This window comes from Acomys minous (genome assembly GCF_964271855.1).
Source record: "Acomys minous genome assembly, chromosome: 4".
Classification (NCBI taxonomy): Eukaryota; Metazoa; Chordata; class Mammalia; order Rodentia; family Muridae; genus Acomys; species Acomys minous.
Window position 1 is genome coordinate 112,881,527 of NC_140486.1, and position 288,358 is coordinate 113,169,884.

Sequence of the window (288,358 nt, forward strand, 5' to 3'; positions counted from 1 at the left end):
CACTTACGACAGCACGCATGCGCATGTGCCAGGAAGATTACTGCGTGTTCAGACTGGAAACCTGCTGCGCAATGCGTGGGGGGGGGGCGGGGGGGGGCGGTGTTCAGACTCACAACCCGTGCCCGCTTGTGCTGATGCTGTAGCGCCCTCTACCGAGATGCCCGAGAAATAGGCGTAGGCCTTTGCAGAGGAAAAGACCCGAGCACGTTTACTGAGGGCTTGAAGGGACGCATCCTCCTTTCCCTCGCTGCCAGTGGAATTATCAGTACTCCCACGACATACTGGCTAAGCTTAGAGAGCCAAGATGGCAGGGGTGCCCGTGTTTGGGCTCAGAGCTTGGGGAATACCTGCCAGGGCCCCTGCAGCTTGTGGAGAACAGGAGTGTACGGTGTTGGGAGAGGGTCCCAGGAGCCTGGGAAGGAATGAAGGGGTTTTGCTCAGAAGCTGTGTTTTGGGGTTCGCCGGAGGGGGGCGGCGGGAGGGATAAGGAACTGATGGGAAGGGATTGGAAACCAGCATCCAGGAAGCCTGTGATAAGGTTAGAGATAAGAAGAAGCCAGTGGCTGGACCTGACTCAGCACAGGCGAGAGCAATGGGGATGCACCGAGGACAGGACATGGGGCAAGGCAGCTGAATGGCAAGACGGGACCCGCAGCAGCCCCGGTAGAGCCAAGGCCTTGATTAAGAGCAATCCCTGTAAGTCTGAGGGATCAGTGCCCTCACCACTGCACAGTCGTCTGTTTCCATACTGAGTGAAATGCCAACTCCAGGCGACTACAAGATACACAAAGGATACACAAGACTGGGCAGGAGGCTAAGCAGAAATAAACAATCTCCTATGCCTGAGGCTTTGGTTTCATTCAAGCGTAGTAAAAGCGGAGAATAAAAAGGATCTGCCGTTCAATTATCCATTCAAGTTCATGATTTTTAATAAAAATGCCTTTTTCAAAGTCAGTGTTTTTTATTTTCAATTTGCTGGGCCATGGGACTGACACAATTCAGCTTCCTGTGTTCCTACCAATTACTGCTGCTTGGGGGCTGGTACTCTTGTGTGCTGATTTTGGTAAAAAGAAAAACAGCTGAATATGCCCCCCCCCCCCCCATCTTGCCACTAGATAGGAAAACTCAGAAGCCGTTATTTATCAGTACCATTTTCATTTTTAAAAGACAAACTGGCTCTATGTTTCTAAGGCCAGCTGTACCTCCTGGCTCAACTTCCAGAGTTCCAGGATTACAGGTGTGTGCCACCACATCCTATTTTTAAATATATTCCTTATTTAAGATTAAAGCAAAAACAAAACAACCAACCAACCAACAAACAAAAAACCCATAAACCTTCTCCTAAGCCTTCAGTGTTATCTACTAAATGGATTTTGATAAGGACTTCAAGACTCTAGCTTGAGAAGTCAGGACTCAGGGCTAATGATATGGTGTGTTCTCATGGGAACCACATCCTTTGAACTGAAGGAAGGCAGGCTTAGTGTGGAACAGTTGTTTCTATGTGTTTAATAAAACAATTACCTTAATTAAATTCCTACTCCAATAATGCCAAGGGGGAGGTGGAGGGACAAAACAACCACCACCACAAAAAAAAAAAAAAAAGTAATAAAATCCAGTGATTAGAGAGCCACACCACGAACTGAAAACTATCAGATGGAAAACTTGGCTGGCCCTTCCCTCTTCCCCAGGTGAACTGAGATGCCTTTTATTTTCATTTAATTAAACCCTTCTTGGCTGGACCCAGGAGACACAGAACAATTGTGCTCTATGAAGGCCTATCAGCTCTCCTAGCTGCTGCCAGCCCTCCCCAGGTCTAATGTGTGGTCACTCAGGATAGCTCTTCCTCTGGAAACAACAGCCGTCTTTGTACGCAGCCATCCTCTGGTGGACGTGGCACAGGCATCTGAATAGAGGCCTTTGGCGCATTGCTGCTTGGCATAGTAGTGATGGCCACTTGAGATTATTATTTCCTTCTTATGAGTTACTGGAGTTGTGTAACCTAATATTTTCCCCATCCATCACTGAAAATGCCTTTTACTCTATTGCTCCTGCTCACCCTACCCCACCCCGCCAACCTTCTGAAACTATTTGCCCAAAGCCACTGGTGACCAAAGGAAAAACCTAAAGAGTTGTTGGCTCCCTTCTTACTCAGTCTCCTCAAGTGACATTCTACCTACAAAATTCTTCTCTAAGAAACCAACTGGCCTGGTGACTGTCTCTCCTTCTCCACAGGACACTACCAAGATGCAGGACTGACTCAAGCCCAAGATGGCAGAGATGCTTACAGTTTCAAGTTGCACCACCCACAGGACCTCCATACACATGCCTGTGAAGCCTCAGATCATGATTGTAACCTGTATTCTTGGCCACCAGTCCACAGAATGTGAGGGTCCCCAAGCCTTATTTCTGCACGTGCTCTTTTTCTCTCTTCTCTCAGCATTAGTGTGCTCTGAGTTTCTTACTATCAAAAGCCAGAAGTCGGGTGTGGCGGCAGCTGCCTACAATCCTTGTACTTGAGAGGCAGAGACAGGAGAAGTAGGAGTTCAAGGCTGGCCACGGCCACATAAAATGATCTTATCTCGACAAAACAAGGCTTGGTATTGCTGTGCTCACCTCCTATGGGCAAAACTTTGGATTCGATTCCCAGATCAGGAGAAGAGACCATCGAAAGATCTCAACATGGAGTACTGAACACAGAACCCTACATAGATGACTCTCTGCCAGCTTAGCAAGCCAGCATCAGACCTTGTGTAGCTTTAGCGCTTTTTTCATGTCTCTTTGACATCTTCAGATGTCAGATGACTCAAAGGGCTCCTGAAACAAAGGCGCTGGGTGTTCTTCAGTTGAACCTGCCCGCCTTGTTTTAAGCCTCTGGGAGATGTGGTGCATAGTTCTGCTCTTGTATAAGTATGGGCGCCACATCTCTCTGCCTGGAGATGGGGAAGAGGTAGCTGATGGATGGAATTACCCTGGTGATGAATTACCATGAATTAGCATGGCAATTCATTGGAGTTAACCTGGTAATGAATTACAGTGAATTAACACGGTAAGGAATTGGAGCCTTCCACTGATGGTGCTCAGTGCCCTCTGACATCCTGGGGGCAGCTGAGTTCCCTGGAGCAGCCTTCTGGTCAGGGGCAGAGAAGGCAGGCCTGGCTGAGATCTCAGCCTCAGCTGCTTTCTTCCATACAGCCCTTACCACACACAGCATTCTAGAAAAAGACAGAGTGGTGGGGGGTGGGGTGGGGGAGTGTGGTCATCCGTACTTGCTCAGTTTCAGAAAGCATGCCCATGCCCAGTCCATGCAGGGAGGTGCTAAGTGGAGGAATCTCTACTTCCCAGCATGGCCCAGATGAGCTTAGTCAAACTGACTCTTTGGGCCCATGGTTGCTAGGCAACAGTAGAACAAACAGGAGAGAAGCAACCCACAAAGAAGCAAGAAGATAAAAAGATATTTACAACAAAAGTAAAAGGATACAGCAGGGACTCTTAGCATCCCCTTTTCATGGTCCTCTTTAAAAAAAATTTTTTTTAAGATTTATTTACTTATTATGTAAACAGTGTTTCACCTGCATGTCAGAAGAGGGCACCAGATTGCGAGCCACCATGTGGTTGCTGGGAATTGAACTCAGGATCTTTGGAAGAGCAGCCAGTGCTCTTAACCTCTGAGCCATCTCTCCAGCCCCCTACGTTCCTCTTTTTTACTTCTGGCATTTTCATTCTAGCCAAAGATATAATTTTTTAAGAGGCTGTGGCCCCTAGATTGCTCACAGCCCAGTGAACTTGGAGGAATTGATACTCAAGTGATCCAAAGAATGAAAGATTGACTTGTTTTTGAGCATTTTTGATGGGGTAAAACATTTACATAGTATAATTTCTAAAGGGTACAAGAACCTGTCCAATAGAAGTCTCTATTTCCCAACAAGGCTTCACTCCTTACATGTGACAATTGTGAAGGGTTCCTGTGTCCTTCAGACATTTAACCATTCGTTTTTAGGGAGTGTTCTGCTCTGGGTCTAAAATTCCCCCCAAAGCCTTTGTTGTAAAACTCTAGGAAGGGGATCTATAGAAGAGTCCTGTACGGCAGGAGGAGGCTACCTCCTCCTCTACCCTTCTCGACTTCCCAGAGATCATGAGGTGAGCAGCTGTGATCCGCCAGGCCCTCCCAACAGTGAAGCCTCACTAAACACTTAGCAATGACGGGACAAAGTGACCCTGAGCTGAGACCTCTGAAACTGTGAGGTGACCCTAACCTTTCCTTCTTCCAAGTAGTTTGTCAGGTTGTTGTCATAGCAGTAGAAAGCTGATTAACAGAGACAGCTAGACCCTCACACCTCTCTAGAACCCTAGACAGAGGAAGCCAAGGGAAAGGGTATACATTAAGTTGGCAGTATAGGGTTTCCTGGCTGAACTAAAGTAGGGCTAGGAAACCCCAATACAAAATATCCCAGAGATAAATGACAAACTTCTCTGAGGAAAGAAGAAGCTACTAGACTTTCTTGCTGTGGTCATTGAAGCCTTCACTTGACAGCCCAGCCCTGCCAGACACTGAGGTCAGGAGACCCTCCTGGGACCTGGTTCACTCTGTGATAGAAGCCCTGTGTGCATTTCTTGACCTTCGATCCTTGAACTGCAGCATCACACAGCATCACTGCTGTGACAGTGTAGACAGAAGGCTGGACCAATGCTTCCTTCTCTACCGAGTTCTCCTGGGTGTTAGCCCTGACCACCTTCTGCTGCTGTGCTTACAGCTGCCGGCCAGTGCTTTGTTGACCCACATGAACCCAAGTTCGGAGAAAAGAATGCACAGGTGCACAGATTTCAGAGCCCTGCATTGTGTACTTACTACCTTGTAGAAAGTGGAACAAATACATATAGCAGGTGTCCAGAGAGTGAACTCCCATGCTGGCAAATGTCGAATATCCATAAATAAGCAATTGCACTGAGCTGCTTGAGACAGGTGAAAGTAGCCTTTGAGCATGACGGAGACTCAGGCTGGAGAAATCAGGTCAACTGCAGAAAGCATCGTTTTCCTTTAGAGCTGCCCATCTGCTGTCTCGAGGTCAGGCTGACACAGTTAAAGGCAATGGTAACATTCCTAGGTCCTTCTCTCTGAGGTAAAGGGCAGCAGGAGCTTCTAAACCTTTTGGCCTTTGGTGGTGGTAGGTGCCAGCCTCCTGGGTTCTTCTCTAGTTTTTGAATGACTGTGCAGGGCTGACCCAAAGATAACAGCCACGGACGGAAACATACCTGTGAGGCTGGAGACATTTTGTACGATTGCTTTGAAATTTTACATTCTCCTTTCTGCTGTGAGTGAATGCAAATTGTCTTTGACGATGACATTTAATCTACATATCATTAACACCCCGTGGCATGGGAGTGTTGGAAAGGAGCTTGCTAGTTGAGGTTTTGGAGGGAGTGGAGAGCTGCCTTCACAGCAGGTTTGTTCATAAATTCCGTATTCGTCTGAGCCAAGCTGAGTACAGCCATCTTTGAAGAGCAAGGAAGGAGGAAAAACTGGCGTGCTTACCTTTGGCGTGGGGCTCGTGAGTACCTGCCTACAGCAGTCCCAGTGTAAAGAGGACACTTTTGATTTCAAAAGCCCAACAATGTGAGGTCAGCCAGCAGGTGAGTCATGTGAGGGAGCCTCTAGGTTCACAAGCTGCTCTTTGATGCTTACACAGAGTGAATTAGAAATGATGCAGTTCTCAGAAGGCGTGGCAGAGGAAGGCATGGCTGGATGCTAGATGCATCCATCTGTATCAGTGCCAAACGGAAGTTCCTCTCCTTTACTAACCATACATACTAGCTCCAAAAACCTTCTCTCTTCCCATCTCAGTGTTGTGGATTGAAATGACACGTTCCTGAGAAATCCTTCATCTAGACCGTGTAGCGTTTTAAGTGACTGCTTACAGATGACACCGTGTGGTGAACTGAAATGTGTAGACTATGGCGCTGTCGTTCAAAGAGCCGCTGAATGAGGGAAGGTGACCAGGTGCACCATTGTGACGAGTACCGATCTTATTTTCTCAGGCTGCCATTGACCTTTGCACCTTCCATAATCATTTCAGTGAACGTGTTGCCCCTGTAGCCTCCCCCCCGCCCCCCCCCCCACCAGGGCTCTATGAGCCAAAGAATGCTGTCAGCAGGTGTGATTTAGACAAGGTCTGAACACGGAGACATTTGCTTACTCTCCTCACTCTAGAAACTTCCATTGCTATCACCCATACTTGAGACTTAAAAATATCTGAAGATTCTCTGAGTAACCGTGTAGGAAAATGTGTGTACTGTGTCTATCCAAGACATAATTGTTCTTCTATAGTGTATTTTGGCTTATGGTTCCAGAGGGATAACAGCCGCCATGGCAGGACAGTGGCAGGGAAGCAAGCAGAAAGGTGTGGTGGCAGGGACAGGAGACTGCGTGCACTCACATCTTGAACCCTAGGCACAAAGCCGAGTGAACTGAGAGTGAGGCAAAGCTTGTAATCTCCAAGTCACCCTTAGTGGCACCCTTCTTCCAGCAAGACTACACACCATCTAAACCTCCATGAGTAGCATGAGTAGTAGAACCTATGGGAGACCAGATGTCCAAATGGTTGACACTATAGAGGAGATTTCTCAGGCTTTGTTTTGGATTAGACCTTGGAAGACACAGCCCATCCTGGTGGGGAAGGCATGGTGACAGGAGTGTGAGGCAACTGGCTGCATTGTCCCTGTAGCCAGAAAGCTGGTACTCAATGCCGTCTCCTTTTTATTCAGTTCAGGACTCCACCCCAATGCATGGTGTCACCCACATTTAGAGTGAATTTTACCACCTCAATGAACTGAACCTTTGAACTCCCTTGCAGATGCACCTAGAGGTTCGTTTCCATGGTGATTCTAAATCCCATCCTGATTATGCTGCCCTGGAGTCACAGGCCTATCATAAAATCAACCTGAACACTGGAGAAGAGGCACAGTTTGTCTGGTTTTGTTGTTGTTGTTTTAACCCTGTTAGTGGAGTGAAGTTTAAACCTTTGCAGTCAGCACTCCACATGGGTAAACGAATTCCAGGGACATTGATGCTGTGATCGACATTTGTAACACCTCCACAGCCATGCTCTGATGGCAGGAAATAGCAGTAGCAATAGTGTTATTGTATAATTCTGAACATGCATGCAGAGACAGAGCACGAACAAGCATATATACACATGGGCACGTATGGGCACACATGTGTAAGCTAGTCACAGAGTAGTCGAAAGCCAGGACTTTGGAATCAGATGGACCTGAGTGGGAGTCTTGGATGTTCTGTCTGTTGGCTCTGCAATTATGGAGACTTGCCTAACTGCTCTCAGCCTTATTTTTCTTCTCGTCTATAAAAAGTCCAGGGCTATGCCAGCATTTCGTGGGTGCTCTGAGGACTCAAAGAACGAAATAAGAAGGAGGCACTAGCCATGGGAGGTAGGCGGTGGTGTGCTACTAAGCATCCTTAAAAAAGACACTGAGTAACTTGGTGAATGTAGGCTGGCGCCTTCTATTTGCGTTGAAGACTTGCTGCCCTGGAGGGCTGGGCTCCTTACCTTCTCTGTGCTTCAGCTTTTCAAGCCGCAGGGTCAATATAGCCATAAAGTCTACTGCATAGGGACCTCTAGAGAATCACATAAGTCAATCCATGTGGAGAACTCAGAAGAGTCTCAGCACTCCAGAGATGGTCACTAGTACTAGTACTATTACCCAACATACCTCAGAGACATCTTTTTCTAACATCTTGCTTTGCAAAACTTCTTGCATCCAATCTGTTTCTTTCTGATTTAACAGATTGTAATTTTTTTCCAAAAAAAAAAAGAGACTATTATTCTAGCAAGGACAGGGGATAAAGGAGAATCCACATGATATAAGACCAAGGAAGTGATATTATCTAGAGAGATCAGGGGGTGTCAACAGATGGGCAATAAAATAGACACAGAGAAGAGCAACTGGGCCAGACTCAAGATGCTTAGACAATAGGAGGGCTGATGTTAGAAACAATCCTTCACTGAGATCTTGGTAGAGTTACACACTCAGATGGAAACTGAGGAAAGAAAACTGAAGAGGGCGTGCCACTCTTCAAAATCAGAACCCTCATAAAAATAATTGATACCCAACATACACCAGAGAGTCTGGTTTGTGGAACACTCAAAGAAGACAAGATGGCGGGTGGTCTAGGTCCTCCACCTCTATCTCCAGGCAATGGAAGGCAGGCCCTGATCAGTTTGATTGGTAAAATAGTATAGGCATTGAACATCAGATGAGAGCAAAGCCATTCAAATAGTTTTAGAAGTAGTGAGCTTAGTCCAAAGACCAGGAAAAGACGGGCCCCCAACAACCCTTCTCCATGTTCACTGTGAATGTAGACCACCTGGGAAGATTATTAAACGTGTGGATTTTTGGCACCGATCACTAAGGATTCTGATTTAATGTGGGATTGAGAGCATGCAAGCTTTAACCAGTACTTCAGGGAGCTCTGACACGCATCATTTATCCCAGTACACACTGAGAAGACCCAGCCTTTGGTGGCTCATAAGTAGACATCTTCATGGTTCTGTGACCCCTGAGATGGAATGGAAATTCAAGTTCACGTGTTTGTTTTCCCAGAGATTCCATATTTTCTTCTGGATTCTCAAAGAGGTCTGATCGAAGGGCATTTTCGGAATGTAGGGAAGAGACCCTGTGACTGGAGCCTACAGCTGTTAAGCTAAGGAAACCTGACCAAGAAGAATTATGTCAATTAAGATGGTCATTTCTTCTCAAGAACAGGAAGATGTAAGTTCTGATTCTAAACTAAACTGAACTACTGGGTAACAGTGGAGAAAAGAAGATGTGCTATAGTTGTCCCAGGGCACCGGCATCCGCCATCTCCAGGATGCACAATCTGTCTCCAGATGTGAGGTGCTGATGACAGGGAAAGAGTGTGCAGCAGCTTGCTGGGGCTTCCTTATAGTGCTTGGCCTCCAAGTAAAGAGTCCATAAGGTCCAAGGGTGCAGGAGTGACTATTGTTATGGGGACAGAGGGAGGCCTTTCTGGCTTCCAGGCGCCTTTTCTACTTCTCTGATGTTCTCAAGCACTACAGGAAGGTTTAATAATTGAAGATGGCAAAATTAAATGAGAGCTGAGATGTAAAGATCAGGAAAGGGAAATAGGAAGAGAAAAGGCGGAGTAGGGAGGGGGTTTCCTAGAAACTGTTTTCTCATGCCAATGTCCTGCCATCTCTTTGTGATCAGACACTACAGATGTTGGTATGAGGTTGCCTTGCATTCGTGAACTGTGTGGGACCCTCTGACCTTTCCAGAGGAGAACCACATGAAAGATGATTGGATGAGCACAGACAGGCTTCTTCCCTTTCCCTGACAGATTCCCGTCCTTTCTCCTTCCCTCCCTCCCTCCCTCCCTTCTTCCCTCCCTCCCTCCCTTCCTCTCTCCTGCCTCTCTTCCCTCCTCCTCTCTGGCTGCTTTGGTTGTGCTATGCATTTTCTTTTCTTGCTTCCTCACCCACAAAGAGGGACTAGCTGCTTACTACCAGCCTGTCCCTTACCTATTTGAGATGCTAATGGATAAACCAGCTTTGCCTTCCCCTCAACATTATTATTTCCAATTCTCCTGTCTGAAGGGGTCTGTGAGCTTAGATGAGAAAGTGTTGAGGGGCCTTCAGAGTGGAAAGTTGAAGTGAGAACTCCCAGAATTGCTATCTTCTTCTCTAGGGCCAGCCTTCCAAGTGCTCACCTTCTGCCATTACCGTGAGGAGCATGTCAGGGATTCTACAAAGAGGGGAAAGTCACCCAGTGAGCATCTTGTGAGCCAACAGGTAAGGAAGGGGCTTCTGCCAGCAGACAAGAAGGGGCTGATGTCAGGAGCTGGGGTAAATGAGGCCACCAGGAACAGGGGAGCATCATCATGATATGGGGCTACAGTGCAGGCTTTGGGGAGGAGTGTGCTATGGAGGAGCCAGGTAGGCAGGGAAGGGCAGAGTGGCATTAATCCTTCATCGGTGGCTTCCTGCCAAATCCAATGAGAAGCAAGAAAGGAAGCCTGGCAGCCCGCTGAGCCACCAAACTAAGGGAAGAGTGGTGTGCGTATCAGAAATGAACACTGACCAGCAGGAACCAGAGGTCATGAGCTGGCTGCCTGCACAGCACAGGACCCTAAACAGAACTCTAAGGCCTGGAGAAAAAAATCTCCTCACCTGCACCTGGGTTTCAAGGCATTCCATGAAAGACTGATTGTGTCTCCTCAAATTGTGTCCTGAAATCCTAACTCGAATATGACTGTATATGGAAGGAGGAAAATTAATATGTGTTGGCCCCAAATCTGCCAGTAGAGACTGCAGGGACCTCCCTGTCCCTACTTCTGCAGGGAAAGCCCTCTCCCTCCACCTCCTCCCATCTCAGTGTAGGTACAGTGCTCTGCTCTCTGCTCTTCGCAAATGTGGGGAAAGTAAGTCATCTGCTTCCTCCTTTAGCCAGAAGGCTCTCCAGAGAGGCTCCAGGAGGATCTGTATCCAAAGCCCCAGCCCATTAGTCATGACCCCATGCCTGGAGACCTGAAACTACTCTCTGGTCTCTGCCATGTCTGCAGAGCATTGTCAGTCTTTTTAAAAGATGCCTCTTCAAATTACTGGCTAGCAGGCACCCCTGGGTGTTATGGGCTTGATATTCATGTTGACAAGCTTCAGCTTCTTTTTCTCTTATCTGTCTTTTGTTATAGTCTCAGGCAAAAGCTCAGAATGGGGTTTTTTCCTCCTCTGTAGATGATTGAGCCTTTGGTGGGTAATTAAGGTTTGCTACAGTTAGAGTGTTTGAACCCTTCCAAAGTACCAGCAGCATCCTAACACTTGATTTGCTAATAGGGAGAGACATGGACCTTTGAAAGGCAATTAAGCCTTGAGGGCTCTGCTGTTGTGATGGGTTGATGCCTGTGATGGTCTGTCTTCATAGACAATTTGATTAGGGTCTTAGTTACTGTTTCCGGTACTGCGATAAAATACTATGCCAAAAGCAACTTGGAAGGAAAGGGTTTATTTCAACCTCAGGACCACCAGTCCAGGGGAGGCACCACCCACAATGGGCTGGGCCTTCCCACATCAATCACTAACTAAGAAAACACCCACAGGCTTGCCTGCAGGCCAATCTTATGGAGGCATTTTCTCAATTAAGTTTTCCAAGATAACCCTTGTGCCAAGTTGAGAAAAGACTTAGCATGACAATTGGATTAAGAACACCTATATGTTCATAAACATGTTAACATGAATAAGAGAGAAAAGGACTGGGACATCACCACTCATATGTCTTCTTCCTGGTTGTGAATGAGATGACACCAGCTTCCTTACACCTCCATAATCACAACTGGAACCACTACTGATAGCACACTTCCCTAGTCATGATGGGCTGTGTACCGTCAAACTGTGATCCGTAACAGACCTTTCCTTCTTTACGTTGCTTTGTTTACAGGCATTTTGTTGCAGCAATGGGAAAAGTAACTATGATGAAAAAAGTTTGGAGATCTGCCTGGTGCTTCCTTCCACACCTCCTATCAAGTGAGGACACAGATTTTTTTTTTTACCTTTAGTGGATGGGAGGCAGCAACAGGAAGAAGAGAATAACCTTTGCCAGATGCTGAATCTGCTGGAGCCTTGGCCTGGGACTTTCCATCCTCCAGACGGTGAGCAATGAATTCCTGTTCTTTATAAACAACAGGGATCATTGTCTTCTGGTATAGCTACAGAACGGCCCAAGACAAAAATAAAATGATATCATGATAAGATGATCATGATAACATGAGTGATCTTATACCAAGGACACCGTGATGCCTTTCACTGTCAACTTGACCCAAATTAGAATCACCTGGAAAGAGAGTCTTAATAAGGGGTCATCTACATAGAGTTGGCCTGTTGGCTTGTCTACTGGGGATTGTCTTAGCTAGTTGATATGGGAAGACCCTGTCCACTGTGGGTGGCACCATTACTTAGTAGGGGGGAATACTACTACATGAATGGAGAAAGTAAACTGAGTACAAGCAGATGACCGAGGATGCACGCATCTATTTTTCTCTGTTCTTGACTGTAGATGTCATGTGACTAACTGAATTGCTGCCTTGATTTCTCATAACCTGGAACTATGAACTAAAACAAATCCATCCTTCTCCAACTTGCTTTCCATTCTGGTATTTTATCACAGCAACAGAAGTGTTACTAGAATAGAAAGCAAAGATGCATTCTCCCCTCCCCCTTCTGGTAGATTAAAGGCTGTGGAGTACATGATGACAAGGTGGCCTACAACCGGGTAAAGCCCTTCTGTAGGTACCAATCCTGAACATCTTGAATTTCTAACCTCAAGGTTGTGAGGAAATAAACACCCACTGGTTAAGCCTTCCAGGCTGTGGCATTTTGTGGTGTCAGCTTGAGTCAACTGAGGTAGCTGGAAATGCCCAAATGGAAGGCTCAGAAGTGTGGGTAGCAACTAGACATTGTCTAATGGCAAAGTGAAAGAAAATGAAGGGTCTTGCTGCCAAGTCTTTTAGTTAATTTTTTTTTCTGGGAATCCAAAATCTTTCATTTTTAAAAGGAGATCTATAAATAACTTTCAGCTTGGCAAAGCAAAAAGAGTGTCTTCTTTGATCGTTGGTGAAGAGCATGAAGTAGGCAGAAGTCAGCAATGATGAAAAGGATGGGATTCAGGACAGGAAGACCCAGCAGTTAGCAGGCCAGAAAAGAGCTCTATGCTGGTTAGTTTTGAATGCCAACCCAAGGCAAGCTAGAACCATCTGGAAAGAGAGTCTTAATGAGGAGTTATGTAGATAATGTTGGCTTGTGGGTGTGTCTCTCAGTGGTTGTCTAGATTGTTAGCTGATGTAGGAAGACCCAACCCACGGTGGATAGTACAGTCCCTAGGCAGGGGGTTCTGAGTGTATAAGAGAAGAGAAACAGAGCTGACAGCATACAAGTGAGGTTCCATGTGTTTATTTTTCTCTTTGTCCCTTGATGATGGCTGTGGTGCTTTGACTATTCCCCTTGATGTCCCCCAAATAATGGACTGTAACCATGAATTGTAGGCTAAAAACAAGCAACAAACTAACAAATCTCTCTCTTCTAGGTTGGCTTTGGACAGTGTATTTTATTACACCAACACAGTCTCTGGGAGAGAGGTAACTAATTTCTATACTAGCCCTTAACTGAGCCACCTACTTCACCATTGCCCCAGCTTCTGTGGCCGCCATGCGACAGCCAAGGCGGCCTTCCCCAGACATCAGTTGTCTCCAGCCTGCTGTGTTTTCCAGTGCCAGCTTCTGTGTAGGTATGCTCTGGCAACATAGATGACAGCTTGCCCAGCAGCAGGATCTCATATCCTGAGAACTGTCAAAGCTTTCTTGATGAGGGAGAGACCCAGGTTGCCCAGGGAGAGGTTGTCTGGAAAGCTAATTGGTGCTTGGACATGGGGATCTCCTTGCAAATCATTTATTTGGGGCTTATCTTCAAAACCGTCCATTTGAACTGAACATGGCATTTGGACAGCAGAACAGACTGCTTCCGGCCTGTAGACACTTGGTCCTCTTATTTCCCCCTCAGCTTCAGGGAAGAGAGCCATCCCCTTGTGGGACCTCAGGCAGCTTAGAGTAAAGCACACATGTGATCATGGCCAGGTTTTCCGACACACCCCTCCAAGCTTAGCATAAAACCAAAATTATGACTGTTCACATGATGCCAAGACCAAAGGACACCACTAACTTTATCTGTGATCATTCCCTGTGGTGAAATTCCCAGAGTTAATGTTAACTCTGGTTGGTTTAGACATGCATGTGATTGTCTTATTATTCTATTTTTAACTTTTTTACTAGGAGTTTTTGGTACATTCTTATACCCACTTTTCAATGGGTTTAAACTTAATTTGGTGTGTTTTACTGGGATTTGTCATAGTTGCTTGAATCCATTTTTGCTATTCTGGAGGGTTTCTTTTTTTCTTCTTATTCTTCTCCATATTGTTTCATTGGGATGTATCTTTAGTTTTTTCCAAGAAAAGTGGTTCTATTCGAGGGTTTGAGGACTATATGTATAAATGTGATGAGTGTAGTTTCTTTATGCATTGTCTTAGTAAGCATTCAGTGCATGAATTATGCTAGCTTTGTAAAACTGACTGACCTACATGAAGAAAACTACAAAACTGTACTGGGAGATATAAAAGAAGGCTTAAACTAAAGTAAACTGAAGTATCCAATACTGGAGGGGAAGTGTGTGTGTGTGTGTGTGTGTGTGTGTGTGTGTGTGTGTATGTGTGTGTGTGTATGTGTGTGTGTATGTGTGTGTGTGTGTGTGTGTGTGTGTGTGTGTGTGTGTGTGTGTGGAGAGAGAGAGACAGTGAGAGAGAGAGACAGACAGAGACAGAGACAGAGACAGATAGACAGACAGACAGGACAGACAGAAGAGACAGACAGAGATAGAGAGACAGACAGACAGACAAAGACACACACACACACACACACACACACACACACACAGAGAGAGAGAGAGAGAGAGAGAGAGAGAGAGAGAGAGAGAGAGAGAGAGGTGTAGGCTTAATGACCAAAAGAGAATAATTTTTTAAACTATTTTAAGTTTATTTAATTTATTCACATTACATCCTGGTAATAGCCCCTCCCTCCTCTACTCCCACTATTACCCTCCATTCCCCCTCTCCCTCCTCTATTCCTCAGAAAAGAGAAGGCCCTCTACCCACCCACTCCAGTTCATTCAGTCACTTCAGGGCTGAGCATGTCCTCTTCCCCTGTGGCCTGGTAGGCAATCCTGCCAGGGGAAGTGATCAAAAGCAGGCAACATAGGCCATGTAAAAGACAGTCCCCCATCCCCTTACTAAGTGACCCACATGAAGCCTGAGCTGCCCATCAGACATATCTTTGTAGAGGACCTAGGTCTAGTCCATAGACGGTCCTTGGTACTCTTGGTCCTTGGTACTTGCTTCAGGCTCACAGGCCCCTCTGGGCCCTGGTTAGTTGGCTCTATTGGTCTCCTTGTGGAGCTCTTGTCACCTTTAGGTCCTTTTATTCTTCCCCCCACTTTCCACTAGACTACATAGGCTTTGCCAATGTTTGGCTATGAATCTCAGTATTTGTTTTGAACCGCTGTTGGGTGGAGCCCCTCAGAGGACAACTCTGACTGGCTCCTGTATGTAAGCCTAGCAGTGTATCACTAATAGTGTCAGAGGTTGGCTCTCTTCCATGGGGTGGGTCTTGCGTTGGCCCAAGCATTAGTTGGACAGTCCCTCAATCTCTGCTTTATCTGCTCTATCTTTATCCCTGCACATCTTGTAGGCAGGGTAAGTTTTGGATCAAAGTTTTCGTGGGTAGGTTGGTGCTCTCCTCCCTCCACTAGGAGTCTTGTCTAGTTAGAGGGTGTTCTCTTCTGTCTCCATGGCCTCTGCTACTAGGCGGTAGGAGAAGGAACATAGAAATAAGGATGGAGATCAGACCCAGAGAGACAGGGGTGGGGTGGGGGGATGGAGGGGTGGGGTGGGGTGGTGGGCGGGGGGTGGGGGTGGGGGGGAGTGTTGAGGAAGGACAGAAGCCTTCAGAGAAAAGAGAAACTGTGGGTAGGCATATCTCTGACAATCTGGACACCTAAGTCAGAATAGGCCTCTGAGAGGATATGAAGGGGACTTTAGCTGAGATTCCACCTAATTTTTTTGAGGCAGGGTCTCACACTGAACCTACAGCTAGGTTAGCAGCCAGCAAGCTCCAGTGATGCCTCTGTCTTCATGTTCATAGTGCTGTGGTTAAAGCCACAGACCTTTTCATTTGGGTCCTGAGAATCCCAACTCCAGTCTTCACGCTTGTTCAGCAAATATTCTTACCCACTGAGCCATCGCCCTAGTCCTGGTGTGTGTGTGTGTGTGTGTGTGTGTGTGTGTAGAGACAGGAAGATCTGGGAGCTCATTGGCCAGTCATCCTAGCTGAAATGTCAAGTGTCTGGTTCAGTGAGAGACCCTGCCTCAAAGCAACAAGGTGGAGAGCAATGGAGAACACTGGCATCCCACTGTTCTGGTCTCTGCAAGCACACATTCACATGCATGCACCACACACCACATCACACACACACACACACACACACACACACACACACACACACACACAAATTGTTTTTCTTTGAAAGCTGCCCTAGTCTTTTTGTATGTTCTTTCTGCTTGTTCTATCGTGGTATGACTGCCAGGCAAAAGCCCTTCTACATAAACTGGTCCCCGTCATGCCTAGCAGTGCCTTTCAATGCTTTGCACTCAACTTAATTAGACCTAATGACCTCATGGCTGGAGCCCTTCTTTAAATGAGGGATCTTTTAGTATCGTGAAATTATGTCTTCTGACCCATTTAATGCCTTTCTCCCCTTCCCTCATTGCTTCATTCTGAACAATTTTTTCCTTTTCATTTATCTATGCCAAATATATCTTTGTCTCATTTTTTTTATATTTAACCTCTCTGAGTCATTTTATATTTAGATGTGCCTCATAAGCAGAATGTCTTCAGACATTCTGAAAAATATAATCCAAGTTTTCCCTCTTGAGAGGAATTTGATCCACATGCAATTACTAGACTAAGAAATCAATTTAGTATATGTGTTATTTTTTTTACTTTTGTTCTAAAACATTAGCACTAGCTTTTACAAAATTAATTATATTTCTTTAGTGTGTGTGTGTGTGTGTGTGTGTGTGTGTGTGTGTGTGTATGCCATGGCATATGTAGGAAGTCTATCATGTGAAGGCTGGGCATGAAACTCAGGTTATCAGGATAGGGAGCAGGTGCTCCTATCTGCTGAGCTGTCTCCCACACCCTGGTCTTAGTTTCAAATCCCTTTTGCAGTTAAACAATGTTTTGCTTGCTTTCATGGTCTTTCACAGTTTAAAGATTAGCATTCTCATGCTCATTTCCCCAGACACAGCAAGTGTCAATTAGCCACAAATAATTTTATTTCTCTTCTAGCCCATCTATTTGATCCTTTTTATTTTCATAGTGCTCCTTTGGGCCTTAGCTGGTAAGCTCCTTTTAGGTGTGCAGCAGTTTTTATATTTTCATCCAAATATGAAAAGTTACCACTAGCACCTGCCACATGCACCTCCAAACTCCCAAGCTCCCCCATCTCATACTAGGCAACGGCTCCACTTTGCATCAGGAAGCACAACCACAGTTACTGACCAGTGCCAGCACACATCTGTCTCCCTTTCCAGCTGTTTACCTTCCTATATTGTTCCACGGTTGGCCCCTGAGCCTAGACAGGGTATGCTCATGATTGTCATGGCAGCGGGGAGCTCTGTTAAGTGATGTAAGAGCAGGCAAACCTCTCTTCTCTCTTAAGAAGCCACAGAACATCTGTCTGACTCTGCCACAGAGCCACCTGTTCAAGGTGACTAGTCCTCATGGCACCTCAGAGAACTCCTACAGGTGAAATGCCGAGTATGGCAGCATGGTCTCCGAGCTGTTCGATAAGAGACACTATAGGAGGCTGAGCAACTATGGCTTCCCAGATAGCAAGGAGAAACAAATATATATTACAAGTTAGGAACGTGTCTACTTTGAGAACACAAGGAATAAACACGAATTTACACACACTTGGAGAGCAGCCAGTCGTGTGCCCAAACAGTTCTCTTGGGAGGAAGAGGAGAGGAAGAAGAAGGCTGTGCCACGGGTTAGGTGGAGGAGAAGCACGTGGCTGGTGTGGATGGAGGATTTGGCCCAGATGATGATAATTAGCAAGTATTTGGGATCATGAATGGGAGGTAGTTTGATAGAAATTATTAGAAGCAGATGGCATAGGATTGGGACAGGTATCCCATACCTGCCCCACTATGGGAAGTAGTTTAGGGGATTAGTATCTGCCCTGTCCCAGGTTAACTAAGGCTGTTTTAAAATATAGCAGGTGTCTGTGTCTTGATTGATTGCTAGCGGGTTAGAAAATACCACCTTAGCAATAATTACAGGCCTAATAATAAACATTATTAGGCCATATTGGTAAAATAAATTAACCACAACACAGTTCCATCCCAGCACTGTGTGTACTGCTCTGGAGGAGACCAGGCCTAGATATGATGTGAGGCTAGGATCGGAATGGAGAGAAGTTGTAGGCTCGATTAACTTAACAGTTATACTTTATTATGAATGTATTAAATGACTGTACTTCCCCTATAACCCGACTGGCCTAAGTAAGAGGAAAAGGAGATTAAGGAAAACAAGAACAAAACCTGGATATCAGTTCTTAGGAACAATTCTCCTGGTGTACTCAGGAGGATGTCAGCAGACCAGCAAGTCCATCAAAGTTGCTGCTGGAACCTGGAGCAACTGGAACCTGAAGCCTCAGGTGGAGTCCAAAGCCTTGAAGCCTTCCCTGGAGCAGTTCTCTTTAGGAACATCTCAAAGTGCAGGGATGAACAGCCAAAAGCCCAGTCCCAACAAAAAGCCCGGCCTCCTGTTTTGGGCTCATATATATATATATATATCCTCTCAGTCTGTTCAAGGATGTTTTTCAGCTGGCAACAACCAAGCCCCCCTACAAAGTGGTTCAACTTCTAAGTGGACAAACATCTTGCTCTCTCACATCTAAGTGGTAAACATCCTGCTCTCTTCCCCATCCCACACTTGTGATCAAAACAAATGACCAACTGGGGTGATGGAGCCCCATTAGAGGGAACAGTAAATGCAATGGCCCAAGGGCAACTTGGAGTTTAGTCATCCACACGCTAGGGACCAATCAGAGTCTTGGTACCTACTACAGCAAAGGATGACTGGACACTCAGGGGGGACAAGGTTCCAGTAAGGCCAAAGGGGCTGTGAGGCTCTGGCCAGGCCTGAGAGCTCAGCACAGGGACAGCCTGGGGAGGGAGATATGACCCTCATTGTCAGGCCTGAGGCTATGCTATGGGTATACCACTGTACCCTTCCGGCCACCAACCGGACCACATCTTATCATGGGCTCCTAAATTTGACCGTATATGTATTTACTCCAGAATCAAATACTTGCATCTGCACCCCACTTTCCGTGCCTTGTGGGTTGACACAGAATGCCTCTCTCTTGTTAGGGGTAAGGCACGTTAGATGATTACATAGGCTGCATGGGCTGAAGAGAAGGCTGGGACAGGACGTCTGCTTGACCAAGCCCAGGTTGTAGGCTCATGTGTGGATCTTCGGCGAATAAGGACAATAAGCATCCAAATATGTAAGATTTCACAGGGAGGGGAAGCAGGAATTTCCCCATGATCATGCAGTTGGGAAGGGGGGTCCCTAAAAGAAAAGTGTTTACTCATCAGCCAAGTATCAGAGAAATGATTGATGGCCAAGCAGTAGGAGAGCGGACAGGGAGGCACCGTGGGTGACAGAGTAGATGGGAAGGAGCTTGCTCTTTCGAACCCATGAGAAATACAATGACCCTTATGTGGTCACAGGGGACGGTGACCTTGAACTAGACAGAGAGATGATGCAGCCCAGCTGACACTTCTGTTCTTTACCCAGGAGTCACAACACAACATGATTCCTGGCAAGGACTGTCAAAGGCTTTTCTACCTGCCTCTTTATAGCTGTCCTCTAGGGCTACCTGTCCCAGAAGTGACCCAGAGCCGCCTATCCTGGTCTATTTGTGAACTCTGTGGACCTTCTCCCTAGCATTAATGGGCTAGACGTTGTTATGTGTGGACAGAGATCTGTGGGAGCACCCTACCATTTCTTTGCCTCACAGCAGGGCATTGCACATGAACGTGTGAAATCCACCCCTTGTGTGTCCCCCTAAACAGAAAGGAGCTACATGACACAGTGCCCAGAGACGAAGCCTCCACAGCCAGAATGGAATGGTTCCAGGAACAATGATGATTGACAAGTGGTCCCCCAGGTTGACCCTTGACCCGGACCAGGATCACAATGGCAAGTGGGCTGCTGGCTGTACCTCACAGGCCCACATGGCTTCAGCTTTAGACTCCATCCTCACTGTTGGAGATAACATAGCCACGTAGGAGGTGAGATGGGGGTCAAGGCCACACACCATGGTTCTTGTCACTTGGGCCACGGCAGTCCAGTTAGTGTGCTTTAGAGTTTGAGATCAATTCTGTGCTCACCACATGAGTGTCTTGATTGTAATTTTGTGTTGAAAGTGTTCATGGGCTGTGGAGAGGGTTCAGTGGGTAAAGCTTAGCATGAAAGTATGTATCAGAACCTGAGTTCGGGCACCCAGAACCCCCAGAAAACCAGATGCGGTATCGCACATCTGTAATCACAGAGCTTTTATCTACTGTGAGATGGGGGAACGGAGACAGTAGAGTTCCTGGAAGCTAGAGCCAGCTCTCCTGGAGTAGGCTGCTATGGTCAGGTGACCCTGTCTCAAGACTGACCCTGACCACACACCCCTCCCCCAACAGGTATGCTGTTTCTTAGATGCTGCCACCTTGATTTTTGCTTTCACATGGGGCCAGGCTGCCGGTCAGTGAGCTTGAAACCACCTGGTCTACCTCCCTATTGCTGAGGCTGAGACTCCACAGGATCATCACATGCCTGTCTTTTTTTTTTTTAAAACATGGCTTTCACATATAGGTCCCCATGCCTGCATGGCGAGCATTTTACTGACTAAGCTAGCACGCCAGGCACCTGTACCCCACAAAGAATATCTTTGTTCTGTGAACACAGAGGCCTTGTGAAATGATGTTCTACCAGACATCTTGGCCCTGGTGGTATCTCTGGTTTCCTTCCGAAGCCACCATCAGCTGATGAAAGAGCACTGGGGGGGGGGGGGGGGGACCCAAGGCTCAGCATCCTATGACAAGAAGAACTGCAGACCAGCCTCATGTGGTTCTGCAGAGTAGGTCATGGTGGGGGCTGTTCCTGAATACCAGCTATAGCAGGCCAGAATACTATTTAATCCAGGGGGAGCTTAGGTTTGAGACCCGCCCCCCCCCCCCCCCCGCCCCGGTTGGGCTGTCCTGTGCTGGATGGAGGCCGCCTGCAGCAATTTTGTCTTCTCAGCCTTCATTTATACTTGAAAATCCATCGTGACCATTCCATCACTTCCATCCCCCTGCGGCTTCGGGCCTCCTAGGATGTATCGATAGCAGGGATGTCTTGGGGCCAGGAGTTAATTCCACAGGTTATGGACAAGAGATACAAAATCAATCGGTGCCAATTCATTGTGTTCAGCACATTTTCGTTTCCACTGCTGATCCAGCAGGACTCATCGCAGTCGGCGGCGGGGGGTGGGGGGTGGGGTGGGGAGCTCAGCACGTGGCGCGTTGATTATTGGGGAACTGCTGAGTTCTGCTGACTATGCGGCACCCACACATCACTGTCACTAGGACAGAAAGACCAATGTCTTTGGACACATATGCCCCACCCCCACCATCCAAGCCTGTCACTGTTGAGCTCTTTAGAAATCCCTGGGGCAGCTCCAAATAAACCCCATGGGAAGGGTATAAGGACGCATGCGCATGCACAAATCATACAGCGAGAAGCTGTGTTCGTAGCCCCCCCCCCCCCGCAGGAAAACTTGATATTGGATACACAATGCAGTGCATCTGTGAGGTGTTAGGTCACAAAAGGCTGTTTTGGAGGAAAATCATTTCCTGTCTTGGGCCCTCCTACGTGTTGGGAAGTGCTGCTCTAGAGCCAACTGCAAGTTTTGTAGGGCAAGTTTAGTTGCTTACAGGTTAATGGGGAGGCGGCTCCCACACCGGGGAAACAAATCACAGCTGCTCCTCTTTAAGCCAACACCCCAACACCGCGTTCTAAAGGGCATCTACATGATGGCTCCCCATCTGCTCTCTTCACACTGGAACGGAACTCTCTAACAGGCTGAGACACGGTTGAGTTTTTGGAGCCCTCTAATAGTGCCGAGTACCCACAAACACTGTCTCTCCCCCACTCCCACAGCCCAGCACCGTGAAAACCTGGTGTGGTGCCAAAAACCTGAAATCCCATCACTCAGGAGGTGGAGAAAGGGAAGATCAAAAGTTCAAGGCCAGCCTTTGCCACATAGCAAGTTAGAGGCTGCCTAACGCCTTGTCTAAAAAAAAAATGTGTATTTCAAAATTATTAAGAACAGTCTTTTAACATTCTCAATGAACAGAAGCTGAGGAGCTAGGTTTGCTAATTGGCTTAATTTTTATGCAGTGTATACATAGATCTAAATGTTACATTGTGCTCCATGAATATACAAAATCATTAAAACGAACTAATTGAAAAGTTAAAAATAGCCGGGGTTGGGGGCAGAGGAGAGAAAGGTTAAACAGGGCAATTACCCCAGAAACTGAAGTACTCCTTAGGGTAACCCTTACTCCCACTGAAGTGACCACACCAGGCTGTTTCCTCCTGACTCCTCCTCCCAAAAGGGGCTGCAGAGCCAGAGGTGGGATCCCAGCCCCAGCATGATGGATGTCTGTTCAAGGCCAGCTTCCTTCAACGCCCTCTAAAGAGAAGGCGTGGCTTCTCAGGGCTGTGTCCAGAGCATTCAGGCTTAGATAGGGCATGAGTGGCTAGTCACGTGACACCTACACAAGCAATGTCCAGAAGACAGGTGAGAAAGTGCTAGAGGTTTAGGGAACAGCAAGGAGCAGAGGAAGGTGACCTGACCAGTGGAGAGAGTGGAGGGAGGATGAGGTCATCTGCATGGGCAGGGTCTGATGGATCAGGTAGAGGGCTTTGTGCGACATGATGCCTGCTTTGCTTGCAGTGTGAAAGATGATAATTCACTTTCTAAGATGCCGGTGTGCTAAATCCTCCAACTAAGCTGCTCTACACTGTTATAATGCCCTGCCCGCATTTCCTGACTCACCACGCCCTCAGAGCAGGGCTTCTACAGACCAAAGTAACACTTACATGCATTGATCTGGACAGTGCCTACCTAGGGTGGGGCCTTCACACACACACACACACACACACACACACACACACACACACACACACACAAAACTACACAGCTAAGGGAATGCATGAATGAGAGCCTCCGCATCGCCTGGCTGCTCCTGTAGGATTTCAGTTTCTAGGTATGGTGTTTTGATTTGAAATGAAACGACAAACTAAACAAAGACAGCGACTCAAGGATTCCTTAGGTGGAAGCAAGATGCTCAAATCCACAGAGACAGGGGAGACTCTCATCTGGTTGAGAGACCTGCCCCCTAGTGGTGAGGAGAGAAACGACAAGTGAGCCAGGCTCTAAAGCTCACCGCCCTGCAATTGCCAGTAGGTCTTGCCTTAGCTCTGTTTTTCTTGTACCAGCAGAGGGTGCTCTTGGTTGTAGACACATTTAACTACGACTAACGAAAAACTGGGAACACAAACGGATCTTGTAATCCGTGGTATTCACTGATTTTGGTTTACATGCTATCTTGCTTCCAACGTCACCACACACATAGCCACCTGAGCACACTTGGAGAGAAGGAACTGAGGGGGCGATCATGACCAGAACCTGAATCAGACCGCTAACTCTCATCTGAACAGATCCGATTGCCCTGGAGCAGAGGGATTGCTCTCACCACTGGGCCAGACAACGGCTGATGGGGTGACCGGTAATCCCTCCAGTAAGCAGAAATTCTCAGAGTGCCTGAGTCTCAGTGAATTAAGCCATTTTAAAGGATGATGAGAAAATATATGTTTAAATGTGTATAACTATTTATTTCTAATGCAATATTTTAAAATTAATTCTCTGAGCATTTTGGACATGCATACAATATATTTTGGTCATATTCCAGCTCCACCCCTACCCCCTACCCCTCCCAACCTGGTGTCTTTTGCCTTTTTTTTTTTTAAACCAAGTCCAAGTTGCTTTGCCTGTATACTCCTAAGTGTAGGATCATCCCCGGAACACAGTCAACCAGCCAAAAGGAAACTGACAACTGCTCCCCAAGCTATCAACTGTCAATTGCCCATCATCTGAGGGCTGCCGGGTCCTGTCCTGTCCAGAGGATACTGTTTTGCTCTGGCTTCCCCTGACCTCTGACTCTTTCAAAAATCTCTACTCCCTCTTTGCAGAAGCTTTGTGAGCCTCGCGAGGGGAGGGGTCAGGATATAGCTGCCCCATTCATGGCTGGGCACTCTGCAGTTGACCAGTTGTAGGTTTCTGCCTTGGTCACTGTCTACTGCACAAAGAAGCCTCTCTGATAAGGACTGCGTGGTGCACTAATGTAAGGGCACAGAGCTGTGCTGTCAGAGGGCGGTTTGGGGCCGTTTACTTGGTAAAACAGTAGTAGCTTTGCCCTTGGGGCCTATGAGTTCTCCAGATAAAAATACATTTTTTCCCCTACTGCCCTAATAAAATATATTTCAAGTCACAATGTTTCAGGACATTTCTGGCTCCTGGTTCCTGATTTGCCACCAGATGTCTTTAATGAAGCTCACCCAGGGGCAGACTCCAGCTAGTCAGTAAACATGGCAGGTTTGAAATAATATTGTGTTTTTACTTACATGTGTGTATGTGTAGGCATTTGTTCACATGCACGTGTGTCATGGAGCATGTGTGGAGATCTGAGGACAATTAGCAGGCTCTGCCCTAGTGAGCTCTTATCATCAGGCTTGCCACCAACTGCCTTTACCAGCCCAGCCATCTCACTGGCCCACGTAGGATGGTTTGCTTATCTGTTTGTTTGTTTGGTTTGGTTTTTTTTTCCCTACCATTTTGCCTGTGTGTGTTTTTGTGCAGTGAGCATGCTCGTGTTAGCAACTGCACAGCACATGGAAGAAATGTTCCCTCCCACATCACCCACTTTGTTTCTTTGTGGAAAGGGTCTCCACTTGCCTGGAAATTGCCCACAGGGCTGGGCTGGCTCACCAGTCGGCCCACCTGTCTCTGCTTTATCCAGCGCCGGGGTTCTAAGTGTATGCCCCAATGCCTGCCTTCTCAAGGGAGGGTTCTGAGGATCAAATTCAGCTCTTCCTCCTTCTAAGACAAGCAGCCCACTTAAGCTGAGCCATCTCCTCGGCCCAAAACAGTTTCCCAATAAATCTATTTGTGTCTTTGTACTCATCCTGCTTTTAGGGGCCAGCTCCTACCTTCCACCTTGTTTCTGAGGCAGCGTCGGCCTTGTCTCTGCCGCCACACTGCACTGTGTAGTCCAGCTAGAAGGTTCAGGAGCTTGCAGCAAATTCTCCTGTCTGCCTCCCACATCGACAGAAATTCAGGGTTATGGATTCTTGCCACCACAGGGTCCAGCTCTTTACGTGGACCCTGAGATCAAACAGGCTTGCACAGTGTTAGAAACAAACAAGTAACGATCTTGGTGTCACACAAAGGAACACAGAAACAAAGCTAGCCCAGCAAAGCGATTCTTTTTTTTTTTTTTTTTTTTTTTTTTGGTAAAAAATAAAATAAAATAAAAATAAAGGGCTTGCTATGATGATCCAAGCCAGGCTAAGGAGCACTTTGGGCCAAGAAGGCTTCTTCAGTCTTTTATCCCTGACATAGGCGGGATATCGAATCCCATTGGTGGGTGCTCCACTTAACTTTCTGACCTGGCCAATCAGCGCAAAGGGGAAACAGGTGGGCGTTAAGGAACCGTGACCCACTGCCAGGCTAGCTACCTTAGGTTAAAATAAAACACAACAGTAGACACTTTGGTTCACCCGAACCATCATCTCTCCAGCTCCTTTCCAAATATTTCTTTCTCCCCAGTTGTTTGTACTGGTAGATGTGGGATCACTGTGCTTTCCCAGCCTGGCTCAAAGGGATGCATTTCCTACCACCGCTCCAGGTAGAAGAGAGACATTTAAATACGCCCACTTAACACTGTGTCTCCTCACACATCATCACACAAGACACGGAGCGTTTTAACCTAAACTGCCCGTTCTTGGCACTCACTGGGCTACCATCGCGTTCTCCGAGGCTTCAGACAGAAACACACTGGCCCAGTCCAGCCCAGAAGCAGGAGTCTCATTCCAATTTAACCACAGATTTGAAACCCGTCCGTGTTAAAGTCCTGTAATCTTTGCAAAGAGACGCTCTCCATATCTTTGGGTTTTTAAAAGACAGTTAGTGAACCGGTGAATTCCAATTCACTTCTCAGCTTTCGTATATCTGAGCAAATCACACAAATGATGTATATTTTAATAGGACCGTGAGGCTGAATCACAGGAGAGTGTAAGAAATTCATGTTGGAAGACGAGAGAGTAATATCCTTGGAAAGATAAATGTCGTTAATATGGAAAGGGAAGGGGAAATTAATGGAGTTTTTAAGGTCAAAAATATATGCAGGCCTGTGAAACCCTCAAATCTTCTCCCGCGAGACTCTGTTCTAACAAATTCCTGGACCGTGACATTCGCTGAGGTGGTGGTGTTTTCTCTAGAATGTCAAAGTAGGCAGTCTGTGAACTGTGCCGATCACCGGGGCGTGAGAACTAAGGGCCCATAGAAAGCCTGTACGCGACTGTTCTCATTGTGGTACTACTCAATTCTGCCACTAGAGGGAGCACATGGCACACATCATAAATGTAACTAAATGGATAAGAAAGTAGGAAGGCCCGGCAGAGATTGCAAGTGATCACAAAGGGAAAATTTAAATGCATGGTGCTCAAACAATACAGTCTAGTCCACAGTCAGTCTGAGTAACACCCCCATACGCTGGTGGCACCCTGCATACCCGACAGACTTCTCTGGTGCATAATCAATCTTTTCCCACGAAGCCTCTGTGGGCATCACTGTGTCACAAAGGAACAAGTGAGGCTCCCCAAAGGAAGTAACCTGTGAGTCTAAAACCCAAACGAAGCTGACAGAAGTTGTACATGCCTATAACCTCAGCCTATCACTTGAAGGCTGAGGCAGGAGTATTGCTTGAATCCAGGAGTTCACAGTCGGCTGAGCAGCACAATGGACCTAATTCCCAACTAAAACAATAATCGCTTAAAATTAAAAAAAAATTTTTTTTAAGGAAATGAGTGCCCCAGATCCCAAAGGACGTGCCTTTTCCAGGGTCCAGGAAGGAGTGGGCCTCGGGCAGGATGCCCCGAGAAACTTAGAGTTTTATGACCTCCCTAGGAAAACAATACCCTGCTTCTGAAGTCAGTGTTCAGACAATCCAGTTGTTCCTGGCATGTTGTCCTTCTGTGACGTCACAGAAGGAAGACTGGAAAGAAGGAGCCTCCCGACCTGCGATAACAGTGGCCCTATAAAGTAGAAGGGAAGTGGCTGAAAAGCATAGGGAACACTGTAAACCCTGCGCTGTCCTGAATGCAAAGGCTTCCGCCAGCTTTTGCAAAAGAATTTCCCCAAAATAAAGGAAAAGTGATTTTTTTCTATGACCTTCTGGGTCTCCCTTTGTTTAACAAAGATCAGGGTCCTTCCACGGGCATGTTGGAGGTAAAAGCTACTATTAATTTCTTACTTTTAATTATGACGTGTAGCTTTATAAAGCTATGTGGAAAAGCAGATTGAGTTGAGAACAGAATGTCTCTTCTTTCAAAGACGAGGGACAGGTAACAGATATGTTAAGTGTGCGGGTAACTTTATTTTTTTGTCTTGTTTTGTGTTTTTGGTTTTTTGCTTTGTTTTGTTTTGTTTTTTTTTCGAGACAGGGTTTCTCTGTGTAGCCTTGGCTGCCCTAGACTCACTTTGTAGACCAGGCTGGCCTCGAATTCACATCTATCCGCCTGCCTCTGCCTCCCGAGTGCTGGGATTAAAAGCGTGCACCACCGTGCCCAGTGGGTAACTTTAAAAGACCGACAAGGCTATGACTCCCAGTGTGAGATGTGGGAAGCCAGAGGCTGATGTTGGGTGTCTTCTGCAGTCACTCTCAAACCTTGTTTTCTGAGTCTCTCATTGAGTCCAGAGTTCAGGGGTTTACTTTGCTTGATTGACAGGCTAGGCAGCCCCAGGATCCTCCTGTCTCCTCCTCTCCAGCACTGGGATTACAGGCCCATGCCAGGACATCTGGCTTTTTTGTTTGTCTGATTTGTTGGGTTTTTGTTTTGTTTTGTTTTGTTTTTGTTCGTTTGTTTGTTTTTTGAGACAGGTTTTCTCTGTTTAGCCTTGGCTGTCCTGGACTCACTTTGTAGACCAGGTTGGCCTCGAACTCACAGCGATCCGCCTGCCTCTGCCTCCCAAGTGCTGGGATTAAATGTGAGCGCCACCATGCCCGGCTGATCCCTGGCTTTTATGTGTGTGTGTGGGGGGGGGGTACCAAAGACCAAACTCAAGTCCTCATATTTGCACAGCAAGCTATTTACCAACCGAACCGCCTCCCCCAAAGACCTAACGACCTTCTTGGCATGGCCGCCCAGCCACCTGCCTGTCTCATGAAAACTTAGACTCAGGCCCCAGCCCCCACCACCCCAGGAAGCCGGCTTCCTCCAGACACTTCCTATTTAGCCAACACGCACACACAGGTGAATAAACTTCAAACCTCCACCTGGAATCGCCTGGTCTCCCTCAGCAGTGTTTGCTTTCTCTCTGCTCATCCCCACTGTTCACCACGCTAACCCCACCCCTTGACTAAGGGACTACAGATAATTTTTTTTCTCACAGTCCTCTTTTAAGGCCCCTAATACAGAGGTGGGCTTCTCTGTAAGTGCACTCACCAAGGCTCCTCTCTGTGGCACAGCTCCTCACCGCCCCCCCCACCACCACCAAGGGACACACACATGTTGACACACTTGGCTCCCTCTTACCCTTTCTTAGCAGCCCAGCACAAATGACACTGGAACAAGCCACCCTACCCCGCCAGCCATGCCACATTCTCGCCTGTAAAGCAGCTCCCAGCCCATGTTTGTAGAGAGTGCTACCCACTTCCTTCTTGGGAGCCCTGTGGTATGGGGTTGTGCATGTAAGCATATGCGTATAGTTCGTACCTCTGTACAGTTTGTAACTGCAGGAGTGTGAGTGAGGAGTTTAAGGCCTGTGTGAGCAAGAATGGCCCCTGTAGGCCATAGGGAGTTGCACTCTTAGGAGGTGTGGCCTTGTAGGAGGAGGTGTGGCCTTGTAGGAGGAGGTGTGGCCTTGTTGGAGGAAGTGTGTCACTGGGGGCGGGCTTTGAGGTCTCGGATGTTCAAACCAGGCTCAGCGTCATGCGCTCTTCCTGCTGCCTGCCGATCCAGTTGTAGGACTCTCGGCTCCCTCTCCAGCACCGTGTCTGTCTTGTGCTGCCCTGCTTCCCGTCATGATGATAATGGACCAAACCTCTGAAACTGTAAGCCAGCCCTAATTAAATGTTTTCCTTTATAAGAGTGGCCGTATTCATAGTGTCTCTTCACAGCAATGGAAACCCTAACTAAGCCTGTGTGTGTGTGCGTTGCTCAGTGAATCACCTGTGCCAACTGAGGTGCCAGGTACAGAGTGGGCATCATCTGCTGCCCATGGAATTAACAAACTTAAAAGTCCAAACAGAGGCAACTATCCAAGCTGCATTTCTGAACCGATCACTCCCGACAGACCTACAGGTGACCCCAGTACCATTTTATAGAAAGTAACCTAGAGCCGAGTGGCTGGGACCTCTGAGCTCTCCTTCGGGAACTAGGAAGCATTTCACTTGTTGGCCTTCTGATGTTTCCGGTCCTGTGCTATGACATAGCCAGAGAGCTAGGACCCCACTTTTTGGGGATCCCACCTGCTCAGAGAGCCAGTGCTGTTCATCTAGATGGTAGAAGTCACTGCATAAATATGAGGCCAGCACCAGGCAGGACAGCAGGCTGTGCCTCCACCATGCAGCTGACCCAGACACCCTTCACCTCAACGGGGGCCCACTTCCCTCCTGGCCTAACTCACACAGACAAGAGGGAAGGCCGGTCTGGGGGGGCAATGCTGAGCCATCCTGGGTGCTCTGCTGTCATGGTTATTAAGGGAGTCACCGACACAGCAGATGGAGAAAAGAACAGCTGAAGTGACCCGACTTCCTGTATCTGCAAAGGTCACCTGGGAAACGGAGGAAGCGATGGCAGCCTCAGTGAACCCAAACCCCTGCCTCAGATGGCTCCAGCACTCACTATGTAAGGGAGCTGAGTGCCAGCTGAAGTGAGGGAGCCAGGCATAGAAAGTGCTAGATAGCAGACAGGGGCCTGGTGGGCAGGAGATGGGTTCCTGTGAGCAGGCCTTTCTGAACTCAGTATCTGGCTTGTTTGGCTGAGTCGTACTGCATGTAACACAGAAGACTGAGGTGATTCGTAGGAGCACTAGGGGCAGGGATGGTGGCTCGGCCAGTAATGGCGCCTACAGCCAGACCTAATGGCCTGAGCTCGGGCCCGGCCCACGCGGTACCAGGACAGAATCGAAGCAGGCAAAAGGCAAATTGTCCTCTGATACGCATATTCATTCTCTTACACACACACACACACACACACACACACACACACACACACACCATTTACAAACTTGTAAAGCATCACAGGAAATAAGTCTGCCCTCTCATGATGACTTCTAGTGGCCGTCCCACCCTGGGCCAGGGGTGTCATCTTACATCTCCAAGTGACACAGCCCTTTTTTCATGATGAGGTAAGAAGCCTGTTTTCTGGGAGCAAATTTAATCTTGGTGCCTCCTAGAATGCTCCAAACCCTTGTTCCTGATGAGAGTTCTGATACAAAGAAAATCCATGAACATTTTGTAATCCCATGTGACACCCTGTTGCACAGCCTTCCATCAGGTTACCCTTTCACCTGTGCCGTGGGCTGCTTTCCGTGGGCTGCTTTGATGAAACCTTGGTCTCCAGTACAGCAACACGGGGGTGGGGGTGTGGGGGATGGTACTTAAGGAGGCAGTGCCTAGTGAGAGGACTTCTGGTATGTGGTGTGTGTGTGTGTGTGTGTGTGTGTGTGTGTGTGTGTGTGTGTGTGTTAGAATGGAGTAGGGGCCCACACTCCCCTCTGTTTCCTGTTTTGTTTGGTAATGTAATCTTCTCTTGGTCACACCAAACCAGTGTGTGTTTTTTAGAATTTCACATAAATAACTCTCAGCGGCCTTTTTTGGTGTATTTTAGACAACCATTTGAGAAGCCTCCGCATCATCACGTTATCTGGAATGTTCTGTCTCATGGCTGGCCGGCCTCTGTGAGTTCCTGCCAAGTTTGGGGGTCTCATAGAGAGTCTGGGTGAATTCTGAGTGTGGGCCTTCGCACAGACAGGAGCTTGGGTAAATACCTAGGGTAGAACGATTGGGTCAGATGCCATGTAAAGAAACAGCCAACAACTGAGGAGATGGCTAGTGCGTAAAGTATTTGCTGTACTTGGGTCCCCAGAATTTGGGTCCCCAGAAGCCCAAAGCCGGGCAGGTGTAGTGGCCATCTGTTATTGGGAGGCAGAGACCGGGGCACCCCAGGTAAGTTGGATCATACAGAATCAGTGTTCTCTGAGTTCAGTAAGTGACCTTCCTCAGTGAATAAAATGGAGATTAATCCATGAAGAAATCTAGTTTCCACTTTAGGCTTCCATATGTGTTCACACCACACACACACTCACACACGCACACCACACATACATATGCCAATGAGGAAGAAGTGGCTAAATTGTCTTAAACATGGTGGTGCATGCCTGTAATCCCAGCACTCAGGAAGGCAAGCGCAGATAGATTGCTGTGAGTTCAAGGCCAGCATGGTCTTCAAAGTGAGTCCAGGACAGCCAGGGCTACACTGAGAAACTCTGTCTCAAAAAACAAAACGAAACAAAACAAAACAACAACAACAAAAAGTCTTCCACTTGTCTGTCCCATTTTTCCAGCTTCCTGTGTCTCCACACCCGACATTACTTTTAAGAATTTATTTATTTTTAATGTGCATTGATGTTTTGCCTGCATGTGAATCTGTGTGAAGGTTTCAGAGCTCCAGCAGGCTTACAGACAGTGGTGAGCAAGCCATGTGGGTGCTGGGAATTGAACCTGGGTCCTCTGGAAGAGCAGGCAGTACTCTTAATGACCAAGCCATCTCTCCAGGCTCTGACGATACTTTTTAATCCCAGCCATCCTGGTGAGAGGCACCGTGTCTGATGGCTTTGCTCTGCAGTACCCAGGAGCCACGCTCCTACCCAGCCTTGGGGTGGTGGTTTGAGCGACAAACATCCTCCACAGGCTCAGACATTTGAACACTTGGTTCCCAGTCAGTGGTGCTGCCTGGGGAGGTTCAGGAAGTGCAGCCTTGCTGGAGGAAGCTCATCACTGGAGGCGGGCTTTGAGGGGTTAAAGACTCGAATCACTTCCTGGTCACTCTGTGTGCTTCATGATGTCACCTCAAGACGGGAGCTTCCTGCTGCGGCCTCGTGCCCACTGCTCTGGAACCATAAGCCCTAATAAATGCTTTCTTCCAGAGGTTGCTTTGCTCATGGTGCCTTGTCACAGTAACAGAAGAGTAACCAATACACTGTCCCCAGAATCTTCACAGGAGTCCCTGGCTGCACAGGGGGTTCCGCAGGGAATGAAGTAGGGCCACATCCACTCCCTCAGCCTCTCCCGGGTGTGATAGAGTCTTAGTAGCAGCTTCTTTGGAGAAAGAACCTGTTTCCCCGGTTTTTATCGGATTGAAGCAAGACACTACAACTGCCCTAGACAGCAGAGTGGATGAGCAGCTGCAGCATGGATACCTGCAAACCCCAGGACACCAGTGTGCACACACTTGCTTCCTTGTAGCTGTTTCTGCTCCGGGCCAAAGGCACGCATTCAGGGAAACGCAGGCTGTGTCGTTCCTTGTTGTGCTTTACTACAATGGCAGACAGTGGTAGGCTTTCCTCCAGCTCAGAACTAGCAGGAGGGTTTAACCCCTAAAGCAGGGACGTGGCACACAGAGGCACCTGCAAGAGGGCTGGTACCACCTGAAAAGGGAGAGCTGAGGATGTGTTGGAGAGTCATGAGGGAAAGGCAGATTTCCCAGGAAGGGAGCAGGGTGGGGCAGTGGGACATTCTTGTGTGCAGAGTCAGGGGCCAGTGTGAGCAGAGGGGACAGAAGCACCAAGGATCCTATAGGGTTTGGGGGGCGGTGACAGCTTATTACAGGGACCCCACGGGCCATGTTCATCATCATCATCATCATCATCATCATCATCATCATCATTATTTTATAGCCTGAAGAGATCTTCTTTTCCCCTTTGGGAATTCTGGCCATACTTAGGGACACAGGCATGGTAGCAGGAGGCAGGGACAGAGGCAGGGATGAGTTCCTGGCTGCACAGACTAACCCCTGAGAGTGTTCAGAGTACCAAATGGCTGCAGGTTGCCCTAGTGCAGAATGCTACAGGCAGGAAGGGAGGGAAGAGAGCTGGTCAAGTTCCAAGAAAGAGATGATTGGGTCTTGGTGAGTGATCCGATGAGAAGGCCCATGGATGACTAGGCACCCACCAACGTGTGACAGGAAGAGCTCCAGGGAGGATATCTGTGCAGAAGGGCCAACAAGCCTGGGCTTGGGGAGCAAAGACTGGAAGGCTCTGGACAGAGGGCGGGACCTATAAAAAGTCGTGTGAAAACTGCGGCTCGGGAGAGCAGAGGGACTGTGGGGAATCCCAGGGCACGTGGGCACCGTGAGGCCATGAGTACTGATGAGTGTGTCAGGGACTGAGCAGCAAAACCTTCACAGATGCCAAGGAAGAAGCACAGCGGCCCCTCGATATCCTGTGATGGTTTGCTTCCAAGGTACCACAGCCTATGGATGCTCAAGCCGCTTATAAAGCATGCAGCTATTGCTTATGTCAGATGTGTAACATCTTATATACTTTAAGCAAGCCATCAATCGATCGCTTATATTGCTTATGACCAACACCAGTGCTGATTATCTGAACAAGATGGCCAGTTGACTGGCTAGCATCATACATGAGAAGGGATAGTTTGGAGGGAAATGTAAAGTTCCTGATATTTGATATAAACAGGTTACAGTTTACAAAAACAGCAGCAACAGCAGCAACAACAACCAAAAAAAGCCACCGTTTTTCTTTTTCTTTTAGAAAAGATTTTTTTTTAACTTATCTGGTGAATTTGATTGGATTTAGAGAGCATGGCTTTGGGAAAACTCACTTCATTGAGCATAACCTCTCCCAAGACCCTCTCCAATAATGTAACCCCTCCTTCTGGAAGGCTCCCACATACACCCGGTTCCCCTGAGCCTCCCCTCCCGTTTACAGTGCACAGAACCATCTGTAATTTGCCCTTGCTTCTGATGGTGCCTCCTTCTGGCCTGTCATCAACTCATTTTGCACATGGCGGACAGATATACAGCTAAAGTGCTTGTCTCGAAAGACCGAGCTCCACCAGCGTGGGCACAAAGCAGACATAAGAGCCTGTGTTCCGTATTCTGGCTTACTGAACAGCAGATTACAGTAGTTAAGAGTGTCCACAGGAGGGCTCTCCCATCGTTCTAAATGCAGAGGGGCCCACAGTAATTGGTGGGCGGAGGGGAAGCAAGCTGAACTTCCACAGGGTAAACAACATTTCAATAAATCGCAGGAGTCGGTGGAGTAGTGCATCTGGCTGGTTCGTACCAGATCTTTGAGGCCATCGGCATCCATGGGAGGTGGATGGACACGGAAGGACTGATGTTTCTGTTTAGAAGCAAATGAGACTGATTTTAACAAGAGGGCTAGGCATCCTGGGTTTTTCTTTTAATAACTTGTTTTATTCTGCAAATTAAAACATAATTACAAAATTTCTCTCTCCTTTTCGCTCCCTCAGCTGTCCTCATTCTGCCCTCTCAAATTCATAGCCCTTTCTTGGACCAAGGGTGAGAGCTACACTTATCTGTGGGTATAAAGATATTAGGAATTATACCACTTTAGTGCTTTATTCCTCAATTCTGCTTTAACTTAAGTTGTCTAACAACAGCCAAAATCATTTGAGAAATCCCCCTCTCTTCCCTCCCCGCCACCCCCACACCCCTCGGTCATGACTCATGACTGCCAATAACAAACACCATTATTACATCTCAAGGGTTTTACCAATGACAGATGTCAGATTACTGGGAACAATAAAAAAAAAAAAAAAAGTCAACAGGTGAGTTAAGCATGCCCAGCTGCTTCTCAGGTGTCCTTTCTTTTCACAGAGCATGGCTCCCACAAGGCCAAGCTTGCCCAGGAGGGATCAGCCTTCAACCATCAGAGGAATGCTGGGGAGATAGATGACTTAGTGGGAAAGTACTTTCCTTGGTGTTCCTCGAGCTCACACAAAAGGCAGTGTGGTGGCCTGTGCTTGTGATTCTAGCACTAGGGAGGCAGAGACCGGCCAATCCCTGGTGCTCACTGGACAGCAAGCCTAGCATAGTTGGTGGGTTCCAAGCCACTGAGAGACTCTGTCTGACAAATATGATGAATGGTGCCTGAGGAATGACACCCAAGGCTGACCTCTGACCTTCACATGAATGTCACACAGCTACACAGGCTTGCATGTGTGCACATGCATGTGCATACACACATACACACACACACACACACACACACACACACACACACACACACACACTGGGTGGGGTAGGGGGGTGCAAAGACAGCCCTTACAAAAACAAAATTGAGATCAGAAAGTAAATATGTCCTTGATTACAATTGATCATGCATCACAGAACCTGAGAGGTGTCCTTCAGGGCCATCAAGAGTAAGGTTCTCCCCAAAATATCCTAGTGGCCCTTTAAGACGTGACTGAAACATGAGATTAACCTAGCAGCCTCCGGAAGCTCACATTTGAGTCATGTGATGGACTGACAGCTAAACCTCCTTCCTACAGCTTCTTGAGGACCTCCAAACCCAGCTGAAGAGAGATGACCTTCTGGAGACAGGTGCTTGGTCTGGAGCAAAAATCCCCAGATGCCACAAAGTCTGTGAGCCAAGGGTGTGTACCACTTGAGCTAAGGGAGCCAGTCTGAGGGAGGAGGGAGTAAACCTGCAGCCACGTTTTCATTTTTCTGTTCTCCCAGGTCTCACTATCTGTCCTCCTCTGGAAATTTGTCTTATCTCTTTTTCCTAAGTAATCTATAAGAAGTGGTAAAAAAAATTTAAAAACCAATTGCATAGCGGGCAATCATAGCGGGCTTCCCAATCCAGCCTGTTTTAAAATCAGTTTTCCCTGGATCCCCATGGGTGCAATTTGTGGGCAGAGATTTGACACCGAACACAAAGGGCCAGCATGTTTACCCCAACGATAAACTTATATCTCAGGAAGGGCGGGGGAGGGGGCCTTACATGGCCAAAGAGTTACATAACATTTAATTATCAACTTCCTTGTAATTAAGCGAGGAGCTGGAAAAAAGAGAGCTACCAGCCAATGAGGGTGACAGCTATTGGCTCAGGGGAGAGTAACTGCCGAGCCAAACATTGTTTTCAATTTGCCCTTTCGATGGGCACCGTGGGTAAAATATGGTTCTCAGTAGCTGTGGGAGAGGCTCCAGCTCAGTCTAGTATCTTCGGTGAGGAATAAAGACCAACCTGTGCCCAGGGCACACTTAACAGAAAGCAGAACTCTCTCTCCGCCATCTTCTCTGTCCACCTGGAGAGGGGACATGGTAGAGCAGGGCTGTGGGGATTTCAGGGCCAGGCCACATTCTAGCCATCTGGCCACGTGATACGTTTGCCTGGCGGGGTGTGTGGAAGCCAAAGCAGCAGAACAAGAAGACTTCTTAGGCAAGAGGGAGATGCTTTGGAGGGTCCAGACCCACTTCTCTCTGCTTCAGACACAGACGTTCTTGGTTGCTTCTGCTGTTTTGCCCAAAATGATACATGGACGTATGTAAGTGCCTTAATTCTCGGAAAATCAAGCAGTTGGTTGCTGAAGTCACATGACCAACTCTTCTCTCATACAAATCTAAATTTCCTTCATCCCAGGAATTCTGACCCACGACATTGTCATATCTGCTGGGACCACAAGGGGGTGCTGTGGAAGCCAGACTGGAGTAGGTCCATTCACTTCCACGCAGGAGCCAGAGCCATACACTGCTGGAAGAGTCCTCTTACAAGGGTGACATTTTAGTCACCTTGGCACTACTCAGCAACCTTTCCAACCACTCCGAGGACACAAATACTCCACCCGCAGGGTGTAAGCCTCAGGGATCCTCTGAGCAATACAAATTGCCTCAGAAGGAGCATGAGAGCCAAACATGTGTTTCTAATGGGCACACCAGGAGTGACAATGGACTCTGCTCCCAACGCTATGATAATCCTGCTCTCAGGCTTGGGGGGCTGGGCCTGCCCATCAGTCCATCAACCCCATATAGTTCACTACAACCCCATGGGGCACTAATAAAAAGAAATCTCTATGCTTTTCTTGGAAGGAAATGTCAAGGCACATTGGTTACATTGCTCTTCACTGAGTTGTATGGGGCTAAGGCAGACTCTCTAAGCCAAGGCCCACTGTGGGAGAGCGTGCTCCACTTCCTGAAGAGTGGGATGTGTTTGGCTGCGGTCTCTGGTGGCTTCCAGAATCCTGCTTAACCATCCGTTTTCATTACAAACCCCCTCCTTTGAGTCAGAGAAATTACAGCTCACACACTTGGGGTAATTTGCATGCTTCCCAATTATATACCTTGACGCAAACACCAGAATCCGAGCATTTAGTACCAACAATGGCTGAAGTCTGGAATAAACTGAGCCCCCTTAATCATCATCAGAGGGATTCTGTCTTGTAGGCTGACACAAACAAAAGAGGACATCCAGGCTGGGCGGTGGAGCTGGAAGTATTTGAGATATATTTCTTTTTCCTTTCTCTCTCTTTCCCACATGCTTGGAGCCAGAAGAGGCATACCAAACAAAGCCAAAATCCTAGCAGTCAAATGCTGTTCTGACTGCTCACTGGAAATTTTAAATGCTCCTCAGAGAGGGTCCCCCACCCCCAACCCTGCCGCCGCCGCCCCTTCTTGTTAGTTTCTCCGTTCCCAGCCCTTTAGGAAGATTCTGGAATCAGAAGGCAAAGGGATGTTTTGCTGGTTTGGCATGATATTTTACAGGGCCTGAAGAGAGATTGTGATTGACAAAACAAACACCCACCGTCCTCCCTCCCGCCTTCCCTCTCTCCTTCCCCTCCGCCCTCTCCCACCCAACCCAGGCCAGCTGTATCCAATCTGGGAAACTGCAGTGGGTTGGCCCCCCTCTCTTCAGGCAGACAGCCTTGAGGCTCACATCCCTCTTAAATCCGGACCCCTGACCTCACTCTCATCTTGGGACTGCACGGCTCACGGTCGTGCCCTCCTCCTTAGGCCCTGTTAGCCTTCCATCTCCAACCATCTGCATTCCCAACACTGCTGTCCACTCTGCACCGCTGACATGAAATTACATGTCACCAAGGCCAGTCACTCCCACAGAGATGCCAGATTTCCTGTCCCAGCTGGACTGTCACTGCTGCTTGCTGATCTTGTCTCATTTTCTCCTCATCTCTCTTTTCATTCTCTGCCACAGATCTGTTAAATAGGCCTGTGCTGATGATGGGTTGATGTCCCGTAAGCCCATCCTAAGTTGAAAGTGACAAGTTGAAAATTCATTCAAGATTTCTAGTGAGTGTAGCACTTGGGAGCCTGTGCCCTGCCCTGAGTGACTCTACTTTATAAATCCAAAATTGCTTCACCTGAATGTAGGTGCAAAGGCAGGGTGACTCCTGCTCTTCTGGCATTGATACCACCACGTATGTAGGAAAACTATGAGACACAGGCTGAAAAAAACAACTTATTCCTGCAAGCCAAAAGCTATCACTGATAAACTATCCAAATGGGCTGCGAACACACGGTCATACATGCATATTAAAATGGTCAGAAAAAACAGGCCTGAGAACTTACTGCATACGCCAGATCGAGTGACAAGTGGGACACCATCATCTGGACCTGATAAAGAGAAAGACAGGGTAATGCATCAAGCACAGCCATGCTGGCCTGTCATCCAACCACCCAGTGCATATATCAAAGGACTGAGAGATAATCTGCCACTGTCCACTATTTGATGTATACCTCTTGAAGTGCCATCCATCCATCCATTTGTCCCTTTGTCTGTCCACCGTCCATCAGTACACAGGTTCTACACCTTTTTCTTCAACAGTCCACTTCCTCAGTGGCTTGGCCAGACTTTAGGGCTCCAGATATCTCTGTATGCCCTCAGCAGCTCTGCGTGCCACCCACGCTCTCCAAATGGTTTCCTTACTATTAATCACACCTGCTGTGTTTCTCTTTGCACTTGTATCAAGTCTCTGCCTCCACTGAGGCCTTTTGCAGCCATTCTGTAGCAAGCACACACACACACACACACACACACACACACACACACACACACACTACTGTACGAGGCTGAATGTGCAATTTGAGAGTATTAGTAATTAAGATAGGACTAAAACCTACAGAATATGGCATTAAAAGACGTTTATATTGTTTCAATGATTCTTTGACAATGAGACAGGTTAACACCTGGCAATACCCAGCCTACTTCAAATAAAATGAAGCTCCTTTTACGGAGATGGCTTCATATATAACAAACAAACCACTGGGCAAAATGTCCTCATTTCGACCACTGACAGAATTCTGCACATCTTTTGAAGATTATCTTTCAATGTTAATTGAGATTGAAAGATGTGTACACTGTGGGTGGCATCATTCCTTAGGAAGAGGATCCTGGACCGTGTTAGAGTGGAAAAAGCCAGCCGAGCACTAACACGCATTGATGTTATCAACTCACTGCTCTCTGCTCTTGACTGTAGATGTTGGATGACTGGCTGCTTGATCCCTTCCTCCCCTGCAGTGATGGACTGTGCCTCTTCCTTAAGCGGCTTTTGCAAGGTTGTGTTTCATCTTAGCAACAGAAACAAAGCGAACACACCATGCAAGCATGTTGCAGCCTCCGCTGCAGCAGATACAGAGACAGGGACTCACAGCCTCTGAGGCAGGCCTTTGCATTGCTAAACTGCTCTGGCTGCGAGGAAGCTCACCATTCCTCCTCAGTCACGCCAACAAACACCAGGCAACCCAAGGCACTTCCTTGTTACTGCTAATTACTGTCCTTACCCATCACCACCCTCACTGGGCACCAGGCTTCTTTTCAGTTGGCCTGACATCCGGTTTATCATGTTCACAGCACATCTGTCAGTGGACCCCTATTGAGATCCAGGCAGCTGAACTTGTGGCTTCTGCTCATGTGTTTAGGGATGCTGTGCATTACCTAGTTCAAGAGCTTGTGTTACCTGTGCTGGATTTCCTCACCATGGGTTCAGATTCCTAATTAGTAGCTGGTAATTACGATCAGGTCCCAGAATCATCGTTAGGGCCTTCCCAAAGCACAGGTGTCTGATTGTCTCCTCAGAATGACTGCAGAATGCTCATGGGAAAGTGGGACATTTTCCTCCATTTATCAGGCCTTGGAGCCCAGCCTATCGGCCTGAAAAGAAGTTTGGGTTCTGTGAACAGATGGCTGTGCATGCAGGGGCAGGTGGGTTCAAGACACGCGGTATTGTTGATGTTTATATATCCTTGGCCCGATGCACCCCTGAAGCATGAGTTATTAAAACAGAAGAGAAGATAATAAATCACCGGAGGGGGAAGATCATGTTTCAGGGTGATGTTCACACGCAGCAATACAAACAGTAGGATGGGCTCAGTAGCACAGACCTGTTGCTTCCCAAGAGGCAAGTTCAAGGCTAGCTGAGAGTTCAAAGCCAATCTGACAGACTTAGTGAAACTTTGTCTCAAAATTAAAAGTAAAAAGAGTGTGGATGTGCCTCGGTAGTAGAGCACTCTCCTGGCATGTGCCAGGCACCAGGCTCTATCTTCAGAACCAGGAAAGAGGAAGGAAAAGGAGAGACAATGGAAGGCGCAGGAGCAAGGACGCCGTTACTAACAAGGAGAAACGCAGAAGGAATAGGCGATGGAAACATGGTCACGCTGTGTCTTGTGACCAAATGAAAGAAAAACGAGATCCTGAAGTGGTTCTCAGCTCCTTTGTTTATTTCTTTCTTCACTTAGAGTTGCTGCTCAGTGCCCTCTGAAACTGAAGGAAGCAGGTGCTTACATGCTTTTCTGAAAATAGACTCCCACTAGCTTTCTTTTTTTGATGTTTCGGGGTTTTTTTTTTTTTTGATTGTTTGGTTTTTTGTTTTTGTTTTTGTTTTTTTTGAGACAAGGTTTCTCTGTGTAGCCCTGGCTGTCCTGAACTCGCTTTGTAAACCAGGTTGGTCTGGAACTCACAGAGATCTGCCTGCCTCTGCCTCCCTGAGTGCTGGGACCACAGGTGTGTGTCACGCCCAGCTTTACTTCTGTGACTCTGTAATGAACAATGTTCTGAAAGTTATTTAAGATATTTAATTGCCAATTTACACTGGGAGACGGTTTCCATGAGGGATTGCGGAGAGCAGGTTGACCTGTGGTTGATCTTTGGGAGACTGTTCTGGGTATGTTAGATGGTGAGGGAAGACCCAGCCTAAAAGTGGGCAGCACTCTGCCCCGGGCTTGTGTGGGAGCTGAGCAGTGAGCACGCATGCGTGGATTCTTTGTACTCTTGGCTGTGCAGGGCTTCAAGGTCCTGCCTTCTCAATGTCAGTAATGTTCAGTCTTTTTGATGAGAATGCGAATAATCTAAATGCTCAGCAATAGAGGACTTGCTAATAGATCCACAGTTGACCCAAGAGAGATCCTTCTGACCCCATTCCCCCAGAAGTGCCATCAGGGTCGGTGTTTTGGATCAAAACCTCACTGTTCTGTAGTCACATTCCATTCTGGGCGCCTAGCTCTGCAGTCCATCTTCTCATCTTCGAATCGCTTGTGGCAAGGACACTTTTCAATTATCTCCGTCACCAGCTCATTGCAGAACCTGCAGTAGATAAATGAGTAAGAGAGGTGTGTGTGTGTGTGTGTGTGTGTGTGTGTGTGTGTGTGTGTGTGTGTGATTGTATGTAAGTCTGTACTGTGTAATATGTATATGTGTGAGTGTGTACATGTGTACGTGTGTGGTTGTGTGTCTGTTTGAGTGTGTGTATATGTGTGTAAGTGTGTGATTGTATGAGTGTGTGTATGTGTGTGAGTGTGTGTATGTGTGTGAGTGTGTGTGATTGTGTGTGATTGTGTGTATGTGTGTGAGTATGTGTATGTGTGTGAGTGTGTATATGTGTGTGAGTGTGTATATGTCTGAGTGTGTGATTGTGTGTGAGTTTGTGTATGTGTGTGTGAGTGTGTGTATGAGTGTTTAATTGTCTTGATTACTTGTTATGACAACTGGGTACCTGACAAAGTGGGCTGGGCAGATGTCGCTGGGAGAAAAGACATCTGTGACCAAGCTTGACAACCCGCACTGGCTCATCAGCGACAGGAGAGGAATGACTCATCCTAGTTTCTGTTGCTGTGATAAAACACTCGACAACGGCAACTTTAAGGTAGAAAGAGGGTATTTTGGCTCACAAGCCCAGGTTTCAGCCCAGGGAAGTCAAGGCAGGAACGTGCAGGAGGGCATCACAGTACAGCCATGGTGAAGAGCAGGGAGAATCAGAGACAAATGTACGGGTACCACTCAGCTCACTCCCTCTGTTCTTATGCAGTTCAGCATCCAAATCAGGATAGGCATTCTTAGCTCAGCCAATTCAGTCTAGAAACTCCCTACAAACATGTCTGCTGCCCTGTTTCCTTGATAATTCTAGATGCAGTCAAATTATTAATCAATATTAGCCATCACAGACATTGTGAGGCTCAGTCAAAAAAGCAGAGTCTGGTGAGGTGGTACCCAGGCTGCCTGGCCCAGATGTGAGTCTTCTAAATACTGTTCTGAACTGCTTGTGGTGTAAACACAGTCAAAAATGAAGTCGCCAAAAAAAAAAAAAATCACACTATAAAATATCCTACCAGGCTGAGGTATAGTAGAGTGATAGACACTTGCCTAGCATGTCTGGGGCTCTGGAATCCACACACAGTACCACCAAAACAGTTGGCCTATTAGAGAATAATTCTTTATTATTAACTTTTCCATATTGATTCTGTATGACATTCATGATGGAACATAATTAACCATTCTTAAAAAAAAATCAATGACAATCAAGTGGACATGAATTTGCAAAGCACAAATCTGGCTTAGAATGCATCCCCGTGTCTTGCTTGCCGAACTCAATGGAGAACTGCAGCCAGGCTGGTGCCCCACACATGGAGGCCACCAGTTGAAATGATGGCAGAAATGAGGGGAAACTCCCTTCACAATTCACCCAGGACTCAGGAGTCTAGAAAGGACTGACCCAGACATCAGAAGGCCTTCATTATAGCAGCCCCCGTGACCATGATGTGGTAGTTAGGAATCTCATGGACATGAGTTCAGGGTCACAGGTGGATGTGTACAGCCATGAACAGAATCTTCACTTCCATGCTAGAGTCCTCAGCATCTCTGGGGACCACAGACCCCACTCCGCAGGGTCACTAGGGGATAAGTGTATTGCTATACTGTTAGATGTTGCTTTTCTTTTCATTCCACATGGCATGCAAGGCTTCTCTGTGTTGGGAAGAAGTGTGTGAACCACAGAGTGGGTCACAAATAGATTCACAGCAAGCTGGATGCTGGTATAGCTCCAGACCGTCAATACAGGCTCAGAAGGTTCAAAAGGGTCCTGCCAAGCATTCAAGCCAGCCAATCGGATTTCTCTTTACTGATGTTGACTGGGAAGTTGAGACTTGCCGTTTGAAGTTTAGCGTGCCAAGCGGGTGGGGTTAGGGCCAGCAGGGTGGGGATGACAGGCTCCGGGTAGCCAGGGGTTAGCGGTCTCCTTGGCATCTCACTGTAATTTGGCATTAATTTCAAGCTGACATCAATGAAATGACACTGAGTGGGATAATGGCTTCAGGCCCCATGCTGGTTGCAGCTGACATATTTCTCTTTCTCTCTAGGGCACTGATCTCCTGGCCAGGGGTCAATTGCAAAGGCTGTTCAGAGAATTATGACTAATTTAAGATACTTTGTGAAAACACAGTTGAGTTTTATGGCAGTGTACTTACTGCAAAGTGTTCTTTGCTAAACATTGAGAACTCTCAGATGACAAGAAAACATGTTGTTTATTTTTTTAAAAAAATAGGGCTAATTGAAAGCCATTTCCTGAGCTTTCCCCATCGCTTCAGTCCTGTTGTGATTCCAGAAGGGGGGGTCCCCCATTTGGTTTGTGGCTTTGATTATAGAGCTACAAGAAGAAGCCGGTGTTAATGATGGGACATTATAAGACGCAATTACAAATATCTAGATCTTTCCTAGAAGGACAGTAAACAATAGTGGGTAGGTAAGAGGGAGGGTTTGATAATTATTCGTCTTTGTCAGACCTCATCAAAAAGTGTGATGTCAGTTTGCACTCTGGTGTTCTCTAAGATTAATACTTAAAAACCTTTTCCAGGCACCTTCCACACTGCTGCTTTTCCATAACTACATGATCACTCTCCCACTACACACCACCGTCCCTTCCAAGCTCTGTGGAAGGGCACAAAGGCACAGGGCTCACTGCTTCTCTACGCAGCTTATGGCCCCACAGACAGCACAGAAGTTTTGTGTCTGGCCACACCACACAACTCCTGACCCTCTTTCCCCAGCATGTGCTTCTGGCAAGCTGGCCCAGGATGCTTTAAATTTACCTTACAAATATTTGTATGCCCATGGCAATTTTTTAAAAATGGTATTTAAATGTGATTGCAGGGGAAAAAAATCCTGTCTCTTTCAAAGGGCTTAGTCAGGGCATTAGAGTGACATCAGAGCTCACTGCTCGGCCCCAGTTTTAAACTCCAAAACAGTTGTCATCTCTGGGCCAGTCAGAAGCCAAGTTTTGTTTTGGTTTTGTGGTGTCAGGAATGGACTCCAGGCCATGTGTTTGCTCTGCCGGAACTCTAACTTGGAGCTCTTCCTCCTTCCCTTGACTTTTTTTCTGAGTACATTCATCCTAAGTATTTGCTGTTGGCCCCCTTCCCATTTCTTTGTTTGTTTGTTTGTTTTGTTTTTTGTTTTCCTGCCTTTTTCTTTCCTCATATTATTGAGATATCATTGAGAAATAAGCCAGAGGTCTACTGTAGTGTATGACTTAATACTTGACTCCATGTGCGCATTGTAGAACAGTCCCAAGATCGGACTAAGTCATTTTAGTAGTCTGTGCCAGGTGTCTTTCATTGTACAAGCTTGTGGAATGATGTCCTGCTGAAAAGAAAATAACTGATCTGTGTATGGGAAGCCAAGGTGAATGTTACCAGCCCTGATTGTTGTTGGGCACACAAGGTAATTAAGCAAGAAATTTAGACCAACCAGCCTACCATGTGGATGTGCCTGACCTACTAAGCTGTGGAGCCATATTCCCAGGCTCTGTGCCTGTCTGGGTTAAGCTCTGCTCCAGACTACAGCTCGGAGAATGTTCTCTTGCCCTTGAGACTCCTGCCTCGAGTTTTCTGCAAACACGAAAGCTTTCCTGAAGCCAGATGACTAGTCTTTCCTTCCTGGGGTGGGGGTTGTATTTAAATCCGTAAACACGCCGATGATAGACAAGCTAAGAACATAAGCGATAAATGTATTAATATGCAGAAACCTGGGAGCCAAACACAAACCATCAGGCTTAAATGAGGATGAGGCAGGGGAAACTGACACATAAGGAAGCTCAGGGAAGTTGCTGAGAGGGCGATCACAGCGAGGGGACTGCCCTGTGAGGCAGACAAGTCTCCCAGCTAGCAGCTGCCCATGAGCCTCCTCTGTCAGATACTAGACCCCCAGTTGCCTCTTAGCATTTTCTAGAAAAAAAAAAAAGGGAGCTATCAGCGAGGCAAACCCACTGATACACAGGGCCTAACTCAGGGCCTTCATTAAGGCAGACAGGTGTGAATTTCATCCTTCAAAGGGGCAAAAGGGCAAGCTCTAGCCATGATTCCAGCTTTAGTTTTCCCTGGAAAGCCCTTTCAAAGATCAAAGAAATCTTTCTCTAGGTGGCCTGTTCTGGGTCTCACCTAAGCAAGCTAGTGGACGTTAGATCACAAACTGGCCATTGAAGAGTTTGGCCACTCTAAGAAGCCAGATCCCATGGCCTGAAGAAATCAGGCCACCCCTCCCTGCAGCTTCCATCCTGATAGAGTTAAGGAGTTCTATGTGTGTGTTGTTATGGCCACCCCTCAATCAGTCTTGGGATCCTCCACGTTCTTTGTCAGGCACGCGATGTTGAACTAAGTTATGTGTTGTGGGACTCCTCACCACACCGTGAAAGAATATAAATCTCACATTTGTTGGTCCTGTTCAGGGAATCCTTCTGAAAGCTTCTTTGGCCTCCCCACCACTGTCCGCTCATGATGGCCATCTCTGTAACTCTTACTGAAGTTAACCCTCCTAAGGAGATGCTTCTCTAGGTCTTAAAGGGCAGACCTTCCTCCCTACTAAGGCCCTGTTATGTTTTTAACACAATTGTACTGCTCACTTCCAACACTTTCCTCCCCAAGGCCCAAATAGTGGCCTCCAGACACCCTCTCCTAATAAAGCTAATTCCTGAGGGGTAATAATATGTCAGCTCTTCTTCCTGAACCAAAACTCCCCCCCCCCACTTTTAAAATTTTAATTTATTGTAATGTTTTTAAAGTTTTCTTTGTCTTTTCTTTTTTAGATTTATTTATTATGTATACAGTGCTCTGCCTGCATTACACCTTCAGACCAGAAGAGGGCGTCATATCACATTATAGATGGTTATGAGCCACCATATGGTTGCTGGGAATTGAACTCTGGACCTCTGGAAGAGCAGTCAGTGCTTTTAACCTCTGACATCTTTCCAGCCCCCTCCCCTCCATTCTTATAGCTTGTAGGCAGAGACCAGAGAAACAGGGGCAGGAGTGGGGGTGTCAGTGGGTGTGTTATAGGCACATATGGGAAAAGTATAGGATGTAGCTAATAGAGTGCCCTATATACACAAAATCCTGGGGTTCAATACCCCAACACCCACAGACTGGGCCCAGTAGTGTACAACTGCAATCTTAACACTCAGGCATTGGAGACAGGGGGATCAGAACTCATCCTCCGCTACATAGTGAGTTCAAAGTCAGCCTGGGCTTCATGAGGTCCTATCGAAAGAGAGAAGGGGAGAATCTTCATGGCCACTGTCTGGGCCTTAGGGACCCTTTCTATGGGTCATTTACAAACTATGTGCTTTATCTCTGCATATTCCCTTTCGTAGAGCGTAGCCCTGCTCTGAGTTTTCCAGTCTTTCCCATTTGCTAATGCTTCGGTTAAGATTTCTATTACTGTGATAAAAACCATGACCAAACCAACTTGGGAGAGGAAGGGGTTTGCTTCATCTCACAGCTTGTAGTACATCACAAAGGGAAGTCAGGACAGAAACTCAAGGCAGGAACTGATGCAGAGGCCCTGGAGGAGTGAGGCTTATTGGCTTGCTCCCTAGGGCTTGCTCAGTCTCTTTCTTATAGCACACAGGACCACCATCTCAGGTTGGATCTACCCACAGAGAGGTGAATCCTCTCCCATCAATGATTGATCAAAAAAAAAAATGCCCCCCACACCAATCTGGTGTGGGCAATTTCTCAACGGAGATTTCTTCTTCCCAAATGACTATAGCTTAGTGGTTCTTAAGCTACTAATGCTGTGACCCTTTAATACAGTTCTTCATGTGGTGACCCCAACCATAGAATTATTGCTGCTGCTATTTCATAACTATAGTTTTGATATTGTTATGAGTTGTAATGTAAATATTTATATTTTAACCTCTGTGAAAGGGTCCTTCGACCTCTAAAGGGGTCAGGACCCATAGAGTCTAGGTGGTGTCAAATTGACATAAGAAGAGACAGCAAAGCTGGCTTCTTTCATATACTAATTTCCATATCTCTCAGATCTGCTCTCATCTTGTTGCTGCAGGTTCTGACCTGTCTGCTGAGTTCTGAGGACACTGAGTGTGTGTTGTTGAGAGACAGTCCAAGGTGGCCCTGAGACCTCAGATTCTGGGTTTAACCTTCAGGCTAACTGAGGTCCTCACTTACAACTGCTATACAGAACTCACACAGCAGTCCTGTCTACAGCTTGCAGAGAAAAAATGTCCTCTGGATCAGTCAAGAAAATACAAATGTCCGATTTAGAAAAGTAGAAAACCGGGACTTCTTTCAGAGGCCATACTGCAGCTTTCATGGAGCGACCAGTTACCACAGGGGCATGCCTTCGTGAAAGACTCCATATTTCAAAAGCCCCAGTGTGGGGACAAGATGACCGTAAGGAGCAAAGACATGGGTGCCATTAAAGATGTGATCCTGTTTGTTCCTTTTGCTTGGGTTTTCAAAGATAAGATGGGACGGGAGCGTGCCTGAAAACAGGAAACTCAGAGAAAAGCAACTTCAGCCCCAGGAGTCTAAATAAGACTACAGGCCAAACTTGGTAGCACTGTCCATGCTACCTGATAAAGCCATTATTATCACTATTTCTTTATCCCATTGACTGCCACGAAGGAAGAATATCCTGGCAGAAGGGTTGGCTTAGCTGAAGCTCTGATTTCCTGAGAGGGGACAGAGACCACATTGACTCAGACATCGGGGGGGGGGGGGGGAGGGGTGTCTATTATGAGAGGGAGTTCCAGTTTGCATGTTAGCACTTCGCACTTTCCCCAAGAACTGGTTCCTGTCTCCCTGAGGCCAGTCCACATGACAGTTGCTGCCAACGTGGGCTTTCACCCGGACCCCAGCATTCTTGGAGACTGACAGCTCTTCACCATTCCAAAGGAGGCCATGGAAACAAGTCAAGTCCCTGACTAGAGAACAACACAAGTCCTTCACACCAGGAGTGAACAGGAGGCCAAACCTATCCTGGGGGACCTGTCATGCCTAGGGTAACATTTTCCTTCTTTACCTGGCCAGGGGGTGGGGTGGGGCAGGGGGGCACTACTACCAGGGGTCTTAGAAAGGGTGGGGATCAGGAAAAGGGGAAAAAACAAATTTGTCCTCAGGGACCCCAAAAACAATTCTTGAAAAGTTTCAGTCATCCTGTGTTTAAAGTTAGATTAGACACTGAGCTCGGCGTCACCATTTTCCTCTAGCTAAGCGCTCTGCATCAGCCGCTGTCAGCCTCAGGGGCAATCCTAGGGTTGCAGGCTATTGTCTCATGGAAATATAAGAGATGCCCCTGTGGCTGAGGGGACAGTGGACAGTCATATGAGGCAGGACCAAGAGAGTCTGCCATTTGTGACAGGCATAACGGTCTTCATTCTCCCTGTATTCAGTCTTGTGGGTCTACCTCTGTCACTGTCACAGTGTGGCCCTGACTGAGGCCAGGCTCTGAGAAGTCCTCTGTGCTCTGTAAGAGGCTGTTTCAGGCTGTTTCCCAATGCTAGGGCTGCCTTTCTCCTCCGACATCAGCACTAAATGGACAGTTTTACAAAACTGGCTCGGCACGGACAAGCCTATCAGTGTCGTCCACAGCCGTTTCCTGACCACTCACTTCTAAGGAAGAAAATGGAAGCCCCTGAGGTAAGGAATCTGAGCCAGGTATTGACTGTGCCCTTAGTCATCAGCATTTGGTGGTTATGATTTGTCAAAAGAGCCACTCAGACGCGGGCAACACCACAAGCCACAGAAATTCAGACCAGAGCAAAACACACTTAAACGAAATCCAAGTGTGGGGTTGAGGAGACAGCCCAGTGGGTGTGTCACTGTCTAGGGAGTCTGGATCTGGTTCATTTTCTCTGCCAGTTAGGGAATTAAAAGGTGGGGGAAATCTCGAGAGTAACAGACAACAGCAGTGGGAATCTCAGACTCGGCAGCAAAATCAACACTGAAGAAAGGCTTTCACTAAAGCTGAAGAGACACGCAGTGAGGAGGCCCCTCTGGGAAGCCCGAGCCTGAGCTCCCCTTTTAAGGCTCATTCAGAAGTTTTTCCTTTCCTAATTTAGAACTGGTCAGTTTGAACAAAGACAGAGAGGCTAATAGGTTCCAAACTCTGGGTAAACACATCCCTGACCGGCCTTGGACTTGGACCTGTCCACCAGGAGAGGGGCCTGCTGGTAGGAGAAAGGCATGAGTGGGGGGTTGGTGCTGGGGAGATGGCTCAGAGTTTAAAAGCACTGGCTGTTCTTCCAAAGGTCCTGAGTTCAATTCCCAGCAACCACATGGTGATTTATAACCATCTATAAAGAGATCTGATGCCCTCTTCTGGCCTGCTGGCTCACATGCAGACAGGACACTGTATAAATAATAAGTAGGGGTGAGGGGGTGGGAAAGAAAAGAAAAGAAAAAGAAAAAGGCCTCCCAGGCCTTTGTCTTGGGTCTTTGACCTGATATTTGCAGGTCACTGCAAGACGCCTGTTGTCTGCAGTTTTATTATCCATCTGTATCTGCCTTGCATGCGGGGATCTGTCTCACTCCTAGGCCCCCTGGTAAGGTGCTCGCTGCTCAAATACTGGAAATGAGTTTAGATCCCCAACACCCATGTGACAGCAGACTATGATGGTGGATACCTGTCACCACAGCCCTGGGAAGGGCAAGGACAGTTGTAGCTTTTACTGTAGTAATTTTAGTTAGGCAATTCCTGCAGTTGGATTCATCATAGTTTGAAACAGTGGATGTCAAAGTGTTCTATGCTCAGGGCTAAAAGTCACCCATCTCATTAAAAAAGGCTTCAAACATAAAAAATGGAAACATCAGCAATATTTATTCTTAAAAATTTAAACACCTTCGTTTGTTTGTTTGAGACAGGGTCTCAGGTAGCCCAGGCTAGCTTCAAACTCATTATCTGACTAAGGATGATCTTTTGGTTCCTGGTTCTTCCTCTGCCTTGCCAGCTCTGAGATGATTGGTATTCAATACCATTCCCATCTTTAAATAATTCATGTGTATACTTATAGGAAGACATTAAAACATCAACGAAAATGGACACACAATCAAATATACTTAAACTATGATATGCAAATGAGTGATAAAGATTTGGACAGGTGCCCTGCTTTCTACTATAATTAAAGAGAAAATAATTCGGACAACCACAGTGCCCCATCGCAGTCACCACACACAGTGATAATGTTTGAGTCCATGCACTGAGCCACAGAAGGGTTTAAAAACTGAAAGCGCCACACACCCACCATGCTTGTCACAGCTAATGGACTCAGCCCCAACTGCAAAGGCCTGTAAAGAAAATCATCTGTCACTAGACACGCCTGTGCCTTCCAGAATCCTTATTTTATTAATTCTTCCAGAAGATTGATCTGAAAAGGAATTTCAAGATGCGACGCTTGTGTGCAAAACGGCCTTGGTCAGAATATTTATAGTGGAGGCAAAAACTGAAAATAACTGGAACGGCAGAGGAGATTGTGGTCTTATAAAACATAACACCACAAGTCACACTCCACAGAGTTCATGATCGCCTGGGGGACTCTCTCTTTAGAATGTATTTGCTCCACTAAAAAAAAAAAAATACAATGATGTGTGACTGTGGCTGTCTGGCCTTTTCCATAATATGGGTTTTTACAGCAAGATTAATATTTTTTATCATGACAGTGATTAATTTTTTATTTGCTCACGGCTATGAGGAATATCTGTGGATTTAAAGAACACTGGGGCTGGGACGGTGGCTCAGGTGGTAAAGAGCCTGTCCTATAAGTCTGATAACCTGAGTTCAAATGCCTGCTATCACGTAAAAGATGGACAGGGCAATCTCACTGCAAGTCAGGCACAGAAACAGGAGAATCTACAGAGGGTCACTGCCAACTAGCCTAGTCAGTGCAACAGTGAACGAAGAGAGGCTCGTCCTCAGATAAATGAGTGATAGGCAGACATTTGAGGTTTTCCTTCACTCCCATGCAAACGCGCGCGCGCGCGCGTACACACACACACACACACACACACACACACACACACACACACACTCACACAAGTTTTATTTTTGAATAGTTTTTTTTTTGTCACTGCTTAAGATAAATTTCAGCAACTACATTCTCTATCCAGATTTTTGAGCATATTTAGAACATTTTTAAAAAATCATTACAGATGACTCTGTACTATGCAGCTTGTGGTTTTTTTTTTAATTCTGACATATGTGTAAATACTTTTTAGGGTGGGGGAATGATCTGCCTTTTATTATTCCAACAAAGAGTAGGAGTCTGTCGTGAATGAAAATGTCAGGGCCTCTTCACTCAGAGTACACCTCTCAGTATTTATGAAGAATTATTTATTCATGGAGCCCAGCTGCATTAATGAGGCCTTGCCTCCCGTCCTGGCCTCCGCTCTGCATTATTTATTAAAGCTCCCTGTTTACAGGAGTCACACACAGCAGAAGCTGGGCTGTGTGAAACTGTGGTGGGTTTCAGAGTTTTATTCTGTTCATTCAGAACGCTTTGGAAAATGGTCATTCAACCGCATTATTATGGTAAACACCACCACGCATTTACGGGATGTTGTAGAAACAATGACGCAAAAGCAGGTGACTAGTGAGTCAGAAGAGCAGGTGTTTGAGAATTGTCGGTGAGACACACATGAGGGAGGGAAGGGGGGGAGGAGGGAGAGAAGGAGGGAGGGATGACTCCAGGGAGGCCCTTGAAAGCTGACAGAGGCCTCCTGTTCCATCAGAGCTTGCTACTTTCAGACCCTCCCCACCGGGTACTGCTCAGGCCAGCCCCGTTGCCTCTGTGCCCCCGTAGCTCTGCTCTCGCTCTACTACACCTGTAAGTGGATTATTCTCATCCTCCTGGCTTCCTAGAACCTTCTCCAAGGAATCTGGCAGTTGGAACTTGGAGGCCAGTACCCTGCAGTGCAGGGTTGTTAAAGTCATGGCCTCCTGTGAGTCTTCAGTAAGTTAACCAGGATGGCCACACAGCCCAGCAATCCCATCCGCCATGAGTGTGTGTTCACAGCACCACTGTCTTCCATCATGAATCTTTCTCCCCACAGCCATGAGTGACCAATGGATAAAGCAAAAGGGGCTTATTCACGCAATGGGATATTATTTGCCACTCAAAAGCCTTGAAGTACTGATATACAACACGGAGCTGATTAGCCTAAAGACACCACGCTAAGGGAAAGGAGCCAGTCACAAAGGAGGGATCCCATTCCTGTGATATCCCAAAGAGGTGACTCCACAGACAGACAGACAGAAGACTGGGGATGGCTAGGTCAGGAGGAATTGCTGAGACTTGCTGCTTCATGGATGTGAGATTTGCTTTTGAGAAGACAGATGTGTTTGGGAATTTTAAAGACCTTATGACTTTGGTAATTTGTTACACCTTGAATGCTGTAAAATATCTGATTTGGTGCTATGCTGATGTCACTTAAATGGCAAGAAATTCACATAACGTTTGTGCTTGGTGTTGGCACCTCAGCTTTGCAAAGGCAGGTGTAAGGTGAAGTTAAGTCACAGCAGCAACTGTGGAGCCTTCCAGAGAGGACAACACTGTAGGCGCTGGCCAGGGAAGCAGAAGAAGGCAAAAATACAAGGGTGCCAGTGGGGTGATGACAGGAGACCAATCAGCAATGGTTGGCAGCATTCCAGCGTTGACAGACAGTTGGGTTCTCCAAAAGTCTTCAGGGAATTCTTTTTGGTCTCAACTGGAGTGGCTCTTTGCCTCCTACTGTAGGTATAATCCCTTTCATACTGTATGGATTCTTCACCTGTCAATAAACAGCTGATTGGCCTATAGCTGAAGCAGGAAACAGATCTGGAAGAAAGAGTGAATGCTGGGATAGAGTGAAACACTCAGGAAATTCACCCCAGGGCACAGAGGAGGACAGATGCATGAAGCCTGAGCAGAGGTAACCAGCCACGTCGCAGAACTTGGAATAGTATATATGGGATATTAGTTATGAGCAAGTCAGGGTTCATGCCTAGCTATATTGGCCTAGGTTTTTGTAAATGTATTTAAGTCCTAGAGTGGTTATTTTTGGTAACAAAGGTTTGGGTGAAGAAGACAGGGTACAGAAAACCCCCTGTCAACATCCTACTGTCCAACAGCTTCCATCTAAGCAACCTCTTTCTATAAAAAGAAAAAAATGCAGATATGTGTCTTATCAATAGCACAAGACCTAATATATGTATGAGACCTATCATCATTACTCTTTGGCTGAAGGCCAATGGGTAGCAAGGTGCTTCCACCTAGAGGAGACAGCAGGCAGATCTGCCCTGCATTTATGTTTTCAAGTGTTACACTAACCACAGGGTTTTCTCACTGTGCCTGGAGCTGTAGATTGCATCCAGTGTGCTCACTGCCAGGGTAGTCTACGTCCCTAGACTGGTGTTCAGGCTTAACTGTGTCCTCCAGGCCCAACCACTTGCAAGACAATGTTGAATCAAAACCATCTGTGGTTTGTGGTTTATTGAGTGAGTGCTCTAGATGGACTTTGTCATGTGTCAGATACAGTAGGTTCTGAGCTGAAAGGACATTCCTATCCCTCTCAGGGGTTTTTAACCCTGTGAGCTCAGGAAGACCTAAGGCCAGACCCATCTGGCAGGGCGTGAATGCTGGCTGGAGAAAGGGAGAGGCTTGCCCCGCATTTTGTCGCCAGTGCAGAGCTGGTGCCAAGGCAGAGCAGGCACTCAGTGCCTGGTTTCTGCCTACTCCCACCTAGAGACTGCGCATGAGGATGAACAGTTGGATCACCAGGAGAAAGAAGGTACAACGGAACAGTTCATAGGAAGATTAAGTAGCACAAAATGGAGCCTTTGTAGGGATGGGCAGGAGTAGCCATGACAGCAATCCCAGCTGCTCTTCTCTCAGCCCCTGGGAACCTGGCACAAGAAACCTGAATATGTTATGTGGCCCTTTCATCTTTTTCCTTCCTGGAGACTACAGTCAGCTTCTAGGCCAAATGTTCCCATAGGTCATGGCCTTAGGGAAGGTGGCAGAATCAGGTCTAAACCTTTCTTTGTCCCATGAGCAGGAAGGAGCTCCTCACCCAGAGTCCTGTTCTTCTAGGGTCAAAATAGAAATGACCATGAGCAATGAGCAGACTTAGCCCCTTCTGCAAGCAAGCCCACCTCCCCTTTCAGTAGCAGGGAAATTTGTCGGCTACTGTTTTTGAAGTGATACTTTTAAAAGGTGTTTAACTAGTTGCCTGGGGCAATGGCTCAGCAGTTAAGAACAGCTGCTCTTGCCCGAGGGCCAGAGTTTGATTCCTTGCACCCACATGGCTGCTCACAACCATCAGTAACAACTCAAGTCCTGGAGTATCTGGCACCCTCTTCTGGCTCCCACAGGCACTGCAGGCACATGGTGCTCACGCAACCTTTTAAGAGGCAGTACTTATAGTGGGTGATACTAAAGACTCACCACGTCCTCACCTCAAAGGGATGATTCAAAGCCATCAGTAAAACTCTCCAAAAACACACACAGGGGATCAAATGCACAAAATTAGCCTTGTTTAAAACTGTGACTTTGCTGTTGTTAAACAAATTCAGGTCAGAGTGTTCAGCTCACTTGGAATCCCCAGGGTCAAGGCAGATCCCTGTTCTAAGTACAAATCAGGATGGCTGTGTCCTCTCTTGCCGTAGTAGGTCCCACACACCAGCGGACCAAATCCTGAAGGATTAATTCCTGACTCCCAGGGACAGGCTATGGCTAAGGAGGACCTGCTCACTCAGTCAAGTTGTGTGCCCTGGGGCAGCTGCAGGACGCGTGCTGCTTCCATTCTGTTCTCCTGTCTCAGCCTTGACAAAGTGCTGGGGCTCTGTGGACAAGTGATAAGAGTCACAAGGCTGAGCCCTAAGGAGGGCCCCACGGTCAGAGACTCTGAGATCCCCCGGGGTAACCGGAAGCCAGAAAGGAACTCCCATCTTGGACCTCCATTCCACAGCTGGCAGGGGTGGGGGTGTAGGGGGTTTAGGAGGCTGGGAAGGGGAGGGAGTCTGGCTGAGGTGGTTTCTCAGCTTCTTGGGGGCCTCCTGTACCCCACAGCCTTCCTGCCCCTACTTCCCTGTCCCAAAGCCCTCAAGGCATCGTAAGCTGAGACTGAAGGGCAGGGAAGAAGGTCACACCCTGCCTGGCTCTATTCTCAGCCATTTTCCTCATCCTTCCTCTACCTCCTAATTACTTTGGTATTCTCCAGGGCCATACTTGGTCCCTCTTTATATCCACAGTCTCCCCGGGCAATTTACCTCCTCTTCGGGCTTTAATTAACACGCATTTGCTGATGGTAATTAAAGATTGCACTGGCCCGGAACTCTAACCTGAGCTCTGAAACCCACAGAGTTCACATGGGCTGGACCGCCAGCACTCATGGGCAACGAAGATGGTGGACTGTAGACAGCACCTCCTCGCTCCTCTACAAGCCTATTCCTCACCTTTTCCACACCCCAGTGAGACATCTGGGTCATAGCCGGTCTTCCCCAGTTATTACTGGCATAGATCAGCCTCTCCTCTATCTGCCTGGGCTACGACTCAGGCAAAGGCATTCCCTGTCTAAGACTGTCTTCAAGCCCAGTGCTCTAAGAGCTACCCTGTAAGAGCACACGTTTAATGTTCTGCTTGATACAATCTGGCATTTTAATAAGTCTGCAGAACTAGTCCAAACCATTACCGTGTGTTCACTGCTCCCCTCCCCCCCACCCCACCCCCCTTCACCAGCCCCTTCCACCCCCTCCTCATTTGAACTGTTGCCTCCTGGGATTTTCTTCTGCAAACTGTCAGCTCACTGGGGCACCTAGGAGCAGCAGGGCAGGCCTGCTCTCCTCAGCAGCACCACACCCAGCCAGTGTTTCCAGGCCTTCATTAGAGAGACGGGAGAGGCTCCGGAGAGTTCAGGAGTGAACACAACTTAGAAAGATCACAAGGCTGCAAGACATTCAAGCCTCTCCCCAAGGTTATGGAAGCACAAACAATTGCTGGGGCTAGGGAGCATCCTCTTTGGTCAAGCTGTTGGCAAGCCGGACAACGACATTAAGGATGAAGTTTGCGGGAGTCATTGCCTGTGCCTGGCTGGGCTTTGGGTAACCTATGCTCGTATAAATAGACCTAAAGCCTCACTGGTTCGTGAGCTGTGACTTGAGGGGTGTCTCTTGCCAGAGTTCTGACTGAAATGAACAGACATTTGTTCACATCTCTCTGGGAAAAGTCACACAACAACTTGGCTAGTCCCGCTACCTTGGTCCGTGTCATCCCTTCCTCATCCACGGAGGCACACCCATTCCTTTTTTTAAAGCCTTAAACAGGACTCTAGGGCCACATTTCCAGGCAAGCTTCTAGAAGCAAGTGTCATGTGCTGGCTGCACAGGGCATGTGGAGGCCTCTATCAAGGCCTGTCCCCACAGATCTGCGGCTTCCCTGTAAGGAGGATGTGACTCATGGTTCCTGAGTGCCAACAAGGGCAAGCTGGGTAAGTATCCTGTCCCTCTGGCTCAGACAACCCCTATTTTCAGCATCAGTTTCCTAACATTCTAGGACATCCCTCATCCCTAACATTCAAAGATGGATGCTTTGTCTTTACACACCAAGACCCCAGAAGAAAAGCCATTAGTGCTAGGGACAGAGGGGGTGTATGATAGAGGATGAGCTGTGTGAAGTGCCAGCCACCCAGAGAGACCCTGGGTAGCAGCCAGGCGCAGAGCTTTCCGAAACAACTCTGACCCTTACCCACCACTGCTGGCATCTAAAAATGAGGGATCTCCCCCACCCCCCGAGACCTCGTAGATCCCACACTTAACACAGAGCATAGCGCCTGGATTTTGAGACTTTTTAGCTTGCCTGTCTGTTTTCTGTTTCTGTTTTTTTAAAAAAGTGATTCTTCCATGAATGTCCTCATATCTGAGGTGGCTGCACAGTCCTCTGGGTGTCAGCACACAGCAGGGAGGTGACAAACATGGAGGAAGTGACAGTTAGACGGTGCCTTCTGTTCTCAAAGCTCACCCTTTGAGTATCCACAGGAGGAAGCTGGTGAGAAAAGTTGATGTGAAACTATTTTTACGTGGCAGACAGGGAGCATGTGAATCCCAGGGGGTGGTGTCTGTTTCTGAGGCATCTGAGGCACAATGGGCAGGCTGTCAGGACACACCTTTAGCTAACAGACCGAGGGGGCATTCTAGTATGGCCTCTAAGTTCTGCACAATGGCAGCTGGGAGACCATGTTGGTCTCGTTCACTGACTCTGACCTTGAAAGGATGCTGGTACTGGGTGGGCATGCTTATCTATACTCTGGGGATCTGCTTAAGTAGAGCATCACTGCTCCAGGTTTGGTGTGAGACCACCCACTATGGCTGCTGGAATATGCTGAACCCATGATTGAATGAATCTCCTTGTGTGATGGACCCTTTAAAAGGACTTGGTCATCCCAAGATGATGACCTCTGATGGCTGTCCAAACTCATAAGAACGGAGGCTTCTTGCCACCCAAGCAGTACTTCCTCAGCATTGGAAGTCTGTGGAGGAGTTCCTTGTCCCAGAGCCTTCCTGGATACTACTACGTATTGCCATCAGGCAATTGACTCCTTCAACCCTGTGTAGAGAATTTTCTCACATGCCAGCATGACACGGCTTATATGCCAGTCTCCGGACTAGAGAGGCCAGTTAGAGGTCCTTAAGATAAGAGAAACTGGACATTGCAGAGCCATGGTCCTTCAGTGTGTGCCTGCCTGAGTACACATCCTGAGTACCTAGCCCTGAGTACCTAGAAACCTGATGAAACATTCCTTTATCTGACCTAGGCACCAAAACCACGTTGACACCCTCATGCCTAAGTAGAGACCCCTACGACAGTTGGTGCAAGCCTGGCAGGAGAAAGCATCAAGGTGTTTTCACATGGATGTCACAGTGACACACGGATCCCAAGGAAGATGACATCCCAACCCAGTAGCTGTGTCCTTTTGTCCATGTGGAGATCTAAGGAGATGGGAATCCGGTAAAATATGTTGCATATGACAAGGAAACAAGGCCACCCAGTGGTCCTTGAGAAGATCCATCCATTTTCTTAGGCATCCTTAAAGACACCCCTTAGACGTATGAACATGCTGAGCACTGGACACCATCCTCAACCCAACACGCAGAGCTAGAAAACAGCAGCAAACATGTCTAAGCGTGGGCCCTTGCGTGTGGACAGAGGATGTGAACTCAGTGCCAGTTCTCTGTGGGTGCCCACGAGTGTGTACTACACCACACCACTCCACACCACTCCACACGTCACAGCAGGCTCTCCATCTATGCTAGAGCCAGGTGCCTCATCCGATGGCATCTCCTTGATTTGTTCATTCACCTCTGCCCTGGCTGGGGAAATGGCTTAGCTTTACAGGAAACGGTAGGATATTAACATTTTGTTCACCGAGGCGAGAGGATAAATAATATTCTCATTGTTTAGATTTTCGATTCTGTACACTCAAAGGGAAAGGCTCTGGGGAAAGAAAAAGAGAAAAGACTGGATTAAACATACCCTCCCACAGTACGAGGCAGGCTTATTTTTCAGCCTCTTAGGGATCTCCCCGTAAAGGTCTTTTCTAATGAACATAATTAAGTTGACAATTTCTTTCTAGCCCAAAGGTACTCAGACCTGAGTTTGCTTCCAGATCAGCTGGGGACTCATTTGTTTTATACACACAATTCCAGGCAAGGTGCCAGCTCCCAGGAAGAACATTTGCATGCATCACAAATACCACCCCCAAGTGTCTCGTCCTCTGTCTTCTGATTGATGGACCCCTGAAAGAGAGGACATAGTGGGTAAGCCACTATGGCTTTCAGGGTATTCCTGCCGCCCTGGCCAGGTACCTTTGCTCAGTGTGCAGACTTCCCCCATTGTATACAGCTGCCCAGTTCTTGGGGTTCTAGAGTTCTGATATGAAGGCTCTAGACAGTGGCTCCTAATACTGCCACCCTTTAATACGTTACCTCATGTGTGGTGTCCCCAGACATAAAATTGTCTTTGTTGCAACTTCATAACTGTTCATTTTGCTACTCTTATGACTCATAATGTAAATATCTGTGTTTTCCGATGATCTTAGGTGACCCCTGTGAAAGGGTCTCAACCCACAGGTTGAGAACGGCTGTTTAGAGCAAGTCAGTCATAGCTTACCTTGTGCGTTCATGACTCCTGAGGTGTTCATGGGGACAAGGGACAGGTGGGATTCTAGGTGGAAGACAGTATCTACTCAACCTCTGGAATCAGTGTTGCATACAGGAGTGCCACCGTGGGTGTGGTTGCAACGAGGCTCCGATGAGAGCCCAGCAGGCTCGTCAAAGGACTTGGCCTCATCATTACGCCTGCTGAGGTCCAGGCACGTGGGACCCAGGCAGGAGCCCTTCTCCACCTCACCGGGCATACTTTATTCAGTGCCCCATTTTGTAGCTGTCTCTGTACCATTGGATACCTACATAGTTGGGATGTGGTCTCCTAAGTCTGGCAGGTGAGCAGACATCCATTGGATAGACACCATCATGCCTCTCTGCCTTGATGGTGGCTGTCCTTTGGAGAAAATTGCATAGTATTCAAGTGGTCTGCTCTGCTACAGAGTGCCACCTCCACCGTTGCCCCCCTTCCTATCTAGAACTGCAGTGTGGAGCTCAGCCTCGATGGACTTACTGGCACTCAGCAGGGTTGGAGATGCTGAGGCTCTGCCTGTGGCAGGTGAGGATGGGGCCAATGCTACAGAGGGAAGGGAGGCCTGGGCAAGCTTTGCTGTCCTGTAGAGCCTGAGGTGCATTCCTAGAGAGTGTGAAGAAGGTAGAAAGAAGCCCTGTGCCTTCTGATGCCTGGGCACTCTCTCTCTCTCTCTCTCTCTCTCTCTCTCTCTCTCTCTCTCTCTCTCTCTCTCCCTCCCTCCCTCCTCCTCCCTCCTTTCCTTTTCTTCTCCCTCTCTCTCCTCCCTCTCCCTCTTCTTCTCCTCTCCCACCACCCCACGCACCACACAAACAGGCACCCACGCACCCACGCAAGCACGCACACATGTAGCATGCACACTCATGCTGCCTTCATAGTGGAGGTCGAGGGCGGTGTCCTAGCTATTGTCAATATTCACAACAGCCTGAGAAATATGACGAGCTCATGAGGACTAACATTATCTATAGAGTATTAATAATCACTCGCTGTGCCTCATCTATAAGAATGGGCTGACAGTCTCCTTCTCCCTCCCTCCCTCTCTTTCTCCATCCCTCCGTCCCTTCCTCCCTCCCTCCCTCCCTCCCTCCCTCCCTCCCTCCCATGTCTGGTACTGGGGAACCTAACTTAGGGCCTTGTACCCACTAGGTAAACACTGCACTACTGAGCCACATCACAGCTCTGCAAATCTCCCGTGTGCGTTTATTAGACCAAGTACCCAGCTCCCCCCATCCCTCTTTGGGTGTCTGTTCCCTGACTTCCCAGTACTTTAAACCGTGCCTCCCTCCCACACCTGCCCTGACTCCCAGCTCCCTACGCCAGTGCCTTCTTACTACACTCTTCTCTGGAGCCGAGGAGGGTTCCTAGAAGGAGCCACCAAACCTGCGCACGCACAGGGCCAGCCTGCCAGTCCACGGTGTCTTTCATTTCTCTCAAAGGTAATGGCAACGGAGTGTGACTGAACTGTTCTCAGTGATTCTCACTAGGCATTCAAAGTAAAGATAAATGGTATTTTATAGCAACACAGCTAACACAGAGCAGTTCCCAAATGCTGATGTCTCCAGCTTGCTGATGAGTGTCACAGGTGAAGAAGAGACACGAGTCTTTTAAAACCTAAGACAAAATACAAAGCTATGATTGGATGCCGTTGTCAGTGCTAATCACAGTCTAAGGACAGGCTATGAGATGTGGCCGAGCAGTGTGCATAGACTTCAGACCTGGGTTTCAAATGCCTGTCTCTAACCAAAGAGCCAAGGATCCACGACAAGGTGGCCAACTCCAAGACGGGGCCCTCTTCTGGCATACAGGTGTACACATAGGCAGAACACTACACATAATAATAAATCTTAAAAAAAAAATAAGCACACAGAATCACATAAAATCATAAGAACGTTCACACAAAATAATAAGTAGTATACTTTACATATGAACAGAATAACAGCCTTGATGACAGACAAGCTAGACTCGACGGTAGACAGCACCATGAGGGATGATGGCAGGCACTGCCTGATGCTAAAACAGCAACCCAGCAGGGAGATGGTCCATCTCTCCACCCTTGACAGATTGTCTCAAAATGTGCAAAGTTTACTGAGGATTTATTTTCCCAAAACAGGATTTAACTATATATAAGACTATATTCCAATGCAGGATCCTCCTATTTCAGCCCCCGCTAAGTGCAGAGATAAGTTTTTAGGAGAGAACTTGACCCATACACATTAGAAACTGATGCATCAAGTACTTAAGATCTAAAAGGTAGATGGGCCGGGCGGTGGTGGCGCACGCCTTTAATCCCAGCACTCGGGAGGCAGAGGCAGGTGGATCGTGTGAGTTCGAGGCCAGCCTGGTCTACAAAGCGAGTCCAGGACAGCCAAGGCTACACAGAGAAACCCTGTCTCGAAAAACTAAAAATAAATAAATAAATAAATAAAAGGTAGATGGCATCTGAGGATTAACAACAAAGGGATTCTCTCTCCCTCCCTCTCTCTCTCTCTCTCTCTCTCCCTCCCTCCCTCTCTCCCCCCCCTCATACACACACATACACCCTGAGTACACATGTATGTAGAATCTCCTGTTATCCTCCAAATATAAAAGAGACATTGTTTTCAGAAAGAAATAAACATGTATTAAGCCACAAAAGTCTAATATTTCAAAAGTTAATAATAAAATATAGATTATACTAGCTAGCCAACATGCAATTAAATGGAAATCAACTTGAACAATCTCTTAGCAAATAATACCTACCCTTCTCTGATAAGAAGCAGTTTAAGCTACATTTATTAATAACTCAGATTAAGTAAAATTCACAATAAAAATTACAGAGCATCTCAAATGAGCAGTATTAAAATACTACATTCTTCAGATCTTGAAAGATGTAGAGAAATTACTACTTGGGGTTTAAATTATACCTTTAATGCATGTATTAAAACAATTTTTAAGTAAATGAGTTTGTTCAAGTCATAAAATGGAAAAAAAACCCACTCAAGTCTAAAAAAAAAAAAAAGAACAAAAAGAAAAATAAGACGTTAAAGGCGATATTAATAAAATGAAAATGAAACAGTAATGAAGGAACAAAGCCAAAGAGCACTTTAATAAGATGTCAGTAAAACAGCATAAGCCATTAAATCAGAAAAGGAACATAGATGTGAGATTAGGAACAAGAGTGATCACCATTTAAAAACTGTGAGCGACGTATGAGAGCTAGTTCATAGCAACAGATTTGAAAAACTTAGCAGAAATACAAACATTTCTAAAGGGCACAATTAAAATGAGGGCTCATGATACATTTCACAACATCCTAAAATAATGTAATTTAGAATCCCTAAAAAAAAGTAAAATTCAAGGGAAAATCAACAATAAAACAGGGAGGCAGCCTCAAAAACGCCAGTGTCTTGTCCTGTCTGTATCAAGCTTGGGTCTTTGTCTTTCTTATTTGAGTTGGAGCCATTTTGTTGTCTGTCACTGTGTATCCCAGGCTAGCCCAGGCTACCTCCATTTAACTGTAGGAACACTGGGCTTACTCAATACACTGTTTAAGGGCTGGAGAGATGGCTCAACGGTTCAGAACCCTTGCTGCTCTTCTAGAGAACCCGAGTTTGGGTCCAGCACCCACACCAGGAGGCTCACAACCAACTGCCCATACCTCCAGTTCCAGGGCGTCCAGTGCCCTCTCCTGCAGGCAACAACCCTCACATAGGCTTACATAATACACATAAATAAAAACAAAGTAATTCAAAAATATAGATCTTCAGACTGCAGGAATTGGGGGTACAGAGTTTTTGGAGTTCTTTATCTGAGCATTGGCTGTCTCTACTCACCGGTCCTTTTTATATTTGATTATATCTTTCTGTTCCTCAGGTTTTGAAGCCCTTTAGTATACCTAATCCTCTTTCATATCTTGAAAATTGCTTCCATAGCCTTTGCAACACGGTTGTTTACTTCTCCGTGCATCTTTCATCTCCTTTATAGCCACTTTAGACTTATTTCCATTTTTATCTTCCCCTTCCAACCACTGCCTCTCAGTGTGTTGACAGTGCCTGTGACATCACTGGGGGATGGCCTCAACCACTGCCTCTCAGTGTCTTGACAGTGCTCGTGTTATCACTGGGGTATGGCCTTTCCCATCCTCATCTGGCTAACCCAGCTGTTTGTAAATCTTTGCCTCTTCTGAATTGTTGTTTTTTGTTTTTTGGTTTTTTTTTTTAATCTGAGACAACACCATTGGCTTGGCTTATACCCAGTAAGAAGTTGGTGCCTATTATGACCACAAGTCTAGAGCTGATCTTGGCTGCCTGTGCCTGCCTTTGCCCCATCAGAATCCAAGGCTAGACTGAACTACAAAGTGAGTTCAAGCCCAGCCTGTCTTTAAAAGGAAAAAAAAAGTAGATCTAAAAAAAAAGAGGAGGAGGAGGAAGAGGAGGATGAGGAAGAGGAAGAGGAAGAGGGGGAGGAGGAGGAGAATGAAGCCAAAAGCAGGAGTAGGCACTGAGGCAGCCTTCTGTGTCCTGAGAACAGGACAGATCATATGTGTGCGATACATGCATGCTTTCAAACATGAATAGTTCTGATCATGAAAGCCGTGAACATTTCTTAAGAGTTTATATGAAGCACATGCCTCACTGACTCACATGCAGTGCACTGAGCTTCGCCTGTCTGTCATGAGGCCAGTGCCCTGTGTGGACCGTTCTCAGCATCGCTGGCTGCATCCTTTAGCAAAGCCAGTGGTGGTGGTGGGGAAGCCTCCCCACTCACAGGCAGATGGGTGGGCGGTATGGACACCCCTAAACATGCTGGCTCCCTTCATGGCATCTGGGAAAGCCTTTCCTACTCACACCTGACTCAGCCTGACCACACCTGACCACAGAACTTCCTGGAAAGTTCTACCCTGCAGGAGAAGGCTTTCCTGCAAAGTCTTAGCTGTAAACCAGAGCTGGGCCCAGAGTTTCAGTTAGAAAGCATTTTGTGTTTGGGTCTTTAAGTCATCCTAGCATTCAAAAGCTCAATCTTGTCATCTGGATGTTGGGGTTCCCAGCTCCTGTGGACAACCCTGATGTGTAGCTCAGACTACCCTTCCACCCAGTGACTCTCTCATCACACACACCTGCTTAGCCCTAAAAGTCTCCATTTCTGACTTTGGACCTAAGCTCCCTGCCCTCAGGAAAAGGACTTCCTGTGTAACAGGCATGCTCTGTATGTCTTGACCTATGTCAGAAATGCAGACGCGCTTACGTCTTTCTATAACATTAGGACTGACAGCACTACATTTAGCAGCTGTACTGGTGGCATTGTCTGAGGTTTACCGAGGAGTTGACTTCCCTTGACAGCTGTCAGTCAGTCAGCAGCTCTTCTCTATCAATTCTAGCTACTAATATTAACTCCCCACATCACACATTACGTGCCACAGTAATTATGAACATTTCTAGCTGTAGACGGAGGCCACATTAGTGATTACAAAAGGGTTGGGGAGGCCCCAAAGAGTTCTACAAGGCCTCATTAGGAGTAGCGGCAGAAGGCTGGTAGACACAAAGATCTCTGGGGCTTTGGGTGGGGAATAGGTGACAAACCCTGCTGGAGAGCTGCCAGCAGCTCTGATCCTTTGGATCACAGGCACGAGCCCGTGCTTAAGTTAAAGCCAAGCGACAGGCTGTGGAAGGCATAAAGACAAAGGTCAAGACAAAGTCTTGATGAGCGAACGGTCTGACAGATGGATGGCAATATGAGTACAGGTATCAGTAGTGGGAATGGGGCCAAGCTGAAGCCACTGGGATAGTCAGGAGTTTTCTGTCTGTTTGGGCCACTTGAGGGGTCATTATGGTGTTAGGTGTTTCCATCTTTATGGGGTCCAGGTGAAGATGCTGCCCTGTTCTTCTTGGTCTGGTGTATTGTCTAAGTTCTTGGGTCTGTTTTGCTAGACAGAGTGTGTGTGTGTGTGTGTGTGTGTGTGTGCACCTGCTCGCGCGTGCACATGCAGGAGTGTTTTTGCCTGCATGCATACATGTATGCAGTGCCTCCAGAAGCCAGAAGAGGGTGGTGGAATCCTGGGACTGGGGTTACAGCTGTGAGTCCCCATTAGTCTTGTGGGAATCACACCCGAGTCCTCTGCAAGAGGAACAGATGGTGTTGCTTACATGCACCCCATAAGATGCAGAATGATGCTGTCTGTGTTTGAACTCAAAATGGAGTCAAATGATGCCCGTGAATTGAGCCGCTCAGGGCTAGGTGCTTTCCGGAAAGCCACTATTGAATATAATATGAAGTAACTCAGGGCAGGGAACAGCCTGATCGTAGCATCATGAAAAGGACAGTCTGGAAGGACATGTGTGTGTGGCCAAGGTGGCACGGCTCTTGCTTAGCTCTCCACCATGGGCTAGCACAGAGGGAGGGCCGTCCCAGCAATGAGCTTGCTGACAGAAGCCAAAGTGTGAGCAGATATTAAACCCATACAGGAAGGAGAGATGTCAGGCTCAGAGTGGGAGGAAATGAAATCAGTGAAGCCAGAGATGAACCTCAGTGACCTTATCAGATCACAGAGGAAATGAGTAAAGAGATTAAAAAGATGAGAAAAATAAAATATAATAACAGAAGCACGTGGCCGACCATGGAAATCCAATCAATGAATCAGACCTGTTCCTGACAAAGAATACTCAGATATAATATAGGATACAAGAAAAAAAAAAAGTACCAAGAAATCCTGCAGACCCACGAGTGACCTCATCTTCCAGTGAAGATGTCCCCAGAACAGAGATGGGCTCCAGAAACAAGATGAGAAGTTCTTATATTTTCAGATGCAACAAAAAATGCCATTGAGCTAACCCTAAAGAAATGAATGGTCTAAAATATCTCCGTGGTCAAGAGGCCACAAAGAACTACAGGCAGAGCAAAGGCATAGAGTAATGGAGAGCGGATCACAGGCCGTGAATACACACAGCAACTTCCCCTCCTATCAGTCTGTCTGTGTTGGGGCGAGGATGCTCACAGGCACTCACATGGGAATGCCTCCTCCTGTCTTAATGCTGCAGTACTACTCCATATATGAGGCTCTGAGTCCTGATCAAAGACAGGTCTGTAGCATTCACTACCAAGTGGCCTGTTTCTTGTTCTGAGGCTTCTAGGGTCTGATGCACTAACCTCAGTTTAGGACAGTCCATTTGATGGGACACTCACTGACATGGGTGCTGCATAGAACAGCAAAGTCCAGCCTCTAACCAGAGAACACACTTACAGTCAAGGAGGTACTACAGAAATGGAGAATGCTCCTTGCTAGTTCACTTATTCATGCTTAGCATATATATATGTGTGTGTACATATATATGTATATATGTGTATGTATATGTCTTTATATATGAATACACACACACACACACACACACACACACACACACACACACACACGGACCGTCTGCCCTGGGGAATGGTGCCTTCCACATTGGGCTCGGTTGTCTGCATCAGTTGACTGGAAAGAGAATCACCCACGGACATGACCACATGCCATTATGATCTAGGCAGTCTCTTGATTGAGGCTCCCTACTCAGGTGACTCTAGACATCTGCCAGGGATTCTGCAGAACGTGCACTGTTTTCCACACTCCAGCCTCCATCTCATGGAAGCTCCTATCTTCTGCTTGCCCCTCCCTGACTATAGGAGCAAGTCATTTGATGGCTGTGCTTGGACGAACCTGAGTTTCTTTGGCTCTGTCCATGATGCAAAACCTCGGTGGTTAGCCACGGAGTTGAGGCACCTCCCATCTCTCCATCATCCTAGTACGGGCCCAGGCTTGATCTGTCTTTTGGGCTGACTGTACCTGTTTATTAACCTGCCTTCAGAAGGGCTTCTTCGTGGGGATGTTGCCAACCTTGCTTTTCCAACTTACAGCTGGCTTCTTTTCAGCCTGCGCTCCTGCGTGATTCTTTTTCTAATCAGCATGTTTCACCTGTAAGGTTTATTTTGGAGGTAGGAAATGCAACCCAGAATTCAGCGTAATTAAGCAATGGCCCATTGATTTACCCACCACTGTAAACATGCTTCTGACCCTCATTCACTATGTTAGCTCTTAATGAGTTTATCCTTAAATAAACCTTCTTGGTGTCTTGACAGCAGTGGTTCCAAAGTGCCCAGGGGCTCATTCATATTTAGCCAAATGGAGCTAGTTATCTTATTCATAGTGAGGGCTGACTTGGGTGCCATGTTTTTTTGATGGCATTCAAGATGTTTTACAACATCTATGTACTTATTTGGGGTATGTGTGCCATGCGACATGTGCGGAGATCAGAGAGTAACTGGGGTGTGTGTGTGGGGGGGGGGAGTCAGGTCTTTTGCAATGTGGGTTCCTGGCATTGAACTCATGTCCCAGGCTTGTCAGAAAGCACCTTTACTATCTGAGGCATCTTGCTGACCCATTAGCCTGAGAAGACAATCAAGCTATTGTTCCCCCCCCCCCCCCCCCCGCAATGCCTGTGGCATGCCTCTTCCTAAAATAATCAGCCAGGCTCCGAGTTAAACTCAGCCCCGAGAAGTGGCTCATTTTCAGCGAGAAACCTGCTGCTCTTCTGTTTCAAGCCAAAATGGTGGTGAGGGGCACAGTTGTCTCCCAGAAATAGAAGGAGGAAACAGTAATTGTGAAGCAGTTCACATGGCAACAGCTTGATGTGTGCAACTGAGGGAGGGTAACTGGCAACTGGGGACAATGGGCCTCTCACTCATTCTCCTCCGCTGCTGTCAAAAGAGAGCTGGAGCTTTGGGGGAGGCAGTCTGACTTCTCTGTGTCTGTCAAGTTGCCTTTCAAAGTCTCTCATTATAGACCCCGCCCCTCCCCACTGTTGGCTGGATCCAGCCTGGGGCAGAGAGGCTGGAGAGAGAGTCTAGGATAGCTCCACCTCCACCCACTCCTGCCAGCTGGCCCACACACCACAGTGGCCATCAGCTGTGAAACTTTCTTCCCTGCCAGGGCTGCTCAGAGCCTTAGTCCAGTAGATGGTGCAATCTTACACCTCAAGGCCAAGGATGTGGGCTCTGGGGGAGGAGGCGCAGGTGAGGTGGGGAGTGGATGGGTGAGGGGGTGCCATAGCCAGGCTCCCAAGACCCTCCCTCACATTAGGTGACTGCTGAAGGTGTCTGTCCACCACATGTACCTCTCTGAGCGTTAGTGTTGGACTGCTTCCTCCTCCAGGTGATCACCTCTGCTTCCGAAATCACAGCTGACACTGACTGGGCCCCACTGCTCCTGAAGGAACCCAATTGCACTTCCTGTGTCCTGGCATTACTGCTTGGTTAACCAACTCCTGTCATTTCCCCCTGACTTCTTCTCTGGTTTCTAGACTATTTAGAAGCAATCTGGCTGCATTCCCAGGAGTTGGAAGCTTCCAGCTATGTTCCTGATTGATTCTGTTTGGGATCTGTAACAGAACCAGGAAGGGGCCACAGATGATGCTTCATGACTGGGTCCCAGAGGCTAATATCTGCAAACCAGGCTGACCACCAGGATGGTGTCCTCACCATCCGCCATATCAGATTCCGATAAAGTGTAGGGTCCACAGAGAGCAGCTAGCAGGAGTGAACTCCTCAGGTCCTGCACCTGCGGCTCTCTGGAGCTCTGCACACCATGTTAGCACTTGGCATGAAATTTTACCCTTCTTATTTGGCTTCCTGGGTAAACAAGAGCTTGGGTCCTATCTCTGCTTCTAGGCTCTGTTCATGCCATGCTTTCAGGGAAATAAAATCCACACATAAGATTATTGACTTTAAAGTGGACAGTTCTGTGGTATTTGGGTTCTTTCACAGCGTGTGTGATCTTGATATCTACACGATTCCAAATATTTTCATCATCCCCAAAGTACACCCTGTGTCTTTAAGAAATTACTTCCTAGCTGAGCACAGTGGCACACACTTGTAATCCCAGCACTCGGGGAGGCAGAGGCAGGTGGATCTCTGTGAGTTTGAGGCCAGCCTGGCCTTCAAAGCAAGTCCAGGAAAGCCGAGGCTATATAGAGAAACCCTGTCTTAAAAAAACAAAAATAACAATGAAGAAGAAGAAGAAGAAGAAGAAGAAGAAGAAGAAGAAGAAGAAGAAGAAGAAGAAGAAGAAGAAGAAGGAGAAAGAGAAGTTACTTCTTACTTATTCTGAAAATAGTTAGCTCCTTCTCCATGGGTTTGCCCACTCTGGAAATTTCATGAATGCAAGTCACCTCACACAATTGGAGACCCTCATATCTGATCATTGCTTGACCTGCATCTCCTCATGGCTAAGAACACTGACCTTGCAGGCATCAGTTGCAGCAGCCTGTCTACCCTCCTGTGTCACAGGCTGGAGATGAGCTAACCAACTCTCCCTTGCAGTCTTCTTCAGAGTCTCCTCCTAAGTCACACACCAGCGTGTTTACTACAAACAGCCTCAGTACAAACTCAAGCTTTGTTGACATGGTCGTCCTAGCAGTGAGAGGTAGAAGAGAAGTCATAGTCTCTTACCTAGAATAGTTCTTCATTTTCATCAAACCACAGCCAAGGGCAGCATCCGACATGTGTCTTCTATACCTAAAGGTGGAAAAGTACATTTGATGAGTTTCACGTAGACTTTAGTGTCAAGAGATTGTCTTCTTCCAAAAAAACATGTTGGTTTTGCCTTATCTTATAATGAGACAGGCAGAACTTGTCACAGGCCACTTATTTTCCTTGACTGCCAAGAGATTAAATTTAGCTTTTAGTTGGATGACCTATGCAGCTGCATGCTTTGAGAATACTGATTTCTCCCTTGCTGCTGAAGGATTCCTGAGTTTTACATTGTAAACTTATGTCTTTATTTTCTTTTTAAGTGTGTGTGTGTGTGTGTGTGTGTGTGTGTGTGTGTGTGTGTGTGTGTGTGTGTAGGTATGTGCACACAAATGTGGGTGCCCACAAAGGCCAGAAGAGGGTATAGGATCTGGAGTTATAGATGATTATAAACTCCTAGATATGGGTGCTGTGGAGGCTTAGGTCTTTCTGAAACCTACTTCATTTAGGGTTCCTAAACAGTTCTACCTCCCTTCTAACCCATCGACCAGAGGTAGAGGAGAAAGAAGGCTAAAGGCTAATAGAAAAAGGGGGTTGTGAACCAGTTTAGACATGGTTCCTTGGGCCAGTTCCACTCTACTTTGTCAGGACACCAGAAGTCTATTTCAATAGCAAACACCAAACAGCAACACGACTCAGGAGTGGCAGCACAATCCAGCAGGAACATAAAGGCTCCACTGAAATGGCACCAGTCAGTGGAAGAGGCTAGACTCAGCTCGAGTACCACAAGAAGTTCCCTAGTATGCTTCTCTCTACGAAGTGAAGATGATGAGCAAAGACCAGCGAAGCGTTGCCCAGCATAGCAATGCAAAAGTGTCTTCTCACTGCCTGTGGAGCTCTATTTATATTCTTTCTAAACACCACGTGCCCCCCTCTCATGCCTGTTTTCAGCAAAAGATCACATGCCCTCTCACGAGGCAGTTTCCAGAAAAACATCACATGATACAACTGAGTTTTTAAAGGAACCAGAAACTTCCACTTCAGTACTAAGAAGAGAACTCGGATCTTCTTGGAAGGGCATCATGTATTTTTGAAACCACTGAGCTAGCTATCCATCCAGATTCTGAAACTTATTTCTTGAGAAGAAAGAAAACTACCCTCTGATCACAAATATATTTATTATGATGTCAAGAGTTTATGTTTAAAAAACCCTACATATGTAAACTGAAAAAATGTATTTAAAAACATGATATTAAAATTATCTAGAGCTATCATGGCTGTTCTCACATACTAATGAATTTGAAAGAAGACCTGATTATTAATCTTTGTAAAAAAGCTTATACTAATTACTTAGTGGCAAGGAGGTTCCCCATAGATCCTCCAGGCTGCTGCAGGACAGGCCTTGGGTCTATGCACTGTGTCCTGTCCCTTCCCCGTACCCATCCTGGACCTCTCCTCTATTCTTTTTTAAAATAATTTATTTATTTTTTATTTTATGTGCATTGTATGTAAGTGGGTGTCAAGTTTTGGTGTTACAGACAGTTATGAGCTGCCATGCAGGTGCTGGGAATTGAACCCGGGTCCTCCAGAAGAACAGTCAGTGCTCCCAACCACTGAGTCATCTCTCCAGCCCCCTCTCCTCTATTCTAAGCAGGAGAGAGTCTCAGGAAGGAAGCCACACTCACACCCCCTCCTTGATGACTGGGCTTTTAAAAAGTCTTTGAAGCGTCTTCCTCCCCTCCTTTAAGGTTGGGCAGTTTGAGGAAAGAAGATGGTTTATTGATTGGCTCACAACTGTGCATAAACATGTCCTAATCTAGCCTGGAGATGATTGATCCAGTCCATCAGTGGGGGCCCTCTTAGCAGGAGAAGCCAACAAGGCCTTTGTTTTAGCTTCCAGGTTTCTGTTTCAGGTCAGGAGAGCGACGAAGAAGCCAGCCATCTTGGAAGTTCACCATCTTTTCCAGCTGCGACCCCTTTCCCTATCAGTCTGCCTATCAGAGAATCACACTCCTATTCCCTTACTGACACACTTGGAGAAACTTGACTCTGTGCTCCCAGGCCATGGTCACTCACATTTGGTTCTAGAACACACTATCACTTTTCCTCTTGAGGTAAGAGGAATATATCTGCATTAACAAGAGAGACATCAGGAAGGTTTTGTGATAAACAACAAAGCAATGGACATATGCAGGTAGATTAAAGTGACACACAGAGTAGAGCACAGTGCTAACAAAAGGATGCTAAAGTCATCAGCACTCATATCACACCCTCACCCTTTGCTTAAAAGGATGCCCTTTCCTGAAGGATGCCTTCCATCACTGACAGATGCTGGTGGGCATAGCCTTGCTCCCTGATGGCCAGCACCCATGCAGAATTCACCATGAACTCAGTGGAGAGAACTGGGCAGAAGAAACCTGGAGACATGTCCCAGTCTAACACAGCTGGCCTGATTCTCACTCTATTCGTTAACTTCAGAATGCTCTCAGGCCCCCAGTTCAACAGATCAACGTCAAAACAAATTAAACACAGGAGGCCTCTTGTAAACTATGCCTCTGGCCGGGATGAGCCTGGGTTTTCATTCCGTTATGTAAATTCCATTAACAAAGTCTTCTCAAAGGAGAAGTCATGGTGAGGGTTTTTAAAGATGAATGATGCTTTCAAAGGCAGGTCAGAGAGATCTAAATTCCTAAAGACATGACCATCTCCACTATGCCCCTCGCCCAAGACCCACCAGGAACCCTCCCTTTGGTGGCCTCTCTGAGTTCCTGTTAGCTTCAGTGCCTTTTAATGATTTGGCTTTTGAAAAGGCAATGAACCAAAATAAAATAAGAAAAACAACAACGAAATCTAACTAAGGAGCTACTAAGCTACACAGAATAGGACCCAGCTGAAGGAGCGCTAAATAGGAGCTAGCTAAGCTTCTCAGAAACTATGGGGGGAAACTGTGCCTCTGATATAAACTGAGATTACACTTGATGAGAATATTTTTTCTGTTAATATTTGTTGGCTAAGCTTGCTCCCAATTAGGTCCTATTCCCAGAACTAAAGGGGACATCCCTGACTCACAGCTCATCAGATCCCATTTCCATATGCCTTTGCCTGGCAGTTCCCAAGGAGTGGAGCAGTTGCACTTACTCTGGGTAAGGACAACCTGCAAACAATACTACTGGCTTATTTCAAAAGTAACCGTAACAGTCTCCTTGCTGTGAAAAATCTCCAACTTGTTCAAATGGCCAGACTTGCATTCTTCTGTCTCTGCTTAATTGTTTAAAGTGTAACTTGGGGTCAGCACCTAAAAGACATTTGATGATGACAGGGGTGAGGTGGGGTGTCTTAACAGGCTGTCCCCCTGAGCGCTCCCATAGTTGACACTCACAAACCATCACAAGGTTTCAGTCTGGAGCACACTGTTAGTTGTCCAGAGATACAGCTGGGCTTTGTGTTGTAAAGGAGGTATATTCAGAGGTTTGAACCAGCATTTGTGGTTACACATAGTTCAGAGGTGCCTGGCTGGCACTCCTGGGATTGCTGAAGATAAGATACTTGGGTTTGAAAGTTTGAAAGCCATTTCGAGGCAAAATTTTGTAATGAGGAAAGGGGACATTTCCTCCCCCCACCCCCTCCTACACACACACAGAGGGCATTGGGGTTCCTGGATGGAAAGTCTGCAGGCACCTGCAGTTCTTTATAGGGCTGAAAAAATTCAGGTGACTTCAAGAACAGTGCTACCCACCAAGAATGGTATTTCTAAGTTATCTAAGAATTCGAGACAGGAGATTCTCTGCTTTGTAAATGTGCATAGTGTACCCTGCCTAAGGCAAAGGGTGTACTTTATAATTTTACTTAAAAAAAAATCTCATGAATAAACAATGGGTTTAATGCAAGCGCCCCAGGCTAGAGATTGGGATTCAGAGCCAGCCCCACCCCCTCCTCTGCACACTGCCGAAGAGGCCACTACCGTGTTGAAGTTCAGTGCCCTTCAGCTGGGATGCTTCCCTTGGCCTCAGAGGCAAGGCTGTGGTGAAATCTGGTGAGGAGAAGGAAGACACAGGAGTTGTCCTTAGGTAACAATGCAAAATCATAGCAAACGTGACTTCTCCAAGCTCTGCTTTATTCCCACGGTTGGGTTTAAACAGCAGCATTGACAGCCGGCAGGCCGCCCTGGCGTTGTCCGGAATCCCAAGACACCTCAAGTCTGGAGGACTAAGCTGGGTTCCAGTTCTAGGATTCCACGAAGCAACTCTCGAATTTTGCTCGCCTCTTCTTTGGAAAGCCGTGTGTGCATTTGGCGCCCTTGGGAAGGATTCTGAAAGTGGAGGGGGCTGGGTTCTAACTGAGAGACCTGCTTTCCTTGGTGAGCAGTTGCTTCTCCTAGTGCTTTCTCAGGGGGGAATAATGAAAACATCCAAAAGACCCCAGCATTCATTCAGGTTTAGAACTTAGAGCTACAATACCTGTCAAAGTAGAATCTTATAACATATTCATTAACTTTTAAAAATTTCTCACTGGGCAATTTGAGGTAAAGTTTCTGCTATAACTGTTTGTTATGCCCAGATCATAAGAGCCCCCCAAAGGCCACTATGAGTCCGAGGTAGTATGTAAAAGCAAAGAGCCTTTATTCTGGCATGCTGGGGTTCATTGCTGAAACAAAATGGCGATGGCCCCAAGGGGACCATGCAGGCCTCTTTTAAACTCACTCCCCAGAAAGGGGACTTTCTACTTGGCCAGTGCCCAAGGAAGGGGCTAGGGTGACTCTCGCGTCAGAGTGCCCAAGAAGGCTAACATGACTCTGGTGAGGAGTTAGGGGCGTTTTTCAAACCCGTAGCTAAGCAACCTTATCTTCTCTAGGGGCCAGGTGTCCTGAAAAGTCCTGACTGACTGTCCGTTGCTAGGGGTGATGGTTAAACATTACCAGAGCTGAGTTGATCGAAGTAGGTTCTTGTGGGCCTTTTGAAACTGGAGTTCATGCCCAGGTCATTTTCCCTTAAAAATGGAGTTCCTTTTCAGAAATGGGGTTACATAGGCCTCACGTGTTTTATTTTCCTAAGCTGACCTCCTGAGTGCTCAGTGAGCATTCTCCTACCAGGCTGCACCCCGATCCCCCACATTTAATGAACTGTGCGGACAAGTCAGTTCTAATTCTACTCCATCCTCATACTAGAATGAAACGTACTAGCCAGCATATCCTCAAAGTCTTCATCAACGAAATCAAGAAGTCCCAAGACTTGAGCCTACGGCTTAAGTCACAACGATTCATTCCAGCATTGGTGGCCCGGGAGCCTGTCAGACCAGCACCCAGCAAGTAGCTCAGGAGATGAATTTGTCAACTTCCTGGGGATCTGGCAGGCTGTTGGTTAAATATAGCCATCATTATGATGACACAAACATAAAAATTAGATTATACTGAAAGCCGATGTAACTACTCCAAACCCGTCCCTAAGTGTTTTAATTCAGACGTGCTCTGCTTCAAGGCTATTTACATCTGTTTTGCCTGCATGATGGAATCTGTGTCTCACAGTTAAATATTACACAACATAGAGCATACTCATGTCCTTTCTTTTTTTTGTAAAACATTTATTGGACTGTTTTAAATTAGGTGCCTGTGTGTGGGTTTGGGCACATGCGTGCACATGCACAGCCTCTTCACAAAGGCTGGAAGAGGGCTCGAATCACCTGGAGCTGGCGTTACAGTCAGTTGTTGGCTGCCCTACAGTGGTATTGGGAACCAACTTAGGGCCCCTTGCAAGAGCTGCAAGAGCAGCTAACTACTAACCCATATCCACAGCCCAGTGCTTTAGCCCAGGCTGACTTCAAAGTGGTAATCCCCCTGCCTCTACTTCTTCAGCATAGCATAGTGGCTTGAGCTACTATAACTACCACTCTCATCTTTGCATTTGGTGATCTTGGTCAAAGACTATTAACACTAGAAGAGTCATCTAAGGCTGCAAACCAAGGCTACTCCACTACCCAAAATCTGATGGCCAACAGTCCCCATTCTTTAGCCAGAATATCACAGCACAGGTTTTATATTCTGTGTTCTGAGACCAGGTCTCCACGCTCAGAGACTGAACTCCCTGCTGGTAGGATTCCTGCTTCCTGGCAGTCAACTGTACCCTCCCTCCACTTCTAACCTGCAGCGTTGTGATCTGTGATCCCCACAGCCCCTATGACAGACCGATACCTCTGTAACTGTGAGAAAAATAATTTCTCTCTTAAGGTCTTCCTGTCAAGTGTTCGGTCACTAGAAAGTAATGAATACAACTAGGTTAACAAGCCCTTTCCAAGAGAAGGCTGAGGCAGAGGTGCAAAGTCTGACAAAGGGGGAGGGCTGGAGTCCAGTGGCTCTGCAGGGTACCTAGCCATGCAGCATGGAAACCTGGCAGAGATAAAGAGCAAGTGCTGGTCACCAGCGATGGCACGGTGCACACGGCAGCCATGCTTCCGCACATTACATCAACTGCCTAGCTTCTTTTCGCAGTGGTATGATTCATTTGACAGCCTGAGGGAGGGGCATCCCAAATGAGGATCTGTTTCAGAAAAAAAGAATCTTGTGGAATGACTTTTATGTACAAGGGAAGCAGTGCACTTCTCACTTGGACAAGAGGAAGAAGGCTTTGCCCCGTTACCTGGTGTCCTCCATTGCAAAGGAGCCAACAGAAACCAGGAGAAACCCTGGGCTTGTGTAAAGTGTAAGTGTTTTTGTTGAGATGTGTAGCCAGGGCCTTCGCAAGGAAAATCCAGTCCCCTAGCCACCCGAATAATTTCAGTCAGATGAAAACACGGTCTTGCCTTCAGGATGCCTAAGAGTAACCTAAGACTCTGGCAAGGGTCAACATACCACGGAGTGGAGAGAGGCTGACCACAGGTCTATTTTTTAGACAGGAGATGGCCACAGAAGTGTGGAGGGAACTTGAAAGCTCTAGAATGCTTTTGAGAGTCATCTTAAAGGCCATATCCTTAGCTTGTGAGTTCCATGGCTTCTCGGAGCTATAACAACCTCTAATCTAATACCACGAATGCTTCAAGATGAGCCCCAGTCTACACTGCTTTCGTAATTACCATGTGTGCATAATTCATGACTTGCATTTCCCACCAGTTCTGAAGCATTCCAGTGCAGAGGAGCAACCAGGGCCCAATGTCTTGCAGATGTGTTTATTTCTTGGACTCTCCCTAGGCTTCATGTACCAAGTCTACATATGTTCCTTCATGAGCCGTCAGTGCTCCAGTGATGCTCAAGACTCTGATAAACATGTCAGCACCGTGGGCCTGGATGCCCCTTTCCCACCGTCCAACCAGATGCCCTGAATTCATGTCCCATTGTCACTATTGTTGGCACCAGCTTTCAATGGGACAAAGAATGGGCTTGGCACAGTGTTTAAGGTGCCCATTATAAATTCCAAAAGAAACCCTCTAGTTTCAAATATCTTCCTTTTGTGGATTAGAGCATGCTGTATCACTGTACACTGTCTTTTCTAATAAAAACCACTCAATTCCATTTTTTTGTTTTTTGTTTTTGTTTTTGTTTTTGTTTTTAAGAGGAAAGCTCTTTGCTTCTAGCCCTATTTTCAGCACATGGTATTTGCCCTAAAATTAGATTTTTGAGAAATTAGAAAGTTTCCTTAGGACTCCAGTCCCAGGATAAAGTCTCCAAGACTCTGATCTAATAAAAGGAGACTGAACCACGCAGCTGAGCTTTGCACTGGCCTCACCGGTTACAAGGACATCCTTTTATATCCAGTCGGCTCCTTTTCTCATGATACTTGCTCCTGGCCTAAGGTTCAAGTTATGTACTGGAGTGTTACAGACAGAACTGTTAGGCCTTTAATGTCTTCCACAAACAAACACATTGATTCCAATTTAAGTAGAATCTTGAACTTTAAAAACGTTTACCTATGAACTTAAAAAACTTCCCCCTGGGAATGGAAATACACAGGCATGGGGAATCAAAACAAAGGCAAGCGATTCGTCTCCTCCCAGGCACCCCAGACTGCTCACTTTTTTCACTGTTAGTGAAATCTCTGAGCAAATCTCTTCCTAGGAGGCCACTTCTGGAGACTCACAACCTTCCCGTCAACAGAGAGACACACTGACTTCTTTTTCCACCACAGTTCTGACTCTTGTAGAGAAGACAGACACATCAGAGCCCTAGGCATGCCCAGGGGTAAATACAGGACCCTGTCTACATCTTGGCCATGACCATCAATTCCGTGAGAAGCAATGAGAGGAATGTGGAGTCTCACAGCCAATGAGGTCTATCCCACAAGTGTGCATCAAGGTGAGTGTAAGGAAGAGGCTGTGGTGGAATTGCTGTGACAGCATCTGGGCCAGCTAGGCATCCTGGTGGGGTCAAGTGTGAGACAGAAGGACTGGGCAACTCTCTGGCAATTTTCTGACTTGGTGTCAAGTCAGGTTGTGGGAAACGTAAAATCCTGATTAAGCATTCAAACTGAAAATGGGAACACTTGTCTGTCAGAGCTACTTCTAAAAATCTCTTCTTTTGAATTCTTGCTTTAAAGTAAACATTTGGGGGCTGGAGTGAGGGATGGATACAAAACATATCTCTCAGGCATGGTAGCAAAGAGTCTTGAGGCATAATCAAGTTCTAGAAAATGGATAAATGTGGTGTTCTAGTCATGTTTCTATCACTATAGCAAAATACCTGAGGTAGTCAGTTTATATAGAAAAAGGAATACTTGGGGCTCACAATTTTAAAGTTCTAGTCTGTAGTAGGTTTCTTCACTGCTTCAACCAATGTGGGAGTCAACATACTATGCAAGTGCACATGGTTAGAAAGGGGTCAGGTGGGAACGGAATAGCACTACATAGAATGAGCTGAGTCAATGAGAGACCTAGTCACAGCTATGCATTGGATGACTGAAAATAGTTTGGATTAGGGACATCCATGTAAAGGTGACTTTTGAAGAACGTAAAGAAAAAGAAGAGAAAGAACATGGCCAACTCAAAACAAATGAACAAACAAACAAAAACATGTTGGTTTTCTTTATGTTGTAAAGGAATATTGTTGCGTGAGGCATACTACCTCCTGGGTCCACATCTGCTGATGCTCCTGTTTAAAACCCTATTTTATTCGGAGTATTGAAGCCTCTACCTCTTTTCCACAAACCCCTTAACCCTGGGGATGAGAGAGAATGTTAGTGGAGAGAGGGGTGAGACCCCTCTACTTCTCCAGGCTGTTCAATTGGGTTCTTTTGGGGGTAAAACCAATCTCTTTCAACAGATAATACAGCAAGCAGTCTCCTCCAGGCTGCTGCATTGAAATATTTCTCTCTATCTACCACACCATCTGTTTCTGGTCTCTCCAAACTGCTACTCCCCACACACCACCACCAGATGTCACACCATCTCTCCCCAGGCTCTCCTATTTATCCCCTCAGAGTCCTAGACCACATCCCTCTCTGTGCTGCATGAGGAAGGCTGTTACCAGCTAGCAAAGACCACTGCCCACCAGAGGCAATTATCAGCTGTGGACACACTGAAGCCCAAACTAAAATCCCACACTTGGGATTAAAAACAAAAACATTTACATGATATAACTGAGTTTACAAAGAAACCAAAACTTCTATTACACACAGCCTCGCCCTGTTTTGCTCTGCTTGGTGGTACTAGATGAAGACTGTATGTTCCTTCCCAGTTGCAACGCTAGGCTGCCTCAACAGAGAGTGTGCTAAAGTGGCCCCGATGTCACCTTGACTCCAAGTGTCACGGTTGGACCGCATTTTTCTTCATGGAGAAGTTTCTTCTCACAATTACTTCCACCAGTGGCGACTGTTTCTAGAGACCAGCATCAGCAACATGCTCCCAACCCCCACCCAGGTCTCTTCCACCCCACAGGTTGTGCACTCCTATAGCAGTGGTACCCTTGTCTGTGGGGTCTAATTTTCAGCCTCTGTGTTAAGTTGGGGTTCTCCTAGAAAGCACCATGAAGGAATGAAAGTGTCCTGAAGAAACACTCGTGCCATGCCTTTAGGCTACCAGACTATTGAAACAATGACCACCACCCCATTCCTACCCTATCCTGCTCCCCCAAATCAGAATTCCCCTGATACTTTCATGTTGGAAGAAGAAAACAACTAGGAGCCAGGTTTGACAATGGTGGTGAGTGGAAACACACCTTGACCGCAACTGCTTAGGACTGCATACCTCTTGCTCTTTCTATAAACCTAAACCTCCTTTCAGGTCCCTGAAGATGGACTCGCAGGCATCCACTGCAGCTTATTATTTATTCTTCCCCGGGTGATCACATTGAACAAATCTCCTTTATTTATTTACCAGCACTATTTGACTTTTTAATTGATGTAGTGAGGATGTCCCTAGCTTTTTAGGAGTGCCAAGCCCAGGCCAGTTCTGACCTCCACAGCTCCAGAGTCATTCCGTATTCACCCTTAGTAGAAAGCTACTCCTTTGCACTTGCCTTCTGTGGACTCGTTGGGGGCACTGTATTACAGTTTAAGCAAAGAACCACCTTCTATTTTCCTGTTCAAATGGATGCTGTTGTCTGCTTCTAGCTTGTGGAAGGGAGCTTTTTATACTGCTACAACTTCTAAGCAGAAAGAACAGAATAGGAATATAGAGTGCCCGGAGGTCAGCACTACAAAGGTTAGAACAGACAGCATTGAATGGAAAGGGTTTGCTCACCAATGCCACACGGCTCTCTTTGCAGGAATGCTACAGAAGGACTGAAGCCACTAATGAGAGGTTGGGCGGGATGACAATGCAGGTCACCTCCAACAGAGCATGCCTGAGATGCTAAAAATCACTCCTGCTCTCCCTCTTGTCCCTCAGCAATAATTGACTTTCCCAGTCTCCCGCAGCCCCATGAAGAAATACCAGTGCTTTGATGTTATGTACAAAGGCGTGAACTCAATGCGAGAGAGGTGAAAACAATTACTTTTGAATTAAAGTTTTCCCAGGGAATTTTTTTTTTCTTCTGGTGACCTTGTGACATTCCTCATTAGTATCATTGCCTGGGTAACAATACACCCAGCTTCATAAGCATTTACCATTGGGATTTCTAAAAACACTCTAACCTCCAACAGTGTAATGTTTGGAGAGCTTAATGGCCAATAGGTGGGGTGGCCTTTGAGCAGTCTTCAGTCGCCCACTCTGTTTTGGTCCATATAGTTTACTGTGGAAGACAGGTCAGAGAAGCTGTGCTAGGCAATGTATTTGGGTCTCAGGGGCTCCTGCTGATGGCTATAGGTCCTTGTATCCTAAGATAAAGGATTGTACCAGGAGCACAAACCTGAATAGAAATAGAGACAGTTTATTAAGAAAAGCGGAAGCACTTCTGGAAACAGGAGTGGGCTAGTGACTGGGGATGGAAGGGTAGCCATGTGGAAGCACTGGGCCAGGAGTTCTATGATCAACCCTTTGTAAGTCTACCACACAGCACACGCCGTCTCTCATGTGTGTGTACTGTGTGGGCTTTTCTCGGTGTGAGTTTCCAGTCCTCTGCCATCTGGCTAATTCCACATGCTAATCTTTTAAAAATCAATTTTAATATTATTGGGTGCCTGTGTGCTCAGGATGCGTGTGAGGTGCCTATGTGGCATGGCGTGCATCCGTGGAGATCAGAGGACAATTCTGTGGAGTCGGTTCTCTCCTTCCACGTTTACGCGGGTCCCATGGGGTTGACAGGTCACCCAGTTTGACAGACAAGTCAACCTTTATTCACCAAGCCAACCCAAGGGCCCTAGGGCTGTCTCCAGCCTCTACTGTCCCATCACACAACCAAGTAGGCTTTGAGCAAATAATCCAAGGTCAAGCCTGTGGAAGAAATTCCTCCGGCGAGTCTGACCAACAGATGCTCCTTGACTGATGATGGCCTTCCATCCCAGCAAACCTGCTGTATTGAAAAACAGGCGCATGGAAAAACTGCATCTCATACACTCAGCCCACAGAAGGCCATGGCCAGCAGCACAGCATGCTGGGGCGTTCACCGTGAGTTGTTTTATGGAATTCACCAGCTGCAACCTGATGCCTCTGCCCAGCTCTACAGGGGAAGCCCAATCTGCCTTACCTCTGGCCCTGCAAAAGACCCAAATTAAAAACTCCAGGAACAAGCACAGGTCACATTCACACCATCATTAAGTTGAAATGTTGTAAACGGGCCCATCAGCAGCAGATGGGAGACCGCATGTGTCTTGATCCGGCCCCCTGTAAGTAAAGAGCTAACGACAGCAGCATGTTTGTCCACATTAGCTTCAACATACGGGCACAGAAAGCTCTCCTTTCTGTAGCTCTGCCCTACAGCAGAGCAGTCCAGCACGGCCATTAAGTCTCCAATCGACTGCTTCTTGATTTCCTAGCAATTTGACCTTTAATTTCAATGTAATGCTATTCAGAGGAAAAATAATTTACAATGTTATCTATCACTGTAAAGCTTATATCCTTTAGCAACTGGCAATGACCTTTTGGCCCCATTCATTTCCCCCACGGTTTATGCTCATTTAATTTCTCCTGCTTTTGATTTGTCATCGATTTTTAGACTTCCATTAGTTCTTTCATTTCCAAGTCAAAAGATTTTCGGTTATTTCATTTCACCTTAAGCAATAGACAAGCCACTTTGTTGTTGCTGGGCCTGCTGTATGTAAACGGCACCTGTCCTTCAGTCCGTCTAAGTGTTAGTTTTTAAAGGCTGTTGAGCACGTGCAGGGATAGTTTCTTTGGCCTGTGTGCTCTTTTTCATGTCTGCCTTACCACTTCCCATGCCCTGCATCTTTTGTGTAACTCGAGTCTCATTTCCTTTATCCACTGAAGCCCTGTAGAGTAGCTGTTCAATGAACCTGGTAATTAAGACAGTGGCAAATTTGATCATTGGTACAGAGGCAATGGCTGATGTGATGGTTATCTCAGAAAAGAAAGAAAGTGGAAGGAAAGAAAAAAAAAGAAGAAGAAGAAAAGCACATTGTTCTAATCAGCTTTCTGTTGCTGTGGTAAAACACTTTGACCAAAAGCAGCTTAAGGGAAGGAAAGGGCTTATTTGGCTGACATTGCCTCAGGAACTCAACACAGAAGCCTGAAGGCAGAAACCACAAAGGACTACTACTTTCTGGCTCACTGCAAGGCTCATGCTCGGTCATACAACTCAGGATCGCCTGCCCAGGGAATGGTGCCACCCATAGTGGGCCGGGCCCTCCTACCGCTGGCCTTGTGGGTATTGCTGGCTGCTTCTCACTAGCTTTGCAATAAGCAAATGGTGGAGCAGAAAAGTGGAAAGCGACTGGGTCAGGAAAAGTAGCTTGCAAATTGCAAACAAAGTGGCTTCCGCTACTCTTATTAACATGGAGGTGTGAATTTGGCAGTAGGATGAGAAATGTGCCCTGTGGGTGAAACCACACCCACTGAAGGCTCCAGGACATTAAAAAAACTACCATTTAGAAGGCTGCCAAGGTATCATACCCAACATAGCTGCCTAGGGAGGTGTTTTTCCATGTTCCCCTTTTATGTGTCTGAGTGCATTATGTATGTGCACCATACACATACCTGGCACCTGGAGAGGTCAAAAAGAGGGCCTCAGATGGCCTGGAACCGGAGTTTGGGATGGGGTGAACCATCCTGTGGGTGCTAGGAACTAAATGTAGGTCTTCTACAAGAGCAGCAATTGCTCCTAACTGCCAAGTCATCTCTCCAGCCCCCCCAACACCCAGCAAGTCACTGAGTTGTGAGCAGAGCAGTTGAGTGTATCTCACATGCTGCTGTTTCTGCAGGTATGTGAGATGCAAGAGTTAGAGGGATATGGCAGCTTGCAGCAAAGTTTTAGAGAAAAGCTTAGGAGGCCAGGCAACATGTAATATGGTTGGATTGATTCCCTTACAAAGTGTTCTAAAGTTGACTAATCATAAAGCTTTGAGGGTGAAGCCTAAATTGCAGTGGAGGCCCCCAGGATGTTGGAGATGCCACAAATGTGGAGCATGTACTATAATGCCCAAAATTAACTTGTAAGTCCCACCTGCCCAGGAACTAGGTAACTTCCTGGAATGCTGGGAATTGTAGTTCTTGGGAAATAACAAAGCCTCATGGGAAAGTACAGTGGCCTATAAGTTTGGCCATATAAGCCTCTGCAACACATGGCTTGAGGCCATTCTCAGGGGAATGGTACTGTCCAAAGTCCATCTCTTGGTCAGTATTTAATATTTAATAAATTCTTGCTTTAAATTTGGCCCAAAATAGAAGAGTTGCTTTTCCCAGTGAATTGCAGGATTAGCAGCACCTGGGGGAGCTTAGGCTCTCAGTGAAGCTGGCACTGACAAGAGGCCTTGTGTGTGGCAGGTAGCTAGGCCAAAGATGTAAACTTTCAAAGCCTGTCAAAACTTACACCATTAGCCACGCACGGTAGCCCATGCCTTTAATCCCAGCACTCAGAGGCAGAGACAGGTGGATCACTGTGAGTTCGACCACAGCCTGGTCTACAAAGCAAGTCTAGGACAGCTAAGGCTACACAGAGAAACCCTGTCTCGAACCCCCCCTCCCCCCCAAAAAAAACTTACATCATGGCAATGTGTGCTCCAGATGATGGACATTCTAGATTAAGTATCTGCCCTGCTGGGCTCCAGTCTGGCTTGTGTCCAGCCTCTGTTGGAATCTTCCTGTTCCTCCCTTTTGGAATGAGGGTATTTATACCACACAGTGGTGCATTAGAAGTTTCAGAAGTATGTGCCTTTCTTTTTGATTTCTGTAGAAGCCCAAAACAAAGTTGGTAGACTAGAATTTCAGAAGATAAATTGTACATTTGAACAGAGTTGAAACTGGGGGATTTTTAAGCCAGATCAAATGAATTTTGCCTTATGAGATGACCATGAACCTTTGAAGGCCAGAGGCAAGATATTATAGCTTGACTCTGAAACCAGACTCATATTTTGAGTGTTTATTTCTCAACAGGTGGCATTTTGAGAGACTGTCAAACCTGTAGGAAGTGATGTTGAGCGTGGCCTCTGGTTCTGATCGTTCTTTACTTCCTAGTCCATCATGTGATCCTGCTACCATGAACCTTGGCATGCTCTCTTTGCCATGCCAGATGGAAACTTCTGAAACCACAAGCCAAAATAAATTCTTCCTTTTTAAAACTGTATCTGTTAGGTATTTTGGTCAAAGCAATCCAGAAACACCTAATAAGATCAAGAAAGTAGCTGGGCAGTGGTGGCACATGCCTTTAATCACAGTACTTGGGAGGCATAAGCAGGTGGATCACTGTGAGTTCAAGGCCAGCCTGGTCTACAAAGTGAGTCCAGGATAGTCAATAGTCAAGGCTACACAGAGAAACCCTGTTTCAAAAAACAAACAAACAAAAAAAGAAAAAGGAAAGAAAGATCAAGAAAGTAGCATCAGGGAGACCTGAGATGTCATTATTAGCTAAGTCATGGAGGCAAAGGCCAAGGCTGGGCTTGCTGAGAGTTACGAATAAACTAAACTGTTCTTGCAGGGCTCCAACAGGAAGTGAAAGGCAAGGAAAGGCTGAAGCTGTAGGTCCTGGGTCAAGAGGAGACCAGGATGTGGACAAGGGTAGTGAAGCAAGACTGATAAGGTAAAGTGGGAGAGGCCAAGTGATAGAGCCCAGCTCCCTAAGAGACCTGGAAATAGCTTTGGGAAGCCGCTAAAGAATGCGCACCACTCTCCCCTCCTTCCTCACTCCTGGTAAGCATTAAGCATGGAATATATAATAGGCCAGACTCCATTAAGCGTCCCCTGCTGATGTCAAGGGCTCTAGCAGGGACTGCCAAAGCAATTCCAGGGCAAGCTGATTACCAGCCCAGCAGGGAGCGGGGGTCATCTGCAAGTCAATGGCTGCCACTTCCAAACCTATTAATCCAGTGGATATGTACTGTAAGAGTCAAAAGATGAGCCTGGAATTTCGGGTGATGTCCTCCATGTCATCACCTTATTCATGCTTCACAACCACTCTGTGGGACTTTTTTTTTTTTTAAACAATTTTAAGAAGCAGGCTCAGAATGATGCGACTTGTCCAGTGAGGCTGGAACGGTTCTTGGGTGGTGGGAAGCAAGCTCTTAGGTGACAGGTCTCCTCTATGTCCCAAGACTTGCTTTCCTTACCTACCCAGATCCTCCAGCTCTGAGCTCAAAGTCCCTTTCTACTTGACGCTTCCCTTTTGAGGGCTCACAAGGAGCCAGACATACAAAGAGACAGAACCAGAAGGCCAGCAGAAAGGCCACGCGACATAGCTGGAGGGATCTCTCACCATTTTGTACCACACGCTCCACTTCAGAGGCATTCAGCAAAGAGGTTCCTCGCATGTCCCCGGAGAGAAGATTCTCGCCTTACCTGTGTATGTGCCTGCAAATAAATCTACACGGAACCCCAAGGTCCAACTGCTCCTTTCCTGTCATCTAAAGGCACCTTCAGGTCAGCCCTACACCTATTGTTTTCTTCTTCTCTTTTAACAATCTATTGTCACAGACCTTCAAACCAGAAATCCCTTGAGTCCCCGAGAGCGGATTCAGCTCACCACATCTCTTTATTTTTATTCCTTGCCAACTTCAGTTATATTTAGAATTTGGTAACTTCAATCAGTAGGCTCTTAACTGTTCCTGGGCAGAGATCCTCACACTCCAGAGGGTTTTAGAATTAAATAGGAAATGGTTTAAATAAACCAAACCTGAACCTTTATATAATAGATAGTTTAGTACATATACAATATGTAAAAGGATGTGGGTTACTAGTGTAATGACTATGTGTCTTTCCTCTTCTATGATTAATGAGTTAGGTTAGACTCCTTATTTTAATTTGAAGATCTGCTAACTTTTTTTTCTCAGATTTAGGATGCACAGGGAACGTTAGTTGTGTGTATGAGAGATAAGATTTAAAGAAATTACTTAGACTGGAGAAGAACTTTGTCATCATCTTGTCTATAACGACAGAGAAGAGAAGTGGCAGCTCTATTCTCAGCCCCAACAGGAGGAGTCCAAAGACCCAGGAGTGCCAAGGAAAACAGCTAACAAGCAATGTAGAATCCCACACATTGCAAACACAGTCCTCCGAAATGATGGTGAAATAAAAACATTTTGAGACAAGGAGTGACAGAGTACATTGTCAACAGGCAGACCCTAAAAGGGAGGCAGAAGGAAAGTGACCCTAGATGGATGCATTGTAAAACAAGGGTAATCAGTGATGTGGGCAAGGGTGGGGATGGGTTTTAAAACATCACTGGCCATTAAAAAAAAAATCTGTCAGAGGTTTCAAATACAAAGCCAAAACACATGGTTCAGACACAGGCCAGTGGGAGAGAGTTTGCCCAGTATGCTTTAAGACCAGGGTTTGACTGAACCCTGACAAAAAGAAAGAAAGATGAAAACACATGATACTACCTCAAAGGTAAGTGACTAAACAGACTTAAAGTATTGTGAACTATATTATCCAGAGAGTGATGAAATATTTATTTATACATTAAGCAAAGGGTCGATGGATAATATCTAGTAGCCAATAAAGGAATGATGGATATGTAGCTAAGACACCAATAGAAAAGAATAAAAAAAAAAAACAGTTTTAAAATGACCGATTAACCGAAAAAAGTCCTGAAGAAGAAAAGAGAGCAAAAAAATATGATGTCCCCACGTAGACTTTCTGGATGATTTATTTCTGCTGATCTTATTTTCTTTCCGTGATAACCATCCATTCTCTGTGTCGGGTCTGAAGCATGGGTGAGAGGGTCACGTGGGAGACCATCCCTAAAAGAGGGTGGCGTCATCCCACGAGCTGGGAGCCCAGGCTGAGCAGAAGAAGGGAAGTGGATGAAGCCAGACGCAGGCAAGGATCTCCCGCTCTCTGCACCCTTGCATGCCGAGATGAGCCTCAGCCAATTCCTGGTCTCATGGTCCTGCCTCCGTGAGCCCTGACGTGCTGTCGACGCCAGGAAGGAGTCAAAATTAATCTTTTATCCTTATATTGTTTCTGTTGAAGGTATGATCACAGCAATGAGAGAAGTAACTAACACAATGGCTGTGAGCACCCTCCATGTCACCATGCCTTCCCCATTCTATCTTCATAGAAAGTATGGTGGGGTTGGAGCTCAGCCCTGACGTCAGCTCCCAGTGCCCACACTGGCGGCTCATAACCACCCATAACTCCAGCTCATGCCCTCTTCTGGTCTCTGTGAGCACGTAGACATGCACAGAAGCACACGCATACAGATAGACACACAAGTAAAAGCAAGTATTTTTTTTTTTAATATGGAAGGTAGGTGAAGTTGTGTGCATTTTTATGAATATACATACTATGTTAAAAGGTACAAAGGGCAGGAGTAGCATATCCAAGAAAGTACAGCTACTAAGAGCTTTGATCATAGGTTCTAGCTTCGTGTCCTGTGCCATCTCCACAGAGGTGAAGGCGACAGACGTAGGGAGGGTGCCTGTACTGAGTTGAGACGCATTTTCACCAGGTAACGAGACTCAATACATCAATAGACATCTGCTCACTAAAGGATATCTGGGTTCTTTCCTATCTGAGATTCTTCCGAAGCAAGCTGCTAGGCCGCTTCTGTTCAGCATTCTGTGAGACCGTGAGCTTTCCTTTCTGTTGGATGAATTCCCGGGAGTCAGAGGTAGGGTCGTGTATTGGTTGCTTTCCGTTTTGACAGAAGCTGTCAAGTTGTTTCCCCAGAGCTGCTGTACCACTTCGCACTCCAGCAGCCGTGTGTGAGGGATCCAGACTCTCGGCGCCCTTGCTGGCATGTGGTGCTGCCCCTGCTCCGGTGTCATAATGTCCACAGGCTGCCATATCTCGCTTCTGGCATCTGTTAATTACCTATTCTCACTTCCTCTACTGTCTTCCTGGTCCTTGATGGCGGGAGTGACTTTCTATTTGTGATGATGTATTCCGAGATGCAGTATCTTTTAAATTTCAGATTTTAGCAGCTCCCACATGAGCAAATGGGCAAGCGCCAGAAGGGCTTCAGGTTTCTAGGGGCAGGATGAGGCCCCAGCAGCCCACAGGCCTCTGCCCACACTTCTCTAACTAGACAGACATCGTCACCCTGTCATAGCTGCCCTGGAGTCTCCACTGACACAGGGCAGTGACTTCCTAACCACTGGTCAGTGCTGACCACCTGCCTTGGACAAGGTGCTCATGGGAGGGGAAGGAGGACCTTTATACTTTTGGGCAGGATGTTATTGAAGGCTCTCTAGTGGACACTAGACCCCTGCCTCGCAGGCTTCTCACTCTGCCTCTGCTGATGGGGGAACTGGCAGAGGTGTTATCCCCCCCTCCTCCGGGCAGAGTTTGCTGGAGTGGAACCATCTAAGTTCTTTGCCGGCATGTCTGTCATGGGCTGGTCCTTCGCTAACAGAACAGGCTTCTGTTGATGCTTCCGCTTGTACCTTTTCATGTTTTCGGTTCCTTCCGTTCCGAATGTGATACAGATGAGACAATGAAAAGGATTTAGGAAATGTGCCAAAGGGGCATCGCCAGGTCCCCGCCTGACCTCCTCTCTGCCATTCAAGCCTCCCATACACCACAGCTGGGGCTTCTGTTGTGCTTGGCAGGGGCAACAGAAACAAAATACAATCACTCTGATCCCCAGGGTGGCTGTTTGGCAAGAATCTTGTTTTAAAAGTTCCATTTAGGAGCCATGGAGATGCTTCATCCAATACAGTCCTTGTCACATTGTAGAGGGCATGAGGTCCTTGTGCTCACACACAAACACTAGGGAAAACAGGAATGTTAAGCCCATCGTCCTGGCTCTTCAACATGAGGGATGGATGCCTGCTTTCCACCTAGAAGGCTGGGAGTGGATGTTGTTAATAGCTTGGTGATCTGTGCTATCTGTAAGGCCAGCCACATCTGAATCCATCAGACTATTATGTATGTCCCAGACTCTTCCTCCCTAGGCCTTTATCGTGAGCATTGTTTCTCAGTCAGTAGAACCCGTCCTAAGGAGAGATGTCATGGATACTTTGTAGCTTGGTGATCTTTATGCTATTTGTGTGATGGAGACCATACCCGAGTCTCCCTAGGTTGTTAAGCTACAGAACCATCCTTATGGAAGAGGTCACATGTACTTTGCAAAAGTTTTGATGTAGTTATGTCTTAAGATTTATTGCACACATGGGATTGAGATAATTGGTACCAGGAAAAAAATTTCTCCAAAATTGTTCTGTACTTACATGCCTAAAAACAAAACAAAACAAAACAACAACAACAACAAAACTGCCCTGTGTCAGACTCTAGAAGTTTGAACCAGCACCAGTTAACTAAATTGTGTTGAACTGGATTTCCTTCTTGCCTCACACAGGTTGTTACTCTTCCAGCTGTGGCATTTACAGGGACGATCCTCCTCCCCGCAAAGCCACACAAGTGTGAGAACATAAGTTTGGATCCCCAGTGTCTATTAAAAAAAAAAAGCTGAGATGAGCATGGTGGGGTGTGCCTATAATTCTAGCACTAGGGAGGAAGAGACAGGGGGATCCTTCATTAAACAACTACTCTGGCCAAATAGATAATCTCCACAGTAGTGAGAAATCCTGTACTGAAAACAAGGTGGAAGACAGCTGAGGAGGACACTTGGCATCAATCTCTGGCTTCCATATGAGCCTATATACACACCTGCATGCAGGCATAAACCTATATACATTTTACTGCACATACACACGTATGTATGCATGCATGCACACACATGCACACATGCACATTTTAAAAACAATCAGCTTAGGCCTGAGAGCACCCGCCAGACTGTCACCTAATGGGAGAGTGCAGCTCTGGCATGGAGCGGGTGGTTGGAAGAAAGCCTCCTGCTGCTCTTCTTCCTACTTCCTTCTTCCCCGTTCAGTTCCCTCATCTGTCAACAAGCTCCAGAACAAAACAAAAAGTGCCAGCCAGAATGAATTGCCTTGGATGGCTCGAAATTAACATTTTCAGTTCACCTCTGAATCCACCTAAAGAATCTCAAGCTGTCTGTATGGCAGGCTTAACCACAGCCTGTCACAGCCTTATCTAGAAAGCCAAGAGACCAGCTGTGACAGTCTCATCCTGAAACAGGGAAAGGGTGTAGCTCTAGAATGGGACTCCTCCAGAGCCACCCAGCGGCAGGCCCCCTTGTCACCTGGGCCTCCAGAAACTTTGAGCACCTTAAATTTAGATGTGTGTCCCACTGGGTGTGGAAAGGCATGCCTCTAATGGTAATCCTAGACTAGTTAGGCTGAGGCAGGAGGATCATAAGCTCAAGGCCATTCTGGGGTGTATAGTGTAACACACACACACACACACACACACACACACACACACACACACACACGGTAAGATAAAATTTTAGTTAAGTGTTTTTGAATTTGGCTGTCTCGTTTCTATTGAGATCTTCTCTCTCTAGTACTAAAAGGACATATGACCCCAGCTAGACCAGTAAAAGAATTTTCTGAGTCCCAATGTGCAAGCCCAAAGGGAAATAGAGAGGCCAACACCCTTCTACCATGAAGAATGAATTCACCCAGAGCTGAGGGCAGGGGAAAAGAACAAGAGGCACCAGATGGCCCCAAAGACAGCACTAAACAGCTTGCCTTTCAGTGGACAGGGAAGAGTTCCTCCACGGTTCCCTCAATTAAAAGTACATGTATTTATTTGTGGGGACTGTGTGCCACAGCATGCCTGTGGAGGTCAGAGGGCAACCTCCAGGGGCGGTTCTCTCCTTCCACCGTGCTGGTCCCAGGTATTGAACTTGGGTCATCAGGCTTGGCTGCAAGTGCCTTTAAATGCTGAACCATTTTACCAGACTCTTTGTTTCCCTTCTGTTATTCTCTCCACATGTTGTCCAGCCATCTCTTCTTTCAACGGTGCAAAGTGGGAGAAAACCCAGGTAACAGTGGGGCCAGGAACTCAGAGGGAAGATGTCCATTTAAAGTATCTTTAGAGTTATTCTTGCGATGTAAGATCACCTTGACTAGAATAAAAATCCACAGGAACTCATCCTGAACAGATGGCCTCATGGAGGGGGCTGAGAGTTAGCTAAACCTCAGAAGATCAGCTTCAAAAGAAACCCCAGCCTCAGACCTCCTTGTCAAATCAAGACCCAAGGGCTGGAGGATGGGTTTGGGGGAAGTGTTCAGGCACACTGGCTCTGGAAGCTGCATCATCACCTGGGGATGCTAGGCATAGAAATGTGATGAGCTGCACATATTTGACCTTCACAAGGGTTTTAAGCTCCAATAAAGGATGTGTTGCACCTCATGTGTGGGAAGGAGAGTGGACAGAAGAGCTCAGTCAGGTAAGGCTTTCCTGTCCTTCCTTGGGGAACAGCTGGTGTTAATTAAATGCAGCAAGCTGGTCCTGGGACTGTTTCTAATGCCAAGTAGTTTTCATCTTTGGGCTGTTATGCCAAATCTTAGCTTTGGAGAAAAATAACAAGCCTTTGCCCTCAGTGGGGGGGGGGGGGGGAATGCTATACAATGCCCTGTCTTATTAAATTAAAAAATGAATTCTAAAATATATATATATATATATATATATATATATATATATATATATATATATTGTAGTGTAATTGGCTAGTAGAAAAACTTGAAGGGTAAATTGATGAGATTATGATGTATTTAGAGTCAGCTAAAAGTTAATGAAAAAGACACTCTGTTTAAACCAGGCAGATGAAAGGTCTTTGCGGCTTTTTCACAGCATAGTTTGTTTTTTTCAATCATGAGACTTTAGCCAATGAAAACGAATATAGTTAAGTTAAACACAGATAATCTCAAGATTTACTGTGAATTTTAAAATCAGTGTCAAGTGTCAATGTATCTGATTGGACCTCTCTGTTGCAGGGACTTTCCCCGGGCGATGTAGGGCATGGATCTGCTCACCTCAGAGAGGGTATCAATGGCAGTCCAAAGGAACACTCTGCCCAGGCCCAATTTGGTGAACCAATGGGTTTATTGTGGATACTTGCAGGAGTAAGACAGTCACTTCACCAAAAAAGTCTACCACAAGAAATGATGGTTTGTTGTTGTTGTTGCTGCTGCTGCTGCTGTTTTAATCTGTGAGCTGTTCCCTCATCTCTACCACAGTGAGTGATACAACCAATTTGTGGACGCAATTCTCAGATCCATCTACACGCCTACATATCACCTCCCAGAAGCAGAGATGGTTCTAAGCTGACTAACCCCATAGGTCTGCGTGTCTCTTTGTATCTCATCACTGGGCATGCATTAAGCATAGAGTTTTAATTTTTTGCTTTCACTATTTGGGTATGTGCTGTCTATAGGGTTTTATTGCTGTGAAGAGACACCATGACCAAGGCAACTCTTATAAAGGAAAATATTTCTTTGGGGCTCAGTTACAGTTTCAGAGGCTCAGCTCGTTATCATCATGGCAGGGAGCATGGCAGTGTGCAGGCAGACACGGTGCTGGGGACGAGAGTCAGTAGCTCTACACTTTGATCCCCAGGCAGCAAAGAGAGACTGTCACAGTGGCCACACTTGAGCAAATATGAGACCTCAAAACCTGCCTCCACACTGACACACTTCCTCCAACAAGACCACACCCACTCCAACAAGGTCACACCCACTCCAACAAGGCCACACCTCCAAATAGTGCCGCTCCTTATGGGCCAAGCATTCAAACACATGAGTCTATGGGGGTCTTCCCTTTCAAACCACAACACATGCCAAATTTTTGTGACAATTGTGTGAGATTTTTGAAAACAGGCCACAAAGGCCCATATACCAAGCAATTTAGAGGTGGGAGTGAGGCACCGATCGTGCTGATGCCAACAAACTGAACCTCAGGCTTCACAGCACTCCCAATCAATCTGACAGCAGAGACTTTCAGGAGCTGGGGCAGAGGCCTGGCTCCCTAACCCGGTCTTCCTTTGTGCGGTCTTGCTTCCGAGTCTGTCCTCCATACTCTAGACTTTAATTACATTTCTCTATTTGAAACCCCTTCTGGTTTGGCATTATGGATTGAGCCTCCTCATCTTTGAAAAGGATTTGTTTTGCCCTTTGTAATTGGTTTCCTCATCCTCCTCTCCCTAAACTGATGCTGGGTCTTATTGTCTTAAATCTGCACGTGGCTTTCATGATCTCATTACCAAGCATTTTGTCCCCTTATTCCTTAATTATATGTAGAGATGTTGCTCTTGGTTTCAGAAATCCCAGCTATGCCTCTTGGTGGAGGAGAGATGCTTAGCCCTCAAATGGCTCAGAACAAATGGCTGCCCATTTTATCAGAAAACTCAAGGGAAAGAGGAAGAATGGATACTTGACCAGGGTCTTGGTGATGTATCCCCACGGTAGCACCTGGGAAATATTCACTCGAAAGAGGGAGAGAGTGTGTGTGTTTCTAAATGCCATTTAGACCCCAAATCTCTTGAAAATGTACAATATAAAAGCCAGGAGGAAACAGTCATGTTAGGGTTTCAGTGTGCAGTGTATACACCCTGGCTCAGCAGGTACTTGCTGCACAAGGGCAAGGGACCAGAGTTTGAATCCCCAGAACCTATATAAAAGGTGGGTTCCTATGGCAGCCCACTTGTAACCCCAGACCTCAGAAGGCAAAGGCAAAGGGTGCCCAGGATGAGCTGGCTAGCTGCACTAGCCAAGTGACAAGCTCCATATCCAGGGAAAGATTCTGTCTCAATATATACAGTGGAGTGTGAATGAGAAAAAAGTCTGATATCAACCTCTGGTCTGTATATGTGCACATGCAAGCATGTACACACACACACACACACACACACACACACACACACACACACACACACACACACACACTGGCAGATCCAAATGAGTTCCCATGCATCCAAGCAGGCAAACCCATACACAACCAACACGTACAATCCCAAATACAATCCCAAAAGCTTGCGTCCTGGGATGCAAGTAGACATAAGTAATCTTCTCTTTAGTCCACATCATTACCAGAATAGTGGGTACCAAGAACAGGAAGAGGCCAGAGAAACACTCATTACTGTTTATTATTAAAATGGATGGCTGCTGAGAGAGGGAGAACTCACATAGGTTATCCAATCCCAAGTGGTCGGCCCTAAATATATACACATACAAGCAACACTAATGGAGACATCAGGATGTAGTTACACACACACACACACACACACACACACACACACACACACACACACACACACAAACACACAATTTAAAAAGAGCTCATGCATTTGAGAGAGAGTTCAAGAACATGGGAGAAGTTGGGGGCTGTGTAGTGGTTGGAATGCTCAGTCCCCAGTTGAACTGTTTGGGGAGGATTTTGAGGTATGTCTTTGTTAGTGTAAAGGTATGGCCTTGTTAGTGTAGAGGTGTGGCCTTGTTAGTGTAGAGGTGTGACCTTGTTAGTGTAGAGGTGTGGCCTTGCTAGTGTAGAGGTGTGGACTTGTTAGTGTAGAGGTGTGGCCTTGTTGGAGCGGGTTTTGAGGTTCAAAAGCTCATACCAGGCCCAGTCTCTGTTTCTTTCTCTGCCTCTTCTCTCTCTCTCTCTCTCTCTCTCTCTCTCTCTCTCTCTCCTGCCTATGATCAGGATATAAAGCTTGTAAAGCTCTTCCTGCTGCCATGCTCCCTACCATGGTGATGAAAGACTAACCTTCTGAAAGCAAGTCTCCACCTAAATCTTTCTTCTGAAAGTTGCCTTGGTCGAGATGTCTCATCACCACACTAGAGCAGAGGCTCTACCAGGGGTAAAGGGGGTGGAAATGATGTAAATGCAGAACTCATGTAAAACATTTTTAATGAAAAAAATTGGCCAATGGTTCACCTGTAAAATCTCAAGTATACCTTTCTTTCTTTCTCCAAGTTGGATTTTGAGATCTCTTGATGCCGAAGGGTCTGTGGGGTTAACAACAACAGAAGAGCCTGCCCACTGAGCCAGTCTTGAAGCCCAAGATTTCAAGGAGGTCAGGGAAGTTCTAATTCACCACTTTTGGTTTGGACCCTTGAACAATAAAGCACGGACCAAACCCAAAAGGACCATCTTGTGATGCTACATTTTCACTACCGATAGAGATGAAGGTCTTGAGAAATTTTGAAGAAAAAAAACCCCACAATTCTGAGGTAAGCATCTTTCAACCTATACTCATGCACATCTCTGTAATCAACCAGTATTTTACTGTGTTGGCAGAATCTGTTGGCAATTAAGATGGAAGGAAAAACAGCCAGAGCTGTAAAGGTGAAGAAAATTGAAGGCAATGTGCTTTGGAGGCAGCAATTGGAAAAATAAATGGGTTAGATTCTCACTTTGGCAATTTGAAAGATATTTTTCTTTTGAAGTAATGAAGAGAACTAAAATTAGTTAGGATGAGAAATCGACTCTAGAATTGAAAGGCATCAGTCTGTGTCCTAGGTAATATGAAATTCCAGGCATCATTGAGAGCATTCACACTGCCTTTATGCCTCTCAAATAGAGTCCTCAAATGTTCATTGCATGGAAGTGAAAACACTGGAGAGACAAAACATTTGCAAGGAGGATTCACTTACACCAAAAAGAAAAGCAGCCGCTGTTGAGTTCATGCAGCATGCCCAGCCCCTCTGTAACTGTTCTCACCTGCCTGTGTCTTCTCAAACTGTCAACAACTCTGATGCCCTAAACAAAATACACAAGGCAGAAGAAGCTCCTTGTTGAACATTCCACAGTTTGAGGCTGTGGAGACAGTTCAGTGGTTAAAAGCACTTGTTGTCCAAGCCCAGGGACTCACTTTGGATTCCAGCATCCTTGAAGAAGCCAGGTGTGGTGCGTGCCTGCAAGCTCACCGCTGATGGGCTAGAGGCAGGAGATAGCTGGGGCATGCTGGCTGTGAACCTAGCTGAAAACTGTGAGCTTCAAATTTAGAGAGACTCAGCCTCAAAGGAATGTGATGGAGAATGAGATCTGAACTCTCCTCTGCCCTCTGTGTACCCACATACATGCACATGTACACATGCTCCATGGGTCTCACAGTACACACACACACACACTATCACACACTATCACACAACTAGACATGCTATATATGGGCCCAATTGAATTCTGACCCAAGAATCTATGGAAACAGATGCCTTGCCACATGGCTCCACCTTTCTCAGGATGCTCAGTGAGGTTCAGCTATACACATGACCTGCAGGCCATCCTGGTTGTTGCACCCTTGCGGTGAGCTCCCCTGGACTGAAGGAGAAAGGCTGGGCAGGATGGCCTTGCCTGGTCACTCGTCCTCTGATAGGCTCCCCAGTGAGCAGTGATTCCCCACATCTGTTAATGCAATTTTTTTTGATGTCATTTAATTTCTGGGCTAGCCAATATCTTCACCTGTGGACAGGAGAATTTTTGACCAGCTGGCAATTCAGAACTAAGCGTATACAGCAAAATCCCCTAAAAGATTTTTAAAAAGTGTAGGCATGGGGTAGGAGCGGTCCCAAAGCAACTGAATCAAATTTGGGTTGAGACTTGAAGTGTGTAATTTGAAAACCCTTCCTCTGACAGTGTAAATTCAAACTTGTATCCTAAGCACCAATAAAAAACGTCAACTCCAAATTCCTTCCAGCACTTACATTGTAGTTTTATCTTTAGAAGATCTTTAAATACCTCTCTATTACGTGACATTTATGCTTACAAGCTGGCAGCAAAATGCCTACAGTCCTGCCCCTGCACCCCCACAGTTTGGAAGGTGCACTGTCTCAAACACAGGTGGACGAGCCATCTCTATGGCAGGCAGTCAATGTGCTGAAAGTCCCTGTGAGCAGCACACACCCCTCCCAGGAGCCTTCTAAGTTGGGTGAGGGGACAAAGACATGAAACAGCCTAGACTCACATGGACCACAGTCTGTTTTCTTCCTGCATCATTTTGTATGTTGAATTATCAGTACCAATCAACATTGTGATGCATGGCTCCCCCACCAAAGGAAACTTAAGTCTAAAGATGCTATTATAGAATAGGTTTCTTGGGCTGGAGAGATGGCTCAGAGGTTAAGAGGACCTACTCTTCCAGAGGTCCTGAGTTTAATTCCCAGCAATCACGTGGTGGCTCACAACCATAATGAGATCTGGTGCCCTCTTCTGGTGTACAGGTGTACATGCAAGCAAAAAACTGTATACTTAATAAATAAATAAATAAGTCTTTAAAAAAAATAAAAAAAGAATGGGTTTCTACCTGGTTAAAGGACCTATTATTGGCCCAGGATACCCAGGAAGGAGGAGGGGTAGGAATCAATAAACATTGATTACCAATAGGGACAGGAAACTGACTTTCTCAGATCATGCAACTTGGGGTATCAGCCAACCTATACCAGTTCTTGGAGGGATGGGGAAATTACAAAAAACATTCAAATCAACACATGACTGGATTTAAGACCCAAACTTCAGAGGGAATATGCAAAAACACATCTCTTTAAATCAACTTGGCAAGAAGAAATAACTTTAAACCGAAATCCCAACGTCTGAAAGACCCACCAGTATCTGTAGGCTGGGTAACCCAGAAAGGAACTGAATGATTTTCATCTATGCCTGAAAACACATCAAAATAAGCAGGAGCACAGTGTTGTTAAAATTCTAATAAGTGATGAGTTGATTTGATTTTTCAGTAGACTTCTCCCTAATTTGTTTCTGTAAATTAAGTCTTCAAGGGTGAAGGCTGTCTTACCTCAACATCTAAATGATATGGGCACATGTGGGCCAATTGCTGACACTACATGAGAAAAATATGGCTGCTTTGAAGCTTTGGTCTACCCACTGTCTTCTGTCATCTGTTTGCACACAGCCCTTTCATCTTCTATGGTCCCAAACAAATGATCACTTGCAGAGGGTGCCCTTGGTCTGTTTCTGAAAGGTGTCAGCATCAATCACCCCATTTAAAATCATAGCCAATGCCAGAGTTTTTCCTGAACACTGACTAGCAGACCCAAATTGCAGTCTCGGTGTACACAACCCCATGGCATCACACCATGGACACGATCCAAGAGGAACAGAGGCCACTATCCCAACAAGAGCCACCAGGAATCAAGACAAGGCAGTAGGAGCTGAGGTCAGCAATATCTTAGGCAGAGGAAGAGAGAGGGAAAGTAACCCAACACTGAAGATGGGAAGTCATAGCTTTATTCTAGAGGCAGCAGGGCCCCAACACACCTGAGACACAGATGCTTTCATGAAGACCACATGAATCCTTTCTTTAGCACCACCAGGCACTTTGTGGGCTGTACTTGGGACCTCACATCTGTCTCAAAAATGGAATTACCTTACAGCCCAGCAGCAGCACAGTTCTAGGTATTTATCTAAAAGACTCCTCGTCAATGGATCACAGGGACACTTGCACAGCAGCACTTTTCACAGTAGCTGAGTTATACAACCAACTGAGGAGGTGCTCACCCAAGGAGGGATGAACATATAAAGATGTGGTTTATATGCCCTGTGGAGTCCTTTTCATCTATGCCATTTGCAGGAAAATGGGTGTAACAGAGCGCATCACATTAAGTGAATTAAGTTAGTTTCAGAAAGATGTGCATCATATTTACTTTCATTTGTGACTCCTAGATTTTATAGAGACGCATTAAATCACAGTATACAGATGCCATGAAAGATGTGAAACTGTCCAAGGGGACAAACAGGGACAAAGGGAGAGGGTGGGGAATGGTGGATGAGGACGTACATATATGATATGCTTATGTCAGAAAAGCCTTGTGTGACAAAGTGTAATAAAATAAAAATACATTAATAAAAAATGTTTAATTTTGGTTATTTAGAAATGTGTATTAACTTTTATTGACGACAACTATTTTGCCTCGTTCATATTTTAAGTTACTAATTATAGTCACTATATAAGCTAAAGGCACACAGTTCCCTTGGGTGAGGGCTGAAGACGTCTCCTCGCAGCTGAGAGGTGGACTCCAGACCACAGTGAAAATCCTTAGCTTGAATTCTAGTTTCTTAAAGTCTTGAAACATCCCCTTGCTTCTTAAATAAAGGCACAGAGGTTCAGGGCTAGACCAGGTCATGGGGGATGCACATGACTCTTCCTGGAGCATCTGCTTTGTGCTAATGATTCATATTAAAGTTCTCTTTCAGTGTGTAGGACGCCCAGAATGGTGGCTCAGCAGGTAGAGGGGCCACCAACCTGGTGACATGAGTTTGATCCTCTGGACACACATGGCAGGAGAAAACCGATCCCCAGAAGTTGTCCTCTGACCTTCACACTCCCACTTCATAGTACATTTGCAGGTGCACACACATATATTATATACATGTAATAAGTAGGAATGTGTTGTGGAAAACACAAAATTCTGAGTACTGCTTGCTTACAAGTCATCACTTAGAGTAGACAGCAAATACTTCAATTTACCCTATTCTGCCATTAAAAGAATCATTAAAATCTATGATTCTCCAAGTATAAAACTAAAAAGCTTGTTTGTTTGTTTGTTTGTTTGTTTGTTTTTTCAGGGTTGCTTACCAGGGCCTGCATCCCCACAAGCTTGTTTTGCAGGGTTGCAGGACCTGGGTCTCCACTCACGGAACTCAGATGTCAAGGCAGACAGATCTGGCCTCAGGTGCCAGCTCAGCCAATCCCCAGCCTTGTGACCTGAGCAAAGCACCCAGCTTCCTAAACCTTCATTTATTCTTCTATTAAGAGGAGATACATGGTCTGAAAAAGGGTTTAAATGAGAAGATCCATTTGCAGGGGTGAGATGAGTCGTATGCTGGGCTGTGAGTGGTTAACTTTCAATAGATGCGATTATCACTCAGATTTCAGGGGTGGATGTCAGCAGCTAGAAGGCTGAATGGAAAATACCATAAGCAGACTCTCAGAAACACCAGCCACAGTTGGTAGGACAGTGTGTGTTCTCAGCAGGACCCGAGGAAGCTGACTACAGGGAACCCGCGCAGTCCTGGAGGAGTAGGGAGTAACCCTCAGTGGGACTCTCACTCCGAGCTCTGAGCCGATGGCATGGACTCTGCTCTGTAGACTTAAGTATGCCCAAGAAAACATAAATCCAGTTCAGGCCTTGGAGTGAGGACTGGTTCCAATGTGATGGGGGAAGAAAAGAGAAATAGGATGATGGGCAAAAGTCTTCCTTACCCACATGTGTGCCTTCCAGGAGCGTTCATGGAGGTCATAGCCATCCCTGGTGCTATGGCAGGGGTGGTGGTGCAGTGAACAGCTGCCCAACTGGGCTGGGCAGTTCCCCTGAGTGTCCTCCCCACCCCCACCCATGTTTCCATCTTCCCCTTCCTGCCTTGATATCTAAAGTCCTTGTCCATCTTTGGAGGGAAATGACTTCCCCCTCCCCCTCCCTCCCCCTCCACCTTTCTCTGTCACAGGTTTCAAGGTAAACACCTGGAAGGCAAGATAGGCAAGGATGCTACCGGATAATGGGCAGGGGAGTTGAGAGGCATTTGAAAGCAAGAGGGGGCAGTTTCAGTTCTCATTAGTCACAAGATGGGTGGAAGGTGGGGCACCTAACTCAGTAATTCTTCTAAGTGAAAACTTAGAAGTCTTTCAAATGAAAGACCTCAAGTTGCCTTCAGCTACCACATTGCAAACACTTGTGTGTGTGTGTGTGTGTGTGTGTGTGTGTGTGTGTGTGTGTGTTTTCTTGGTTTGGATTGCATAAAATCAGATGTTACACTCAGCCCTGCCAAGCCCTATATAGAAGTTGTTTTGGGAAACAGCCCCAATAGATAGAGCCACAATTATACAGGGTTGCTTAGTGCCAGGCAGCTGGACCACAAAGTCACTGACAGAGTGCTCTTATATAAGATCTGAGGTTGGAGAGATGGCTGCTCTTGCAGAGGACCAAAGTTCAATTCCTAACACCCACATGTTGGCTCACAACTATCTGACATCCTCTTCTGACCTCTGTCGGCACTAGGCATGCACAGACACCCACACATGCAGGAAAAACACCCATTCACATAAATAAAAATAATAATTAAAAATTAAACAAAACAAACAAAGACATCAGAGACAATGTAGTCTGTACCTTCCCAGACTCAGCTTTATGACTGGTTCACTGTCTTCTACCCAGCCTCTACCTGTGCATGCTGGGACAGAAGATTTTGGCACATGTGAAAACTTGGCAGACTGGTACTCCTGATAGTATTGTGGTACCCTTATCAGAAGCATCAGTTTCCTGCCTGACTACTCTGCTTGGAGCACTGACAATGAAAACCACCTGAAAAGACGTCTGGCCTGGCAGGGACACTGCTTACCATACCCTAGTTGACCCTGGAACTCAGCAGAGGCGGGAAGCTGTGTGGAAAGCTCTGATTCTGGCTAATGAAAATGCCAAGATGGAAAACTTTGGGAAGCCAAGCTGCCTTCAGCCACACTCAGCCCAAGTGCAGCTGTAAGCATGTGAGAAGTATTGCTCTATCCTGAAAAGTCCCTGAGTGGAATTATATGGGGAAGAGTCAAGTGCTCCATGAGGTAGACCAGATCTCGCAAACACCTCAAACATGAATAGTGTGGGAAGAGTGACTGACAAGTCTCTGAGTCCTCCACTAATCCTTGCACCATATGGATGATAAACCTGTAATCTAGAGAGAGGGACTCAACATCCTGTTGCTCCTCAAGTCCTGTAGTGCTCTTTGCCCAGGGAGCCTGAAGCAGTTCACTAGTGAGGAACATGTCTGGGGGTACCTTATGAGAGAACATGGGTCTGTCTGCTCTAAAAGGCTGGTGCCGGGTGAGTTTCTGGCTCCCAGGACAGACTGTCTTGGCTTGTTTTATGTCAACTGCACACAAGAGAGAGTCATCTGAAAGGAGGGGGGCCTCGATTAAGAAAATGTCTCCATAAGATCCAATTTGTAGGACATTTTCTTAATTAGTGATTAATGTGGGAGGATCCAACTCATTGGGGAGGACCCACCTCCGGGCAGGTGGTCCTGGGTTCTGTAAGAAAGCAGGCTGAGCAAACCATGAAGGGTAAGCCAGTAAGCAGCACCCTTCCATGACCTCTGCATCAGCTATTGCCTCCAGGTTCCTGCCCTGACTTTATTTAGTGATGGACTACAAAGTGGAAGTCTAAGCCAAACAAACCCTTTCCTCCCCTACTTGCTTTTGGTCACGGTGTTTCATCACAGCAAGAGTGACCCTCACTGGGACACAGACCAAAGTGGGTCTCACTGCAGTACATGGTAAAGACTGAATCACAGGCTTTGAATTCAGCAGATCAGCTGATGTCTCCTGGTGCCTAGAGATCATCACTGGCCACTCCCTCAGAAAACTGGCCAGTGTCACTGACATGGACTTTGTAACATCGTTGAGGACAGCTTCAACAGATGCCTTCAGGAGCCAGGGAAACAAGGCCCATTAGCAAATCCAGTAGCAGCTGCAGGCATGGAGTTCAGGGAGCTCTGCCTTCCAGTCAGTCTGTCACTGTGCTCAGTGTATCTGCCCGCCTCTCTCTTACCACTCTCAAGAATCAGTAGGACTTCCTTGAGAGGGCCTGAGGGTCATGTCTCCTGCTTCTATGACCAAAAAGCTCCCAACTCTTCCTCATGTGTTCACTGAAAACCATTCCTGGGGAAAACTCACATGGCCAGACTTGTTTGGGTCATGCCTATCCCTATACCAACCAACAAAGGCCATGTAGGAAGGTCCCATTCAAAAGCCTGATACAAATGGGGGGGGGGGGCGGCGGCAGGAAGTGTCTCCCCTTATGTGAAGCAGATGGCTGGCAACTCATAATCAAATCTGGTTGATCACCTGTTTTGTAAATAGAATTTTACTGGCATATAACCTCACGTTCTGCCTTCTTACAATGGAACAGTGGAATAAGAGACTCTGGCCAGCATGAAACATTACTGTTGACATAGCAAAAAAACATTTGCTTTCTCTCATGCCAAAGAATGAGGTGTCCCAGCAGAGAGCCCAGGAGCTGTCCCCAGGCTGAAACAAGATCCAAGCAGACATCCAAATGAGATCCAAGTCAACCCCTGCCACAGGATCTATATGCTGGCTAGAAGCGGCCTAATTAAGCAATCAAGCGGAAGTTTTGTGAGCAAGATCCGGTGGATGTGGCACCAACACAGGGGTTTTCTTGTGTGCTCTGGTTTTCTGGATGTTTGGGGAAGCGAGAGGTGGGAACACCCAGTCTTGAGGCTCCCAGAAATCTGATATTTTCAACAACAGGAGACAGAAAACACAGGCTGCAGGGGGAAATGCGTCCTTTGCTGGTTTATTTCAGAAGTGAGGAGAATCAGGTTTTATATACCACAGCAGCAGGTTGTGTCTTTTAATTGTGTAGAATTTCCCTATACATCTTGTGCTATTGTGTGCTGGGACCACTTGGTGTGGGCTCCTGTGGAAGGTCTGTGAGGACCAGGAAGAAGCTTTCTTTCCCTCCACCTGAGCAGAGGTGGGGCTCAGCAGTGCATCCTAGCTCACTGAAAATCTCTCTTCAGAACTAAGAGGTAGCCAAGGGTCTTTTGGGGAAGCAGGCATGAATTCTGAGCTGGGGAGCTGCTCACAGGCATGAGCAGATCTCCCCTAAGCCACTTACACTCCTCTTCTCAGGATAACAAGTAAAGCGATGATGCTCCTGCATCACCACTGGCCTGCCGGAGAGCAGGGGCAGCAAGACCACAACCAGAGTCACCCTTTCCCCTTCTCCCCGTGAGCGTCTTCCACATACAGCTGACTTGGGGAAAAGGAGTAAAATAGCCCCAGGCCTCAGCTCCAAGGTCAATATAGTAAGGGCCAGTAGGGAAGTAGGTTCTCTGTACTTCTGTCTCTGTGTCTTTTTGTTTGTCTGTCTCTCTGTCTGTCTTTGTCTCTGTCTCTGTCTCTGTCTCTGTCTCTGTCTCTCTGTCTCTCTGCCTGTTTTTGTCTCTCTCTCTGTCTCTCTGTCTCTGTTTGTCTGTCTGTCTGTGTGTGTGTGTGTGTGTGTGTGTGTGAGAGAGAGAGAGAGAGAGAGAGAGAGAGAGAGAGAGAGAGAGAGAGAGAGAGAGAAAGAGAGAGAGCACTCTCCCTGGCTTCTCTAAGCACCCTTTGTCTTCCTCTGGCTAAAGTTAGAACTTTGAGTTTCCCTTGCCAAGGTGTGGGTGGAATTAGACCTCTAGCCTTGGGATGAAATGGTCTTTCCAGCCTAATCTTTGAAGATAAAAGCAGAGCATAAGGCCCACCCCTTCTCAGCCCAAAGACCACTGGAATTTTCTGTGCATCCTCAGCATGTGGCCTTCTCTTGGTGCCCCCAGCCGGAAGGACAGCAGAAAGAGGTTGTTGCGATCAGGCTCTTTTGGAGTCTACCAGCCCAGTGTGCCTCCTTCCTCACAGATACCAACAAGCTACCACCCACAGCTCAGAGCACCAAACCCAACGTGCTGTCCATTTGCAGGAGTACTAGGGGGCTACTACAGAAAGCACCCTCAGACCCATGATGTCAGAATTAGAGCTATGATGAGTTTTCTTTTCCGGTGACTCAAAGTTGCTTTGCCTTTCATTCATTTGTGGGCAAAAGAAAAGCGAGATAAAGGTTCTCCTTAAGACAAAGCTACAGTCCATCCCAAGCTCATTTCCCAGGCTAAGGCTTTGGTTTTTTGTTTTTGTTTTTGTTTTTGAGAGGCTTCAAAGGAGCTTTGCATGTCAATCAGCTTATCTCATCCATATTACTGCATTGTTTTCTGTGCACTCCTCCTAGTTCCCAGCATTCCTCAGGAGGGCAGAGAAACAAAACAAAGCCATATCAGTGGCTAGACACTGCTGTGAAACAAATCAAGCGTGCTGTCCTGCTCGGGCAGCATTCATCCCAACGCATACCAGGGATGTTGCTCTGAGAAACAGACTACCCAGACGCTCCCAGGAGACCCCAGAATGACACTGCAGTTATTAGAACACAGCACAGCCCCCACTGAGGTGCTCCTGTGTGCTTCCCCATCTACGGGAATAGCAGAGTCTCCCGAAGCAGGTGCCCTGTACAGTTTGTGAGAAGAGGCCACACCTTCTCCACACCTCCCAGCTCCTCACTGTTTCCGGTTTCATCCCAAGGTCAGGTGGCTGGTGATCTCTTTACGGTTATCATTTCCCTACACTGAAGTATACCAGGGCATTTTCTATCAATCTGGCTGAGTTAGGAGAACAGCATGCTAAGAGTTTGAAACAGCTTTAGGATAGAGAAGCAGAGATCAGCTTCCTTCAATTTCTCACAGTAGAATGAGCACCGACCGGCCCTCCATCAGTCCTCAGAATAGAGAGAAGAGACGCCCGTTCTTATCCTGATGAAGTTTTCATGTGTGTGTTCTTGGATGATGAGACCAAGTGAATGAAGTAGGAGTCCGCCTTTCTGTCCCCAGAGTAACACTAACTAACCCTGGGCTTTGAGGTCCTGCGGGGAGACTAGCTGAAGGATGGAGTCTCAGAAAGAAGCCATTGCTATACGTGGCTGTCATAATGCTTGTGGCCAGTGCAAAACTAAGCTAAGCTCATACTTGGGTTAAACCCTAGATGAAAGCTTTAGGGGAGGGAGTCCAAGTAGTTGCCAGAGATCATTAGTTTCCATGTTGTCTGCTATGTTTTCTCCTTGTGCCAAATCCCACACACCTGTGTCCTGCAGCAAAGCCAAGGCTGTTTAGGCAGCAGGAGCAGCAGCAGCAGCAGCGGCAGATGCCCCACCCCCACCCCCACCCCTGCTGTTCTGAATGGGCTGTTTACCCCTGCAAGCAGAAGCAAGCTGCTACATCCACTTGCTCCCAGGTCTACAGGTCTGCAACACCTGGTGCGCTTGCTATGAAACTTTCCATGCTGCACTTTGCCCAGGGCTCTGCTCAGTGGGCGGGAATCTGAATGCTGAAAGCACGGCAGCCGGCTGGGAGTGATGGCAGCTAGGCAGGCACACTCTGTATTCCTGCTCCAGGCACTGGCATCTTAGGGAACAAAAGAGGAACCTGAAGAGGATCTAACTCAGCATCTCTGCTCTACAGAGAACAGACATTAAATGAGAGACGAGTCAGGGGGGAGGAGAGAGGGAGGGAGGACATGGTAGAGAACCCGCGTGATCAATAGGGAAGACCCAGAGGAGAGCATCATTTTTTTTTGGCAGAGAATCCAAGGTCTGTGCTAAAAACAAGAAGCCAGGGGTGTGTTTCCTGTGAAAGGCTTGAAACAAATAACCTTTCAGTGAAGACAAGTGAGGCAGGATTTGTGTCGTCCTATAGAAAGAACCTCTGTGCGGGGAAGATGGCTTTTTAAAAGCAAATGTTAGTGAAAGATGCTGTACATTAGAGGAAGCTCCCGGGGCAAATCCAGCTGAGAGCACAAGGCCCCTTCTGTCCAGCCATCTGTAGTCCCTGTCTGAATGCCCACACAAAGCAGAGAGTGTGAGGCCTAATGGCTTTGGGGCTCAAGTAAAAAGGAAACAAAGCAATTCCTGAACAAAAGGACTGCAGTCTGAAAGCAGTTCTCGGGAGAAAGAGCTCTGTTGATGAGCGTTCCTCCTAAATGGCGCCCAATCGGGCCACACAGCTAATGCACTGTGGAGTCTTCGCCAGACTCACTTCCCCTCTGTGCTCCTGAATCAGGAAGGGTTTGGGTAGCTTTAGGATACTATGTGTGAGTTGCCTGAGGTATGAGGGGAGAGTGATGGTACCCTCGGAGTTACAGTCTCCCGATTCCCAGAGAACCCACACTCCACATTCTCGTTCTGGTTGAACCAGGGTTTGTATGTAAGGTATGTATGACACTGGGCCCCAGAAGCCTTAAGAAGGTGGGCCTCACCGCCCATCCCCTAGGGGGCAACCAATGACATCGTTAATGTTGAAAAGCAGGGATATGTTCATTCCATGTGCCCTGACTGGGAAGAAGAGGACTCGCAACGCTCCACATCTATCTTCAGGGCTCTGACATGACATTCAGGTTGAGACAGAAGTCAAAAAGTCTACTTACTGCCACAGGAGTCCTGGGCTAGGTATGGTCCCCACCCATCGCTGGCGGTCTGACAAGGTGACAGAACTATGTGAAATCTCCTTCCAGGAGACAAATACCTCCTTTGGTTAGGACCAGACTCCCAGCCTTTTCCTTTTTTATCAGCATGGGACTCCTAGGAATTTTTGACTTGATGGAGTCCATTGTGACAAGGGTCTGGTAGCCACAGAAGGTGTACATGTGTCCTCTTAGAATATCTTTGCTCCTCCTGCCCGAGCAGTTGGTGTAGGATTCAGAGCAGAGGTTTCGGATATCTAGTTGTGGCGATGTGCAGACTGTGGGCTCAGCACACAATGATGGAGTTTCCTGGCAGGAGGTAGCGCTCGCTAAAGGTTAATATGTAATCATTATTTCCAAGACTCCGGGCCTTCCCAGATCCTTTCTACTGAGATTTCCCTTTGAAGGATTGCTGATAGGGAGAACTGGGAGGAAGCAGGGCCTCCCTGGGCACTTTCCCTGCAGTGTAGAAGTCATTGGTAGATCATCAAACAGGACCCTTCATGTTCAGCAAGGCCCAGAGAGTTGTCCACAGGTGACGATACAGCTAGGATTAGAACTCAGGTGTCCTGACACATAGCCTAGCATTCCTGCTACATTAGCAATTTCTGAATTATTTCATTTTTTTGTCAATGACATTTCTACTTCCCCCACACTTACTGTGGTGGTTTGAATGACAAGTGTCCCTCGTGTGCTCGTGTATTTGAATCCTTGGTCCCCATTTGATGGTGGTGTTTGGGGAGGTCATGGAACCTTTAGAAAGGTAGAGCCTTCCTAGAGGGACTACGTCACTAGGGGTGGGTTCTGGGAATTTATAGCCTTGGCTCATCTCCAGTTCATTCTCTCAGCTTCATGCCCCAGCTGCCTATTGCTGTATCTTCCCCCACGGTATGCACGCCACCTCTGTAATATACACCAAAATAATCTATTTCTTCCATCATTTGTTTTTGGTAGTGGCGTTTTTGTTCTTTGCCCTTTAAGCTTTTTATTGATTCTCGGTGAGTCCCCCACATCATGCACCCCAATCCCTCTCATCTCCCTGTCCACTTGCATCCAGCCTCTACCCTTGCAACCTCTCCACACAAAACAAAACACACAAAAAAAATAAACAAAACATCTCGACATGAAAGCTGCAGTGTATCACAGTGTGTCCCACAGCATAACTTTTTGTCCGTACATCTTTACCTGCAAATGTTCATTGCAATGAGTCATTGCTCTGGTTCAAGGCCTCTGCTACACTATCAATACCAATTCCTCACCAGGACTCCTCTAGGATATCCTGTTGTTGCCCTGTGCCATGGAGATGCTGGAGCTTTGGATCTGTAGGACCAGCCCCTTCATGCACTCCAGCAGTACATAGGTGGGGTGGATGTTGGGGTCGGCCAACTCAAAGCCGGGCTGGGTGGCAGCTTAGCTGGTCAGCCTTCGAGCCCCTCCTCACCCACACTCATACCTTCAGGGCAAGCTTGCCAGTACTGCCACAGCTAGCCCACCCAGTGCTTCAGCTGGCCAGGGGCACAGCCAGCTCTCCCTCTCTCATGCCCTCAGGGCTGCCTTATGCCACCTGAGCCTGCTCCCTCTACTGTGCTACCTAGTGGAGGTGATGGCCAGCTCTCCTGAATGTTGCAATTGGAGAGGGGTGGGGCCAGCTCTTCTGCCTGCTGCAGGTGGTATAGGACTATCAGGGAAAACCTACCCCCACACCACGCCACCTCATGACAGATGAGTGGCAGGGCCAGCTCTCCTGTGCTCACACCCTCTGGGCCAGCTCTACTGTGATCTCAGGCAAGGTGCAGGACCCACTCTCCCAAGTGTTGCACCTAGGGAGGGGAGAGGTCAGCCCTCCCAAATGGCAGAGCCAGTGAGGGGTGTGGCCAGCTCTGCACAGCCCTTGATTTCAAGCAGCACCCTAAACCAGGGACTACCACATGGTCTTTAGTTGTAAAGACATGAGCCATGGACCATCTACACAGATCCCTGCTGCTGCATGATCATGGACCCAGAATGTCCCTCAGTAGCATCATGAGCTGGGACTTCACCATGGCCTCAGATGGCATGGCTGGCTACTCAGAACAGACTATTTCCCTCCATCCTTGCATCTCCAGTCCCACCTCTCTTCACGATGCTCTGCATCTCTTTCTCTCCCATCTGCCCACCACATACTTGCCCATCATAGTGGCTCCCACTGTGACTTGGGGGCCTCTGGGTGGGTCAAATGAATTATGATTGGTTATCTATACAAAAGATCAACAGAACGTTTTCTGGTTTCTCTTTCCCTGACAATTTTTTCCCATTTCCCATATCAGTGTCACCTACTCAAAAGAGGTGCATCAGTCACTGCCCCCCCCCCCACCAATTGCAGCATTCAGGAGAGCTGGCCATCACCTCCACTGGGTAGCACAGTAGAGCAGGCTCAGGTTGGCATAAGGCAGCCCTGAGGGCATGAGAGTGGGAGAGCTGGCTGTACCCCTGGCCAGCTGAAGCACTGGATGGGCTAGCAGGAGCAGTGCTGGCGAGCTCACCCTGAAGGTGTGAGTGTGGGTGAGGAGGGGCTGGCCTCTGGGGGATCCGCCCATGCCATAAAGCACCGTGTAGCATGGTTATGTGCTGGCTTCTGGGTGTCTCTTGTGGTGTTTTATTAAGAAACAAAAAAGTAACTGATACACTTACACAGAATCTTCTGGAAGATTTTGGTTAAGTCTCTACAGTTCACTTTACAGTGCCTCCCTCACCCCTACCACTTTGTATAATCCTCTTGAATGTGGGAGGAACATGAGACTTGCTTTTCAATAATAACACATGCAAAAGGTGACTGATGCGTCTCTTTTGAGTAGGTGACACTGATATGGGAAATGTGAAGGAATTGTCAGGGAAAGAGAAACCAGAAAATGTTCTGTTGGCCTTTTGTATAGATAATCACTCATAATTCATTTGTCCTATAAACCTTGAAAGAAAAATACCTGATATTTTTCTGCACTCAAGCCTGCCCTAAATTTAAACTAGGGGGCTAAAAAAGTGGCCTCCAGAGGGAAATATTCATCATAATATTATCTTTTTATAGGTGAGTTGGTACTCATTAAGTTTTTCAGGTTGTCTGCTTCCCCTTGGAAGCGCACGTTAACTGATTGTGGGCATAGGCTTTCAAGCAATTCCTCACCACACATCTGGCCGGGTGGGTGAGGGAATCTCAAGTTAGACCCTGGTAAAGGCAGATATTTCTATTGTCTTAATCATCCTTGATGACGGGTATTAGTTGCCATGTGCCCAGGGCCTTACAAAATTTAAAGCTATCAGAGGGTGACACTTTAAAACTTGATAACACTCTAAGAGCAATTAGACTGTCTTCTGCCTCTGTTTCCACTGCAAACCACAGACCGGCAGGCAATGGCAGATTGACTTGACAAACCTATACATGTTGCAAATAGGACAGGTGCTCTTTGGACCAGATGGTCATCACCAGACTCAGTGGCAAGTCTTCTATCCAGTGTGCACCAGTGCATTCCTTCTCTTTCCCTGTTTTTCAGAGGGAGGGGGGAATGTAACTGTTTCCCATCTTCATCTTTGCAAAAGAACAAATGCCTTATGCACATACATTACACGGGGAGCATGTTGCCATGCTCTGGCTCTCCCGCTTCAGACCCAAGCACGTTTGTCTCAAAGCATCCTCCAAAACTCCCTGTCTGGGTCAGGGTGCTTCCCCTGACTCTGCAATGAGGAAAAAAAAAAAGGGCAAATTATAAGTAAAGGCAGTGTGTCTTTGAGAACAGCTAAAAGGTGGACCATTTACAACAGAGGTCACCATTGATTATCCCATGATATAAAGGTAACCAGGGCAAAGGTTATGCATAAGGAGAACAGAGGGGACCCTCTGCTTGAACATCAGTCAGTCACTCCAGCCTAGTGGCTTTAGCAGTTGCTTCCTGCTGGCTAGTGTGAACATCAACGCGATGATGATGCTTCATTGTCTCTCTGACGCTTCTGTGTATCTGCTCCTTGATGCACACTCTTTTAGTTTTGCTTGCTACGTGCTCAATAAACTCACCCATTAAAACCGCAAAGCACAGCTATGATATACCACTCTTTGAGCCCAGGGTTTCTTTTTCTTCCAGATACCTCAATAACAGTTGGAGCGGCTAGAATCACAATACAGGATACCTCTCAGGAGAGTGTTGAAATTGAACTAAAGCCATGATACCCCATATATGTGTAATGTTTTCCTTCTCAAGGAGAGAATCATTAGTGAGAAATGGTTGTCTAATGCCCAGGGAGGGTGACACCTTAGACTAAAGAAAAATACCAACTGCCTCTTGTCAGCCAACCCCTATTCCCACTGCAATACACAGATCAGCAGGTTATACCTTCCTGTTGGGTGTTTAAGAACATTCACATGGCAAAAATTAGCCATCTTTTAAAATTGCCAAGCTAGTTGAGGGGTTGGTCCTATTTTAGTCACTTTTCTATTGCTGTGGTAAAACATCATAATCAGGATTTATATGGGGCTTATGGTTCCAGAGGGAAAGGAGTCGATCACCGCTGTGGCAGGGAGCATGGCAGCAGGTAGGCAGGCATGACGCTGGAGCAGCAGCTGAGAGCTCACACCCTGACCCACAAACAGGAATCAGAGAGCACACTGGGAAGAGCATGGAGCCCTTAAAACATTAATCCCACCTCCTGTGACACACCTCTCCCAACAAGGCCACACCTCCTAATCCTTGCCAAACAGTTCCACTAAACTGGGAACTAAGTATTTAAACATATGAGCCTATAAAGGGTGCTCTCATTCAGACCAACCCAGGTCCTTAGGTGCTTTTGTTTAGGATTGTGAGAATCCCCTGGCTTATTTAATCTTTCTGTTGCCATTTGTGTCACCTGATGTGATGAGTCCGGGTCTTCTTGACCATGCCATGTCCTGTAGAAGCGCAGGGAAATGTCCCTTTGCATTCATCTTCCTCTTTGCAGGATGCACACTGGTTAGAGTCTAACTTCTAGATTTCCATGACCTCTCTTGTTAGTTTCATGTTTCTGTGAGGCTCCTAACAGTGGGAGTGGGTGTGTCTCAGACTCTTTCACCTGCCCTTGGGACCCTTTTCCTCCTACTGAGTTGCCACATCCAACCCTGATGAGTTTGTGTTTAGTCTTACTGTAACTTGTTATGCAACTTGTTCAGTTGACATCCCTGGGCAACCTTCTCTTTTCTGAAGGGAAACAGAGGAGGAGTGAATCTAGGGGAGAGGGGAGGTGGTGGTGGGAACTGGGAGGAGTGGACGAAGGAGAAACAGCAATCAGAATGTACTGTATGAAAGAGGAATTGAAAAAGAAAAAGAGTTTCAGGGCATTTTAAGTGATGTACAGAGAGTGTGGGTCAAAATATTAGTCCCCTTAGTACCTCTGTACAAAGAGGGCACTAAGTACAGTTAGTTAACACAGAGGGGTCAGTTAAACCACTCTGTTATTGTTGACTTCTGTGTAACACTTAGATAGAGCTTGGGTAAAAACTAAACAAGCCTTCATTGGTTAAGATGCAGTTTTCCAATTTACTTTGGCTAGACATATACTCTTTGCCTTTAAAATTAGTTCTTATAAATGTTAAGAGTGGATCAATAATTTAATAGAACCCCCGTTGATTTAAATAGAGCTTTCAATGAACTTTGACCTTTGAAATATGAATAACCTTTAATTGCACACATGTATCATCTTTAATATGCCTTATATTACTTTCTCAGACTGTGCGCGACTTACTTAAGCTTTTGATCTTTATCTTTCTCACTCTGGAAGCAATCCAGTCATCTTAATTTAGAAACACTCTTACTACACACAGACCCTCCTTTATTTCCATGTTTCCCACACTTTCCTCCCCCACGCTTGTCCCCTCTTAATTTATCTCTTGAGATCATGAGGCATAGTAGCATTACCCAATAAGTCTATCAGCTCACTTGGAGATGCACTGTCGAGGTCAGTGACATAAGACCAGACCTAGACATTTATTCTATGTAGGCTTTGACCCACTTTGTCCTCCTCTGCCCCCCTCACTTGGAGCAGGGTCTTTCTGGCTCTAAGAGAACAGTGGAGGCGAAGGAAAAAAGAGGGAACCACAGTCAGTGCCCAGGGAGAGAGAGAGAGAGAGAGAGAGAGAGAGAGAGAGAGAGAGAGAGAGAGAGACTTAAGCTAACAATGTTATGTTCTTCATGGAGCTACCAGCCACAGATAGAAAGAAAATCAAGCAGAGAAAGAAAGGAACTGGATGCACACTCTGTATCCCACCTTACCCTAAAGGAAGCAAGATGGGGCCTTATAAAAAATGCCTGGACTTGGGGCTGGAGAGATGGCTCAGTGGGTAAGAGGACCCAGGTTCTATTTCCAGTCCCACCAAGAGGCTCACAACCATCTGTAATCCAGCTACAGGGGATCTGACACCCACTTCTGGTTTCGTTGGGACCCAGCTACGCACAAGACACGTGTATAGGGAATGATAAAATGATATCAAATGAATCATCAACAAAAACAGCAAAAGGTGACTAGAAACGGTGGCTTTATGATCCTGCCAGGACAGGGCTTCCAGTGACAGATCACTGGCAGCAGTTGCCTTCTCAGGGTGGAGGGCACTTCTCTGGTACCATACAACTCATTGTTTGGATGCCAGAGGGGACCCGCACCTTCTCCAGCTTTGAATTTGGATCCCTGTGAACCCTGTGTCAACCTCCCCCAGGTTCAGCCATCTCAAAGTTCTGTGGGTACCAGCTGTTTCCATGGCGCCTTTCCTACCCCCACACAGAGCATGTCCCCAGGGGAGAGGGGTCATCTTAGGCACACTTTCATATCCTTGGCCCCTGGCCTGATGAGCAGCAGGAGAGAAAGTCTGAAGGAAGAAGTTTAGTTAAGCCTGTAGGCTCAACTTTCCTAACCAATCTATTTTATTACAACTTATTAACTGAGCGTATGTCACTTATAACCCAACTAACCGAAACAATAGAAAAAGAGGATTAACAAAACCATAAGGATATCTGTTCCGAAGAATGATTCTCCTGGCATAATCAGCAGGATTTCTTCTGCTGGAACCTGGAGTAACCAGAACCCAGAACCTCAGCAGGAGCTGGAGCCCCAAAGCCTTCCCTTGAGCTGTTCTCTCTGGGAGCTTCTCGAAGTGGAGCGATGAACAGCCAAAACTATCCCAAGTCTCCCAAAGCCCCGCCTCCAGTTCTGGGCTCATTTATATGTCTCCTCCCAGGGTCTGCTAACGGGATCTTTTCAGCTGGCAACAATCAAGCTCCCACACAAGGTGGTTAGTCTTCTAGTAGATTAACCTCATCTATTCTCTCCCAAGACAGTTCACCCTCCCACACTTGGAAATCAGGCTTATCTCTCCTCCATAAGCCCCCACAGGAACCTGCCCAGGCTCCAAGTGAAAGAGAAGTAATAAAGAAGATATGGAGAAATGGGATTTAGAAGCAATCATACCTTCTGCCTACGGGCCTTTCTCCGTGTGCCACACAGCAGTCTTCTGGTGTTGGGAATACTCCTGGACATTTAGGAGCAGCACTGCATCCTTTTGTGGGAGGGGACACTTTAATCACAAAATCACCAGCAGCAAGCATGAAACGTGGTAAGCATGTCCCTAACTAGATGCAGAGAAGGCTAAGTTGGAAAAAGAAGTGATCCTTTTTTTTTAATGCAGTTTCCATCTCCCAGGTGCTGGGATTCCAGGCATGCGCTGTCTAGCATGCACCTGACTTGCAGATTGGGTTTGTTCCTCGGAGAGCCTGAAGCTTCAGGCTATTGGAGGAGGGCCTGTCCTCCTTCACAGTCCCCTACTGCAGATATTTTTGCCCATTGAGCATGGCCATGTATCTGGCAGGCCAGGTAGGGAGGGGTCTAGCCACTCTTTCACATCTTTGCCATGGCCTCATGAGCAGCAGGAGAGAAAGACAGAAAGAAGAGGGCCTTGGCCCACAGAGGTGCAGCTCGGGGAGCCCAGATCCAGCCTCACCGCCCAGGTTTAGCTCTAAGCCCTGAGCTGGATGGGTCGTTACACATACATAATGTCATTCTTCCTCTGTGGCTTATACAGTGGGCCAACTGGTGAAGTTCTAGAACTTTATTTTCTGAGCCCCACATTATCTCAAGTATCTGACTCTTCATATACCGGATACCTCACCCTCCTAGTGGGCAGGCTGCTGCTTCCTCAGTCAGTCCTTCCCTAACCCTGACTTAAAAAGAAAGAAAACGCCCACCCCATTGCACACGCCCCAAAGACCAAAGACATAAACCACCCCCACATTGGATGACTCGGCTCAGAATTTAGGCACACGAAGGCAACAAAGTTACCTCGATAGAAGAGAAGGGAATTTCAGATCGTCCAGTTACAATTAGAAAGTCTGCCCACCCCAGGGCCTAAGGGACCTCAGTTATTTCCCCATGTTTCCTGGCTAATTATCATCGTCAGCTTCAATGTAGCAAAATGGGCAGAGAATTAATGAGCCATTTCACAGTGGCACTCATGGCATGGCAGCATGTGCTTATAGAGAGGCTGAGGAGAATAAATCACCCAGGCCTGCTGTGTGCTTTGTGGATCGTGGGCAAAGCCCAACAAAGCCATCATTTTCCTGTCTTGCAGGCCTCCGTGGAAAATATATGGTTTCCCACGTCAGCTGATCTCCCTGGGGCTTCGCACGGGCGCTGATTGATTCCCTCGTATCATTGTCAATTGGCGCTGTGTTCCTCGGGTCACTGAGCATTAGAAGTGTCCCAGTTCCACTTACAGATGGCTGTAAAATGTTAGATTTTGAGGATGAAGGATGTTACATAAAAAGCATTCTAAAGCATATTAGCACTCTGGCCTTAAGGGGAAAAATAATTGTAATGATTTATAACATAATTCTACTAAGATTTCATCGTATTATGACTTTGAGACTTCCTCTTTCAGGATATTTAGCTGCATCGGTTCTTAAGATGGTGAGGAATGAGACAATGCAAACACACACACACACACACACACACACACACACACACACACACACACACAATTATACCTAGGATCCTTCAAAAAAGGAAAATAAAATGCACTAGTGACACTTTCTATTTGATCACTACCTCATCTGCATAGCTTTAATATGTATTGCCCACGTGGGATGCTGTGCCTGGCTTCTGGCTCCTCCCTCCTCTCTCCAGGGCTAAGGGAATTGACATTCTCATTTGAGTTTTTTTCATTCTCCATGTCTCCTTAATGGCTGCATTCCAAACTAATATTAAGAACTGTCATGCAATTCCATTTAAAAATGACCCAAGCCACTCATGGAAACAAAAAGAGATAAAGCCACATTCTCTGAAATGTCTCATTAGTATTCTGGTTTATATTTCACCTTGTTCCAGAAAGTATTCGAGACGACTCAATATTATATTAAAGTAAGAGTGTTTTTTTTTTTCAAGTAAAAGAAATAGTAGAAATCATGAGAAACGAGGGTAAGAAAAGCAAGATGAACTTTGCATACTTTCATTAGGTGACTACGACCACAAAAGTACCATGCCACAAACAGTGTGTAGTGTGAACGGATGGGGGGCATCTAGGGCCCCTCTGACTGCAGGCTCATGAAGCATTGGCCCATGTGTCTCTCACTCTCTCTCTGAGACCAGGGACCAGCTTGGGAGGAGAATATCCCAAGTGGTATCCTCCCTGGTGGTGATGGAGGCACAGGAGACAAATTTACATATGCAGGATCTGTGGCTTCTGTCCCCACTTCCATAGCACTATGCTCCATAAGGACATATATATTATACATTAAACATAGCTCCTCCATCCCCTCCCCCCAACACACACATACACTAGTTTCCTTGTCCTTCTAGACAGCCTTATTCATAATTTCATGTTAGCTATATGAAACCTAACAAACACAAATGCACGTTTGTCCTTTTATGACTGGCTTAACTAATTCGGTATGATTTGATTCTACTATAGGCACTGCGTTCCAATCTCACATCACTCATCATGGAAAACTGTAAACCAAAACCGCGCAGGGGAATGGGATTCTAGGAACCGTGTTTCCCACCTTAGAGGCCCGTGGGCGAGTGCATGGTAACGCTGATAATGCTGTGTCATTGGTTATGCTGGTAGTGGAAGTAACAATGTGGTGACAGTAGTGGAGGAGATGGATGGATGGTGGTGATGATTTTGACAGTGGTGGTGGTGGTGGTGGTGATAATGATGATGGTAATGATGGTAGTGATGATAACGGTGGTGGTGATGAAAGCAGTTCTGATGGTACTGGAGGTGACGTTTATGGTAGCTGTAATGGTATGGTGATGAGGATAGTAGTAATGATGGTTCTGGTGCTGATGGTGGTTTTGGTAGTGAAGGTAATAGTGATGGTGGTGGTGATAGTGATGGAGGTGGTCCTGATGGTGACGGGAGTCATGATGGTGATTATGATGATGGTGGGGGGGGGGATAGTGGTGATGGGGATAATGATGATGATAGAGGTGATAGTGGTGGCTATGACGATGCAGCTGGCGTCAGTATTAATGATGATCATGAGGATGGTGGGGGTGATGATGATGATTGTGATAGCAGTGATAGTGATGCTTGTGGTGATGGGGATAATAATCATAGAGGTTGATAGTGACAGTTATGGTGGTGGTGCCAATGGTCATCATAATGGTGGTGATTACCATAATCACCATAGTGGTAGTCATGATGGAACTGGAGGTGACAGTAATGGTTATGATGATGGTGGTGATAAATTGGCAGTAATGGTGGCAGTACTAATAGTTGTGGCTGCTGTGTGCTAATACAGATGTAAGGAAATACAAAGACCTGTTTTTAGTTACATAATCAATCAGCCACTGAATTCTATAGATACTCCGAATACTACCTTTTTATTTTTTTTAAGATTTATCTATTATGTATACAAAGTTCTGTCTGCATGTATACCTGCAGGCCAGAAGAGGGCATCAGATCTCATTATAGATGGTTATGAGCCACATGTTGTTGCTGGGAATTGAACTCAAGACCTCTGGAAGAGCAGAGGCTCTTAACCTCTGAGCCATCTCTCCAGCCCCGCCAAGTACTACCTTGATAGACACTCTGTAGTAGTTATGTTAAGTGGTGACCTTGCCTATAAACATAGCTTTTCTCTTCGTCACACCAGATGTGCTGGCTAGTTCTTGCCAACTAGACACAAATGAGTCACTTGGGAAGCAGGGACCTAGAATGAGGAATTGTCTGATTGGATTGGCCTCTAGGAAAGTCTGTGGGGCATCTTCTTGATTAATGATTGATGCAGGAGGGGCCAGTCCACCTTGGGCAATGCTACCTCTGGACAGGTAGTCCTGGGTGGTATAAGAGCATGCTTATACCATAGAGAGCAAGAGTAAGCAGCACTCCTTCATGGCCTCTGCTGCCTTCGTGGTAGACTGCAAGCTGTAATCCAAATAAGTCCTTTCCTTTCCAAACTGCTTCTGGTTATAGTGTTTATCACAGTGACAGAGAAGCAAACCAGGAATGCATTCTTTCTTTCTGAACTCTCCCCAAAGACCCCATCACGACACTGGATAATGTCAGTGATGGAGAGCCTTGCTTCCCACACCTGCCATCCTGTCGTATTTCTTTCTTCTTGCCACCCTTGGCAGAGGTGTTTATTTCTTTAAAAATTAGTCACATTGCTGCTCATTTCCTAACCTCGGCATCTTATTTATTTATTTCTGTCTTATCGGTGTTATTTTCTTTTTAGTGCCCTGCTATATAATCTTTTCTTTTTTAATTTGGTAATGAAAGAATTGGGGTGAAAAAATAGGTCTCTCCAGACATCTGTGACAACATTAACTTGGTAGCATCCTCCTTCTTTACGATGTTCTGGGAAATCTGGAATGACCTTGGAGCCTCACAAGCGATTGCAGAAAGCTTGCGTTCTATTTGCTATATCCAAGTAATTGGGTTATCTTTTCTGAGTGCTTGTTATAATTTTGAATTTGAGAATATTGTTTCAGTAAATAACAATTTTTTTCCTTTGAGGGAGCATAAAACCAAATTTACAGAACTTCTATAAATGTTCCATGCACACTTGAAAATAACTGGTCCCAACAGGCAACCTTGACCTCTGTGATCCTCACTATCATGGTGTAGACTGAGTAATGGCCCCAAATGTATCTAGGTCCTGATCCCTGAGCCTCTGAATATTACTTTATACATAAAAAGAGACTTTACAAATACATCGAAAGATATGGAAATGGGGAGATGACCCCGAACAACACAGTCACTGGTGCCTTCTAAGATGGAGGGAGATTGAGATTTGCCATAAAAGATGAGGCAGCATGTCCTCTGAAGCATGGCATTGGGCTACAGGCTGGTGGAGAAAGCGGTCAGAGCTAAGCAGATAAGGACCAAAGTGCTGGAAGTGGAAAGGCAAGTTGAGCTCTGTGCAGAGACTCAGGCGAGTCTGGATTTTGGGAGACTTGGATGGGGGGCTGGAGGAGGTGGGAACACCAAAAACAGCTCCTGACCTCCAAATCATGAGAAAATAAATCCATGTTCTTTGAGCCACAAAGCTTGCTGAAGGGTTAGAGTAGCCACATGCAACTGAGACAGCCACCTAGTGTCCATCTATCATAGAACAGTGGGTCCTCTGCACTGGTGGTAGCGTGCATGCATGTGTGTGTGTGTGTGTGTGTGTGTGCGCGCGCGCGCAAGCATGCACATACATGCACATCACTCGTGAATATTTGTATGTGTGAGTTCAGGCACCAGCATCCCATAGTACATGTCGGGAGGTCAGAGCCTTGGGCATCAAGTGTCACCTTCTGCCTTGCTGGAGATAGGGCCTCTTGTTGTCTGCTGCCGTGGACACCAAGCTAGCTGCCTGGCAGGCTTCTACGGATTCTCTTCTTTCAGTCTCCCGTCTCTCCATATGAGCACCGGGATGACAGATGCATGCTACAGTGCCTGGCTTTAAATGGGTCCCAGAGACTCAAACCCAGGGCCCTATGCTTACACGGCTTACACGGCAAGCCTTTCACCTATTGGCATCTCCCCAGAGCCCTCTGAAAAATGAACACAAAGATTGTGTTGAGCAACACATGACGGCTACTAACTCTTTCCCAAGTCGCCCTTTGTAACCTCTGTGGCTTTCGTCTCTCCTTTAGGGCTCCTTGAGTTGGTGTCTATATATTTTCTGACTGTTAAAATCACCATCCCTCCTTTCTTCTCAGGGAGCGTGCTTCGTTTACCTGTACTGTCTTATTTTAGATCTCCTTTCATGTCTATTTTTGATTGCCACCATAAGTCTTTGCTGTCACGTGGTAGAGTTTAAGCCTCCCACATGTATTATCGCAACCAAGGTGTCTGACCCCCCATCTTTCCCTTGCTTTCCATTTTTGCTTTTTGCAACTTCCTTTTTCATTTTTGTGTGATGTACACTAGGGTATTTTAAAAACCTTGCCCTTAAATACCTTTAATGCTTTCAAGTATCTATTTAAATGTACATTTTCCTGTTTAAGTCAAGAACAAAGACATTTATTTTGCTCCTTCTTACATAAGGCTTGAAATTCTTTATTCTTTAAGATCCTGCCATCACAATTATTTTTGGTTTCCAGTTCAATTCGATTTGTATTATCGACCTAGATCAATATATAATCTTTGCTCTATGTGATAATTTAAATAAACACTGTTCAGATTTTGTTGCTGTTGTCCGTGGTCATTTTTTCCCTAGCTTATTTGTTTATTCTACAGATATTCATGGAGGAGCTACTGTGAGCCAGGCACTGAGCTGGGACCTGGGCACAGGGCAGTGGCCAGGGCCTTACAGTACTGTTCAGTTCCTCTCAGCCATGGTCCTCTGTGGCTGGTGTATGCAGATTCCCTCTATTGCTTTGCATGATGCTTGCCTTTGTCAACCTAACACAACCGAGAGTGAGCTGGAAAGGGAGTCTCAGTGAGGGACTGTCAACACTGAGTTGTCCTTCAGGCATGCCGGTGGCAGATTGTCTTGTTAAAGCAGTGGCCAAGCAGAACATGGTCTTCCCCAGCCATGACCACCCAGCCATGGGCCATCCATCCATGGGCATTCATCCATGGACCATCCATCCATGGCCACCCAGCTATGCTAAGAAAGAGAAACTGAAGAAATAGAGGAATGATAGTGTTCATCATAGTGGGGGGACGTTGGTTGTGGCTTCCAAGGTGACTCTTGTGAGGTAAGATCCCTGCTGTCTTCTGGTTAGGATGGACGCGAGCACAGTGGACAGAGGGTACTCCCCCATGTTCCTCAGTCAAACCCACAGAGGCATCCAAAACTCCAGGTCCAATCTTGTCTATTCTTTTCAAAGTTGCTAGCGAGTTTTCATGTTCAGGGGTATTTGGGCAGGGAGTGGAGGGGCCTGTCCAGGTCTACATTGCACAGGAAATCTACACTCACTCTTTATCCCAGAGGCCCTGGAGCTTAGATGGTGCCTGCTGAGGTGTGGCAGCATCCACTTGAGACTTACACTGCCTGTGTGTGAAGCCCTCATGTGTCAAGTAGACCCATCAGGTGTTTATCCTTTGGCTCTTCCTGCACCTAGGCTCCCTGTCTAGCTGTAATGCCGCCAGTTCTCTGAAATGGCTAACATCTCAGTATCTTAGGTCCACCTTTGGGAATGTTTTAAACTGACTGTGTACGGCTAGTAATTGCACTTCAGGCTCTGAGCTCACACGGTATCCTGGTGAGCTTGGAGTCCTGGAACAGTGGTACTGTGACACCCTAGGGACTTTTGCAGATGACACTGATTTAATCAGATTTCAGGTTCTGATGCTTCTTCCAGATAATCAATGATGTGTGTGTGTGTGTGTGTGTGTGTGTGTGTGTGTGTGTGTGTGTGTGTGTGCAGGCTGTCTGCAGGGTCTGTGAGAGCCCTGTGAGACTGAGCTAAGTGAAACACCCAGTGTCCATGAGCTAAGGAAGTGAGCCTGTACCTACCATGGCAAGATATGGAGCCTTCTGAGCATAGGCCACCAATGGAACAAAGTTCATGCAGTTTGAGGCCCAAGCCTGTTATTTCATGGAAGAAAATGAGGTTGTCTGGCTCTGTTAAGAGTCTTTGGAATGAAACAGATTGCAAGCTGGGACTCTCTGCATTGGAAGCAAAGCGAAGAGCAGTGAACCATAGACAGGTTCATAATTCATCATGCATGCACGCACCGGAGGCTGGGCATGCTGCCCAAGGGTCAGTGCAGGCTGCCTGGCCATTCACCCACTGGGTAGGCTTCCCAAGCAGGGTCCCAGACCTGTCTCTGCCCCTGATTCTGGAAGAGAAAGATAATTGGGATCCATCATAGGACCGTGGGAAGATTAAAGAAGACAGTAAGCAAAAGGCACCTGATACAGAGATAGCCGTGCACTCTGTTCCCTCCTAACCTGGGTCGAGCCCTTTCCTCACGCACCCAACAAAGACTGATGGCTTTTCTGCCAATCAACGAGATCTGCGGCAGCTCAAGCCCTCATTTCAGAGCCTTTGAACAGGAAACCTGAGTAGAGAGACTGTTTGAATTGGCTCATGCAAGAAACAATATTTGCTCGGGGTTGGCTCCTGTGTTATGAATTTTTAACCTCACATAAATCAAAACTGCAAAAAATGGACAAAGGACAAATTTCCTGTGCCAGGACTAAAATAGAAGCTGCCTGCATCTCTCAAACAATTCCAATTATGTTTCCATAACCAAATCATGCTGAGATGAAGGGCTGCAATATTTATATTTAGGCTCTGAAGTATAATGCAAGATAAATGAAAGCAGTCTGTCTTCTCACCGCTGAGGCTATGCCGCCTTCCCATCTACAAAGGCAGCTCAGAGACCAGGCTGAGCAAAGGGCACCGTGCACCTGGGAGGCTTTGCCTCCTGCTCCCCGTTGTTCTTCCTCAGAGATGGCCTCCCAAAGTTCCCAATACTAAATTATTGATAAAAATCATTTATAGGAAGGTTTAAACAGGTGCTCGAGAAGAGATGGCTCAGTGGTTAAGAGCACTTACCACTCCTCCAGGGGACCCAAGTTCAATTCTTGACACTCGAATGCAACAGTTGCCTGTGTCTCTGGCTCCAGGAGATCTGACACTCTCTTCTAGACTCCTATGGCACCCGCACTTAAATGTGAGCCAATGGCCACACACACCACACACATATACACATAATTTAAAAAATAAAAAAGCAAGGTTTACAATAACAAATCTGAGGTGATCCATGAGGCTGAACCAGCAGTGACTCTCACCCTCCTAACAAACATATTAATTTCATAAACATATCTCTAGCAACTTTTAGAAGTTAAAAACCTGGAAAACTACAAGAGCAGCTAAGAGACTGGCATTCTTATGATCTAATAGAAAAGGAAGGCATGCAAGCATTTGTTTGCTAGAAGGTGATGGTGGGGAGGAGATCACAAACTTCAGGGTGCCAGTAGCAAATCTCACGAGCTTCTAGAAGCAGGAGAGACAGCAGCCATAATGGCACTTGGAGCTGAAGTTGAGGGGCACTAAAGGCTTGAATAAGAGAACAGGGCTGCAGTGGGTGGACAGGCTGATGCTGATGCAGATGTGGGGACAGGTGTGTGGTAGAAGTGGGCAAAACACTGGAGAGTAGGTTGAGGGCAGGTAAGCAAGCCTCTGGAGATGAGGAGGATGGGTTTCTTCACCTCACAGGAAGCTGGAGGCTTTTAAGGCTGTTTGACGGAAGTGTTAATATAAATCAGCTCTGAGAAAGAGGGGGTTCACTCCCTCCCTCCTTCACTTACTCGTTCACTCACTCCTTCCCTCCTTCCCTCCCTCCCTTCCTCCCTCCCTTTTTGTGGAGGTTTTGGGTTATATGTAAACATGGTTTTGTTTTAATCCCAGCTGTAGGATATGTGGGCGGCTCCAGTTTGTCCACAGCTGATAGTTGCCTCCTGAGAGGGCACATGATGTTTGTCAGCTGTGAACTACCTGGTGTGGGGCGTGGTCTTTGTCCGTGGGGATAAAACCTAGCTCCAAAGAGAGACTGGGGTTCTGCCCCCCCCCCCCCACTGCTCCTGGTTGCTGTTGATGCAGTGTGAGGAGAAATTGAGAAGTCGGAGATATCCTGAACATATCCTGAACCGAGGATTGGATTTGCCCCAAGGAACCCACCCTAAAGAGCAGGAAGCAGTTAAGGACAACTAAGTCACATCTCCCTAATAACCTTCTTTCTCCCCTACTGGGTGTTGGGGTGTTTGAAAGAATTGGGATGGAGTAGGAAGAAAAATATTTAAAGAATCCAAAATAAAAATAGTTGGTTAAAAGTATGCCAACACTCCCTCCCTCCCTCCCTCCCTCCCTCCCTCCCTCCTTCACTCACTCACCCTGGAGCACAGCATGGAAGCATGGAGCAGAGATATAGACAGGGCCAGGTTCCAAGGCCTATCAGAAGTGCAATGTCGAGTGATAAGACCAGGGGACAGCAGGAATGTCTCCATGCCCAGTCATAAGCTATAGCAAGTCATCACAGCATCTTTGTACCTTGGAGACCTGGAGTCTGTCCATTGCTTCTCAGCACAGGCTGGGATATGTGCCCTCAAAGGAGCCCCAACCAGGTCCTGGGAGCACTCTAGAAGCAGCATACAGAACACCACCCAGCCATGAGCCTAGTCCACCGTGCCTCCCTCTCTGCCTTGGACTGCAGACTCTGGAGTAGCTACCTTGGTTCAGGCCTCATGTTCCTTTAAATGACTCCAAGTAACCACTAACTATCTCCCCAGAATTGTCCTGGCCATGCCACAGGCCCCACCCATGCAAGTCTTTCTCTGGCACCCATCCGTTCATGGTGCTATCCCATGCCTGTGGCTTTGAGAAGATATTGCGGACACTGGGTAGGAGACATTTCATCAGAAAGAAACAGTTAACCAAGGAGAAAAGCTCAAATAAATGAAAAGGTGTTGGCGTGAGGCTGAAGGTCTCACCAGCGCCTGGGTCGCACGTGAATTAAATGCTGGCTGCTCACACATACTATTTGCAGAGTCAGCGAACCACAGTCCTTCTTATTATCTTGAAAATCATTCGCACACTGACTTTTTGAGCTGCTATAACAAAAGGCTACACGCTGGTTGCCCATTGGCAACCCAAGTTTACTCCTACAGCTCTGGAGGCTAGAAGAGTAAGAAGGACGTGTAACCAGAGCTGGAGTCTGGTGCCGGTTCAACTTCCTGGTTCACAGGTGAGGCTTCCTCACTGAGTGTTCAGACGACCAGCCTAAGCTCCAGTCTCCTCAGAGGACTTGGCCTCCACTTGAACACTTCCCCAAGGACAGACCCCCTAATACCAACTATCTCTCTGCACGTTCTTGCCATGTACTGAGTTCTTCAGATGGCTTTTGGGGCTGCCACCTGGGGTGAGGTTAACCTGGACTAGAAGATGACTTTGTTCTCACGCTGGTTCCAGTCACTCAGCAGAGACTCGGTAAACACAAGGGTTGTATCTAGACACAGCTGGGAGGAAGGAGTGCCAGAGGCAAGGAAGGAGAGATGACAGACATCAATCGGGGTACAGAGGGGCTGGGCCGGTGTTTGTCTTGGTTTCTTTCTATGTGGGTGGTGAGGGCAGTTGTATCCCTGGGGCCTGCATGTGGGTGGTTCCTGGCTCCCAGGAGGGAAAGCTGCTCCTCCTGAGAGGGAGGAGGGGACGGAGGTAGAAAAAGGAAAGTTGAGAGAGTCAGGGGGCAGTAGAGGGCCTGGAAGGAGAGGAGGTTGCCACAACCACCTGAGAGCACCAGGTTCTCTCTGTTCCGTGTCTGCAGACACTGGGCAAGATCCTTCCAGCACAGTCTCCTGCCTTCACTGCACAGCCTAGCCAGCTTAACACTGAGGATGGAAGAGGACCCGAGCATCCTGTTGGGACAAGGATAAAGAATGATGATGGGACAGGGGAGAGCTCTGTCAATAAAGCACTTGCCAGGCAACCATGAGGACCTGAGTTCGATTCCCAGAAACTGCATTTAAAAAGCCAAGTATGGTGGCAGGTGTTTGTAATACCGCCATTAGGGAGGTGGAGACAGGAGGATGTCAGGGCTTTGCTGGCCAGCTCGCCCAGACCACTTGGCAAGATCCAGGTCATCGAGAGACTCCTGTCTCAGAAAAGGTGGGTGGCACCTGAAGAATGACACTTGAGATTGTTCTCTGGTGCGCGCGCGCACACACACACACACACACACACACACACACACACACACACACAGAGCTGTTAGCTTTACCCTCTATTTGAGACAGAGGCCTGTAAGAAGGCCTGTTAAGTAGAGAGTTGCCTGTCAGTTCGTAAAATGTCACAGATGACTAGAAGAGTGTCCTTTTGTAAGTCTGTCCCTAAGATAAATTCTATCCAATAAATGTAATCCAAAAGAATAGGAAGAAGAAAGGAATTTATGTTTTACCTCTCTTTCCTAAAGTTGTTGTTTTATTACTGTTGTTATTATTTTATGTTAGTTCTTTGACAACGTTACACATGTTTACAGTGCTTTCTGGGTACTTCCCCACTGTCCCTGCCCCTTCCCACTCCTCTCAACCCTCTTCCTCCCTACCTGTCACTTTCCTGGATTCATGACTTGGGGTTTGTTGTGAGCCCCTGTTTGTTTTGCCAGAGCCATCTGGGTGACAGTTACATTGGGACCATCATTGGAGCTTGATGGAGTCACCAGCAGGCACACAACTGAAGGCAGTAACTCTCTTTGGAATTAATCCCTAGGAATAGTTCAGTGGTGGAAAGTGGGGCCCAAGTCTTTCCTCCACACTTGTGTGCTGTTGATGGGCCCGTACTTACGCAGACCCAGAGCAGGCATCTGAGGCTGTCTATGGTTTCAATGGCCATGTCTTGCCTAGAAGATAGCATCTCTCAACCATTGTCTGGCCATCTCCTGGCTCAGACAGTCTCCTTCCACAGTATCATGTCTGTCTCCACAGCTTTGAAGGTGGCTGTAGGCTCTGCCCCATATATACGATCTCTCCATCTTCAAGAAAAACTGTGCTGCATTTTGAGAGAATATTCTGCTAAGAATCCAACTTCTGAGGGAGGAAATGGCTTTCTGCCTTGCCCCAAATGGCTTTGGCCATGATGAGATTTCAGTGTGAAATAATTGGGGAAGCCTGTTCAAGGCAAGAAGATGAGGAGACTTGGGGAGTCACTAGGACCTAGGTAATTATAACAAGTCACCAAACACCCCTGAGCCCTGTGTCCTCATATAGAACTAGAGGAATAAAGAGTAGGCGGCCTCCTGATACGTGTCCACCCAGATCCCCAAATCCAAAGGTCTCAGCATAGTGGTAACCTGAGGGCAAGACAAAGCAGTGCCTGGCTCAGAGCCAGCCCTGTTCCCACATCCCATCCGTACGTCATCCTGGCTGTACCAGGATTCATATATGACACTGTCCCTGGTGAATTAACACCATTCTCGCCATGACTTTCCTGCCTTCCTCTTTGCTTTCTCTTTATTAAGTCTGAGTATCACAACAGTAAGTGGTAAACAGTAAAAATCAACACCCAAGATGCTTTGCTTATTGTTGGTGTGCAAGCTCCACCGGAAAAAGGTGGATTGAGCCTCATGGGCTCAAAGAACATTTGCTCCCTTGATGGGGACCTGTTTGGGGGAAGTTGTGAAGCGTTTAGGAGGTGGGTCCTCATTAGAGGAAGTGAGTCGCTGGAGGCGGGCCTTGGACTTCTATAGCCCGCCCTACTTGATCTTCCCCCTCTGCTTCCTGAGTACAGATGCAGTGTGACCAGCCAGCTGCCTCTTCCCGCCACCATGCCTTCCCTTCCTCATCATCACTCCGTGATGAGCTGTGTCCCTCTGGAACTATGAGCCAAAATGAACACTTCCTCCTTATGTTGCTTTTGTCAGGGTATCTTATCACAGGAATGAGAAAGGAACTATGCCATAGCTGTACTCCCAGGCGTGTCCCGACACTTAGCTCTGTGCACCTCATGCACAGAAGTCATTACACTGTGCACATGAGTGCTCATGTTTGCACAGGCATCTGGGTGGATCTTTGGGGGACATGTAACTGGACTGCAGCACACAGCCCATTTCTTCTGTCTTCTTGGGCTCTACTGATAAGAAATGATTCAGTAATCACTCAACACCCCCCCCCCCAATTCTGTTGGCCCTGGAAGACAGACACACTCTTTAGGAAGAAAAAGAAAGGTCTAAATGAGAAGTACTTGCTTTTCTGGTCTTTCATTTTGCTGGTGTTTGTTGCTGACAAATGTAACTTGTCTAAACATGTCAAGAACTCCAGGCTTCTGGAGGAGTTGACGCTTGTTCATCCGGCCCATGCTCACCATGAGGGTGTTTCCACCTGTGGGTCTCTCCCCAAGGGTGTGGGCATGCCAACCAGCTTTAAATGGTCACTGTGATGAGGCAGCCCTCTGCGAACACTCTCATCCATACATGCGTTACATACTGTAACCTAGTCACAGAGTTCGGTCATCCACACGACAAGGTGTGGCCGACATCACTGGAACCCTAAAGGTAGATCTGCCCCTCCCCCCCCAAAAAAAACCATGTGAGCAAAGAAGCAGGAAAGGGAGGTGAATGGAGAGAGTAAAGATGAGGAAGATGATGGAAGGGTGAGATGAGGAAGAAGAGGTGGGTGGGAAGAAAGAGGAGGGTGAGGAAGGAATTGGAGGTAAAGGGCAACAGGAAGAGTGGGGTAGGTGGGCAAGGAAAGCAATTAGCATATCCGTGACCTCACATACTCCTCTGATTTTGTAAGTCAGACATTTCAAAGCTGCTGTCTTCACAGTTATGAAATATACATTACATCACTTTTAATTACAGTCACTGTGCTGTGCAGATCTGTAATTCCTCCAATTTAATAGAATCTCTGTACCCTTTGACCAAGACCTCCCCATAGCCACCCTGCTCCCAGCCCAAGGTTACTGCCCCTCTGCTCTCTGCTGCACTGAGGTCAACTGTTTTAGATTCCACACACAAGTGAGCACAAGCAGTGTTTGCCCTTCTTTTGTCCTTCGAGCGTTCTACCCTATACTGTTACTGCTGTTAGAATTATACTCCTTATATTTTTGGTTGTGAGCCTGGCCTTTAAAGGCTGAGCCATCTCTCCAGCCCAGAATTACATTCCCTTTGTGGTTGCATAGCATCTCACCCATTCGCTGTATAAACCGTGCTTTCCTCATCTGTCCATCCTTCGATGGACACTTGGGTTGCTTCCTTAGCTTGCTGCTGTGCCTGAGTCTGTAGTAGATGTAGTAGATGTATGTGCTCCGTCTACATCCTAATTACATATATGCCCAGAAGAGGAGTTGTGCAGTCTTAGAATCAGGCTGTGTATAGATGCATGTGCACGTGTGTGCTTAGGTATATGTGAACACGTGTACATGTATTTATACATTCTATAACTGAAATGTTATAGCACTATTTTGTATCCCTCAGTCCCTTAAGAATATATTCTGAATATTTGTGTGTGTGCCAAATCTCTTTAATTTGCTGCCCCTATACCCAGGCATTGGTATGCTGTGACTCGTTCCTCCTTACTAGGCATTTGGGAACTTTGCATATTTTTCCATCTTAAGTAACCCTGCCAGGAATGTCTTTTCAGATCAACCTTTGTTATGCACCTTGGAGTGAAGTTATTAGGTCAGAGGGCATTTTCATTTTAAGCCATAACTGTGCTTAGAGTGGGAGGCTTAAAACACAATAGGGAATTTCCAAGAGAAACAAATCCAATTGTCTTTTGGGAGCTGGAAAACATCTCTCATGGGCCACCACAGGAGTTAGCTGAGCAATTTAGCTGTTCTCCCCTTCCTCTGACACACACACACACACACACACACACACACACACACACACACACACTCCTTGTATGAGTGGTGGGACACACTAACTGGAACTCCTGTTGGGCTCAGCAGTGCCCAGAGAGGCCTGTCACCATCTGATCCAGAGGCTCTGCTCACGCGGCAGACCACAGGCTACTGTCTGTGGATTTCCGTGATTTTGCCAGGAGGCATTCAACTGTGAAAAACCTCACTGCTTGCACCACTAGCTTCTAGAAAGAAAGAAAAATAAAAGGTGCATCTCTTCCTAAACTCAGAAAAAAGGTTTTGCTTCATAAACGAGATGCAAAGTCACAGCCGTTGGGCATTTAGGGTGTATCCCTGTGGCATCATGCACCGTGCATGGCCCTTCTAACAGCTGTCTTCTCCTTGACGTGTTTCAACCTGTTATCACATGGTTTTTTAACCTGGGTACCCGCCTTACTGTGCCCACCAGGGTCTTGAGAATAATTTTTACATCACAATGGGACTGACAAGGGCTGGGGAGATGGCCTAGTGGCCTTGGGAGCATGAGGACTGGAGTTCAGATTCCCTGGCACCACATACAGACTGCGTGGCTGTAGTACCCAGCCTGTAACCCCAGAAGTAAGAAGGCAGAAGAACCCACCCCACCCTGAGCAAGCTGGCTAGCTTCCGGTTCAAGTGATATCCTTGCCTGCATACTTAAGGTGTAGAGTAATTGAGAAAGGCATCTTATTACATCAACCTCTAGCCTCCAGACACATATCCACACAAATGTGCACCCACATACATGTAGATGCACACACACACACACACACACACACACACACACACACACACCTGTGCTCTATACACACATACACAAAGAAACAGACATATAAATAACTAAATATCACACAGGACCAGGTCACCCCTCTGACTTGCATGAGCATTGGAGTTGATGCATATATGGGAGACTAAAGGATTCTGTTGTTTCAACAAATTCTCATTGAACACTGACAACTTAGTCTTCACAGTCAACTGGGCAGAATTCGCAATCCCCTGGGAGACACACCTCTGGGTGTATTTGTGAGGATGTTTCCAAAGAAGTCTAACTGAGGGAGGATGCCCTGCCCTGACTGTGGGCAGCACCATGCTGTGAGCCCGGAAGGCGGGGTGGGGGTGGGGGTGGGGTGGGGGCTGGATGGGGTGGGGGGGTGTCCTAGACTGAATGACAAGCTAACCGTGAGCAGAGCACCAACCAGCTCCAGCTCTCCTTCCTGACTTCCGATGCAAAGTTGACCAGGCTGCCTCAGGCTCCTGCCGCAGTAAGAGATCGTCATGATGGTCCAGTTTCAGTATGAGGCGCACTCAGAGTCCATTAGAGAGCCACAGAGATACAGCGGGAGGAGGACGAGGTGGTGGCCCCTCGCTCCTCCAGCTGCTCACTGGTACCTGCCTGTCTCAGTTCTGCAAGTGTGTGTGCTTGCTGCACGACTGAATCCTTGACCGAAAGAGGGAGCAGTCTCAAGCCCTAAGATTAGGTAAGGCTTTGTGTCCTCAACTAAAGTGTGGGGAGTTGGGAGAAGGGGATAGGCTAGAAGCATGTGTGTTTTGCCTGCGTGCATGTCTGTGTACCACAGGCCCAATGGAATTCAGAAGTAACTCTCCTAGATCTGGAGTTACAGGTGGCTGTGAGCCACTGTGTGGGTGCTGGGAATTAAACTCTGGTCATGTGCAAGAGTAACCGGTGCTCCTAACCAGGGAGCCATCTCTCCAGCTCCTGCAACTCTCTTGAGAGACAGCCTTTGAGGGAAAAGGGCAAATTTTTTCATGATCAGGGACGTTAAAATAAAACCACTGCCTCCCACCAACCCAGCATTCCAGGCATATTTGCCTTTTCTCTGTGCCAGCAACCCTTTCTGCAAAATTTGAGGCTCTTGAATTTATCATTGTGGAGTGAGGGTTTGCTTCCCTCACACCACCAGGAGAATAGTGTCTCAATGCCTGAGACCACAGATCAGCCACCGTGATTGTTATTAATTGTCACCTCCATGCCATCTGGGCCCTGGCCCTCGGAGATCTGTTTGAACTTAACACAAAGACCAACTGCACAGCCGAGAACAAGCTGAGTACCTCCAAAATACCCTGTGTTCCCCTCCCCCTGCCTCTCTTTGCCCTGTTTTGAGCCCTCGTGGACGGGTGCTTAGATGGGTGCTCGTGGACAGTGAGCCAAGGATCCCACCTCGCCACCACTTCCCACAGGACACCAAGCCAGATACTTTTGTCAACCCAACACAGAACGGAGGCTTTCCTTGACATGGCCATCGTCTCATGACTCAGGTGTGAGTCCTGCTAGCCATTCCTCATGTCTAGGTACACGTCCTTCTCTTGCCCTTCTGATTTTTTTTTTCCTTTTGGTGTGGCCAAGACACACCCACTTGCTTCTGACCCATGGTTCAGCCTCTCCTTAGCCCTCTGAGAGCACTAGCTGCGGAAGGCATTAACAAAATGTCTCCGGACAGGAAGAACCCTCCCGGTAGCTGAAGATGGCATGGAAGTCACTCAGTGTGAACAAGGATGAAGGGTTCAAGAGAGAGCAGGATTTTGGTGCATTTGGAACATGCGTCCTGCGAGAAACAGGCTTGCTCCTGCAGTGGGAAAGAAGAGTTTTGTAGCACACTTTCTTTTCCTACCCTGAATATGGCTGGATAAACGCGATAACTTAGAGAAAGAGAGAGAGAGAGAGAGAGAGAGAGCAATGTTCTGAGGGCACCGCAGATGGTTTTTGGTGGAAAAGCCATTCTCAAATTTTAGAGCACAGTAAAAAAAACAAAAAACAAACAAACAAACAAAAAGTGTTTAATAAGGTGTCCAGCTCAAAATAAATCAGTACTTTTGCTTTGCAACAACACTGACCTGGAGAAAATGTCACTGGAGGAGAATTCTATATACCATCCCAAGAAACAAGACAAAATACTCAGGGACATTCCTCAGGAGCTGTGTGAAGCCCTGGGTGACACTTCAGAGACTAGAGGGCAGAGAAGACTGACCTTGTTCCTTAAGAAGAACAACTGATGTTAAAGTTCCCATAGCCCAGCTGTGTCTGTGTCCCCCGTGCCAGATGTAGGTCTCCTTATGCACAGCTGCTGGGGTGTCTGTGCTCCCTGTGCCAGATGAAGGTCTCTTTATGTGCAGCTGCTAGGGTGTCTGTGCTCCCTGTGCTGTGAGCTGCATGACGGTGGAGTCTGTCCCACCTTTGCTGTGCTCTCATAGGCGTCCAAGTTTCTGGTACCCAGCAGGGCTCCGTCAATATGCATTAGCGAGTGAACATGAGGGTGAGCATGATTCTATGCGGCTATAGTCGGACCCTCAGAGAATCTGAGCTTAACCTGTGGCATGCAAAGAATGGTTGTGAAGTCCAGTGGTTCTGAGGCCATTGAGAGTTTAATTCTCCCAGCACAGTGTTCCTGGACTCGTTTTAACAATGAGTTTAAATCTTAACACACCGTCATCGTTCCTGCCCTGGAGTAGAAAGAGGTGGCAAAGAATGCTTCAAAGAGTGATGCTAGAAGGCTCCTCTGACATTTTTTTTTTTAAAGTACTGCTGTGGGTGAGTGAGGATCCTTGAGATGTTCTAGAGACTTCCTCTAGGAATGGTAATATATCCTGAACTGCAATGTTGATTAATTGACAATGTAATGAGGGAGACACTTTTTATTTAAAGCCAAATTGACTCAATGACAGCAGCTCTTCTTGTCTTCTTAGGGAGCCCCTCTGGAATGTTAGGAAGGGAGAAGCAGCTGCTTGGAATGAAAACCCCACCACTTAGAGACACCCAGAATCCAAGGGGAGAACCAGGAAGAGGGAGAGGGAGAAAGAGGGACAGTGAGAATGAGAGAGAGAGAGAGAGAGAGAGAGAGAGACAGACAGACAGACAGACAGACAGACAGACACAGAGATACAGAGACACAGAGACAGAGAGACACACAGAGAGACACAGAGACACAGAGACACAGACACAGAAACACAGAGACACAGACAGAGACACAGAGACAGACAGAGAGAAAATTTTACATATAAAGGATTCATTGTGAGGGGGAGATGTGAGTTGTAAAGCAAACCAGATTATAGACACAGGCGTCAGGAGGTGGCTGGTGACAGCTGTCAAAGGCTTTAGGAGGCAGAAATCTGAGTGTTCCATTAAGCCCACCACATCAATAAGAGGAGGTTGTGTCACTCAAGAGAAGGGAGCCTCCACAGGCAGTTCTGGGTAGAGGGTGGGAAGCAGCTGTGGGGAGGTTTGGAGTTCTGCCAGAAGTCAAATGTGATGTGCAAGACATCTCCAGGAGACTTGGGCGAGGGCTCGAAACAGCAGCAACAATCTTGGTGAACGCTCAGTAAGGAGTGCTCCAAGAAGGCTCATCTGATGCCAAGGCCACCCTATGCAGCAGGGCAGACCACCCATGCTGCTCAAAAGCCTGAAGCATCTGTGACCTGGAACACAGCCACACGTGAACTGAAGACACGCAAGGGAGGACATACCATGGGTAAACGCTGGAGCAAGAATGTGGATGTCTGAGCAAGAGAGGGACGGGCTCGCAGGAGCATGGCTGCCAAGGACAGGCCTTGTTGGGACTCTGGAGGTGCAAATTTGTCACCAAAGGACAGAAGTTGTAGGCGCAGTAACTTGGCCTCACTGACGGCAATTGGAAGGCATTGATTGAACAAGAAAGAGGCTGTCCTCAGAGATGCAAGCTCTTGTCACCCACGGTGGAAGTAGAGGCAGGGAAGTGAGTGTCCAGCATGGGGCCCAGTGTCCATGCATGCGTAAGATGTCCTTGGCCTTTGTCAACTCAACTAGCTGTAGGACCACCTGGGGTGTGGGCTCTGAGCATGCTTATGGGGACCACGCAGACAGTGTTAATTCAGGGGAGAAGACCCATCTTAGCTATATGCAGGGCCGTTCCCGACTAGACTCCTGGGCTGTAGAAAAACAGAGGCTCTAGTTGAGTAAGCATTGGTGTTTTCTCTCTTAACTGTGGACATGATGCGTAGCATTGAACCCTGAGCTAAAAGAAACCCTTTCTTCCTTACGTTGGTTTTTGTCGGGGCATTTTCTCACAGCAACAAAAAGGAAACCAATCCTGACCCTTCTCAGCACCTCTGCCCGCCTCACAAGCTGGCTATACAACCATGGAATCTATAAAGGGCTCTGAGCAGTCTGCTGCGGGGTGAAAGTGGTGCTCAAATGATCCGAAGCCAGGAAGAAATGAGCAACTAAATAGGATTTGGAAGTTCTTAGGAGCACCCGAGTGGTAATATATAGAACTTTGCTAAATAGAATTTTCTGGATCCTTGGATGCAAGCAGGCAGGCAGGCAAAGTGTGGTTTATGCAGTCAAGCGTTCCTTAAATGGGCCTGAAAAGACTCCTGACTTAGAGTTTACCGACTTAAGGAAGTGCTACAGCAGTGTAGATAGCACTGTCAACATAAGGCTGCCTGGAGCAAGGAAAGTGTTCAAAGATTCTAAAAGGACATACTAGGAAAATCTAACCTGATATTGATCTTTATATGAGACCCAAACTGACACGTATACTTCTGTTTTCATTAAAAGCAAGAAGCTAAAATGCTCTCAAACACGAACTGCCACGTTTAAAAGGAAGCTGGTTGATAAAACCAGGGGAGCGCAGACACATTCTGCCACTCGGCTAGGACAGTGACTGCACAGGACAGGGCTGAGAAGTCAGCCATTTCACCAAACGCAGTGCCTTGGTGGGGCATGGCCTGAGGCCCGTTGTCCAGTTTGTCCACTGTAAACTGGGGCCCACTTTGGCTGCCAACACAGACATCAGCTGAGCACAGGACATGGCAAACATGTGCCTTCCATCTACAGTTAAGCCATCTTCCTTCCTTCTCCAGGCCGTAGTGCCAGAATTGCAAATGGTAGCTCCTGGGGAAGAGCCTTGTGCCCCTCAGAATGCAGCTCCAGAGATACAGACACGGGATCATTCTCTTTAGATTAAATACACATGGGCATGTGTGCATATACGTGTATACATACACAGTGCAAGTTAAGGTGTCAACACACACACACACACACACACACACACACACACACACACACACACACACACACCTCTAACTTTAATGGATGAGGAAAATTATCAGCTCAGAGGCACAAAGGACACAGAGAGAGAGAAATCTCTGCTTTCCTCCCTTCCTCTTCTCCTCTCTATGTCTCTCCTTCCCTCCTGCTCCCAACACACACACACACACACACACACACACACACACACACACACACACACACACTTATTACTCTTCTTTCTGTGTTTCTGACCTTCCCTCCCTCACCCACACCTCTCTCACCCTCTTCCTTTCTTACACGTACACACGAACACTAAACACACACATAGACACTGTCTGGCTTGGCTCTAAAAGTCCACCACATCCCCCTACCCTCCCCCCACCCAATATAGCTGCGCTAGTTGCTAAGTCTCTGCTTCTGTTCTCTTTCAGGACACAGACACAAGACACAGGAAGCAGAGGCCCTGCGTTCACTCACTCCAGAGCTGCATGCCCCAGCACGGTGGCCATGAGCCTTCCCATGCTTGCTCAGCCTATGAAGTGCATGTGAGGTATGCTAGAGGAGAAAGAACATAATGGATCTTTGAAAGATACACTAATAGTGTAAAAATCCAGTCAACAACGGCTCATATTAGTTTTATAGTGAAATACTGATATTCTGAATGAACGAGGTTAAATATAATGTGTTGTTATTCAAGCTAACCAAGCCTGACCTCCCTTCCCCTATCTGTCAGTCAGAACGTTCACAGTCACATACATGGTCCATATTCTGTTCCTACTGGAGGGGTCTATTCTATAAATTTTGAGAGACATTTCTAGGTCCTGGGAAGACAGAGCAGGATGAAATCCGCCGGCTGGCACAGCTATTAGGTGCTCAGTGTGTTTGGATAGATGGCGGGAGCACACATCCCTTTCCGCTGCCAGGGTTTCCTCATTACTTAGCATCTCCAAGCCATGACCTAAAGGAAATGAATGATGAGCAATCATCACTCGCTCCTTCCAGGTGGCACGAGGTGATGGCACTGCATAAGATTGCAGTCCTTTGAGTCACAAAGCCATAAACCCGTCCCATAACGTACAACACTGACTGAAGGTAATGTGTTTGCCGATGCCACTGGGCCACAGAGGTCAGACTGAGGGTGCAGCCCCATGTAGGCAGCAGCCCCCCTCCAGCCAACAGCTTCTCAGATGCATCAGCTAGCTGACGAATCCACCCAGCGTCCCCATTTGACAAGAGCCCATTTTCTACATGTGACCCATTTTTGTTTTTTTGTTTTTTTGTTTTTTTTCCTGCGGGAAGCCAATTTAGGGAAGGAAGGCAATGAAAGTCTGGCTTGGAAAATTCATTGCCTTCCACTCAGAAATGCTTCAAATGGGACATGACTGTGGAGACGCAGACTCACTTCTCATAATGCAGGAAGCACCAGGACTTTGCGTATTTCAACCAGGCTCATAGGGGAAGGCTGGAGAGTGCCTTTTCCACCTGGAACCTGTCCCTAAAAAGCCTGTGACCTAAAAGAGGTCCCCCAGCTCCTGCCTGCTGGTTTCTGACTCAGTTACGTAATAGGGCATCCAAAGACACTTAAGAAAAGGCTTGCAAATACAAGCCATGGCATGCCCTGCTTGCATCCCTCCTGGGACTGCTACTCTGGTAAAAATAAAATGTCAGTGTTAGTTGGGGCCTCAGCAATTGCTTCTCTCCTCACAGCTTGCAGCCTCACAACTTGGCTGTCTCTAAAGGAGATGGAACTGGTCCTGCCCTTGAGCAGTCAGCCACCTGCCTAAAGGCCCCTTCTCTTAGGTTCCCGTCTCCTACATAAGATGGGCCCTTCTTGATTAAGTCCTAAATTAGTACATCATTGCTCCACCTCCAGCTTGACTTAAAGCTATTAGCACACCCTACTTTCTTTGGCTTCAGAGTTCTAGACAAAAATCGCCTTTCATATGCTTAGCAGTTTATTGTCTGTGTATGAAGGAAATGGAGGGGGTAGGGGCGTGAGAAAGCTGGGAGAAGAGGTTAATATAGGAGAGCAAAGGTTAGGTAGGTGTTATGGGTAAAATTGTGTTGTCCCAGATTCACATATGGAAGTCCTAACTTCCAGTACCTCAAGATGTATGAGCTTGCTTGGAAATAGGGTTGCTGCAGATGTAACTAGTGAGGGTGCACCCTTCTGTGGTATGACAGATTTCCTTATAAGAATGGGAAAATTAGGGGAGGATGTACTTGATATTCAAATTATACTTGTATGAATAAAGTTGTGTTTTTTTTTTAATTTAACAGTGGAAATTTGGACACAAGCTAAAGTGCCACGTTGGAGACAAGGAGCAGGGATGAAGGCGGAGATTTGATGATCCTTCTGTAAGCCAAGGGGATGCTATGGTCAGCAGACACCACCTGGAATTATCTGCCTCAGGTCCCTTAGAGGGAACCAGCCTGGCTCCAGCACCTGAGCCCACTCATCAGCCTCCAGAACTGTTGGACACTATTTCTGAACATGAAGCTCCTCAGGCATGGGATATGGCTACATCCACTCTGGGAAACTCTTACAGGAGGCCCAGTGAAATTCAGGTACCAGAGCCAATGCTTTATTGCAGCCTGAGACAAAGGCCGTCTCTCTCTGACATGCTCACAGTGTGCAGCTAGAAACAGTTCATCGCCATTGTCCCATAGTGGCCGAGCATGGCTGAAAATCTGGAGGGCTGCACTGTTGAGAAGTGTGTCTCTGGCCTTTGGCCTTCATGACAAGCCACCTCCTTCCATTGCCTTAGGCAGCCACCTAGAACCCAGAAGTGGCTCTTCCTTCTCCTTCCTCGAAGGGCGGTCCCCAGATCCCTAGGGCTTCCAGAGACTATACAAGATGTCATTTGTCTGTGTGAACACTTGTCTGGTGTCACCAAGGTGACAATGGGGAGTAGAGGAACCAGAGTGATCGCTGTGTCCATCCCCACCAAATGCTCAGAAGTGAACCAGGAGGTCAATCAATGTCACCAAGAAAATCCTTGATGTCACTGAAGGACCATTCAGCCATCAGGCCACAGCTTCTCAATGTTCTCTGTGACACAACGAAACGCAGGGTACAACACCGCTGGACAACTGGAGTTCCACACTGGCTCAAGAAAAGCAATCGCATGATTCATTTTAAACCACAAGCTAAATGGCCTCCTTTTTCTTTCCTTGCTTCTTTCTCTTCCCATGGGACAGTGTCATTACTTGAAAGAACAACTGACACGGCCACTTAGTCTTGAATTGGCAAGTGTTCCTGAAGTGTGCAGAAGCCTGTCTTTTCAAGGAGACATATCCAAAATCTATGTTGTCCATGATGAGATTTTAGTTTAAGGCACAAGTTGGAATTTAGGGAAACTTGAATCTATCAAATGTGCCGCGCTGATTTTTCCGTGGCTGGTGATAATCTGAGTATGGTTTCTGATACTGTATAATAAGATGTGGCTGCATTGGCAAGAGCTTCATAAATCAGTGTCTGGCATTGTTTACCAGGAGAGGGCATGGCATAAAACCAGGCATGGATTTAGTTCTATTCCAAGCATTCTATTCCAGAGAGTCACAGATTTTTAAAAAAAAAATGATTAACTTACTTAATTTTTATTTCATGGACATTGGTATTTTGCCTGCATATGTGTCTATGGGAGGATGCTGGATCCTCTGGAACTGGAGTTACAGACAGTGGTGAGCTGCCATGTGGCTGCTGGGAGTTGAACCTGGGTCCTCTGGAAGAGCAGTCAGTGCTCTTAACTTCTAAGCCATCTCTCCAGCCCCTGTCATGGATCTTAATATAACAATACAAAATGCCCATTGCTCTGTCTTTGGACTCTACGTCACACCCAGTCTAGATGAGCCATCACTTGCTGAGTTTCCCTGCACCAAAGAAAACCATCCTATGTGCAACACATGCTGATGCGCTCTTTCCTCCTCCAAGACAAACTTGTACGCAGCTGTCTTCATCACACATTTCACTCAAAGCATATCAGAATAGATTGGATGCATAAGCAGAAACAAGAACCCAATTGCCTTTTTATGAAGCCAGACGTCAAAAGAGATTTGAAAAAGAAATATATATTGACAGCCTGGTCACCAAATTTGGAGTCACAATGGTTTTTTACTGATATAAAGGGAGCCTGAAACTAAAAGGTTTCAGGATTGCTGATTGTTCTAGTTTTCCTTTCTGTTGCGGGGATAAAACACTCAGACCAAAACCAGCATAGGAGAGGAAAGGGATGCTTTCATTTTATTGCTTACATCTCATCCCTGATGGAAGTCAGGGCAGGAATTCAACCAGGTGCTTGTCCGGAGGAAGCCTGCTTGCTATTCCACACAGCTTTATCTATGACCAAGGAACTTGCTCACAGCCAAGGAAGTACAGTAGAAACCATGGGGGAACACTGATCGCTGGCTTGTGCAGGCTCTTGATCAGCTTGCTTTCTTATATAGGCTACGTCTACCCGCCCAGGGAATGGCCCTGCCCACGGTAGGCTGGGTCCCCCTACCACAATGAACAATCAAGATAGTCTTGCACAGAAAAGCCACAGGGCAATCCGACCTTAGGGATTCCTCAGTTGAGGTCCCCCTCTCGTATGACATCTATGTTGTGACAAGCTGACAGCTAAAGCTCATCAGAATTCTTCTGAAGAACATTCATCAAAATGGAATATGTACCAGCCTACAAATGGGCAAAGTCTTGACAAATTTTAGTTTTGTTCAGAATTATGTTCCCATTATCACAGTGGAAATAAGTTTAAAATGAAATTGTATTCGTGTGCATGTGTGTTTCTCTGCGTGAGTGTGTGCCCCGTCTGGGTGGGTGTGAGGGTATTGGTGGAGGGCAGAAGGGCTGTTAGGGTGCCTAGAATGGGGGATATAGGCAGGCAGTTGTGAGCAGCTAAGTGTGGGTGCGGGGAACTGCATTCAGGCCCTCTGGAAGAACAGCAAGCACTCTGCACTATTGAGCCATCTCTTCAGCCCCCCCCAATCAAATGTGAAAAACCACAATGTTTGAAAATGACCCTCTTCACTTCTGAAGGCCCTTCTCGACCTCACGTGTCAAGAAGAGGCTTCAGGGCAGCGTAGCTAGTAGTTAGACGTAAACCACAGTGGAAAGACAGCATGTCGAAATCCAGGCTCTTTAAATAAAAGCACACTTGGAAATTTGTAATGCTAAATTTATACATGAGAGAGAGAGAGAGAGAAATACTAAAGCATAAGTGAGCCACGAAGAGCAAGTAAGAGGCTCAAAAGGAAACCAGCTCCAAAGAAAATGGAAGCACGGACGATGGTGAAGTCAGAATAAAGGTTTTAATGCACCCATTCAATGGAGGGGTCAGCCTAAAAGAAAAGTTGATCCTCTGGGGGAAAATACTTGAGAAAATTAGTAAGCCCATAAACCTTTGCTCAAGAACAGAGAAGGCACAGATTACTGATACAGAGAATGAAATAAGTTATAAGATAATATGAAGGAAATTATCTACAAATTTTAGGAAATCTCATGAAAGCAGGAGTGTTTTTATACCTGTTAAAGACATTGATTCTCAGTGTCAAACAGTCCCATAGGTCCAGGTCCAAATTGGCTCAAATGTTTTAAGGGGAGATAACGCTCCGTAAGCTTTGTTTTCACGCCATGTAACTATCTTTCTAATTCACTTCACAAGACAGAAGAACTTTATGGAAAGCTGACAAGGGCTGCACAAGAAAGAAGAATTGCCAGTCAATTTCTTTCATGAATATAAATGCAAAATCCTGAGCAAAATGCTAGCAAATTGAATTCCATCATGCATAAATAGAATAATATATTCTGACCAAATCAAGTCTAGTTCAGCACTCTGAGATTGGCTTATCATTTAAAAAAAAAAATCAATGAATGGGGCCAGAGAAATGGCTCAGTGAGGGAAAGCGCCGGCTGCCAAGCCTGATGATCTGAGTTTGATCCTCAGGACAAACACGATAGGAGAAGAGAATGAGCTCCTGCAGGTTTTCTGACCTCCACATGCCACTCAGACTCAGATACGAATGAATATACACAAATAGGAGGGAAGGAGAGAGGGAGGGAGGGAGGGAGAGAGGGAGGGAGAGAGGGAGGGAGAGAGGGAGGGAGGGAGGGAGGGAGAGAGGGAGGGAGGGAGGGAGGGAGAGAGGGAGGGAGAGAGGGAGGGAGAGGGAAGGAGGGAGAGAGAGAGAGAGAGAGAGAGAGAGACAGACAGACAGACAGACAGACAGACAGACAGACAGACAGACACACAGACACAGACACAGAGGTTGCGGTGGCGTACACCTTTAATCCTAGCACTTGGGGAGGCAGAGGCAGGTGGATCTCTGTGAGTTCGAGGCCAGCCTGGTCTCAAAGCAAGTCCAGGACAGCTACGACCACACAGAGAAACCCTGTCTTGAAAAACAAACAAAAAGATAAATATGGGTTGGGAGGTGGGGGGTGAAGAGACGGCCGGGTGATTAAGAGCACTGGCTGCTCTTGTAGATGACCCGAGCTCAGTTTCCAGCACCCATGTGGTGGCTCACAATTGTCTGTAACTTCAGTTCTAGGAGATCTGGACCCTTTCTTGTAGTCACTAAGGACACTGTCTGAATGTGGTATCTACGCACACAGGGAGACAAAACTCCGATACGCTAAGATAAAGAAATCTTTTTACTACTCTGATCTACCCAATGGACAGGACATTCTCCACAGTTATGTGGAGAGCAGGGACTGACTCTGACATGAACTCTGGTGCCCCATATCTGACCACCTCCCCTTGGTGGGGAGGCCTGGTGGCACTCGAAGAAAGAATAAGCAGGCTACCAAGATGAGACTTGATAGCCTATGACCATATAGTGGGGGAGGAGGTCCCCCTCGGTCATAGACCTAGGGGAAAGGAATAGGGTGAAAGCGGGAGGGAGGAAGGAATGGGAGGATACAAGTGATGGGATAACAGTTGAGTTGTAATCTGAATAAATTAATTAAATAATAAAAAAGAAAAAGAAAAAGAAAGAGATCTTTTCATGAAACAGAGAATTATGGTTTCTGTGTGACTGGTAAACCTCAGTCACCATCACAGCCAGAAACCTTCAAATGCACTAAAACCCAGCACTTCCTCATTCATCGTTGAACCAGACCTCCCAGGAGGACCTATTGCTGGGCAGCTGAGACAGGCAGGCACACCCTTGGCCTCAGGAGAGAAGCAGCCAGTAGCTGACCAGTGTGGAGAGTTTAAAGTCCCAGGAGAGGGCCTTCAGGATCCTTCCTTCCACCATGACCTCTTTGGCTATTCAGCGAAGCGGGTGTGTCTTCTGTGAGGCCAACTGGGGTGAAGCAGACTGCCTTCCTGACTCAGTCTGCTTATCTTGAGCTGTTGTCTTTTTTTTTTTATTAGCATTAACGTCGCTAGCATCCGACTTTTTCTTTGCTCTTTTGGACAGGGTTTTCTTTGGGATAGCCCTGGCTGTCCTGGAACTCGCTATGTAGACCAGGCTGGTCCTGAATTCACAGAGATCCACCTGCCTCTGCCTCCTAAGTGCTGGGATTAAAGGCATACATCACTACCCAGACAGTTTGCATCTTTAAAGATGTTATTCTGGTGCTTGGGATTTCTCTCCCACTTAATCTCCTAGGTTTTGTGCCTAAGCCGAGGACATCATCTGTCTGTGGATGTTCACTTACAGATTCTTCAGCCCTCATCCTGCTGACACTGCCCACACGAAGCAGCCTTGGGGGTCCTGACTCCCCCGCAGCAAGGTTGCTCCCTATGTGGGAATAGGCCGCTAGGATCACCTGGCCAGCTTCCCTGGGGCTCCTCCAGGACAGGAAGTAGAGACTGGCATCACTCTTTCCAAGGCTCCATGAGCTCCATTAAGGACCCTTGTCACCCAGGTCACTGCTTCAGACATCTCTACCTAGAGAGGGCCAAACTGCACCTTCTCACAGCCTGTCTGCCTCCCTCATATATCGCAGTCCCGTGAATAAATACCATTAAACGGCACAGAAGCTCCGAGCACACGACAGAGAAAAACACGTCTGGCTTCACCAGATCTGAATCTTAAAATTTCTGCTCCCAAGGTCTCGCAAATGGACACATCCACTACACGGCTATGAAAAGGGCTGGTGCACAGACTGCCTGGTTCAAGGGCAAGGCAAAAATCATATTGCCGGAGAGCAGCAGGGACTCAGCACACCACTTACTCTGCAGGCATGCAGACAGTAATTACTTGACACTCGCAGACCATTATGTGTTTCTGTAGCAGCAATGAAAATAAGTTTACGGGTGGGGTCACTGCACAACATGAGGAACTGTAATTAAGTGGGCATAGCAATAGGAAGGTTGAGACCCATGGCCTGGGATTCAAACTCAGCCAGCTGATGAGTTAGTTAGTTAGCTGCAGCCCGGGGGACCCTGTGCAAAGAAAGCCACGCCCACAGATACGGTACTCGGTAAATATGTGCTGAGGAAAGACTGGGAACTAGAACCCGAGCTGTGGAAGGTTGTCTTATGTGCAAGAGAGACACGGTTTTTTACGGATATTTTAAATGACACAAGATTATTACCTACCCAAAACACAAAATCCAAGGCTCTTAAACCTTCTCCTGCCTTCCCATCTGGGACCCAAAGATCAATTTATAATTGTGTGCTTCTAAATCTCACAACTGCACTAGCAGGGACTCTTTCGAACAGTGGTCCTGATGCTGTGACCCTTTAACACAGTTCCTTATGTTGTGGTGACCCCTCCCCCAGGCATAAAATTATTGTTCTTGCTACTTTGTAGCTGTAATTTTGCTTCTGTTATGAATCATAACGTAAATATTTTTGGAGACAGAAATTTGCGCAAGCGGTCACGGCCCACGGGTTGAGAACCACTGGTCTAGAAGGATGCCTGACTCCGCCCCCACCTACATCTTTCACTTATTATTATGATTTTCATTCCTCTCAGCATCCAGCTGGGGACAGTGGTGCTGAGCTGTCCCGAGCTCAGGAAAGAAACAGCATACGGACCACTCACTGCTCGCTTGTGGGGCCCACGCATGCTCAGTCTGTAGCAATGGGCACCGACCTAGATGTCCCATTGGAGGTCATCCCAGACACAGGGAGGGACTTGTAGACAAAAGAGGGAGTCCTTTCAGGGAGCCTGAGTGTGGAGCCCGTGCCCCTCTCCTTCATCGTCATCCGTACTACCAAAAGCTAAATGTTTCAGCGTTTGTATTGGTTACTCTTCTGTTGCTGTGACAGACACCATGATCAAAGCAACTTACGTAAGACTTTGTTAGGGCTTACAGTTCTAGAGGGATAAGCATCCCTCAAGATGCGTGGCAGTAAGCAGCAGCCACGGTGGCAGGAGCAGGCAGCCGAGCAAGCATCAATCTCAAGCAAAAAATCAGAGAGAGGAAGCTGAAGGTAGGGTATGCGCTCAAAGCCCTCCCCCGTGCTGTACATCCTCCAGCAAGGCCACACCTCCTGAACCACCCCAAACAGTTCCACCAACTGAGGACCAAACGTTCAAACGTCTGAGATGCAGCTGACTTATTTATGTCTCTGGTGTCCCATGTTTCTAAGTGACCGTGCTGTGGCTTGAATGTGTCTCTTGAATGCATTGGAAACTGAGGGGCCCATACTGAGTTTTCTAGGCTAGTCCCCTTCTGTTGTGCTTTGATTCTTTAAATCTTGGGCACATTTCATTCAGATAAAAAGTTAAAATTATGGTACGATTCTTGATGGAACTAACCATGCATGTGATAAAAAAAAAAAACAAAAACAAAAACAAAACCAACCCTCCCTCCAACTTCACAAAAATAATGAACCAAGCACAGAGTTAAAAATCAATGACAAGAACGGGAAGTGGAGGTTCCACAGAATGTTCTAGATGGCTTGTATCCCTCCAATCATGAGATTTTTGTTATTCATTTCTTCTGCCTCTTTGTGTACATCCTTAAGCTCAAACAGACCTGAGATCTCCATGGAGTCGGCCTCACACTGTGTGACGGTACCTGACCCTCTACCAGGTACCCAGTGGCTTCCAGGATGCGATTGTTGATTTCAAGTCAGGCATCATGGTCCCATGACCTGTGTACCAGATTTTCTCGGGATTCCTTTAAGAACTACTTCCATGAAAATTGCTCCTGAATTTTCTGTAAAACTTCACAGAGTCTTCCCGTCATTAGCTTGCTTAATGTTCCTTTTAGAAGGCTCTGCAGGATAAATTCTTCTCTGAATTTTACCCTCAAAGAGTAAGCCTTCTCATGACGTGGGACCTGGTGATGAAAATTATGTAATCCAAGCTTTCTCCTTCACACCCAGGGCTGTGACTTTTGCATCTATCCTGGCAGGTTAATAACTTGCGACACCAATAAAATGACAGATACTGTGTTTGTGTTAGAGCTCATGAAGAAAGAGAGAGAGAGAGACCCGTGTCTTCCTTTCCTAAGCTGATGGTTTTATATTATTTTGTCTTCCTTTTTTAATTAATTGTTTTTTAATTTGACTTTTTTAAAACCTATCCCAGGCTAGCCTCAAGCTTGCTATGTAGACAAGGATGCCTGGGAATTCCTGGTCCTCCTGTTTTACCTTCCCCAGTGCGATTCTTGTGTGTTTTGGCTTTAGTCAGTCATTTAAAAATCAAATCCCTCTCCTCAGGGCTCAGAGAACTCTGTGGAAGAGAAGGCAGGAAGACTGAGGAGCCTGTGAGGATGGAAGACCCACCCCAAGGAAACACAGCCTTGTAGACACACAAGGGCTGACTCACCAATGAACTCACAGGGACTGTGGCAGCATACACAGCATCTGCACAGGGTCTAGACAGGACCCCAGTGCTGAGAAGGGAAGAAGACACAAGCCCCCATCCTGACCCATAAACTATCTCCAAGTGATAACCAATCACAATGGAAAAATGAGTTTTTTTTTTTAAAGGACTCTCACTGTTATACAGACCACACTTAAGGGCAGGTCCCCTGCCCAGCGGTAGATGGCCAACATAATATAAACTCAGTGATATTTTTGAAGAGGTTTTTTTGTTTGTTTGTTTTGAGGTTTTTGTTGTTTGGTTTTGTGTTTTGTTTTGTCTCATAATGCTTTGTCTGAATTTTTTTTTTAACCTTACAGTTGTTTGGCTTACATATTATGGTTTCGGATTGTGTTTATTTATGAGATTTCTGTGAGCAAATGTGTGCCTCTGTGCCTGTCTGTGCTTCTTCTGTTTTTTCTTGGCTCTTTTTTTGGGGGGGAGCTTGTTTGTGTATTTTGCCTCATTCTGGTTTGTTTGTTTTTATTTAATGTTGTGTTTAGATGGATGTTTGTCTTCTAATGAGAAAGAGAAAGCGTGTAGACTTGGGTGGGTGAGCACGTGGGAAGGATTTAGGAGGGGTTGGAGGAGGAGAAACTATGATTTAAATACATGGTTTTTTTTAATCAATATTTCCTCTTGAGAACATGAGCTGTGTTTTCTACGTTTTCTCAGAGCTGGGTATGAAAAGCTTTTGGCTTCTTTTCTGTTTTCACAAGGAAGGTGGACAGCAGTGGAGACACTGACAGAGACATGGCTATAAATTCTTCCTTTATATGTGTGGGCAGCTGTTTGAAAGTGTACCCATTGACCTTGATGATGGCTCTAGAGCACATGAGCTCAGCCCTCTGAATCCCTGGGTCAGCATCTTGGTACAACAATGCCCTGGGTCACGCTAGCGGCCTTGGCTTGGCAGCATCCCCTTTGCTTTCGGGAAGTTCTCCTTCTGGGTAGAATGCCTCTTGCCCAGCCAGTTGATGATTTCATTGCTCTGGTCATGGGGTTTCCCACCTTCCATGCTGGACTGATTACCAAAAAATGCAGGAGCTAAGTGCATTGTTGAAAGGCAGCTGGTCTCCACATCTCATCTCTAGTCTTGGGTCACTTGGATTCATGACCCCTGAGCTCAGTGTCTTCTCTCAGAGTCATGCTCTGCCCTTTACAGTCATAGGCTTGCTCTTTTGATATGTTGTGCAGAAGTCAGTGTAATCTGCAGAACCAGTCAGCTTGCCATTGGCCTGTTGTAGTCCTTTACATCGCTGTATGAAAGGTCATGGGTCCCAGGCAGGATGCCAATGGTCAGTGTTCTTCCTTTTCATGAACCTGAGTGTTTGATTGTGCTGTGTTAGAGCCAGGCAAGGCGAGCCCTGCTATGTGCGTGTCCCACCTGATCAGAAAGTATTGGCTCTTAACAGAGTCAGTTCCCTTCCTGGGAACAGAACGTCCAGGAGGAAAATCTTGCCAGTTTCAAGATCGGCCCCCAGATAAAGTGGCCATGTAGACAGTTTCACGTGTTTAGATCCTTCAACTGCCACTGAAGGATGGCAACATGGCCTCACCCGTGAAGAGCATCTCACCAAAGTGACATCTGTCACCCAGCTTGCCAATTTGAAGTGACAGTCAGAGGACCAGTGGAGAAAAAAAAATCCAGTTCTTTAACTCACTGATGCCTATATAGAACCCCATCACGGATAACTCACTCTTACTTAGGAGGCGCCTGTCATGCAGATCCCGTGGTAATGGAATGCCTTCTAGTCCAGCTTATACTTGTGCTTGGTAATGACATTGCTCAGATTCTTCACTCTAGATTTCCAGACGGAAGCTTGGCAGAAAAGAATCTGTCCTTTGAAGGGAGAACGGACACATCAAAAGACTATTTCCATCGTCAAAGATCAGTGTCACTCTTTCAACATTGACCTTCTTGTCCAAGCTGTGAACAAGCAGAGACAGCGATACTGCCTCACTCCCCATGGTCCCAGCGAAGGGCGATTTTTAAAGCTAGAATAGTTATGACAATGTAGAACCAACCTCCCCAAAGGAAGCTTCTGCAACCTCCTTCTCCTGACAGAGAACGTGGAGAAGACCTCTCAAAGTGGGTGACTTCATCCTCAACTTCCCACCATTACCCTTCTGCTTCATTTACACACCACCCACGCCGTCACTTACCACGTTCAAATTATCCAAGTGTATCTTTGGTGCTGGGACAGTTTCCGTAGGTTTCAAGCCTGCTTTGGTTGGCTGCACCACCATTGGCCAGCCAGCCAGCCGTTCCATGTGGGAGAGGAATACATAACTTGGAGTGGTCCATTTCCCCGTTGATCTAGATCTCCATGCTCCCCTTCTTGAAGTCATCCACATAATGATACAGCACTCAGAATCAACAGGACCCCAGCGTCCGCTAATCCCACCAATAGTCTTTGACCACCCCAAGAGAACAGAGCCGGTAGATTGGCAAGTGTCAAACAACAGCACCTCTGCTCTCAAAACAGATTTTATTTTTAAATTAGCAAGCAAAGAACTGTGTTTTATTAGGGCATTTCTACACACACATACACACACACACACACACACACACACACACACACACACACGCATGCACGCACGCACACACACACAAGCAAGTGTGTGCGATATGGAAGTTGGTGTGAGTCTTCCTCAAACATAAAAGTAGAACTATTGCACAATTCAGATACACACACACACACACACACACACACACACACACACACACACACAGTTACCTTACACATCCATGTTTACTACCGAACTATTTATCACAGCCAAGTCATACAACCACTTGATGACCATTAGCAGATAAATCATCAGACCTGCAGGTCGAGAACTGCTATTCTAAGACTCATTTGTTTCAAGTGAGATGCTTTTCCCACACAAGGCCGTTTATATTATTTTCTAATTTTAAACATAATAGTGAGACATGATTTCTAAGATTATTTTTTAAAAAACTAGAACAAAAGTAATAATTAAAGAAATTTGGGAACTATTTTGTCAACATGAATGACCGACAGAAAGAAAGCATTTCAGAGAAGATTTAGAACACACTGTTGAAACTATGTAGCTCTGTTTCAGTCGTGTGAGTCATTTGTTTATAGGTATTGAGAAAAACTGTCAGATGAAAGACAATTTCAAAGCATTAAATGTTGGGTCACGGAGATAAAAGCTCGGTGGATAAAAGCACTTGCCACTCAAATCTGTTAAACTGCATTTATATCTCTGAAACCCATGTAAGACTTGGATGCAGTGCTGTGTGCCTGTAATGCTGACCCTCCTGTGGTGGCTTGGGAGACCCTAAAGGATGCACTGTAGCGGCAAGCGACGAGAGAGACCCTGCTTCAAGGAGGAAGGCAAGGAGGAAGGCAAGGACCAGTATTCAAGGTTGTTCAATGACCTACACATGCATGCTGTCGCATGTACATATATGTACACATGAACACATGATGCACAGTAATAAATAAAATGTAAATGCTATGCTATAGCATTTAGTGTGAGATACCCAGTCTAGAATATGAAAATATATCAAGGTTTGCTCTGATTTTTCTCAGTCATATTCTTGTTTTTCCAATCATATTCTTTATGGAACTCGGAAAAAAAAACTACTAAAATTCACAAAGAGTCATAAAATACTCTGAATATCTAGAATGATTCTGGCCTCATATTATTATATCTCAGAGCTGTAGTAACAAAGACTGCATGGTACTAGCACAAAAACAACACATGGAACAGGTGGCGAGGAAAGAAAAGCCAGTAATAAAGGCATATGGCCACAGCCACCTAAGTTTTGAAAGGTGTCAAAAGCATACTTTTTTTTTAAGCATCTTTAATAAACAGTGCTGGGAAAACTGGGATTCCATGTGTAAAAGAATGAAGCTAGATCCACATCTCTCACTCTGCACAAAAACTAATTCGAAATGGATCAAAGACCTTAACATAAGGCCAGAAACATTGAAACTGCCAAGGGGAAGCATTGCATAAACACTTCATGAGTATGCGCATGGGTAAGAACTTCCTGGAAGGAATTCAAATAGCTCAGGACATACTAAAAATTGACAAGTGTATTAGAGAAACAAAAAAGCTTCTGTGTAATAAAAGGAACAAACAGCAGCACGAAGAGAAAGCAGCAGAACGGGAGAAAATACATACCAGACAGGGGTTAATGGTGGCAACTTCAAAAAGTGAACACCTAGGCCCCAAATCATCCAATTAACACATGAGCCAATCAACAGTCCGTTTTCAGGGGAGAAATACAAATGGTCAATAAACATTTGAGGAAGTGGTCAACATCCTTAGCACCTGGGAAATACAAATTAAAGCTTCTCCGGTATCCCACCTCACCCAGACCTGCTACTGTTGAGAAAGGAAATGACAACAAATCCTGCTGAGAATATAGGGAAAGGGACTCTTTATTTGCTAGTGGTGGGAGTGCATATCAGAGACGACACATATCCTGCATATCAGTTACATTGTGATTCATAACAGAAGCAAAATTGCACTTAGGAAGTCACAATGAAATAATTTTGTAGTTGGAGTCACCACAACAATGAGGAACTGTACCAAAGGATCGCAGCATTAGGAAGGCTGAGAACCGCTGCCTTAGAGACAAGACCCATTGTGTGCCAAGTTCTCAGCCAAGGCTGAGGCCAAAGGGAAGCTGCTAAGCACCTGGTTTTGCCTAAGCCAGGAGGATGATGGGGACACAGGGAAGAGCACAGGTCATATTCTTCACCCTTAAAAAAGTCTCAGGAGGGGAACTTGACTTGACTGTGACACATTTCCAGTGAACTCCAGATCTATCCAATGTATCCTAATGAACTTCATTGCCATGTCTTTCCTGTTTCCCATGACAGCATCTAAGACACATTATGGTGAACACTGAAAAGTTTTTCCCAAAAGAACAGAATGTTGGGTGTAGGAACATAGGCAGCAGAGGGTGAGGAGGAAGGAGTGAGGGACTGGCAAAGAAGAGGTTTGGCCAAGAAAGAACAATGTATGAATTAAGGATATTGCCCCTTTCTTGGAGCTAAATTAATGGAGTTCTAATTCTGGCTTTGGGCATCTCACTCTGGGCAAAGTACTTATCCTTTCTGAGGCTTCATTTCCTTATCCAAAAGGTAATGATGATGATTGTGGCAGTGGTGGAGACAGTGTTGTTGTTGATGGTAATGGTTATGGCAGTGATGGTGATGATGATGGTGGTGGTGGTAGATGTGGTGACGGGGGTGCTGTTGATGGCAAGAGTGGTGGCAGTGGTGGTGGTGGTGATGATGATGGTGGTAATGATGATGGTGGTGCTGTTGATGGCAAGAGTGGTGGCAGTGGTGGTGCTGGTGATGATGATGATGGTTGTGGTGGTGCTGGTGGTGATGATGATGGTGACAGTAATAATGATGACAACAGTGGTGATAATGATGATAATGATGTGATCATGATCATGACTCGTGGTAACAGTAGTAAATATTTCGTAGGCTTGTTGGTGAGAATTCCATGAGAAAACATGTGAAACACTTAATGTTTTAACACAAAGATGCGTGGCTGTTACCTCTTGTCAAGGGGAGATCGTTTCAGATTTTGAATGATAATTGTCTATTGCAGAAAAGAGGTGAAAGAGAAGGATATAGGCAGGTTGGCTGGCAGAGGGTCATCCCAAAAGAAACAGTCATCTGAGACACCATCTGTTGCAGGTTTTATGCTGGGGTGCTGGAATGGGGCTCCCAAATAACCCTCAGTCCAATTTGTAATTAATTTGTCTCTTGATTTCTGTAAGTTACTTAGTACTTGTTATTTTGACATCATTTAATGACAATCACTCCCTCCACAGGACTCAGAACTGAGGACATAAAGCTAAACAGGACAAATATAGACCCTGTTGTCACAACTCTTAGCATCTCAACAAACAGCAAATGTGTAGAGATATTTTCTAAAGTATGATTGGGTAGATCCTGGGATTCTCACCCTCCAGCTGAAATAAGCAAGTCCTGAGTAAAATAAAGCCTTTAACAACATTTACTGATGGACTGAAAAAAATTAGGGGTATGCGTAGTGTTGAAAGGTAGCCTCTAAGAAAGCCAAGAACCTATAAAGATGACTTTCCATAGAAATGCAGACTTTGAAGATATTAGCAAGTTCAAATGGGGTCATAGTGGGCACAGTGGTTGGCCTCATTGTTAGAAAAGAGAAGATGGGTGGGTAGAGAAACAGACATAGAGGGAAAGCAGGATCTGGACACTGGAGCGATGCTACCACAGGCAAGGATGGAGAGGATGGACAGTCTCCAACAACTGGGAAGGGCCGGGAAGGATTCTTTCCTGGATATGTCAGGGAGAGAGAGAGAGAGAGAGAGAGAGAGAGAGAGAGAGAGAGAGAGGGAGAGAGAGAACAGCCCTGCCAACACTTGAATTTTAGATTTCTATCAGAACTCTGAAAATAAAATTTTGCTGTTCTTTTGAACCACTTAGGTTGTGGTGGCCATGAATATGACATGTTCAGGGATGTAGAAGGGGAAACTGGGGATTACAAGAGGTAGCATCCACTCTAAGGGCACTGGTTAAACTTAAGAGAGCTACAACGTCAGTGCTCATTGACTCAGAACACACACATACACACACACACAGAGAGAGAGAGAGAGAGAGAGAGAGAGAGAGAGAGAGGAGAGAGAGAGAGCGCAAGACACAAAGCCCAGAGACAAAGTGACCCAGAGGAAGCAGAATGAGCTACAGAGACCAGTTACTCAACTATCCACCACAGAGAATCAAGTGATTTTAGGGGAGTAAGAGAAAATTTAAGAGTTCCATATCAAAGGCCAAAGTCGTGACCAAGAAGATCTAGAAAACAAATACAAACTTCTAGATACAAATATATAATAATTCAAATTAAAAATTAAACGCAGCAAAAGAAAAGTTAGTGAGCTAAAAGATAGATTGAAAGATATTTCCAGCCTAAGAAAACCTGCGTTAGAAAAGGTGACGGGAGGACAAATGCATACATAGAGAAGGAGCAATGTGAAGCTGTTCCCAGCTCCTCGGGGGAAAAACGAGACAATGTTTATAATACTTGAGATAGAATTGCTCAATGGATTTCAAGCCAAGATAAATACAAAGAAACCCACAATGTGACAGATCACCGTGCAATTTTCAGTACACCAAAGACAAAGAAATAAAGGCAGATGACTTTCAAAGCGACAACAGATTAGAGTGACAGATTTTTAGAGAGTAATAAAGAAAGCCAGGAGGCAGTAGAGTGATAGTTCTAATAAACTGGGAGAAAATAAGAGTCAAATAAAACTATATATCCTGGGAGATAAGGAAAGATAGTCTTCACAGCAGAGGATGGTCATTTTCAGATAATCAAAAATGAGAACCCGACTTCCCTAACAGGATTACCAAACATGTACTTCAGGAAGAGGGGTTATTCTTCCTCACTGATGGTGTGGAATTACAAAGCAATTACAAGCAAAGACATCAAAAGATGCAGGCAAGTCTAAACAAAGATTGACTGTATGATAGTAATCTCTTGGAAGCTTATTTTTTTCTTGATATAAATCTAATATGTACAATATTTCACCTGAGAAGACTCCTTGGAGCTATACAGGGCCTTTGAGTGCTTAAGATTCTAAATGGGGGAATTTCATATTATAGTTCATTTCTAGAGAAATCACAAATTTGAGCAGACTAGAAGAAGAGGGAGCTGAAATATAAAAACTACTAAAGAATAACCCAAGGAAAGGGGAAGGAGAGGAGAACAGAAGCCAGGGTAACCAGAAAGCTCAAACACAGCAGCATAAACCCAAATATATCAACACCTACACAGCCTAAAGGAGATGGGTGCCCTAGGTAACCAGCTGCCAACTTCTGGGTCTAGACATCTCAGATGTTTGTCTGTTTGTTTGTTTTTGTATTTAGAGACAGGTTTTCTCTATGTAGCCCTGGATTTTCTGGAACACATTCTGTAGACCAGGATGGCCTTGAACTCACAGAGATCAACCTGCTTCTGCCTCCCTGAGCAATGGGATTAAAGACATGTACCACCATCCCTCAGTTTGAAAAACTTTTTTTTTTTTGGTTTGAAATCTCAGATTAAAAAAAACAAACAAACAAATCCAACTATCCTTATTTATACCAGACACACTAAATTATACAGAAACAAAGAGATTAAAAGTAATAATTTGAAAAATGTATGCCAGAAAAACATTAAACAAAAACAGAGCCCATAATTAGTAACAGATAAACTTGTCAGTCATAAGTCAAATATGTATAAAAGTGCCTCTGCACAGAAGAGGCTACACATAATACTAACAGCACCACATAGCATGCAGATGGGATGCACCTATGGACCAGGCTTTAAAAAACAGCCTGGAAATTAGCTCAACTACAAAAACAAATACCCACTAGGTTAGTGGGAGTTTTTAGCATTCTCATCTCATTAATGAAAAAAACAAACAAAGAAAATACAAAGTAGAGTCGAGATACAGTACAAAAAACAAAAACATGGCAGTGCTTACCCAAGGAAGGCGGGACCATCAGAATAACATGAGGGACTGGAGAGATGACTCCAGCCCTAGGGGATCTAATGCCCTCTTCTGGCCTCTGTGGACACCTGCACTCACATGCTCATACTCACATATATAAATAAAAATAAAGTAGATCCTTAAAACAAAAAAAAAACCACAGGTACAAATCTCCAGAGTGCTCCAGAGTGACAGAGCATCCAAAAAAAAAAAAACATTAATGATAATGTTGGATTATAACTGAGAAAAATAGAAATCTATATCGATTAGTCATTAATTCATAATAGTTCACTGGTAAAATTTGATCATTAGCAAATGCTACGAAGTTCTTCTGTTCAGTAGAATGGCTATTAATACAGCTTAGTGCAGTTTTCAGTACGACAAAGACAAAGACAGAAGAGCAGATGACTTTCAAAAGGACAGTGAGCTGAAGTGGTGAGAATAAAATGCCAACAGCAACCAACACAGTGACAATGACTCAGATGAAAGTCACCAGCAGATGCTAATTCTGGAGGTACATTCTGATTGGTGATAGTGTTTTCATAGTCCCAAGTTCTCTGTGTCTGGGGTACTTATGAATCATCTACTAATCAATAGCTTGCGTTTATCTGTTGGGCGACAGAGAGGTCATAGGTACTATCTGAAGTGATAAAATGACTGTCATGCCCAGTCCTGGTGTCCCACTGCCCACACATGCTTCCAGGTAGGATGCACTAAGAAAGACTATAGCCTCACTTCAGTGGTGTTACTGCTAAAAAAATGCATCTCTGGGTTCAGCCACGAGGAAACGCCAGACAGACAGACAGACAGACATTGGGAGACACTGTATAAGCCTGATTGGTACAGTGACTCCCAACACTGCAGAAGGAGGAATTTGAGTTTGAGGCCAGCCTGCATTACAGAGTAAGAGACTATTTTTATTTTAATTCAAAAATAGACAAAATATGCAAATACAAAACCCAAGAATATTTGCCAAGAAAATATCAAATAAAAATGATCTTTAATTGGTAACATTAACCATGAGGCAGGTGTCCTGGTTCGTTTCTCTGCCTCTGTGATAAATAACAAGAACAACACAGCATGAGGGGAGGGGAGTGTTACTTTCCTTACAGTTTCCACCATGGGGGGGGGGGGTTGGGAGTCGGGGGGGGGGGAGGGGGGCGGAGAGGGGGGGAGGGGTGGAAGCTAGGGCAAGAGACCATGGAGGACTGCTGTCTGCTGGCTTGCTCTCATGGCTCGCTCAGTGTGATTTTTCCTTGAATCCAGGGCCACCTACCCAAGATTAAGCAAGAAAATGTCCCCCAGCCCTCCCTATGGGCCAATCTGACAGAGGCAATCCCTCATTAAGGCTCCTTCTTCTCAGATGATACAAGTTTATGTTGAGTTGAGAAAACAAAACCAACCTAACCATTGCAGCGAGTAAGTAGACGCACACCTCTGGACACACAAGCTTATACGCAACGCCGGCAGTGTGACGCAGCAGATATATGTAGCTAGTAACAAAGCTAAAAAAAAAAACGCCAGGTGCAGGAATCAGAGGAACAACACAGAAAACAAACTCCCACTGACACGGTGGGAGGGTGTCAGTTTCTGACCGAGCAAATGGAACAGGGTGAGACCAACAGGGAAATCAGACGACTCAATACACTAGGTGACCCTGACCACACACCCTGACCTGTGAAGGACACGGTTGGCACAGTCAGTGGTCTCGAGGATTTGTGTCTTGATGCATTAACGTTAATTTTGTGATTTGGGGAGCTGTGTCTTGTACCTTGTATATAGAAGAAAAAACCCACACACTACAGTATCACTGGTAATGAACCATCCTATGTGATACTTAGTCTCACTCCGAACACTGCCAACCAATTGAAAGCCACCTATCAGGGTAAGCCATCTTTTCAATTCTCTACCCTCCATTACCCTAAAGCTCTTACCTATCTCCATTTTCTTACTATAATGATTGAACTTCCTGATGCCAAATCATACGGGGATTGAATGTGACTTTCCAAGCATTCAAGGTGGATTTGCTGGGTATTATAGCAGAAATGAGGGAGAAAGGAAAGCAAGTAGAAAACTTAGGAGCAAACAGCTCCCTGAGAACCAGACGCTTGGGCTCTCACTTTGCAAAGTGCCTCTTGCCTGAAGCCCGTAGGCTTTGTTCAGCTCAGAGTGGCACATCAGAGTGAGGCGTGTCCCAAGTAAGCCCCTTTACAATGTAAGCCCCATGGCACCAGGCGCATCTCCAGAAATAAAACCATAACCACTTCAGAATCTAGAACCGACAAGTTCTGCCACCTCTCTTGCTGTGAGATCTAGAAGAGACTTCTATGGCCAGTGTGGTCTTCCTCCTGTGGAAAGCAAGATCAATGGCACCAGTATTGGAAGATGAGCTGGGTTCCCTGCACAGTCACACAGGAGGAACAGCCAGCACCAGTAGCCATTAAAGCTACCAGCAAAACTATCGTTGCTACCTGGATTCACTGTGAGCTTCCCAAGTCAAGAACAAGAAAAAATATGTTTAAGGCGCCACACTTTTTCTATGTTACCCGGGCTTATAAACAATCATAACTAAAAATGTTAAAAGCAAAACACCAGTGTGACTATGTTCTGAATACAATGAATACCAATGAGATTTTGACATACTGCTCACAGCACTGGCCTTGTGTCTTCTTGGATATTTTTCCCTCTCTCTTTTATGAATTATACATTCCTTTGACATCAAATAGATGCCCAGCAACGATGCTCTTCTCACCTTGTGGGCACCAGGAACAACTCCATTATGCATTTGTTTATGCATGCATATTACATTATGTGACTGTTGTATATGCGTAGCTTGTCCCTGAGGGCACACAAGAACCTGAGCTCCATTTTCTTGAGAAGAGAGCCTGGGAGGGGTGGGGGGGGGGGAGATGTCCTCTTTACTTTAAGCCCCTTAGCAACTTCAGGATTTTGAACCAATGCGTACTAAATATGTGTCTCACATTAAAAAAAAAATAAAATAAAATTACGTTAACATTTAAGATTCTTGTTTAACTTCACAAAACTATGTTATCTTAGATGCTTTCTTGAGCTATCTTTACTGAATTGAATTATATAAAGAGCATACTTTATTTTTATATAAAATTGGTAAAAAAAATAATCATTAAAACTGAACACATTGAATGCTCTACTTTGCTTTCCTGTGTGATAAACACCATGCCAAAAGCAACTTAGGAGAGGAAAGGGTTGTTCGGCTTACAGGGTACAGTCTATCTTAGAGGCAGGCTCCTGGAGACAGGGACTGAACCCGACACCAGGAAGGACCACTGCTTACTGACTTGTCTCAGCTCACACTTGGCAACTCTTCTCACACAGCCCAGGTAGGTAGTGGTAGGTAGGTAGCCTACATAGTGGGCTGGACCCTCCTACATCAAGCAGCAATCAGAAGATGATTCCACCAAGTCTAGATCAGTGAATGGTTGAGTTTATTGAGGTCACTTATAGGAGCACGGGTGACTCAAAGGGCGACCATTTACAGAACCAGCATTCCTGGAGCCCAACCCCCACCCCCACCCCCCAGTTGCTGGCCACTCCGTTGAAAAGCCTCCTCTCTCTGCAAAGGTGACTGCTTACACAAGCCTGGGGAGGTGGCTTCTGAGATGTGTAACTTTCTAAGCTTCCCAAGCCTAATGTGTTTCTCTTTCTCTACGACAGAAGGCTTCCATTTGGAGAAGACCGCGACACACAAAGATCGGTGAGGTTTCGCGCATGCGTGAGTGCGTGGGTGTCTGAGCACTCAAGTGAAAGCCTGAGAGTATGGAGTCTTCAATCACAATCTATCCAGACAGAAAGCCTCCCAAGGAATACTGGCAATGACTGAAGTTAGAAAAATCCAGAAAGGATGGGGAAACGGGTGTGCCAAAGGGAAAAGCCAAGAGCTTCGATGGGTATAGAGAAGGGTCAGAGGGCAAAGTGACTGTTGTGCAGGAATGCGGGCCTGACATTCATCTTCTGGAGCCCAGGCCCAGAGACAAGAAAGGCCAGAGGTGCCTTGTCGGGAGCAGGAGGATTGCTGCCAGTCTGTCTAACTCAGTGGTTCCCAACCTTCGTAACGCTGCGACCCTTTGATACAGTTCCTCATGTTGTGGTGACCTCCAACCATAAAAGCATTTTCTTGCAGCTTCATAACAGTCATTTAGCAAATTTTTTTTTTTTTTTTTTTTTTTTTTTTACAAATTGTAAGGTAAATATCAGATATCTGACTGAGAACTGCTGGTCTAACTGACTTAGGGACTTCCATGTTCAGTAAAAGACTGGGTCTCAAAAATAGGGTGGGAAATGATTGAGAAAGACATCTAACATGAAAAGTGCAACACACACACACACACACACACACACACACACACACAGAGACATGTATACATGCACATCAAAAGAAGGAGGAGGAGGGGAGAGGAAGGAGAGTGGAGGAAAGAAAGAAGGAAGGGGGAAGGAAGGAAAAGAGAGATTCAAAAGACAGGAATGGTGCTGCTCTGGGGCAGAAGAGGATGTTCCTGAATGCACTCCCACCTCATCTAAAATTGAAGCCCACTCTGACCTCTGACCTCTGGACCCCAGCCCTAGTCTGTGGTTCCTGCTTGCCATCACTTTCACCATTTCCATCATTTGACTGTGCTGTGTGCTTTTCTTATTTACTGGGATGTGTGTGTGTGTGTGTGTGTGTGTGTGTGCGTGCGCGCGCGCACGCGCGCGCGCGTGCATGCACACCCTTGACAGGCTATTTGCTCTCCAAAAGCAGTGGCTGCACTCCTTGTCATCGTTACTGTTTGTTACTCAAAGGGACGAATTCAAGTTCTTGGTCACAGCCCAGAACAAAATGAACATTCTATAGACTCTAAAGGGAAGATCAAAATGCCATAGACAGGCGTGGCAGACAGGAAAATGTGTTCCCATCAACGTTAACTCCCTTTTAGCATGTAACTAGGCAGGGCCTCATTGCTGCTGCTTGCTCTACCAGCCTGATTTAAGAGCGGCAATATACCTGTCACATATATCAGTTATTAGTAAAAGGCCAGAAAAAGAGCTGTGCCAGAATGAGTAATGTGCCAAAAACTAATTACTGCTGTGAGCACCCTTTCCTTGGAAAGATCCACAGTGTGCTCTGTGGCTCACATAGAACTCACGCACAATCACTTTCTTATGGCGTCTCTGAATGAATTGTGTATTAGTGTTGTTATGCACATGGCACATAATGAGATGGATGTTTGGAGAGGCCAAGGATACATAACTGGCACGGGCTTAAAAGGATTAGCCCACTGTTCCAGGAGTGTGCCTAGCAGCATACACCTGTCTCACTAAAGTCACTGTGGGTGTTCAAATGCCAAACAGGTCAAGTCCTTCAGAGAACGCCTTGGTATTTATTCCATTGACATTGGTGTTCTGCCTGTCGCTATAAAATAAAACACAAGAAGAGCCCGCTCCATGCAATTTTGTGACTCAGCGGATCATAAAATGAACCTGAAAATGCCACCTGGGCCAAGAGACAGAATGTGGCGGAGCTAGGGAGATGGCTCAGTGGGTAAGATGCTTGCTGTGCACCCATGAGGACCCGAGTTCAGATCCTTGGCACCCGTGTAAAAGCCGGGCATGGAGGCGTGCATCTGTGATGGCAGAGCTGTGGAGGTAAGGACAGGCGGATGCCAGGGCTCATCAGTCAGCCAGTATTACCAAAACATGAACCCCAGGTTTGGTGAGAGACTCTGCCTCAAAAAGTAAGGTGTAGAACCGCAGTGGAAGACATCCAACATTGATCTCTGGCCCTGTCACATATCTATATATACAGATGCACACGCATGCATATGCCACACATGTACACACAAATTCATATAAAATAAAACATGAAAAAAACCCTTAGAGTGTCCAGTAAGGCAAAGGCCTGAGATTATACCCCATGTTATTCTGAAAAGAAGTGTTAGGGTTAAAATTCAGAGGATGGTAAATGACAACGCTTGCAGATGATCAGCTAAGAACAGCAAGGCTTGGGAAAGACTGTCTCACAGCCTTTGGCTAATCCTATGACCCCCATCCTCCCCAGGAACACATTGTCCCATGGCATTGTCCCATTTTATGTACGTTTGCATCGAACGGCAACAGACTCATAGCTGCTGAAAAGGCTCCACCCACTTCAGGAAGGAGAGGATCCCAGATCCTCCTCAGACCAGCAGTTAGATATGTGGGAACCAAGAAACACTGCAGCTATGTTTTGACATCTGTGACAAGATTTGACACTCTGGAGGCAATAAATGAGATCCATGGTGAACGACAAGCTTGTATAACTTGGGAACAGAAAAAAAAGAAAAAAACCACACAATTTAATTAACAGCTAAGTGAACGCCTGCCCAGAACAACAACTAATGGTAGGATTACCAGACCTAGTCAGGCCAGTGATGATTGGGTAAACAGTCCCTGGCTGGGCAATGTGTGCACAGAGCATTGCCCAGCCCCCACTGCAGATGGGCCACCACACCCACCGAAGCTTTTATATGGGTGCTGAGATCTGAACTCAAGTACTGAGGTAGTGCAGCAATCTGCTACCCACACTGCGTTCTCCTGTGCCCCTTGGGCTGTATCTGAATAGTCACAGCAGGCTTGCTCCTCCACTCACCGGCCTACACACACACACACACACACACACACACACACACACACACACCGAGCTTGCATTCTGCAGCTTGCTGAGGTCCTACGGCTGGTCACTTCAGTGAGCAGAAAGCTACTTAGCGGGCACTGTCTCAGGACAATCTCTCAAGACGTCTCGAAGCTCCATAGCGAAGACAGTTTCTCGTGCCCTTTTGCACATGACAGCCAGTTTTATTGGGTGTAAAGTCCGCATTTCCATCTCTCTCCTGAATATATTAAACGTGTCACTCACTCCATTTACCTTCAGGAACAAAGCAGTCAGAATTGTGCTGACACTGCAGTTTCGCTCCGTCTTAAGTCAGGTGCTCTTCCTGCCTGCTGTGTCAAGAATGGTGCCTCCTTTTTTGTGTGAAGTCCACTGGTTTTATTTGAACACCTTGGTGCTGGGTTCTCCATGTGGACAGTCTTAACCATATAATCAGTCCTTTCAACGGCTGTTTTAAATCTCTTTTGAAGTGTGATTTTCAGAGGTGGGTTCCTAGCTATCTTTTTCAGATGCTGCTACAATCTGTATTTTGGGTCCTCTTTACCTATGATAAGCACTTGCCTTGTCCCCACCTCCCACCCCCCTGCCCTGCCACTGAGCGCTTTCTCTCCCCCTCCACTTCATGCTTATGTAAAAGTCCCCTTGCCTGCCTGCCCTTTCTCGAAGCCTCTGACTCCAGTTCATTTGCTATTATTTTCCTTGGAGCCTGAGTTCTGGTGAGATGCATTTTTTTTCCTTATTTCCTATTCATGAGTTCTGCCATCCCATTCGGAGTTTCCCTCATTTGTATTGTGTATAACTATTTACATGTTTGAGCTCCTCTTTGGAAAGGCACGTCTCAGCTTTGATCTCTTTATTTTTAGCATGCTTTTCTAGGGATGCTATTCTGCTGCTTATTCACAAAGGTTACTATAGAAACTACCTATAAAATTCAGTTTTGGTGATTTTTCTATTGCTCATCCTTGTGTGAATTCAGCTAACCTGAAGCTTTGAATTTTTATATAGTGCTCCCCCTCCCCCCATCCCTGGTCTACTTTATACTGCCATAAAAGGATACCTAACGGCTGTGACTGTACGAAGAAAGGAGGTTCAATTCGCTCATAGCCCTGGAGACCCAAAAGCACTGTGCCCCATTCTGCTTGGTTTCGTGAAGGTCTCTGGCTACACTACTGTATGGCAGATGGCACCATGGCAGTGCGGCGAGTGAGGTGTAAGGGGAAGAGATGGTACACTGAGTCAAGAAGAAAGATACATGACGAGAATAGGCTTGCTGTCTTTTAGAACAAATCACTCTCCTGGGAGCCAGGCAAGGTCCCCTCAGAACTACATTAAACCAATGACCTAATCATTTCCTGTAGGTCCCACCTTTGAGGGTTCCTCCACCATCGTGGAGACTTTGGGGAACACATTCAAACCATATCTAACCCATAGAAATAAACACACACACACACAGGCACACATGAGTACACATACACACACACACACACACACACACACACACACACACACACACGTTTGCTTTCTGGGATTTTTCTAGCTTTGTTTTCTTGCTTTGCTTTTCATCTAAGTTATCTTTGTCATAGTCTTGAGCGTTTGAATGCTTGTTTCCCAGTTGGTGGGACTACTTGGGGAGACTGAGGATGCAGGCGTGGCCTTGCTGGAGGAAGTACATCACAGAGGGTGGGCTTGGAGAGTTTAAAGCCTTGCCCTAATTCCAGTTCACTCGCTGATGCAGCGCACTCAGCTTCCTGCTGTAGCTGCCATGCCCGCTGCTTGCTGTAGTGCTTCTCTGCCATGATGGCCCCTTATCCCCCCTAGAACTGTAAGCAAAATAAACTCTTTCCTCCTTAAGTTGCTTTTGGTGATGGTGTTTTACTTCAGCAGTATTGTGCTGCTGTGGCCCAATACCTGACAGCAAGAGCCTAAAGGAAGAATGACTTCCTTTGGCTTGCGGTTTCAAAACAGCCACAGTCTGTTACGGCAGAGGAAGGCGTGGCAGCAGGGGTGGGACATCCACAGCAATGGAGAAGTATGCTGCAAAGTAGTCACACGGTACAACAGGAGGCAAAGGATGAAGGAACAAAACCAGGCGTGGGTACCATCTTCAAAGGCTCACAGACTGTGACCCATCTCTATCTGCTGGACCCCCCAACTCTAACTTCAGGCTGTTCCTCCCAGAGCCAAGTTACCAAAATAACAAATCTGAGGTTTATTATTTGTGAATAAGTGCCGAGGCCATAAGCTTTGGCTCACTCCCCAACTAGTTCATGACTCGTTTTACCCATTTATTCTATTCTATGTGTAGCACATGGCTCGTTACCTCTACTCAGTTTCACGCGTCCCTCTTCCTGAGTCCTGGGCAAATCTCGCCTATCACTTTTTCCCAGACTTCATCTCTCTCTGTCTCTGTCTCTGTCTCTGTCTCTGTCTCTGTATCTCTGTCTCTGTCTCTCTCTGTCTCTTTCTCTCTGTCTCTGTCTCTCTCTCTCTCTGTCTGTCTCTGTCTCTCTCTCTGTCTCTCTCTCTGTCTCTCCCCTCCCCCCCCAGAACTCTCACCTCTTACTTCCTGCCTCAAGTTAATAGGCCATCAGCTTTTTATTGACAGGTGATGCTTCCACACAGTACACAAGAGATTCTGTCTACACCAACTCCTAAGTAAGGTTACCCCCACCTTCAAAACAGCACCGGGAGCAGGGGACCACACACTCCATACACACACCCAAGGGGAACAATCCACAGTCAGCTATAGCATTCCGCACCTGGCCAGCAAGGGATCATGGCCATGTCATAGTGCAAGATGCATTTCGTCTACCTTTAAGAGTCGCCATAGTCTTAACCGTTTCCACATTGTTCAAAAGTCCACAGAGCAAAGTCTCTCCAGAGAGTCAATGCAATATGAGAGCCCATGAAAAATCAAAAAGAAAGTTGAGTACTTTCAGTGACATGGGGAAAAAAAAACCCAACACATTCCATTCCAGAGAAATGGTACAAGCAAAGAAAGATGTAATCACAGCAAGATGAAAACCCAGCAGAGCAAATATTAAGCCCTATAGCTCCATGCTGTCACCCAGAGCACATGGCAGCCCAATGTGAACTCCAGCATGCTTTTAGCTCTGTTCCTATGGCTCTGCCATTTAGTGCACATATAACCTCTCTCTTGGGCTGGCTCAGCTCATCGCATACAGATTTCCTTAGCAGATATCACACATTCCTGACATTTCTATCATTTTTGGGCTTCTGCTATAATGTAGGAATCTCTTTTTACAGCTGAGTCACCCTGCCTGGAGTGCTGCACACGGGACCTCACACTGGTATACATTACCTGACTTCATAGCCTTTCTGAAATCTTGACATGAGCCTCTGCAATCCCATATCTCTGGCATCTGCATGTCCAGGAAGGCAGAACTACACAGATGATTCCACGATTCAAAGACTATATCACTCCAAGTGGCCTCCAAGTCCTTGCCTGGCTGAATCTGAGAACTTTCTCTATTTAGGTACTGCCTTATCAGATAAAAATATTTCAAATGAGGTTGCATGCTTATAGCCTGGAACATTGGATGGGTGAAGTCTTGTCGTCTAGGTGCCTCTCACATTGCCTCTGTGCACAAGCCCTCTGTTTCGAAGCTTAGTCTTAGCACCTGCTTTGTCGGCAGCATTAACCAAGCCACGCCCCTTTCCTCACCAAACTGGGCATTTTCCAAATCTTTCCCCTCTGCTTATGGACCCTTGCGTCTCACTGTAAATTTGGTCCAGACCAGCCAATTACAACCATGCAGCAACCTGGAGACTACACTGTGTCTTAAAATTTCCTCCACCAAATTAAGTAGTCCAAAATAATTAGTGCCACTCAGATCTTCACAGCACAGACTGTTTCTGAGCACTTATGCTCCCTATTAGTTACTTTTGTGTCATGGGACCAAATTCTTGACAGAAACAATGTAAAGGAGAAAATATTTACCTTTACTCACAGTTTCTGAGGGTCATTGGACACCAGAGTAGAAAAGGCACGGTGGTAGGAACTGCTCCACCTGTGGCATCAGGAACATATGGGAAAGACCCCTCACAGGGTACAGACCAGAGACAGAGAAGTCATGGCCTGAATCATGCGTGGAAATTACTTGTCCCTACAACCCGTGTCCACAATCAATCTAGGATCCACATACTAAGGGCTCTACAGCTGATGGCTCGGCCCTCAGAACATGAGCTGTATACGTCAATCCGGCTTCACGACATAACACTGCTCTTCCAATATCTATTCCTTGTGGGTCTCTTTGGGAAGAGCTCAGACCAGCTGGCTTTAATCATTCACAAAGACCAGACTGTAGCACCCATTTCAGCCTTGAAGGAGAGATAACCCTGTTTTTTAGGATCCCAAGTGTGGGATCGCAACAGTCTTGTGAGAGAACAGGTGAAGTTAATCCACTAGAAGACCAACCACCTTGTGCAGGAGCTTGATTGTTGTCAGCTGAAAAGATCCCTGTTAACAGACTCTGGGAAGGAGATATATAAGTGAGCCAAAAACTGTAGGCGGGGCTTGTTGGAGACTTTGGATAGTTTTGGCTGTTCATCACTCCACTTCAAGATGCTCCTAGAGAGAAGTGCTAGAGGGAAGGTTTTGGGGCTCTGGCTCCTGCTGAGGTTCCAGGTTCTAGTTACTCCAGGTTCCAGCAGAAGAAATCCTGCTGATTATGCCAGGAGAATCGCTCCTTGGAACTGATATCCTTACAGTTTTGTTATTGTGTTCCTTAATCCCCATTTCCTATTGGTTTGATTAGTCGGTTATAAGTGGCGTACTCTCAGCTAATAAGTTGTAATAAAAAATATTGTTCAAGAAAATTGAGCCTATGCACCCTCACCAAGAAATAGGCCCTTTCCCACAATGGTGGGGGAATTTTGAGTGTGGTCCACTCTAGGCACACTGGGCTCCCAAGCCTAATGGTGTGCTCTGGGCTGTCTTACAGGCTATCCTGCTTTCAGGTCCTCAGACCTCCAGACTCTTCATTTTTCTCTGTCTCCCGCAGATGCTCACAGTGCTAGACCTGGTTCATACTGTTTGCAATCTAACCCCTATGATGGTTAGGCTTTTTTTTTTTCCAAATTAAGTCTATTTTTCCTATTTTTTTTCCTAACTTCCTCACACACGGGAACTGTCTTTGTCTCTTTATAAACTTGAAGCAGTGATAAAACACATTTTTAAAAGTTTGACTGAAATAATTTTATATGGAGTCTCACGTAGGAAAATTAAACAGAGGGAGGGAAATACGTACTTTGAGATGAGGACAGTGTTTAGGACAGTTAGATCAAATGAACTGTAGAAACACCATGCGTTCCATGATTCCCAGGAAAGACATATATGAGAAGTAACTCCGGAGCTGAAAAATATTTTCTCCATAAAGACACATAATCAGCTTCTCCATGGTACAACCTTTAAAACGTCCAAAAATATATTTGGCATAAGATCAGTCAAAAAAACAACAGAAAGGCAAATGACATCAAAGTATGAAGACCAGAGACTCACCCTCAAACAATTAAAAAGACTCAGTATCAGTTTAAACAGCCAACAAGTAATACCACAACATAGTTTTAAGTAGGACATGAAACCTCAGCCTCTCACGTGGAGTCGCAATCCACTCTTTGCAAAGTTTTCCTGTGCTTGGCCATAACTATCTTTGCCCAATCTTTCCTCCCCTTTATCCCAAATATTCACTACTGAATTTTTACTGATTGCTTTCCACCTTACTCCAAGACGATTATCAGTCCCTAAGAGCCATTCCAACTTCTGAGACATGGCTTCCATTTAGAAAGAGAAGAGCAGTGGGTGCAGGTGGATGTACCTTTGTGGTTCAGAGACTGTTCATGTCTGTCTCATGAAGTTAGCTGTTCTCTGGGTGCATTGGCCAGTGTTCTCTAGAGTAACAAAACCTATAGGCTGAATATATATATATATATATTCACACACACACATATACATATACATATACATATACATATACACATGCACATATACATATGAAGAGGCGTTATTAAAATGACTTACAGGCTGCAGTCCAGCTAATCCAACAATATCTGGCTATGAATGGAAGATTCCAGTGGCTGCTTAGTCCATGAGCGTGGATGTCTCAGCTGGTCTTCAGTAGATGCTGGAATGCTGAAGAAGTGGGCTCTAACACCAGAGAAGGCGTGTACTCGCTAGTGAGGTGAAAGAAAGCAGGCAAAGAGCAAAAGTTGACTTCTTCCACACTCTGCTTCCAGCACAAGGCGCGGCCCAGATTAAAGGTGTGTCTTCCTGCCTCAAGATCTGGATTAAATGCTCCTGTCTTCCTGCATCAAAAGTCTGGTTAGAGGTGGATCTCCCTACTTCAAATTAGGTTAAAATAATAATAATGAATAAAAATAAAAATAATCCCCCACAGGTATGTCCTCCACTTTAGGATGTTAGTTCATTCCAGAGGTAGTTGGGTTGACAAGCAGGAACAGCCACCACAGCAGGTTGTCATGGAGGTAACTGTTATCTGGGCACCATGACGTCGGCCATCCTCTAGGCCTTGCAGAATTCAGAGTTCTCCTTCCTTCGGGCTGACGTGGAGCTCATTTGCAACATAGCATGCTTACAGATTTGATTTATTCTATTACCATCTAGATTCATATTAAGTAAGTTATGTTAATTAGCCCCGAACAGAATTTTAGAGCACACAGAGAGTGGCAATGTTTTATTATTGGAGAGAAAGAACCAGGACAAGTTTTAAAATATCAAATTAGCGATTAAGTAAATGAGCAGAGTCTTAGGATTCCAGAAATAGCCCTAGCAGATGGAGTCCTCCTTGGATCTCAGTGCTTCTGCATTGGACTTCATTCTGGAGAATGCTGGTCCTTGTTCAAGCAGGCCACATCCATCCCTTTCAGGGCCTTGCTTTACTGAATAGTTTCAGCCCTGCCCTCCAGGACCTGAGGGCACTGCCTGGTGGAGCCAGAACTGCACTTTCCAAGTCCTCCTGGGGTGCTGAGACTCAGCCAAAGCAGAGGCTCCACATGGAGGGAGCAATGCAGGACACCAGGCTCTGGGGAGCTACATAACTGGCTGCTCTCATCACAGTATGATGGCACATGGCCTCAGTGCACTGGTCCCATCTACCACCTTCCTTTCCAGCTCCGTAGCAGAGGCACCTTCTCTTCCCTGCCCAAGAACACTGTGCAGTCTCTACATTTCTTCTCTCATGAGCAATTAAATGTGGCTGCCCTGCAGCCATGATTATTGTACAGGACAGATGAGAGGGAAGACAGACTCTTGGAGTTCACGCCTAGATATAGACGTATATCTACGTCAGCCAGGATTAGCATAACAGCATCACAGGTGGGGTGGGTTCAAAAATGAATGCTCATTGTATCAGTTCAGGAGGCCAAGTCTGAAAGCAAGGCATCAAAGGGCTGGCTTCTTCTAGGACAGTGAGGAAAGGCTGTGATACAGGCCTCTATCCTGGGCTTATAAAAGGTTGTCTCCTCTTTGGTCAAGGATGTATGGATGAATAACTGGATGGATAGCAAGATTAAAGTTGTATATATTGATAGGTACCATCTACCTACCTACCTACACATCCACCCATCCATTTATCAATTATTTCTTTTATATTTCTATTCTTCAAATATTCATTGAGGACTCAGTCAGTATCCACAAGGACCATACTAAATACTAGGTACACAAGATGATGAAGAGAAATGTCCTAGCCTCAGGATTCTTACACTCTCAGAAGTTTAAAAAGAAATTATGTACAGATAGTTATTCTATGTGAAAAGTGCTGAGTTAGAAGTGTGCATGTGTATGCATTGGGAAGGGCCCAACACTAGCTACATTTACTTACCTGCTGTTTATTATGTGGCATACTATACACAGATTATCTCACTGAGTCAACATAGCAGTCCTGAGGGGTGTGTGTGTGTGTGTGTGTGTGTGTGTGTGTGTGTGTGTGTGTGTGTGTGTGGTCATCAACATCCTCCTCATTTTATAGGTGAGACATCCAAGAACAGTATCAAGCCAGGGCTTGATCCCAGGAGGTGCCTCAGACACAGGAAGCCAAGAAGTGGGAGGTAAGCTATGGTGGGGAGAGTTGTAGGAAGCCTCACTACCAGCAGACCAACCCTGGTCCCCAAAGTTCATCCAGATTGATGCTCAAAAGGTTGGGAACTTGTCTTCTTTTCAAAGGCCCTAGATGTCTTTATGCCAATTTATACACCCCATACTAATTAGATTCCTTAGTAGCAATGGGCTCCTAGTACACAGTCCAAGGGAAGCAGGCTGTTGAATCCCAGATTCATCGCTTGGCATCACCAGGGGCTTTCAGAGCAGGCACAGACCCTGCAGGGCTGGGCAGGGATGTCTCATGTTGCAGATGTGTCAAGCCAATCAAACTGGCTTCCATGCCTCTGGTACCACATTTGTAAAGTTCATAACCTGCTCCCAAAGTTACAAATGTCTTCCTAAAATGCAACCCAGTGGGTAGGTAGAATGATGGATGGACGGATGATGAAAGATGGAACAGACAGATGAGTACGTGGATGGATAGCGAGATTAAAGTTGGGTATATTGATAGGTGGATGGATGAGTGGATGAGCGGGTAGATGGATGGAGGAATGGGGAGATAATGAATTTACTTTCCATACCACACTGGGACCATCAAGAGCTTTGTCACATCTTTTTGGTTGAAAATTCTCAGATTTATTTTGGGCCCAATATTACTCACCTATAAATGTCTGAAGACTACAGAAGTCTTCGGAAGTTAATATGTCAGTAAACACCGAGCTTTAGAACTGCTAAATGATTTGCTGCGTGATAGTGCACTACACTGATAGTGTCTTTTAACGGATCTTTTAAGAAACTCTTAGGCATGTGTGGTGACACATGCCCTGGAAGCTGAGGTAAGAGAATGCAACAGTGCAAATATTACTGTTGCCCTAACGACCATGTCTGCAGTCTACTTCTTGTAATGATAATGCTCAACACTTGTATGTGAAATCCATGAGCCATGGTTTTCACATAATGGCAAAACCAGAATTACCTTTAAATTCATCCAAACAATAAGCAAAACCTGATGTTTAAGACCAAGTAGAAGAAAACATCCCATTTTACTGCAATATGCTATCAGTATCTCTGGTTTCATGTCCCACATGGCTAGGCTACGATGCCCAGTTGTTTGGTCAAACTACATAGATCCTACTGTTAAGATGTTTTAGTAGACACTTGTAGATGACTTGCCCCATGATGTGTTGGGCCTCGTACCATTAGGTAAAGGCCTTCTGAGGCAAATCTGAGATCTCTAAGGGGAGGAGAATTTACCTCCTGACAGCTGCCATGGGCTTGGCCACAATACTGTCACAATTGGGTTTCCACTGTGTGATAAAACACAGTGACCAAAAGCAATTTGGGGTTTGATTTATGGGCCCCATAGGTGCACACATTTGAATGGTTTCCAGTAAGTGGAAGTGTTTGGGAAAGATCGAGACGTGGGACCTGATTGGAGGAGGTATATCATTAGGAATGGGCTTAAGGTTTCTAAAGTCCACACCGGGCCCAGTGTCCCTCACTTTTTCCTTCTGCCTATGGATTGAGATACAAAGCTCTCTGCCACTTCTTCAGCTCCATGCTTACTTGTGGGCAGTCATGTTACCAGCCATGATGACCGTAGTCTAAACCTCTAAAACTGTAAGGAAGTTCCCCCCCCCCAATTAAATCCTTCATTTTATAAGAGTTTTCTTGGTCATAGTGTCTCCTCATAGCGCTAGGACAAAGACATGCATTATCCAGGGAAACCAGGGCAGGCACTGAAGGCAAGAACAGGAACCCAAAGGCAAGAACTAATGCAGAGAGCACGCCAGAGTACTCATTACTGGCTTGCTATCTCATGCTCAGCCAGCCTTCGTCTAGTACCCAGGACCACCAGTCCACAGAAGACACCACCCACGATGGGCTTGGACCTCCAACATCAATCCTTAATTAAGAAAATGTCCTACGGGCTTGACCGTAGGCCAGTCTGTGTAGGCATCTTCTCAGTTTAGAGTCCCTCTTCCCAAATGACCCTAGCTTGTGCCAAGTTGTCATCTAAGGAACCAGCCCAGACATCTGCCTCCCTGGGCCTCCCACTTGGTCACCTGCACTTGGCTTTCCCAGCTCTGAAAGCATATCACTACTTCATTGTGATAAATCCTTCCGTGTATACATTCACACCATCTACTCTGTGTCTCTAAGAGAAGCCTAATTAATGTGTTACTTTCAAAACCATCAATGAAGAAATGAAGCTTTTTTTTTTCTCATATACAAAGACAAAATCTAGCGGGAAGTAGGTACTCTGAGAGCAAAAGAGAAGAGAAAGCACATGATCATGGCAAGACCACGACCCAGTAATTCGGCTAATCCATGAGACAGGGAGCACTGCCTTCCAGGCTGCCTGCTAGAAAGTTCTATCAAAACTATCAAAATGACTGCTTGGGCCTCTGGAGTAAAATCAATTGCCCTGGCAAGTTATGGCCTATGTGTACCACCCTAGGAGAGGACATTTCAGTCCTTCCTGCCACCACCATCAGTCTTACTCTTAAAGAACAACATTCATTGATGTACTGTCTGGGGTACCAGCTCCTTGCATGGCTTGTGTCCCTACTAGGAACTATGAAGAAATGAAGAAAGGACAGAGACACAGACACAGAAAAATAGGGGTTAGGTGGGCTATGTGCACCCTGATGGAGGGCCACCAACTGTGGCAATAACATGGAGCCTCCAGCTCTTTATTTATAAAGCACAGGGGAAGAGTTAGCTAGTCTGGGGGTCGGGGTGGGGGTGTTATAGGTACAGTCTCTGCCTGTGAACATCTGGGAGGTAGAAGCTGCAGTTGCTAGTTCTTGCACACACTGGCCAGTCATTTGTCAACACTTGTACTTGGATCAGAGGGAGGCTTTGCCGTTCTGAGCCTGGCCCACCTGGGGAAAGTTGTGCCGTGCCTGGGTCAACAATGCGCTTTCACTCAGGACGGCATCCACTCCTTACACAATCACTCAAGGCTTCCTCGGCTCCCTCCATGAAAAGAACTCCTAGGCAGAAAGCTTTAATGGAAGCTGTCACTTCTTACCGACTCCAACTTTGACTATGGCCCAATATCTAAAATCTACCGTTAGGGCACAGAGCTTCAGTCTCTGGTCACAGGACCAGACTCCACTTGCTACAGTTTAGAATTTCTTCCTCAGGATCTTCTCATAGGAACCAGGAAAGAGCTAGAGCTTCCTCAGTGGCTGTGATAGAGTGAAGTGAACAGCAAGGTCTACGCCTGTGCATGAAGAGGGGTGCTATGGGAGGCCCTGAGAGTGAGGGTGAAGAGTGAGGGTGCCCGGCCCAAGATCACCTGTGCACCAGATCAGCTCAGCTTGCCTTCCTATGGGAAAGCATTGATTGCCCCTCTTGCCAGAAGTAATTGGAGCTTTGTCTCCTGTGCCAGACACTAGAGGCCCCCCGGTTACATTCAAATCACAGAAGCTATGCAGACCTCGGAGCCATGCTGTAAGCTGGGAATGGTCACGAGTCCTTTGACATCTCTCCACTTATGCTAGGAAATGAGCAGACTGCCCACATGAGTTGTCCTGGAAACCACCCTGCCCCAGGCTCAGAAACATTCTACAAACTAGAGAAATTGAGAGTGTATGTTTCCTTTAAGTGCAAAGCACTGGCTGAATTAAAGTGTGTTTTGTTTTGTTTTTTTTCTAACGTGATGGATACCAAGGCTAGGATTCTCACTGAGGAGGAGAAGCCCTGAGGGTGGATATAAAGTTCCTGCAGCTACTGTCACAAAACAGCGCAGACCCTGTTACAAAGTAGCGCAGACAAGGTGTCTTCAAAACAACAGAAATGTACCCCCCTCACAGATTAGGAGGCTGGAGGCTGCCGGCAAGGTGTGTGTGAGCCTCATCCCTCTAAGTTTCTAGAGAAGGATGCTCAGATCCTCCTCCAACTCCTGGTGGCTCCAGGCTCTTTAGCTCATTTGGCATCATTCCGAATCCCTGCCTCTGTCCTCACATGGCCTCTTTCGTCCCTGTCCTTCCACAGTCACCCCCTCCCCGCTTCCTTTCTTATAAGGACACCAGCCTGCTTGGAATGGGTCCACCCTACTCCAAAATGAAGTCTTCTCAGTTAATTATATCTGCAGGGATCCCAATTTCCCATAAAGAGGCTACATCATAAGAGGTGGGGATCAGAACTTGGGCATATATGGGGAGGGGGTGAAGTTCAGTTCTTTAATAGATCGTGTGTTCATTTTAAGACATTTTGCTGACAACAGTAAAGTGTTTATCAGAGCGAGCATTGTCCTGGTCAGGAACTACAGCCAGCTACTTTCTGCCCGAGTCACGCACTTTAGCATCAGTGGTCCTTTGGAAGGAAGAAAGATGCTATATAGAGATGAGAGTCCTCATATATCAGGGACCACCCAGGGAGGGTCATAGTCCCACCTTTTTAAAGGGTCTGAAAAATCACTGAAGGAAGACCCCAAACTCAAATAGTATGTAAAAACAAAGAGTGTTTATTCTGCAGAAACAGCCCGGATGCAGGAGTCCACCATCCATACAAAATGGCTGAGACCTGGAAGAGAAGCTCGCAGGCTCTTTTAAAGGCCTCTAGGGGAGTCCTATCTATGGCTGTGTGACTCTAACTGGGATTGGTCAGTGCCTATGGAGGCAGCAGGCTTATGGAGGCTACATGACTCTAGCCACAGGCCTTTTAGCAATGTCCAGTCCTCTCACTTTCACCTCTGAGACAAGGCAACCCTGACAGATCTGGGCAGGATCAGCCCAGTATTCTTCTTTTCTCTCAGTATCACAGACAACCAATTCATAAGCAGGCCTGGCTTCCCCCAGTGACAGATGCGGGAACAGGCTGCCATCTTGCATCAGTCGTGTCTTGCCGGGTGGGGGTGGGGCTGTACCTAACTTTTGCTTCTGTAATAGCTTAAGCCCTTATAGGATTGTTAAGATGGAAACGAGTGCACGGAAGCCAGTCTTACCAATCACACAGTCAAATCTCAGGACTGGGTCAATAAGCCGGCATAGCCTCAAAAGTCCTTCCCAGGATTCATGTCAGAGCAACAGTTCCTGTCACTGTGGTAAGTTAGGGGCAAAGAACTTAAGGCTGAGCATCCCAGCGGCAAGGTCTTTCTGCATTGAGAGCAGGGAGACCCAGGCAGGGACAGCAGAGCCTACAGACAGCCATTGTCACAGAGATCCCGGCATTGGTCCTCCCGCTCTCATGGAACTCTTTTTAGTCAGAATTCCATAAACCTCTGTGCCTCTGCTTTGGTGCATCCCAGATACATTCCCTTGACCTTCATCCCTATAAAGGAAATTTGCCCTAGAAAGGATCTCATATGCCCAGGACCATCCTTGCTCTAGCCAACGACAGCTCCCCACAGCACCTGCCCTACAGAGCACAGCTACCATAAAGACTTCAGGAGTGATGCGTTTTAAATTGCTTCACAGCCATATAGTTTAGCTTCTGAATTTCATTAACTAACTAGGCAGACTGTGACTGTCAAGAGCTAGAAGGAAGCTAACCTTTTTCCTCCCTACCCCAAATCCTTATCCTTACAGCCACCCCTAAATCAAAAATACATAATGCCTAAGACCTCTGGCTGGATATACATAGCTCAGGCCTCAGAGGACTTGGGTGTGACTGCGTGAAACAATCTTTCATGAGAACTAGATTAATTTCTTCTATGTGTTCACTAGTCACTCCCCACTGACTTCCTCCACCCCAAAGAAAAATCTAGAAGGGAAAATGAGGTCAGCCAAAAGGATATGTGCAGGCGTGGGGACCCAAAAGGGACCCATCTTAAGTGCTTACTCACTGGAGAGCCAGTGTGTGGGTGAAAGAGCTGACATGCATAGAGGCCCCGCAGCTGCTCACCTTCCCACAGCCTCCCTGGGGCCCAGCCAGTGGCAGCTGCTCAGAACACAGCCCAAGCTTTGTGGAAAACAGAAAATTAGTGAGTCAAAGACGAGGACATTAGAGCGAATGTGTTAATTGGATCTGCATAGAGGTCTGTGGAGGCTGCCAAGTGCCCAAACTCCATGCCCCTCCCTGTCCACACCAGGCTGGTCTCAGTCCAGAATTCCCAGCTCTGAAGGGAATCTCCTACTGGGGGGAGGAGACAAAGAGTCAGTTCCTGTTACTGAGGTCACCCCACCAAGCCGTCCTCCATCCACACTGAGAAACTTCATACTCCCTTGGGATAGCTATTAAGCCATGCCCTTGAAACAGGAGTGCCGGGTCCAGCCTGGCTCCTCACAAAGCCAGCCTTGTCTTCTCTTCCAGAGGCTACAACTGCCCAAAGGGGTCTTTCTCTGGTGGTCATCATCTTCCTGACCTCTGCTCTTGCAGAAGAGACTCCTAGCCCCTTGCCCTCACTGGTAGACAAAAGTCTCACTTTGGAAGGTCTTTGCAAGTCATGGGAAAGGGAAGACCTGGGTGAGCCTGTAGTGGGGGGTTGACCTGAATATGTGTTAGTTTTGCCCCCAGTATTGACCCATTGTATTGGGGGAGGGACTTTTACTGGAACCCAGTGGGTAGAGCTTAAATTAAGGATGCCATCAGCATGCTACACAACTCGAGACCAGCTCGCAATAAAGACATATCCAAGCAATCATCAGTCAAAATGCTCATCTTTCTGTGGGTAAAGAGTCCTGCCTTGCAAGCTTCTGCCAGCAACACAAATAAACCCCTGCCCCAGCCCATGCACTCACACACTCACACATACACACGATATAAGAAATGCATGGGGTGGGGCACAGGATGCTATTTATTTATTCATTCTTTTGACTAGGATGGGCCTAGTGCCAACTGCATGCTCAGGATTTCTCTATGTGGAGACTTAGCAATAAAAGAGACAAATCCTTGACCACCTGGAGTTGATGCTCCCTAGAGACCTGGGGGTAGAAGACAGGAGCCAAAACAAATAAAGGGAAAGAGACAAATGGCAGACCCAGAGAAGGACCATTTAGAGAACTGCAAGGGGGAGTGGTGCCACAGGGTGCCCTGAGATGTCTAGCTTTGATCTGGTGGTCAAAGTGGCCCCCTGAAGAGGTGACATTTATGCTGAGATCTAAACCACAGGAAGGAGGCAGCCTCAGAAGGATCAGGAGACAGCTTTCTAAAGGGAACAGAGCTGTCTGCAAGGCATGAAAGGGCTTGGAGATGCCCAGGAACATGGGGAAGGCTAGCACAGGGGGAGGGGCCAAGTGAACACGGGCTTCTGTATAACAGCAAGGACAAGAGCTTCAGAGTTTCATCTGTAAGCAAGAGCAGAGACCATAGAGGTTGAGGAAGGAGTCGTATAGTTTATATTCTCAAAGGAAGGGACTGTTGTGAGGACAACGGATGGATGTTGTGGCTAAAGCGGACATTCCTTGAAACAAATATGTTAGTGCTTCTAGCCATCTTGTTCCTCAAAAGTGGCGCCTTATTTGGAAAGAGGCTTCACTGAGATGACTAGTGAGCCCTAGAATAGTAAAGTTGGTGTTGCCATAGCAATAGGGACATCTACACATAAGGCATGTGGGGCAAAGATGGAGGCAGTGACTTGGCTGAGGCTTCTGGAAACCTTGGGACCCTCAAAGATGGCTGGCAAACTCCCAGAAGCTAGGACTGCCGTTGAGCAGGTTCTTCCTCACAGTCTCAGAGGGAGCCAACCTCATTGTCCCTTGGTCTTGGATTCCCAGCCTCCAGATCTGAGGCATTAAACTGTGCTGTTTTTTTCCTGGCCTGTCTGTTATAGCCAGGGACTTCTGCTTAGATGCTTGGCACTATAGTCCCTGCAGGAGGGATGGTAGACAGACATTATCTGAAGAGTAGATCTGGGTCATGTCACTCAAACATGATTTGCTGGTGGAGGATAGAGACAGGACAGCAGCCCGCCATAGCTTCCTTACTTGGTTTTTAACAAGGCTGTTTAACAAGGTGGGAAATAAAAACAGAATCTGGCTGGGGCCACCAAATTGCCAATGTATGTTTGGCTTTTGACTGAAGATGCCGGCCAATCAGAGAGCTGAGAAACCTGGGGCTGGAACTGCCTATTTAGGAGCTTGTCATGGGTGTTTGAATATATTTTCTGCCCCACTTGGACATTTTCTTCACTCCATGGGTGCTGATAAGTTGGCAAGGCCCACACTGCAATTTAAATGGGCTTGTCCCCAGAGAAGAACAGACTACCCTCCTACATCCTTGAAGGGCCACACAGGGACTCGCAGATCTTGAAAATGTGCAAGCACGCTTAGAATTAGGGGAATGGCTCTGCCTTATGTGGAGAAAGCAGATCCCATGTGGACATGACAGTCTGGTCTGTTAATGACCATGGCTGGGTCATGGCTGAGACATGGGCTTGACTGGTCCTCCCAATTCCTTAAAGTCTCTGATCCTTACCAGGTCATCTGTTCCCTCATAGGTGACTTCCTGGACACCATCAGAAAGTATCTATCTATGTGTATATCTGTGTGAGTATGTGTGCGCATGAGTGCAGAGGCCTACAGAGGGCAGAAGAGGGCATCAGGTCACTGGAACAGGACTTACAGGTGGTTGTGAGCTGCCTAGTATGAATTCTGGGAGCTGAACTCATATCCTCTGTGATAATTTTGTGCTTTTAACTGCTAAGTCCTCTCTTCAGCCCCAAGGGGTAAAGATAATCTAGAGAGACACCTGTGTCCCCCACTTTAGAGATCAGACTGTGGAAACAACAAACTCCAAGAAGATAGAATCCCCCCAGGGAATCTCATGCTGGGAAAAGAGGAAAGCCTCAAGCCTTCTCAGAGAAGCAACTTTTCTCCCAGAAAGATTTAGAACTTGGACCACGTTACAGAAGAATAATCATGGCCGGATGATGGGCAAGACCACAGCTTGAATGAAGACTGCTTCCTTGTGTGTAACCTTGGCTCCCACTTCACCCAAATCTCACTTCAGGATCCAGAGGCAGACTTCAGTCAGGTCACTGGCTCTCTTTCTCCATCTTCCCAATGTGGCCAACTGAATAAATCTTTTTTTTTCTTCTGTTTTTCACTATTATTTTAGCTGTTTTAATGGCTTTTGGGGAACAAATAGCCAAACCTAATTGGTTAATGGGGGTGCAGACTGTCACCCTAAGTCCACTGACAGAGCCCCATGCTACCCTTCATCATTCAGTGATCTGCATCTTGAGAACTAACACAGAGACAGTAACATGTTTACGTACGTTAAGCGTGTAGGAAGAAAATTCAACCTCAAGGTATTTTGAAAAGTCTACGGCCCCTCAACTGCTGCTCTGAGGTGGTGGTGACTCAAATTGTTGTTTATTTGTCTATTTACTTTGAGAGAGGGTCCTGCTGTGCAATCCAGACTAAACTGGCACTCAAGAGCCTCCGCCCTCAGCCTCCTGAATGTCAGGATAGCAGGCATGTGCCTGTCAATGTTGGTTCTTGCTGACATGGGGCATTTGCCTCAACTGCTTGGCAAGGCCCTGTGGGGAAATGTGTGTCAAATGAACTGTTGATCCTCAGGAAAATTCTGGTCACCATCTGTGCCTTCCCACTGGCACACAGTTCAGTAGTCTGTAGTCTGGACTTAGTTCTAAGTGGTCTACTCTGAGGTGGCCACCTCCCTGCAAGACTGATGATGGGGACAGGATGTCCTCAGCACCCAGACCTATCCAGAAGCATTGCTTTGCTCTGACATCCCCCTCCATTCCTCCATTCCCATCCACAATGCAAGGTCTAGGTCACAGGCCATGTAAGGAATGAAAGAGTACAAATAGCCCGACCAGCTTGGCTGGCTGCCATTCAGATGGTGGGGCCCCACTCTGAGCACAACCCGGATTTTATGAATTGGTTGCTTTTTACACTCTGGACGGAAAATAAAGACAAAGACCAGTGCTGAGCTCTCTTCCAGGTAAAGATTAAAAGCTTGTACAGGGCCAACAAGATGCTTAGTGGATAAAGGTGCTTGCCACCAAGCCTGATGACCCAAGTTCAAGCCTCAAAGCCCACAGGTGGAAGGAAACAAATGAGTCAAGTTGTTTTCTGACACCCGCACACATACAGTGGTGTGTGCACCCCCACACATACATACACACAATAAGTAAATGTGTGTAATAAAAAAATTTAAGTGTGTATAACTCTCTCTTGGTTCCCAAAAGGTGATGTTTTCTATGATATATTTGCAAAAAAAATGTTTAGTTATCTCCACTGTGAAATAAAAAGTACATATTATTTTAATTTTTATTATTTTTTGAGATAGTGTCTTATGTATGCCAGGCTAGCCTTGAAATCACTACTAGCCTTGAAAGCCAAGGATTACCCTAAGCTCCTGATCCTCCTGTTCCTATCCCCTAGGTACTGTGAATACATGCACGTGTCACCATGTCCTAGCTATACAGTGATGGGGATCAACTCCGGAGCTTCCTGCTTGCTAGGTGAGCATTCTACAGCCTTCGCCCCCTAAACCTTTATTTTATACACACACACACACACGCGCGCGCGCGCGCGCGCGCGCGCGCGTCTCCATTCCAAGCGTTTTCCATTTGTTATCTCATTTGCTCCCCAAAGCCGCCTCATGTCACCGTTAATTGATAAGGAAACAGGAACAGAACATTGAAGTTTACCAAGGTCCAAACCCAGACCCCATTGCTAGCTCTAAAATTAGGAGATAAGGGAGGAGGAGGGGGTTGTTAGAGAGGGAGGGAAAGGAGAAAAACACAAGAAGGAAGTAAGAGAGGGAGAGAGAATGCGAGGAGAGGGAGGAAAGAAAGAAAGAAAGAAAGAAAGAAAGAAAGAAAGAAAGAAAGAAAGCAAGCGACCATTTCGTAAACACATTGCAAAGATTCCTAACCCCCTGTTACTTTCCAGCCCTCCTGGTTCCCACACCTTTCTTCTATCTCCCAGGCTGCCTCAGCATCCCCAGCCCTCCTTCTGCCTTCGGGGCTCATAGTCACCAAGTCCTTCTGTTTGGCTCAGAAAATTACTGTGTAGCCTATTAATAAACATGTCTCTATTTTTGGATTAAGTTATTACTCATAGGGCTCAGAGCAAACAGACCTGTTTGATCTTTGGCAAATAGTATCTTTGTGAAGATGCTGAAGCCATGAGATCAGAAGGGATGTATGGAAACAATTAGGAGCAGGGCAGGCCGTGATGAATTATGCAACAGAAGGCGGACTTTGTCATTCTGGGGCCTCTAACTGCATGAAGAACAGTTCGATGCCTTCCTGTAGGGAAACACAGACTGGCTTCCAGCCTGAGCTGAGGGCGCCCTGGATGGGATTGGCTCTCCTCCGTCATTAGTACCCATTTATCACAACCCTGGGAGGCAAGTCCTATTATCTGATATTCTGACTTTCTCTCTACAATCAGCATCCTTTCTCCCCCTGTCTACACTACCTTGACATCACAACACAGCAAGTTATGCTTTTATCAGAGCCCCTGTCTTCTGCTGTACTCGCAGCCAAGTGCCACACCCTGGCCTAGCCCCACATCCTGACAATTTAGTTCTTTTCATCCAGCTGCCAAAAGTGCTAAACTTCTAGAAGCCGAGTAAGGCTTCCAAACTTCTCTTGATAAGTACCAGCCTAGTCTCAACTCAGGCCAAAACCACAAGGGCAGGGTTTTAATGGAATGTAATGGGAAAGTGCAGGGATCTAAGACAAGCATCAGGTGTATGCATGTTTGTGTGTGCCTGTGTGTGTATGTGGTGTGTGTGTGTGTGTGTGTGTGTGTGTGTGTGTGTGCCTGTGTGTGTGTGTGTGGTGTGTGTGTGTGTGCCTGTGTGTGTGGTGTGGTGTGGGGGGGGTGGGGTGTGTTTGGTGTGTGTGTGTGTGTGTGTATGTGTGTGTGTGTGTGTGTGTGTGTGTGTGTGTGTGTGTTGAGGGTGGGTGAGTGGTAGGCTCTTGCCCAAACCAAGCATGGATTCCTCTTTATATATATGCAAACACCTTGTTCTCAAGTAGAGAACAGTTTCTAGAGCAGCACTTCTCAACCTGGCGGTCATGACTCCTTTGTGGGGTCAAAGGACCCTTTCACAGGAGTCATATACAACCATCAGAAAACACAGAGATTTACATTACAATTCATAATGGTAGCAAAATTATATTTATGAAGTAACAATGAAAATAATTTTACAATTAGGGGTCACTGCAACATGAGAAAGTGTATTAAAGGGTTGCAGCATCAGGACGGTTGAGAACCACTATTCTCGAGATTGGGAGTAAAATAACATCATTTGGGGGACACTGTTCTTGTCTAAGTGAGTGAGTCTCCATGTCTTCAGCCAATCCCTCTTTCTTCAATTCTTCAGAAAGTTTTTCCTGCCATCCTCTGCATTCTTCCTCAGGATCATCCTTATCAAGAGGGAAGCATGTTATGGTCCCTCTCCTTACGTCAATATTCCAGCATGAGTTGGAAGGGATGCTTCCAAGGGCGCACTGCTAACTCAGAAGGTCTAGACATCAGTGGCTGCTAGGGGAAAGAAATTCAATTTTCTTCAGGGGTGGGACTACTGATAGGTTGCTTGTGCTACAGTGGACAGTCTTTCACCCTTGTGTATGTAGGCAGCACTAATTAGATTTGGATGGATAGAAGGATAGATAGATAGATAGATAGATAGATAGATAGATAGATAGATAGATAGACAGACAGACAGATAGATAGACAGACAGACAGACAGACACATAGATACATAGATAGATGCTGCATAGCTGTGGGAGGAGATTTCGGAGGGCCCTGGGAAGAGTTGGAGGGAGGGGAGGAGGGGAGGAGCAGTGGATTTGATCAAAATAAAGTGCATCTGTGTAGAAACTGGAGCACTGGCTCAACAGTTAAGAGCACTGACTGCTCTTGCAGAGGACGAGAGGCTACACTGAGGGGCTCACAATTGTCTTCAGGGGATATAGCACCTTCTTTTGGCTTCCACAAGCACCTGCATCCATGTGTACCTATCCAAACATAGACAAGCAAACAAATACATGTTCTAAAAGTAAGGTTAAAATAAACATTTTCGTGTAAATAAAGAGAGGAGAGGCAGAGAAGGCAAGACAGAGAATGCAAATGAAAGGAGTTTCACACTCTACAGTCACCCACCAGCTTCTGCCCTATTCTCTTCTCACCTTTATTCTCTTATTTCTCAATCCGTTGTTGCCCTCCTCGCCGCATAGTCTCCCCTTTACTCACACCAATTAGGCCTTCATCCTCACTCCATCACCAAAACAAGTCTGAAAACTCTCATCTAAAAGTACAGAAGGCTGCATGCCTAAGTTTGTCCACTACAGTCTTGGCTTCCAGTTTGTGGATTCATTAATTATAACTATCGAATGGCCAGTCCATCTTTTACCATCTCTTTGTCAAACTAAGTAGTCAGTGTTCACCCCAAGTTCACTTGGCTCTCTCCAGAATGTGAGCCAATCCATTACCTGCCCACCCCTCTTTCCTCTTCCTCACTTGGCATTGAAGCACCATCTCTCTGCATCTGCTGCCACATAGCAAAAGATGTGGTTGCTATGGTGATAGGCTGCTAAAACTGGGAGAGGATTGATGGCACGCTGTGTTGGGGAGGCTCATTTTTGTTGCTTATGAGAGACATCAGTCAGGGCCCTTGGCTAGAAACAAAGGAAGTAGATGTTGGCAATTTGTAAGCAAAAATGATAATTCTTGAAGAGTTTATAGAGCTAATGAGATTCCAGAGCCCTGGGCTTGGGGAAATTGGGGGAGAAAATAATGAAGTTCTGTTTCAGTAATGAATGGGAGAGAATGAAAGAGAGACAGCAAATGTCAGCTAATCATTCAGGAAGTTTCATCAAAAAGAAAATGTGAGAATAGTAGCCATGACAGAGTAGACAAAAGATTGGGTGCTCTGTGAAGAAAGGACAAGGCATGAAACAATACATCAAGAAAGGACTTCTCTGATCACAATGAAATTGAACTAGAAGTTAATTCACAAGGGAATTAAACTGGAAAACATGTGTGAAAGCATGGGATATTTATATCAAACAAGATGCATTTAAGTAACTGTAGCTCTAAAAGGAAGTTACAAGGGATATCAGAAAGTATATTTAATGAATAAAAATAAACACATATCACAAATTATGAGATGTAGCTAAAGATATGCTTAGAGGAAAAGTAATAGCTTCACCGTGCATGTATTAGGAAACAAGAAAGGCCTCGATAATTATCATTTCCTTTCTTGAAATTGTATAAAATTACAAAAAGAAGAGTGAGTTAGTCTTAAAGTAAGAAAGGAATGATGATTGATGATGATGATTGAAGACAGAAACAACCAAGGAGAACCAATAAAACTAAATTGTTATCTACAAGAGACAATAAAGAACAGACATATTGAATTATTCAGTGGGGTTGTGGGTAGATTCTGTGACTGATGGAGGCCGTGTTAACTTCTCCTCCTTTTACTGTGATAAAATACCCTGACAAAAGCAGGTTTGGGAAAGAACAGGTTTATTTTGGCTCACAGTTTCAGGATCTGGTTCATCATGGGGGAAGCCATGGCAACAAGAGTTGGAAGCAGCCATCACATTGTATCCAAAGCAGGAAGGAGAGAGAGAGAGAGAGAGAGAGAGAGAGAGAGAGAGAGAGAGAGAGAGAGAGAGAGGAGAGATGGGGTCAGGAGGGGGGGGGGATGCTTTTGCTTAGCTCACTTTCTTTTTCCTCCAGAATCAAGCCCAGGGAATGGTGCCACTCACAGTGGATATGGACCAGTATTCTTACCTCAATTAACCTAATCAAGATAATCCCCACAGGCATGCCCAACATCTCATAAAGGATTCTAGGCCTTATTAGGTTGACAGTTGACCTTAACCATCATGGAAAAGAGGTAAGTAATTTTTTGTTTGTTTGTTATTGTGACACAGTGGCTCACTGAGAGCCTAAGATTACTGGGGCATTAAAAAAAAAAAAAAAGAAGACCCAAGACATCAGATGAACTTGATAGGCAGCTGATGCATACACAGAGGAAGAGCTTCTCGCTCCTAACCCTCCTGCTTATTCAAATGCCATCTGAGGCTTTAAAAAAAAGGATAAAAATCACAGTCCCCACTCAGGGCAGCCCTGTAGGTGCTGGGCTCTGGAGGGTCCCTAAGTTCCCAGCAAGGTCAGAAATGGAGCAGCCTCTCTTCTCAGCTGAACTCAGGGCGGAGCCAATTCCTCCAGAAGCCTCAGTCTACTGCAGTCTCTTCTGTTGTTCCAGTGTCTTGCCTTTTATTGCAGGATTGCCCAGGGACTGGCATTTGCCCTGATTTGCAGAAGTCTCAGCTCACAGCTGTCAGAAAGGATCAGTGCTTTGACTGCAGACAGCCCCAAAGCACGGAGCCTTGCCTTGGTTTGACAGCCTGGATTCCCAGGTCCAGCCACACCGGTTACAATCACTCAGTCAGAGCAATAGCCACACAAGGTGACAAAGATTTTTATGGCTCAAGGCAAATTTCTGGCCTGGGAATCTAAAATTCTTCTCTAAATGGTCCCTACCTATTTCTTGGGGCCCCTGTGTCTCTCTTGTGCTCAGGGTCATATCCTCCTATGGGGTGGGGGAGGGTCTCCAGCCTTTATTTGCCTTTGCATGCAGTGTTGTATAAAAATGCTAAACCTAGCAATGTCTATCCCCCTGGTATATCCGATGCTGTCCATGTCCCTGTGCTAATTGGTCTCTAAACCATGGAGTCACACTGCAGGACTCTCAGAGTTATCACAGGAATGAGAATGGCATCATGCAATCAGCTGTTCTTGGGTACCCTCGACAACTCTGGTCCTACCCCCATAATAAAGACCTACAGAGAGCAATACCTACAACAGAAGGCCCCTCAGACATGCTAAGTTGCCCCACATGCTATTTCTGCTTGCTTGTGTGAGGACTGGCTCTTTGTTAAGCGACAAATTATCTCTATAGTGCTTGTTCTGGCTCCTGAAGGTGCAGACTCAGCCTTTATCATTTCTAACAGTCTGCACTGTACTTTTTACTATCCCAAGTTTCAGTGACCTATAAATGACTCTGTAATCATTTCCACCTAGGCCGGGGACGGGGGTGGGGGTGGGGGAGAGCAGGGCACGGAGCCTTTCCCTTGGATGCCTGTGATTGGTGCAAACATAAGCCTTCATTTGCATGAAAGGTTTTCTGTTATTGATCCAAACACAAACCCTCATTTGCATGAGAAATTTGTTGTGATTGGCTACCACCCTCTTCTCTGTCTACACAAGTATGTTTGACTCCCATGGTCAGCTGGTTGGGAGACAATCTCCTATTCTGCCTCCCTAGTGTTGCAGTGTTAGATCCCCAAAATGCTTCTCTTAAGTGGTCTTTTTCTGGCCTACCTGAAGTAGAGTTGGTTACACTGGCAACAGGAAGAAGGAAAGAACAGAGGCAATAGAGCAGCCATTGCATCAGAGGCAGAGGAGCACCTGCGGAAGCCACAGAACAGCTGCCTGTACGCTAAGCCACAGAAGCAGCAGAACAGCTGGTTGCTAACAGCTGAAGAGGCAGAGTTGAATCCAGCTGTAAAAGAAACAGAGCCACTGTTGCACTGATAGCTGCAAGGGAGGCAGAAAAACAAGATGGACACCCAGCCACAACAGAGGCGGTGGCAGCAACTAAGAGACAGCTGGACTTCTTGAGAGAGCTGCCGGGACAGGAGCAGGCAAGATGAGTGAAGGTACAGAGAAGGTGGAGAGCTAAGGCCAGAGGACAGAAGGCTGGAAAGTGCCACAGAAGTGAAAGGGGAGGCTCTGCTTACTGGAACAGTCCCAGAGAGTGGTCAAGCCTTTAGGACCTAGCATCTCAGACACCCTATACTGTATGGTGTAAACACTCGTTACCATCAAAACCTTGGTCCACTCAAGACCTATAATAGTAACCTCTGATGGCCCAAGTACCCCATGCCAACACAGAAGCTATATCACTGTAGGGCTGAGGAATCTCACTAACCTTGCTTCCTTAAAGCTGTAAGTAAACTGTAACACTGTGGAGTACCCCCTACTGCTGCACTGACCTGCCTGCCTGCCACTGCGGCTGCTGCTGCTGCTGCTCACCACTGCCAAACAGCAAGAGCTATAAAAGCTGAGAGAGTAGCCCGTGTAGAGCCCCTCTGCCTGCAAACTCTATCCAGGTAGGAGACAAGGATCTCAGCTAGCAGCTTGGAAACCGACTGCCCTCTGTTCTCTAGAGCTGGATTTACTGGGAAGACGGAAGCTCAGGGGTCTCCCCGCTTTGAGGTCTGGATGAGGGCTATGCGTATTCCCGATGTTGGCTTTTGAAAGATTTGCTGAGGAAAGATTGCTGCCCTTTTGCTTAAAGAGAATCCCCCTGAATTGCATCAGCTTCCGGGCACCACAACGTTTGGGTGTGGTGCCCCTCTGTCTTTACAAACACCATGTTGCTCCCTTTGGTCTTTGCCACACTTCCACACCACACTTTCCTATGTCTCCATTGCCCCACGACAAGATAGAATCAGCCGAACAGGGTTGAAGAAAGGGGAGAGAATTCACACAAGGTTCGTCCTGACGAGAAGTAATGGACGTTCTGTGGGAGAGGAGTGCAGAAGCAATTTACAATCGACAGCTGCACCGGAAGCAGCCTGCCCAAAAGCTCTCCCAGTGATCGGCAAAGGAAGTAGAGACCCTTAAGCACAGTTCCCACGGAAAAGAAATAATGACACATACGCTAGCTATATCCCTCCTGCCCTCCTTCATGTGCAGTGTGTGTTTTGCAGAAACCTTGGCCCTTAAATATGGAATGACAGAATCATAAGATCTGGAGCATGACAAATGACATCCCCCGGCTCTGGCTGAGCCGTAGTTCACACAGACACATGGCGCAAGCCCTGGACTGTGACAATCTGCAAGCCCAGCAGATGTCTGGAGCACCAAAAGGAAAATGAGTGCCCCCATCAATTTTCCTCTTAAGGAACCTTTCAAAAGTGGTTTTCTCAAAGAGTGCATTAGGGCTTTTCAATAAAAAACGCTTTCTTGCAGTTCCTGCACCGGTCCAGGATGGAGAGGCACAGCCTTGGGGGATGGCCAATCTTCTCAGGCAGTGGGAAACAATCAGACTGTGTTCCAGTCCCAGCTGCTGGAATGGCCCTAGAACAGGTCCCTTTGGGGGGAGGTGCCTCAGTTAACCCTTTACTGTCAGTGCCCCTGCTTAAATATAAGGACTCTGAAAAGTACTAAGAATCACGGGCCTGGAAAGACGAGTCGGTGGTTAAGAGCATTTACTGCTCTTACAAAGAACTTGAGTTTGGTTCTCAACACCCACCTTGGGCAGACCACAGCTATAATTCCGGCTTCAGGAGATCCAGCACTTGCTGCTGGCCTCCACAGGCTTTCCACCCACAGGCACAAACTGCACACACACGTATTTTAAAATAAAATTAAAACCTAAAAAATACGTTAATAATCACACGGGACAGAAGTTTGAGGAGGTGGCCCAATGAGAAAGAGTGCCTTCTGGGAAAACGTGAGGACCTGAGTTTAGATCCTAGCATTGATGTAAAATTCAGTCAAGGCCTTGTCTGTGCCTTTAAAAACCAGCGTTAGGGCAAGAGCAGGAGGATTACTGGAGCTAACTAGTCACCATCTAGCTCCATGTTCGGTGAGAGACCCTGTCTCAAAGGAATAAAACACAGCGACAGAACAGGACACCTGGCATTCTCCTCTGTCCTCTGTGTGCACACACAGAGTGCATACACGTGAGCATACATCAGTACATACAACATAGAGTTAGGGTAGTGGGGAAGGGAGTCCTGGAGAAACATCCTGAGTAATGTTTGCATGTTCTGTTGTGCTAGTGATGGCTGTAACCTAAGCCAGAATTGTAGTGGCGCTAAAAGCAGGGAATTCTGGATAGGTTCCCTCTAGGGAGGTGATGGTTCTCACGCAGCCAGCCTGGGGGTCTCCCACAGTGCCTCACTCCAACGCGTGCACCCGTTCATCTTTTTCTCCCCTCAAACCTTTGCTGGCTCAGGTGAGTTGCAGGCTGCAAATATTTCACCTCCTTCTTCATAATGTAGTTGTGCTCGCTGGATTCATTGCCTTGCTCAGCAGAGCCTGTCTGAGCGCACACCACCTGACAGGCCATCTGCAGACTCAGCTTTTTCCTACAGTGGCTCTGAGGCTCACGGGAAAGCCAGCCATGTAGACACGAGGCAGTGGGATTGCTGTGGTTCCTGTGTGTTCCCAAAGTCAGTAAATTTACCAATTCAGACATTGATGGTACCTGGGGGCGGGTCTCTGAGGGAAAAAATAAGGTAAAACAAAGTCACCATGAAGAGTCTCTATGTGACAGAATCGAAGGTTTTTAAAGAAAAAGACTGATGGGAGACAGCACATGTGCTCTCTTGAAGGTGGTACCTCTGCCATGTCATGAACCTCTTGCCAGATGCTGGGTCCATGATCTCGGACTTGTCAGACCCCAGGACTGAAGATAATAAACTTGTTTATAAAGTACAGTGTATGACCTTCAGTTAAACAACAGAAAAGAACCCCCAATGGCCATGAAGTAACTTCTGAGATGGATGTGACTGATCCCAAGGCTGCTGGGACAGTCAACTTGGCTGGATTTGGAATCACCTGGGAGACACACCTCAAGGGTGTCCATGAGGGTGTTCCCAGGGAGGCTGAACTAAGGAAGACCATCCTAAATGTGAAAGAGAGAGCTAGGCCAACAGACTAGGGTTCTCTTCAAGACCACACCCCAGCCACTTGTCCCTTCAGTAAAGCCTGCCTTCTAAAGCTCCCCCATATCTCAGTAGCCCTTTAAGCTAGGAACCCTTCAGTGGGCTAGTCTATTGATGAAGTCTCAGCCCTCATGAGCCAACTAACTCCCAGGGGTCTCCTTACTGCTGTATTGGGAAACTGAGCATTCCACACATGTGTGTTAGAAGGACATTTAATATCCAACTTGTAACTATACACCATTGTTTTGGTAACAGTTAAAAGAGAACAGAACAGACTTACAAAGGCTGTACTGGGGCCATGTTTCTTCCTCTGTCTGCTCACCAAATCTACTGGCCAGGTAGAGCACTCACCCTGTCCAAATAACTGGCTTCAAACTCCACCTTTTCCCTGCCCAGCACTGTGAGCCAAGTACATGACTCCCCTTGAGCCTTCGCTCCCCCGAGTAAACTAGACATGGCCGTGTCTGGTTTCAGAGCTGCTGAGGGAATACGTTGGGATGGTGTGTGCTCAGCCCAGTGGCGCTTGCTAAGTGCTCGATAAAAAGTAGACAGTGTTATTGATTAATGCTCCCGGAAGGAGTCCTTTAGACACAAAAGTTTACCAAGATCACAGAAAAATATTGGTATAACCAGAGGGTACGCATTAAACATCTCGCCTAAGCATGATCTTGTCTGTGACAAATGACAAATTATTTACAGGAAAATCTCCTGCCCCTAATACAAACTACAGGGAAGCCTCCTTTCTCTCTCCCTCCCTCCCTTCCTCCCTCTCTCCCTCTCTCCCTCCCTCCCTCTCTGTCTTACTTGCTATTCACAGTCAAGCACAGCTTTTCCTCACATTCATTCTACAGCTTTGGAAACCTCAGTCCCCATATGGAAACCTAAGAAAAGTCAACGGCATGCAGGATTGCATAGCAGGAGGTTAGCTGTCGCCTCTTTGAGCCTCAGAAGGAAGATCCTCTACTTGTTTCTGTCTTCCCAAACTCTGGGTAGAAACGCAAGTGTTCAGATGGTCCATCACACAGGTGTGTGTGTGTGTGTGTGTGTGTGTGTGTGTGTGTGTGTGTTTTCTGTGATGCTGAGAGGAGAACTCAGAGTCTCTCACGTATAAGAGCTCTACTGTTTTATCGCCACTTCATCTCCGTGATATATATGTGTTATAAAACAAGAGAATTCCTCAACCAGGCACTGAGATCATTGATGCACACGGTCCCTGCTTAAACCTCCTGTGCGCCTCTCTATCAAAGACTCCTTTCCCTTGGCAAAAGAATCTAAAATTGACACTTATTTAAAAATGATTTGTGCAGCTGACAAGACAAGGAAGACATACACAGATGATAGATAGATAGATAGATAGATAGATAGATAGATAGATAGATAGAAGATGATACGTGATAGATGGGAGATGGCAGATATATGATAGAAAATATATTATAGATAGAAAGACAGATAGCTTATAGATAAATGCTAATCCACTGAGCAGATGGGAAAGAGAGAGACAGAGATTAACTTGGAACTCCCTCTGGTATTTCCCACCCATGCCTTAAAGGGTACATTCCAAGACAGAGGTCTGACCCTTCTATGACAAAGGAAGTTTTTCTTACTAAAGAAATTGGTGAACATCAATACATAACCACCATTTGGAGAGGTTACTGATTTCTGAAAGCAGATTTTCTACTCCATTATTCATGCTAATGAAATACATGCACCGCAAACTCAGATCTTGAATAGTCTCCCTCAGACAATCAGGGTCATAACCACCAGGGTGAAAAGCTTGCGTTTATCCCCAGCAACGTTAGGGCTGAGCACAGGGGCCTGCACCTCCGAAGAGCCTAGCTAATCACAACACCAGCTACACTGAATCCATCGCTGCATCTTCACTTAACCAGGAAGCACCGGCTTCCATGGTGCCCAGCTCGCCCTCCTGGTGTGCTATCACCAGGCTGCAGCCTTTATTAGTCTCCAAGGAAATCTCAGTCAGCCACAGTCTCCCTCCTTATTAACGCAGCTGTGGTAATCTATAGCTCTGTCTTGTAGGCAGCTTTTGTCGTCACTGCTGCAAATTCTAACACTGAGCTCAAGCCCAGAGAAGTCTGTCTGCAGCCTTGCCACATTGGAGAGTTCGTGTGGCTGGCTTCCTGTAAACACCAAGTAACTGGCAGAAGGGAGGGAAGATGGTTAATGGGACCACACTACTATTGACTGTCTCTTCTGGTGTCCAATGGTCTCTCCACTCCTACTGTGCTAACTAGGTCTTTATTTTGCATTGATTCACTCATTATAAAAACCAAATATTCAACAAAGTTATTCCTGCAAAAATATTGGGAACACCATATGCCCTTGGATACCTTTATGTTTAAAGCTCAAGTTAAAATTTAACTAAAAATAACATAAGGGGTTTTTCCTTTAACTTCTGTCCATCCTCTTAATAAAAAGAGCTTTCTATGAATGACATTGAAGAAATAGATGGATTGAAAGTTCTCTATGCTACTAATGTTTGCTAATTGAACTGTCTGTCTCTAAGAGGGACCTAGCACGTTCAGCACTTCCCACACCTCTTTGACCACAAATTCTTTCTCTGAAGAGACTATGTGATGTCACTCACTGTGCGGCATCTTAAGCTGTGTCCATACATGCCCCCCGCCCCAGGCTCCTGTACACCAATGAATAAATGCTATATTTAAAATTAAAAATACTGAAAAATTTCCAACATATTTTTTATTGATTATTTGGGAATTTCACATAATGCATTCCAATCGCACTCACTTCTCAGTCCTCCCAGGTCCACCACTTCACTGCAGGGGGGGGGGGCAGGGGCGGGAGAAAGAATAAAAAAAAAATACACCAAGCCCAATTTGTGTTGCCCATTTACTCTCTAAAAATGTAAAAAGGGAAAGGAAAACAGCAAACCCCTGCTGAGTACAGGAAACTTCCTTTCCTCCCAACCTCTTCTCGTCAGTTGTTAACCACAACTCATCTTTCTGCTGCCAAGGAAAGAAGCTAAGGTTCTGGAAGCCACTAAGAGACGTGCCTCTGGGCAGGCCTGTGGAGGGGCTGCCAGAGGAGAGGAGGCCTCCCTTGGAGCTAGAGAACCTTCAGTGGATGTCCCAGGTGTAAAAAGGCCGAGGACCTCATTCACTCGACTTTCTCTCTTACAAATCCTCAAATCTGTTTTGTTCATATAGAAGCCAGCTATGGTAAGAGACACATTCTCTCTCACGTACATTCTTCTTCCAGACATGGGAGCAGCTCTCAACAAGGCCAGCGATCTGAGACTTCAGCCATCCTCCACTGTCACCAGGATAGGGACACAGTGGCATCCCAGGGTACTCACACCAGTCCTGCAGGCTATGTATGTCTCATGGCCATGGAAGGGAAGCCTGTCTCTCCACCTAACAGAACACAGAGTGGACCACATGGGCCTTAGAAGATGCTTTTAGTTTTTCTCACTTGTGGAGGCTTGGGATAGTACCTGAAAGCCATGAAGGTCCATCCTGGAAAGCACTTAGACTTTCAAACCACTCCATCCTTGCCTCAGTAGAAGCACCAGGACCTGAGATAACAAAGATTCAAACTCTACCCTAGATGTGGACAACTTCTTCTGCTGGGTTTCCTATTAGGTGATGACTGTCCCTTCCTGGAGACCAACAATACAGAAGCATAGCGTTGGCACAGGTAAGCCAGGCACCATGGGCACTTGACCACTGTGATGGTTAATGTGTCAACCTGACACACTCTAGAAAGTCACAACAAGGGTGCATGGCTAGGACAGATTGGGCTGTGGGTGTGTCTCAAAGCGGGGGTGGGGGTGGGGGGAGTTCATTGATGTGCGAGAACCCACCCACTATGGGCACATGCATGCATTCTTTCTCTCTGCTTTTCACCATGGATGTGACTGGTGGCTTCAGGTCCCTGCTCCCCTGACTTACTCAGAATGACAGGCTGCAGCCTGGACTTGTGGCCTAATTTAAGCCCTTTCTCCCTGGTTACTTTTGTCAGCGAATTTTTGTCACAGCAACAGAAATGAAACTAGGACGACCACAAAGGACACTTCTGTGCCACCTGTAGCGTGTGCTGCTACACAGCTCTCACGCACCCAGGTCCTGGCCACCTGGAATTTCTCTCCACGCTATTCACCCTCTATCCTTCTTACCCTCCGACTGACTTCATTGTGAAATACTAGCTCTTCTACGAACACCTCTCATCCCCTCCTTGTTTTATTTTTATTTCCTCCCTCACTTCTGTCCGGTTCCCTATGTTGACGACACTGGAGATTGGCTCAGCCCTTTAGAAGGAGCTGGCAGAAGCTTCGCGGTGCACTTACTGTTTTATTTATTGCTTGTCTTCCAATTGTGCTCTGTCAGAATGGGTATTTTTGTCTCTCCCATCCTTTTCTTTATCCTCAAGGCTTAAGAAGAGTGTCTGGCATTTGGTAGTTGCCCGATAAATATTTGTGAAAGGAATGAATGATTGTCTCAGACTTGCCGACAGGAAATGCACTCACTGGGCCTGGGCCAGGCAGTAAAGTGACTGGGTATTCTAGGAGGGAATGCTACCCAGACTCGCAGGCAGGATCTGGATGTCTCTTGTCCGACCAGACGAAGCTGAGGACTAATGCAATGTTGAAAAAAGAGAGAGCCAGATCTGATGGCTCCCTTTATGAAAACACTGATATACCGTTCTTGGTGTTTCTGTAAAGCACTAAATGCAGGGCTGCTAGGAACAGAGAGCTCCGGAGAACAAGAGTCCAGGCTCATAAGTAGCTGCCGAGGATAATGGCAGGGAGGAGGATGACCAAGTAGAAATGGAAAGGGTGATAGACCAAGCAAACGTGAAGTGTGCCCTTTGCCCTCCAGATGTTTGTTACATGGGACCAGCTAGGTGGCTTGTTGATCAAGGTACAGTTGCCCAGATCCTTTGTAAGGCCCTGACAGAATCACAGTGCAGTTGCCTGCATAGGGAGGAATCAGAATTCTGATCTAGGCACTCAAAATCTAAGGCCAGTGTGACCATCAGATCCTGGTGCAGCCTTGCTCCAGTGAGATGCCCAGGACATCCTTTGATTTCTTTGTCTGTGCCTATAGACATGAGCACCAAATCTGCTTTCAAGTATACACAGTTAGTCATACAGGCTGTCAGGCCCAGGCTCACAGAACTCTGGGAGTGGTTGGTTGCTAGTTTTGAATTACCAGTCTTTGAAAAGGGCCCTGCAGTTGCCGTCTGTGCTGCGGCACGCAGATTGGGTAGCCAAAAGTGCACACCCATACCAGGCTCTCCTAGAACTCACAAAATCTCTTGAGTGCTTAGCACACGCAGACTGTTCACTCACCGCTTGCTTCCTTTCATTTCTTGGGATATAATGATGCCTTTGCTCAAACTCACCTGGGACCAGAAGTCTTCACTTCTTCTCCTCTTGCTGTGATAAAAGCTCTCCATGAAATCAATTTAAGGGAGAAAGGGTTTATGTTGGCTCAGAGTTCAAGTCTGGGTCCCTCACAGTGGAGCACCCAAGGTAGCAGAAGCTTCTACTGGCTGGTCACATATGCCCATGGTCAGGAGGAAGGCAGCACTGAACACCCATGACTGAGCTTGCACCTTCATGTTATGCAGTAAAGAATCCCTACCCAGGAAGTGCGCCTCCCCATGACTAAGATGGGTCTTCCCACATCAGTGGACCCCGTCAAGGTACCACCTCACAGCCATTCTCAGAGCCTAACCTTAGCCTGGATGATCCTTCACAGGTGTGCTCAGGGCGTTATCTCCTAGGAGACTCTAGATTCTGTCAGACTGACACTTGACACTAACCATTTACAGCGCTAACCAGCACAGCTCCACCCTTCATCAACTTAATGCCCAAACATATCACTTTTTTCTTTTCTTTTTGAGTTTATAATATAAATTACATTTTTTCCTTTCCTTTATTCCCTCCAAGAATATACATATATATTCCTAAGTATAACCTGCTCAGTCTGCATAATGTTTTGTGTGTATGTTTTCAGGGCTGGCCATCTGGCATGGGATAACCAGTTGGTATTCTCTTCCCTGAGAAAGACTATTTCCCCTCTCTCAGCATTGCCTAGTTGCCTGTAGCCTTTCATGTACGGTTGAGGGTTTGGGATCTTTCCCCCGACTACTTCAGCATATCCACTGATACTGTCCGTGTTCAACTCATGGCTGGGCAGTCATGTTGGTGAGACTTTACAGGTGTGTCTTCTGACATTCAGTCTCACAGCAAACTCCCGGATCCTCTGACTCTTAGAATCTTTTCTCTTCCCTCTTCCTCAATGTCCCCTAAGCCTTTGGGATCAGGATCCACATTTCTACATTCTCATTGGCTGTGGTTTTCTATAATGGTCTTCGTCTGCTGTAAAGAGAAGTTTCCTTGGTGAGGAACCACTTCATGCTTTCCTCAGTAGAAGCGCCAGGGCCTGAGATGACAAAGATTCTAACTTGGTGAGGGGTGAGACTAGTTATCTGTGAGGCTAAGGACAAGCATGTAGATTGTAGCTAGGGATCATGCTGGCTTAGTAAAATGGCAGCAGTAAGCTCTCCAAGATCTGTGACTTCACCAGCCCTAAGGGATTGGCAAAGTTTCCAACACAAGGCATGATTTCTTGCTGTTGGGCAGGATTTAAACCCAGTTAGAGAGATACTGGTTACCATTTAGATATGTGTGCCACCACTGCACCCTTAGGATAATCGAGCCATGCTGGCTGTTGCTGTGACTCTTAAGCATCATAGCTGAGTAGGACTCTACTTTGAAGCCACAATCCTCTACTTTTCCCCCCATAAACTCATGATCCCCATAAACTAATGAAAACAATAAATCAGCCCAGTTTTAAGGGTTCCTTCCCCAAATCCTTTACTATCTGAAGACTTCACAGAAGTCCAAAGATCACATCTTATCTGAAACACCAAGCAATCTCTTACCCAAACCCTGATAAAAATAAGAAACAAGTTACATCCTTCCAACATACAATGGCACAGGATAAACTTTCCCAGTGTAGAAGGAAAGCATTGGGGCATAGCAAGGAACACATGGAAAACAAACCAAAATTCATCAGGGCAAGCAACAAATCCTTCATCAAACATGTCCAGCATCCGATGATCATAATGTAATTATCTGGTCTCCAAAGGGTTTGGGTAACTCCACCTCTCCCTCTCTGCTGCCTATAACACACTCACAGCTTCTTTCTTAGGCTGGCTCCAATTCATGCCTCAATGGTCCCTTGGTGGACATCTTACAGTCCTGGTGTATCTAACACCCTGAGGGTTCTGTTGTAAATTAGATCTTGCCTCCACAGCTTCAGGCAGTAGCCTCCACGGCTTCTTTGCAGGGACTCCTACCAGCCTTAGCTGCTCTCTAAAACTCCTTTGCTCCTCCTCTCTCTTAATCTCGTATTTTTCACACCCGCAAAACCAGTATCATGTGGGTGATGCTACCAAGTTCTACCATCCTTTCAGGATGAAGTCTCTGCCAGGTCGGGTTTTGTCCTCAAGATCCCTTTTCTAGTGTTTCTCTGCTTCGAGTCTCTTCTCCTCGGTGTGGAGCGTCTCTTTAGCAGTTACAGCTGCTTTTAAAGCACCAGCCTGAATGATTTGCTCTTTTGAAATTCTCTACACCAAACAAATTAGTCAAATATCTTTAACCTCAACTTTACTCAAGTTCTCAGGACATGAGCAGAATGAACCCAAAAATATATAATATATAAAATATTTTATATGTAAATATAACACATATTTTATTATATATAATATTTTATATTTATATATTCAATATATACAAATATAACACATATTTTATTATATATAATATTTTATATTTATATATTCAATATATACAAATATATATTAATATATATTCAAATCCAGTCCTAGGTCATGTCTGAAACTGTGAGAGCCTGGTCTTTTCTCTGTGCATTTTTCTCAGCATTGTTGTCTCCCAAGTTTCCATAAGAATGACCCATTAAACCATGATCTCAGCATATGTAATGTTAAGTTATATTTTGTAGGTCTTTTCTAATCACCTACTCTAGCTCCCAAATAAATGAGACAGAGACTTATGGGATTTATTAATAAGCCTTAGGCACAATTACTGGGCAGATATGATCTCTCTTAATCCTGTAAGTTAGTCGGCTACCTCCCAGGCTACACACCCTGGGTAACTTGCCATATTGGTCCCCTGCCTGGGCTGTTTCTGCTCCATTGGGTCATTTCTTGATTGCTATGTCTTTTTCTGCCTCACTTTCTGGCTGGTCCTTTGACCAGGACACTGGCTTCCTCCAGACTAATCAGGCTGTGAGACAGACAGCTGAGGGAAAGAAGCAATGTTTAAGACTTGGCAAGAGTATGATCTTTAGCTCCATACCTGTGAAGCAGGGGCAAGCACATGTCTCTGATAATAGCTGTTCAATAAACATTCTAGAGTAAATGATAAGAATCCTTTCTGTGGATTACATCTCCGCAGGCTGATGCCATGTGCTATCAAAGGGACACTTCATGGAGAATGGGACAAAATTAAAACAGCCAAAGGAATAGAAATATAACTTTGCCAAAAGTTGCAGGATAATGCAATCCGTAGAGCTTTTTTCCACAATATGAACTCTGGTCAAAAGTTTGGTCAGATGCAGGCACCAGGGATGGTATCCGTGATGGCTATTCTTGGTTGTCAATTTGACTGCATGTGGAATTAACTAAGACTCCTGGAATTAACTAAAATCCCTGTGAGGGATTTTTGTTTAATTTGAAGTAGGAAGATCCACATCTAATTTGGATCTTTGAGGTAGGAAGACACTCCTTTAATCCAGATCTTTTTTTTTTTTAACCCACCTCTAATCTGGGCCACACCTTCTGCTGGAAGCCTATGCAAGGACATGGAAGAAAGAAGCTCTTTGCTCTATGCCCGTGTTCTCTTGCCTCATTAGCAAGCCAACTCCTTCACTGGCACTAGAGCCTGCTCCTTTGAGATTTCAGCATATCCTGAAGACCAGCTAAGACATCTCCATATATATATATGGAGAAAGAGAGAGAGAGAGAGAGAGAGAGAGAGAGAGAGAGAGAGACAGACAGACAGACAGACAGACAGACAGACAGACAGACAGACACAAAGACACAGAGACACAGGGAGACAGAGAGAGAGAGATTCATTTTGTAAGTTCTGTAACTCCGGAGAACTGTGACTAACACCATGAGAAATCTTGCTGTCTCAGGACTTTCCATGGCTTTGGGCCCAGGGCACACAGCAGCCAGTGAAGGACATATTTCACTCAGTCAACTCCATCTGCTTTGCCTCTGGAATGGCTCCATGTGGTAGTAACACAACAATGAAAACAACGGGCAGTTTCCCTGTCCTCTTGTCACTGATGGTGGTACTCCTTGCACACCCCAAATCCGGCTAAGGGAAACACTAGGAAGAGCTGTCCTATTCAGGAAGCCCTTCCCGCATGTAGACCCCATAAAGAGTGTCAGGTGCATTTCCAATGTCAGCCAGAGCTAGGATGGCCCCAGGAGACTCCCTGGCAGGAAGGGTAGACAATATCCACCTCTGACCTCCATGTCTGTGTCCCAGCTCACATACGCTACTCATTACCCAGGTGTGCTGCTGCTGTGGGAGGCACCTTCAGCTTTGGGCTCTTAGGCATTTAAGCACTGCCACTCATCTCAGACGGTCCCAAGACGGAGAAGCAAAGATAAGTGTTCCAAGCACAGCTTATGCATCAGGAAGAAACACACCGAGATGGGAGGGAGAAGTGAGATAACAACAGGCAGGAAGCAACTTCCCCCCGTGTGACTGCAGCATTGCACTCTGGGAAACTCTATGCCGACTGCAGGTCATGCCAAGCAGTCATTGCACAAAGGGGCAAAAGTGCCAGGCATTTATCTGACAGGCCCACAGTTGGGGCTAGGGTGGGGCAGAGGCTTTGTTGGACGTCTCCAGCTGTCTAGCACATGGGCAAGAGGTACAGATGGTGACAGCTTGAAGTCTGCAGGTGACATGGGAATACAGGAGCCAAAAGGTGGCAGCAGGGAGGCTGCAGACAGCTTCTGCTTCAATGCTGCTACAGATTAATCCCACACGTTCATTTACCCAATGCATATTTATCTCCCAGCTGTGCCAGGCAAGGCTGCTCACCTAGAGTTGTCAAGCGAGAATTTGGTAATTTTACTTCTAGACTCCCCTACTTTCTTCAGAGGTCTGTGCTAGGCTAACTTTAGCACAAGTAATCAAAGGCACACTCCATTCCTTGTCTGTGTGGCCAGAGTATCTCCACCCTCAACCTCTGAGAGGCTACAGGCCAGACTTCCCTGTTAGTGTAGTAGTGCTCTCTCTCCCAATCACAAGTCACCCACACTCTCCTTGTTGGGAGTTGAAGGAACACAGGAGCTTAAAGCAAGAAAACTCGAAATAGAGCTCCATTCCGTTGTCACACAATGTGACAAGTAGCTTTTGTTGTCACCTTGACACACCTAGAGTCACCTGGAAAGGGAGTCCCAGTGAAAGGTTGCCTACATTGGGTGAGCTGTGGCCATGTCTGAGAGGGGTTGTCTGAATCGACAGAGGAAGACCCCACTCAGTGTGGACAGGGGGTCCTGAGAAGGGGAGCTGAGCACAAGCAAGTGAGCATGAGTGCACGCACGTGTTTATTTCTCTCTGCTCTTAACTGTGGTTGTGATGGTATTGGCGGTTTTAAGCTCCTGGAGCCTCAACTTCCCTGAAGTGATGGGATGGACCCGAAGGAGGCTGAAGGGAGGGTCCTTCTCTGTAGTCTGGAAGGGAGCCGAAACAAACCTTTTCTCCCAGAAGTTGCTTTCTGTAGGAACATTTTATCCCAGCACCAGAGATAGAACCGAAAGACATAGGCAGCCCAAAGGGTGTGTATTTTCTCCCTGAAGCAATGCTCAGCCTGTCTGTGATCTCAGAACCCACCTTGCCTGTCTGTCTGCCCTAGGAACCTCTCTGTTCACCCACTCTTCAGTTCCATCGGATGCCACGTGTCCCATCCATGACTCCTTATAGCTAGTCTAAGACTTAAAGGTGGAAGAACAAACAGAGCCTTCCAGATCAGAGCAAACAGTGAAATCACACGAAGTGTAGTTTGCCCTAGTTATGAGGAGACAAGACACTGACATTGGCTGTCAAATAGCGTGGTGTGTTGGAATTTCCATCATTCCTTTCAAAATACTCCAGATGACTCAGTGATAAAGAGGAAAGTTTTGGGCTCACAGCTTTGGAGGCTCTCGTCCTTGGTCAGTTGGCTCTGTGCCAGGGTAAAGGCACTATATCATGGTGTGTGTAGGGGAATGAAATTATCCTTACAACAAGTGGGAAGACAGGAGAGTGGGAAAGGGAGGGTCCTCCCAGGCTATGCAAGGCATACCCCCTGTGCCCTAACATTGCAGCAAAACCAGACATCTTTTCATACATTGCCAATCCTTTCTTTCTTTCCTTTCTTTCTTTCTTTCTTTCTTTCTTTTTTTTTTTTTGTGTGTGTGTTTGTTTTTTGTTTTTGTTTGATTGTTTGGCTGTTTGGTTGTTTTTGGTGGGTTGGCTGGTTTCTCTGGCCTCGAACTCAGAGATCCACCTGCCTCTGCTTCCCAAATGCTAGGATTAAAGGTGTGAGCCACCACCACCCAGCATCAATTCATATTTCTCTTGTGAAATTTCTTTTCATGTTCCTTAATTGGGCTTCTGCTCTGCTCATTTTGTTTGCTTGTCAGATGAATTCCAAATATTTTCTCCTATGTTTATCCATTGTGCAAATTTTCAGCATCTTGTACCATTTACAGATTTTTATCTTATCATTGTTTTATTTTGATTTGATTTTCTTTAATTGGCAATAATGATGAATGAATAATTTTAACCCTGGCATTGGGCTCAGAGTTGTTGTTAGCTCAGTGTTCTAATCAAGTTTGTTTTGTTTCCTTCAAGTGTGAAGTGATCCATTTGCTTTTCTGGGGGGGGGAGGATTAGTTGAATTAATCTTTTGTCAGAAAACATGAATCATTGCTCTTGAAGCCAGTCTGCTGGTAGATGGGGGGAGGAGGAAGAGCAAATCTCCCTGAGCAACCGGTGACAGGGAGGTGCTCGGCTGCAGCCCTAACTGTCTCGGCTGCCTGCTGTCTCCACATACCCTTCTCTTATGAAGGTCCTCTGCAACTGAACTGATGTTTCAATCAGTGAAGCACTTTGCTATTGAAGAATGAGGACGTGAGTTCAGGTCCCAGCACCTACATTAAAAACAAGCAAACAAGCGACGGGCACATGCCTACAGCCCTAGCACTGGAGAGGGAGTAGAGAGGAAAATCTCTGGGGCTTGTGGGTGGGTGTCAAAGTGTAGCTGAACAGATGAGTTCCAAGTTCAGGGTGAGCCTGTCTCAAAAAAAAAATACTAGCTGGAGAGCCATTGGAAAGACACTCAACATCACGCATGATGCGTACACACAAGCACACATATATGAATATGTACAAACACACGCACATACAAAGTAAAAATGTAAATGATAAGAAAATTTTTTTAAAAAATGAAGCCTCTTTGCTGTGTTTCCCTTCCTGGTGGGGACTGGTGTCTCCTGGCAGTAATGAGTCAACCATGAGTTCCAAAGAACCAACCACCACCTGCAATTCCAAGAAGCAGCCACATAAGCCACACAGCTGACAGAAGCAAGCAAACACTATGCTCCGATCAGACCTTGCTCTGAGATCCCAGAGGATGGGGGCAACCTCAGTCCCCTTCTTTCCTGGCTAGGTATAGATCTATTTGCCTTCCTGGTCAAATATCCAAGACACTGCTCCCAAGGCTCGAATACCAAGACATCCACTTACAAAACCACTCTGACACCTGGATGCACCAGAGGCTCCAGGACTGGCCCCACTCTCACTGGCTTTAAAAAAAAAATCTCTTTATGATTGCTTCATAGAGTTCTCTTTTACTGAACATTGCTTGAATAAGGTAGATTTGCAAAAATATTTCCAGGCTAAGGGTGGTACCTTGTGCCTTTAATCTCAGCACTAAGAGTCTGGATAGGAGACTCTCAAGTTCACCCCTTCAAAACCGGAATCAAACATTCATACTATGAACACTGCCTCTCACACCCAGTGGCTAATTGGTTGCAGCTGAGGTCCCTGGATCCACACCCTGTGAAGTGTGCCTTAGTCCCCCAAGTCAGGGACATACAATAGAAAGTCAGGGCTGATGCCCTGCTCTTGGATTTGACGGTTAGCCAACACAATGTGTCAGGAGTGGCCTTGCACTCTTTCTTATCATTGACCTCATGGGAGCTGTATCACTCCAACAGTCATCGATACAGTCACCTGGGAAGAGACTCCTAGGGAAGAATTGTCTAGATCAGGTTGGCCTGTAGGCATGCCTATGCGGGGTTGTCTTTGTGTGACAAGACCTGGCCTATAGAGGGCGGCACCCTATATCCCACATCCTGGGCTGTATAAGAGTAAAGAAAGTTGAATGGGAGCACATGTGCTTTTGATCTCTCTGCTCTTGACTGTGGATGTCATGTGACCAAGTTCCCGCCTTGACATCTCCACAGTGCTGGACTATAACCTGGAATTAGAAGCCAAAGAGACCACTTATCCCTAAATTTCTTTTTGTCAGAGATGTTATCACAGCAAGAGAAATGAGCGGAGGGACAATGTGCTGCTATGGGTCCAAAGCAGGTGTGTGTGTAACAGGTGTGTGTGTAGCAGGTGTGTGTGTAGCAGGTGTGTATGTAGCAGGTATGTGTGTAGCAGGTGTGTGTGTAGCAGGTGTGTGTGTAGCAGGTGTGTGTGTAACAGGTGTGTGTGTAACAGGTGTGTGTGTAGCAGGTGTGTGTGTAGCAGGTGTGTGTGTAGCAGGTGTGTGTGTAGCAGGTGTGTGTGTAGCAGGTGTGTGTGTAGCAGGTATGCGTGTTGGTGGGGTGGGGTGGGGGTGGCAAGCAAGGGTTAGCTGAAGCTTCTAAAACTGAGTCCCAATACATCTTTTCTATTTGTAAATTTACTATCTAGGGTATTTTGTTATAGTGCTGGGAGGAGCTGGCTAACCCAAAAGGAGACTCAGCCGAGCTCAGTGGAACCATCAAGCTAAACCCAGCCTAAATTGCAGAATGATCAAGTCAGTTCAAAGTCTTGAACTGTAGCTAGTGACATATGCCTGTAATCCAACACTCAGAGGCTGAGACAGGAGGATTGCGGCAATTTCTACACCAGCCTGGGCTACCTAGTAAGTCTGAGGCTAGCCCTGGCCTATAGAACAAGGCACCGTCTCAAAACAGGTTCGTGATATTGATATTAATGGTTAAGAGGATTTGAACCAATGTTGAACACTCTAGCAGTAAAATCATAGCCCATCTCCACACTCCCAACATTGCCAGCCTAGCGGGGTCACAGCCATGCAAAGCAGCAGGTAGGACATAGGAACTGTGCCCTTGCAAAAACTGCACATGCAGCATCCCTAGGAAGTAACAAGAAGGGACAAGCAGAAGAGATTTCCCAGAATCTACAAGGCAAACATGCAGGAGGACCAAGGGTCCACTAGACTAACACAGGGATAAGCGTAATAGCCATGTGTGTGGCCTCTCCACAGACTGAAGCAGCCGTGGCAGAGGCCGCACAGTGTGGTAAAGAGTGCATCCTATTGGTCCCAGCAGCAACTCCCTGGTGGCAACTAAGGATACTCACTCGGTGGTTCCAGCCTCTGGCTTTTCATGCCAAGCGTCTATATGGGCTCTAAGAATCTGCATTTCTAGCTCTGAGTGTCCTGGTGGTGCTGGCATCATTGTTAGAGGGTCACAGGTGCCGTGGTCCAGAACTACGGCTCTTGATCTTACCAAAGGAGCTTAAGACGGAGCCTGGGAGTCTCTGACTTCTTGACCTTGGCACTATATCCTCACCTAACACTTAACTCTGAAGTGTCAATTCTGGAACCTGTGAAGTGTGAGATGGGTCCGAAGCCCTTCCCAGATAGATAGGTGGGAGTGTTAGGCGGGTAACACATAGAACGCCCTCAGCTTAAGGAAACTGTCAGTCTCACTGTGACTCTGCTCATTCCCAGGCTACCGGAGCGTGGCTGGCAGAGAGGGGTGAACAGGTAGGAGGGCCTGCCTTTGAGTTTAACCTAAAGGTTATATCCGACCCGAGAAGCTCACATAGCCTGGATCCCTGTGTAAGCAAGACCGCTAGGGTGGTGGCAGGGGGTGGGGAGTACACTGGTGAGAAGGTGAGGCAGATGGGCACAGAAGCTACTAGGCAGGCCTCGGGTGTGCCCTGTGCACATCTGGAGTGGCAGTGGCGAAGCAAGAACTTGTGCAAGAAAGAGCTCACAGCCCTTTCTTCAGCCAAGCACGATTTCAGGAGCCTTTGAGGCAGGACTTGCAATCTCCCTTCCACAGTGAACTTTGTAGGGGTTGTGTGGGTGTCTAAGGGTGTGTCACATCTAATGCAGCCAAAGCAGACTCCTGCTCCACCCGCCCTACACCCTACGTCCTCTTCCATCTCTGTCCCTTTCAGAAAAGGAAACTACACTAGTTATATTTTTGTTAACAAAATCTAAAAAATTAACAACAAAACAAAACAAAAAAAAAATCTCCTCTGAGAAGATGGACCCTCAGTTGAGAAATTGCCTCCAGCCCATTGGTAGGCCTAGGGGCATTTTCTTCATTAATGATTGATGCAAAGGGGCCCCTCCCACTGTGAGTGACAGGTGGCTGGTGGGGGGGGGCAGGAGGCAGCGGCGGCAGCTATAAGAAAGCAGACAGAGCAAGTTAGCCATAGCGAGAAGCCAGTAAGAAGCACTCCTCCATAGTCAGGCTCTTCTTAAGCTCCTGCCTCCGGCATCCGCTCTTGACTTCCTGCCTTGGCTTCCCTCAACGGATTGTGATATGCAAGCCATACAAACCCTTTTGGTTCTGGTTTTGTCACAGCAATGGAACCCTGAATTTGCCCAAATGTCTACGTTTTCTACTCCTGTTACACTGCCTTCTGGTCCCAAGCATGCACCTATATATAGCCTTATGGCTTACTGATAGTTGCGCAAGATATGCAGGCACCACCTAGAAAGTGGACAGCTACCACACTACAACCTTTGCTGGACCCCAGTGAAGGGAAATCCTCACAGAGGCCATAACTTCAGGCGGAATGCATGGTTGCACATATTTTTGGAAGGAGAAAATGCCCAGATGTTCACTGATTCGTGGGCTGTAATCAATGGGTTGGCTGGTTGGTCAGAGACCTGGAAATAGCATGTTGGAAAAATCGATGATTAAGACATCTTGGGAAGAAGTATACAGCTAGATCTCTCCAAATGGCCAAATGGTGTCCCCGTAGGTGTTCACTAAAAGGTGGCTTCAGCAGAGAAGGAGTTCTGTAATCAAGTAGATACAATGACCTCTGGGTGCCTCTTTCCCCAGCCATTTCTGTCACTGCCCAATGGGCCATGGACAAAGTAGCCACAGAGACAGAGATGGAGGTGTGTGGGGGCAGAACAGCATGGACTTCTACTCACAAGACTAACCTAGCTACAGCTGCAGCTGAGTGCCAGGTCTGTCAGTATTAGAGACCAACACTGAACACCAGATATGACGCCATTTCCTGGGGTGACATATCGCAGACACCAAGATCCGGCAAGGTAGCTGAGTCGAAAACCTTGAGTGCTGCTGTCTTTAATTACTTCCTCCTTTCCTCTCCTCCTTCTTCTCCCCTTCCCCTTTCCATCAGCAAATCCACTCACACAGTGGAGCCTCATGTCATACACCCCTAGTCTCTGCCTCAACTGTCACCCTGCATCAAGTTCCTGTCACTTCTTGCCCAGATTCTCCACCATCCTCCTCCTTGCACTGTCTCCATCCCCAACCCTTCATTCTCTTTCTCCACATGGCTGTCAGGATGTCTCTTTCCCCACAAGAGCCTGACCATGACATGGTCTGCTTCAAAGGTCCCTGACTCTTATCAAACTCAGAATCGCCTTCCAAAGTCCTGCTAAGCTCCCTCCAGCAAGTTCCAAGCACTTTCCCCTACTTTATCTCTCTCCTGTCACACAGACACCTTGGCTAAGGGCACACAGCTTAGGGCCTAGGCATCCACTGTATCCTCCTGCCATGCCATCCTGCTCCTCACAGGAGGACCTGTGGCCCACCTGTCCATGCAGCTCCTTGCTGTCTGAGCCACCATGGAGAACCCAGAAGCTCATTGGCTTGTCACAGTCAGGCTCTGAGCTTGCACAGAGCTCTGTATCATCAGAGCTCAGGCCTGCTGTGCCCAGGGCTCACCATTATACTCAACTGTGCCCTCCACTACCGGCCATTGGCCATCAAGTCCAGGAAAGGCTTTCCACCTTATGAATGAGCGGAACCACCTGAGGCTTCGTCATTGTTTCTCAGAAGTAAAACGCTTGGTCACACTAGAACGGAAGTTACAGGTGGTTGTGAGCCAACATATAGGTCCTGGGCACCATACCCAGGTCCTCTGCGAGAGCAGCAAGTTCACTGGGCCATCTCAACAGCCCCCAACATCAACAAGTTTTGGTGAGAGTTGGAGTGTATAGGGGAAAGTCCCAGCTCCAGCATCAGTGAATACAACCCAACAGTCAAATTCATCATCTCAAATAAGGATCAGAGAACCTCATCCCAGCTGCTTGGTTTTCCCTCTGGCTCTCAGGACTTCTGAGAGATCCCCTTTGGATGGTGTCACAGCTCCATGGCCAAGAGGCAGCCTCAAGTGCCCTCCTCCAGCGCGTCTCTGCTGTCAGGAATAATGAATGGGAGGTTGGGAGAGGAGCGGAGATTATTTGGCTAAGAGCTGGAGTCCCCAAGAGCAGGGACAGCAGATGACAAAGTGCTGCCCTCTGCCTTGGGGGCAAGGTCTTTGGCTGAGGACTGCCTCGGATGAGTTAATAAAGTGCATTCAGGAAGCAGCCTCCCCCGACAGGGACAGGAAGAGGTCATCTGGGAGCCTCGAGGCAGCAAAGCATGCCAAAACTAGCTATTGTCTGCACACGGAAAAGCCCAAATGTATGTTTTTATATCCACCTAAAGGAGGAAGTACTGCTTCTAAAACCCAAATCAATAATACATCATTTTCAGCAAACGATGCATGGAGCATGAATGTCAAAACTCAGAGGTGTGGGAGACTGCTGAAGAAGTGGGGGTTTCTAACCCAGGCCTGGGAACTTGCCACACTCATTTCAGAGTAACGGGGGCAATGGAGTGCGAAATTGAGAAATCCTTCTGAGTGTCCGTGGGCGACCCAGTGAGGAACTGGCCACCAAGTTCTTCTTAAAGTGCAGAATTGAATTTGCACAGCCCAAACACAGACGACCTGTGTGTATATTCACAGACACTAACAGTTAAGTGCTCATGGGCACAGAAGTGCAACAACTCAGTTCTTACTTCATGCCTCCATCTCTACGCTACACAGAAGACCTGACCAACCTTGTAATGTTGCAAGAGGCCCTGGCCAGAAAGCTTGGCTCTGTGTGTGCATGCTCACGCATATTAAAAGAAAGCAACATTTTACATGTGTGTGTATAGATGAATATCATATATGTATATGTATATATACATGCACACATATATACGGGTCTACGTGATCACTAGTATTAAGAGGAAATGTTTTATAAATATATGTTGTATTATTATAAATGTATACAGACACACATCTCTACATTTACTGAATATATATGTATGTGTAAACATATATGTGTATACACATACAGATATATGGGGAAATGAATTCATTTGTAGTTTTAGAACTGGGGAGAGAAAAAGTCGTCACCTATCTGCCATGCCCATGATGATGTCACAACTCATAGATGAACCAGAGCAAAGCTGGGAAACACACAGATGTATAGTCAGCAGCCACAGAGCCTTGGGGTGTAGTCCTTGTTCTTGGGGGATTATTCTTTCTCCGGGTGTTGGGGCTCATGGCTGAGTCATTTCCTCCTCCGGACTGGTAGATGCTGCAGGATCCTAGTCCATAGAGCCCCTGGTCCGTTCTGTGGTCTTGAGGGATTTGAGGGGCTGTACCGTCTGGTTATCCACATACCACTGAATAAACATGTGGGCTTCATTAAGGGGACCTGACGCACGTCAGTGGGAAAAGGAGACACCACCTGTGCCCAGAAGGAATAGTGGTGAGCAGACCGCAAGCCTGGGGTGGGAGAGACCTACTCCCTGCCATTTCCGTACAGTCTTTCTGTGACTTCTTCAGTTACGTCTCTGCTTTAGCCAGGGCATTCTCATTTAGACAATTTCCCCTGAGTGAACCTTGGTCTCTCCTAGTGGGGGATGGGTGTGCCCCTTGGCCGTTCTCACCCCACTGTAAAGAAAGGGGCCCCTTTTCACCCAAATGGAACAACAAAAGACACTTAGGAAGAGTGGCCCTTTAAGTCTGGATCGTGTGCGTGTACAACCCTAGCGTTTGGGATAATGAGAGGATCACCCCCATGTGAGGGCAGCCTGGGTTAGACAGCAAGACTGTCTCAAGGAAACAAACCACCAAGAACAAAAAGAGTGGCCATTCGGTGATGTTTTCCTGAAGTCCAGGGTGGACTGAGCCAGCACCGCAGGCCGATGGCTGCACTGCTGCAGGACTGAGAAGGGTCTTAATGGCGAGGTTGGAACCAATCTGTCTGTAAAACAGGCTTCATTCTGTCAGGAGATTACATTTACAAGTCCTCTGCTACATCCCCACTCCCAGAGAAAGCATATTAGTGCACATGTAATACATAGGGGGAGGGGAGGTTAAAAACATGTTAGGGATCATCTCAAAAGTTCCAAGTTAATTCTTTCCTGGAGTTTGATTTCTGTAAATTCTCATCACATAGAATATTCAGAATTGCACTTAACTGTTAAACTGCCACTGTCTTCATTTTGTTTGTAGTCATAACGTCTTCAGGATGCTTTCCATGCAGTGACAGAACTGCAGGCAATAGAGATTATAGGAATTACTGCTTTTCTTCCAATGGAAAGCACAAACATACCTTGAGATTCAACTGAATTATGTATGCTCAGGAATAGTACAATTGAAAAAAAACACTCTTTAAAATGGCCTCAACACATATATACTGAATTGTTAGCTTTTTATGTGTGTGTATGTGTGCACACATTTGTGTAAGTTTGAATATATCTGTGCCACCTCGTCTGTATGGAGGTCAGGGACAAGCTTGGGTGTCTGTTCTCACCTACTACCTTAATTGAGAAAGGGTTTCCTTGTTGCTCGCCGACTGCACACACAAGGTTAACTGGCCAACAAGATGCTAGTGATTACCCTATCGCTATGTCAACCTCCCACCTCATCACAGAAGCACCAGGATTTCAGATGGGCACTATAACACCTGAATTTTACACAGGTGCTGGGGACTAGAACTTGGGTCCTCATGGTTTTGTTTTTTGTTTTTGTTGTTGTTGTTGTTGTTGCTTTGTTGTTTTGTTTTGTTTTTTGTTTTTGTTTTTTTGCAAGCTCTTTCCCACTGTGCCATCTCTCTGGTCCCTGAAATCTTAATTTTGCATTCATTCTGAAATGAAGAAGAGTAAATTAAAATCATTGCTAACGGTTTCTGTCTGGCTTGGGTGTTTCCAGATTCTCGGCATCTTGCTCAAAGAATTGAAGAAACACATACAGAGAGCAAAGTAAAAAGGAATTCAAAAGTACTGAGGGGATATGCTGAAGGGAACAGCAGGCCCTAAGCAAGTAAGCAGCTCAGGAGCTGCCACTGCCTGGGTCTTCCTTTTGGAGAAAGGAGGAAAAGAAGCTTGTTGCTAATGGTAAGGGGTAAAGAGTTTCCCATTTTTGATTGACAGGCTTGCCTACGCAAGTCTTTATTCAGTGCTTATGCCCTTTCCCATGATGCATCTTGTTTTAATCATATGTGAACTCAATCCTCTATACACAGACATTGTATATAGATTTTGTTTTTGGTTTTACCCAATAAAAGTTTCCCCAGAGGATACCGTTTGCCTCGTTGTACATGCACCCAAAAGTAGTCTAGATTTGATTGGCACATTGCCCCTATTTTTATGATATGTTCGGTCACAAAAGTCAAGTTGCTAAAATGCTAGGGGCTATTATGCCAGAGAAGCCAGCTGCTTTGGGCACAGGATATACTTGCAGCTTCACCCAGGGGCCCCAGGCTGCTAAGTGCTTTGTGGATGTGTGTGACTCGAGCTGGGTCCTAGGTTCCTTACTTGCCCGCCTCAAGATTCCTCCACAGTGCCTGAGAAGAGAGGTGGCCTATATTCTTCAACAAAACACAGGGCACTTAGTAAGTCAGCAATCCTATGGGGCTAATTTTACAAGACCATTAAACTTTTATAAAACTTGTATCAACAAAACATATCAAATGCTACGAGAAAATAGTAACTCATTTAGTCAGTTATATGTCAAACCTCATTAAAAAGACTTTAAAAGAGACGGGTGCTCAAACTTCAACTTCTTTAGGTTTTAATTTCTGTAAGCAAATTAAAGCATAACAGGAAAAACAATTATCTTGATATTATAAACATCATCAGGGGCCACCAAGCCCAACAACCCGACATTAGTCACAAAGACCCAAATGGTAGAAGAAGAGGAGCAACTTTACAAGCTGTCCTCTGACCTCCTCATACAGGCCACGGCACATGTGTAGACACATAACAGGAAATAAACAGCTAGGGGCTGCAAGTGATGGCTCAGGGCTAAAAGGTTAAGACCACTTGCTGCTCTTCCAGAAAACCTAAGTGCGCTTCCCAGTATCCACACTGAGCGGCTCACAAACCCCTGTAACTCCAGCTCCAGGGGACTGCCTCTCTTCTGACCTCTGCAGGTTCCTGCACACACATTAAATATACTCTCACAGGCACAAGATAAAAATAAATCTTTTTAAGTTAGCTAATTACCTAAGTGTAATTTTAAAACTTCAAATCTGTGCTCTTGGGTACTTGGTTCTAAAATCCTGTCCCTAAGTCTTGCAAAGCAAGCCCTTGACCCACCGAGCCTTAGCCTTCTGATAACAGACCTCACTGAAACAAGAGGAACAGAGTCATGCTGCCGGCTAGCCTTTGTGTGCCGCCTCATTTGTGGACTTCTCAACATTTATTGGCTAATTAATATTCATGACTATTCACAGCTCTTGTACCATGCAGACTATGGTAGCACTTGCAGACGCGGGCACTGTACTTCCATCAGAAACAAACTTAGGAGATAAAAAGTCTAAGATTTTACCCCCCAAATCATTGAAGGTTTCCCTGAAAAGAAAAAAAAAAGTAAAACTAGGAAGGCTGGACAGTTACACAGAAGGAGCCCATAGACACAGAGGGGCAGGCGAGTCCCTATCGCCTCCACTGACGCAGGCAGCTAGTTCCTCCGACAGGCACGCTTGATTGACAGGATGAGTAGGCTGCAACTACCAATTCTGCTTGAAATAGCCTCTTAATTGACGGGCCTCCGCACCAAAGCACAAAGGCGTGCTTCAAAAACAGATGACTCCCGAAGACAGACAAACACCCGGCTGGTTTGTAACTCAAATGTCAGATCAGTTTCCCTTATGCAAATCACAGACTCTGAGGTATTTTAAATTAACGGGCAAACATGACCTTTCATCACCTTAAATCCTTCCTCTCTGAAGTCTTTCCCTCTAAATGATTGCCCTGTGTTAGATTAAAATGTGCTGTGAGTCTTGATTTCCAGATATTTATCATCCTCTTAAAATAGCCATTTTCAAACTCATCAAGAGGTCATCTCATGCTGGCAATCATGTGTTTGTAATCTGTCAACAACTTGCAAACTATGCTTGATAGACTCAGATATATTCTCTTTCTCTCTCTTTTTTTTTAATAGATTTTTAACCAACCAAGAATGCTTGGATTTGTACTTGGCCAATGTTTTAGCATTTTAACAGTTTACAAAAGACTCTAATGTCTTACATCTGTATTACATATTTGCAAGCTTCTAGCACATTCTACGTTTGCTTTAATAATTTTAAAAGATGTTTTTATTTTTATTTTATGTTTATGAGTGTTTGACTGCATATATATGTCATATATTATAAAATATCTTATATAGGTTATATATATAATCTGTACACTATGTGCATGCAGTTCCCATAGAGGCAGAAAGGTGTTGCTGGATCTCCTGAATTGGATCATGAGCTGCTGCACTGTGGTGCTAAGAACTGAACTCAGGTCCTCTGCAAAGGCAACCAATGCTCTTAACTGCTGAGACGTCTCTCCAGCCCCCACTTTACTTCCAACAGCTTTAGACCTACCCATGAAATGTAATGCGTCAGACAACTATAGCCATCTTTGCCAAGTGAAAATACTCTAAAGTTTCGATTCTTGAGACAGCGCACAGGACAAACCATAACGGTAATAGAAAGTCATAAGGGTCTTAAGCAGACAGATCAGATCCAAATTGTTCTCACAACAAAAAGATGTGAGCTGGTCACCTGGATACATGGCTTTGCTTTAAAACTTACGGGCCTTTAATCTTAAATCTGAGTTTTACATAGCAGTGACTTGATTTGCCTTAAAAAAATATGAACCTTTTTATCTTCCTTTTTGTGTCTGTCTTTTGGAGTCTGCATTCCTGCCAGGGCTGGCTGAATACCAAGCTAATAACAGATTATCTTACAAAAAGAGAAAACTAGATAGGGAGAGAAAGGGCCAAGACCCTACAACCAGACAAAACAAAAGCACATATTAATCTATGTGCTCAAAACTAAAATGTGAATTCATCAGGGGGAAAAAAAAACACATGCTGAAGAAAAAGACCTGCTGCAGCTATCTAAGCAGCTACGCTTGGAGCGCAGCGCTTTCATTTGCATGCTCCATGTGGCAACAAGGATTCAGAGAGAAAAACGTCTTTGAAAGTTCCAGGCAGAAGTTACCCTGCCCACTCGGATGCAGGCAGCACCTGCTGCTCTAAGCTTCTCAAACAGCTCAAAGACTCCAAATCATTTTGTCAAACAATGGTTTGGTAAGACCCCTCCCCTCTCCCAATTCTGCTTCAGAAATGAATCTGGGAGGCTCACAAGGACACCTCAGACACCAGAGCAGTGTGCACAGCCAGCAAAGGTTCACCAGGGAAACACGGTCCGTGCCCATGGATTTCAGAACCTCACTGCTTCCACTTTGTATCAAGTAGGAAGGGCCATTGACATTGGCTAAAAGGGACAAGGACGTCCTGAAACCAAACTTCGTTCTACAGCTACTGGGCCTAGCTTTCTTCTCCCCTTCTGCCTGTGAGCCGGAGGAAAATCTTTGGGCATGTCAAGTTGAAAAGACACACTGCAGACACTGTCCTTTCAGGGTTGTCATGTTTTGGACTGGAATCTCTGGTTTCACTGGGTTCTAGTCCAGCAGGCTAGGAGACACCTTCTGGAGTCCACATCTAAAGGCTGCCTGCAACCCTTGGCTCAGGAATCTTTCAGGCCAGTGCTATTGGCCTGAGTCTTTCTTGTAGCCCACCACCAACCTTCCTCTGCTGTCACATCTCCTCTCACTGCATCCTCTTTCCTGCCTCCTTTTCTCATTTTTAAGGCTCTTCATGGTAACATTAGGGCCAACTATCCAAACAGAATTTCCCTATTTTAAGGCCACCTGATGAACCACCTGCAGTTCTGTGCGGAACTTCAGTCAGCCTTTGTCATGCAGCATCGCATGCAGACAGGACAGGAATTAGGATGTCACATCTTCAAGGGACTGTTGTTCTGTGTTATCATAGTGCTAAAGATGTCATGCAACAGATCTTGTATGAAAGGAAATCTATTGTGGGAAAAACCAAAGAGTCCTACACAGAGACAACACACACACACACACACACACACACACACACACACACACACTGCATCCATGCGCACACACAATAACCACATATTATTTAATGTTATGTGTCTCTGAGAGGGTAGAGGCCTACCATGGCATGCATGTAGAGGTCAGAGAATAACTGTTGTGGGAGTCAGTTCTCTCTTTCCACCACGCGGGGTCCTGGGAATCTAACTCAGGGCATCAGGCTCATCCGCAGTCATCTTCATCCAGTGAGCCATCTCTCTGGCCCAGAGTATTTGCTCTGATGCCTTCAATAGGACAGTGTCTTAGTTAGGGTTACTATTGCTGTGATGAAATACCATGACCAAAAGCAACTTGGAGAGGAGGAAAGGGTTTATTTGCCTTAAAATCCCACATTGTAGTCCACCAGCAAAGGAAGTTGAGACAGAAACTCAAACAAGGTGGGGGAGGCAGGAGCTGAAGCAGACACCGTGGAGGGGTGCTGCTTACTGGCTTGCTCCTCATGGCTTGTTCAGCCTGCCTTCTTATTAGAACCAAGAATCACCAGCTCAGGGCTGGCACTACCTCCCACAGGAAATGCTCTGTAGCTGGACCTTATGGAGGCATTTTCTCAGTGTAGGTACCCTCCTTCAGATAACTCTAGCTTGTGTCAAGTTGACAAAACTAGCCAGCACAGCCTGTTTCATTGATAGGATAATGACCGTTCTCAGGGAAGAGAGGGGGCTGGGACAATGATGCTTACATCTGAGAGGAGAAGGTCAGCCAATTGTCTACCCTCGGTGCTAACCAAAGACTTGTTCCAGGTAGTGACATGCCACTGTACGTATTGGTGTCATTTCTACTCAGCCACCCAGTGATATTTATTCCCTTTACACAGCTGTGCTGAGAAGATGGGAGAAGCCTGGATTAGGCTGAGTTCTGGTGGAAACCCATGCCCCTGTAAGGAAGGAAAGACCATGGCACTGCTCCAAGGCTCAATGGCCCGTATTTAGAAAATTGTACCAGTGGTTTCCTAGGTCCCTCTCAGCTTGATTATTTATGTTTTGGTCCACGTTTAGGCAACAGAAAGATCTTCAACGAGAATAAAATTCCATCACACATCTTGGTGATGGGCCACCAAGGTGTGGTAGGGTGTGTGTGTGTGTGTGTATGTGTGTGTGTGTGTGTGTGTGTGTGTGTGTGTGTGTATTGATGTGTGATGTGTGTATTGCCTCGTGTATGCATATAAGTGTATTGCATCCCCTGGAACAGAAGTTGCAAGTGGTTGTGCGCCACTTGTATGGGTGATGGGAGCCAAACCCCAGTCCTCTGAAAGAGCAACAAGTGCTTTCAATTACTGAGTCACATCACCAGTCCCATGGTTCCCCCGTCCTCCCCCACATACTGCTCTTTCTGTTTGTTGAGGCAGTGTCTCACTATGTAGATCAGAATGGCCTCAAATTCAGTGGTCTACCTGCCTCTGCCTTCCAAGTGCTGGGATTAAAGGCATTCACCACCACACCCAGTTACGAAGTACCACTTGATTGTTTGCTTGTTTTTGTTTGTTTGTTTTTCGAGACTGGGTTTCTCTGTGTAGCCTTGCCTGCCCTGGACTTGCTTTGTAGACCAGGCTGGCCTCAAACTCACAGAGATCCCCCTGCCTCTGCCTCCCGAGCTCTGGCATTAAAGGTATGAGCCACCACGCCTGAACGCCTGGCCCTGAAGTACCACTCTTAAAGGGAGAGCTGCACATTTATCTCTAGCCAGCACCATCCACAGGGCTCGATATTTTCTGTTGCTCAGAATGTTTAAAATGGAAAGAAGGTCATGAGAAAAAAGAAGGTCATGAGAAAAAAGCCCAACTCCCTGCAGGATCGGTGACAGCGGCTTCATCTGTAGCTACCGTTCCTTGTTGCAGTGCCTCTGTGCCAGGTACGTGCGCCAGGGTGATGCTCTGTCGTCTGTGGTTAACCCTCATATAATCCCAGTGGGCAACAAGAAGCTGAGGTCCCAGTGTGACTCACAGCAGTTACCTATTCTGGGTGGCCCACAGCAGATCTCCCAGAAGCGTGTACAGGATTGCTGAACAGACCCACCCTCTTCTGGTTTCCTTGGGTATCAGGCACACACATGGTGATCATACATACACACAGACACCAGCACATAGACACAAAGTAAAGATAAGTAAATCTTAAAAAAAACAAAAAGTCACAGAATGTGTTACTGCTCCGGCGTGGGAAGGATAGAGGATCAGGTGACCCTTAGGAAGAAGGTTACCCACAGTTCCTAAGTAGAGGCATGATATGCCTCACCATGCAGGGCCACAAGGGGGCAGCACCATCAGCGGGGCATCAGGAAGCAGAAAGGGAGTGGAAAACAATGTGTTTTAGAGGGAAAGGCTGAGGTAAGTTAAATCTAAAGAGGGCTAGTTAAAATAATTTCCTCAGGCTCCTGATGTAAGCAATGTCCCCAGCTGTCTGGTAACTGGCCTGGGGACATTGGCTGGAGTGGGAGAAATGGATAATGAATGTAGTTGGGGTCGGGGCTTTGGAATGCCTCATGTGTGGAAGGCACACTTTCAAGAGAAGAGTTAGCTATATGTTGGGACCAGCTACCTGGGAAGAATAGTTGTTCCCAAATCAACAAGGCCAAAGACGTCAAGTGTCATAAAACACAGAAGACAAAAACTCAGGGTTAGCGCCAGTGCAAACCTATAATCTCAGCACTCTATAAGAAGATCTCAAGGTCAGCCCCCACTATATAGTGAATTCGAGGCTAGCCTGGGATACACGAGTCCTGTCTTTTAAAAGGCAAGACTCAGAGCACAAGATGAGCATAGTGGACTGGCATGCGCTGGCTCGGCCCCCTCAGCAGCAGCTCCCAGCTCCCCCAAAACTTCCCATGGATCTCTCAGATGCAGAGTACACCTCTGGATTGGCAGTAAGATAACTCTACCAGGGGCTCTGGGAAAAAAAATCCTTTGTTCTTAAGAAGAAAATCACAGGATAAAGAAAATAAAATCGGCACAACGATCTGTTATCAGGCCATGAGAAGGATTATACATAATGCATACAAGCTTAAAAACATTATGAAGGAAAAAACACCAGACGCAAAAGCCCACAGTCTGCATGGTTCTGTTCCAGAAATGTCAAGGCTATAAAGACTGGAAGCAGAAGGTGACTGGCTGAGGCTGGGAGTGAGAACAATGGAGAAAGCTTTGTCACTTCCTTTTGGGGATGGGGACATTGTTGGTGGTTCCAAAGGTTGTGGAGGTACCTCTGAAGTGAGCTTTGACATGGTTAGAGTGGGGGCTTTGTATCATGAGAAGAAAGAGAGAATCCATGTGGGATCGATGCCTCCCTCTGTGTGGTAGGTGGAAGGAGACACACAATGCAGCCATTGGAGCAGTCCTGTGACAGGGACAGGGACAGGGCTCAGAAAGATGCCCTTGGACAGCACTGCTCAATGGTGGTACAGCAAGCACTGGGCCCCAAGTGGGAGATATTGGATGCTCCATGAGAAGCAGACATTGCTAGAGTGGTCCACCTCCTTTCAGACCTCTGCCCAACTCTATTTCCAGTAGGAGCCTTCATAAAAACCTGTGGGCCAAGGAATAGCCCTTGGGATCATCAAAGGGCAAGTTGCTTCCCTCCTGTCTTCCTCATAAAGTCCCCATCACACAGAAGAAGCAAAGAACAGGCTTGACTGCACCTCCATCCCAGAAGGGAGAAGCCAACTTTGTTCCTGGGTAACGGAAGAAAGAGGGTAGGAGCACCGGAGCAGATGGCTTCCCCTTGTGTTATTTCCCTAGAGCCTTGTTGCTCTTCTGAGCTAAAAAATCTATCTCCTAGCAGTCCTGGAGTAAGCAGTACCCTTGTGGCCAGGAGTTCAATGGGACTGGTTCTCTGCAGGATGGACACAGACCAGCCACTAGCCATAGAAGAGCTTGCTGTTGAAGACCAAGATTGTTTCAACTGTCTGACATTCATACATATAAAAATAGTTTTATGACATTTAAATTTGGAAATCAAATTTGAGCTTGTAATGTGTGTGTATGTGTGTGTGTGTGTGTGTGTGTGTGTGTGTGTGTGCGCGCGCGCACACGCGCGCGATCTTTAGGAGAGAAAGAATAAAAGATCTTATCCCATGGGAATCCACAGGAAATGGTTTGGGGGTGAAGATCCCAGCCATGGGGAAGGAAAGGAGAGCAGGCTACAAGGTGACAGACAGTGAGACTGGAAGGAGCTAGGTGTGGTGGAGTCTTGATCCCAGAACTGGAGAGACAGAGGCTAGAGGGTCACCTTTGGCTTTGTAGTAAATGTGAGGCCAGCCTGGGCTACATGGGATCTTGTATCAAAGCAATAAAGACAAAGCACTGGAAGGCGCTGCCTTCATTTTGCTTTCCTGTTCATTTGATAAAATTCCCTGACTAAAGCAACTCAAGGGAGAAAGGTTTTATTTAGTTCCCACTCTCGGGTCTCTCATCTCTGGGAAGTCAAGGCAGCAGGAACCTGAGGCAGTCACGTGGCATCCACAGTCAAGCGTAGAGAGAAGTGAATTAAGGCACACCAGTGCTCGTCTTATTTCTTTGTATCCAGTCCAAACCCAGGGAATGGTACTTCAAATGGTGAGTGTGTCTTTCCATGTCAATTAACACAGTAAAGATAATCCCCCACAGGCATGCTCTGAGTCCCTTCCCTGAGGCTAGGCTAGGCATTGTTACACTGACAAAGAAAGGATTACAGAAACCCCAGGAGCCACATGTCCACCTGCAAAGGGACAGGCACACATTCTTACAAACACGTACATGTGTGAACACACTCATACATACATACATTCAGACACATTCACATTCACACACACCACGCACGCACGCCCTCGCGCGTGCACACACACACGCATGCAGACACGCAATGCCTAGTTGTCAGGAACTTGGAGGAAGAGGCATTTTCAATAGGAACTGAGATTTCTGCAGATTTTATTCTCCTTGTTGGATTTTGGTTCTGAATCTGCACTATTTTCTGCAATGGACAAGTATTATTTTCCAAATAAGAAAATACAGTTTGCCTTTAAACATATTTTTAAAGTCATGATGTCCACAAAGCATTGGAAGAGGAGGTTGCAGAAGGCAAGGAAGCTCTTCCACATCCTCTCACATGTTTAAGCCCCACCCCTATCCCCACCCCCATCTCCGTGTGTTTGAAAGGTTCGGACTATCACAGAGTGTTTTCCTGGCATTTTTAGGCAGTGATTATTCCCTGAATCCTCAGACAGTCGTCGGTTCTCTCAGTGGCTCCAGCAGTAGTTTAGGGCTCTGACTAAAATGCTGCCAATCACAAGCCAAAGATGACGGGGTTCTGCTCATTGAGAGAAACCTATGGAAATGTGTGCCTTGCAGTTGGAAGCGTCAGCAAAGCGCAAGTCTCTGCTGTGGAGAACAAAGAACGTGCTCCGCACTTTGCACTGAGCTACTTGAAATTCAAGGTGTTTTCCTTGGTGGAGAATGTCAGGACTTCTGGGTGGACAAACACTGCTGATGCCTTCTGCTTCATCACCAGTCAGCCCAGGTGCTGTCTTCCCTGAGGAGCTCCTATGCCCTGTTTTGTTTTGTTTTTTTTTTAACCAAAAAAGCTATCCAGCAGTTTACCACAAACAAAATTGCCAGCTTCATCCCACTGAAGCCCAAAGAAAAAGGGCTTGACTGCCAAGTGTATTATGCTTTCCTCAAAGCTTTCTCTTCTTTCTAGTTTTAATTTCTCTTTTTAAAAAAACAAAACAAATGTGTGTATGATGTGTGTGTGGTTGTATTATGTTTTGCACTCGTGTATATGGTGTATGTGGTTGTATGTATGTTTTGTATGTGTGTGTCTGGTGTATGTGGCTGTATGTGTGGGAGGCACATGTGGATTTAGAGTACATGTTCACATATGTATATGCTAGTGTGTATAAGCAGAGGCCCAAATTTGATGTCTAGTGTCTTCCTTCATTGCTTTCCACTCTATTCATTAGGCAGGACCTGCCAATTGAAACCAAGATCTCACCAATTGGCTTGCCTGCCTTAACTAGCTTGTCAGGAAAATCTCATGTGTATGCCAGGAATACAGACAAACTGCCACACCAGCATTTATAAGGATGCTGTGGATCTGAACTCTGATCCCCATGACTTTATAGCAAAGGCTTCATTCACTGAGCCATCTCTTTAGCCCTAAAACTTTCAAATGTGTAAATGTCTACAAAGTCCTTAAGGTACCCACTTATTCCATGTGAGTGAAGTTCTTCCCTCTTGAGGCCTTCTGGGTTTCTCATCCATGTCTCTCCTTCATAGGACATGTCCCAGCCACACTGGCTTCATTTCCTAGACTATAATCTTCTTCAGACTTCCACCTTCGTGCCTGGGATAGGCCAGTATCATGACGTCACCTTATGACTCAGGATATGGGATCAATAATGCCTGTAACTGAGTAATGCAAAAAAGAAAGAAGTCTGAGGGCACAATCCAGGCATCTGCTCTGTCTCCTTCAGAGGCGTTTCTGCTGCATCATAACTCAGTGAGCACACCTCTTGCTGAGATAGAGAAAGCTGATAGAACCCTGGGGCGACCAATGATGGCCCGAGTCAGGTATTTAGCAAGTGCAAGTATAATCCTTTGGGAGGAGGGGGATACACCATTTTTATTTACCTAACTCCCCAATCTTAATTTCCTGGAGCCACTTGAAATTCATGCACTGTAATGGTTGATTTTGATTGTCAATTTGACAGACTCCAGAATCTCCTGAGAGCTGGGTCTCTGAGCATGCTTGCTGGTAGTCACCTGGATTACATCCATAGAAGCGGGAAGACCCGCCCACTGTGGGCGGCACCATTCCCTGGCTGCGCTCCCTCCTGACCCTGCTTCCTGACCAGGGCCCTGTCACCTTGTCATCCTTACTATGATGGATCCCAGCACCCAGGAATCAGAGACATGGGTCCCCTGGCAATCTGGCTAGCCATAGAGGAGCTGGCTGCTGAGCTCTGGGTTCAGTTGATAGATGCTGACTCAGTGAATAAGACGGACAGCAGTGGGAAGACCCTGGATGTAAACTTTGGGCCTTGAAATGTGAGTTAAAAATAAACCCTTTCTCCCTTAAGCTGATTTCGTCAGGGTATTTTATCACAGCAATGGGGAAAGAACTCAGGACAGGCACCTTCCATGTTATCACCGTTGCCACAAACAGGCTGGTCTAGGCCTGACAGGCAGCTTCTGTGGTGACCTCCGTGTGCATGTCCAGGAGTACAGGTCTGTCTTACTGTGCCATCTCAATACTAGATGCCTAAGGGCCATTGACTTAATACACTACAGTCCAAACCACACTTAGATACTTGTGAAATTAAAAACTGGCCTCTTACGGCCTGATTTTTCTTGCTCAATAATGATTAACATTTATTTAAACTTAGGGTCAAATATTTGTGACCCTATGTGTCTAGTCTCCTCTGTCGATCTTTTACAGCCCATTTCCCCTTGCACAATTCAGAGGACCTCCAACTCTGACCCACGCATATGCCCCACCTCCCCCACATCTCATGGCACCCCACATTGTAAGAGCACTGGTCATGAGGAATCCTCTCCCTCTCCCTGGGGCCCCACTGTAGAACAATGACTCCCACGAAGGTCCAAGCTCAGGCCTAAAATTAGAATGAGGCATGTTGAATTAAATCTAGGTTTGGCAACGAAGTGATTCCTGCCTCCGGGTTTCAACTCTCCAGACAAACAAAGAAGCCACCCAAGGCATGTGATTCTTTCTTGGCGAGACTGCTCGGGTCATTGGCCATGCTTGTGAATCAGAGGTAACATCCGGCCCTCAGCCAGCTGGGTTTTCCCAACATAGCACCCACACCCCCAACTTAATGATTAGCTATTATTCTTTCCTCCTCTCCTCCCCAGCCTTCCTTCGTGTGGTCCAGAGTTATCCCACAGATGCTTGCGTTGGGGCAGATGATGTGAAACCCAGATGAGAATCGCACGTCTGAAGGGAAGGAAGTGATTTTGGTTTGACAATGAGAGACCTCAGTGCACATGTGATGCAGGGACATTGTTGCATCCCTAACGTCCTCACAGGAAGTGTGCAAAGGGATCAGAGAGCAGAAATGCTTGACTGTGTCTCTTGACAGTGTCATGGCATGTGTCTATTCCCTGCCTCAGAAGAAGGTAGTCTCTTCTAGTGTCTCTACTGTGAAAGTATCCACACAGGGGGTCACACAGAGCCTTGTGACTTCTCTCATGCATGCTTGCCACAGACAGCATTTAGATGGAGACAGTCAGGTTCAGTGAGTAAGAGCCATGGTACAGCTGAAGAGAAGCCATACGCACTCGAAGAAATCTTGGGCTGGGAGATGCTTCAGCCTACAAAAGACTCATTGCACATGTATGAGGTCCTGACTCAGATCCCCAGGATACAAAAATTAAAAGCCTAGTGTCCTAGTTCAAATGATACTGGCATGATAAACATCATGACCGAAAGCAACTAGGGGAAGAAAAGGTCTGTTTCATCTTTACAGCTTATAGTCCATCATAAAGGGAAACTAGGGCAAGAATTCGAGCAGGAACCTGGAGGCAGGAACCGAAGCAGAGGCCATGGAAAAACACCGGCTGCTTTCTGTCTAGCTCTCTATGGTTTGCTCAGCTTACTTTTATATATATATATATATATAGTACCCAAGACCAACTACAATGGGCTGGCACCTCCCACATCAAACATCAGTCAAGAAAATGTTCCACTGCCCTGCCCACAGGCCAAGAGGATGGTGACAACTCCTCAAGTGTGTGGCTGACACAGTAGATCTGGTGCAGATGTTGCAGAGACTCTGGTTTCTTGCATTCCCCTTGCACACCAGGCAAGAGATCTCCAATGCCTATTATCCCAGTCCTGGGGAGGTGGAGACAGGCAGATCCTAGGACCTCACTGGCCAGCCAGTCTAGCTAGAACAGCAATCTCCAGATTCAGTGAGAGACCTTGTCTCAAAATTTAAAATACAGAGCAACTGAAAAAGACACCTAACATCTACCTCTTATCTACACACACGTGTGCACACTTGTACACATACACACATGTCATATATGTATACACACACAGAGACCAAAGAGATTGTAGCCAAAGTTATTTAAATTCAAAAGTTCCTCATTGAATTAGCTGATTTCCAAGTATCTCTGCCTTCTATTCATCCACCCATCCATCCATTTGTTCATTCATGTTTCTTCTTGAGTATTTACTAAGTGTGAGGTGCAATTCTACCAGTAATTTTTCTCCTGGAACTCGCTACATCCTAAAAAGGAGCATCTAAGAGAGAACAAACTATCACATGAAATTAAGTTCAATTTACTATCACATGAAATTAAATTCAATTTACTTTCTCAGAGTATAAAGTCAAATATAGAAAGACCTGATATTCTTTGCTTTTCCAGATAATTACTGGAAGTCTGAATCTGAAAATGTTTGCTCCCTTTTGTCTGACAATATTTACAAGTCCCTACAACAGAAGCCATCCTTAGAAACACTTGATGGATTGGGGACGTCAGCATCATCGTATTTTGCCTGTCACTTATTATGCAAATTATTTCCTTTTGTTCGAATGTGTCTCTGGAGACCATGAGATTGAACTGGATTCGAGGAGACTGGGTAGGAAATTCTTCTGTGGTTTGGATAAGAGGCTCCCAAAGGCCAGGTGTCAACAGTGTGGCCACAGTCCATGGTGCTATGGGGGTAGAGGTCTAGGAGGCGGGGCCTGGAATGAAGTGTCAGGTCATCTGGAGTACATCCTCAAGGTCAGCTGCGGGAACCCAGCTCCCTCCCATCTGTCTTGGTTTCCCAGATGCCTTGAAGTGAACTACTTCCTCCACCACACACCCCAGCCACCACTTGTCATTCCCCTCACAGGGCTCCAAAGGCAACAGGGTATGGTCTGACGCTTTCAAACTGTGAGGCAATGTAAGTTTTCCTCTTTTTAAGTTGATTGCCTCAGATATTTTGTGATAGCCATGCAATTCTGAATGGCATAAACTCACAAGGATGATAAACTAAAAACCCTAGTTTGCCAACTTAGACCTGCTACTTCCTCTCCTGGGACTTGGTATGGGGGTGACAATCCCTCGGAGCAAATATTTCCTGCCTTCGATATGGGAGCCACGCAGCCATCTATCACTGTCGCTCACAAACAGCTGGCAGTCATCGTGATGATGATGGCCTGATTGACACGGTAGGTCTGGTGCAGACACTGCTGGAGGCTGTGTTTCCTGCCTCTCCTTGGTTCACAGATCTCAGATGTTTTCATTTGTTTGGGGTCCAGATTTCAGGGCTGGAGAAAACCTCTTTGGGGTGAGGGAGACAGCGCAGTGGGTAAAGCACTAGCCTTCCGAGCATGAGGACTGGAGTTCAGACGCTAGAACCTATGACAAAATGCTGAGGACAGGGCTGGAGAGGTGGCTCAGAGGTTAAGAGCACCGACTGTTTCTCCAGAGGACCGGAGTTCAATTCCCAGCATCCACATGGTGGCTCGTGGCCATCTATAATGTGATCTGGTGACTTCTTTTGGCCTGCAGGTGTACATGCACTATGTACATAATAACAAATAAGTAAATCTTTCTTCTTTTCTTTAATGCTGGGTATGATACTATAGAGATGGCTCAGAAGTTAAGAGCATTGGCTGCTCTTGCAGAGGACCTGGGGTCAGTTTCCAGCATCCATATCAACTGATTCACAGCTGTTTGTAACTCCAACTGTGGGGGATTTGGCATGTACGGCTTCTGCTAAAACCTTCATTCATGTTCATATACACACATGCAAACACACACACACACAGTACGCATAATTTAAAAGAACAAAAATTAATCTAGAAACACTGGGCTTGGTGGTATACAATATCACCAAGAGATTTTTATGTGGCCCTCAATATGTTGGTCTACTGATTACTATACAACTCACAAACATTTGGTGATAGTAATAAATCATAAATAAATATATTTATGCTACACCAATTCTTTGGCATACATAGTTTTAGCATAGTCAACAAGGACATCAATTTGTATACAAATGAGATGAATATGCTTATTTGTTTTTACATGAAAAATTTAAATCATGGCTGAATGTTTGATGCTAAAGAACACAGATTCTCTTCAACATTTTCCAGTTGATAGATGCTTTGATTTTATAGTTGTCAATACTGAGAATGGCACCTTGCCAGAAGTATGTAATAGTCCCATCAGGAATTGCTGGGAATTCTTTCTTCCATGACCCAAATTAATTGAATTATATTTTTAATGAAATTAAAGTCAGAAACCAAACAGCAATTTTTTTAAAAAATCAAGGTTTCTAATATAATGCAACCCAAAGACATACTAACTCAATACTTTGATACTGAGGAATAAGCGTGTGAAAATATTAAAGTTTTTGTGTTCTGTCACTAAACCATTATGCCATTGTAAGAGCAGAAAGTTTTGTATGTGCGAGGAGAATCATGGCAGCTCACGGCACAGCAGAGTCTACAGTCTGAGCAGAGGTTCTTAAGGCATGCCAGCATGCACAGAGCTAGGCATGCGTGTCATGTGTTCAGGACCAAGGTTGCAGTAAGCTCAGGTGGTACATGATAAGGCCTGTCAGAAACACCTTGGATTTTCACTGTGTACTTCATTTTGAAACCTCAGTGCAGTTTCTGTCACTAGAAGAAAATATTTGACTCTGTAATTGACAAAGAGTAGATGCGATTTGGCTGGTAACTCGGGAGGCTGGGAAGTCTGAGAGGGGGCACTGGCATCTGTTTATCATCTGGTCAAGGCTTCCTTGCTGCATCACAAGGGGGCAGAGAGCACCCGGTGAGACAGGGCAACTGTGTACACACTCTTTCTCTTCTCATAAAACTCTCAGTCCTGTCATGGGGACTTTTTCCTAACGATCTCACCTACTCTCTCCTCTAACTCCAATATCATCAACATCAAGATTTGGGGATAAGGTTTCAACATGAGCTAAAATCATGGGCACTAGAGCAGTGGTTACTAACTCTACCCCTCTGTCCAGTGAGTGACATGATTGGCTGGTTGCTCTGCCATGTAAGCAGCTAGTAGCCAAACTTGCTACCATGTTCTGCTGAGAATAAAACTATTGCTGGGTGACCTAGCGTGGGAGCATGCACCTGCAATCTTGGGAGGATCATGAGTTCAAGGCCAGCCTTGGCTACACAGAAAGACTCTGCCTCAAAAAAATTTTTAAAAAGCCAATGAGATGGTTCAGTGTGTAAATGTACTTGCTACTAAACTGGATGGCCTGAGTTTGAGGGACCCACCTGGTAGGAGAGAGCAGTGCCTCACACAAGTTGTCCTCTGCTCTTCTCACAAGGTATTTAAGCACCTGAAAACAAACAAATAAGAAAGAGATGTTAAATGTAATTTTTAAAAATCTGTGTCAAAAAAAAAAAAAAAAAAAAAAAAAAACCAACCAACCAAAGAAGTTTTGCTAAGGAAAAGAACATTAAGGATGAGGGTAGCGACTAAGAACGTTCTCAGTACAGACGGTGATGTTTAGGACCCGGATCCATTCGTGTCTAAGCCTGAGTCCCTAAGCTCTTCCATGGTGGACTGGTGATGTTGGTGGAGTTGGGTGTGTGCTGCCCTGTGCTGCTTGCACTTGTCTGTATGGAGTTTCTGTAAGATGACCCAGAGTCTAGACAGAAACAAAGGGAGGGCAAGACCTGCTTCATTCTTTCTTAATCCCGTCCAGCTGCCTTGCCTCCACCTTCAGCTTTTCTTCCTGTTTCCCATATTTTCATTATCATTCATGTTCACATTTTATCCCATGCAGACTTCCCCAGGCCAAGCTTGCCAGCATGGGTCCAGGGCCACTTCGTCCTTTCCCTAGGAACCATGGGGAATGCTTGATGTCACCGTGTGTTTTGAATCACAGTGTTAGAAGGTGTGGATCCCAACCTGCCCTCTTCCTCTGTAAGAATGGATCTGCACTGTCTCCCCCGTTCAGAAGAGGAGAAGAGGCACCTCAAAACAGTCTGTCCCCTAGGAACTTGAGGTTCTGACAGTGCAATGGCTGTTGGGACGTTGGGTTTCCTTATCTAACGTGTACTCTGCTTCGTGGGAAATACCTGTGTATTAAATAAAAGTGTGCTGGGATGACTTAGAACAAATACAAATACAAACAAAGCAAAAACTTTAAGCTCTTCCTGTGGTTTTAAGTTTTTTTTAAATTTTGTTTGTATTTACTTATTTGTGTTCATTGTTTTCATTTCTAACCATTTATTACTGCTTAATATAACTTGCTTATGAACAAATATAAGTAAAGTTCACAAGTAATCTTTTGATATTATTACAACTTAATTACAACATTTTTCCCGTTCCTTTACTCCTTCCAACCCCTCTCCACTCTCCTTAAAATTGATGGCTTTTTTAAAACAGTAATTGTTATTGCATGCATATATACATTTATATATATATGTATGTTCTCAAGTATAACCTGTTGAGTCCATATAATGCTATTGGCACATACAGTTTCAGGGATAACCATTCGGCATTGGAGTTTACCTGTTGGTTTGTTTGTTGTTTTGTTTTGAAACACAGTCTTTCTATGTAGTCCTGGCTGTTCCGGAGCTTGGTTTCAAAATTTTTATCCAGGGTTTTGTAGTATAGGAAGATATACAGTGATTTAATATGCAGCCTTGATAGCTGCATGCTGAAGACATATAAATACATGACTGAGGAAGTGGAAATAAATAAATGTTTTCCGTGAATGTTTGAATAGTCGTGTTACAAATCTTTGCATTTAATGATACAGGCTCAAAGTGAGCATACTCAGAGATTGGCGAAAGCCTTCCCTTTCAAAATGTAATGGATTTTCTTGATGAATACCAAACTGTTTAATTATATCTGTAGCTTTAGAGTAAAAAAAAAATTAATTGTCATCAAACTAGTCATGGGATAGTGAAACATTCAAAATCTGCTGAAGAAGTAAATGGACAGTCTGCATCACGCTATCCTGGTGGGGAAGTCACCACCAGGGACATTGGGAGGAGGTATCTGGCATGGGGTTAGCCGGAGGGCATCAAGACGCATAGCATTGATTATGGAGCTGTGGCTAAGACTGGATGAAGGCCACACTACAGAAGAGCTGAGAACGGGGAGAGAACGAAAGCTTTGCTTACTGTCAATATAATAATCACTACGAAGGCACTGAGAAAGAAATGGGGATGGACCTGTTTCTGCAAAGCTCACTGGGTCAGAGATGGATGGTGCTGCTGCCACCATAAGAACCAGGGGAAAAGCATCTGTGAAGATGGAGATAGCCACGCAGACACAGGATTGAGGATGGAGATAGCCACGCAGACACAGGATTGAGGGTGGAGATAGCCACGCAGACACAGGATTGAGGGTGGAGATAGCCACGCAGACACAGGACTGAGGATGGAGATAGCCACGCAGACACAGGACTGAGGATGGAGATAGCCACGTAGACACAGGACTGAGGATGGAGATAGCCACGCAGACACAGATTTGAGGGTGGAGATAGCCACGCAGACACAGGATTGAGGGTGGAGATAGCCACGCAGACACAGGACTGAGGATGGAGGTAGCCACGCAGACACAGGATTGAGGATGGAGGTAGCCACGCAGACACAGGATTGAGGATGGAGATAGCCACGCAGACACAGGATTGAGGATGGAGGTAGCCACGCAGACACAGGATTGAGGATGGAGGTAGCCACGCAGACACAGGACTGAGGATGGAGATAGCCACGTAGACACAGGATTGAGGATGGAGGTAGCCACGCAGACACAGGACTGAGGATGGAGATAGCCACGCAGACACAGGATTACCAAAGCTCAGTGTAGAGCCATCAGAGATTTCACTGGATCCCAAGATCAGTGTAAGAATGGGGCCACAAGCCGCTCACTGAGGCCTTGTCAATTTTTCGTTTTATGTTACAATGATAAAATAATCCTAACAAAAGTAAGTTAAGGGAGAAAGGGTCAACTTCAGCTCATGGTTCAAAGCACAGTCCAGGCAACAGGAACTTGAAGCAGCTGGTCATATCACATCTGCAATCAGAAAAAAAAAGTTCATTTCTCTTTCTCCACATATACAGTCCAGGATCCCAGTCAGGGAGTGTTTCCTCCCATCTCAAGTAATCAATATAATCCCACGCAGAGGCTCATTTCCCAGATGAGTCCAGATCCTGTCTAATACTAATCTTCACAGACCTGAGGTGAATGAGGCTCCCAGCAGCCTTTTCTTGCATTGTCTGTCAAGTTTTATTAAGATCCAAATAACAGAAACCCTGACTTGTGCTAGGAACAATGCTGTTCAGGCTTTTGTTTTGTTTTATTTTGTTGGCCGTCTTTTTAGACGTTTTCTTGCATGTTGACTTCTTCCTCAGGTAGTCTGCCCTGATGATGTAAGATAGATGTCCTCAAGACCCAAGATGGCTATCATGAGGCTACAAGATGGCCACCTTCAGGATACAAGCTGGCCACTTTCAGGATCTAAGATGGCACTTAAGAAATAGGATGAACTCTTTGATGAAATAAGATGGCAACCCCCATGATGGCCTCATGAGATGACTGCCAGTGACAGTCAAGAATAAGTTTCTTCATCCATATTTAAAAGGGAAGGGACTCACTTTCTCCAACACCAACACACTCTGTATACATCTGCCCATCACAAGCCTGAATGAGTAACCAAACTGACTGAGTAGTTGCTGATGGGACCTGCCTGCAAGTCTCCTGGCATGCTGGAGACAACTGAAAGGACCATTCATGTGATCGGCAACAGATTAGGGAAATCTTTGTAACTTTTACTGAATAAGTCTACATCATGAGCCCTAGTAATCCTCCTAAAAGCCCTTTGATATAAATACTATCATCATTTCTATTTCACACTTGAGCAAACAGGGGATCAGAAATTTGACTCATTTTCAAAAAGTCTCAAGGGTAATTACATGAGAGAATACAAGACCATCCACCTCTAGATTTCTATCTATCTTTCCCAATAGAACAAGAGACTCGCTTTGAGCATCCCCTTGGTACAGTGAGTATGAGGCTCCACAGGCCTCCAAGGCCAGGGCATCTCAGTAGCTGTGCTTTGAGCCCTCAGGAAGCCTACACCATTCAGCTCTGTTATCTGGTACGGCAAAGAGACAAAGGTAGGCCCACTGCTGAAGGACCTAGAGCTCCTCCTCTGCTGACTTTCACCTGAGTTCCCCCAAGCTTAGGATATTCCTACTATCAACCTCTCAGGCCCCTTGCCATGAGATACCTCCTTGGCTAACTTCCCAGTCAGTCACGAGACCCTAGAACAGGTCTCTCTCTCTCTACACTACCCGAGTCCACCCATTCCCTGCATCTCCTGTGATGCTGAGGAATCAGAAATGTCAAAACTAGACAAATTAATAAGGTAATGGTCATAACTAGGGACTCTTTATCACCTGCCCCATACCAGTTCGCTGTGATTTCCTACCTTTCTTCATGCTGCCTTCAGCATATGCTAGAAAGGAACTATTGTTAGCTCTGTTTCAGGAGAAACTGAGGCAGGCTGAGGCTGAGGGATCTCTCCCGGGTCTGACACAGGCAAGTGAGAAAGCCTTTAGCTTAATCGCTCCTCCAGCCTCTTTGCACAATGGCCGCTCTCCATTGTGCTGAGTTTAGAGAACTTCCCCCAGCCTATTGGAGGCATGCAAGGGACCCGGAGCCTGATATTCTCAAGTAAGTTGGTTGCTGTATACTGTATAGACTCCACAGGACTCTTACATGTGGGCGTTGCTGAAGTTCTTTGGTGCCATCACACAGCATGTGAGACCACAGGCCCCGCCTTTAACAAACACTGCACCATACATATTCTCCATATTTCCCACTGTCTTCAAGTGTGTCTTCTCTCACAGCAGTAAAACAGCTGGACTACAAAGCCTTGACATTCAGTTAACCATTCGTGTTGTTGTTAGACATCAGAGCAGCTAATTCTTTGCCATAACAAATGGTGCTGTAAGGAGCGTTTCCCTGTATACAGCTTTCCCTGTGGCAGTCAAATTAAAATTACCTGCAAGCGTAGAGATAAGGACCAAGGAGGCCTCAGTGAGTGACAGCCTGTCATTTGAGGTGAGGAAGGCAGCTCTCGCATGCTCTGCTGAGCCAGCCCATGCTTCTGCCTGCTTCCTGTTGCCCCAAATATCACACACACACACACACACACACACACACACACACACACACAGGCACCTCGACTTGCAGCCCCTGAAGCCTGCTCCCCAGTCTGCCTCACCCTGGGGCACACATTCATCTCCCTTTGGCCTCTTAGCTGCTTGCCCTCAGTGGAAGGCCATCCGAGGCCCAGCACAAGACAGCTAGTGCTTCTCATTCCAAGTCAGGTGGCCTGGGTCTAGGCAGACTGGTCCTGCCTTAGTCAGAGCAATGCTCTTGGCTGCCTCCTCTTCTATTTGTATTAAGCACATTTCATTTTATGTGTATGGCTGTTTTGCCTGCATGTACGTCTGGACACCATGAATATGCCTGGTGCCTCTGAAGACCAAAAGAGGGCATCCAATCCCTGTCCTTGTAACTGGAGTTACAGACGGTCCTGAGCTACCATGCATGTGCTGGGAATCAAACCCAGGTCCTCTGGAAGAGCAACACCACTGCTCTAACCACTGATCCATCTCTCCAGCCCCGGCTGCCTCTTCTGAGATGAGGATGGTGCCTGGTGCATGGCCATCTATTGAATAGGTAAGTGAAAGAACCCTCAGGCTGTCAATCACTCACCAGTACACCTGCCTCATATAGGCAGGCAAAGAACCTGATGCCTAGAGAGTGCTGATAGCTTGCACAGACCACAAATCCATTCACCTAGGGAGCAGAGCCCAGGCCGAGTCCTTGTGGCTGTAGGATTCAGCCCCTCACCATCCCTCTCCCCCATCTTCCCTCATGTTACTCATCTTTTCAGACACAGCATAGTCCGTTCTTAACCCTGTAGCTGACTTTTTACACCAATCTTTATCAAAGTGCTTCTGCCTCTCAATGTCCATGTAGAATTCAATCTCTAGAGTGTGCAACATCTTAAATTCAGCAGGCAAACGGTTATCCAAGCTGACTCTCAGAAAAAAAAAAAAAACATCACACTTAAGCCCTAAAAGTCTATATCCAAAGATCCCTTTGTGATGTTCTTTGTCCGAGTCATATATGCATTTGGACACATGAACACATGTGTGTATACGCACAGACACTTCTATGTCAACTGGCAAGGAAGAGAGAAGAGGGAGTTCTGCCGTGAAGCATGTGCCTCAGACACGGAGTTGCTACATACGCCTCCTGAGGGAGTGTTCCGAGCCCCAGACTTGTCACCTATTTCTAAGCCTCCATTAGGATACCAAACAAAGAAGGAAAGCCACACCACGTGAGAGCTGGGTTTTGTTGTTGTTGTTGTTGTTGTTGTTGTTGTTGTTGTTGTTGTTTTGGGGGGGGGGGGAATTAGGCTCCTAAGGTGACCCTAGAGGATCATTTTCCAGACCAAGGGAAGGCAGTCTTAGGTCACCTGAAGCATGCTCTGTGTCTACATTCACAGGGTTGCTTTAAAGCAGAAAGCATGGAGAACCACCTCAGACCCCATCCCACCCAGCTATGGCCTCTCTTAGGCCACAGGAGTCTTCAAGCGAGGCTTATGAGAACGAATGCCAAGACCAAGCTCTGCCACCCTCTTCCTTTCCTTTTACCTCCCCCAACCCCTGTCTTTCTGTCTCTGTCTGTCCATCTGTCTGTCCGTGTCCACATTTATATGCACATATGTGTATATGCATGTGGAGGCCAAAGACCAACTTTAGGTATTATTTCTCAGGTTCTGTTCCCTGCCCCCCCCCCCCCAACGCTGTTTTTTGGACAGGGTCTCTCACTGGCCCGGATCTTACCAAGTAGCATGCAAGACTAGCTGACCAGGGGTCCCAGGGATTCTCCTGTCTCTGCCGCCCCTGAGATGGAGTTACAGTGTATTCCACTATGCCTGCCTTTTTACGTGGGTTCTGGGACTCAACTCAGATCTTCCTGCTCAGGCCAGGCCCTCCGGCCACTGAGCCATCTCTCCGGCCCCAAAGCTTCTTTCTTATTCACTGTGAGGCCAGGCATCCTTGGAGTCAAGTTTTCCTAAACACCAGACATAGACAGTGACCTTGACAGTACAGTCGTAGAGTTCAGTGCAGCCATTAACATAGCCAGTGCTCCTGAAGCATCCCATAACCCCACTGTGCAGTCCCACGCAAAGAGTCTATAGCGAAACATAGAATCCTTCGCTGATCCTGATCCTCATAGCATGCACTCTCTATGAAACAAACTGGCAGGGCCGCTGTCAGATGATGGTGAGAAGTCACTAGTCTGCAGCTCCCGAGAAGCTTGTCCTTGCAGTGGCTCTTTTCATTCACTGGAAACACTTGCATTCAGGAAGTAGGACCAGGATTCCATTCTTGCTTTTTGAGACTATTGTATGGAGCTCCTGCTTTGCCCTTGTGCCTCAGAGGAGAAGAGGGAAGCTGATTCTTCACGGGGGTGCAGGCTGGGCCCCTCAGAGTCATCCCCAGTATCAGAGGTGGCCTTTCATCTAGGGCTGGAGCAAAAGGAGGAAGGACAGACTGCTCCCTTCTTCTCTGGGTCTCTTGACAATCCTTGCCTCTACACTGTGCTCATATGTATCCAGCCTGCGGTGCCAATATGAAAGCGTCAGTTCAAACCCCACCCCCAAAGAGGCAAAGCTCATGGGGGGAAGGGGGGGGGGAGAAACTGCCATGTTCTGAAATAGGCAGGGACTCAGTGTCTTCCTCACTTTCATAACTCTATGTGTGTGTGTGTGTGGCGGTGGCTGATGGGGGAGACGGTTCTGGTTCTGAAAAACCAATGGAGTCAGGAAATGACTGACTCATGATCCAGGAATTTTTCTCTGTCCTTGGAATGCCTGCAGAGAAAAGGGAGCCAGAACCTGCATCTTTCTGAGAGCCAGGGGAGGCAGGGGAGGCAGGGAGGCAGGGGAGGCAGGGGAGGCAGGGAGGCAGGGGAGGCAGGGAAAGCAGGGGAGGCAGGGAGGCAGGGGAGGCAGGGGAGGCAGGGGAGGCAGGGGAGGCAGGGGAGGCAGAGGAGGCAGGGGAGGCAGGGGAGGCAGGGGAGGCAGGGGAGGCAGGGGAGGCAGGGGAGGCAGGGGAGGCAGGGAAGCAGAGGAGGCAGGGGAGGCAGGGAGGCAGGGAGGCAGGGGAGGCAGGGGAGGCAGGGAGGCAGGGAGGCAGGGGAGGCAGGGGAGGCAGGGGAGGCAGGGAGGCAGGGGAGGCAGGGGAGGCAGGGAGGCAGGGAGGCAGGGGAGGCAGGGAAGGCAGGGGAGGCAGGGAGGCAGAGGAGGCAGGGAGGCAGGGAGGCAGGGGAGGCAGGGGAGTCAGGGAGGCAGAGGAGGCAGGGAGGCAGGGAGGCAGGGGAGGCAGGGGAGGCAGGGGAGGCAGGGGAGGCAGGGAGGCAGGGGAGGCAGGGGAGGCAGGGGAGGCAGGGGAGGCAGGGGAGGCAGGGAGGCAGGGGAGGCAGGGGAGGCAGGGAGGCAGGGGAGGCAGGGGAAGCAGGGGAGGCAGGGGAGGCAGGGAGGCAGGGGGCAGGGGAGGCAGGGAGGCAGGGGAGGCAGGGAGGCAGGGAGGCAGGGAGGCAGGGAGGCAGGGAGGCAGGGAGGCAGGGAGGCAGGGGGCAGGGGGCAGGGGAGGCAGGGGAGCCAAGGCATGCTTCTCCTTCCAGGGCTACACATACATGTATCTATCTCCTGGGGTGGCTGCTGCTCAGTCAGCGTGAACACATTGGGTAAGAATAATGTGATCCCTGTACATGTCTAACATGGACTTCCGGAGCGAAGGGCTTGTGAACAAGAAGCCCAAGTGGATTCTTGGGACCGAATCCAAAAGATGAGTAGTATTTATCTCTTAAACAAGATGCCAGTAGGTGGGCGTGGTGGTTTGAATAAGAACTGCCCCCATAGGCTCATATATTTGAATGATTAGTCACCAAGGAGTGGCACTATTTGAGAAGGAGGGATGTGGCCTTGTGGAGGAAGTGTATCACTGGGGGTGGGCAGGTGAGTGTGCTTGCAAACACAGACACACACACACACACACACACACACACACACACACACACACATGCATGCACATATAAATGATCACTTTCTTGCAAATAGTATGTTTATTTTCAAGAATTCTTGTTTCAGGAGCATAAATATTCATGCAAAAGAATAAGCTTTTGTGGGCTGGAGAGATGACTCACAGGTTAAGAGCACTGACTGCTCTTCCAGAGGTCCTGAGTTCAAGTCCCAGCAACCACATGGTGGCTCACAGCCATCTATAATGTGATCTGATGCCCTCTTCTGGCCTGCAAGTGTATGCACAGGCAGAGCAGTGTATACATAATAAATAAATAAATCTTTAAAAAAAAAAAAAAGAATAAGCTTTTGGTGGGATTACTCAGCTTAAGTAGAGGTATTTCTACCAAACCCAATAAGCTGTGATCAGTCCCTGAGACCCATGTGTTAAAAGGAGAAAACCAACCCCTGCAAGTAATCCCCTGACAGTCACGTATATGTTGTGGGGTATACATGCCTCCCCAGGAAATAAATGAATGTAATAAAGAACATGGGGGGGGTTGTCCTGGATAATGTGCCAGCATGACAGTGACATTCCAAGACACCTGACCTAAGAACAAATGTCCGAAATAAGTGGGGGAGTGGAGCACAGAGGAGTGTGGATTGGTAAGCCATAGTCCTCCAATATTACCGCCACCCAGACCTTTCCAGGTCAGAGGGAGTTCTATAACATTTTGGGACCTTTATACAGTTATTTCAGCTAAATGCAAAAATAGGAAACAGGCTGATATTTCAAAAGGGTAAAGAAACATGACACCGAAATGTAGAACATGCTCATGTCATCCTTTGCCCCTGAGGAAAAAAAATATTTTAACATTGAGATAGAAAGTAGCCTCTTCGAGGCAGGAGTTCACAGCCCCATCTACAGACGAGAGCCATGGGCAATAGGAAACAAGGAAGAGGGATCACTGGCTGAGTGACACTGGGGTGGCAGCATCACTCACTCTAGCCCAGTGGTCCTCAATGCCAGCCTCATTAGTGCCCTGTGATGCCTGAGTGATGCCTTATAAATGGAGAACTCCATCTCACCTTCCATCTTAACTTGTAGCTCCTCATATCGTCGTCTAAAAGAGGAATGGCCTTTGTAGCAACAGAGACCCAGCTTCAAATCTTGATACAGCATCTTAAGCAACTATTATATAATACTTTGTTTTAAAAACTTTTTGGTTGTGCATATGCATGCACATGTGCACTTTTGAGAGTCAGTTCTGTTCTTCCACCTTGTGTTTGAAGCAGAATCTCTGTCTCTGTCTCTCTATGTGTGTCTCTGTGTGTATATTTGTGTCTGTGTGTGTCTCTGTCTCCCTATGTGTGTCTCTGTGTATGTATTTGTCTCTGTGTGTGTGTGTGTGTCTCTGTCTCTGTCTCTGTCTCTCTCTCTCTCATTTCTGCCACTGTGCTGCACATATAAGCTTCTGGTAAATTCTCCTGTCTCTGCCTCCCATCTCACTGTAGGAAAGCTGGGATGACAAACGTGTATCAGGCTTTTTACACAGTTTAAAGGGCTCAAGCTACAGTCAGACCTCAATTATTATTGAACCACCTCCCACCCCCACATTGCATAATTTTGTTTGTTTGTTTTTGTTTGTTTTGTTTTTGTTTATTTTTGAGACAGGGTTTCTCTGTATAGCCTCGGCTATTCTGGTCTCACTTGTAGACCAGGCTGGCCTCTGCCTCCCTAATGCTGGGATCAAAGGTGTGCCCTGCCACGCTCAGCTGCGTAAATTTTTTTTTTTTTGATTAGACAATTTCTTCAACCACAAATCAATCAACAGTACTGTGTGACAGGGTTTCCACTTGAAGTTGATGGGGACTGTGAGCACTTAGCAATGTCCCCCACTGTCTTCCTTTTCTTTCCCTTCCTTGCTGGCTCCTCCAGAGTTTGAAGCTGAATTCTGTTGCAACCCTGAAGGATTTCTTCTGCCCACTCAGACCATGGTGGCCTCTCTTCAGCTCCCCCCCACACCCTCCTTGTCCTCCCCCCTCCTTCCCCCCCCCACCCCCCCACCCCCCCACCTCGGCCACACACACACACACACCCGCTCCAGATCTCAGGCTCCTAATTCATTCTCCTTGTCTGACTCAACTTCCACTCTGGGCCCTACTCTATTTCTTTGATTCTCCACTAAAGAATGTTTCAGTAAGGAAGCGCTTTGAAATATAAGCTGACCTACCCTCCCAGATCAGGCAGTGGGAGCACAAATATAGAACACATCCTGGGGAATAGATATTTTTATAAGCATCAGAAATGTTAATTTGCATTCTTTGGAGACCTCAGACCCGCCATTCCCTGTGTGGATTTGTGGACTCCGATCCGTGCTTTAGATCAGCGTTATTCCTTCTCCTCTGAGCAGGAGGCCTCTTGGCTTTTCACTGGGACAGGATGTTTCCCGTTTCCAAACAGATGCAGATCAAAACTCCAACCGCTGGCATGTCAACTATGCCCTCATTTTAAAGTCCCTATTACCATCCGGCTGGGATCTGGTGGGCGACGTTATTTAGCTTCCTGGCAGCCTGGTGGAAACTATGTAGAACTGAGACACTTAACCCCCTGCATAAGAACTTCAGCCAACAGTGGTCCCTCCCCGCTCACCATCTCTGCTGCCTTTAGAACAAGACATCTTTTCTTCTTCCCTGTCTTATAGGAACTTTGAGAGCACTGAATTCTGAAATGAGGAATCAAAAGGGTTGTGGCTTTGCTGCCTTTCAGTCTCTGTGCACTTTGATTAGTCTCCTTAAAGAGCTATCGTGGATGGACCAGAAAGACTTTAAAAGCGATATGAAGGAACCGGGTGTGGTGGCAGGCAGGCAGATGGCTGTGAGTTCGAGGCCAGCCTAGTCTACAAAGCGAGTCCAGGACAGCCAAGGCTACACAGAGAAACCTTGTCTCAAAAAATAAAACAAAAGCAATATTAAAGGAAGTCAATAAGATAAAGTCAGTAGTCTAAACATACCATAAAACATCCAGAGCACTGGTTTAATTTTCATGTTTCCTGCTAGAGACATGAGCTGTTCTTTTCCAGGGACCAGAGCTTAACTTGACATGGCATTTAAGGCCTCAGGGAAGGTTGGAGATATGGCATAGTGGTAAAAGTACTTGAAAAAACATGGACAAAGCAGCGAGTTCGATCCCCAGCACCACAGGAAATCAAGGTGCCCCACACCCAGTGGATGATATCTAGTGGAATCAGATATGTCTTGCCTCTGCAGAGAACTGAAAAACTGAAACCCACTGTGTTAGGAAGGCATCAGCAGGCCGGCAGCGTGGTGTCAAAGTAGCTCACAAACACCAGAACAGGGCGTGGACACCTGCACCTCTGGAAGAGAAAGCAAAGAAGGCTCAGTAAAGCGGGCCATGAGAACATCTCGGGTGTTGATTTAGAAATCGTGGCTGCTGGTTGTGCCAGATGCCGGAGCAGCATAAATCCAAGGCGCATCTGGCTGGGAGCACGCTTCCCAAGGATGCCTGACAAGAAAGCATCTGATTTAAGCTCTCTTTGGGATAGATGGTTGGAGGTTACAATTCCATAATAGAACCATAGATCAACAGGTTCTTTAAAAAATAAATGAGGCTGGGAGAACTGTAAACACCCGTGGATTGTTCTGTCTGGCGAGTTGAATCTGGGGCCTGCGTTGCTCAGATGTGCCTGGGAGAGTCGTGCTGAGAGCCATGGAAATGTCAGATTATTAAGAATTTATTTTTAAAGCGTTCATAAGAAAACAAGTTGCTTTGAGGGTCTAGTGGGGGCCAGGCTGGTTTTGTTAGTGACATGCCTGGAGAGCTCAGAGCTACCCAAGCTCCAAGCTTTAGCCATTAGCTGTTGCTGCTTAACTAACCAATATTCAGTGACTTAAAGCCACTGTTTAACGGTTTCCAAGAGCCTACTGGGAATCTCAGCTCTATTTTAGATTCCTCGTGGTCAGCTGTGGACTGACAGGGCTGCTCTCCTGAAAATGGGAAATCTCCAATAATGGAGGGAAAATGTCAGCTGCGTCCCAAGGCTTAACTCAAGACCACCCTACTTGTTTCTGCCACATACTACTTACTCAAGGGAGGCATCAGAAAAGCAGATTCCAAAGATGGAGAAGCAGACTCCACTCCTCCTGAAGAGAAAGCCCCTAAGTACTATCACAGCAGCCTGTGCAGAAGCAGCTAAGAACAGCAGCCATTTCTTTTATTGGTCTCATAGGACTCCTCCCTGAAGTGAATATTGTTGCTTTAATAACTATTTAAGGGCCGAGGAGATGGCTCTGTGGGTAAAGCACTTGCTGGGACAGCATGAGGACCTAAGTTTGGTTCCTCATGCCCCACACAAAAGCTGACAAGCGTCTATAACCCCAAGGCCGGGGTTGGGCAGAGACAGGAAGAGCACAAGGACTTATTGGCAAATCAGTGGAGCAGAAGTGGTGGGCTTCGTGTTCAAGTTGAGAGCTTGTCCCAAAAAACTAAGGTGCGGAGAGATAGAGGAGGACACTGGATATTATCCTTTGGTTTCTAGATGCGCTCACATGAGTACATGCCCCTGTGAACACATGTGAACACACACACACACACACACACACACACACATACACACACACACACAATGTCTGGGGAGCTATATAAGTAACATATAGGTGGCTTATAAAGAATCAAAGTGCTCATGGAATGCTGAAAGCCAGGAAAGCCACACAGACCAGAATCTTGAGGGCTCCCCACTTACAACCCAACACCTCCCAAAGCTCCACCTCCAGCACCATCGCACGGCAGATATGGGGGAGTCAGTCAAACCATGACTGTTGTTGAGTGAGCAGCACTTGTTTTGTATAAGCATGTTATAAACACTGGTCATGAGTCATACCTGCTTCCACTAAGGTGACTGTCCAAGGGAGTAGAATTCTCCATTTGGCATAAACTCATTTGTCTATAAATTTGCCCTTAGCTGACATAAGGTAATTCAGAGTCTATATTTATCCTCCCTGGTATGAATATTCATAATTTTACTGTAGAAATTTCAAAGCACTTAATTACAGGCTGTGGCCCCAGGCCCCACCAGGGGTTTTTATATAACACATGATATGTGCACTGAATAGCTTTTTAGAACCATAAAAATTCAGGAATCTTAAAAACAGATGCCTTAAGGTTTTCAGCTAAGGATTCTTGTATAAGTTTATTGACTATATATAAACTACCCATAATATTTGAAGTATATCTTTTAAAATCTTTAGAAACATATTCAGTGCCAATTCCCACTTTCCCTGGTGTTTAAGAATATACGGCCATAAATTCAGTCCTATGCTCTCTCCAAAGCCCTAATGAAATCCATTCAGTCATCAGAAAGGAGGAGGCATGAGCACAAAGTAGATCTGGATGGAAAGGGGTGGGGTCAAATGAGTGGGAGGGGACAAGAAAGGATAACAGGATGCATACGATCAAAATACATTACATACATCTTGAAAATGTCTTAGAGAAATCAATTGTGTATCCATAACACACAGTAATTTTTAAAAAGAAAAGAAAAAAATGGGTGGGACTTAGTTTCCCCTCCTCTTGACCATGAACTGGACCCACAGACTGGCTTCTTTTTTCATTAATTAATTGATTTATTTACTTTACATCCTGATCAGAGCTTCCTCTCCCTCCTCTCCTCCCAGTACCTCCCTCTCCCCTCCCCTCCCCCATGCCTCCCTTTCTTTCTTCTCAGAGGAGGGGAGACCTCCCATGGATATCAACCTGCCTTGGCTTATCAAGTTGTATTACGACTGGGCACATCATCTTCTTCTTTTGAGACTAGACAAGGCAGTCCAGTTAAGGGAAAGGAATCCAAAGACAGGCAACAGAGTCAGAGCCCACCCCTGCTGCTTCTGTTAGAGCTCCCACGTGAGGACCAAGCTGTACCATCTGTTCCATATGTGTAGGGGTCCTAGGTCCATTCCATGGATGCTCCCTGGATGGTGGTTCAGTCTCCGAGAGCCCTATGGGCCCAGGTTAGTTGACTCAGCAAGTTTTCTTGTGGTGTCCTCACAGACTCACTTCTAATGAGTACAACACAGTAGGAGAGGCAGTTTGTCACTTGCAAGAGTGGATTATAACAAGGCTGCAGCTTCCACCAAGAGTGATGCTCTCGCCCAGCCTGGAGAAGGCTAATGCTATGTGATGAGTTGCCCAGTTGGGAAATGAAGGAAGCCTTCACCATTTGTTATCAGGAAATGGAGGCCCTCAGGTCAACAGCCCACAAGGTCCTGAGGCTTATCCATGACCATGTACGTGAGTTCAGGAGTGGATCGTTCAACTTTAGCTGGGCCTTTAAGCAAAATTCCAGCCCAGGGCAACAGCTGGCTGGAAACCTCCTGAGATAACAGATGTTTGTTGTTTTGAGGTATGCTGCTGTATAAAATTGGTTAGTCCCTCAGAATCCTTGTGTGTGCATGTGTTCATGTGTGTTTATGGGTACAAATGCTTATCGATGTTTGAAGTACAAATGCTTATCTGTGTTTAAATCCACCTGCACACCTGCGTGTTTGCACATTGAGGCCAGAGGTCAGCCTTAAATGCCATTCTTGGGGGGAAGGAATCCACCTCACTTTTAACGAAAGTATCTTCCGCTGTCCTCCAACTCAGCAAATATTCTAGGCTAGCCAGTGAGCCCCAGGATTCTCCTGTCTCTGCCTCCCCAGATCTGGAATTACAGGTATGCACTACTATGCCCAGCATTTCTGCATGAGTTCTAGGGCTCAGACTTGGGCAGATCCTCCTGCTCCTGAGGCAGGTTCTGTACTGAGTGAGCAGTCTCCCAGCCCCACCCCTCAGGGGTTCATTTTTGTTTTTGTTTTTTTACCATAGTATCCAACCTTTTTCTCAATACTCCTTAAAGTTATGCCTTGTTTTGTTTCAGATTTCTTTGCTATTTACTGTTGTTATTTTTTTTAAAAAATCTCACATGTTCAATTTTACTAATGAAGACTCAGGAGCCAGATGCTGGGGTGAAAGTCTACTAGCTCAGAGAGGCAGAGAAAGCACCCAGCGGACCTGCCTACTCAGCTCAGAAGGAAAAAAGCCTTCTCTCTTTCTCCACACTGTCTTAAAAACCCTCAGCTCAATGTCCCTTTTATGACTGGTTGCTTGCTCCCTCTCTTGACCTATGGTTGATTTTATTTAATATTGTTTACAGAAAGCTCTTGAATTAAAGGTGTATGCTAGAGTGGAGTCGCACCACAACTAGAAACAGGTTTTTCCAGTTAACACACTCGGTGTTCACAATGTGATCAAATATCCTGTAACAGTTACCTTCCTCTTGGTGAGGGGAGGAGGCAATGGGTCTATTTAGTGCCGTGTTCACACCACTGAACACAGACTGGCTCAGGAGCAATGGCCACACATCCAAGGATGGAGTGGGAGGGAGAAAGGGGAACGCTTCGGGAGGCAGACCCAGCTAAGCTAAGAGGGTTTGAGCTCAGTATAGAGAAATAACCTACAGAGCTTAAACATACACAAAGCTTAAAGAGGCAGCTGGGCTCCTTCCTCCCCCTCTCTCCAAGTGAATATCATGAGAGATAAATACACACACACACACACACACACACACACACACACACACACACACACACACACACACGGCTTGTGCACACAGAAAGAGAGAGAGAGAGAAACACACACATTAGAACCAGTGGTTTAGAGTGAGATTTCTGCTCCTATTCAGCTCCTTCAATAAGGGGGATGTAAGGGAAAAAATATAAACAAAATTTTTCTCAGTTTTTGAGAGTTTGTAAAGACAGCCTGCCTCATTCTGGGGTGGTGAGAGGGAACCAGATACTCTTTGCAGAAAGAGATTTACCCACCGTTCAGAAAAGACCTAGAGTCATCATAGTCTGCCATCCACTAGCACTACCCTAGTAATCCAGCTTGCAGCGGTGCTGGGCCTTCAGCAGAGATCTTAACACAGACCTCAGACAAGATGCTCGACAGAGCTTGCTTACAGCAGGTGACATGCAACACTAGCTGCCCAGCAGAGAGAGGGACGGCCCCTTCAACTGATCAAACCATAACCATCCCGTAAATGTTATGCACACAGTAGAACAGTAAAGTTTTTAGTGCTGTGAGAGAGTGCTTTTCCTATAGCATAAGGTGTGGCCTCTTACTGTATTTTTCTTCATCCTAACTGTATGTGTGGCTCATCATTTCTATGGGACTCGAATTATTTTTATACTTAATCTAAATATTACCCGTTTTCAATGAAGATCAAGGAGCAATGTGGAGGGCAGAGTTTGAAAATAATATAAGACTCTTGTCAGAATCCTCCTTGAGCTGGGCATGGTGGGGTACACCTTCAGTCCCAGGTAGGTATCTGAGGGCATGGCCTACAGAGTGGGTTCCAGGACAGCCAGGTCTACACAGAGAAACCCTGTCTCCAAAAACCAAAACAACAACCAAAGCAAACAAACAACAGGAATTTCTTTACTGGCCTAGTGGGGTGCCTCCCTGGCCACCAAAGGGGGTTCTAAGAAAACCCAAAACCACCTAACAATGGGGTTTGCACCTGGGCTCACCTGCCTCCTTTCTCTGGCTTTGGATGACAGCTGCAAGTGTCAGGAAGGCCAACGGGAACAAGGGACAGCACTGGAATCTTGCTGGCAGGACAGAGCTCTGGTTTGCTTCCTCTTCTTCCGTGGGCAATGAGGATTCCACACCCTGGATGGCTTGAGTAGCGTTTGTCTCCGAAATTGAACAGGAATGTGACCAGCACCGTGCTGGTTGGGGCTGGGAGGTGGGGGCTATAAGTACTAATTAGGTCTTTAAGTGGATCAATGTGTTCTTGTAGAAAGGCTTGTTGCCAGCAGGGAAAGCGGCTATAAAGTCGGGCCAACCCTCCAGTCCTCTCCCCTCAGTGTATCTACTTGCCTTTCTGCCTCCGCCATGAGCTGTTCATGTGAAAGACCTTACTTCAATATATAAGGTGGTCAAGAAAGACACCTACCAATCCCTGGCCTAAATATACGTGCAGACGCATACACGCATGCGCGCGCCTGCGCTCAAGGGAGGAGAAAGAGTCATTATTAAAACTTGTTCCTAAATCTGACAGCCTGTGTGAGCTGAAAGTAATGAATCCTAAGAGGAGGCAACCCACAGGGCCTGTCAGCTTCATGCTTCACCTAGAGCAGGCAGAGATTCTTGGGAACTTCAAGGGACCAGGACACAGCACTGAGTGGACTCTGTCTTCAAGAAAGCAAGTGATGGCTCTAGGTCAGCACAGGTACACCATTGGTCACATCGCTGCCTCTTCCATGGCAGCCACTTGTATGCTGAGGAAGAAACAGCACTGAGAGACTTCCAGATGCTGATCGCGGGCATGCAGTCCTCACTTGGAGTAAATGTGTGTGGCCAGAGGGAGTACGTGGAAGGCTCCATAAATAGCTTAAGCTATTCTAATGCTATGACGACAAAGGCCTGGTCCACAGACTCTGGTGCCTCTGGGGTTGCCCGTGGGGGTGGAGATGGGGGTGGGGATGGTGGTGCTGGACAGGAAAAGGAGGAGCCAGGCCATGAACCACAGGAAAGAGCTGGCTCAGAGAACCTCAAACACACCCACAGCTTGACTGCTCCTTGGGGAATCAGGGTTACCAAAGGACCCAGATTCCCAACACAGGTCAGGAACCAGGCATTTATGGGAAATGTTCACTTTTAAATGTAATTTTAAAAAAACCAAACAAACAAAACCACACACACATAAGATGCCTGCAGTTCCAAACAAGATGTTTAAGTGCCAAAATTTGGTCTGGTCCACGTACACAGAACTATATCAAAAGTCATAGAAAAGGGCTGCTGAGGACCAAGAAGTCGGCCTGCGACAGGCCACTGTGGGTGCTGACATCAAGCCTTGAGCTTTTGAAGCTGCAGAGCAGACAGAGGACCTCCCGAGAAGAAAGAAGCAGAGACGTGGGGTGGGCCCTCAGGAATGGAAAGAGCAATGTGGGGCAACACATGTTAACATGGGCATTTCTAGCCTTCCCCTTCCATCCCCCTACAGTAGGAGGAGGGAAGAGACTGCGAGGAAGCCAACAGGCACAGGTTGCCAAGGATGCGGTACGCATGCGTGGCAGTGTCTCCGGAAGAAGGCTTAAGAAACTGTTAGCGATTAAGATGATGACATCACATTCTCTGGGCTTTGAGAAGTTCCAGAAGAGCTTGGGTTACCCTTGACTCACAACTTACTTGTAGGGCACTCAGGCAGGTGCTGATCTGGGCAGAAAGATATCCATATCCACTTGTGTTAGGAGACCCCACTCCCCAAGACACTGAAATATGGGCAGAATCCTGGGGCTGGAGCAGTGAAGTCTACAAGAGCCAGTAGTTTAGAAAGCCGGAATCAGATGCTTCGTGAGGTAGAGACGCACTGGGGACAGAGGCTGACTGGTGACTGACGGGAAGTAAACCTCATGAAGAAGAGAGAGGCGGCTGGGAAAGACGGGGGTCATGTCCTGACTCCTGCTCGGCTCCATTTCTCTCTAGCTCAGTCCTAAATCACAACCTATACAGCCCTACGCCACTGTGCGGGGCGGGGCCTGAACCAACTACAAGTTAATGAGTGTTGTAAAATGCAGTGTGTTCCCCTGACTTCCTGTTTTGTTTTGTTTTGTTTTGTTTCTGAGGAAGAAATAAATCTTATATTCGACTGTGAAAAAAGAAATGTTGAAAAACTGTATGACTGAGTCGACAAGACGCCGCTGGGTCTGTTTACCAAGCAGAAATCCTTTCTGTTGTCTGAAAACGGAGGTGAAGCTTTGTCTCACGGGTCTTCTCAGGTCTCATCATGTTCCTCTGCTTTCTGAAGAAAGTCAGAAGGATATCTGGAAAACTGCTTAAGTCATGGGGTCACCCACTGTTCCCAGTGGGGAGGGGACCATCTGATAAATGCCGCTGGGGCTAAAGAGATGGCAGAGTCAAGACCCCTTTGGGGGTCAAATGACCCTTTCACAGTGGTTACCTAAGACACCGGAAAACACAGACATTTACATTACAATTCATAACAGTAGCAAAATTGCAACAAATATAGTTTTATGGTTGGAGGTTACCAAACCACAAGGACCTGTATTTAAGGGTCACAGCGTTAGGAAGGTTGAGAGCCACTGGCTTGCGTGAAAACCTGAGTTTGAACACCAGCACCCAGATCAAAGCTGGGCAAGGGGCTGGTTTCTGTAACCTCAATGCTGGGTAGGCTGAGACGGGGGGGGGGGGGGGGCACAGGGGGGGGACCCCAAGGTCTTGCAGGCCTAGCGGAATCAGTGAGCAGCAGGTTCTATGAAAAACATGAGGTGGAAAGCAATAGAAGAAGACGTCCAATTCTGACTTCAGGATTCCACATGTATGTACACACAGCTGTGCTCCTGTGCATTAGCATGTGCACACACACATATAAAAACAACAAAAATAAATACATGGGGCTCTCAAGGTTGACTGAAAGGACAGCACGTGGTCCCTGGCAGTGCCAGTAGAGGGAAGAAGACAGCAACCATTTCCGCACCAGCACCAAAGACCAAAGGCAGAGAGGCCCCACACCCTTCTCTCATGGGAGCTGCCTATCATGGGAAGAAACCGTCACCTATAACATAGAGGCAGTACAAGGGCTGCCTGGTAGACTGCTGTGGTCACCCAGCTGAAGCCTATGTAAAGAAAGGATTAAGAGACAAGCCTTTGGGGAGAAACTTTCCCCAAAGGAAGAGAGCCAGGAAGGTCAGAGGAGGTCTTAATCGTGACAGGAAGATGACATCCGGTCCCCATGACCCTGACCCAGCCCATAAATTCAGCCGGGATTCTTGGAAGAAAAGAGTGAGTCAAGATAAAAAGAGATTTACTCAACACAAAACAGTTAGACTTGGGGTGCACAAAGGAGAAACATCTCCCCTGTTCGGGAGTCTTAACACTCCGGGGGGTCAGCATACCAGATTGGCTGAGCAGCAAGAGTCAAAGAGGTGGGCAGTGCCTAATACAGGAAATAACGTAAGACGTCCTGGGATTTCCTGGCTGTGGACAGCCTACGGATGCCAGATACTGGGAACGACAAGAAGGTCCACACTGTAGGTGTGGAGGTTAGTCAGAACTTAGCTTCAAATTGCATAAGCTGCTGGAGGCATCGGCAATGAGACCCCAGGATCCCCTAATGATGATAGTATTGGCAGTAGGTCCCCCAGGCGTGGGAGCTTCCTCTCCATTACTTAATGGAACAGTGATCAGAACATACCTACTCTATAGTGACACTGATAGTGTCCGCAGACACTTCTCATAGATGCCACCTCCGTGGACTTTCACTTCCACAGCACCTGAGTTTTTGTGGCAATAGACAGCTTCCTCAAGACCTCCTGAGGAAACCCAAAGAACAAAACAGATAATGCCGAGTTGCCACACTAGAAGATGAGATCAGACGAGGAGTCTGTGTCCAGCCCAGTCCTCAGTCTCAAGTCCTTTGTCCAGCCTGAGAATTCTATACAAAAGAAAAGAAAAAAAACCTTTGAAACACAAATACACTTGTGGCTGTTAGTTATAATTATCAGCTAGACAGTGACTAGAATCACCTGATGCACACATCTCAGTGAGAGGATGTCTAGGCCAGACTGACATATGGGCATGTTTGGTAGTGTCAGCAGGGTGGGGTGGTGGTGGTGGTACCTTATTTACTAAGGTTAACTGATTTGAGGACCCATCCCACTATGGGTGGCACCATTTCCTAGGCTCTGTGCTAAGTGTAGAAAAGGGGCTGAGCCCTCATAAGCCTGCACGGATGCATGCATTTCTCTCTGCTCTTAAACACGGTCGTGATGTGACCAGCTGCTTCACATTCCTGCCTTGGTGGACTGTTACCTGGAATTGTAAGCGAAAATAAACTCTTTCTCCCTTATGTGGCTTTTGTCAGGGTGTTATATCACAGCCAGAGAATGAAAGTAGGACAAAAGATCATGCTGTGAAAGTGGAAGTGGACAAAAGACGTCCCTGTGACCTTTCTTTTATGCAGCATTTGAAAAAGAGAAAAGCAACTCCGTGATAAGAAAGGAGTCCCTTGGGAAAGGCTCTAGCCAAGCTTACTGTATGGGATAACGCAGAAACTCAAGCCAGGCCATCTGCTAGTGATGGAAGGCAAAGCTACCCGACCCTGGACCATCTTGCTCCCCCAGCCAGCATGCCAGCCTCCCGCCAGCTCTGACACTTCATGAATATTCACGACCACTGGCTCAGCACTTTATCCCAGAGTTTGAGCTCTGCCCCTACTTTTTCCCAGACAGAAAGTCAGGTTGAATAAGGGCGCAGAACTTGCACTTTTCAAAAATACTGCATTTAATTCTATTATTACCTTACCCTTCCCTCCCCAAAGTCTAGTGCTGATTCTTATCAGGTTATTCCTAACCATATCTAGTGGCAATGTCACAATGTCCCTGTCATGCAAAGCCTCAGATGGAGTCGTCTATCTCCCATTCATGCGGCCAGCTCTGACTCGCAGGAGTGAGGAATCGCACTAGTTTCTGAATGTGGAGTCAGTTCAGAATATCACATGGCAGAAACTCAAGAGTAACACAGGCCTAGCTGGGCCACAGCTCTGCTGCTTTCACCTCAGAATAATACTCATTTGGGTGACTTAGTATCACACGCACGCACGCACATATACACGGCATGGACAAAGGAGAAGCCATTACACCTCCCGGCATCTGTGAGATGTCGATGCAGCACAGGCCTGGTGAACCTTCTACTCTTCTTATGTCCACTTTTGCTTCTCTCTGGTCCTCTGTCAGTGATTGAATGAGCTGGAAGATATCTAGGCACCAGCACTGAGACGAGGCCACCCTCAACCTTCACCATGGTCTGTACAGCCTCTGTGACCACTGAGCAGCTCAAACTGAGCTGTTGCTCCTAGTAGATTTACGGTTAGGTTCCCATGAGTGTCAAGTCACAGTATTTGTCAAATCATCTATATGCAGCTTTTAATGTTGTCTCTGGTTAAAGACACCTAGTAGGATACAAATTTGTAAAAAGCGATTAATTATAGGTAGTGTATTTTTTTTTTAATGATGAAGTAGTGGCTAAGAAGGATTTAACACTTCTTTCAACCTTCAGTAACCTACCCCAAATTTCTTTGGCTTTCAGCCCCGCACTGCTGTTCTCAACTCTTATATCGTCTTCAGTCTAAAATTTAGTTTCCCCAATTTCCATCAGTTCTATATCTTCGTCATATCCACAGATGGTACCCTTGGCACTTTCAATGCAGCCTCGTTCACAGATTGGCAAGCTTCCATTTCCCTTATCTGTGTATATTGTTGACTCATTAACATTGAACCCACAGCCAACAACACCTATCTCTCGATCAAAGCTGACTGCACACATCTATTTTCTCCTGAGCGCACATCACAGGCCTCGCCCATGAAACATCTCCTTATTATTGCATGTGGGGTCAATTCAAACACAGGTTGGCAACAAAACACTCAAGATTCAGAAAACGTGGCACAAATAAAGAAAGGCTAATTGGCAGCCCTGAGAGCTACAGCAAGACGGCCGAGTCACCTTGTTTGACCTCAGAGCAAAGCATGTAGGAAAATCAAAGGTTTGCTGTTTTGCACACTCTCTGAGGACCACTAACGAACGAACAACTGCAGTATTGGCTTTGGGGGTTTGGAGAATATTTTAATGAACAGATAAGTTTGCAAACTCGGAGACTGTGGGATAAGGGTTAGCACTGTAAGATGCTCCCTCAAGAGTGAGCATTGACCGTGTTAGCTGGTTCTGCCCATAGGGTGTCCGGGTGTAGCCTCTCCAACGTGGTGGTCTCAGGGAATTGGACTGCTTATTTCTGGTTTTCCGTTTTCAAATAAGGTGTGCTCCTGTGTTTGATGTCTGTAATTAAGCCAGATGGCACTAGGTAGCTTTATCCGAACTAAGGACTGGGAGGACTCTGAAGTGTGTTTGGTGGGAAAAGCTTATGAGCAAAGGGTATTGTGGACTGGAGAGATGATGGCTGAGAGGGCAGAGCCTTTGCTGCCCTGGTATAAGGCCTAGAGTTCAGATCCCTAACACATCACGCACGTGTCAGAAGGGCATAGCAGCCCACCCATAATCCCTGCCTTTAGAGGACAAGAGAGCTAGCTAGCTAGACTGGCCAAATCAGTGAGCTGCTGCCTCAAAATATAAAGTGAAAAATTATTGAGAAGGACATCCGGCCTCAACCTCAAGCCTCCATGTGCCACACTTAGCATGAAAGGACTATAAAACACAACTTTTCCCCAAGCCTTTTAAATTGTCTTACAATGTGCATAAGTAACAGCACACACACACACACACACAGAGAGAGAGAGAGAGAGAGAGAGAGAGAGAGAGAGAGAGAGAGAGAGAGAGAGAGGCAATATAATTAATTACTTCACAAGTGGGTCATAAAAAGTGCACCGAAGGCAGCATTTTGTGAAAATTACTCTTCTGTTTTGGTCTGTAAGAAATTATCAGTGTCTTAGTCAGTATTCCATTCCTGTGAAGAGACACCGTGACCACGACAACACTTCAAAAGGAAAGCATTTAATTGGGACTGGCTTACAGTTTCAGAAGTTTAGTCCATTATCATCATGGTGGGAAGCACGGCAGCGTGCAGGCAGACACGGTGCTGGAGAAGGAGTTGAGAGCTCTACACCTGGCTCCTCATGCACGCTTCCTCCAACAAGGCCACAGCTACTCCAATAAGGCCGCACCTCCTTTTAAAAAAATATCTATTTTATTAATTTATTCATATTACATCTCAATTGTTATCCCATCTCTTGTATCCTCCCATTCCTCCCTCCCTCCCATTTTCCCCTTACTCCCCTCCCCTATGACTGTGACTGAGGGGGACCTCTTCCCCCTGTATAAGTGCATAGAGTATCAAGTCTTTTCTTGGTAGCCTGCTGTCCTTCCTCTGAGTGCCACCAGGCCTCCCCAGCCAGGGGACATGGTCAGATATGGGGCACCAGAGTTCGTGTGCTACTCCCTGATGACCAAGCATTCAAATATACAAGCCTGTGGGAGTCATTCTGATTCAAACCCCCACAATCAGCAAGGACCCATTTAGGAAACAAGCCCATCACCATGTCCTTCCCTTGGCTTACACAAATCTATGTTCTACCCAAGTCATTGCCATTTACTCCATTACTAAAAGGGATCAATTAACTCATTTAACACCTACCTAAGATACTCTCGGTTATGCTGGAACATTGGGCCTGGCCCACGATGGCCTAGAAAAACTGGGACTCCCTATCTTTGGAGGTATCATAATAAATGCAAACCCAGCCACATCTCCAAGGCTGGTTTGCTTGCAATGAATTGTATCTTCCCAATTATGATACAAATTGCTTCCAGGGGGCACAAGCTGATCTCTTCCCTGTGAAGGCACATTGAGCAGACCTTAATTGGTTCGCAAACTCCTGCAAACTATATGAGAGATCTGTCTTCGCGGGCAGCTTACTTTTGTAAGAAACTAATGGCGTGTCCACAGTGATTAACGACCACTGTGCTCAAAGGGATGAGGCATTCAGAAATGACTCCTGCAGCAGTTTACTTGAATGTAGTGCCTTTGATTCTTTCCCTAACTGGAGTGCGTCTGGGCTTTATTTCCTATTGTAATTCTGTGTTACATGTCTTCTAAACAGCCCTAACCAGGCAGATCAAGGCAGTAACAGTTACTTCTCTCCCCATTTCTACACTCACCTCTCTCTAAGCCAAGTCAATCAACTTCCAAGACTGTCAATCAACAGCAAGATAGGCATTTTAGATAATCAAGGCACAGCTTTATTTCAGACTTGGTTCATTCCTCCTCTGCATCTAGACATAGCCTACCTTATTTTGTCCTGCCTGCTAAAGATACTACTGTTGTCACAATACTGCTTGGTGTCTTTTCATGGCGTTGTGGGTCCTTTACCTTTGTCTGTAATGCGTCCTGTGTTAATATGTGGACAATGATTCAGGCCTTCCCCAGAATCCCAGAGGGATCACCCAAGACTGGAGAAAGGTAAAAACACAGGGGCTAGAGTGATGGCTCAACCACTGAGAAAAGTAAGCCATTAAGAACCGTTGTTCTATCATGAGGACCAGGGTTCGGATGCCAGTACCCATGTCAGGAGGTTCACAAATGTCTACAACTCCAGCTCCAAGGACTCTGATGCCTTCTTCCAGCCCCTATGGGTACAGGTACACCTATGTGCATGCCCATGCGCATACACACACACACACACACACACACACACACACACACACACACACACACACACACTCTAAAAATAAATCTTTAAAAAAAATAAAGGTCAGAACAGTTATGCCTGGGTCAAAAGGAGTAGCATTCCACAGGCAGATGGATGTTTCAGTGTTACATTTTCACATGCACACAAAAGCTGTGGCCCGTCCCCAACATGTCACAGTAAATCCCCATCTTCATGCTCCTCTGACATGTCCCACGTCCCCGAGCCTCTCCCCTCACTGTTTTCTATCACTGACTCCATCCTGGCTGGCACCGACTCCACTGGGACTTAAAGGATCAGAAACTCCTCCCTATGCTGTTTGACGAGTTTATCATGTCTCCTATTCCAGAAACCCCTCCTGGCCCTTGCCTTGCTCACACTTTGACATAAAGGAGCATCACCTCCTCCGCGTTTTGGGAAACTCAAGACTCTACTGTTTGCTTGAATGGGGGATACTTTATGGGGGAGAAGAGGGGAAACGGACATTCTACAGAAACAAAATCAAAACAACACTTCCAAAAAAAAAAAAGATGTAGTGACATTCGAATCTGATTTGAACATTGCCACAGCCTTGCACAGGCTAAGTCCTCATGAGAGGGTCTGGTAGCCAGGACAGCTTGGGGCCTGTGCTGCTCCTGGTTAAATACAGTAGAGGTTCTGGAAGCATGTCCATCACTCTTAGATCCTCATTCATGATACCAAATTCTCTTAAAAAGCTCAGAGTAAATAAAGCGGATACGCACGGGGGAGGGGCGGAGTCTCAGTGCCCTCCTGATTCTGTACACAAGGGACATCCTCTACCTTCTTGACCTGATTTTTCTCTGTAAATATTCATATATAAACAGCAAGCCTCTATGAATATAAACCTCTTCACATTCAAGCAGACTATGTTTTTAAAAAAAGTCAAGGAGACCCTGGGGCTGGGGAGTTGCCTCAGTCAGTAAAGTGCCCGTCACACAGGCACGAGGAGCTGAGTTCAGGGCCCCGTACCAACATGAGATTTAGGCAAGGTCGAGCATGTCTGTAATTTTCACAGTGGGGAATTAGAGACAGGCAATTCACAAGGGCTGGCTGGCCACTCCAGACAGCTGGTCTAGACAACTGATCTCTGGGTTCAATGAGAGACCCTGTCTCAAAAGATAAAGTGGATGGCAGGGGTGGGGAACCCCAATATCAACCTCTAGCCTCCACACACACACCCATACACACGCACTTGTACCCAAATGCACACTCATGCACGCATATGCACACAGACACACACTCCAAAGTAAAAGAGATTTAGGTACTGTTTGTCAATGGTGACCTCTATAGAATCTCCTGTTTATAGAGAATGCACCCAGAACAAGCCTGTGATTTTAATGATCTCCTCTCACAGTCTTTGACCCTGCAAGCAGTATTCTGTTTTTGGGTTGGGTTTTTTTTTTCCTGTCCAAAAGAAATGTCCATGCATAATTCTCCGTGCCCTTCACCTCTCTGTGTGAGCTGCCTGAGGAGCACGGATTACAGGCTCATTGAACACTGCCCTTTTAAAATTGTTTCAAATCTGCAAGGATTTGGCCCATTTTCTGTTAGGTAACTTCGTGTTTGCAGGCTTCACTTAGCTTTCTTTTGTTGAAGAATGTAATGAGAGCAAGCCTCCAGAGCTTGGAGACAGACAGACCAAGAGCTGGGCAAACCCCTTCAAAGTTTTTGGTCCAAGCCAGCAAACCCTCCCTGGAGGGGCTTCATGGGTACCCGGGGACATGACCACACTCTGGGAACAGGGTCTCTGTGGCCTGTAGGTTGCTCTCTGGTTCGGGATTCTGCATGGACCATATTTTGACTACAGGAGAACCACAAGACAGAAATCCGGCTTACCCCCAGACTTGTTTCTCATCTGAACGGCTGCAGATTTCATCTTTGTGGTGTCTAGAAGCTATCCTGTCCTCCTGTGACCATCCCGTGACCTCCTATTAAAAATAACTAATTTGTGTCTCTTTTTGAACCTCAAAGTGTTTCACAGTCAGTTCCCAGATAAATCCCACAATGTCCCATTCAAGGCGGCACAAAAGGGCATGAGCCAAGCTTTCTTGGTGGTTACAATAAAAGTCTCAACCATGTGATTTTCTACTTTGGGTTACCAGTGTCAAAGACACTTCTCAGAAAATGCAGACATGCTTGCCAGACCCACTAGGGCAAGTATTTCTGGCCTGTAAATAACAATATTTTGTAAGTTCAGAACCACTTTACGTCAAAGTCCATCAGGCTGTGTTTTAAAAACTGAAGCCAATCTCCTGAATGGCAGCATGTGGCCTCAGGGACAGGGCAGGGAAAGAGAGGGGAGGGACACTACTGAGCCTGTCACACACTCAAGCTCACTTAACTCACATAGCACTGTCAGAAGGTGATGTCACATTTTCCTACTTTGGTTTCTGTTTCTAATTGTAGCACTAGAGACTGAGCCTTGGGCCTTCTGCATATTAAGCACCATTAACCTACACCTCAGTTCTCTTTTTATTGTTTTTAGTCCTCTCAGAAGGTTGCCCTGGTTGGCTTCAAACTCCTGACACAGCCCAGACAGGCCTTGAACTTGCAATCTTCCTACACCAGCCTCCAAAGTGGCTGAGATTTCAGGTCTCTATCCTAAGCCTTGTTGTTAATTTCTTATTATAGGTGAGGAAACTGAGGCTCAAAAAGGTCCTTCACCTTACCCAAGGTCATTCCAACCAGTAGAGTCAATACGTGAGATTGCATGTACATTATACTAGGAGTTTCCTCGTGTACAAGGCATCCTCTGGGGACCAGTTACAAGAAGCAGAAACTATTGTATGAACTGGCAGGAGGCCTAGATAGTAGAGTACCATGCCAGAGAGGAAAAAGCATCCATGAAAGAGGTAACAATAGCTTTATCCTCAGAATGGCCCCAGCCCAGTCCTCCAAGCACATCTGATTGGATCTCCATTCCTCCGACAGCTAGGATGGTCCGAGGAGGCACTGGGACTTCCCAAAGCTGCCAGGGTGGGAAAGGCAACAGATACAGAGCCAGGCCAAGGTGTAGCAAGGGGTGGCCTTAGAGTAGGCTTCCTAGGTACAGTGAGGTGACATAGGATTCATGGATAGGGCATGGCAAAAAGTGTCTCTGAGAAGGAGCAGAGAGGAGAATGCTGCATGACTTTTCCTGGGGAGACAGGAGCCCCAGTTAGGGCACCAACGACAAAGCAGAGAAGCAATTCCACCCAAGCTTTAGATGGGCAAACCAATGAGTTTATTGTGCCGGCTTACAAGAGGATGGGGTGAGGGGCTCCTTACGGGAGCCTAGATGACTCAAAGCTGGCCCCAGCAGGGAACTTACCAGAACTATATCCTTGAAACTCCATGCTCTGGCTCCACCCAAGAGTCTCCTCTCCCAGGCAATTTCTACTAGCATATTGCCTTAAAGAGAGGCCCTGTGAGTCCTGTAACTTTCTCTCGCCCTCTGGGAGGGGGTGGGGGGGAGTGGGGGGGATGCAACTGGGAGGAAATGCCTACTACACAAAGGGCACCAAGTCAGAGGAGAGCTGAGGCCAGGGGAGCCAACCATGGTATTTAGAAAATTAGAGCATTAGCCAGAGACGGCCAAGTTCTGTAGAGGAAGCGGTGTCCAGGCACTGGACTAAATTGTCAGACAGAGGAGGGCAGCTGGCAGGGAGACCCCATGCCCAGAACACCCTTACTGTAGCCAAAATTATCTCAGAATCATAGAAGAGCTCCTCAGCCTGGTTGGTTGGCCAGGTAGGGCCAGACAGGCATCCCAGAAAATACGGGGAAAGCACTGAGTTAGCCAGTGTTGAGTGGATGAGAAGCAAGAAAAATAAGTCAAAACCTTCCATAAGCAGAAAACACGCCAAGAGTCTGTTGGTAATGAGAGAGGTGTTTTGTTTAGAAACTATGTCTGTCTCCTGGCTATGAGTTCAGGACATGCTGTAGAGAGGGCTGGCTCATAAATAAGGTGGAAAGCAGCAGGGGAGGACACCTGACACAGACCGCCAGCCTCTCGACAAGCACAGTTGAGCGTACCTCACACACATGTGTACACAGGTGTGTATGTACCATACACAGCTACACATAATGACAAATCGAAAGGTTTCATTGGGTTCCATATATAAAAGTGAACTGAAGGCAAAAGCTTAATTCTCAGGCGCAGGCAGCTCCTTGGGAGGATGGGGGAGAAGGGAGGTGCAAGAAGAGGTGCAGACAGCAGGTAAGCAGGCTCTGGTATGCTCTGAAAACGCCTTCTCAGCCATCAGACACCTGCTCCGGATGAGCACCGACAGCTGCTAAACTTGGACCATTTTTGAAGAGAATCCCAAGCAAGCCGACTACTGTGCCCTCCCAGCTCCCCAATTAAGTGTGGCATCTGCTGAGTCACGAGTTCTGAGCGCTCCTCCCAACAAAAGTGCAGACACTGCCCAAAGTACCTGTGTGCCTGGGAGCTTTGGAAACCAGGAGAGGCACAGGGTGCTTTTTGAGACCAAACGTGACCAGGATATACAGATGGACCTGTCTAACATACACGCTAGGAGGCTTCTTGAAGCCTGAGAGGAAAGCCGTTCTCCAAGTTACATTAAAAGAAAATCAATGCCCCCCCCCATTCCCTGTGTGTGTGTGTGTGTGTGTGTGTGTGTGCACTTTCTGAGGATAAGATATTATTTTTTTAATTACACACACACACACACACACACACACACACACACACACACACACACACACTTCTTTCTGGTTTTAGTTTACTTTCTCTTGCTATGATAAATACCATGACTAAAGTTGGGGTTTGGGGGTGAAAGGATTCATTTCATTCACCTCTTTGAGGTTTTTTGTTTGTTTGTTTTTGTTTTTGTTTTTGTTTTTTTGCTTCTGATTTCAAAATGGTTGCTGCTCCCCCTACCCCCAACCAACTTGGCACACGGTGTTTCCAGTGTTCCTTCACTGTTCCTGGAAGAAGGAAGCCTAGTGGTGCCAAGTCTAGCGTGGACTCTTTAACTGAGGCCACTCCGTTCTAGTGACCCTGGAGGGCCACCTCTTTCTTTAACTCAGAAAAGTTTGTGCCCCACGTGTCCCCCACTTGGTCTAGCCTTCCTGAAGCGCACAAAGTCTCCCTGGGCCATTGCCCGCCCCCCTTTCTTTCATCTTCATGTCTTTTTCAGACCCTTGGCTTCTATTTCAGCAATGGGATATTCCTGAGGCTCATGGTCCACTCAGCCAGCAGCGCTCCATTTCTTCGGCATCAGGTCTGGTACGTGTTGCTTCTGCGTGGGTTTCCGGCTCCACTCCCATAGCCTCTAGCTCCAACTCCTTGGCAGAGCTTCCCACTGAGGAAGCCTGTGTGGTCCCTCCTGCTCTGTAAAGAACCCTCTCTCAGAAGATGCTCCCTCTACTTGGGTTTGGTTTTTCTGAAGTTGCTTGTCCCCTGGCTGGTGACTTCCTCCAAATTGCTTTCTACAGCTATCCATGACTTGGTGCTCACTGATTCTCAGAAGCATCAAGCCCTGGTGGGTCGCCGTGGGGAAGCTGGATGGGTTCCGGCACATGTGACTGAAATCCCTACATGCATCTTCTGGACTCCAGGAAACGTAAAGGCAGGTAGACAAACAAAACAAAACTTCCAGGGCCATCTCCAGCGACATGCATCCAGTGAGAGAGATGGAACCCTGGCTACAGTGACACGGGGCATCATTTAATAGAGAAGCTGGTTCTGAATTTCTTCTCACACCCACAGCCAAACACTAGAATGCAATAGCCAAAATGTCTTGATTCGTTCAAAAGTAATCGTTACATTAAAAGCAGTCTTTAGTTGGCAGATGAAATTGTATGATTATGTAGAGAATGAGAATATATGAACTCTTAGCATTTTCTGGGAACCTAATATGTATATTAACTATTGGGGCCATGCTGTGTGGTCAGTCTCTTGACGTCATTCCTTTTGTTCAATCATAAGTTTGTATCCTTCTACCAACATTCCCCAAAGTCCCTCCCTCAACAACCGTAATCCCCAGTAACCACCATTCTGCTCTCTCTGTATATATTTCTCTGAAGTCAATTTTTTTGGGTTCCCCCTATCAGTGAGGTCATGGTGTATTTGCCTTTCTTTATCTGGCTTACGTCATATACCATAATATCAGATTCATTTACATTGTCACAAATGCTAAGGTTCCCTTTCTTGTGGCTGAATAGTATGCCATGGTGTTGATTGCACAGCCACTGTGAATAGTGCTGCAGTGAAGATGAAATAGCTCTCTCTCTCTCTCTCTCTCTCTCTCTCTCTCTCTCTCTCTCTCTCTCTCTCTGTGTGTGTGTGTGTGTGTGTGTGTGTGTGTGTGTGTGTGTCTGTCTCTCTCTCTCTCTCTCTCTCTCTCTCTCTCTCTCTCTCTCTCTGTGTGTGTGTGTGTGTGTGTCTGTCTGTCTGTCTCTCTCTCTCTCTCTTTCTCTCTCTGTGTGTGTGTGTGTGTCTGTCTGTCTGTCTGTCTCTCTCTGTCTCTCTCTCTGTCTCTCTGTGTGTCTGCCTCTCTCTCTCTCTCTCTCTCTCTCTCTCTCTCTCTCCCTCTCTCTCTGTCTCTCTCTCTGTCTCAGCCTCTCTCTCTCCCTCTCCCTCTCTCTCTGTCTCTGTGTGTGTGTGTGTGTGTGTGTGTGTGTGTGTGTGTGTGTGTAATTAATCGATGATATAATGGTTTTATTTTTAGTTTTCTGAGGAAACTCCAATTCAAAAATAACTTATGAAAAGCAACCAAGGAATACAATACTGTGTTTCTTTACCATAAGGGGAAAAACTGCACACTATTTCAAAACTTGTTTTCTAGTTATTTGTTTGTTTGTTTATTAAATGTGCATTGGTGTTTTGCCTGTATATATGTCTGTGTGAGGGTGTCGAATGCCCTGGAACTGGAGTTGGAGACAGTTGTGAGCTGCCATGTGGGTGCTAGGAATTGAACCCTGGTCATCTAGAAGAGCAGCCAGTGCTCTTAACCATCGAGCCCTCTCTCCAGCCCCAGTAACTTGTTTCCATCTGATATCGTATGTCCTAGTCAGCTTTAACTGTCAAGTTGACACAGCCTGGAGTCACCAGAGGCGAGAGACTCAACTGTTTCAACCAGGGACACTGGACTAGTCTGCAGGCATATCTGCGGAGGACTGTCGTGATTATTAATTGATGCAGGAGGACCCAGCTCTCTGCGGCAGCACCGTACCCTGGGCCATGTAAGAAGGCGAGCTAAGTATGAGCCTGCAAATGAGCCAGCGAGCAGTGGTCCTCCACGGTTCCTGCTGCGAGTTCCTGCTTGAGCTCCCACCCTGTGGCTGGAAGTGTAAGCCAAACAAACCCTTTCCTACTCTAAGCTGCTCCAGGATGAAAGCAGAACAGCTCACGCGGTATACCTTAGACCTTGTCACGTTTCATAATACACCACTCTTTGTCACAGGTATATGACTCCATCAGGACTGACCAAATCCGCCAACAGTCTCGTACTGATGGCACAATGGCTGCCTCAGGGTGGGTTTCTGGGTTGGTTGGTTTAATGTCTGTTTTGTTTGCATTGTGCTTTCAAGGATGCCTGATGATTTCAATAATCCGTTAGATATTCTTGACACACAAATTAAGACTTTATAAAAATATTTCTGAGATGTTTATTTACCTAAATAATTTTTTAAATGCTGTCAAGAAAACTCATCTTGAAATGTGAGGCCAGGAGGGGTTGTATGGCAGGGTATTTTCTTTCCTATAGGTTTCTATTGTCTGTTTTTACACCAAATATAATGCTATTATAAATGTAATTAATAATCCATAAGGAAATATTGCTATAGCAGGACCTTCATGGCAACATACAAACAAAGCCTGTCTCTGAAATATGGAGAAATTATGTATGTGTCTGGGATATACCAGCTCACAAAGGTACTTTGTGACTTGACCTTATGCATGTGGCTCCTCCATAGGCCAGGAGCGAGGAAGGCATGTTGAATTGAGTTTTGGTGCATTGTGGGAAAGGTCACATACACAACCAGTGCCGAGAAATCCCCTAGGACAGGATCATTTGGTGGAAATGCCGGAGTGGTCCTGTGTGACACCTTTACCTTCTTGCTTAGCTGCAATTCAGGATCAAAAGCCCAGGTGTGAGTGCTAGCTAGTCTCCTCTTACAGATGTGCGGAGGCTCAGCCAGTATAACCGGTGTCGGGGTGGGATGGGGGTAGAGTTCTGCTCAAGTTCAACTGACTCCTGCCCTCTCCTCCCTGTCCTGTCCTCGTCTTCTGCTAGATTTACTGGGGTCACAAGACAGCTCCCACAGCTCCCAGGGCGGGGGGCTGTGCTTGGCTTCTTTGCTCATATCTAGAGAGAAATTAATTCCCGAGCTTTGCATCAATCGAGTGACACCCAAATCCATCCCTGCAGCGAGTGGCGGACATACACTGCTGTTGCCCTCTGTCCAGAACCAATCATCCTGGCAAGAGGAGGTTCTATGATCCACACATATCAATTAAGGCACACCCTTAAACCCAAGAGGGACCAATCCCAAACAATCTTAAACTGCTGAATGGGGAGAGAGGTCAACAGATGCTGGTTGGAGACATCTGCTCTTCCTTCCAGGTTTGTGTGCCCAGCCAGGAGTGGAAAACCATTGTGTGCTGAGCGCATTGGACACTAAGCAAGAGGTTTTCACTGATTAATTCAGCCCTGACAGTTATCCCTTTGGGGGATTGTTACTTCACAGAGAAGGCGGTGCCAGCGCCGAGAATTTGAGTCATTTGCCTCAGTTCACACAGCTCATCTGCATCAACACTTCTAACACAGACTTCATACATTGTCCAGCCCAGGGTGTCCATGGCTCAAGGTCAGCCAAGTTTATCATGGAAAGTGCATCTAGAGCCTGCTCTCTGGAGTTTTGTCATCCTCTGTCGTTTAAAAGTCACTGATTAGGCATTGTATAGCTGTTGGGGTTTGGGATATCAGATTCTGAAAATGGTTTAATCAGAGCTGATGTAATGCTCAGTACCCAGGTGCACTAGATTTTGGTGTTTGTTTGTTTGTTTGTTTGTTTGTTTATGACATCAGATCTCTGTACTTGTCCCAAGTGAGCAATCATGATGCTTATGAACCAGAGACTTGGATGTAACTCAAAGTACTGAGGACACATAATGAAAATGGAAAAGGCAATCTTCAGGGGGCCCCTGCAGAGGTCTCTGCTTCTCCTCCTGGCCTTGTGGCCATGCCAAGGATGGGTCTGTGTGCAGCCTGCTGAGTGTAAGATGGGGAGGAAGGTCTTCTCTCTGCCCTGAAAGAACGAGGGCTGTGGTGGCCAGTGCAGTGATAAGACCTGCAGAAATTCCCAGAAGACTGATTGAAAGGGAAAACCCCACACTCCTTCTAAACTCTGAGGTTTCTATGCAGTTACTTCTGCCATTTGGGATTGGCTCAATAGTCCCTGGCAGCAATTCTGTCTGGGGACAAGTGGCCCAAGTGTGTAGGGGTTGGTGGGTAGAGGCAAGTGTCTGCCCTGTACACACACACACACACACACACACACACACACACACACACACACACTGGGGTAGATGGTCTCCAAGGCCCAGCTGGAGAAGGCTTGAACAGCAATGGCCAGAACATCTGGCTGGCCAGAACATCTGGCTGCTGGTGGACTTAGCAGCCATTCTTTGTGTTCAAGCCAGAAAGAACTTTCTGCCTCTGACAAAGAGGGAGCATCAGCTGCTCCACAGGGTGAAACAACTCAGCCGCAAGTGAGCAGAGATGAGCAGAAGGGCTTCAAGTCCTAAAACTTTATACAGATCCAGTTTTTTTTTCTTCCCATAATTTACATAGGACTTAGTGGTTGGACTCATCTTTCACTGTCCTGAGCTGCACTGGCAAGGTCAAAATACCATCGAGAGAACCCCTTTCCTACAACAAAGCCTAAGATGTGAAGAGAAAGTGTTAAAACTGTTGTTGTTGTTTTTGTTTTGTTTTGTTTTTTATGGTACCGCAGTTTCGCAGCAGCGGGGAGGGTAGTGTACTTAGGGTGGGGTCTTGTGGCCTTGGTCCTGTATACATTCAATCCCAAGACTGAGATAAAGCATGAAAGAATGAACAAGCTGGGGATAAAGACATCCAACCTAATAAAATACAAAGATATTTCTTTCTTCCAGGCTTTGTCTTCCATTAAAGTGTCTTATTTGCTGTTTAATGTCCCTTTAAGACTTCAAATTTCAGTTTCAAAACTAAGAATTTAAATGAATGGCATTGATTTTTTTTTTTTACCAAGCCTCTTTATGTTCTGTGATTCATTTCAAACACAAATGAAAGTACACTTAGCTCATTCACAGTCTCCAAAACGGCACCATGTGTACTGTGTTGTGCACATGCTCTTCGGTTTCGTTCCACCTGGAACACAGCAGGGGTCCTGGGCCTAACCCACTCCCTGTCGTGCACAGCTCCTCACACAAGGCTTCCAGCTCACTGCTAAGTGCAGAAGGACAGAAAGAAAAGATGGCCCCTCCACTGCGGCCCCCCCCTTCCAAACCCTCACTCTCAGTGTCTATGGCTGCTGATCTAGGTCAGCGCTGTGAGCTAAAGGGTCACGCTGCTGGTTTCCCTTCCTTATTCCTCAATTAACATACAGAACAAGGATTTTATCGTGACATTCATGTGCACATATCATTGCCCTTTACCCACGTTCACCTCTCATCACCCTTTGTGTCCCCACCCCCTTCTTCTCCACCCAGAGACCCCCTTTCTGCTTTCATGTCATATACATGTGTGTATATGTGTATGTGTGTGTGTATTTAAGCCTAAACTCCACATATAAGAGAAAACTTGCTATGTTCGTCTTCCTTCCTGAATCACCCCCTCTTGGTACCCCATGCCTTCCCTTTAGGCTCCGCGTGCTTCTTCTATTTCCGTGTGACACATATTTTGATCTTGACTTTGCACAGGCTCGGAAATTCTCCATATTTATCCTGAGTCTGGCTTATTTCGGCTAACATGATAATTTCCGGTTCTGTCCGTTCTCATGCAATTTGCATAATTTCATTCTTTACGAATGAATATGCCATTCTTATCCGTCCCTCTTTCTGTTGTCCTCTGTTGACAGGAGACCAGGCTGATTCCATATCGAGTGCTGCAGTAAAAATGAGTATGCATGTGGTCTACATGGCATGTGGACTTGTACTCCGTTGGGTGTGTTCCCAAGGATGGTTTTCTCAGATGTTTGGTGGTCCTGAGAGGATATTTCCCCATGTGATCTAAAAGTCTGAGTATTGAAAGCAAGTTTTGGATGCCATGGGATGCACAGCCTCTGGGGAGCAGGCCTGCCTCCCTCTGAGCCTCCATCTGCCACTCAGCCACAGACTCAGTGACGCACTCACCCAGTAAACAACCATGGGGGTCACCACAAATAATGACAGCAATATAATTCTAGGGGTTTTTTTTAAACAAAAAACAGTTTGTGTAGTTTATGACATGTAAAAATGAATGTCAACTTTTAAAACATGAGCTCTCCTTTTATTAAAACTCCTTAATGTTAAGCATATTTCATTTCGGCAATTAAGAACTCGTGTTTTGTCTCTAGACAAACTGTGTTAAAGATTGGAGCTGACATCATAACTGATAATGGCTGTATTTTATCATTGTAAATTAGATTTATTTGTTTGTTTAATATTTACTAGTAGCAGATTTGCCGAACTTAAAACTTCACATTGTCCTAAAATGAAATATAAGCAAAATTCTCCCTTCCTTCCCTGCTGGCTTCTTGCTTCTAACTCCTTTCCTCCTGAGTCTGCTTCGTGTACATCTACAGCTTGTTAAATTGAGCCCCACACCAAATAGATCCCTCTGGCCTAACCCTTCGTAGCCTGCTGAATATGGCCTCCCTTGAAAAGAATCTGACATGTAATAAAGACCTTTGAGAAAGGCCACTAGGATAGACCCTAAGTCTTGGGACAGGTGCTTTTTAAGAGAAAAGAGGTGGAGGAAGATGGGAGAACCACAGAAGAGGGCTATGGGGAGACAGGCCAAAATCAGAGTGGCATGACACTGACAGGGGCCACAGAAAGACTGGGGCCCCCATAAGCTGGTCATAGAGAGTTTGCCTTAGAACCTGCAGGGAGCAGGGACTTATTAGCACCTTGATTTGGGGCCTGATTTACAGAACCATGAAAAAGGAAAATTCAAGTTGTTGCTGTTGTTTGGTTTGTGGCAGTTGTCTCGTCACTATAGGAAACTGCATAGCTCCTAAGCACTGTGAAATGCATTCACTTTGTGTGGTATTCTTCTTACAAGGACCCACCTCCTGGTGAGGTTACATCTTTAGAGTTACAGCATAGGCAATCCTCAGGTAATGGGATATCACAGACGCAACACATCCTGTGACTGTCACCACCTTTCCATTGTCATCTCCATCAGGAGGTCTCTGAAGGCTGCACCACACCTCTGCAGCCACTGCACGGTAAGCATCACTCCTGTCTGAATTTCTGACAGAACCAGTAGAGGACTGTGTACCTGCCATCTGTATAATTTTTGTTTGTTTGTTTGAATTTTTATATGTGAGTATGTAGTCACTAGTTTTAAAACTATTTTATTTAGGGTTCCTTAATGCCTCTACTTCCCTTCCAACCTCCCAATTCTAGATAGGAGAGAAAGAAGGTTAGACAGGATGGAGACATAGACGTCACTAGACTTAGTTCCGGCTGGTTAGGGTCTTTGGGTTCTCTGGGGCAATACCAATGTCGGTTGTCAGGATATTCAGTAGTCCAGCAAAACCAACAGTCTTCTTTCTTTGTCTGTCTCCTCAAAGTGTTTCCCTTTCCTCCCTCCCTTCCTCCCTCTCTCTCTCCCTCCCTCCCTCTCACTTCCAAGCCCCCTTCCTCCCTCTGGGATCTGATATTAATTCCCTCTCAGAATCCTCAGAAGTAAACTAACTGCAGCTAGCAAAGACCACACCTCTCTCCAAGCCACGTGAGGCTGTTATCAGCTGTGGACAAACTAAAAGCATCTCCATACCCCACACTTGGGATTAAAACAAAAACCTGTTTAGGTAACATAACTGAGTTTTTGAAGAAACCAAAACCTCCACTACAATGAGTATTATATTTCTATAATTTCTACACAACACACACACACACACACACACACACACACACACACACACACACGCAATTCCTCCCACACTCCCCCAATTCCTATTCAAATTCATGACCTCTTCTTCTTTAATTGCTGTCACACATATACATATGAGTCAACTGCTAAGTCCATGTATTTGTTATGTGTGTATTTAATTAGGGCTGATCACTTGGGGTTTGAGAACCTATCCCATATGAAATTAATAAGACAGTGACCTTACTAGAAGACACATAGCATACTCCTTGACAACATGTATTTGCTATTACCAGTTATTTTGGAAGTCTTTTAAGACTTAATTACAGTTAAAAGAGTATTTTTGTTTAAGTGTGTGTGTATGCAAGCGTGTATATGTGTGTGTATGTGTGTGGTGTGTGTGTGTGTTTGTGTGTGTGTGTGTGTGTGTGTGCGTGCGCGCGTGCGTGCAGGCAGCTGAACTGTTGGATCCCCTGGATCTGGAGTTGCAGGTGGCTGTGAGCTGCCTAATATGAGAACTGGGAACCGAACCCCATCCTCTGGAAAAGCAGCAAACACTCTTAGCTGCTGAGCCATCTCCCCAGCCCCCATCAGGACCTTAATCGTACAAATTGCTGGTGTGCAATGTGATCACACAACATGCATCTGCAGTGTGCTGTGACCAAGCCAGGATCCTTAACGCTTCCATCTCAAACACTTTAAAAGGTTTTATTAGCACTTAATAATTGCACGTATTTACTGGATACAGAATTTTGACTTATTCATTGGCCTGCTGTCACAAAAAGTCAAAAATCCAGAATGGTTGTTAAACCCTAGGAAACGTGGAAGAAAAATATTTTCTGCTCTTTGATAATGCTGGGGCGTAATTACATGTTTCCGGAATGGCAGCTTCGGGGAGTTTTGAAACACATAATTTAGCCTGCTTCTGCTATGTAAAGTGTTCTATTGGAGCAAGCAGGAGCGAGGCTATTGTACTCAGTTCATCCAGAAGGTAGAAGCGTAATTTATGCTTTTGGAGTGAGGGGGAGAGAATGCGCCCGAAGTGGCCAATTTTAATTTCTGTATTTTCTAATTTTTAACATCGAGGCTAAGCTCTAGTTATTGCCGAAAATAAACGTGTGTTGCTTAGAGTCAAAGGCAGAAAACTCTGGGCTCTGGAGCCCTTTTTGTCTGGGGATGGTGGGAACAGGGAGGGAAGAGTGAGCCCGCAGTGGCTGTCCCTGATCCCACAGGAGTGGAGAGCGTGGGGGAGGGAAGGGGAAATGAGCTTGGGAAGGCAGGGGTCGGGAAGAACAAAATGTCTCAACATTCAGCAGCTAGAACTGTGTCCTAGCTGCAGCTGGACGTAGCTCTGGAAAGATTAGCATAAACAGAGCGTTTTGCCAAATACCTTCACACCCACCATGAGGTCTCACTGGGGAGGCAACAGTCTGAGCAAATGTTACCCCATTACTCCAATGGAGCCTATATATTGAGATTTCAAATTCAGCAGCCTTTTCACAAGATAATATCTACTTTTCACAATGAGACTTCAGGCTGTGCTTGCCTGACATGCACAATGCCTTAATGTCAACCCCCATGGCACATAAACGGGGCACGGTGGTGGACACCTGTAATCTTAGCATTCAAGAGGCTCAGAAGCCCAAGGTCCATCCTGCACTACAAAGTGAGTCTGAGGCTAGACCATGCCACCAAGCCAGTTCCATTTAGGATGAGGAATCCAATTTAAAAATATATATATATTTCAAAGCCAGAGAGTAACTGGAGTGGGAAGTTCAGGGGCAAGGTCACGAAGAAGATTGTCACAGGATGAGTCTTTATAGCAAACACCCTGGAGGTTGTGCTGTAGGTAGAGATTCCTGATGGTGACAGTGCTGTGTGAGGTGAGGTACACCTCTGCTCAGTGGCCTCATTCACAGAGACCAGCATCCGAGTAGAAGACAGCATGCCTACTCCACAGCGTAGCTAACCCCAAGTCCCAGTCAAAATATTTCAAAGGAGGAGCTAGGGAGACAGCAAGGTCAGTGAAGAGCTCACTGTGTAAGCACGGGTGTCCAACCCCCAGGACCCATATTAACAGGGCTTGACACTAGGTAATCCTAACCGTGGGAAGGCAGAGACAGACAGATCCCTGATGTTTGTTGACAATCAGCTCTTGTTTCAGTGAAAGACCCTGTCTCAAAAAGATAAAGTAGAGAGGTGATTAAAGAAAACACTCCATAGCCGGGCGTGGTGGCGCACGCCTTTAATCCCAGCACTCGGGAGGCAGAGGCAGGTGGATCGCTGTGAGTTCGAGGCCAGCCTGGTCTACAAAGTGAGTCCAGGATGGCCAAGGCTACACAGAGAAACCCTGTCTCGAAAAACCAAAAAAAAAAGAAAAAAGAAAACACTCCATGTTAACCTCTGGCTTCCAGTACACACACACACACACACACACACACACACACACACACACACACTGGTGTCCCTACTGGATTATTCTACAGGAGATGGTCTGGAGAAAGGCACATTGCTGCATTTAAACAGCTCCAAAATCACAGTTCACCTTTTGCAGAGGTCCTGGCGACTGAGATGCCCCAGGTCTCCCAAAGCTGACCTGTACCCTCGGCCTCTATGGGGAAGACGGAGGTGTCTCCATTGGCCAGGGCTGAGGACACACAGTGGGTCTTCACGCCGCTGTACAAGAATCCCTGGCCCTGGCTGAAGCCTCTGTCTCTCCCCACAGACCCTCAGCCTCTCTCTCCTGAAGAAGCACAGCCCGGCAGGTGCTGACACGGCCAACACACCGTGTGCCATGTGTGCACCTCTGCTCGCTGCGCTTGCATATTTTATTTCTGGTTTCAGACTGAATAAGGATTCCGGTTCTAAGCAATAGAAACTCTACATAAATTATTAGCCAGGCTGGGTTGGCTTTGTGCTCAGGTGAACCTTGCCCCAGTTTTAGCTGCTGCTTCCACTGCTCAATAACAATAAATAGAGGGCTGACATCAGGGCCAGGTGGGGAGGGGACAGGCTGGCCCATACTCCTGCTGTGTTTTCCCCACTTGGAGAACGCCTTGCCTATGGGACATTAAATGGTGGAGAGGTCATTGTGGCCCTGAAAAAAAAACCTAACCATGAAGTTGAAGGCTGCCATGGGCTAGGAAGCTCTGCCCAGTAGTGCCACAGTTAGAACTTCCCCAGCCCAACGGCAAGCCAGTGATGATTAACTAGGAATGCATTCACTTTTTCAAGATTTGTTTATTTTTATTTTATGTGTATGAAAGTTTTGCCTGCCCGGATGTCTGAGCACCGTGTGGGTGCCTGGTACCCACGGAGAACAGAAGGAGCTGGGTCCTCTGGGACTGGATGTATGGATGGTCTTGGGTCCTCTACAAGAGCATCAAATACTCCTAAGTACAGAGCTCTCTCTGTCTCTCTCTCCAGCTTCAGGAAGATACTCATTTTTAAAAAGCAATCTGCATTGTATTATGCTCCATGTCACTGACTATAGAGAGAAAATAGCCTGTGCTTGGTAAAGGAAGTAAATTAAATACACTTTATTAACACTAATAAGAAACTAATGTGAAAGAGTCAATAGTGGGAATAACCCGTTTGCTCCTATTGGGGGCAGAGGGAGACAAGCTGATCGATCGGCTAAACGTTTGGTGTGAGGTATAAAGAGTTCCTTCTAGTCTTCTCTCGAGTCTTTTCGTTTTGAAATCAGCCACTGTAGCAAGGTGGGGCTTTTGCTGCTGTTTTAGTTTGGTTTGGTTTGGTTTGGTTTTTTTTTTTTAGGTATCTTAGACACAGAGATAAAAACACATTAAATTAAATCTACACAGAAGTGTACTATGGGTACACAGAAACCTACGCCACCTCACTCTAAAACCTAAAGGCCTAAACAGAGGCAATGGCATTCACACATGCCTGGTTTCCTCATCCCAAAGACCATGGTTTTCACAATGGCCGGTCTATCCATGCATGGCAACTTGATTGGCTGATTCTGAAAAGATACATAAGAATAGCCACACAGGCATGGAGAGGAGACGTGGCGCAGTGGTTAAGAGAAGTAGCTGCTGTTCCAGAAGGCCTGGGTTCAATTCCCAGCACCCACATGATGGCACACAACCATCTGTATCTCCAATTTCAGGGAATCTCATGCCCTCTTCTGACCTCTGAGGGCACCAGGCATGCACACGGTGCACAGACACATGTAGACAAAACACTCGTACACATAAAATAAAATAAAAGCAAATGTCAAAAAAAGAACAGCAATGAAACTAAAGAAATGCCCCAGCAGGAAGGTGCAATTGCTGTGCAATGTAAGGGTCTGGATCAGAAGTCCCACCACCCAAGTCAAAACACCCCGACAAGACCGTGTGTTTATGAACCGCAGGGCTTGGGGGGCTAGGAGTGGGGTCGGATCAGAGACTGGAGACTGGAGGATCACTGGGGCTTGCTGCTCACCAGCCTAGCTTCAGGGTCAATGACAGACCCTGTCTCAAGGGAATAAAGAGGGGGCGGGGGTGGGGCTAACATCTCTGGCCTTCACACAGGCACATATGTGCACATGTACCACATATAATAATAATAATAATAATAATAATAATAATAATAATAATAATAATAGCAATAACAATAGTAATAGCAATAAAAATGTAAAGACTCAATGGATGAGAAGGGAATTAGCCCCCCAAGTATCAAAACACAGTGTAATGGAACAGTTAAAATGCTCAGATATTGGCATGAAGAAGCACTGTGCTGACAAAGCAAAATAGAGATTTTAGAGCTGGATATACAAACACAGCTTAATAAGGAAAGCAATTTTGCTCTTTTCCTGCCTGATTTGGAATAAATTCCATTTTTAAATTGGAAAAATATGTGTTAGGGTATATTTAATTTTATATTATAGTAGTTACTTTTCCTATCACCATGACCAAATACCTTACAAGAAAACTGTAAAGGCTCATGGCATGAGGGCACAGTCCATCGTGGTGGGGTCATCAAGACAGCGGGGTAGATCTCAGTAGTGCTGGAAGGAATGTTAGGCTGCTTGCTCACACATGGGTGGGTGAGGATGCAGAGATGGAAAAGGAAGCATGGCTCTGCTCTAAACTTTAAAGCCCACCCCTAGAAACTCCTCCCTCCTTTCCCCCTCCTTCTTTCCCTCCCTCCCTCCCTCCCTCCCTCCCTCCCTCCCTACAGTTCCATACCCTCTCCATACTGTGCTACTATGGGGGGGACCAAGTATGTGAATACATGTGGCTCTGAGTGATAGTTTACATTCAAACCAAAACATATATCAATGTATATGTTCTATAACTTATTTCTCTGTTTATGTTGTTATATAAAGGTGCATATTTATCCTAACATACTTATGTTTTATATGTTTATATTTGAAAAATATTCTAATATTTGTTTATATGTCTCTCATAGGTAAATTCTATAATACTCAATAGAGAAAAACTATATATCTCCACCTGCATGAAGCTCACAGCCTATACATAAAGTTCAGCATACACAATGCATGCATCTACATGTACATATGTAAGCATTATATACATACTTTTGTATTTATGAGTCTGTGTGGGCTTGCTGTAGTGGTTTAAATGAAATGTTCCCAATAGCTCAAGCATTTGAGTACTTGGTCGCCAGTTAGTAGTTGTTTGGGGAGGTTAGGAGGTGTGACCTTGTGAGGAGAAAGTATGTCACTAAGGACTGTCTTCGAAGTCTCCAAACTTCTTTCTCTCTGCTTCCTGTTTGTGGTTTCCAATGCGAACGCTCAGCTTCCCCTCCACTGCTCCAGTTGCCATGTCTGTCTGCTTGTTGCCACATGTTGTCCCCACCCCCACCTGCCCCCAACTTGCACCATGATGGACTCTAACTCTCTGGCACTATAAGCCCCAAATAAATCCTTCCTCCTTTAAGTTGCTTTGGCCATGGTGTTTTATCACAGCAATAGAAACCTTACCTAAGACACTTGTCCATACTATAGTTTGAATGAATGTGTCCCTATACCCTCACGTTGGAACTCGAATGCCAAGGTGATGGTATTAAAAAGTTGGGCCCTCAAGAAGTGCTGAACCATGAAGCTTTATCCCCATTGGTGGATTAGGATTGTACCAAGTGCATCCATCTCTCTGTGACCTTCATCTTCCTCCTTCCAATGTGTGATGCCATGGCAGAAAGGCACCATCGGAGAAGCAAGAGCGCAAAAGCAGTCCTTGGCAGTCACGGATCCTCAGCACCTTTGCCTTATGTTACCCAGACTCCAGATGAGAAGTGAATTTATCAATTACATAATTTAAGCTATTTTGCTATAGCAGCCTTAACTAAGACAACAACTTATTATTATTATTATTATTATTATTATTATTATTATTATTATTATTATTTATCATAATCAAAACTGAGCCACTTGTGTCAGACACCAGTGAAAAACCTGGATTAATAAACAAATAAAAGCTGGAGGGTTATATAGTGGGTAACTTGGTTTTGTGCAGGCTGTTCCCTGGGAGACTAAAACTTTCCATCTTGGAGGGAAGCTCCTGAGACACAGGGTGTTAGAGAGGGGGTGAAACAAACGAATATTCTAATGGAAGGGTGAAACAGCCCAGACAGGAGAGAAATGCCTTAAACTCAGGAAGAAACAACTCAAAAGCTTCAGGAAGTCCCTAAAACTGACCAGAGTCACTAGCTCCGCCCCCCACCTTCCCCAAGCACACAGAGGCCTGCTCTAAGGCCGGCTGAGAGACACCCTCAGACCACCTGAGCTATCTGGAAGAAGCAGAGACCAGCTGAGCCACTAGAAAAAGAACCGCCCGCAACATGTTAAGCTCCCTGAAGGTTGTTCAGTGTTTTCCGGGTTCTGGTTTTTGAGAACTCTCACCCATGAAGGAGTGGGCTTTTAGTGATGCAGCTGTCTTTGAGTCATTTCTGCCCCTTTAAGTAACCTCTCACCCATATCCTATAAGTATCCCCAAGAAAACTCAATCGCTCACCAAATTGGACTTTAGCGGTATCTGTACTTTAATCTGTTGTAGGGTCTCTATCTGGGGTGAATAGACATCCCTGGGGGACAGCTGTGTCTTTCCTCGCACCCCCAACCACACACACACACACACACACACACACACACACACACACACACACACATCTGTGTGTCAGAGAGCAGGAATTTTCCCAAGAGACCCTGCCAGAGCCACAGCTTTGCACAGCAGTTCTGTGGAGTTGTCTTCCTGGGAACTGCATGCTCAGTCCTGGCCCAAAGCCACCTTGCTACTGATCCCTAAAGCTGAGTATTATTGTTCCAAAACAATTTATGTAATCCTCCTCATTTTCCCCTCAGACAGCACTTGTCTCTCTGAATACATCCATAATTTACCGTGGTGCTCATATTCTGACTGCAGCACGCATGCAGCATTGTATGTACTATCTTCATAGATCTGTGTGTGCGTGTGCGTGCGTGCCTGTGTTTGACAGTGTGAAGGTTCTTTGGAGAGTAGAAGAGGGGAGAGGGGAGGCCAAGGAACAATCCTGAAGCAGGTCCTCACACTGCTGTTTCCCCAGGGGAGGAAGATGGCTCAGTCCAGGCAAAATAGTTTGGTCACGGCTGAGGCCTCAGGGCTCCTATGACTAAGAGGTAAGGACAGTAGACTATGGTGGAAGGAAGTGCTCCGCAGAAGGGACAAACTACCAGAGAACGGTGCAAGAGGTGCTAGAGACAAGCCACAAATATCATATATATAAAATGTATCCTGGGCATACAGGGGAACCCACCGATCCTGTTCAAGGGGACAGAAGAAGGGTCCCCAAGCCAAATAAACATAAGAAAGACTCCTTGCTGGGTATGGTGGCGCACGCCTTTAATCCCAGCACTCAGGAGGCAGAGGCAGGCAGATTGCTGTGAGTTCGAGGCCAGCCTGGTCTACAAAGTGAGTCCAGAACAGCCAAGGCTACACAGAGAGACCCTGTCTCAAAAAACCAAAAAAAAGAAAAAAGAAGAAGAAGAAGAAGCAGCACTCCTTTGTGGACAGCTAGGAGAGGAAAGCACGAGAGACAAGCAGACACACGGAGGCCAACCCTAAACCTGGAAGTTTGCCTGAGAGGCCCATCCTGCCAACTGGAAGAAGAAGAAGGCCAAGGTGATGTGGCAGAGACTGACACCCTGAGCCCCATGAATTGCATGCTGGCACCACAGCCCCATGCAAGTAAACAGCAAGGCAAGAGGGTTACCGCACTCTGTTCATTCTCCATACAACCAAAGTGGGGAAGGTGAGGACCCCCAAGGCTTCGGCCACAGTGACAGGAGGGTGCTGAATGGAGACAGACAACCAGAAGGAAGCCCCACCCCATTTGAAAAAGCCTCCTTCCTGGATACTTAATGCCTGAAGCCCCCCTCTTGTGAGGAATCTTGCAGAATCATCACTGCCACCCCAGGATCTTATCAGGATGAGATGGCACCTGTCTCCACTGGCTTTGGTTGCCATCCCAAAATTTTTCCAGGCCAGAGAGCTTAAAACAGCAAACAGTTATCACCTTAGGGTTCTTCAGGATGGAAATCTGAAAGCAAAGCTGGGGGCTGGGCTGGCTCTTCCGCAAGCTCTGCCTCTGGCTTGACGTGGCCAGTTTCCCAAAGTTTCTGTATGTCCCAGTAGCATCTTCTCACAAGGGTACTTAGCCCGTAAGTGCCCAACCTGATAACCTCACTTTAACTTAAGTACCTCCTATGTGTGTATTTGTATGTTACATGTTCACAGATGTATGCATGCATGTGTGTATGGATACACACACATGTATGTATATATACACGTGGAGTCCAGAGGACAAGCTTTGTCTTCAGGTGTCACTCATTGATTGATTGATTGATGAGTTGATTGACACAGAATCGTTCACAAGCCTGGAACCCTTCAAGTAGGCTAGGCGGGCCAGTGAATCCCAAGCGTTCTCCTTCCTTCACCTCCTGGTTCTGTGGTTGAAAGCACGTGCCACCATACCCAGTCTTTTCTACTGTGAATTGTTCTGGAGATCACTTCTGAGAACCATGTGCAGTCAGGTGCTGAGCAACTGGGGTTCAGTGCGTGGACTTAGGAAGACTCAGTCCACCCTGAACCATAAGCAGCGTTTCCATGGATTGTGGGCACATCACCCGGGTAGCCTCGTCCTCTTGTCCTGGCTGAGGAGCCACCGGCTCCAAGTCCCTTAAGGTCTGGAGGCTGATGACACTCCGTTACGGGAGAATGGAGGAGAGGCTTCCATGCTTTGCCACACCCTTCTCTCTGCTGCCCACCTCTTCAAGACCACTGATGGACAGGAGAAGACTTGCTGATGACACATGCTTTAATTCCCTGAAGCTGAACAATTGCACCATCTTCACCAAGCTCTGATGCCCAGGGCAAGGAGCCTGGTAAGTCCATTGTCTTGTCGGCCAGCACACAGCAGAGCTGCTGGCATTCTCTTTGTTCCTGAAGGTGAAAAGATGCTAGGCACCATGGCAGCTGGCAGTTATTCACCCTGCGTCCTAATTAGATTTCTGTTGCTGTGATAAAGCACCATGACCATAAGCAGCTTGAGGGGGGAGGAAAGGGTTGACTTTTAACTTATGACTTCCAGGTCACTCTCACTGAGGGAAGTCAGGACAGGAACCTGGAGGCAGGAGCTGAAGCAGAGGCCGGGAAGGAGGGTTGCTTCCTACACTCCACGGCTTCCTCGGCCTGCTTTCTTATACCACCCAGGACCACCTGCCAAAGGGTGGCCCCACCCAAAGTGGGCTTGTCCCTCCTATATCATCAATCAAGAAAATCCCCCACAAGCCAATCTGATGGGGGCGTTTTCTCAATTGAAGTTCCTTCTTCCCAAACAATGATAGCTTGTGTCACAGTGATATAAAACTAGCCAGCACGGCTTGGCAGTGGCCATGACAGGGACTGGCCTCCACCTTGTTTCTCTCCAGACTGATTTTATCCACGTCAGTCCTGAGAAGACATATACTGAAAGGTGGTTAATCTTGATTCTCAACGTGATGGGGTTTGGAGTCACCTAGGAGACACACCTCCAGGCATGTCCAGGAAGGTGTTTCCAGAGAGGGCTAACTGAGGAGGGAATGGGTCACCCACCCACCCCACCCTCACCCCCGAGAGCACAGGGCGGTGCCATCTTCTGAGCTGGAATCACAGACTGAATAAAACGGCAAAAAGGGAAAAGTGAAGTGAGGGCCAATATTCCCCTCTGCTTCATACATACTGCCTGAGGGCTGCCCCTGGATCTCAGCCTGAAGAAGAAATTGCTGCCGAATGTTACATATGACACCAGCTGTTTTGTTCTTGTCTTGGTTTCCAGAAATTTGATTTTTTAAAATTTATTTTGTTTTCTTCTCATAAAAGATTCCTATTTAAAATTCTAACATTGGGAGGGCAAATTGTTCTCTACCAAAGATGATCTCATTTGGTATCCAGAGGCCACCGGGAAAGAAAGAAAACCTATTTCTACAAGTTGTCCTGTGACCACCACATGTGAGCTACACACACCACATACATAACACACAGGTATATAAACACACATGAATACATACATACACACACACACACACACACACACACACACACACACACACACACATCCTTGTGCTAAATGGCATCTATATTTTGAAACATGGATATACTTGTACTTTTACCTTTGCTGCTGACTGCCACAGGTGGTCATCATGGTATGTCACACGCTAGTGAGTCCCTTACAGAGGCAGAGCCTCCTTGTGAGTGTGAGCTCAGGCAATCTGGGCTGGGCCAGTGCTCCACAGTCCTCACCACTTCTGTGCCGGGCTTGCCAGTACTGTTGCTGACTGACTGTGTCCCCTTCAACATAAAAGTGCTAAGCCCTGTTGCCTCACAGTGGGCTGGCTTGGAAACAGTCGGCACCAACGTAATTCACCAAGAAGAGCCAAATAATGGCGCAAAGTGGGGTTCCTATCAGGGTCACCGGCATCCATATGAAAAGTGGAAACTTTTGACACAGAGAGACATAGGGCAGGAAGACAAAGATGGAGTTGACGGTTCTGCAATCTAACAGGCACCCCACCCCCACCCCCATCAAGCCATCAAAGCTTGAGTGAGGCCTGGAGCAGGTGCCCTTGTATACTTAGCTACAACTCCATCCTGGTCTTTAGCCTCTAGAACTGCAAGTACTCGCATTTCCAGCCACCTGCCATGCCTTGCTTCTTTCACATAGTCCTGGGAAACTAGCACATACTAAAACATTTTACGGTACCACTCTTTCTCTTTTTATTTTGCCCAAATGTGTACCTGCCATAACACCTTGCTTTTTCCTTTTTTTTTTTTTTTTTTTTTTTTTTTTTGGTGGTGGTTTTATTCCTTTTATTCCTTATTCTCTCTCATGTGTTTAGCAGGCTGGCCTTGAACGCACAATGTAGTCCATGCCTGGTTCATGTAGTGCCGTGCATAGAACCCAGGGCTTCATGTATCCTAGGCAACCTCTCTACCAACTGAGCCAAATCCCCATCCTACTCCTTCTCTTCCTCCCCGCCCCCAGTCGCCCGCCCCTTCCCCGCACCCCGGATTTTCCAAACACAATTTCTCTGGGTAGCAATGGTTGTTCTGAAACTCGTTTTGCAGACCAGACTGGCCTCCAATTCACAGAGATCCACCTGCTTCTGCCCCCCACCCCCTTGTGCTGAGATTATTAAAGGTGTATGCCACCCCTGGCCAGCCAATTCTGCTTCTTAAAGTGTGGTTCTATCTACTTAGCTCTCTGAGACTTTCCTTCTGCTCTCTCAAACCTCGCTCTCCTGCTGCCTTTCCTTGGTTGGTCTTATCTTTCTGCTGCCTGCCATCAGTGTTTGCCTCAAGTCCTCTCAACAATTTCGCAGCTCCTGGTGGCATTAGCTCACGTCTTATTTTGTGTTTTAAGGCACACACGTGGCGTCATGGTGAGCACCCCACAAGCACCTGGTGGGAAGGATCCCCTGCCCTTCTCTTCTTCTGCATCCTCACCTCCTGCCATGCTTAGATTTGGGTTCTCAACTCACGTTCCCTCGCTCCTTCCTCTGCTCAGACTCTCCTTGTACAGACAAAGCATCTGCTTATTGACACAGGTCATCATGGTGTGTCACACGCTAGTGAGTCTCTTTCAGAGGCAGAGCCTCCTTGTGAGTGTGAGCTCAGGTTGTCTAGGCTGGGCCAGGGCTCCACAGTCCTCACAACTTCTGTGCCGGGCTTGCCAGTGCTGGGCCAAGCTCCATCCAGAGAGCAGGACTTTCCAAGAATCACACTCTCTTATCTGTACCCACCAACATCAGGAGCGCTGCAGACACTCTGCCTTATGCACTAGCATTTCTGCCCAAAAAAGACTAAGGCTATCTCTGCGGGCAGAAGATGCGCTTCCTGCATGGTGTCTGTTGGAGGAAGCCTAGCCACAGAACTGTGGCCTCCAACGTGGTGTTTGCAGCAAGGCTGGGATTCATCGGTATGAAATAAAACAAAAACAAAAACAAAACAAACAAAAGAAAAACATGACTTCAGCACCTCAGGTGTCTGGTAAAGAAGACTGGGGTGTGGGGGTGGGGGGCGCTGTGATCAAGTAGTGACTGCTGGCTAACACTTTTACTCTCCTTGGGAGCTTCTTCTTTTGATTGTTGGAGGTTTTGTTGTTTGTTTTGGTCATTGCTGTTTTGTGTTGACTTATAATATTTCTTAGGGCATACACCAACTCAATGTCTCACTCTTCAAACATTTATTAGGTAGCCAGAGAGATGTTAGGACTCACTCCCATATGTACTTTTAATTGTCAAGGTAAATAGAGATGCTTCAAAACCAAGTTTTTTAAAATAATTTTTTGGGAGTGGGGGGGACAGTCATTTACTGCTCATCATTTTGATTTTTTTTTTTAAATCTTCCTTTCAGGCTTTGAAGATCATTAAAATGAATGTGCATGCTTGTGTGTTCTGTTCTGCTTGCTTTCCTAGGAGAAACGGCTCAGATGGGCTGGAATCCAGCTCATGCTTGGGACAAGACTCAGTAAAGGATCCTATCTAGGGGATGGACGCCATCTTCCCAAGGTCCTGAGTTCAATTCCCAGCAACCACATGGTGGCTCACAACCATCTATAATGAGATCTGGTGCCCTCTTCTGACATGCAGGGGTACATGCAGGCAAAACAATGTATACATAATAAATTAATATATATTTTTTAAAAGATCCTATCTATGGAGAATAAGGAGGGGGGAGGAAGCAGGACACCCAGTGTTCTCCTTTGACCTCAGTGTGCATGCCCAAGGCACACAGGTGTGCATACACCACACATAGTACAACACACACACACACACACACACACACACACACACATGCTCACGCACACACATACACGTCGCTTGTGAAGGGGGAGGTGCACCATAGTGAACAAATGAGATTTCAAGTAGATCAAAGGTATACAGTTGGCTGAGAACTGGGACACAGACTGTAAAGTCTTTGCTTTTCCTCGTGAATGGAAATAAGTTCCAGATGGGTCCAAAATTTCAACACACATAACAAAGTCATAAAAATAATAGAAAAAATATGAGCGAGAGGCCTCCGTGATGACAGGGAACAAGACCTTCTACAGTGACACTGAAGGAGCCATTGGGTCAGAAGGGTTTGACTGTAAAGTCCAAGAACAGAGGACATAAATGGCCGCTCATCTGTGAATAAATCTCTAAATGTCACAGATGAAGCTAAAAGGCTGCTAAATTAAATGTCTTACCCTTCTATATGTTGTTACAAGAACAAAAACATGCAAAGCCACCGATAGAAAATTAGTGAGCATTAGCAAAGCATCAGAGGCTCAAGTTGAGAGCCACTGTACCGTGTCCCTGCAGTGCTGCTGAGTCAGCGACAGCTGAGAAGGTCGGGAAAACAAATCTACACCTAAGAAATAAAACGTGCTTCACCCATCAGCCTTGTTCTCTTGCTTTCGCTTCAGCACAAAATCATATTACCTTAAATGCTCTCTCTATGTAAGTTTATTTTGTTGACACACTGGATTTTTTTTTATTACATTTACTTAATTATTTAGAAAGTGTATGTGTGTGTGTGCATCAGTGGGCAACTTGTAAGAGTCATTTTCTCTCTCCTTCCACTATGTTGGAAAGTGTACATATTTTGAATTTTTTCAAAACTACAAATAGAATTAGGCTAGAAAATGTAAAGTCACTCATGTATTTTCAAGCATATTTTTTCTTCTAAAATATCCAAGATGATCCTTCAAAATGAGAACACATGATTTTAATGATTGACTATTAAAATTTACGATTGCAGCATTCAGGAGGCGAGGGATGCAAAGCTCAGTGCAGAGTGAGACCCTGTCTCAGAAAATAAGAGCGAGAAGGGAGGGAAGAAGGAGAGTAAAAGAATTTAAAATCAAAATTACTTACACAAAAGTGAAATTTTATAATGTCATTCATTAATTAAATCATATTAAGTAGTTTAATAAAAATAATGTTATTTTTAAACTTAGCATCCATTGTCCCTGTTGCTAACAGAGACAATAGAATTGTGCTTCACACTCCACCCATGAAACTTAAGGGTGTGTGTGTGTGTGTGTGTGTGTGTGTGTGTGTGTGTGCGCACATATATAATTGCTACATGCAATATATTAAAATGATAGCATTCCTATAGAGTAATGTGTGTATTTAAAATTCTATACATGTACAGAAACCATTTTAATCTTACAAAGAGAATAGCATCTACACACAAAATATTATATACACAGACTTTATTCTAACCCTTGTAGAGAGGGAGGCGTGCAACTACATATGGAAAAAGAAGAAACATGCATTATTCATAGTGCAACATGTTCCTTGGCTGCCATGTGCAATCACGGATGTTACTAATCTGGAACACTCTCCAGATTCAAGAGTTTGAACACTAAGAAAAGCCAAAAGAGTGGGGGAGGCACTCCACTCAACCAAGAAATCACACTTCTCATGCCAAAATATACTGAGTTCCTACTCCACCGGGCGAAGCTTCCTTCAAAACCCTTCCACTCACCAGGCCCCGCAGCAGACAGGTCCTCCTGAGTCTCAGCAGCATGGAAGACACCATCCTGGTGTCAGGGCAAAGTCATTGCTGGTCTCAAGGACAGGAGGAGCCTCAAGGTGAGAGCTCTTCTCCAGGAACCAAAGTGGTGTTAGTTAGGGTGTGCCCAATGTATTCACACTGCTCACCCCCATCTTGAAGAAGGCATTGATTTTAATAGCATTTAAAGCCCAGTTTTCTTCCTTCCTTCTTTTCTTTCTTTCTTTCTTTCTTTCTTTCTTTCTTTCTTTCTTGCTTTCTTTCTTTCTTTCTTTCTGAGCCCAGGCTATCTCAAAACATACTATATAGCCAAAGTGGCCTCAGACTCATTACTTTCCTGCCTCAGACATCCAAGTGCTGGCTGGTATTCTCTGTAAGTGTGTGTCACCATGCCCAGTTCAAAAGCCACTGCTTAATAAAAACAACTAAGAATTAAAAAAAAAAAAACTCATGAGTAAAACAAGAGTAGAAAAGAGTAGACTAGAAAATCCATTTGCAACATCTACAACAAAAGGAGATGCGGGCCACAAGGCCATTGCCGTGTGTGTTTGTTTTTGTCTTTCAATATTTTAAAAAGTGCCCCCATTAGCTTCTTGGTATAAAAGTGCCCCCAGAGGAAGATGCAAAACAATCACACAAACACACACAACATACCTCTCCCCCCCACACACACACACCAAAGACTCACATACACAAATACACATACACATTACACATACACGTATTTTCAGCTCCAGTCTCCTAGATTAGAGGGCTCACAGTGGACATCCGGGGTGCACTAAGGGCCCAGCGTTGTCCAACTCAGGACACCTGGCTCAGGAAGGAAGCCCACAGGGAGAATACTCTGCAAAGAGCTGTTATAAGGGAGCCAAGAGCTGCAGGCTTGGAGAGTCACCGTCTCTGTCCCCCAGCTGAATGAGGAAACATCCTCCTCCACCTCTGAAGTCAGGGGAGGAGGAACAGTGTAACAGAAGGTGAGCAGTGACCATCACGGTCACTCTGAGGAAGCACAAGGACATGCTGGCTCCTGAGCCAGGGGCCTAGCAGCTTTCTGTGTATTCTTGGGGTAAAAGGCAGCTCCATGAAACCAAACACAGCTCTTCTAATTGACCTCACCCTCTCCCCAGAACAAAGCTAAAGCCATCAGCACCTGCCAAAGCCTATTAAACTCACATCATTTCTTCCAAGAAGACGTCTCTATGACATCACTTCTTCTTTTATAAAACACACTGGCTGGGCCAGGTGTGGTGGCTCACACCTTTAATACCAGCACTCGGGAGGCAGAGGCAGGAGGATCACTGTGAGTTCAAGGCCAGCCTAGTCTACAAAGAGAGTCCAGGATAGCCAGGGCTAACACAGAGACCCCGTCTCAAAAAACAAAACAAAACAACAACAACAAAACCCCACACTGGCTAAAAGTGTTCTCTTACCATGACTAACTTAAAGCAATGATAAATACAGAACTGGCATTTCAGGACAAATAGCCAATGAGCCTAAAAATAATTTATTCTTATTCCCCATTAACTGTGCTAAGCACCCTTCTATTCAACGAAAGGCTTTATAAATCACCATAAAAGAGAAATATTTCCAGAGCCAACCTTGAGAAAAGATGCCATCCATCATCATACTGTGGATATCTAGTCATTCCTCAGAACCTCGGGGGGTTGGACTTTTGTGATGGTTTATCTTCTCTGTTGGCCTAATTGAACTTAGAATGTCCTAGTAGACAGTAGCACACAGCTCTCGGTATGTCCGAGGGGATGTTTCTAGAGCAGGACCAATTCACTCTGAATGGGGTGACACCCTGCCACAGGCTGAGGGCCTAGGTGGAATAAAAGGGAACATAAGGAGAAAAGCCAGGCATCCCAGCACCACACTGCCCCCTCCATGTGTGTTCTACCCGCTACCCAGGCTGAAGATGGACAGCTCTCTTCCACCACACACTGGTGTCAAAGAGTCCTGCCCAAACACATGGGAACAAAGGACCACAGGTGGGGACAAAACAGAACTCTCCTCCCTCCAGCTGTGTCGGGCACTTTAGTCGTAGCCATGAGATTAAAAACAGTGTCCTCAAGATAGCAAACTCTGGGGTAACCCTTCAGCCCTCAAAAGTATTTTTCCCCACAACTTTGCAAAAGGAAAACTGAACTTGACAAGGGCGACTTTTGCACAAAGAAATGTAAATAGTTGTGTCTGGCTGAATGCAGTCGGTTGTTTCTGCATCCCAGGTCTGATTTTATGGACACTGGGACACCCTACTGGAGCCCTTCATCAGTAGAGAGTTAATAATAAAATCTTTGACATGTTCAGTGTTTGTCACCATGAGAATATGACTGAGCTTTCTTCAAAGATTCCTTTAGCATCACAGGAAGGACTACGAATGCTCAGCGAACCAGAAGCTCCAAAGCCCAGCTTCCATGTCCTAGGACACTATCAAACTTGCAAGAGGCGGCATTTGTGACAGGACTGTGACCTGGTCGTCGGAAGGCCGCACTATTCTTTGAGAGTTGCCACTGGCTGTGAAGCTCCACTCTCAGACTCAGTTTCCCCTCTCTGGTTCAATGAAGATGACCTCCAATCTCTCTGTTTTCTATGCTTCTACACCGCCAAGCTCGTCTGGCTCTGCCTTTGAGCAAAAGATTTATGGAGACGCACTGATGTAAATAAACTCTGTTTTAGTATGAAGCACAGGTCCACAGCACCCAAACTTAAGACATGGGTTCCTAAGTAACAACAACAACAAAAAATCTTGGCTGACCCATCCTTCTGAGCCTCTTATAAGGGACATTGGGTTAGTGAGGCAGGTGGACTGTGTGGGCAATGCCAACGTGCCCAGGCTGGCTGCAACCATTGTCAGTCACAGCACAGTTCCCAAGGCGGGTTTGCAGGAAATTATTCTACAATAGAAGCTCCCCTCCCAACCCCAAATTGTCATAGTTAATCAAACACCATAAGGAACAAATATGGCAGACACTGTGAATTTGAGTTTTTGAAAGGAAAGCTAAATAACTGAATTGACACACTGAAGTCCAAGAGTTCTGCCTACATGCATATGCAAACATCCAGAATATGCATAGTCTTCTTTTTTTAACTGCCGACAGTGAAACTCTCACCAAATAGTATGAAACTTCAGGATGTTGCTCATTTGCAAGCCTTGTTGGCCTAGATTTAACTGACAGGGAAGGCAGTAGGTGAAAAGGCACAGTGCTCTGCCCATAGCCTAGGAACAAGTTCATTGCTCATGTCCTGGGATATCCTTAAGGGATGTCTAAGAAGTGTCTGGGATGCGAGGGAATGGTGTTCTAGGTCCTACCTTGGGATGGTTCATTTCAGCTATCAATCTGACCACACTTAGAATCTGCCTTGGAGACATGGAATGGTGTCTGTGAGGACCCTTCTAGAGAGACCCGCCCTAAACAAGGGCAGCACCTTCCAGTTGGCATTTGAACCATCAATCTTGACTGTCAGCTTAGTGAAACTTAGAATCACCATGAAAACAAGTCTCTGGGTGTGTCTGGGGGGGTTCTAGTGGATGTCATCCATCTTAAGTGTGGGTGACACCATCCCTTGTTCTGGGGTCCCCGAGCAAATAAAATGGAGAAAGTGAGTGGAGCACCAGTATGCATCTTTCTCTGCTTCTTGGCTGCAGATGCAATGTGACCTCATACTCCTGTAGATGGACTGTAGAACCATGAGCCAATTATGCCATCCTTAAGTTGCTCTTATCAGCTCTTTTGTCACAGCAATGAGAAAAGTGACTACCTATAATCCAAAGAAAAAGCAGGGACTGTCCTTCTTCAGTGAGCACATCTGTCAGAGCTGCTACCATCTTCCTACATCCACTTCAGCCTCCCAGTGGGGATTAAACATCCGCAGTTCTCCAGGGCACTTCCTGGCTTGCAGCCCTGGATTGGGATTGCTGAGCCGTCTCCAGCATGTAGATATCGGTGTTGAACTACCCAACCCCTAACCGTAAGCCAGTCTAATTAGCCCCTTTCATTAAATACGTATATTCTACTGGCTCTACAGGGTGCTGTGCCATAGGGTGCTGTTGGATCTTAACCCTTTAGGTTAGTCCCTAAGGTGACAGAGGACCTGGGTCCTCCCATTGCAAGAGATACATTGCCCAGAAAGCCAGCTAAGTGCACAGAAGTGGCTGCACACAAATGAGTCCCAAATATGCAAAAGTTCCAGCCATCTTTACAACATACTTTCATCCTGACTTCACCCTCTCCTCCATTTCTGTTTCCCTAGAGAATAATGTCTAGTCATGTGCATTCTCAGTATTCAAAATCCATGAGATTTTGTTTGTTTGTTTTTGCTATTGTTTTTCAAGACAGGGTTTTTTTGTGTGTGTGTAGCCTTGACTGTCCTGGACTCACTTTGTAGACCAGGCTGGACTCGAACTCACAGTGATCAACCTGCCTCTGCCTCCCAAGTGCTGGGATTAAAGGCATACGCCACCACTGCCCAGCTGTTTTGTTTTGTTTTTTAATTCCTTTCACTTCACACTATCAATAACCATGAAGTACATTTCGGAACAATTCCTTTTTGGAGGCCATATTTTCTGCATCACCATTAACCAAAGGGGGGAAAAATCACATTTTATCTAGGAAAGTTCACTGTCATAGCCTAAGTTGTCCCCAGAGCCATTAAACCCCTGGTCCTAAAAGCTGTGTATATTTTATGACCCACTTCCTGTTAACAGGCCCTAAATCCTCTGTAATAATGTGGTCATTAATCAGAAGAATGCTTTCCAGCAGTCGAGTCTCATTCTCAAAGTCCCAGGGAACACACATCTCTTCTAGGATTGACACGTTCAGCCCCAGGAGCTGGCTCCCTGCTCTGTCTGTCAATGGGAGTTTTCCAGCTGAGGCCAGGAGAGCCTGTCCTTGATTTCATTTTCTTCCCCACAGCCACATCTTTCTACTTCTTTGATATGAGTTCATCCTGTAATCTAGATGTCATATATAATAGCACTTGTCTCTCACTCAAAACACGTGTTGAAAAACAAAGGACAACTTCCTAGAACAAGTTAGTTTCTACCTGCGTGAGATGTGAATGGAGTTTTGTACTCAGCAATCCTTCTGCTGGGAGAAGGTAGATAGATAGATAGGTAGATAGATAGATAGATAGATAGATAGATAGATAGACAGACAGATAGACAGACAGACAGACAGACAGATAGACAGATAGATACAGTGATGACGAAAAAGAAGAAAATATATACAAGACACTAGATAATATATGGATAATAGGTAGATAGATAGGTGATAGATAAAATGATAGAGCAGATGATAGATAAGAAATAGATGATAGGTGATAGATTGTCTTAATATCTGAGTAATAGAACATCATTCAGCCTTTTCTTACTATCTGTGTAATAGAATATCATCCAACCTTTACATAAGAGATCCTGCCTTCAACATAGATGAAAATAAACAGCAGACAGTGTGCTAAGTTAAAAAAAAAAAAGCCAGAGAAAAGACAATGAGTTCACACTCTCAGGTATGTGCAGAGGTAAGCAAACTCCAGTACTTAAAGAGGAAGGCCGCGGTTGTCAGGGCTCAGTGGGAGGACATTTGTCACCAAGCCTAACAACCGAGTTTGATCCCTAGAGCCCATATGATGGAAAGGGAGAGCTAACTCCTACAAAGTATCCTCTGGTCTCCGGCCACAAAAATAAATAAACAAACAATCAAATAGACAGACAGATAGACATTAAATTTTTTTTTAAAGGCGTGATTATCAGGGGCAAGAGGAAGAAAGGGTGAAACAGAGATCTGGGGCAAAGGCTGAGCAGCCTGTAGCAGCAGGAATTGGTCTGGACACCACAGGTTCAGCATGAGGACCATATTACAATATTGTATGGATACTGGAAATTCACTGAAGGATATGCACTTAAATTGCTCTTACAACACATCACAGAAAAGGCATGTTAACCTGCCTGGCGACAGTAACCATTTCTCTGCATATATCCAGCATTGTGCTATTCATTTTAAAAGTATCCAACCCAAACACCAATAATAAAGAAGAAAGCACTTTGCTTTTAAATAATTGTACGTGGTATGGGCGAGGTGACACACACCTGAAGTCCCAGCACTCCAGGAGGCAGAGGCAGGCAGATCTATATGAGTTGGTGGCCAGCATGGTGTATTAAGTGAGTCTAGGACAGCTTTAGGCTACACAGAGAAAGCCTGTTTCAAAAAGCCAAAAACCAAACAACAACAACAACAACAAATTGTATATGGTAAGGCTTTTAGAGGGTGAATAGTTCAGCAGGGTGGCTCTGGAAATGCACAATGAGCACAGTAGTGCTTCACCCAACTCTGTTTTGCTGTGACCACCATCAGCAAGAGAGCAAGCTTCCTCCCACACACGTCGTCTCCAGCCACAGCTGGGAATTCCCCAGAGAAGCCCATGAGATCATGCACAGTTTCCAGTTTCCTGTGGTGATTTGGGACTTAGTATCCACACAGGATGGACAGAGCTCAAGTCCCAGCTGAGGCTCCCAAGT